This window comes from Notothenia rossii (genome assembly GCF_949606895.1).
Source record: "Notothenia rossii genome assembly, chromosome: 5".
Taxonomy (NCBI): domain Eukaryota; kingdom Metazoa; phylum Chordata; class Actinopteri; order Perciformes; family Nototheniidae; genus Notothenia; species Notothenia rossii.
This window is the reverse complement of record NC_136903.1, coordinates 88,128,336-88,416,693: the sequence shown is the minus strand read 5'-3', so window position 1 is coordinate 88,416,693 and position 288,358 is coordinate 88,128,336. Positions and strand designations below refer to the sequence as shown.

Below are 288,358 nucleotides of genomic sequence, written 5' to 3'. Positions count from 1 at the left end.
ATTCGCTTTGGCTCCTTCGCCTCCAGCTCAAGGCTTGGGTACCCCAAAGCTGAAAGGTTTGGAGACAAGTCATGCTTTGAGATTATCACATGCTTGGGAGCAGACGTCTCTCTGTTCTCTAAGCTGGGGGAGTCGGAGACAGAAGTGCTGATTCCTCCTTATGAGGCCTTTGAAGTCACAACGATTGAGAGGAGATCTGCCCAGAAGACTCTTTCTTGTGAGGTGGTCTACAAACTAAAAAGTACAGAGGTCACTGTTTCCAATCTGAATTGCACTCTTTGTCAAATGTAATTTTTAGGTTTCACATTTTCTTGCATCAAAATATATTTGATCGGGGAATTATTTTATTTATTTTCAAAACATGAGTATTTTGGTAACTGAACAATATTGAATTTCAAATCTGTGGTGTAGCCACTTTCAAATAATGCACCAGCGCTTACAATGGTTTGAGTTGTACAGTAGTGTATATTCTGTACCTGCATGTTCCTCGTTGTTCTGAGGTTATTTCTTTATTGTTTATTACCCTGCAACTCTTACTACTTTTAAATCCAGGCTGAAGACTTTTCTTTTTGCCGCTGCTTTTAATTGAAACTGAGCGGTTGTGTTTCGTTTTTGGTTAATGAACATTTGGGGCTAGTAACTCCAGGGAATCAGAGTCTGGGGACTTTGCCCTGGCTGGTTTTCTCTGTGTATACTGCTCGGGACGTATGTGCCATAAAAGCGTACACAGATCATGTTCGGAGAAACGTTAAAGAAGGGCATCAGTAAAGTGGAACTTCTGTGTGAACTATTCACATCTTAAACTGCACTGTAACTTTTTATTCATGTATTTGTTTTCTTTTAATGTTTATTTTATTATATTTGCTTTTTAATGACTGATTTTAAATGCCTTTATCTGAATGTCTTTCATTTTTGTAAAGCACCTTGAATAAACTTGAATTAAACTTAATTTAAGTCGCTTTACTTTTATTACATTTAATTTTGGAGAAGCCAGCTTGAGTGCGCTAGAATTTGAAAATACACAGCCGGAACAAATCTACCCCTTCCTCACAGAGCCCCTCCTCCAACACACACGAACGCACACATGACCAATGAGGGCCGGCTAAAATGATTGGTCGTGCTTTTTAAAGTACTACGGCTTCTTCCACAGATGACATTTTTGTATGGATTTGTTGTCAAAGCTCTTCAGATATTCATTGATATCGGGATGTTAAGAGCATTCCATGGAATTTAACAACAAGTGTATCTCGAGCCAGTTTCTCAAACGTACCTACCCCACCTTTAAGTGTCATCTCAATGAAATGTAATGTAGAGTTTGTACTGTGCAAACAGTGAAAGATAACAAACATTGTAATTTAATTAAAAATGGTGAATGGCTTTGAAAGGCTTCTCAGAACCCGATGAAGCATCTTTAGCTTTTCCATGTGAAAATGAGTTGTTCATTGTTTAATACGTACACATTTTTTGGAGCCGCATTGCCCATGTTACAGTATGTGCATTTATATTGGATGCACAAGTCTTCCCAGTATGTTATTGTATCGTGTCCATAAAGAAACGATTGAACAGCCTTGTGTTTCACAAATAGCGTGTGTTTCCAGTTTGATATGTTTTCTAAGATACATCAGCGTCCTCTCGCTGTCCAGCAGCCTCAATCGTAAAGCGGAAAACAAGTTTTTAGTTTGAATAGAAAGGTAAGCTGCTTATTTTAGTGACTATCTTCTGCTCCTGGCAACCCGGCTTTAGCAGTAGCTAATATATGTTTTGGGGCCTTTGCTCTCCCTGTGTGGGAAACCATAGATATTCCAGCCTTAAGAAAGTAATTAAAAAAAGGTTTCACTTCCCAGGGCCTTATCCAATTCTAAACATCTAATTTTTGTGGTCATGACTTGAAAGTATAGAGCTTCAAAACTGTGACTGCACAGAAATACAGGATTATGTTACCAGAAATAATCAACATACAAACTATATGTGTGGCCTGCACTGTGTCTGAAAGCAGACTCTTCACTTACATTCTCCTTTTATGATCATGTTAAAACTCATTCCTTGTTGTCTGACACTGCTATGCTGTCTAATCTAAAAGCCCCAGAGTGACTTCCCTTCATATCAACAGCTTCCTGTGTTAGCCTCTCATGCATTTCATTCTAAAAATATCTACCTTTACATAATGATTTCAGAACAAGGCATTTTGCAGGGTTAACCAATACAATACAGATTGTTCAGTTCATTTAGACAATGTTGTGTCCCGTCAAAAGTGTTGAGTCCAGTGTTTCCCCTAGGTTTACTGCCTTGGCAGGGTGCTGCTCGTGTACCCCGAAACATGTTTTCGGGGCACCCAAAAAAATGTTATCCTCTGGAGCAGAGAGAGGAGCTGTGGATTATTGTTATTGATATCGTACAGTAACAAAGTATTTGTACATTAAAAATTAAGTACAGTGTTACACTGTACTTTATTACTTTAATTCAAACTGTATTCCCTTCTTATCATGTAGCCTACACTTCTTCCTTTCATTGATACATTTAAATCACCTGACTACAGCATATAATATACCTGCTGCAACCCTGTGCTGCTGCTGCTCTCTGCCTCATCCTCTATTGCTGGAGGCAGCTCCACCTCATCTGATCTCTGATATGAAAGCAATCGTGTTATGATCATATTGAGCTATTTGTGTGAGTCTAACATTAAACAAGCAGTCTGCTTGTCATACATTGCTGACGATACATTTTAAGTGGCAATTTGTTGAGTCACTGCCGCTAAATGCCGGTAGCATCAAGCTAGCAAATCCTGCATTAGCCTCACATCAACAGGTGTAGACAGAACATCCAATTATCCGGAGCTAATTTACTGAATAAACCAACTCACATCACCTGTCTTTTTCACCCAACTCATTAGACTATTCTTCTGCTGGCGTTTCATTGTTGTTTTCTGTCGAATTCAATACTGTAGTTCAAAACCGCGGTACCTTCTCACCATTTGTGAGCTATTTTTAGAATGCGCACGCTACGTTCGTTGTCGCGTCCGCGCGCGTCCACCTGGGCAGGCTGTTTGTGTCCTTCTCCGGGGAGCGGAGCCCCGCCCTTCAGAAACAGAACGGAGGGAGAATGTGAATACGCACGGCAGTAGACACTGAAACATGCACATTGGATAAATAACATAGGCGTTTAGTTTATTTAATAAAAGAGCACATGTTCAATGTGAAACGTGACCGTAGATAGATTACTTCAGTTACAATTTGGTGCTATATATATATTTAATTATTTTAAATAATAATAAAAAAAATGTAAAAAAACAAAAAAAACACCTTGAATTTCAGGCAGGGCGCGGGGCTCTGTTGGCAGGGCGCAGCGCCCCGCCAAGACAATGGTAGGGGAAACACTGGCAGTCTATAGTTATGTTTCATGTTTCTTGTTTAGTACATTTTTGTATTGTCTCCCACTTCCTGTTTTGTTTTGACACTCACCTGTTAGGTTTCATTCCAGGTCCCTTCACTCCCAACCCTTGTGTGTGTCTCCCGTTACCTCTCGTTTAAATTCCCGTCTCCCCTTGTTTTGTTTTGTGTTGTCAGGCAGTGGCTCAGTCAGTAGGGGCTTGGACTGTGAGCCGTAGGGTCTCCGGTTCAAGTCCCCGACCAGACCTAAATATGGAGTGTGGACTGCTACTTGGAGAGGTCCCAGTTCACCTCCTGCCCTGCCGTGGTGCCCTTGAGCAAGGCACCGGAAACCCCCCTTCCCCCCTCACTCCCATTGCTCCCCGGGCGCTGTACACAAGCTGCCCACTGCTCCCAGTGCTAGACTCCTGGTACTAGGATGGGTTAAAAGCAGAGAACACATGTCACTGTGTGCTCTGCATGTGTGACCATTGAAGAGGGGTTCCATCCCTCCCATTCTATCTATGTGTCAGTTCGTCCTGTCTCCATGTCAGTAGTCTGCGTACCAGCAATTACTTACCTTATCTCAGGCCTGATTCATGCTCCTGATTTACTTTGTACATTTTGTTCCTAACTTAGTGAGTGATTTTCTTTCGAGCCTTTTTTCACCTTGTGTAAGAGCGTCGATCTTGTTTTGTATTCCTATTTTTGAAAATAAAGCATTTGCTCATACTTTACCTCTGTCTCCCGGGTCGTGCATTTGAGTCCTTTACCTTGTGTTTCCAAGTTCGTGACAGACAAAAGGCAAAACATAAAAATGAGTCTTGAGACATTCTGATATTTCCTGTAGTACTTTTGCATTTGCCCAATCCAAAGGCATTACAATCTATAACAGGTATGCATCATCATTATTTAATGTTTATAGTTTATGAAGTACATTTTTTTCCCTCATTTATGTTGATCATTACATTACATTACATTTAGCTGACGTTTTTATCTAAAGCGACTTACCATAAGTGCATTCGACCAGGAAGATACAACCTTGAAGAAAACAGAATCATAGAAGTAGCCTACATCAGGTTTCATAGAGCCAAACATTTCAAGAGCTACTCAACTGGCTTTAGATAAGCCAGTCCTTTATTAGTATATAAGTGCTTTGTGCGTAATTCTATCGCTCGAAGTGGAGTCGAAAGAGATTTTCAGTCTGCGCCGGAAGATGTGTAAGCTTTCTGCTGTCCTGATTTCAATGGGGAGCTCATTCCACCCAACCTGATCTCACCAGAATGCGTACAAATGACACGACTTTGCAAAGGCGTGCATACGCAGAAGTCCGTTTTTGCGTGCATATGATACGCTGATATTGCACCTCAAACATTAAAACAAAGAGCTCTGTGGCTTCAGGCTTGATCGCCGTTCCAATGACAGTTTTAATGTTTGCGGTGCAATAAACGACACAGCAGCTTATTGAGTTATGGTTAGGGTTAGGGTTAAATAAATGGCAATGATATGTAGAAAATAAACGCATTTAAGATACGTTCCCAACAAACGTAACGTCGGAGAAAATGGTAGAAAAAAACGTATTTGACATACGTTCATAACAAACGTAACGTGGGCGTATCATATGCACGCAAAAACGGACTTCTGCGTATCTATTGCACGACTTTGCAAAGTCGTGTCATTTGTACGCATTCTGGTGAGCTCAGGCTGTTCCACCATTTTGGAGCCAGGATAGCAAATCAACGTGTTATCATCATCATGTTTCTGAGAGCTTAAGGATACACACAATGAGATTTGGGGAGTTACATTAAATATAAACATAGCTTTTGTTTGTTCATTAAAAAACAACTTCACATGGCTCTTTTAGTCATACTTGCCAACCTTGAGACCTCAGAAACCGGGAGCATTTCAAAATGCAAAATGGGGGTGGGGGTGCTAGTGGATCGCCGGAGCTGTTAGATTAACATTAACATGCTTATATTGTAGTTGTAAGTGCACTGCCTTGCGGCCTGTAGCACCGTCCTTGATGGAGCATATGTGTGGGCAGGGAAGGAGTGAGCAGAGAGTAGAGTAGTTGTCGTTTTTTTTTCTGTTTTCTGTGACTATCTGCCTCACCCTCTCAGACTTTCAGTTGCGCGCGCTACTAAAGAGACGTGTTACCATGGAAACCAAACAATGGTGTAGCTGTATTAAAGTCCGAGTGGAAACAGTCCTGATTAAATCTGATTTTGTCAGAAATCGGGAGAAATGCGGGAGAAATATGACCCCGGGAGGAAACCGGGAGAAGGCAATGAAATCGGGAGTCTCCCGCGAAAATCGGGAGGGTTGACAAGTATGCTTTTAGTGTTCATTAAAAAACAACTTCACATGGCTCTTTTAGTGTTCATTCTGGCAGTTGTTCACATTTCTGTAGTAGTTTTTCAATGAGTGCCTCCCAACAGCTCTAGATTTGCATACAGGGCCATAACCGTTGGTCTTGTCTGTTACGTGCACGGTGAACATGTAAAGCGGTGTCATTGTGTCTTTGCATAATGTGCCTTCTCTAATCGTCCTTTCATGAGTTGCTTTGAAAGTTACAGATAAGGTAGAGGAAGTTCAAATGTTCATAACAATTCCATGGAAGACAATATTAAAAAAACAACATTTTAAGAACACGAATCAACCAAAAACAAAAAAAATCTTCTCTTTATTGAGGAGATAATTACTTTTTGTATACAAAATGAATAAAGAACCTTTGACTTCACAATGCATGCGCATTAAACCAGGACCTTGGCTTCACTTTACATAAGTGCAGTCAGTGTTGTGTCCTAACTTAAACTCTCCTTTTAGGATCATGTTAAAACTCCTTCCTAGTTGTCTGACACTGCTATGCTGTCTAATCTAACACACGAGTGACTCCCGTTCATCATAACAACTGCCCAGGCTGTAGCTTCTAAGAAAAGAGGAACATCCTAAAGTCATTTTCTGATTCCTGTCCAAATGCACATGTCTTTGCATTAACCTCCCCGGGACGAGTTACATTCAATATACAAATAAATGTTTTTAAAGAGAACTGTACAGGGCGTCTTTACTGGTCATTAAAGCAGATGTCCACATTTCTGTGTAGTTTTTTCCTTGACTGTCTCCCAGCACCTGTAGCTTTGAAATACAGGGCCGTCACCGTTTCTCTGTTACTTTGAAAACATGGAAAGCAGAATGGTAAAACATGTAATCTAAGAGAAGAGAAACCAATCTTTCTTCTATGAGTCACTGTGACAATTCCAGATAAATTCATTAAAAAAAAAATTGCATAACGTGTATGGACCTGTGGAAGAATAGCCAGTGCTCATGTCTGTGCTAATATCTTAATAAAGACAAAGAAAGACAAGTATAACATTTTAAATTGAATCATTTTAACATAAAACACCACAAATAACTTGTGGTGATTTATTTCAGACTTAAAATACAACGTGGGATAGAATCAATAATCTCTTACAAACACAAAAGTTGGATAGAATGTAATTTAAGATAAGTTAATATATAAAATATTATAGGAACTATCATTTTATGTCTGAAAGCCATTTTTACTTTCAATTCTGTGAATTCGTTTAGCACAGACTTTTACCTGACTTATGCAATGTATGTATTTATTTAGTGAAAGAAAACACAAGTCAATACAAAAATAAAACTTTTATTTAAAAAGTTTAGAGTACAAATAAACCAAAAGGTTAATTAAAATACTTTAAAACATCAGAGCAGTCCTTATACATACAAGACGAGTGAATGCCTGACCATACTCTGAGATAGCGGCTGAAGATACAGTAATCCCTGAAGTTCCCTTTTAAGGTCATTCCTATCTTGCAAAACGGTCCCTTCCTTATAACATGACACTTCCTTACTGCCGACTATGAGTGAATTTGCAAATGTGGGACCTGCCCATCACGAAGGCAAGGTATATATGAAGTTGACCGTGAGTCCTGAACACATGCTGAGGACCGGTTGTCTGAAACCTTTGACCTGAGGACTTCACCTAGTGCATCTTCCCATCCTTCCATCACCTTTTTTCTGAAATACTTTTTTGCATTTGCCATGCCACTGTCCTAACGTATCTGTGTTACTGAAATGATGTTGCAGCTCATTGTTTGTGACTTGCTTTGAGTTAGTGATGTGCCGGCTCTTTTAAGTGAACGACGGGACACGGCTCGCGCCCGCCGACGAGCCGATAATACGACAGAATGATGATAATGATGATCTCCGCGCTACAGCTGCTCCGTGCATGCATGCAGTCACATGTAGTATCCAAGGATTAGAGACGGTTGGATGCTGCTGTTTTGAGCATTGCAATACATTTATTTTCACTATGTTATTTATTTATGATTATCCTTAGGCTCAGCAAAGATTTGATGTCAGCTGTTGCTGTCTTTTTTTCTTTAGTTAATAGTGAAATAGAGCCTTGCTGTTTTGTCAGGGCCTTTTCTTTAAATATAATTTTAAAATGTCGATACAGTAGCCCCTTTTTTTAAATGTCTATGCTTACGTTTTTATAGGTTTTGTTGCTATCTGCTTTGTGGTTCTACGAGCAAGTCAGTGCATTCATTGGGTGGTATCAGACAGTTACAAGGGTCTGTAAATGCAATGAAGACATTTGGCCACAGCAAATCATTTATATTAAACGTGTAATTTTTACTTTTGAATACTTCAGTACAAAGGATGTATTGAATAATTTAAATGCGTACACATGTAAATCATTAGTCAAAACAGGGCTACATTTGATTTAATTAAAAGGTATAATATGTGGTAAACTGAAGAGCCATTTGGGAGCCAAATGATCCGGCTCACCAAGAAGAGCCGAAATTCCCATCCCTACTTTGAGTATCTGCTTGGATTCAACAGATGTCCTGACTGCAGCGATGGAGGGCAACATGTGGACCTCTGCTACACTGGGTCTACTCCTTTGCTGGATGATGCCTGTTGACTCCGTGGCGGTGAGTTGAGCATGTGGAAGTGGGTGTTTTAAAGATCAAGTTCATATATGTATAAAAACATCTCACCAGTAAAACTAGAATAGTGTGTTCTTTGGAAGCCTGGGAAAAACATGATTTACACTTTTTCTATCTTTTTGAATAGTCCTTTTTATGCGATCTGGTTGGGACAAATTATCATTATCAGAACCTGCATTTTGCATCAAATAATTTGTTGCATGAGTATAATTGGTCTCCTTTTAAAATAAATGTATTCTTAAGAAACTAGGCTACTATGAGTGTGTGTAAGCGCTATAGTGGCAGTGTTGCTAGGATACCATCATTTACTAAGTGATGCATTTGAGCTTACTCTCAAGCCTCAAGCCTGCTCCCAATCGTAACTCATTTGACAACTTTCACCATCTAAATAAGGTTCTAAAAGAGACAATGTTATACAGTACAGTTTTAACAGTGCTGGTTTAATGATGTTTGTTTTCATCTTTCTTTTTGTTTGTTTTTTTAGGGGGTTGCATGGTTCACAAAGTTAAAAAAGGCCATACTGAGCAAAAAGGCAATAAAATTGACCATGGTTGAAAATTCGGTTGATGACATGTATCTTGGCTGCAATGAACAAATGATGACAGAAGTGAAGGACAAATTCCTTCCAGAAGAAATATCTGAAAACAATTTTGGAAAACACTGGAGAGTGGAAGAATCTCGTGCAGAAGATAAATTTAATCAGAGAGCGGATGAGGCTCTAACCATAGATCACATTAGGGCAATCTGTGTTTACACAAAAGACGGTGTGTACGCGGAATTTAATACTGCAGTCCGGACAAAAGCGAGTTCCTATCTCTCCTCATTCGAATACCACTCTTTCCATTACCTCCTGACATCTGCCATACAGATCTTGAATAACAACAGAACCTGTTACTCTACTTTCAGAAGAACCCATGATTTATTTGATGGCACAGTCGACCAAACAGTTCGGTTTGGCTCCTTTGCCTCAACATCTTTCAGATCAGACTTGAAGCACTTCGGTACTAAGACCTGCTTCATAATTAAGACCTGTTTAGGCGCATCTCTAAAAGAATATCCAGTCTTTGGTGACGAGGAAGAGGTTCTCATCCCTCCCTATGAGACATTCAAGATAACTAAGATAATCAGAGGTCAGAACACATTTCCAGATCTGAAGGATTGTGAAGTTGTCTTTGTGTTGGTGAGTGCAGGGGTCATGAGCTCTGTGAACTGCAATGCTGTGGACAAGCTCGTAACCACAGTCAAAATGAGGGTGGGGGGGGGACCAGCAATTACAACAAGATTTGAATACTAATTTCCTGCCATTCTAAAGGAAAATATATTAAAAAACATGTCCCCCCCCCCCCCAATGTATATGGTAAATTCGGCCTTGGTTTGAAATGAAGCTGTGTTGCTCCAACAAATGGAAAATACCATGTCCATCTTTAAACCTTCTGACTAGCTTGTAATAAATGAATTAGTTACACGGTGTTAAACATGGCTTAATTTTCTCTACGCTGGTTAATTTGAATGCTCAGGCTTTGATCAATCATTGTGGACTTGTTTAATCAAATGCTCCAGCAACGTGGTATATTTTCTTTGTCCAATTACAAAGACGTTTTAGACCTGTGTTCTAATTGTTCAAAAGGAAATAACTGCTTCTGCTTAATACTAGTCATTAAACTGCTAAATGCAATAATGTGGCTTGTCTGTTCTTATTTTTCAGTGTCGTGTTTTATTCAAATGTTTACAAATTCAAATAAATGGTATTGCATTGTACGCATTTCCTGCCTACAACTCCATATTTCCATGGTTTCTTATTCTGTCTTGCTAAATTGTAATCTCAACAACAGCTCATCCACACTTTCCCCTCTTTGGTCAAATCATGTACGCATATGAATTTGTTTTGCATGTCAGCAAAATACTCAGATATTATTTGGTTACTGATCATCAGGTGATACAGGTGTTTGTGAGTGCTGATATTAATGCTGGAGTTCCTGCAGTGTACAGAATCAACTGCAAGAAACTCAGACCTCGAGAAGGTTAGTGCTTTCAAATGTGTGCACTTTACCTTTCAAGTTAATATCTAAAACAATGTATGAATTCGATTAACATTTTAGGTTAGTTGGTTAAAATAGGTTACCTTAGTTGCTGGCTTGTTTTTTTGGATCATTTTGTAACACTTCCTATGTGAGTAAGAACAGGTATCACACTGATATTCAAATTACATTATACATTATAATGTTTTAGTATTTCTAAGGAAATTATCAAACATTACACTCTTAGTGGTCATCAGGTAAAGTGAAGTGATACATATTGTGAATGCATAACTATAATGAGACATCGATATTTTCAGATTCTAATGCATTATAGAAATGAGCGTCATAGAACATTTTACAATTGATTTGAATAATGGCCATTCTTGACAAATGTAGAACTTGAGTGCAGACTTATTTGGTGAGTTGTGTTTCTCAGTCAAAGAGAGGTTACTGGTTTGCGAATGATTGTAAACAACACATTTATGGTATTGCCAATAAATAAAGACAACATCAAGACAACCCTGATAACTATATTTAAAGGACTCTTCTGACATATCCTACTTATTTAAATAGAGTAAATAACATTTAATTTATTGTACATATTTCCACGAAAGATGTCAAATTTCACAGCAAAAGAAAACAACGTCACAGCTTTCTGCGGCCTCTGTGTCAAGTCACCTGTCATTTAGTGGGAATGCTGACACAGCATTCCCACTAAATGTTATGCACAGAATTCTTTATTATTCTGCCGGGTTATTTTGCGTTGCTTCTCCTCCCACATTGAACATCGCAGAAACTCTGTTCGAATATCGAAACGTTCAGCTTGGTCGGGAATCAATGGCTATTACTTTTATCATTCATAACTTTCATAATTCCAGAGATACATCCCATAATTCATCACATTTTTAACATGGAAGTCAATGGAGAACTCTTCAGACTTCAACAATCTTCATGCAACTTCAACTGCTGACTGCTCCTTCTTCAACTGCTAACTGCTCCTTCATACTTTCACTCAGAAGCCTCATTCTAACTTCAAAATGTCACACATCTTTCTGAAATTATGCGTGTAACACAACTTTTAAATCTGATTCTTACTTTTACAGATATTAAACATTGTTCAGACCTTGGTAAAGAGGCCTTCTTCTGATTTTAGAGTGTGTGGTGTCACAGCTAGAGTGAAGGCAGTGGCGGAACCAGAGTATTTGTGTTGGTTAATCTACGGTAGGGCTAACCCATACAGTGGTGGGGCTCAAGTCAGTATTTGCAATGTAATTACATACACGCCTCCCTTGACAGTGAATCACCACGCGTGGGGTTTTGATTATTTCCCTGTCTCAATCCAAATTGAACTGTATGAAATAAAAAGGCAAATTTCTCTTGTAGTAAATAAAAAGGGCAACCTGGAGCCAATCCTGCAATTTCCCCACAGGTGAAAGAGTTGACATGCTGAAACCCCAACCCCTGCAGGGGGGTCTGGGGGGATTCTCCCCCAGGAGATTTTTTGAAATACTAACATAAAATACACATTCTGGTACTCTCTTTAGAAGAGAAATAAATAAATCTATTACTATACGATATATTTAAAAAAATGAATGCCATTTTAGTTTTTTGTTACTTTGTTCTGAAAGCTGAACCTGCTGCTCCTCACAGAGAGGAGAGGGAAGAGGCTGTGTGAATTACTTTACATTGTGGATAAGGGTGGATAGCCCCCATTGTTCTGTGTGTCAAAATGAAAGACAGCCCACACACCTATCAATCATCAAACCGTGGGGTCTTATTTTATATTTATAATGTTGTATCGATGTATAGAGATGTACTACAGCAAAAGTATAGAGTGGCAAAGTCATGCCCATCTACTTCCGGTCCATGGGACATTATTTTGGAAAAATTATGTATTGAAGTCAATTGAGAGAGAAAACGTATCTTTCCATCCCGTTTGAATTGTGCCATGAATTACACATATGATGTTTGTCAATCTTAAAAAATTATTTCCATGTCAAAAAAGTCACAGTTTGTCGTAAAACTGTTGAAATATAAGACTATGAAAAATACGCAATTAAAAAGACTACAAATCCCAGAGTCGCGTAAGTGATGTCATAACTGATGTCTAACTTTATAACTTTATTTATTTTCCTCCACTAAATAAGAGATAGCTAAGATAAGATGACTTTAACAAGATGCCTGTGTGCTTAGTACCAGGTTGTTATCATACAAGCAATGGGTCTTACTTGTTCTTTCGCTACCCGTCTGATGAAAGGACCAGGAGTGGCTGGATCAAGTTAGCTACCTAGCTAGTAGCTAGCACGTTAGTTAGCATTACAGCCTTGTCATTTTTATTAGCCTTAATATGAAGTAACATTAAGTAACCCAACATGTGAAACAGTAAGAGTATTAGTCATATTTCGTGAACTGTCACACCGGTGTGATCATTCTATAATCAACCCGGTATCACGGCAAGACGTGAACATGTGACGATTTACCATGCTGGGAGACGTGAAGATGTCACGATTTCGTCCCTTCAAACGTGACGGTTACACGGTATTGTTAACCCATGTTAACCAGTGGAGAAATAACCGGAAATGCCAAGCAAATGCTACCCCGACGTAATGATTTATTCTTTAATAGTCACACTCGATTACGCCGATTTTCTTGTTTCCCCAGCTGTTCGACACCTCCTTTAGCGGAAACAAAGGCTACATTAATGTATTAAATCGATGTTAATCCATGCGTGTGGATCATAGGTGTGGATGTGGAATTAATGGACGTGTCGATATGCGATTGAGTTGCCAGGCAACAGCTTCGGTTCATGTTAATTTACGAACTCTTCAACTACAACCGTAGTTATATTTAAAAACATGTTAGAAGGCCTCACAAAATACTTTAATGCAAATTAAAATGTAAATGTGAAGGAATGTGTGTATAACAAAATACATCGGTGATAAACGAAACCGGAAACTGATGTAGGCAAGATTTTCAGCTCGATGATTTGGATGGTTTAGATGCACGCTGGGATTTGGTGTTTATGTGATGTGATATAAAAGTCAGCCGAATTAGTATTGATACTGCGAGGAGACGTATTGTGTGAAAAGAAATTGAAGATTTTGTTTGATTGCTTATATATTTATGATCCACGTCACATATTCAGTTTCGGCGGCAGTTGTTCCTGTTTGTCCAGAATTCTTCTCATCAGGGCTCTATAAATAGAGAACTACGGCAGATATGTAATATTTAATGCAGCCGAACCGTGTATTACAATGCCGTTATGTGATGACCTTCAAAGAGAAAAGCAAGCACACTCGGAATAAAGTATTATTTATTATTATTTTTTTTTTCCGGATTTCACATCAACAGGAAGTCCGGTTAACTAAAATGTCCGTGTGGAACAATACCCCAACCCATAGATCCGCGGGTGAATAATGTCAATCACCACATTACACACATCCCTTCACATTTACATTTGAATTCACAATAAAGTATTTTGTGAGGCCTTCTAAAATGTTTTTAAATATAATTAGGGTTGTAGTTGAAGAGTTTGTAAATGATTGCGTTGCCTGGCACAACCACACACATGGATTAGCATTGATTTAATACATTAATGTAGCCTTTGCTTCTGCTAAAAGAGGTTTCGACCAGCTGGGGCAGGGGTCGGCAACCCGCGGCCCAAGGGCCACATGCGGCCCTTTAAGCCCTCTGCTCTGGCTCCCTTGAGCTTAGACAAAAATAAGAAGGAAATAAAATAAAAGTATTTGTAGGACTATTTATATTTTGTTGCACGGTTGAAAATGTTTCGTATCTTGTATTTTGAGGTGATACTGTGACACATAAATAAAAAACAAAACGGTTTTAATTAGGTCAACTAAAATATGCGTCATATCCTGCTATGGTCCCGCGCCAGCGCCTTTTCCTGCGGGTGAATAACCTGACCCCCAGCTCGATGAGCGAACTATGGATAAATCAAAGAAAAGTACCGGAGGAACACAGGAATTAAATTCTGTGTGGACAGAGTTATATGCTTTCACAGCAAACGATGCTGGTTTACCGGTATGTTTGATATGTAGAGAGAAGTTGTCAAAGGTGCTGCAGCCTTTACGTATCAAGGAACAACACGGAGAGGAAGACAGCTGACGATCTTCAGTCATAATTCAATGGGGTATGTAATTTATTTCAAAAAACACTTTTTGTTATATTCAATGGAATGCTCTTAACATCCCGATAGCAGAGTATATTAAATGCTTTGACAATAAATACATACACAAATTAATCTCTGGAAGCCGTAGTACTGTAAAAAGCACGACCAATCATCTGAGCCGGCCCGGCTAAAGTAACTGGATGGCCTACCTGCCTGTCAGCCTTCCATCTGTGCACAAACTTATCTTGTGCCCTCATTGATGATGCACGTTCTCATTCATAACACTCCGTTCGATGTCTCACTATGGGATGCGCCTCAACGCATATGCACCAGAAGCATCAATCTCATTACGCCAATCCTGATTGGCTGGTGATCTTGACGCCAACGTCAGGGAATCCACCAACCCTATAAGTAGCTTGCGCCACGACGCAGGCGTCATTCAAACACCTCTTCTCGCTTCGGAGCACATCTCGAGAAAGATCAGTAGCTAGCTAGCTTAACGGTCCACAGACTGATATACGAAGCTAACCTTCGGTCGACGGGCGCTCGCCAGCTACTTTTGCTTCGCACGGGAATTTACTGTATTAACACTCCAGTTAATATCAGAATCTACCCTGCCGTTTTTTTCCAACGGATAACGGTAAGGTTTTTGGATTTTTTCCCGCAAACGGTAACACGCCTGTTGCTCGTTTGTCCTTTCTACGCCGCACCAAGGCTAGCTAAGATGGACTCTTCCCTCCCTCACACCAGAGGAGACGGAGTGTCGGAGGCTCGGCTCTGCGGCTGCGGGCTAAAGATATCGAGTACTGACTCACACCAGGTCTGCTCGTCTTGCCTCGGGCTGCAACATGCCCAGGAGGCTATCGACACCCCCGGCGCGTGCGGGCATTGTTCCCGTTTTACCGCCAAAAGCCGCCGCCGGCGGCTAGCGCGCCAAGCTAGCATGCCGGTCCGAGACCTCCCCATGCCTGTAGACTCGCCGGCCGGCGAGCAGGGCATGGTGGCGACCGCCACGGGTGCCGGGTCCCGCGCTGTGTCAAGCTGGGACTCGGTGGCGGCGACAGCCGCGGGAAGGGGGCCCCGTGCTGTGTCAAGCTGGGGCTCCCAACTGGACCTCACCATGGCCTCACCCGCGGAGGATGTCCTGGAGCTGGACTATGAGGAGGAGGAAGAAGAATACGCCTCGGAGTTTCTTCTTTCCGACTCAGACGAAGGCGAAGATGACATCTTCGTCTCGTCTGCCCAGGCTGCCAAGCCTGAGGCCATGTCTACCTCCCCGGGCGAGGACGAGCCACCGCTCCCCCGCCTCAGCATGGACCTGCAGGCCGTGTGTCAACGCGCTGCATCTAAGCTGGACATCCCCTGGCCTGAAGCGGCCAGAGAGCCCTCCAGGTCTAGATACGAGGGAAAGAACTTGCCCCAAGCCGCAAGGCTGACCAGGCAACTTCTCCCCGTATTTCCGGAGCTGCTGGATGAGGTGTCGGTCTCCTGGAGAGACCGCCCCTTCAGCAGCAAGGCCCCAATCCAGGGAGCCTCCTCTCTGGACTGTGAGGGCATGGAGAAGCTCGGGTTACTCCGCATGCCTCCTATGGAGCCGCTTGTGGCAGCCCACCTCCAACCGCGGGTGTCGGCGGCCCCGAGCAGGAACCCCACACTGCCGACAAAGGCGGACCGGTTCCAGTCCGCAATGACTGAACGGGCCTACAAAGCGGCTGCTTTGTCCGCCAGGGCGCTAAATGTCTCCTCCATGCTAACCGCGTACCAAGCGGAGCTGTGCGCGGACATGACGGTGAAGCCTGAACCGGCCGTGTGGGAGGAGATCATGGCGATCACGGATATTTGCCTCCGCGTGCAGCGCTGTGCAGTACAGGCCACAGGAAAATCGCTGGGGATGATGGTGGTGCAGGAGAGAGCCAGATGGCTGAACCTGACAAACCTCCCCGACCGGGAAAAGGAGGACGTGTTGGACATGCCAATCGTCCCTGAGGGCATATTCGGCTCAGCTCTTGCCTCCATGCAACAGCGGTGTGAGGCCAAGAAGAAGGAGGATGAAGCTCTCCAGCTTTGCCTCCCTCGGAAAGCCCAGCCGCCGCCCCCAACGGTCCTGCGACGGACCTTCCCCCAGGCTACCCCGCACTCGGCCCTGTTCAAGGTCCCGAGATGGCAGAAGCCACAGCCCGCCCCCGGTCTCCCACCGAGACGCGAGGCGCGGACGAATTGGCCGAGAAAGTCCCCGGTCCCGGCAGCAGCCACACAGGCACCGCCGACCCAGACTTTCAGTCACCAGGCGAGGAAGAAGAAGAGGGCAGCCTGACAGCCTTCCCTCCCCCCCTCGGGGAAAGGGCTGGAGGTTTCCTGTTCTCTTTCAGCCCTGGATCGTGTTCCACACGTATCCAGCACCCATGTGTTTCCGGGGGACAACCACGCTCCCGCCTTCCCGCCGCCTCGGGTGATGACTGCACGTCATCCTCCTGTTCGCGCCATGAGGGAAGCAGACTTCACAGCACTGGCAGCAGTTCCTGCCAGTCGTTCAAGTCACACAAACACACACAAGGGTCTAAAAATAAAATGTTTGCCACTGTTGCTTCCAGGCTTAAAGCCAAGGGCACAGTCGAAAATATTAAAAAGACAAATAATAATGTCAATAAACAGTCAGGCGACTGCTCCGCTTCTGAGAGTGGCTATGAACGCCTCTCTCGGAATGCGGACGGTGGCCGGGCCTGTGAACGCACCATCACCGCGCGCATGCGCAGTGTCAACCGAGGTTGTCACCCTAGAGCGCCACCGTGTTCAGACACTAGAGGGCGCCATAACACAACCAATGCGGTCACAGGGTGCAGACAACAGAGATATGGTGACATCCCCGCTCGCTCTGAGGAGCGAAAGGTGGAAAATGCTCACATGCTCTGCTTGGGTTTTCAAAACGATATCACGGGGCTACAGACTCCAATTCGCTGTCACCCCCCCTCGCTTCTCGGGCATTGTGCAATCACATGCCCGGGGAGCGTCGGCTCACATTCTAGAGCAGGAGATTCTCTCGCTACTAGAAAAGAAAGCCATATCCATCGTACCCTCCAAACGGAGTCAGAGCGGCTTCTATTCCAAATATTTCCTCGTTCCCAAACGGGGAGGGAATGGAATTCGCCCCATCCTAGATTTAAGGGCTCTGAACGGGTATCTCAGAAAATACAAATTCCGGATGCTCACTCACACATCCCTACTGCGTCTCGTGCGTCAGGACGATTGGTTCACATCAATCGACCTGAAAGACGCGTATTTTCACATCCCAGTATATTATCCACACAGGAAATATCTGAGGTTCGCTTTTCAGGGTGTCTGTTACGAGTACAGAGTGCTTCCCTTCGGTCTGTCTCTCAGCCCACGGGTGTTTGTGCGATGTACGGAGGCAGCGATAGCCCCGTTAAGACAACAGGGGATTCGCCTGGCAACCTATTTAGACGACTGGCTCCTTCTGGCACAGTCGGAGCAGGAGGCTATTATGCAGACGAATATCCTCATGAAACACCTGCTCGACCTGGGTTTTGTAATAAACACAGAAAAGAGCATGTTGTCCCCAGCCCAGTCGGTGCTCTTCCTGGGCTTACGCCTGAGCTCGGTGCCCTTCACAGCCCGCCTGTCAGCGGAGAGAGTGAGAGCCTTCAGGGCTTGCCTCGCTCGTTTCCAGCCACGCAAATATGTTCTCTTCAGATCGTGTCTGCGGTTACTGGGGCTCATGGCGTCAGCCATCCTAGTAGTACGTCTGGGCCGCTTACACATGAGGGAATTTCAGCGCTGGGTAGCTGCCCTCAGACTAAACCCCACGCGTCATGGCGCGCGGAGAGTGATGGTCACTGTGCACTGCGTAACGGCGCTACGCCACTGGCTGCACCCGACTTTCCTGGTGCGAGGCGTGCCTATGGGTGCTGTCTTATCGCGGAAGGTGGTCACCACGGACGCATGTCTGACGGGCTGGGGGGGCATATACGAAGGTCGACCTGTGAGGGGTCTCTGGAGCAGAGACCTCCAACGGTCACACATAAATTATCTGGAGCTCTTAGCGGTGTTTCTCACCCTAAGACGCTTTCTGCCTTTTCTCAGGGGACATCATGTCCTCGTGAGGACAGACAACACGACCACGATATCGTATATAAACCGCCAAGGGGGTTTGCGTTCTCTACAGTTACACAGGCTGGCACGCAAACTGATCTTATGGAGCTGCGGACGTCTCCTCTCTCTGAGAGCGACACACGTACCGGGAGTGATGAACCTCGGGGCAGATCTGCTGTCCAGAGGTGCACCACTGTACGCAGACTGGACTCTACATCCAACGATTGTGAGTCAGCTGTGGGTGCGTTACGGCCGGGCCGCGGTAGATCTGTTCGCATCAAAAGAAAATGCTCAATGTCAGCTGTTCTTTTCAATGCGCGATCTAAATGCACCGTTAGGCGTGGACGCGCTCGCGCACGTTTGGCCCCCGGTCCTTCTATACGCGTTCCCACCCCTGGCTCTAATTCCTCCAACTCTGGCCAGAGTGAGAGAACAACGCCACACACTGATCCTGATAGCTCCACACTGGCCTGCAATGTACTGGCTGGCGGAGATATATCAGCTGCTGTGCGGACAGCCATGGCAGCTCCCGCTACACAGGGACATTCTATCTCAGGCGGGGGGAATGATTTTTCACCCTCACCCGGAGCACCTGGCGCTATGGGCCTGGCCCGTGAGTGGTATAACCTGAGTACAGTGGGGCTCCCTCAGAAAGTGATAAACACTATTCAGAGTGCAAGGGCTTCCTCCACCAGGTCTCTCTATGACTGTAAGTGGAGGGTGTTTGAGGAGTGGTGTCTTCAAAAGAAACACATCTCTTTTCAATGCCCTGTCGGTGTGATTCTATCATTTCTACAGGATCTGATTGATAAACACAGAGCTTTCTCCACGATCAAAGTGTACCTGGCTGCTATTGCCGCATGCCATGTGGGCTTTGGGGGAAAGACGGCTAGTCAACATCCCTTGGTCTGCCGTTTTATGAAAGGGGCTCGCCGGCTCCTCCCCGTTTCCAGGTCATTGGTGCCCTTGTGGGACTTGACGGTGGTTTTAGATGGGCTCGCTCGAGCTCCATTTGAACCCCTGGAAGACGCTGACATGAAGCACTTGTCACTGAAGACAGTGTTGTTACTGGCTCTGGCATCTGCCAAACGAGTCAGTGATATTCACGCGCTCTCTGTGCATCCTTCGTGTACTCAGTTTGCCCCGGGGCAAACGAGAGTATTGCTGAAGCCCAACCCGGCCTTTGTGCCTAAGGTGGTTGGCTCATGCACTCCCATTGACCTTGAGGCATTTCCTTCACCGCTAGGTTCCTCTGGGGAACAGCGGCCGAATTTGCTTTGCCCGGTTCGTGCTTTGCGCACTTATATGGACAGGTCGAAAGAGTTTCGGTGCAATGACCAACTCTTTGTATCTTGGGCTAACCCTCATAAGGGCAAGCCCGTTACCAGGCAACGGCTCTCCCACTGGATTGTGGAGACGATTGCTCTGGCTTATACGAGTCAGGGTTTGCAGGCACCAACGGGCCTGCGCGCTCATTCTACTCGTGGATTGGCTACATCCTGGGCTTTGTTCAAGGGTGTTTCCATTCAAGACATTTGTGCAGCAGCGAGCTGGTCCTCGCCGCTCACTTTTGTCCGCTTTTACAGGCTAGATGTTTCTGCTCCAAGTGTGGCCCGCGCAGTGCTGGGCCCCGTATTGGGACAGGGTTCTACCTGTTAAGTTCTGTTTTTGTGTTGGTGATTTTCGAGATAAGCATGTCTGGCAATGCGGGAGTCTCAATATCCCATAGTGAGACATCGAACGGAGTGTTATGAATGAGAACTATAGGTTACTTACGTAACCCCAGTTCTCAGAGTAACATGAAGTGAGATGTCTCACCTGACGGCCCTTCTTGCTGAGGCGAAGCGAGAAGAGGTGCTTATTTTGAATGACGCCTGCGTCGTGGCGCAAGCTACTTATAGGGTTGGTGGATTCCCTGACGTTGGCGTCAAGATCACCAGCCAATCAGGATTGGCGTAATGAGATTGATGCTTCTGGTGCATATGCGTTGAGGCGCATCCCATAGTGAGACATCTCACTTCATGTTACTCTGAGAACTGGGGTTACGTAAGTAACCTATAGTTTGTGTGTGTTGGAGGAGGGGCTCTGTGAGGAAGGCTGAAGGAAGAGGCATATTTTTCCAGCTGTGTATTTTCAAATTCTAGCGCACTCGAGTTGGTTTCTCCATTCTTACCTACCCTACCTTTAACTCTTTTTAGGGTGCAGCTATATGTTTTATTTATTTCAAAGTGGGCCCATTTTAATAATATTTTTTTTACCTTCAAATGTGAAGAGGACTCCCCAAGTGCTGTGTTTAATTTATTTTAAAGTAGGCCTGTGTCTTATTTTTAATTCTCCTTAGGAGTTCTTTGTTTCTTATTAGAGGTTAACAGTTGCATATAAAGTAATAAATAGCCTAATAAATGCAAAAAAAATGTAGTTTTTGTCTGATATAACAATAAATACAACTTTATTAGCTATCAAGCTATGAAATATGTTTTGCGGCTTCAGACAAAAAAATGTTTTGTAAAAAGGAGCAAAATGGCTCTTTTGGTCAAAAAGGTTGCAGACCCCTGAGCTGGGGCAACACGAAAATCGGCGAAATCGAGTGTGACTATTAAAAAATAAATAATTATTATATTAATATTGACAATAACAACCGACCGTCGGAGAGCGTTCTCATGGCGTCTATTATCAACGCTATGGGAGGTCTATGGGACGCCCTGCCCGTTGAAAACGGACTCTCAAGGTGACGGGGAGGGGCCCTGACCGACCGTTAACATGTGACAGGTTGGGAGTGAGAACGTGTTGTTCCTTGCCATAGTCCACTTTGGACTATATGAAATATTTCAGGATTGCACTTTTAACTCACTTGAAATGTTCTCACTTGCTTGGTTTCAAAACATCACAAATGCCACAATCTGTTCATTGGGACCATCAATGCTATTTTTCATTGCTGTTGCCGGCCACTATTGCTCATGTAAACCTACTACTGCTGCGCCCCCTGTAATTTCAGAGGCACCCTGAGTCATTTTGTTTTGGAACCGGGCCTGTACATGGTCATATACTAAACACACTACAGAGCCCATTCCGTGTTCCTGTTAGTGTTCACTTCCTGTCTGCCTTCTTCTGGTGATTTATCTGACGTCCAGCGCTCCGTCTTTTAACCTCTTTTCCTTTCTCTTTCTTGATCCTCCTTAGCAACCTTCATTATAGTCCTTGACAGCGGTCTGTACTGTATTAACAACGTGTCACATGTTAAGAATTTACAATCAGAATCGAGTATTCAACTAAGCCGTGTAATACCAGTTGTTAGTAGCCTTAAGGGCCTACACAGTTGTTATGCTACACCACATTGCCCTTCACTGGATGTATAATGAGCTGCACTAAACTACATTACTATACAAGTAACTCAAAAGTAACTCAAAAGTAACTCAAGTAGTGTAACTCATTACATTTCAGAGACAGTAATATTGTAATGTAACTTATTACTTTAAAAAGACAGTAATAAGTAATATATAATATATTACATTTGGAACTTGCCCAACACTGTCGATAACACACCACTGCCAAGAAAAATAATAAAGTTGCTAAGGAGGGTCGGAGTATTTTTAGCAGAAGCAATAAGATATTTTATTTAGTATGTGGCCGTGTAATAAGCGGAATAATGTGCTACAAGGCGGTCATTAATGAAAAAAATAAAACGTCTGCTCACCTATTTTTATATTTTATATTATCAGTATTTTTTATTCTGATTAAATCCTTGGAGTTCATTTTTGTCAAAAAGTGAACATTTGACAACAATGTGCCGTCCTCTCTGTTTAGGTTTCTCCTGGTCAAACTGTGTTTCACATTTACTCCACGTATTAAATACTTATGTTTATCTCCCTGACAGGAGATCCGTCAGTTGATTCAAACCCAGTTCACCCAGTTTTTAATATGATGAAACATGTTTCAAATGGAGTTGATCAATGACTCACACCTCAAACTTGGATAAATGTATTCTTTATTTTAAATCCCATCATGCAGTAGTACAAAATGAACAGTTTAAATTGACAAACTTGAAACATAAAAAGGTTAAAGTAACTCACCAATCTGAAACTTGTTGAGATCATTTAAAATGTGAAGATATATATAAATATACAACGTCCTCTAAATGTAGCAGTTCAGCACATGTGATGTAAATGAAGGATTATTGCAGTTACATGTTGGTCCCTTGGATAAAGGGGTCAGCTAAATGAACGCATTTAATTAAAGTTGATAATATATTTAAAAAGCAGATTATCATACTCAACAACAACAAGAAAATAAATGGTGGTTCAGAGGTCAGTGAATGATCCCTTTAAGAGATAAACACCATAGATATAATGATCCTGTTCATCTCTACATGCTCTGATCCACTGTCACACACACCTTCAGCGGTAATATCTGCACTTCACCATCAAGAGTGTTAATGTATGGAAACATCTTCTCAGTGAAATTGTGTGTGAAGGTGTGTATGTTTGTGTTAGTGTCAGGATCAGAGAACGACACCTTTCCTCTGTTCCAGTCCAGATTCACTCTGACCCTCTGGAGCTTCTTCTTCAGGCGGAGAGGAGTGCGTGGATCTGATGGTGAACGTGCTGAGTATTTACCTTTATAGAAACCTATTCCCCATAATCCAGACTCTATGATTCCCTTCCTCTGGACAGACTCTGCTAACACACCAAGTGACCAGCCTGTACTGTCTGTAACCTGGACATCCCAGCTGTGAGTCCCAGAGTCAAAGCCCTCAGAGCTCAGGACACGGTAGTATTTATCAATCCTCTCTGGATTATCAGGAAGTTCCTGTCTCTCTCCTCGTCTCACTGAAGTCAGATCTTCAGACAGGATGAGTTGTGGATGGGTCCAGGATGACAGGAGAGTAGGACACCATGTCCTTCATCTTGCTCCAGATGTTGAAGCTGAGGTTGCCCAGGTGTTTGGCCTGGTCTATCAGAGCTCCTGAGGGCAGCTGTGGAGCCTCCAGCAGGGGGCGCTGCAGCCTCTCCACTGCAGCCTTGTAGTTGTGCAGGAAGGAGACGTCTTCAGCTCTCAGCTCCTCCTCTGTGGCTCTGACTGTGTGTGAAAGAGCTGCTATCTCTCTGCTCACAGCCTCCATCTTCTCCTCCATCATCCTCCTCTTCTGCTCCTCTTCCTCCCTCAGTGCAGCCATCCTGGCCTCCTCTTCCTCTTCTAGAAACTGGTGAAGCTTCTTGAACTGCTCCTTAATCTGCGTCTCTGTGTGTTGAGCCTGGACCTTCATGTGTCCTGCTGTTTGATCAAACTTCACTTTAACTTCTTCAAAGAGCTTCAGTTTCTCCTGAAAGGGCTGCAGAGACTTCTGGAGCTCCTCTCTGAGATCCTGAGCAGCTTCATCCATGGGAGTGAATCTGTGGTTGGTGTGTGGCTCTGATTCTTTGCAGATCTGACACACTGGCTGCTGATGGTCCAGACAGAAGAGTTTGAGTTTCTCAGAGTGCAGACTGCAGAGAGCTTTAACCACTAGGCGGTACGGGTTAAAAAACCAGTGGTTTAGTTAATAAAAAATAATAATATCAAACATAATTCTGACTATTAACTTTATTGTGAAATTAAAACAGAACGGCAAAGCAAAATACAGTTTCAGTCTCTTGATTTGAAGCGTATGCATTGTACCATGAACCTGTATAGACCTGTAACAGTCAACTGCATGAGGAGTTGGAAAGGTAGTTCAGAAAATCAGTAATATCTTTAAAAACTACAATAAAATCCCTTTCTATCAGCTGTGCACCGTTATAGAGTAAATATAACCTATCTACCAATTGGATCAAATGTAAAAGTCAGCCGAATTAGTGTTGATACTGCAAGGAGATGTATTGTGTGAAAATAAATGGAAGATGTTGTTTAATTGCTGATATATTTATGATCCACGTCACGTTTTCAGTTTTGGCGGCATTTCTTAGTGTTGGTCAAAAGGTCTTCTCATCAGTGCTCTATAAATAAATATCTACGGCAGATGTGTAATATTTAATGCAGCCGAACCGTGTATTACAATGCCGTTATGTGATGACTTCCAAAGAGAAAAGCAAGAACACTCAGAATAAAGTATTATTTAATTTTTTTAAAATGTTTTTCCGATTCCATATCGGACAAACACCATATCCCAACGTGCATTGCGGCTGAAACAATCAATGTTTTAGCCTATCAAAACCTCTGAAAAAAGAAAGGTCTCTCAGAGTCGAAATAGAAAAACCTATGGGAAAAACACAAAAGCATTGTACACAATTTAAACCAATTAATGTCGTATAATTAACGAGGATAAACTGATGTTTTGTAGTTTACGAGTACTGCAAATATCACTGTTAAATCATTTGATCATTGGTTTTATTATGAAAACGTCGAGACCGGAAATACTGTTTTCAATTCGTAACTTTACATGGAGGCTGCCGCATACCTCAAATCATCTTCGGAATATCTATCAAACTATAGATCCTACATATCGACTGGACGTGGATTCAAAAAGTACAATATACACTTCTCGCTAGAAATCTAATCAAAAAGCGTTTTAATGGCCAAACTATTCTACAATTTAGGATTTGACAGAGAGGGTTATTTGTGAATAAACGACCATCTGTAACATTTGCATTCAACGGGAGCACTAGAGGGCGAAAACTTTAAAACGTAATTATAGGACGTATTAAGCGCTTAAACAAACGACACATTTGGTCGTTTGAGTTGGAGGACTTGTTGTGTTTGGAGTCAGACTCACCTTCAGGGGGTGGAGGGTCCGCAGGTTGAAGCAGCAGTGTTGTAGCTTCCACTTTTCTCTCCTGTAGCTGAACTCAGAGGAAGTTGTTAGTTTGGTCTGAAGGTGAATTTGATCGTCTGTTTTTCAGTCCGTCTGTCTCTCTGCAGTGAGGGAGAACAACAAACTGTTTCCTGGTTTATCTCATATAAGACAGTTGAGGGAGGAGCTCTGTCACACGTCCTCTGCTGAACGCTGTTTCCTCTCATGTAACTCAGGGAGTGTCTCAGTCCAAAGTGCTGATTCATTGATGGAATAAAGGTTATAGTGGGTGAGTTAAAATATGAACCCAGATATTGTTGAAGAGGTGAAGTAGGCTCCCATAGTGTGAAGGTTTCACAAACCAAACTCAAATATCTATCAAGTATGGCATCAGTTTAACAAATGTAACCCATTTATCTCTAAGAACCTGTCAACACTGAAACTTATGTTTTTTTTATAGCTTGACTTTTCACTTACTCCATCAACAAATTATCCTGCGTTGCTCTGTTGGTGGAACCTGTGACCTCAGATTTCCATTGTAATAACTACACCTATGCACACATGACAATAAAAGCCTTGAAACCTTGAGATGTCATAATTATGTTATTCATACTAACACATAATCAGTCACGTAAAGACAACCATTCATGTACAAGATAATTAGCCATCGTTATGCTATAAATGTTATGGCAATTATGGTATTGAAGCTTAAAGGTGGGGTAGGTAGTTTTGGAGAAACTAGCTTGAGTGCGCTAGAATCTGAAAATACACAGCCGGAAAAAATCTGCCCCTTCCTTACAGAGCCCCTCCTCCAACACACACGAACGCGCACATGACCAATGAGGGCACGAGATAAGTTTGTGCACAGATGGAAGGCTGACAGGCAGGTAGGCCATCCAGAACATCCAGCCGGGCCGGCTCAGATGATTGGTCGTGATTTTTACAGTCGGTTTATTCGGCTTCCACAGATGACATTTTTGTATGGATGTTTTGTCAAAGCACTTCAGATATTCATTGCTATCAGGATGTTAAGAGTATTCTCCCACACCACGCCCCTCCTCCGCTCCCTTCACTGGCTTCCGGTAACTGCTAGAATCCACTTCAAGACACTGGTGCTTGCGTACCATGCTGCGAATGGATCTGGCCCTTCCTACATCCAGGACATGGTTAAACCGTACACCCCAGCACGTGCACTCCGCTCTGCATCAGCCGAACAGCTCGCTGCACCCGCACTGCGAGGGGGACCCAAGTTCCCATCAGCAGAAACACGTGGGTTTGCTATCCTGGCTCCAAAATGGTGGAATGAGCTCCCCATTGAAATCAGGACAGCAGAAAGCTTACACATCTTCTTCAGACTGAAAACTCATCTCTTTCGACTCCACTTCGAGCGATAGAATTACTAACAAAGCACTTATATACTAATAAAGGACTGGCTTATCTAAAGCCAGTTGAGTAGCACTTGAAATGTTTTGGCTCTATGAAACCTGATGGACTTATATGATTCTGTTTTCTTCAAGTTTTTATCTTCCTGGTCGAACGCACTTATTGTAAGTCGCTTTGGATAAAAGCGTCAGCTAAATGCAATGTAATGTAATGCATTCCATGGAATACAACAAAAAGTGTATCTCGAGCCGGTTTCTCAAACTTACCTACCCCACCTTTAATACAGTGTAATCCTAATGAAATGTAAAATGAAGCTCAGTGCAAGTTCAGGCAGGAAGACCTATCACTTCGTATTGCGCGTCATGGCAATACTCGCTCCCTTCACTAAAGGATAGGGAGCGCCACTCCTCAGCTAACCTATCACTTCCCTCCATTCACAAGCCTAATCATCGCACCTGTTAATCCCTCTATATATGCTCTCCCCTTTTCCATCAGCTGTCTTCCAGGTGTCAACGCGCAACCCTCCTCCACCCCTTCGCCTCCTGCTTCCAATTCAGGGCCAAGCTCAACCTTCTCCCTTCCAACCGGACCTAACCACTTATCACCACCACCAGTGTCTAGACCCGGGGGGGTTCATCGGAAACGGTTCTTCCCTTCCCGAATGACATCCTACAAAACCTGGGCCTAATCGCCAAACACCATTTCATTCACTTGTCATAAACTGTCATCATTATGTTTCATTTATATAATGTGACCCGATAATAAACATGTATTCCATACATCACGTCTCTCCTGATTGAACTGCTGTATCCTGGAAAATGGCATGTGAATGTATTGTGTGATAAACAGGTGTCTTGTGAGATCGGAGTCACATAAGGGACCAACAGAAATTGATGATCCAATGTTCATACGAGGCATCCCTGATACATCAAAAGGGGCAAGGACAAGCCTCAGAGTTGTGAGAGGTTATGTGATTGGCAGAAACGGAATCCCTGGGAAATTGACTCTGATTCACAAGTACTCCTTCATGACCTACCTTACAGGGCAGACACACCCAGGACATTCATTCATTCTTGCTGTATCATGGTTTGAGTTGTTTTTTATTGTATCCACATCATTAGTGTGTGTCTTTACCAGAAACTTGAGTTGTTGTTCACTATTATATTTTGATTTTAAGAATTTGTTTCGGAATAACATAGATGCCCATCAGAAATGTAGAGCTATTGAAATATGCGATGTAGTTCACCTGAAGATGTTGGAGTTTTATTTCTTGCTTGTAACATTGGCACAGGCCAAGTATTAAGATTTTGAAGCAGCCCTGGACAAATAGGAGGTCTATACTTAATTTAGAAAACAGTAGTATTAGAAATGATAAGCACACCATTCATAATTTAACGTTTTGAAACAACATACAGGTGGTTTAAACAGAAAGTGAAGATGGGTTGAGTTAGTGGAGAAAGTCAAAGTAATGTTGATAATGTATCTATAACTGAATGAGGTATTCCGAATGTTAATTTTATGAAAACTAATTTGGAGAAAAGAAAGTTTCCAGTTAGTTAGTTGGTTGAGAGAATGTGTTATTTCTTCTAAAACAGGAAGTTTAAGGCAAATATGAAAAGAAGGGGAAGAGAATGTGAGATTTAAAGAGAAAAGTATAAATGAAAGAGTATGTGTTTGCTATGTGAAAGTATGAAATTGTATGAGATGATCTAATGAAAATAATTGGGCTATAACTCAATCTAAATCTGACCGGTTAAGCAAGTTCAACACTAATGCCTAAACACTTGGATAAAATGATTAGTATGTTAAACAGCTTTAGAAAGCTTAAAGACATTTTTTGTGATGTTATTCCTTCGATAAATGGTTACATGAAAATTTGACCTAAAGGGGGGTTATACTATTTCAAAATGTTTGATTTTTGATAAGGTAGTATTTTACGTAATTCTTATACTTTTTATTGTATTTTTAATAATGTATGGGAGTTTAACTCTAAGGTGCCAAACTAAGCATGTGTGAGAATGGAGAGTGACAGAGGGAATGTTATGGCAAAAATGATATTAAAGCTTAATACAGTGTAATCCTAATGAAATGTAATTGCTGTATCCTGGACAATGACATGTTAATGGTGTTTGATAAACAGATGTGTTTGGAACGGGGTTTTATGACAGTACAGGAAGAGAGAACGAGTGGCAGGAATTAACGATAGGGGTTATCTGTATATCCCATTGTTCTTCTTAGGGTGTGAGTTTTAGCATACAGTATGGTGCCATGGGGCGATCATCTGGCCTCATGATGTTGATTGAAATTTAAATAAGCTTTTTACTGAAGTAAAAGTAAAGAAGTATGGGTGCTTTGAAATGTACTTCAGTAAAAAGTACCCATAACTAGCAGCTGTTTTAAAGAGTACCTGACCTCCCTTTATATTAATAGAACAATAATGTCATTGTTAGCTAATGAATGTTTCCATGCTGAACAACGGCAACATGACAACGTTTTCATTGGTCCCTCTTCTTTAGAGAAGGGTCCAGCTGCAGCCGCAGCCGGTGGAGGTTGAACCTGTAGGAAGTTGTACTTCCATATATTAGACCCTCCAGAAAAACGTGGGCTAAAATCCTTGATTATGCGATTATGAAAATTATGAAATTGCGGAAAGTTGCGAAAAAGAATAGATTTGTTCTTTTTCTGTCTTATTTATTCTCTCTCACACACAACCTGCCACTAACGTTAAACCACTTTCCTATTCAATTAAACACATTCAATGTGTATTTATTGTAAAAGCAATTGGGTTATTTTAAACACACACACACACACACACACACACACACACACACACACACACACACACACACACACACACACACACACTTCTCCACCTCATTCTAATTATATAAATACTATATTATTTTATTTATATAGTTGTAATATAGTCAAGACAAAACATGCTTATTACATGCTCAAAAACTGATATTTCTTAAATCTGTATTCAAATGTAGTTCCCTCTGTCAGCAATGTATCAACAACTACACACACATTTCTATCAGTATTTCTCTGTGTTGTGGTTGACATGATGATGACTGTTAGGAGTTAAGGGGAGAGGCTGAGCATCACCATGAAATGTGCAAATTGACATACAAATGAATAAAAGGGGAAAAAATGCTCCATGTTTTTTAGGCTGTTAACCTTAAATGTTATGTAAGCCAACTGGACAGACAGTTTATCACTCTTCCTCCTGTACATTAGCAGATAAAAGGCATAAAATACTTGAATGAATGTTAAATAAAGAATGCTGGAAATAACTGCATCTCCATTTGCCTATATGCTATGCAGAGACTGCCTTCTTCACGTCGTGAATTGCAGCTGATGTTTTAATATGGCAATTGGCAATTTGACTTATACAACATTCACAAGTTGTACATTAGACTCATACAATAACCCACCTTCGAGTGATGCTCTAGTTTCTTCATGTTTTTTTTTTTTCCCTCTTTCTTGCGCCGGACTGAAACTGTCTTTTCACCGACATCTCTTCACCTGCACTAGTGGCCGTATCAAAGCCGTGATTGGTCAGATGTCGATTCATTGCAACGGTGTCGGGTTACAGACGTGCTCCCCTTGTCACTCTCACTCTCGCGGGGGGTACGCGGAGAACTGAGCGGAGAACTGCGCACAGCAGCTGAGGCCCTCTGGGCGGGGCCCCCTGCGCAAGGCGGGGACCCATGCAGCCTGCGTGATTGGCCTGTAGGGAGGGGCGGCCCTGCTAATGCTCCAAGACACAGTTGCACGGGGTGCAGAATGGTTTCCCCCCACTTTCGTGAAAGACATCGGGGTACTGCTTTGCCCGGTCTTTAGCAGAAATGTTCGTCGTGTGAGTTCCACACGTTCACTCTACAGTGTTGTTTACCTTCTGTGATGTGCGAGCTGATGACGTCACGTCACCATCATCACTACTTCACGTCAAGACGAGCTAACTTTTTTTCCCCTGAACTTTGTGTGGAAAATTGCGGGGATTATGCGGTCTTTTGATAAATATGCGGCCTTTTAAAAATCTGCGCCATTTTGCTGATTATGCGGTAAATTCTGCGATCGCAGGATCGCGTTTTTCTGGAGGGTCTAAAATATGGTCAGAAGAGGGCGCGCCCAACACGTGAGACGCTGACGCAAGGATATTTAATGAGACATGGAGGTTACAGTAAGTTTTAAATATTAAAGGTGGGGTAGGTAAGTTTCAGAAACCGGCTCGAGATACACTTTTTGTTATATTCCATGGAATGCTCTTAACATCCCGATAGCAATGAATATCTGAAGTGCTTTGACAACAAATCCATAAAAAAATGTCATCTGTGGAACCCGTAATACTGTAAAAACTACAACCAATTGCCGCCCTGTCTGTCAGCCTTCCATCTCGTGCACGCACAAATGTATCTCGTGCCCTCATTGGGCGTGCCGTCATTGGACGTGCATTGCAGCAGTACTTCAATGACTCGCCAGCAACAGGCGGCCACTTTCACCATGGCAGAGTTAGGTTCAACATCGTCTACTGGTCGCAAAAGAAAAAATGTAACGGAGCAAATTAAGAACAAAAAGAAAGTGGAAACTAGGAGAGGTCAAACCAGAGTCAATATCGGAGTTGCTTTGGCTGTGTAGTATTGCTAACCTAGATGTGTTTAGCTTTGCCTGATATGTAACGTTACGTTACTGCAGAGTGAGAGCATGTGAGGCAGGGATGCGAGTACTTACGTGTGTACGATGTCTCAATGACTAACAAAGTCAGGCTTTCAAAAAAGAAAAGAAAGGAGAGAAAGACAAGAGAGAGCGACAGTATGTCACCCACTTTTGCTCTGATTTAGCACCACCATCAGGCCTTTTCATTTCCATTTCCTTTTTGTTGTCCATTTACACTTTAATACCCGCTTATTTTGTAGTTGGTATGTATATTTAATTAGAACATCTGCTGCTTATGTTATTTTTTTTGTGATACAGTAGCATTTTATAAATGATAATATTGGTGTTAATGTTCACTTTATTTTAATTTAAGTGTTCATGTATATTTAAGTTATATTTATTTTGATTTATGAATTTTCCATTCAAAAATGTTATTAAAAAGGCATGTACACCATAAAAGATGACTATTGAGGTCTATTGTCATGAATGTTAGTGTTATATCAAATAGTGAATTCTACTGCAGCAGAATGTTGCAGTAGAATTTGCAGTCTGCACAGTGTTATATGTTCACAGCTCAGTGTCAGTAAATATTGTGCAGTTAGTATTGGACCACAAGATAGATGCAAGCCTGTGCAGGTAGAGTTATTGAAAGCATAAATGAGTCAGTTGGGTTCTGGAGGTGTGGTTACAGCAATTGTGCTTGGTTTGCGTGTCCTGTGCCTGGTGGTGGGATCCAATGTGATATATTTTCATGGGGCCCAAAATCCCTGGTGACGCCCCTGCGTACAGCCAATCACACTGCGTGACGTCATTGGTAAGAGACGGACCCCGAACACATATGGTACCGACACCGGCACTAAGTACTGCAAAGTATGCGGTGTAAGCGCGGCTAAGGAGCGGTTTGACGACTCAGACAAAGGAAAAGGAAAGGTCGGGCACAAGGACTTCCCAGACGAGAGCGGCTATGTGGGGGGCTACAAGGGCAGCGACAGTTATGATGAACAAGCAGGGGCGGACTGGCCATTGGGAATACCGGGAGTTTTCCCGGTACCGAAGTGGGCCGGTCGGACAATTCACTATTCCCAGTCCGCCCCTGTGAACAAGTGAAGGATGCATAATTATGCTGACACATTATGGAAACATTGTTCAATAACTTAAAATCAGGAGATGTTAAAGAAAACATTAATTTATTGAATATTGTGTTTTTTAAGAAGGAACAAATATACTGTAGTTTCTTGGGCCGCAATTATAATACTTATTGGATCCGTAAAAACACCACTATATATAATTTGAGTTTCAAGGTTTTCACAAGTGACAACCAGGATGAATAACTTAGACATGATTTCCTGAAAATTATTTTAAGATATTCAAAATGCTATGCCGTAAGCACAGAAATGTTTAATGAGATGAAGCATGAATACGTAATTGTGTTATGTACATGATGATACTACAGGGATCATTAGATAAAACTGTCCTTCTAATCAAGTATGCTTTATAGAAACTCTGTGCCTTAGTATTGATGTAGCCGCTAGCATGAATGCTTAGCTATAAAGTAATGTGCTGCTATCACTTACCTTGATGTAGTGGATGTAACCTTTGCTGGTTTCCGGGGGAGGTGTGTGGCGCAGTGGTTGGTGTTCAGATCAGGGGAGCACAGGTTCAAACCCCACTGCAGTCAGCATGTCGTTGTGTCCCTGAGACACTTCACCCCAAATTGCTCCTGTGGGGATTGTCCACAGTATTGAGTATGGAAGTCGCTTTGGATAAAAGCGTCTAACAAGTGACATGTAATGTAAAAAAATGTAATGTTTCAAGTAACCATACTTGCTAAGCTTGTCACATAGCTACAGGACCAAACAATCCCAAATATTCATGGGATGTATTCATATATTTAAATGACAAATACATTAACAAGAGAAACATAACAGTTTTATCATACTGTACTGATGAAGCTACGGTACAGGATACATCATGTTTAATCCATTTATGTTTAACTTAGTGACATTAGGCTGTGATTGTTGATGCAATTTTATTTTCCTCCAAGGTCATGTAAGGTTGAAAGATGTGTAATAATAGAAGTGCATGTGAGAATCTTAAGAGTCATATATTGTAGGAGTATACATTTTATGAATCCTCTCAAACCACATTTAGGATCCTGGAGCTTTTATATTGAAAGTGCACAGTGGTTTCTAAGCAAGTGTACAATTTAAACTGTGTGCTATTATACATATTGTCCATACCTCTGCCATACATGACATTCATATAGACGTATACAAGTCTTGTTGTATGTGCAGGAAATGCGTACAATTTATTTGAATTTATTTGTAACGGTTAGAGTAAACATTTGAATAAAACACCACACTGAAAAATAAGAACAGACAAGCCACATTATTCAGTTTAGCAGTTTAATGACTAGTATTAAGAAGAAGTAGTTATTTAATTTTGAACAATTAGAACACAGGTCTAAAACGTCTCTTTGTCATTGGACAAAGAAAATATACCACGTTGCTGGAGCATTTGATTAAACAAGTCCACAATGATTGATCAAAGCCTGAGCATTCAAATTAACCAGCGTAGAGAAAATTAAGCCATTTTAAAAACGTGTAACCAATTCATTTATTACAAGCAAGTTACAAGGTTTAAAGATGGACATGGTTTGTTCCATTTGTTGGAGCAATACAGCTTCATTTCAAACGCACAGCTTTGCAGTTCACAGAGCTCATGACCCCTGCACTCTCCAAGACAAAGACAACTCCACAATCCTCCAGACGTGGAAATGTTTTCTTTCTGTTTATCTTAGTTATCTTGAATGACTCATAGGGAGGGATGAGAACCTCTTCCTCCGTAGGACTGGCTGAATATTCTTTCAGAGATGCGCCTAAACAGGTCTTAATTTGGAAGCAGGTCTCAGTACCGAATTCCTCCAAATCTGATCTGAAAGATGATGAGGAAAAGGAGCCAAAACGAATTATTTGGTTGACTTTGCCAGTAAATAAAACCCTGGTTCTTCTGAAAGTAGAGTGACAGGGGCTGTTGTTATTCAAGATCTGTATGGCAGATGTCAGCAGGTAATGTAAAGAGTGGTATTTGAATGAGAAGGAACCGGAATAGGATCTCCCTTTTGTCCGGACTGCAGTATTAAAGTCCCTGTACACACCGTTATCTGTGTAAACACAGATTGCCCTAATGTGATCTATGGTTAGAGCCTCGTCCTCTCTCTGATTAAATTTATCTTCTGCACGAGATTCTACCGCACTCCAGTGTTTTCCAAATCTGTTCTCAGATATTTCTTCTGGAAGGAATTTGTCCTTCACTTCTGTCATCATTTTGTCATTGCAGCCAAAATACATGTCATCAACCGAATCTTCAACCATGCTCAATGGGATGTTGGCTTCTCGTAGAGTGAAGTTAAAACGTATCTAAAATGGGAAAAGAGAGACAAATGAATAAAAAAATGTCAACATACAATGATAAACGGGTACTTTGGTACAATCTTTAAAACATTTTTCTATCTAAGTGGTGGATGTTATTACGTTGTGATGCCACACCCACCATTACATCTTTTATTGAGTGAACCTAAATCAGTGAATAATGGTAACACTGCCACCTTGTGCAATATCCCTGTTGCTGTAGTTTCTCAAGAATACAATATTAAACAAAATTACGAACTAATAAGTTAATGCAAAATGCACTGATCATTTGTTCCCTAACCTGTTCCGGTGCATATAGATGCGGTGCTTGGTCACAGCAGGGAGAGGACGCTGGCGCTTGTATGTTCGCCACTTCTCCTACGCCTCAGAGTTTTTATCTGCTTTTAAGCTATTTTATCTGCTTTTAAGCTATTTTATCTGTTTTTAAGCTATAGTTACATGGCTAAATTTTTAGTCTGTTTTACAAGTGCTTTTATATCTTAAACCTCGTGATCATTGACGGTTTTGGACCCGACGTCTGTCGGGACGCACCTGTTGTACCGCCCAAACTCACCTGCTGTATCTCCCAAACTCGCTGACTATCTCCGGCTGACTTCTTGCCTCTCTCCCGCTACTACTGTGATAGCAGGCGGACTCCCAAGCCTCTGTTTCTTTCCCGGACATGAGGTATTCCAACGGGATAGCCTTCTAGCTGTCTCGTTGCTGTTAGCCCTCGCTGCTAAACACCGCTACCAAACTTCTTCGGCGCCCGACCTGTTGCTATGTTGAAGTTTTCCATTCCCCAACTCCTGAGTCTCAACCACTCCAACGCTCCAACCTGCACCTCAGTCATTAAACAACTTGGACTTCTTCGTCGGCACCACTATATCCACCGAAGCCAAAGAAGAGGACAAATTGTATATTCCCAGCACGGAGATGCAGAAATTCCATCCATCCACTCTGTCTGCCGTCGTGTCGCACATCTGACGCGTCATCAGAGCCCGGCTACAGCGGGGTCAAATCGCGCCAGAAACATCGCGAGACCGCTGCATGAATACACGGAGAGCATCGCGAGACCACCACACACGAAGGAGTCTGGAAAACGTGGAGTGGATTACAGCCTACTCCGGCCCCTACAGAGATTCACCACATCTTCTAAAGCCAAAATAGAACTTTTGAATACACAATCTCTCAGCAATAAAGCATCCTTCATTCAAGAACACATCACTGATGAGAAATTGGACTTCATGTGCCTCACGGAAACCTGGCATCAGCCAGAGGTTTACTCCACACTCAATGAAGCCTGCCCTCCTGGCTACAGCTACTTGGAGAAAGCCCGCAACACTGGTCGTGGTGGAGGCCTAGCTGTTATCTACCGAAAGGAATTGGAACTGTCACTCCTGCCCCTGCCTGTATTGTCCTCTTTTGAATGCCTTGCATTTAAATGTAAACCCCCCTTCGCTCTGACAATACTTCTGATCTACCGGCCACCCAAACCCAATTCTGCTTTCATTCCAGAGATACAAGACCTTCTCACTACGCTATGCACATCCTCTGCCAATATTATCATACTTGGAGATTTGAATATTCACGTCGACTCCCCCTCCTGCCATTTTGCCACGGAGTTTCTGCTGCTCCTGGACTGTCTCAATCTCACACAGCATGTTGATGTCCCCACACACGCCAAGGGCCATACGCTGGACCTGGTCATCACAAACTCCGCCCCCATCAGCAATCTGCTAGTGTATGACCTGGGGGTGTCTGACCACAAGACCATCTCTTTGGAGCTGTTTTTCCAGTCTCCACTCAGCAAGCCCAAACGCCAAATCCGCTTCAGGAACCTGAGGATCATCAACCCGGACATCATGACCCTGGACCTCCAGCATATTTCCTCCGCCAACTTCTCATCAGTAAATGAGTCAGTGGCATATTACAACCAGTCCCTTAACAGTCTCCTTGATCTACATGCCCCCCTCAAAACCAGGATGGTCACCTTCTCGCGCTCAGCCCCATGGTACACCGGCGAGCTGCGGAGAATGAAGACAGCTGGGCGTGTCCTTGAGCGGCGGCTCAAGGCCTCAGGACTCACTGTTCACCTGTTAGCCTATCGTGAACACCAGAAGGCCTACGCACAGTCCCTCAGAGATGCACGATCCCAGTACTACTCCATCATCATCAACAACAGTACTGGAAACTCCAAGCAACTCTTCTCCACAATAAACCACCTCCTCAAACCCCAAAGTCCTCTACACTCCGACTCCACTGAGAAGCAGTGTAGAAACTTCGCCGCCTTCTTCAAAAATAAAGTTGACACCATCCGCTCCATCCTCTCTAGCCCCTCTGCACCTCCAGTTCCAACTGCTGACCCACAGCCTGGGACAACCCAGCCTCTTCGCTGTTTCACGGTCATCTCTCAGCAAGAGGTTGAGGGCATCGTTAGGAGGATGAAGCCCTCCACCTGTGTCCTGGACCCCCTTCCGTCAGCTCTGGTGAAATCGTACATCTGCACCCTGAGCCCCATGATCACTAAGATCGCAAACCTCTCTCTCCAGTCTGGCCATGTCCCCTCTGCCCTAAAAACCGCTGTCATCAAACCTAGTCTTAAAAAACCCTCCCTTGACCCGGGAGTCCTGGCCAACTATAGACCCATTTCCAACCTTCCATTTCTGTCAAAGGTGCTGGAAAAAATAGTTGCTGCTCAGCTCCAGGACCACCTAAACTCCAACAACCTATTTGAGAAGTTCCAGTCTGGTTTCCGCTCAGGCCACAGCACAGAAACTGCCCTGGTCAGAGTCACCAACGACCTGCTGATGACGGCTGATGCTGGCTCTCCCTCTCTCCTCATCCTCCTTGATCTCACTGCAGCTTTCGACACCGTCGATCACGGCATCCTCCTCCATCGTCTGCACTCCACCATCGGACTCTCTGACTCTCCCCTTGACTGGTTCACATCATACCTCACCGGGAGAACAGAGTACGTCTCCTTGGGTGAGGCAGAGTCGGGTACCCACAACGTCACCTGTGGTGTCCCTCAAGGATCAGTTCTCGGCCCCACCCTTTTCACACTCTATATGCTCCCCCTTGGCTCTATCATCAGCCGACATGGAGTATCATTCCATTGTTACGCTGATGACACCCAATTGTACCTCAGGATCAACCCTACCTCCTCTGCAGCCCTGCCTTCACCCACACTCACTACCTGCCTGGAGAAGATACAGGCGTGGATGAAGCTAAACTTCCTGAAACTCAACAGCTCCAAGACCGAAGCCATTATAGTTGGCACCCCACATCAGGTTCGGTCATCCACCATCACGACCATCACCTTCTCCGGCCAGGACATTACCCTCTCCTCAACAGTCACCAACTTGGGTGTGAAAATGGACGCCCATCTGACCTTTGAGGCCCACATTAAACAGTTGTGCAAAAACTCCTATCACCTCAGGAACATTGCCAAACTCCGCCCCTCACTCACTCGGTTTGACGCGGAAAAGCTAGTCCACGCCTTTGTCTCCTCAAGGCTGGACTACTGCAATGCACTCCTCATCGGGATCCCTAAGAAAAGCATCCAGAGGCTCCAGTACATCCAGAACAGCGCTGCTAGGATCCTGATGATGGTGCGCAAATATGATCATATCACCCCCATCCTGAAATCACTACACTGGCTCCCCGTGGAATTGAGGATCGAATTCAAGGTCTCCGTCCTCACACACCAGTGTATCTATGGAACAGCCCCTCCATACCTCAAGGAACTCCTCACCCCCCTTACCTCCGTGCGGACCACCCGCTCCAGCAACTCAAACCTCCTCAAACCCCCGAGGACTAAGCTCCGTACCATGGGAGACCGGGCCTTCTGCTCGGCTGCCCCCAGTCTGTGGAACGCTCTCCCCGACCACATGAGAGCATCACAGACCGTGGATGTTTTTAAAAAAGGCCTCAAAACCCACCTCTTCAATAGAGCCTTTCCCTAGACCTTTTATTTATTTATTATCACCCTTTTATCTTATTTTATTCTTTTTACTTATTTATTTTTATTTATTGCTTTTTATTCTTTTTACGATGTTAGCACTTCGGGATTTGAATGCAAATATGAAGTGCTTTATAAATTAAAGCCATTATTATTATTATTATTAGAGGATTAATCAAAAACAGATGCTCAGATATTGAAAGCATAAACCACAGATCACTGCTTCCTCAAGTATCTTTTTAAATATAACATTTCACTAAGTCTCTTAATGAATAATACATATTCTAGTCTTTTTGCACACAAAAATCATGGTAAATATCTTTCCCTGCCATTGTTGGGAATGTCCACCCACTTCCACATGCTCAACTCACCGCCATGGAGTCAACAGGCATCATCCAGCAAAGGAGTAGACCCAGTGTAGCAAAGGTCCACATGTTGCCCTCCATCGCTGCAGTCAGGACATCTGTTGAATCCAAGCAGATACTCAAAGCAATTCACAAACAATGAGCTGCTTCATCATCTGTACCAGTAACACTAACGTTAGGACAGTGGCATGGCAAATGCAACAAAACTATTTCAGAAAAAAGTTATGATCAAAATATGATTTAAAAGTTCAACTCACAAGCCTCAAGGATGGGAAGATGCACTAGGTGAAGTCCTCAGGTCAAAGGTTTCAGACAACCGGTCCTCAGCATGTGTTCAGGATTCACGGTCAACTTCATATATACCTTCCCTTCGTGACGGGCAGGTCACACATTTTCACACTTACGCCCACATTCACACGTCTTAAGCATACGGGAAAACGGTGTGGAGGTTTTGAAGAATTGGTGTATGTGCAAATGAGTGTTTGTGTGGTGCACCACAGACCTATTTCACAAGATTGTGCACATTCACCAGAGTAGGGCTTGAGCTAATTAGGCAAGGAACATTTTGGTCAGAACTAAACAAACGGCATGAAACATACGTAACAAAGTAACAGAATCATAAATATACAAGCAACACAAATATAATGAAATGCCACTTATCAATATAGCCACCAGTATTGAATGAGGTATTAATAGTTTTCAACATGTTGCAACAGCATAATGAGAACTGTCATTTTAGTACGTTTTACTAAATGACAATACTCAGAGTAGGAATAAGAGGTGTATGTTTCATTTCATTTTCATTTCCATCTTTATTTCGAACAGATACAAAAAAAAAAATGTGAAAAACAGAACACCCTATTGTTAGAATACAGTATTCATCAATGTTCATATTCATATTTATATATTCAACAAAAATATTCATAATAATAGTCTGCCTGAGTCTGTTTGACACATCTCACCATGGTAACTGTGCAGAGCTCAGTCAAGGTTGTACCCTGCACCCACTGCCCTCCATCCTTTCAGTCCTGTGAAGGTCACAGGTGGGGGAAAGAGGGGGCGGGCAGATATCATGTTAACCCCGTCAGACACACTACAATAGAAAGAAAGACTAAAAGGGACACCACACTACTGGAACCTCTGCCAGTAATGCAATTCATTTCAGACCTCCTAATATGCGATTTCATTGTTTGTGCTTCTGAAAAACATCTTAAACCAGAAGAAACGTGGTGAGAGGATTGTCCATTCAGTATTGGCAATGCTTTTGCTTCAGCAAAATGTTCTGTTAAACTGACCACACCCAGATTGTATTTTCTCTAATCTCAACCCAAACCATTGACAGTCCTTAAACAATCTGATTGAGGAAATTACAATTCTCTGGTCTTGGCCATGCAGTTCATACGAGACCAATTTGCAATCCAATTCCCTTTCAAATATGAGTGTGTGTGCAACTCCATTTCCCTTACCAGGATGAACATAGTGACCAGGGGGGCACGAGGCCGACCAAGGTAGTCAGCTGGAAGATCAAGACTATATTAAAAGCTCTTTTCTTGACTAACTTGGATCCCTGCCTCTCTCCTTCCCCCGGAGACGGCTGTTTCAGAGCCCTGAGAACTGACAAGCAGCAGAAAGAGTTGACCATTAAGGCCGCAAAATAAGAGCTTGCACACATGCCCAGTGATTCGGGACGTTCACTGCAAACGAACATTTGGAAGTGGAACTCAGACACTTCCATCCTGTCTGTCCAGAAGACAGGAGATGATACATCAGCCACAGAACCCGGCCATTAGCAGGCAGAGAGTGTGTCATTATAGTTATGCATCATATTTCACAAATACAGTATGTATCACTTCACTTTACCTGATGACTACTAAGAGTGTAATGTTTGATCATTTCCTTTCCATTCATACATTGTTTTAGATATTAACTTGAAAGGTAAAGTGTTCACATTTGAAAGCACTAACCTTCTCGTGGTCTGAGTTTCTTGCAGTTGATTCTGTACACTGCAGGAACTCCAGCTTTAATATCAGCACTCACAAACACCTGTATCACCTGTTGATCAGTAACCAAATAATGTCTATGAGTATTTTGCTGACATGCAAAACAAATTAATATGCGTACATGATTTGACTAAAGAGGGTCAAGTGTTGAGCTGTTGTTGAGATTACAATTTAGCAAGACAGAATAAGAAACCATGGAAATATGGAGTTGTATTCAGGAAATGCGTACAATGCAATACCATTTATTTGAATTTGTAAACATTTGAATAAAACACGACACTGAAAAATAAGAACAGACAAGCCACATTATTGCATTTAGCAGTTTAATGACTAGTATTAAGCAGAAGCAGTTATTTCCTTTTGAACAATTAGAACACAGGTCTAAAACGTCTCCTTGTAATTGGACAAAGAAAATATACCACGTTGCTGGAGCATTTGATTAAACAAGTCCACAATGATTGATCAAAGCCTGAGCATTCAAATTAACCAGCGTAGAGAAAATTAAGCCATGTTTAACACCGTGTAACTAATTCATTTATGACAAGCTAGTCAGAAGGTTTAAAGATGGACATGGTATTTTCCATTTGTTGGAGCAATACAGCTTCATTTCAAACGCACAGCTTTGCAGTTCACAGAGCTCACGACCCCTGCACTCTCCAAGACAAAGACAACTCCACAATCCTCCAGATCTGGAAATGTTTTCTTTCTGTTTATCTCAGTTATCTTGAATGACTCATAGGGAGGGATGAGAACCTCTTCCTCGTCACCAAAGACTGAATAATTTTTCAGAGATGCGCCTAAACAGGTCTTAATTTTGAAGCAGGTCTTAGTACCGAAGCGCTTCAAGTCTGATCTGATAGATGATGAGGCAAAGGAGCCAAACCGAATTATTTGGTTGACTGTGCCAGTAAATAAAACGTTGGTTCGTCTGAAAGTAGAGTGACAGGGGCTGTTGGAATAGGAACTCCCTTTTGTCCGGACTGCAGTATTAAATTCATTGAACGCATTGGGACCTGTATAAATAGATATTGCCCAAATGTGATTTGTGGTTAGAGCCTCATCGTTTTTACCATTCAATTTCAAATTCAATTCTGTCCCAATAAATTATCTCCCAATCAATTCTGTCCCAATCAATTCTCTCCCAATCAATTTAGATCGGAATCTGTTCTTCTGTATTTTCATCATTTCGTCATTGCAGCCAAGATACATGTCATCAACCGAATCTTCAACCATGCTCAATCGGATCGCCTTGTCCTTTTTGAACCATGAGACCCCCATTGGGACCTAAAAAAAACAAAGAGAAAGATGAAAAGAAACATCATTACAAACAAACATCAACCTTATTTAGATGGTGAAAGTTGTCACATGGGTTACGATTGGGAGCAGGCTTGAGGCTTGAGAGTAAGCTCAAATGCATCACTTAGTAAATGATGGTATCCTAGCAACACTGCCACTATAGCACTTACGCACACTCATAGTAGTTTCTTAAAAATACATGAAAAAAGGAGACCAATTATACTCGTGCAACAAATTCATTAAATTCTGATAATGATCATTTGTCCCAACCAGATCGCATAAAAAGGACTATTCAAAAAGATAGAAAAAGTATAAATCAAGTTTTTCCCAGGCTTCCAAAGAACACACTATTCTAGTTTCACTGGTGAGATGTTTTTATACAGATATGAACTTGATCTTTAAAACATCCACTTCCACATGCTCAACTCACCGCCACGGAGTCAACAGGCATCATCCAGCAAAGGAGTAGACCCAGTGTAGCAAAGGTCCACATGTTGCCCTCCATCGCTCGCTGCAGTCAGGACATCTGTTGAATCCAAGCAGATACTCAAAGCAAGTCACAAACAATGAGCTGCATCATCATCATCTGTACCAGTAACACTAACGTTAGGACAGTGGCATGGCAAATGCAACAAAAGTATTTCAGAAACAAGTTATGATCAAAATATGATTTAAAAGTTCAACTCACCAGCCTCAAGGATGGGAAGATGCACTAGGTGAAGTCCTCAGGTCAAAGGTTTCAGACAACCGGTCCTCAGCATGTGTTCAGGACTCACGGTCAACTTCATACCTTGCCTTCGTGATGGGCAGGTCACACATTTGCAATGCACTCATAAAGTCGGCAGTAAGGAAGTGTCATGTTATAAGGAAGGGACCGTTTTGCAAGATAGGAATGATCTTAAAAGGGAACTTCAGGGCTTACATCTTCAGCCGCTATCTCAGAGTATGGTCAGGCATTCACTCGTCTTGTATGTGGAAGGACTGCTCTGATGTTTTAAAGTATTTTAATTAACCTTTTGGTTTATTTGTACTCTAAACTTTTTAAAGAAAAGTTTTATTTTTGGATTGACTGAATTCACGGAATTGAAATTAAAAATGAATTTCAGACATAAAATGATAGTTCCTCTAATATTTTATATATTAACTTATCTTGTATTAAATTCCAACCCACTTTTTTATTTGTAAGAGATTATTGATTCTGACTACATACTGATATACACCTGGGGCCGTATTCACAAAGGATTTTAGGGCTAAAAGTAGCTCCTAACTGGCGAATTTAGGAGAAACTCCTAAGCATAATTGGCGTGTCAGTCTTAAATTTAGGACTCCTAATTTTATTCACTAAGAGCAATTCACAAAGTATTTTAGGCCTAAAAGTAGCACCTAAGTCTGGGAGAGCTTAAAAGTCCTCGAGAGGACTCCTAACTCAGTAAGACCTATTCACAAAGAATCTGAAAATGGCTGAGAGACGAAATGTTTTGGAGACAATGGAAGACTGTGAATTGATCAAGAGATATAGGCTAAATCGTGAGGGTATCAAACTTGTTGTGGAATTAGTGCGGGATGCAATAACATCCCCGACTAACAGGAATAACCCGATTAGTCCGGAAATAAAATGTTTGGCAACACTACGATATTTAGCAACAGGGAAAATGCAACTTTGCAATGCTGACGATTTAGGAATATCGCAACCATCAGTCAGCTGTGCCATAAACCAAACCATCAACGCGCTCTCTAGACCACATATCATCCAACAGTTTATCCGGTTTCCTTTGGACAATCAACAACTACACAGGATCAAAGCCAACTTCATGGCAATGCAGGTATGCCCGGTGTGGTCGGTGCTATTGACGGGACGCACATAAAAATAATTGCGCCATCAAAAGATGAGGACGTGTTCGTCAATAGAAAGAAAGTACATTCCATCAACACGCAGATTGTTTTCATTCATCATGATAGGGGGACTTGAACGGCGGTATGGGCTGTTATTGAAAGTGTTTAAGTGCTGGAAATATGCTCGTTATATAATAGTTTGCAGGGTGCTTTTAATTGCCTCCTCGATTTAATGCAATTTACGTATTTTTATTGTTTGCTCTCTCTTTAACGTGCATATACAACGTCATTATCGTGGTCTGCACAAACTTGTCATCATGCGTGTATTCTGCTAACTGCACTGTCCATAACTATTTGATAGGAATACATTTCTAGCCTAGGCTATTTCCTTGTTTTTCGGTGTTTTAGTGGGCTCGTTTGTGGGATGTTGCGGATGAGTTTCACCGAGACCGCCTACTCTGAACAACCAATCACCGTACTGACCGCTTCTGAACTCATGTAGGAGAATCGACGTCATCCATAGCAACGGCGCGTCACTCTTAGTTCACTCTTAGTGATTTATCCTTAGTATGAGTAGGTCTCAGCGGCTTTGTGAATAACTTTTAAGAAAAAACTCCTACGTAAAATGTTTTAGCGCGAGTTAGGAGCACTCCTAGCGGTAAGATAAAGTGCTTTGTGAATACGGCCCCTGGCCACCAGCAGGAGAGGACTCTTTAAAGTGGAGACGCTACTGTACATAAGCAGGAGAGGACTCTTTAAAGTAGAGACACAACATACTGATATACACCTGAACATCAGCAGGAGAGGACTCTTTAAATACAGATCTAGTTACAGTATTAACTGCAGGACCCATAGATATTGCATACATGTTTTTTTGACTTGGGGTTGCTTTGTTTAATTTTTTTCTAAATTGATTTTGAATTTGTATACTTGGTTCTTTGTCTTGACGATGTATATGGTATTTTGGTATTTGGTGTAGTTTCAGAGTAGTTTTATATGTATAATTCATGCCTAACTTGAGTATTTATTTTTGTGTGATCTGTGAAATGACTTAAACACAGAAGTGAAACAGCATGCAATTATCAGGCAATCATCTACTGTTAAAATAAATGTTTTGACATCAACACATATCAAAACATGTAATGATACATTATGTAACCAAAAGGTTGCACTTAAATACATGAAAAATTTCCAATTGTCTTTATATTTGGATCTTTGAGTATATTGCTTGATTAACAAGGAGTTAAATGGGGTTAATGATTATACTCATTTAAAAAGGAAGAGACTCTTGACTACATTTTAAAGTTTCTAATCTCACACGCTTCTTCACACCTTAATGGTCTAAGCTCTCTTTCACACTTTAACCACACCAATGTTATACTTCTGCAACCCCTCCACATTCACACGATATAGAATGGAACATGTCACTGTTCTTTTTTGTGTCTCCAACATAAGAACCTTTTCATTTAAAGTCAAATTGTAGATTCATTCAGTTTGAGGCCATTATGAATGATGTTATAATCTGTTTTTACTGTCCTGTATTATCTTTTTTTTTACAATAAAAAAAAGGTATGCCTACTGTTTAAATTGCATCTAAAAGATTTTATTGCAAGTATGTCTTTCATTGCACCAAACTTAGCTTCAGTGAGTACTTTATAAGTGTTTTATGCAGCTTTTCCTGACAGTATATAAGATATTTATAGAATTATATTTATACAAACTTGGCTCCTAAAATATGCTACACTTTAAGCCAAGCAGCAGTATGCTATAATGTTAAAAATGACTAACCACATAATTTGTAAACTTTTAAATACATTAGATATGATCCAATTTGATCTTGTTCCAGCCAAATGGTGTCAATCAGCATTACCTGTAAGCGACAGGTTGTGCAGAAAATAACTAAACAATAAAATAGAAAGAAGTTAATGTAAACATTTCTACTGACAATTAGTCATTTGTGGAGAATCCGTGGTTAGTGAATCACTTATGGGTGGGACTGTGTTACTTCTTGGAAACTGATGCTGATGTGTCAATTATCTGGTAGCCCTTTGAGAAACCACAAGTTAAAACAAATTGTATTGATGTGTGCATGTGAGAAAACATGTACACACCACACCGTCTCTGTTCCTATCGCTTGCACATTCTCAAATGATGTTTCTCTTACAGTATAAATAAGTAAAAATGAATGAATGTCATTCCGATATAAACTGGTATTCTGGCCAGAAGTGGCCCAGTATGTTTTGATTACAGCTCTATCTAGTGTCATCATTCTGGGGACTGACATTTTGTTTTAATTCAGCCAACCAGTTTCTTTTCAGCTTTATATATAAACAGAATTACATTTATCAAAGGTCCCATGTCATGCTTTTCTGGTTATTACCCGTCCCCTTGTGTGTTATGAAGGTTTTTCTGCATGTAAACGGTCTGCAGAGTCACAAACCCTCAAAGTACACCCTGTAGCGAGTAAAACTCTAACACAGAAAAGTGTTTGGGGGGGGGGGGGCTAGTGGAGCCTCACAGATCCAACGTCCATTCGCGGTGTCTCGCTGACCCCACGCAGCAAGCAGGGAATGAACCAGCTCACACTGTCCGCTCGTCACAGCAGTGAGCCGCGCAACATCCCGCCAACACGGCACCCAGACCCCACGCAGCATTCTCATCTGTTTGTCATTACTGGTGTCATTTTCTGGTTGCTAACAAACGCCATGGTAACACATAATCACTGATGTTCCGCTGTAACGGTGGTGGACTCATCAGAACAGAGCGGGCGAGCTGACCAATCAGAGCACAGTGGGCTCCTTTACATTGAACAATGTAAATATATTCTAGTCGACCTCAACAATGGAATTATGATCAGTAGAAATGGCCATGACATGGGACCTTTAAAAACCTTATAAAACACAGGAAGTAAAACCAACTAAAACTATTGACAAGACAATTAAGAAATGAAAGGTCTGATCCCCATGATCTTCAAACTACTTTGACATATATTAAAGAGAACAAAACTCTGAAAAGTTATCCTTATAAAAATGTAATACTTCACTCTCTGTTTTAGAGTCTTGCAATTCAAGATTGTGTGCTGGGATCAAACACATTTTTTAAATTATATATCTGATTAATATTTAACTTGTGACAGATTTAAATAAACTCCTGCTGCCGGTAATCTGACTCACATGCTTTGGTCTGATCTGAATAATCTGCACATTCTGATGATGCTGACAGTCTCTGACCTGCAGAGGGCAGCACCGTCTCACGTGTGTGTGTGTGTGTTTGTGTGTGTGTGTGTGTGTGTGTGTGTGTGTGTGTGTGTGTGTGTGTGTGTGTGTGTGTGTGTGTGTGTGTGTGTGAGCATATAGTGTTTGTTGTAAAGGATCAGATGTTATCTCTTCTCTGTCAGCTGAAATGTTCTGAAGGATAATACTTTAGGTGTGAATCTAATCTTCTACTGCCTGAATCTGCTTTATGGTTTCCACTTTCTTTGCTTCATTTGTTCTGTTTTTAATTCAGCAGGTGAACCTATAAGTTCATAAAATAGTGCGTGTGATCTTAACTGTGTGTGTTAAACTAGAACGGAGCGTTTTCTGTCAGCTCAGATTTTATTTCTGCTTTTTTAAACTAGTATGTGCTCATGAGTTTCACTGTTGGTGTATAGACTACTGCCTGAATATGCTGAATGAAAGGCAGGTTTTCCTATATATATAAATAAAATACAGTTTTTATCCTAAATATCTTGGCTTCTTCTTTTCTAAGGCCACATTGTTCTGTTGTCTTACATAATACAGTCAGATATTTATTTTATCTTGTATTTATTTGCTCAAAAGTTTTAATACATGCGGCGTCTCTTTGGGGTTCATCCTTTTGTCATGGTGTTTTGTCATTGTGTGTCTCATTGTAGTGATTTTGTGTGTCTTGCTAGTCCTTTTGTGTTTTTTGTCTCTGGACGGAGAGTTAGTGAGAGGAAATCACTAATTATCAATTCTCACTTTCCTAATACACCTTTAACCAAGTGTTGATTCTGCTTGACCTCTCTTCTCTGATCGGTCAAAGGCAGAGAGGGCAAAAGTACACACATCCTTTCCTCAAGTAGAAGTTCAGATACTCGTGTTTAAAAATACTCTGGTAAAAGTAGAAGTACTGACTAAACTTCTTTACTCAAGTCAAAGTAAAGAGGCTTTGAAATGTACTTCAGTAAAAAGTACCCATAACTAGCAGCTGTTTTAAAGAGTACCTGACCTCCCTTTATATTAATAGAACAATAATGTCATTGTTAGCTAATGAATGTTTCCATGCTGAACAACGGCAACATGACAACGTTTTCATTGGTCCCTCTTCTTTAGAGAAGACCAGGAAATGATGGATACACGGATCGTGTTCAAATCAATAGGCACGCAATGACTCTAAATAATAATGATCACGCCACCAAACACACATTCAGACTAAAGGAACCAGCCTGTTTGGAAAATGAGAGAAGTAGAAAGTACAGGTATTTGAGTTCAACATGTAAGAAGTAGAAAGTACAGGTATTTGTGTTCAACATGTAAGAAGTAGAAAGTACAGGTATTTGTGTTCAACATGTAAGAAGTAAAAGTAAAAAGTTGTCGGAAAAATAAGTAGTGGAGTAAAGTACTGACCAGAAAAGTTAACTTAATCACAATAACGAAGTATTTGTACTCCACCACTTCCCACTTCTGGTCAAAGGGAGTATCAGCTGACTCCTGAACCCCATCATTCCTCCTCCACAGTAAACACTGATCAGTCTCGTGGATCCTAACCCGTCCTGACTTTCCCCCCGGATCTGATCCATGATGACCGAGAGGACGGACGTGAGGAATGTGAGAAAGGTCAGAGGTCAAAAACCGCTCTGCTTGAGGTCATACCTGCTAATGATGGATGCAGTGGTGCTACAACACATCACAGTCATGTGTTATAGGGTCACCTGCTGAATTAAAAACAGAACAAAGGAAGCAAAGAAAGTGGAAACCATAAAGCAGATTCAGGCAGTAGCAGTATAGATTCACACTTAAAGAACAGAACTGCTTACAGAGAAGAGAGAACATCTGATCCTTTACAACAACCACTATCTGCTCTTAGGTTTTTACTAACACTGTAACCCTGAAAAGTAACGGTAATCTGATCTTTTTTAATATGACTGTAAGGGGTTACAGTCACCGTTTGTTTTACTACCCAAGCCTGTCTTTAAACAATTTTTCCTTTAACTTAGTGATGCTCGATGTAGGAGCCACATTTCCAAAGTGGATCAAATTGGATTAGGGTATTATAAAATGTTTTCCATCAGACTTATCCTCTCAAGTCTCCATTTTAAAACTGGTAAGATTGTTGACTAGAAATTCCTGTATAATCCTTGGCTGACAACCTTATATTCAGCCCAAAACCAGATAAATTAATGCAGATATCTTGGCTAATAAATTGCTACTTGGTTATAAATTGCACCAGAAGTGCGTCACCGTTACGTCTAATTCTATTTATGCTTGTATTTGTTGGAAAAATCATCAAAAATGTGATATAATGCTTGTGTCATGGTGATCAATTATGGGTTTATACTATAGTGATTACTTTTCACAGCTGACTGGAAAAGAATAAGACATAGTAAAAGTTGAATAATGTTCAGAGAGGACAGATCAACACCAGATGACTCTTTGCAGACCGATACATCAGTTTGTCACATTTTGGACCAACACATGTGGCTGTGTGCAACATTGAAACTGTGTCAAAACAACCAGAGACGCAACAGGATGTCGGTGCATTTGGTTTCAAAATAATAAATAATGTCAATAATAAATCACATTGCTTTCAAATGTGTCCTATTATGCTTTTGGGGGTTTTCCTTTCCCTCTGGTTAGGGTTACATCGTTTTTTTGTGTATGACTATGGTCTGCAAAGTCACAAAGGTTTACCTCCATTTGACTCCTTTGTTTACTTCAGGTACATAGTGGCCGTTTCTCAATCGCGAGGAAACTGGCTTCCAAGCCAATATTTCAAGGATACTACGTCATCGAGTGCCGCCGAAGGACTGTTCCAATCTCCAGCATACTTGGAATTCCACCGAGGCCACGTCCTTGGTTTGGGGGTAATTTCGAGGTTGCACATGGGTAGACTTTGCGTCCTTCAAATCCCCACAATGCTTTGCGCACGGAACAATTTCAAAAACCCTTGAGGAGAATGGCTGAACCGACGCAGCACACATTTAAATGGAAGTATGTAGTGGCGTAGAACATGTGTTGGTAAATATGTTACTTTGTTACATTTGTTTGTTATCACCAAAAATGTGTTCCGTGAAAGTAAAGCAAGTTCATAATTAGATAGACATCGTGAGGTATTTATTTTCGGTACAGTTTATGTTGAAACCGTTAGAGAGAGTGGCACACTCGTTAGCCTGTTCCATTCTTCTTTGTTTTCCGAAGCCGTGGCTTGGAAGTATACTTGCTTCGTTTCTGAAGGAAGTGACTTGGAAGTATGCGACTACCAATCCTCGCGATTTGAGAAACGGCCAGATATCACTAACACTTGCGCTTCTATTGGCTAGCGCTCTAAGGTAGGCTAAGGGGGCGGGACCTCTCTAAGCTGTTGACCAATCACAACAGAGCCGGCCAGCTAACCAATCAGAGCAAACTGGGCTCTGGTTTCAGACCGAGGGTGAAAAGAGGTGCTGCAGCACAGGCCGTATGAGAAAAATAAAGAGCTTTTTGAAAATGAAGGCATGGAGGCATGTCACAGGAGAGACACTAAATACTAACATGAACCTGAAAATGAGCAGAATAGGGCCCTTTAATGTACTTGTGTTATGGCTTGAGCATTTTCTTTCTCAACAACTGCTTCTTTATAATTGTTTGGTCGTTTTGTTGCCACATATGATCAAATATATATGTTCCCCTTACTTACTAAGGCTGAGGGGAGCTTTCTGCCACCTGAAAGGAGTTTTATTTTGAAAGGCCAAACCGGAACTTTCTTTCTAAAGGCTAGAACTGCAATGTGTTCAGCAATGTGGAGCTGCTTGTGTTTGGGGAGAAAGGGGTTAATAAATTAATATAGTATATTATACATATATTTGGTGGTCATTATTCTGACTTGCACTATTTTATGTATTGGCTCATTTTAGATCAACTTGCATTACTTCTTAATTTTTTTACTTTTTTAAATTGTTGGAACCCGAAATTTAAGATGTTCAGATTGGGGTCGATAAGGGTTGTTGGAAGTTTTATTTTGAAAGGCCAAACCGGAACTCTCTTTTTATAGGCTCGAGCTGCAATGTGTTGAGTACATAGACTGGTTGAGTAGCTGCTTGTGTTTGGGGAGGAAGGGGTTAACAAATTATATATATATATATATATATATATATATATATATATATATATATATATATATATATATATACATATACATATACAGAATAATATCCATTATTCTGACGTGCACTTTTTTATGTATCAAAATGTTTTTGTTGAAATGACATTGTTGGAACCAGAGATCTATAATGTTCAGATTAAGGTTAGTTAGAGTTGAGTAAAGTTTGAAAATTGGCAGATAACAATAACATACAATATCATTACAAAAAAAAGTTTTATTTTGAAAAGTCAAAACCGGAACGATTTCTTTATAAAAGGTGTCGGCTCCAGCTGGCTGAGGCGCTGCTCATGTTTGGGTAGTAAATGGTTAAAAAAATCCCCCCCCCCTCTTACACAAACAGAGGGCCCTGCACGGACTCCTCTGACAGAAATGCAGCCTGTTCCAGTTCCTCTCCCCGGGCACACAGGGAGCTGAAGTCCCGGTAACCGAGAGACCGAGCACCGGAGGACCGTGTTTCTGCAGCTCTGGACCCCCCAGGATGTACCGGAGGATGAGCAGCTGCAGAGGGCAGAGAGCCGGATCCATGCTCCTATTATCCGTGATAAAGTAGACCCAGGAGAAAAAACATTAAAACCGCTTTTCTTTCGCATGAACCCTGCAGGGACTCAGCATGAGGAAACCCAAAGTCACTCGGATGGGTTTCGCCTTGTGTCTGGGATGTTTCATTATGGTCATCCTCTTCTTTAACAGCAGCCTGAAGCCAGGTGAGCACCATGAACTCCTCTTTAATCTGAGACCAAATACACATGTGGATCTTCATTTTATTCTAAAAACAAAGACAATAATGCCTTAGCAGTAAGTGAGGACAGCATAGCAATTAGTCAGATATTGTAGTGAATGCAGTTTATTACAAACCCCTTAGACAACAAGTTGAGTTTTTCCCCATCTACTCAATAATATATACAGAAAGAAAACAATACATTTAGCAGTTTTTATTTCAGGATGTAAAAACATATCCATATGACAATACTAGACACATTCAAGCAAACTACAATAATGAAAATATTTCAAGAAAATACATGATATCTAAATACTACAATCCCATGGGGTGTTTTAACTTTCTTCAAGAGTAAAATATGTATTTTTCTACATAGATGTCATTCATTAAAAATACATTTTGGACAAAAGAAATGTATGATTTGTGTGGGGTGGATATTGATTTTATTCTCATGTATCTACAGGGAGCACCAACAGCAGTCCAATCAATGTTTAATTGAAATGCTAATACATTATTGAATCTGAATTTTGACACTGTGCAGCAGGCTCAAGACAAGTCATGCCAACGGGTCATAACAATGAAATCCATTCATCTCAGTGCTGTGAGGCAAACCCGATGCAAATGTGTTTGAATGGAGAAAGTATTTTGAGCAAAACACCCCAAAGGTATTTGTGTTGAGTGTGTATTTGTGATTCTTCGTTACAGTTCATGTTCTACACTCTCCCAGCTTGGTCAGTGTTTCCCAGAGAGCCACATATCTTGGTGTGGGAACAATTTGATTAGTGACTGATGAGTGGAGTGTTTCCTCTGCTACGTGGAGGAGAAAGGCTGCAGCTGGTAGCGTAGTTGGCCTTCTCTGAGATCTGTTTCCAGGTCCCTCTCTGCCAATACAATGGCCTCATTCACACATGCCAAGCTATATCATGGGCCAAAAAAGCGTATATAGCCCATACTGTGAGGAGGTTTTTTTTAAGAGAGAGGTCAGTCAGTTCTGGATGTGTGTGATGTGAGACGTGGGGCATGCAGAGTTATTAGGATCCCATGAAAGACCAGCCTCTTTGGAGACAGATTCCATCCGCCCGTAAAGATTTGCCACGAAACACTACTGAAGAAAGTTTTTCGTGGCATTTGAATGCCTTGGATGGTTGTTTACCTGTCTGTTGTTTGCTGTAGTCTTTCTGTGGTGATGTTACATTTTACAGTAGCTGATTTCATGTGCCTCCCACAATTGTCCTCCTCTGTTTTAAATTGTCCTTTCTTTAGTTTGGAATATCACTTTGTCTTAGATCGCAGTTTAACTTTGTTACATTACACTTTATTGAAATCTTTGCCCTTCTGTTGTAAGGATTTTTTATTGTTGCTCAAAAGAAAAGGGCTTGGCCACAGCAGACAGATTTGCATGTAATACCAAAAAGATTAATAAGGCCTGCATTGTATTGAGGTGTGCCAGTTTTCAGGGTGTTTCCTTAACATGACTCAGCTTAGGGCCTTTTCTACCCTTTTAAAAAGGAGGGGTGAGCAGGGAGTCGTTTAGTTGGTTGCAATATGAAAGCTCACCACTAGATGGCACTAAATCCCACACACTGTTTATTTTAACCGGACACTTTATTGTTACCGTAATTAGTGACACATGTGCTTTGTCGTAAAACGTCCATGACACACCAGAACGTTCCTTTGAAGGGTGTTTAAATGCCCAGTGTTATCGTGGCTTATTACACGGTGTAGATGAATACTCGATTCTGATTGGTCAATTTGGACATTTCAGAGGTTGTTAATACTCGATAACACATCACTGCTAGTCAGAAAATGACCGTTGATAAGGATGATCAAGGGAGAGAAGGAAAGGCGTTAAAAAGAGGGAGCGTTGGACGTCAGAGAAATCAAGAGAAGAAGACAGACAGGAAGTAAACACTAAAGGGAACAGTAGCAGCAGCAGAAGACAGACAGGAAGTAAACACTAAAGGGAACACAGTAAAGGATCTGGAAGTGTTTAAGGACTTGTTAGTGGAAAATAAAATAGGAACAGACTTCAACAGTTACAGAAAACCTTGATCAGTGCTGCCGTTCATTTCAAGTTACGTTGTTGTAGACATGCCATTGTTCACCAGTTGAACAGGTGCTCAAAATATATGTCAGTTGTGTAATTATGTTATGTGTCAGTCCTTCAACAACTAAGATGCCTAGAGAATCAGCAAGTGCTAGCTTAAGTCTAGAGTTAATTCAAGGGAACCTGTGATACTGCCAACTGTGCCACTTCTTTTGTGAAGCAGCATATTCCAAGTCTGTGTGTCAATCCTCTTTAGTCTCCTCTTGAGACCTCTTTTCTCTCATCTCTCCTCGAAGTGCATTCGAGGGATTTGTAGGATCCTCCGTGACGGTGGAGGGGAAACCGATTCTTCCGGGTCACTGGAGGAGAGAAGCTGTGAGGAAGCATGTATTAGAGTAATGAACCGCACCCTGGTTTCTCACTTCTCTCAAAGGTCAGCACTGTCAAGACGATTAGCAGTCGGTCGATGGAGCAAATCCTAAAGTTCACTTTAGTTAAATTCAATGTGAACGCTGGGATATCTGGGCCTTACTACAGACATATTTAACCTTTTAACCAAGGAATATAACAAGATAGCTGGCTGTGCCATGAGCATACTTGCCAACCTTAAGACCCCAGAAATCGGGAGCATTGCAAAACCGGAGGGGGGATTTGCTAGTGGATCGCCGGAGCTGTTAGATTAACATTAACATGCTTATTGTAGTTCTAAGTGCACTGCCTTGCTGCCTGTAGCACCGTCCTTGATGGAGCATATTTGTGGGCTGGACCTGTATTTTACAGGAAAGGAGTGAGCAGAGGGTAGAGTTGTCGATTCTTGTTCTGTTTTCTGTGACTATCTTCCTCACCCTCTCAGACTTTCAGTTGCAAGCGCTACCATGGAAACCAAACAATGGTGTAGCTGTATTAAAGTCAGAGTGGAAACAGTCCTGAGTAAATCTGATTTTGTCAGAAATCGGGAGAAATGCGGGAGAAATATGACCCCGGGAGGAAACCGGGAGGGGGCAATGAAATCGGGAGTCTCCCGCGAAAATCGGGAGGGTTGACAAGTATGGTTGTGAGTGGCATCGTTCACAAACTTTAATACGTAATTCATTAGTGATTGGAGGTAATTGGAGGGTTACAAAGTATATCAATACACAAAGTACGTCAGAATGGGAACCTCTGATTTTGCACTAAGCAACCATAACAAAACATTTCAAGAGACGAAATGATCCTTAATACTAACATCAACAAAAGCAGCAGAGGCAACAACTTCTAGTGGTTTCTCTTTAAACCTGAAGCCACTATTTGTTTAGTATTCTGCTTAATTTATTTCCTATCCTGATATACTGGCCGGATTTTGTGTCTAATTGGATTTAGGAGATGTTGGTTAATTCTAGACACGTGTACAGGCACATTCAAACTCCAAAGAGCTACAGGATATGTGGTTGTGGGTTAACTCATGCATGGACAAAAGCCCATGTATCAGTGGCAGCGCTACGGCCTGAACATCTGAAGGTGATTATTTTGCATCTTAGAGGAGGTTGAGTAGCTTGTTAAACGGAATGCATCTCACGTTGCACGCATTAAAAGCTGCCCTGTCTGCTTTAAATCACTTTAAATTGGTTTCAGATATGCAGCCTGTCTGTCCTATTTACATTTAGAACACCTTCACCCCCACTTTTTCGTGCTCCATGTGGGCTAAAGGTCATTTTGTTAGCTCAACCATTATATAAAGCTGCAAGAGAGCAGCCACAACACAAAGGAACGCGCACTGCCAGGTCAGAGAAACACAGTGTCAAAGTGTCCTGATTTAAAGATTGGACTCTTTTTGCATGCAGGGTCCACAGCGCTTATCGAAATGTGTGGGATAATTCAGTGATGCAAATTAGTCGCTTTTCGGCGCCTCCCGCTTTTTTAACGCTGATTTGGGTGACTTGTGTAATTCGTGGAGAACCGAAGAGTTTTCGTTTTTTGGGGGAGGGGGGGGGGGGGGGGGAGAATTGAGAAGTTGTCCGTCCGACTGACGGACGGACAACTTCTCACTTCAAAAAAGAAGAAGAAATCTAGATCGCAAAATAATTAAACAAGTGAGTGCCTGTTTTTCCTGGCCAAGGACAGGTTCATTGAACACAACACGAGCGTAACGTGTCTTCACCATAGGTCTTCACGTGGTTATGTCTCGTCTGAAAGGAGTAATGGAGAGCACCGGAACGCCGCTCCAGCTCTTCAAATATTGCAGTACCCATAAGGAGCCGTACACATGGCGCAGTGTTTGCGAGGCTGTGTCTTTAGTTGTAAGTACAGTGGCGATCTGTTGTTATTAGCATCTGGTTAGCTAGCTATGCTAACGAATTTAAAGAGCTTTTCTACAACCAGGTGGAAGAGAGCTCTCTCCTGAGAGGCTCAAATAACCTCAGCTCAGTGAGGTTAAGGAACACCTTGATATGATCATTATAGTTATTAATGAGACATTAGAGACTCAATTATTAACAGGTATAAAATACTATATGACAGTAACAAAAAAAAGTTGTTAAAAATAACAAGAATAGAGTTTGAAAGGGGAGTGATTTGTAAAATATCCAAAAAGAAAAATCTGTCATTGTCAGACGGTATATTACGCTGTTTTTTTTCTGCTTCGAATAGTTCTCTCTTTTTTCACCATACCTGTGTTTGCATCACTGTATGCAGAGGGTTTGTTATAAATGTCATGCATTGGGCATTTTGATAAACACAATGGATAGAAATAGGGCTTTTACAGATCATGAGATGCCTCCCTTTATGCAATAACTGACCATTTTAACCAGTGGGTTCTAAAGTATGTGCGATAAGCCTTTTGGTGTGACATCATTCCACTTTTTTCCCCAACACTGATCAACGTGTTTCATTCATTATCTTGATTTAACACAACGCATCTTGAGTTTATGGAGTTATTACGAGAAACTTTGGCCGTGTCTGACACATTTTTGTCCTTCTTTGAGAGTTACAAGCATTTTTGACTCTGTTCCAGAAGACACGAGTCATTGAGATGAGTTTTTGTCGGGTTTCTTTACTACAAGGGCTGCTGCGGTCTCTCTGTAAAGTTTAGACAGACACACGGACAGAAGAGGAAAAAGACAGCATGCTCTGGAATGTGTTATTTTTTACTGCGATGACACGATCCCCTCTCTAAGAAAATACAACCCAGGAACACTGATCTTCATGTAGCCAGTAACATGACAGATACAGATGTGATCAGGTTTACACATTCTTGCTAGACAAGCAGAAAATACTTATCTTTTGGTCCTTGGGGCTCCTGCCAATACCCCTGTAGTTGGGATGTACCCTGACTTCATACCTTCCTTGCCTGGGCTTGACTTGATGCCCTAAAAGACTCTTAAAAAGTGCTGTTCAGCATTTCAGATACTTTGGAACACCTGCTATACAAAAATCAAATATGCTCCAGGGCTTTTTTGGACATATTTTGGAAATGGCATCCGTCTCTGTCCCCAATGTCCCATGAAAATGTGTGGATTTCGCAATTGTCTAATGACAAACAGAACACAACATCCACAAAGGAACATTGTGACCCTATTTTCATACCCTTGAGCTGCCAGATGCAATCAGTTCAGTCTCTTCTCTGCTGTCAGACCCTGTACCATCTTGTTTTTATTGCCTGACAGGCCAGGTTGCCCTGCTGTTTCAGACTGTTCGCCTCCAGCCAGCTGCATATTCAAGACACTGAGCTGCAAGAGTGAATGATTCAGCAAATACCCTGGAGTTTTTTTTTTCCTTTCTTGGAGGCCATCTGCTTTTGAAGCCAAAATTGATTTGTAGGTTTGTCTTTTCCATGTTGGTGTTGCTCAACTCTACAGAAGTCAGTTTTACGCACGTCTTTGGGCTGCTGACTGTGTGGTTTGTCACACTAAAAAAGGTGTGTGGCGCAGTGGTCTTTTGCGTTGGTGTTCGGATCAGGGTAGCACAGGTTCAAACCCCAATGCAGTCAGCATGGCATTGTGTCCCTGAGACACTTCACCCCAAATTGCTCCTGTAGGGATTGCCCACAGTTTTGATAATGTAAGTCGCGTTGAATAAAAGCGTCTAACAAGTGACATGTCATGTAATGTAAAAGGAGTCTGTTCGTACATTTCACACAAAGTACTTTGCCGTACTTAGTTCCCAGTACTTAGTCCCGCCAAACTCTTTAGTCCCAGAACTGTCCTAGTAAATCGCGTTCACACCGGAATAAGTCCCTGAAGGAGGATTACGCAAATGAAGCCGCTGACGTCACTTCTTCTTCTTCTGCTTTGGGTTTACTGGCAGGCCGCAAACAACTTCACGGCGTATACTGCCACCCGAAGTCCCGGGTAAATCGCCAGAAGCGCCGACACCTCATCTCCACCGTTCCCACGTTTTATTTTGTGTTGCCATAAGTTAGTCTTTCTCTGTTGGTGCGCTGGGCTAATGCTAATAATGCTAATACGAGCAAATAAAATGGCGGTTTCACAAAACTTTTCTGAGTTTTACGGGGCGTGGTTTGCAATTCGCCCAGCCAATCAGAAATTGGAACCTTTTCCTCACCAGGAAAGTACCACCTCTCTAGCAGGGACTGAAAAGGGAGTGAAAAGGTTTGCATGAACTAGGTTCTAGTTCCAGTTCCAGATCTTTTCGGTGCGAAAGCAAAATCTAGAACTATCGGAACTATTCCTGGGAAAAGTACTCCGGTGTGAAAGCGCCTTATGATCCAGGGTGAAATATATCTGGATACATATAAAATGGTATGTCTAGGATGAATCCTAAAGACTTTGGTGGTTCCTCTGACTCTTCAAAGTATTCAGTTATAAACTGTGGTTTCTAGAGAAGCTACAGTTGCTGTTTGTCGTAAACTGTGAAGAGACAGAGAACATCAGAGGCTGATGGGAATGGCTTTGGTTTGGATTTGGTCTAAAACCAAGGTATTAACAAATTGTGTTCTAATACAAATTGCCCCTTTTTAGTGGTCGAATACCTTGTTTGAAGAGTTTCAAACAACGCCGTCCCATCATCCTGTATTCATTACACAGAGCTGCAAGAGCGTAGGATTCAGGAAATAGCCTGGAGTTTTTTTTCCTTTCTTGGACACCATCTGCTTTCTGAGCCAAAATTCTGACATGATTTGATTTTCAGGCTTATCCTTTCCATGTTGGTGTTGCTCAACTCTGTTTTACCCAAGTCTTTGGGCTGCTGACTGTGTGGTTAGTCACACTAACATCAGTCTGTTGGTTCATCACTTTGATCCAGACTTAAATATGTCTGGATACATATCCCATGGTATGTCTAGGATGAATCCTAAAGACTTGTCCTCTGACTCTTTCTAGCACCACCATTGGGTCAAAGTATTCAGTTATCTCATCCATGAACACACAATTTGCCAATACCTTGGTTTTAGACCAATTCCAAACCAAAGCCATTCCCATCAGCCTCTGATGTTCTCCGTCTCTTCACAGTTTACAACATACAGCAGCTGTGGCTTCTCAAGAAACCACAGTTTATTTCATCCTCTTGTTTTACTTTACAGAGTTGGAGCCTCAATATCTCCCACTTGAAAAAACCCTATAAAACGCTTCCAATTATCAAAGTGTTTTCATGTTGCCTCCAGATGATCATTTAGAGTTGTTGTGCAACCCTGTGTTGTGAAATGCATTGGATACAGTCCAATTATGATCCCTAAGAAAAGTATGACTGAAGTAAATAGTAATAGATTCCCGTAGCTAATTGTTTTGGGAGGAGGAATATAAAGAGCAGCAAAAACAACGATGGGGAAATCTCTCGGAAAATGTATTCCAGTTAATTAATTAATTCCAGTAATTCCAACATAAAACGTTAACATCAACATCAGCTGAGTTTTCGTGATCTTCCCATTCGACAGTTTGAAAGCAGCTTTAACAGCAAGGCCAACATGTTAAACATCAGCATTTTAATGTCTTCATTGAGTAGAGATGTCCCGATCCGATCACGTGATTTTCAAAAGATCGGAATCGGGAGAAAAAAATCGGGGATCAGGAATTTTTATTTTTATTTTTTTTATATAAAATATTTGTATTTTATTGAATGTTACAAAACAAAAATGACCATGTTCAAGTCTTAAAGTCATCCTGAGGCCTTGGTTTTGGTTTCAAATGACACAACATCATGTATGTGTTGCTTCTTTGGGGCTTGTTTTCATAGACCTGGTTTGCTTATTTCTCTCAAATCTGGCAACAGAGCGGGCGCAGTGTCTAATTGTAGCATTAAGCTAACGAGAGGCTACGTTCAGTTGGTGACTCGGGAGTCGAGACAGAGAAAATGTCAGGAGTTTGGAAGTATTATGAAATTGAAAGCGAAGGCAGTGTAACAGCCAGATGCAATGTTTGCAAGGCGGTGGTTCCGCGTGGTGGAAAGAACAGAGCTACGTTCAACACGACCAATCTAATACGCCAGCTGGGAAACAAATACCAACAACAACACGACGGGTACACAGCGGCCACTCAGGTAACGGCACTGAAACAACCAACACTTTCAGAGACTTTTAAAAGGAAAGAGAAACTGCCTCAGAACAGTGAAAAGGCCCAAAAAAATAACAGCCAAGATAGCTGAATTCATCGCGTTGGATGACCAGCCGTTATCTGTTACCTTTTTATCTCTTAATGCATTGCATAAAGATCGGATCGGGAAAAATCAGTATCGGCAGATTGTCAAAATCAAATTATCTGAATCGGATCGGGAGCAAAAAAAGGTGATCGGGACATCCCTAATTGTGAGCATTTTAGCATGTTGACATTAGGATGTAGCCCGTAGCATCACTTTGTCAAAAATACTCTTTAGGATTTTTTTCCAATAACTGGCAGGCATTCATAGCCCATGATAGGCACTTAACAGATTATTGAGCAGAGTGTGGCAGACAGTCAACTCTCCAGTTAATGATTTAAACATTGGAGAGGATCCAGAAAGAACAGACGTTGCAACATCTGCTTATCAAACATGTTATCACTTATGTTGTTGTTTTTTGAACATCAACCTATTAGTTTGCGGGAAGACATTTTGCACAACTTTCAAATTGAGTGCAGGTGTGCATGGATGTGTGACAGGATACCCAGGGGCGCCGCCAGGGATTTTGGGCCCCATGAAAAGATATCACATTGGTTACTTAAACATTTTGTTCTTAACGTTCTAAAATGGTTTGAGCCCCTGTCAGTCACGGGCCCTTAGAATCGTCCTAACTTTTCACCCCCTTACGGCGCACCTGAGGATACCTAAATGATCAAAATAACATTTCCTTTGCCTCTGAATGAGATCAGAAAGACTCATAAATCACATCTGCACACATTCTTTATTCTTCCCATGAGCTGACACTACACCACCCACAGGCCTCTGCACACGAACACCCTCTACACACACATTTGTGGCCTGAAAGGATCAGGCTTTCCCTTGTACAGTGTCTCTCAGTAGAGTTTCTCATTGGCAGCAGAGGCCAAATAGGGGGAGGGGGTCCCTGTTTTCCCAGTGGAACCTAAACACAGAGCCCCGTTTATGGCCCGGACACGAGGAACACATCGGCCTTTCTATATGTTGCATTTCCGAAGCCCTGGTTTCTGTGCGAACCAGGGGGAAAGCTGCCGGGAGATCTGGGTCTAGACAGGGTTAAACCAACAGGACTCCTGATTCCTTTCAATATGCCTTAGGTGAATCTGCTCAGAGGAGGAATTTGAGCTAACAGCTGACACAGTGTTTGGTCAGAATAGCACATGGCTCGAGTCCATAGCTCTTGGAGACATTTCTTCCCTTTTTTATCCAACTTCTTCTATGCACAGTATTTCATTCTCTGCTTCACCTGATATCCAAGGTGTGAAATACTTAAAGGTCAGCTATTATGAGAAATCCACTTCTTCATGTCTCTTCTACATCAACATGTGTCCCCTCTTCTTCATGTCTCTTCTACATCAACATGTGTCCCCTCTACTTCATGTCTCTTCTACATCAACACGTGTCCCCTCTTCTTCATGTCTCTTCTACATCAACATGTGTCCCCTCTTCTTCATGTCTCTTCTACATCAACATGTGTCCCCTCTTCTTCATGTCTCTTCTACATCAACACATGTCCCCTCTTCTTCATGTCTCTTCTACATCAACATGTGTCCCCTCTTCTTCATGTCTCTTCTACATCAACATGTGTCCCCTCTTCTTCATGTCTCTTCTACTTCAACATGTGTCCCCTCTTCTTCAAGTCTCTTCTACATCAACATGTGTCCCCTCTTCTTCATGTCTCTTCTACTTCAACATGTGTCCCCTCTTCTTCATGTCTCTTCTACATCAACATGTGTCCCCTCTTCTCCATGTCTCTTCTACATCAACATGTGTCCCCTCTTCTTCATGTCTCTTCTACATCAACATCTGTCCCCTCTTCTTCATGTCTCTTCTACATCAACATGTGTCCCCTCTTCTCCATGTCTCTTCTACATCAACATCTGTCCCCTCTTCTTCATGTCTCTTCTACATCAACATGTGTCCCCTCTGTGTAAAGAGACTCTGAAAGTTTCAGGAACAAAGATTCTCTCTCTTTTTGATCCATTTCTATAAAAACCTGTCTGAAAATGAGCCGTTCAGATTTTGGCCACTTTATGATGTCATAACGATGTTTTGGCTTGTGTAACCATTAGCCAATCAGCAACCAAGGTAACCCCCCTCCCCCCCGCCCCTTATCACCTGAATCTCCTCCTAGAGCACCATTGTGTTCTTTTTAACCAAATCTCTCTCATACCTCATTCACACCAACGGTGTTTCAGGGCCGGTTCGGAGCTGGAGCTTGAAAAGCACCGGGTTTTCCTGTTCACACCGCAGCGGAGCCGCCTCTTAGCTCCGGAATCCGGTTCGTTTCAAGCACCAAAAAATTGTCCAGCCAGAGCAAAAGCACCGCATACGTCACGCTTACGTCGAGGCGGGGGCAGGGGGGGGGATCAACTCCTGAACAACAACAAAAAGCCGGCGTTTTATCCAGTTTGTACACAACGATGGAGAAACTTAACAAGCAGCAGTGGTCCACTGAAGAGACCAGCTACCTGCTGGGAATCTGGTCTTCCGAAGCGGTACAGAGGAAGCTGGAGCACAATCGGCCATTGTTGTTTTTGTCGGTGTCAGCTGTGAGGGGTTTCCGCGCGGTTTGGCTTTATGAAGCAGGCACGCAAACGGTTACGTCATGACGCAAACGATGACGCAATGACGCAGCACCAGTCAGTCGGACTCTGAGCAGTTTGAAAAGAGCCGGACCTAAACCGAAGAACCGGTTCTGAACCTGAAAAGCTCTAGCACGGAGCTTGCACCGGAGTTGCGTTGGTGTGAATGAGGTAACAGAGGGGCGTGGGGAGGGGCTCCTTATATTCATCTAAAGTAACAGACAGAGAATCAGCACTTTGGAAACAGGGCTGAAACAGAGGGGATTATGGGTAATGCTGCAATGATCTGCTTGGTGTTTCAGCCAATCAGAGACAGGCTCTGTATATATCTGAGACCTGTAATATATTGATGAAAAACAGTGTAACAGGGGACCTTTCATTTAAAATGTGGATTATGATCCTCATCGCTTGCTGAGTAATGCAGGGCAGTGACGACACACAATGCTCTCTTTGAGCTCAGTCACTGTGCCATCTCAACTCCGGGTATTTGTCACATCCAAAATAATTTCAGACTCTGCTGACTGGTCTTTTATTTAATCCAGGTATAAAAGAGGGCTTTGGGAGTGGTCATGTTTTTAAATGTGTTCCTAAATCACCAGTTGTTTCCATAAGGAAGTTGTAATGTGTTTAGAAAACTGGACAATAAATCAGTGTACTGTAGGATGGTCCCATTACTTGAGTAGCTGAAGGACAAAACCTTCCTCTGTCCATTCGTGTAATAAGGCATCATTTGCACTGTGAGTCATTAACAATAAGGCCTGGACACAACAGCATAAATTAAAGGTTGAAAAAGCACTTGCAATGAATTGAATCACAGGGAATAGAAGATTTGCTTGTAGAGGACATACTTAAAGGTGGGGTAGGTCATTTTGGAGAAACCAGCTCGAGTGCGCTAGAATTTGAAAATACACAGCCGGAACAAATCTGCCACTTCCTTACAGAGCCCCTCCTCCAACACACACGAACGCGCACATGACCAATGAGGGCACGAGATAAGTTTGTGCACAGATGGAAGGCTGACAGGCAGGTAGGCCATCCAGTTACTTTAGCCGGGCCGGCTCAGATGATTGGTCGTGCTTTTTACAGCGCCACGGCTTCCACAGATTAATTTTTTATGGATTTTTTGTCAAAGCACTTCAGATATTCATTGCTATCGGGATGTTAAGAGCATTCCATGGAATATAACACAAAGTGTATCTCGAGCCGGTTTCTCAAACTTACCTACCCCACCTTTAATACTTGCATTGAGTTCAACTTTGGTGAAGTCTCAATTATAACTTAGATGAAGTGTCAAGTGTAACTTTGGTGAAGTCTCAAGTGTAACTTTGGTGAAGTCTCAAGTGTAACTTTGGTGAAGTCTCAATTATAACTTAGATGAAGTGTCAAGTGTAACTTTGGTGAAGTCTCAATTATAACTTAGATGAAGTGTCAAGTGTAACTTTGGTGAAGTCTCAAGTATAACTTTGGTGAAGTCTCAAGTGTAACTTTGGTGAAGTCTCAAGTGTAACTTTGGTGAAGTCTCAAGTGTAACTTAGAGGAAGTCTCAAGTATAACTTAGAGGAAGTCTCAAGTATAACTTTGGTGAAGTCTCAAGTGTAACTTAGAGGAAGTCTCAAGTATAACTTAGAGGAAGTCTCAAGTATAACTTTGGTGAAGTCTCAAGTGTAACTTTGGTGAAGTCTCAAGTGTAACTTTGGTGAAGTCTCAAGTATAACTTAGAGGAAGTCTCAAGTATAACTTAGAGGAAGTCTCAAGTATAACTTTGGTGAAGTCTCAAGTGTAACTTAGAGGAAGTCTCAAGTATAACTTAGAGGAAGTCTCAAGTATAACTTAGAGGAAGTCTCAAGTATAACTTTGGTGAAGTCTCAAGTGTAACTTAGATGAAGTCTCAAGTGTAACTTTGGGGAAGTCTCAAGTATAACTTAGAGGAAGTCTCAAGTATAACTTAGAGGAAGTCTCAAGTATAACTTAGAGGAAGTCTCAAGTGTAACTTTGGTGAAGTCTCAAGTGTAACTTTGGTGAAGTCTCAAGTGTAACTTTGGTGAAGTCTCAAGTATAACTTAGAGGAAGTCTCAATTATAACTTAGAGGAAGTCTCAAGTATAACTTAGAGGAAGTCTCAAGTATAACTTTGGTGAAGTCTCAAGTATAACTTAGAGGAAGTCTCAAGTATAACTTAGAGGAAGTCTCAAGTATAACTTTGGTGAAGTCTCAAGTGTAACTTAGAGGAAGTCTCAAGTATAACTTAGAGGAAGTCTCAAGTATAACTTAGAGGAAGTCTCAAGTGTAACTTAGAGGAAGTCTCAAGTATAACTTTGGTGAAGTCTCAAGTATAACTTAGAGGAAGTCTCAAGTGTAACTTAGAGGAAGTCTCAAGTATAACTTTGGTGAAGTCTCAAGTGTAACTTTGGTGAAGTCTCAAGTATAACTTTGTTGAAGTCTCAAGTATAACTTCGGTGAAGTCTCAAGTGTAACTTTGGTGAAGTCTCAAGTATAACTTCGGTGAAGTCTCAAGTGTAACTTTGGTGAAGTCTCAAGTATAACTTCGGTGAAGTCTCAAGTGTAACTTTGGTGAAGTCTCAAGTATAACTTTGGTGAAGTCTCAAGTGTAACTTTGGTGAAGTCTCAAGTACTTTCTACTTTTTTAATGCTATGTTATTTATATTTGAGATGTTTAAATCTGTAATAGTTTTTTTCTAGTCTTTAAATGTCTCTAATGTATAACTCCTTGTTTTGTCATGCTGCTGCGAAGCAAAAATGTCCCAAATTGGGATCAATAAAGTACATCTGATCTTATCTTGAGTTCATGCGCTTGACAAAAAGCAAGCCATCTTGACAGTATTGGTTTAAATTCCGGTCCGTTATTATATTGATTCTTTCAATATCATTCAGTTGAGGTTTGTTTAGCTTCCTGAGCAGTTCATCTTGAGGAGGGATTGTTTCATTGTGTCTTGTCTGTTGACTCATATATTCTTGCAAAACCAAATGATGTCCACCCTGCTGATTGATTTCACGATGTCCTCATTGGGTTTTTTATTGACTTTTTTCCATTATCTTCCTGGCTGATAGCAATGATTAAAAGTTTAAGGAGGATTTGCACTCGGACGAAAACGGTGATACAGAATAGGGATTTCAAAACAAAGGTGCACATTAAAGATGACGATATTCATTTAAGTTTTAGCCTTACATTCATTCTTGTGGATCGTTTATCATTGAATCTATACATCTATCTAGATCAATGGTCCGTTACGCCGTTATTTTACGTTTACTTTGAAGGAGAGCCAGAGAGTTCAAAATACAGAAAGCTATCATAATGTGTAAATTGTGTGTCAGTTATTTAATCTCCTCTGTTAGAGTAAAAACTACTCCTCAACCAATGGTTTGCTGACAGTTGTGAGACAGATGTAAATAGTAGGCCTACCAATAAAAGGTATTTTGAATACAATGTGTAAACTATAGTGTTTTCTGAGTGACCAAGAACTGTTAGCTCGCTGTTAGCTAACTGACTTCTAGCAAGCATGCTAGCTTAGAGAGATTTATTTTCCCTATTGAATAAAATAGTGGTTAAAAAGCAGGAAAGGAAGGAGAATCAGAAGAAGAAGCTTATTTGACTGACTAGTGTTAGCTGGCTGATTAATACAGTATATTAGCAGTTAGCTTGCAGGCTATAGCAGCACCAACTAGCCTTGTTGTTAAAGTTACTATGTCATTCTAACTTTTAGAATCAATGATTTGAAGCTTGTTTTTGCCGTCTCATGATACAGACCAAGTTGTCCACTGTGATGGATAGAAAGCAATTGCCATAACTTTGAAATGGCAAATAACTCAGAGACCTTTTACTTATAAGAACTGCTTTGTATTCTTATGAAATAATTTATTCCTCCATAGTTTGGTCATGACTGAACGGTCAGCACTGCATATGTCTCATAGGCTGTCTGCACCATGAGTGTGTCAGTGAGTTTACAGCTCATAAGCTGCTTGGCACACATGACTGGCCTGCTCACACAACAGTGTGGAAAAGGTAACACACACACACACAGACACACACACAGACACACACACAGACACACACACACACACACACACACACACACACACACACACACACACACACACACACACACACACACACACACACACACACACACACACACACACACACACACACACACACACACACACACACACACACATGGTCCCTCAGCTGAGTCTTTCTATAATGGTCAGTGCTTCGTTCTCTTGGCGTGGTTGGGCTCTTGAATCAATGCCACTAATTAGAATAAAGTCCCATGTTCTTGTCACCTCAGTTGCGTACAGATGACACATTTTATTGCTGTCCAAGCTATTCTGGAGCGTAATGACTGAGAGTGTATGTGGATTATTTAATAAGGCTCGCTGAAAGCAATAAAAACATCTTGAGAGGAATGGGATTTTTTCATCTTTGTTTGAATGATGACAGTGCAGAATAGGATCTGTGAAATGAGAAGTTGAGACATATTTTGTTCTCTCAGCTTATTCCCTACCCTCAGCCTCTGGGTTGTTTGCAGATATTTATTCCGTTGGCAGGGCTTGCTCAGGGACTTCTGTGTTTTTCTCTTTCTATGAATTGTGTCTCTATCACTGGGTTTTATTGCAAAACCAAGTACAAAAGTGGATATCATGACAGCCCTTTTTGCCTGTCTGTATAACAGTCAGAAGTCAATGTGTTTTTTAAACGGGGTTTTAGTAAGATTCCCGAAATAAGGTCTGTGGTTGACACAAGCTGAAGAGATTTATTCTACGAGACAAAATATGTAATCTAATACCCAACTTGTGAGTTTTACGTGTCTTAAAAAATGTCATTTTATCAAACACAATCCCGCCTTCAGCTCAGTTGTAGTCTCATGAAGTCATGTGACCGTAGTATAGTTTAGTTATAGCCTAATCAGTGTTTCCCATACATTGATTTATTTGTGGCGGCCGCCAAAATAAAATATCGTCCGCCACAAATGGATCTCATAAAAAAAAATATATATATTATTATTATTAAAATCTTTTTTTTTTTTTTTTTTTTTTTTTTTTTTTTTTTTTTGGTGGTCTAATGGATAGTGAGGTGGGCTGATGATCGGAAGGTTGCGAGTTCAAATCCTGCCTGGAACACCACTACTAGTGTGCCCTTGAGTAACGCACTTAGCCCTCGGTTACTCCACGGAGAATGTCCCTGTAATTGGTCATTGTAAATCGCTTTGGAATAAGGCGTCTGCTAAATGCCTGAATTGTAAATTATATTTTTGGGAGAATGAACCCCACAGATCCTCAACTCCGGTTTGTGTCACTCATTAACAACGCAACACAGAGCAACAAGAACATTGTCTATAGTAGCCATGAACTCGCATGTATTATCTTATTTGAGGGGGGGTGGATGCATGGACCACCCGAATAGGTTAAGGGGCCTCTGGCTTTTCTTAGCGGGGGGAAACACTGCTAATGTTAGCATTAGCACATTTCATCTATACATTTTAACAATAATTTGATTATGCTTGATAAAACATGGAAGTAACATCAATATCCGTTTGCTTTGTAGCTTATTTTCTGTAGTTATCCAAGATGCAATGGATAAGTCCTATTGCCTCTCTGTCGAAGGAACTAATGTAGTGCGATGCTAATTTCTGCGGTTTGCCCGACGAAAATATGTAATTTTAGCTCTTCTCAGAACACACACTGTGGTTGCCCAAATGAACCTGTGATACTGTGTGAGCCGTGTAATCTGACGCTGAGGTGGAAGATCATCCAGCTCAACACACCCAGATCTAATCTCAGTCTTTTCGTCTCTCTCTGCTCCTCTCCGTCATGCAGAGTCTGGCAGAAGTATTTTGCTGGCCTGCACATTTGAACACTGGCAACAACAAACCAATATGTTTGTCATTATTGTTCCCATGCACATATTTCTATCCTCTGTGGTATAGCCCACAGTTTGTTTTCCGTTTCCTTCTACTGTGTTCTAGTGTTGAAGAGCTACACACTACGTTAGTGATCTTTGCTGGCGAATGACTTGCTCTGAGAGTGATGGGTGTTTTTACTGATTTGTACGTTGGGAAAAAAGTAGTAAAACCAGTCTTAAAATGTGTCCCTTTTTAAGTTGATCATTGATTGGTTCATGCTTTTTACAAACATCTTTCAACCAATAAGAAAGACTTGTAGTAAATTAGTCTTGAATATTTCAGTTTCTTTATCTTTTGTCATCGCCATTGAGTCGTTTCTTGCGTTATGTATATCTTCTTGTCTTCCATCTGCTCTCATTTTATTTTCTACTTCTTTGTGGAGCTTATTGTTAAAATGAATGTCTCACCATGCCATGTTATGATCAATTTCTCTATGTTGCTTTATCTTAAAGGTCACCTATTATGCAAAGTCCACTTCTCCATGTCTCTTCTACATCAACATGTGTCCCCTCTTCTCCATGTCTCTTCTACATCAACATGTGTCCCCTCTTCTTCATGTCTCTTCTACATCAAAATGTGTCCCCTCTTCTTCATGTCTCTTCTACATCAACATGTGTCCCCTCTTCTTCATGTCTCTTCTACATCAACTTGTGTCCCCTCTTCTTCATGTCTCTTCTACATCAACATGTGTCCCCTCTGTGTAAAGAGACTCTGAAAGTTTCAGGAACAAAGATTCTCTCTCTTTTTGATCCATTTCTATAAAAACCTGTCTGAAAATGAGCTGATCAGATTTTGGCCACTTGATGATGTCATAACGATGTTTTGTCTTGTGTAACCATTAGCCAATCAGGCTCCTTATTTTCATCTAAAGTAACAGACAGAGAATCAGCACTTTGGAAACAGGGCTGAAACAGAGGGGATTATGGGTAATGCTGCAATGATCTGTTTGGTGTTTGGAGCCAAACACTTCAGAGACATGTTCTGTATATATCTGAGAGCTATAATATATTGATGAAAAACAGTATAATAGGGGACCTTTAACTCCGTTTGCTATGAAAGATCCTTCAGTCAGGTTTCATGGTGTGTCTTGTTCCTCAGGCTCGGAGCCCCTCAGTGAAAGAAGCAGCGGTCACAAGTCGAGGAGGAGTCCTCTGCAAACGCTTTACGATGGAGACCAGGTGAGTCCTCTCTCCCCACAGTCTGCAGCATCACTTTTATTAAGTCATAAGGCCTTTACACACACACACACACACACACACACACACACACACACACACACACACACACACACACACACACACACACACACACACACACACACACACACACACCCACACACACACACACACACACACACACACACACACACTGTTGCGACACTGAAAGAGGCCCTAGTATGCTTTTAGGGATTTTCCTTATCCTGTAGTTTGTAATGTATGTTTTAGTGCATGTCAATGGTCTGCAAAGGCCAAAATCCCTGTGTGTCCTCCAGAGGGAGTGTCTCTATTGTTGTATGTTCTGTATGGATTGGCAACCAACACAGGTTTCTTCCCATAGATGCATTTCAAAAGTCAGTTCTTTAAGTTTTTTTCCAGATGATTAAAGGGTGAGTAGTTAGACGACACACATTTTTATAGACAAAAGTATATTTTGAGAGAGACAGCTGAAGACTCACACTTCGATTCATTATCAAATAGTTGTGTGTGTGAGAGAAAACCCTTTTAATTATACATAAACCAATAGGCGCGTTCACACCAAGTACTTTTCCCACAAAGGTTCCTGAGAACTCTTTAGTTCTCATGAACTAAGTACAGATCGCGTTCACACCGGAAATTAGTCCCTGGGGGAGGATTAGGCAAATGAAGCCGCTGACGTCACTTCTTCTTCTTCTGCTTTGGGTTTACTGGCAGGCCGCAAACAACTTCACGGCGTATACTGCCGCCCGAAGTCCCCGGGCGGAAGTCCCCTGGGTTGGGGAGTGGCTTCAGTAGAAGCTGCTGGGACTCCCAGCAGCTTCTACTGAAGCCTTCAGAGTAAACGGCCAGAACGCCGACACCTCCTCATCTCCACCGCTCCCATGTTTTATTTTGTGTTGTCATAAGTTAGTCTCTCTGCGTTTCTGCGCTGGGCTAATGCTAATGCTAATAATGCTATGCAAGGATAATAAAATGGCGGCTTCACAAAAGTTTTTGGGAGTTTGACGGGGCGTGGTTTGCATTCCGCCCAGCCAATCAGACACAGGAACCTTTTTCCAAATCTATTCATCATATAATAGCATTTGTGACACATTTGGTTTCTTCTTAGTATTTATAGTAATGTTTTACAACTACTGACACATCTCAACTCATCAGGAAGGTAAACAACAGTTTTTAAGGCATACCTTTTAAATCATTGAGACAACAAAAGGCCCACAATTCAGCTTGTTCAAACAAATAGTCCATGGCTAGGATCCCAATGACCCTCCAACAGAAGCCAGGAGTTGATATGTAAGAAGAATATATGCAAGAATTTCCCCGTTCAGCAATACATCAAATGAAATCCATCTGATACCCACCAGCCCATATAAAGACATACACAGCCCATGGATACAATCTCTGTTAAACCTTGAGCACCATATCTCCTTTCTATGAGCTGATAAGTGGTTCATCTGGACAGTTGTGATATTTAGGATCTCTTTGAAGTTGCTTTATCCCACAAACGGAAAAAAAGGTCAGCCATCTCTTTTGGATTACTGCAGTGACAGTTATTGTGTAGGATTTACTGGTTTGTAAGACTATAAGCTCAGTTATATAAGAGGTGCATTTGATGAGAGCAGGAAAACGATATCATTATAAAAGCATTGTTTCATGTATATATTCCAGACAGTATAGAGGCGATATCACAGCATGTGTGATGAATTAAATTGGCGCCTTTATGGGAAAAGCTGTCTTATTAAAATCTGCTGTTCAAGGCACACACAGCTATGTTGACATAATATTGATTGAATGTGGTAAGGACGTTCTGATTTGATACTGTTCTATAGTATACAATGTTAGGGTGGGGAATAGTGTGTTGTAAGATTGCTGAATAGCAAACTCTTGGTGTGTCTGGGAGAGAGGAAACACATTTAGTTGGAGAGGCAGAGGCATAAAATGTTCAAAGCAGTCTGGTTTTTATTGGTCTAAGTGCTCTTCTTTTACAGCACAAGGAGACCATTAACAGTTAGACAGGAAGGGAAAGTAATGAGAGAAATACGGATTTCAACTACCACTGGGCCTCTGTGTCAGTCTAGACTCAAACAGCTCATTTACGTTACGTCCACACGGCAGCGTCGCGTTGAAGCTTGCCGGTGGGCGTGTCTGGCGTGCGACCAACAACCAGTCACATTCATCTCCCGCCCCGGACACACAAGCACACGGTTTAATTGGCTAGAGCTTGTACTGGCATATGATTTGATTGGCTGGCGCTTCCGTCAACGCTTCAAAGTTGAACCTTTCTCAACTTTCGAAGCGAGCAGTTCAGCAAAGCTTGACGTCACCCCATTAACAGTGAATGGGAAGCGTCTCCGTTGAAGCATGCAACGCTGCCGTGTGGACGTACCCTTAGTGCCTCTATTGTGACATGCAGGACCATTTACATGCATTAAAACCTATAGAACACACTACAGGGGAGGGAAGACTCAAAAGAGAACAATAGAGCCCCTTTAACGACACATCTTGCTATTTAAATATTGCACTTCTGATTACATTTGAATATTAGTGCAGCCCTAATTAGTAGCCCTAAATATCCTCCATGTTATGAGACGTTGATGCCAGTGAATGTCATTTAACAAATTAAATTAAAAATTAGCTGATAGTGTGAGGCTTGTTTGGAGCTCCTAATCAATCATAAAGCCTTAATTTCCTCTGCTGCCACACATTCCTCCACCCTGAATTTAACCTTAAGCTAAGATACTTTCTTAGAGAATTTAAAGAGTCCTCTCTTGCTGATGTTCAGGTGTGTATCAGTATGTAGTGTCTCTACTTTAAAGAGTCCTCTCCTGCTGATGTTCAGGTGTATATCAGTATGTAGTGTCTCTACTTTAAAGAGTCCTCTCCTGCTGATGTTCAGGTGTATATCAGTATGTAGTGTCTCTACTTTAAAGAGTCCTCTCCTGCTGATGTTCAGGTGTATATCAGTATGTAGCGTCTCTACTTTAAAGAGTCCTCTCCTGCTGATATTCAGGTGTATATCAGTATGTAGCGTCTCTACTTTAAAGAGTCCTCTCCTGCTGATGTTCAGGTGTATATCAGTATGTAGCGTCTCTACTTTAAAGAGTCCTCTCCTGCTGATGTTCAGGTGTATATCAGTATGTAGTGTTTCTACTTTAAAGAGTCCTCTCCTGCTGATGTTCAGGTGTATATCAGTATGTAGTGTCTCTACTTTAAAGAGTCCTCTCCTGCTGATGTTCAGGTGTATATCAGTTTGTAGTGTCTCTACTTTAAAGAGTCCTCTCCTGCTGATATTCAGGTGTATATCAGTATGTAGCGTCTCTACTTTAAAGAGTCCTCTCCTGCTGATGTTCAGGTGTATATCAGTATGTAGTGTCTCTACTTTAAAGAGTCCTCTCCTGCTGATGTTCAGGTGTATATCAGTATGTAGTGTCTCTACTTTAAAGAGTCCTCTCCTGCTGATGTTCAGGTGTATATCAGTATGTAGTGTCTCTACTTTAAAGAGTCCTCTCCTGCTGATGTTCAGGTGTATATCAGTATGTAGTGTCTCTACTTTAAAGAGTCCTCTCCTGCTGATGTTCAGGTGTATATCAGTATGTAGTGTCTCTACTTTAAAGAGTCCTCTCCAGCTGATGTTCAGGTGTATATCAGTATGTAGTGTCTCTACTGGGACATGTCTCCATGCTTTAATGTTCAAAAAGCTCTTTATTGTTCTCATACTGCCTGTGCTGCAGCACCTCTTTTCACCCTCTGTCTGAAACCAGAGCCCAATCTCTCTCTGATTGGTTAGCTGGCCGGCTCTGTTGTGATTGGTCAACCGCTTAGAGATGTCCCGCCCCCAAGCCTATCAGGTACAATGTGTTGGAGCGCTAGCCAATAGAAGCGCAATTATTACGTAGTAATGTCACTACGTACCTGAAGTAAACAAAGGAGTCCAATGGAGGCAAACTGTTGTGGCTTTAGGCTTTGCAGACATTACTGTATCCAATAAAGTATTATTTATTTTTTGTTGGTCCAAAACAAACTGACGTATCGGTCTGCAAAGATTCATCTGGTATTGATCTCTACTCCCTAAACATTATTCACCTTTTGCTATGTCTTATTCTTTTCAGTCAGCTGTGAAATCTAATCACTATAAACCCATAATGGATCACCATGACCCAAGCATTATATCACATTTTTGATGATTTTTCCAACAAATACAAGCATACATTTAATTAGACGTAATGGTGACTGACGCACTTCTGGTCACGTACAATGTGTTGGAGCGCTAGCCAAGAGAAACACGATTGTTGCATAGTGGTTTCGTTATGTTACAGAAGTAAACAAAGGCATGTCTCACTGTGATAGTAACAATGGAGCCTCTGCCTCACTGGCTGCTCTGATACTGATCGTAAGACGCTTTGGACAGCTGTTATGTAACAAATAAAACAAATTCAATAGAGATAAATCAACATGACTCTTTTATTAGATCCTTTGCACAGAACAATTGTTGTGGTTGAGTGTAATACAGTTTATCTTTTGTAAATTAAAGGGGATTGTTCTCTATTAAACGCCCCATGGGTTTGGCTCATTATATTCCCTGTTCCTGTGACTCTGTAGAGCTGAAAGACTCTCACAGATGGTTCCAGTTAAATCTCCCTATGAGGAGAAGGAACGTGGAAATGCCAGAAAACAAACCAACTCCAGCTCACATCATTTGTTTTTAATGGCTTGTGATGTTTCTTTGGTTTCTTTCCACAAGCGCTTCCTCAACAGTAGGAAGAGAGTGGACACTAAGCTGTCAGGGTGAGAGGGGAAGCAAAGTCCAGTAATGTGAGAGTGAGATGTGAACATACAGATTCTCTTCTCTCATGCATCAGGCCTTTTTCTATGGAAGAGGATTAGGGTCATGTGTTAACATTTATTTGAGATCTTAGCGGTTTGTATTTCTTTTATCTCTGAGATTAGAGTCAGACTTCTACATTAAAGTTTCAGAATTGAGACATTTTTTTAGATTAAAGTCAGAATAATTTTTTCTCAGATTTATTTCTCGTAATTCTGACACTTATCTCAGAAATAAAATCTCATGTGATCCTAATCCTCTATCGCAGAAAGAAAGGCCACCTGCATGAGAAAGAGACATACTGTACGTACACATTTCAATCTGTTATTCACTTATTTTCAGAACATAAATCAAGTGTCGCCCTAATCCTCTTCCGTATTCTTTGATGTGCAACAGTTAATTAAATGTAATGCTAAGTGATGGAAATGGAGTATAATGGCCTGCAGGCTATAACAGGGGTTCCCAAACTTTGCCATGCCAAGGACCCCCATATAGCATTATCCTCTGGCGGGGACCCACTTGTTGCAAATCTTTTTTTTTTTTTATTATGTGTACAAGTGCCTCCCGATGGAGCATGCATGCGTTGCCACTACATTTGGGACCTTCTGCCTGATCGAAGCTGTCACTCCGCTTTCTTTGCCTGTCATAGCCCCACTGCCCCATCTGAACACACACCCACACAACGAGACCTGTCAAGTCCGTTTGAGATGATGTACTCATCTAAAACTTGGAAAATGTCTCTTCATGTGGTCCTAACTTCCAGTGCTTTGCAAAATAATATTTCCACAACAAAGTTGTCTTCTGAAATAAATCTGATGTATGCAAACAATTCTGCGACATTTGCTACATCCGTGTCTCTCATCCAGCTGCAGAGCGAAACATTCACGAGCTCTCACTTGCTCCAAAAGCTGAGCTGATTTTCACTCTCAGCTCGATTCTGATTGGCTTGAAGGGCGGTCGTGTGATTAAAAAACAAAAATATGAAAAGATTGGCATCAAAGGACACATAGATTGATAGATATGCAGTTATTAATAACATCTAAAAAAAAATTAATTTGAGTGACCCCCCCTGGCGTCCCCCGGGGGGTCGGGGCCCCCACTTTGAAAAACACTGGGCTATAACACCTGCAGCTGACAAAATAAATTCAGTTGGACCATCAAAGATGTTATATTTAACCTTTATACTTATCAATGTTTTTGATTATTGTTTCTTTAAAATCCAAATATAATGGTTCCAAAAAATACCCAACAATTTAGCTTCAGAGCTGAGAGTTATCTTGTTGAGTTTGAAAATCCCTTTTGTCCCTACAAGACCCTCTTTCCCTATAAAAGTAAAACAAAAAATAAGAATAAGTGCAGTTTTAAACAGTCCTGTAACGAGAGATAACCCCCAAAGTACCAAAAAGCAAACAACCCTTGACATTCAAATTAGGCCAGGATTGCATATTGCATCACATGTGGAACTAATGCATTAAAACTTCCACCTTGTGGCCACATGCAAACATAAAACTGTAATTTAAGATATTTTAAAAATAATTAAAGTCATGTATTCAACACTCTACCTGATTTGTTTGCATTGAATATATTTTAAAACATTTGGATTTCGTTGCCTTCTGATTCTCGGCCTAAATATGAGTGCAGCTTTTTGATTATTTGACAGTGTTGGCTCTGCAGTCTTTGGCCGGTCTGGAGTTTCCTTGATGCTCCGAAGTCTGCCAGGAAACACAGAGCCACACATCGCGTCCGGCAGCGAGTCAAACCAGGGCCTCAGTGGTGAGCCGGGCTGAGCAAAGGAGAGAAGTTAATAAGACGTCTGTGCCACGAGGAGGCCAAGCTGAACGAGCTCATGACTTTAATTAAAGCAGTATGATGGGGATGGACCACGATTAAGACCTCCAGAGGAGAGAGATCTGGAAAGATACTTTCTCAGAGATTTTAAAGAGGACATTACGCTCATCTCAGGTTCATATTTGTACTTAGTCTCTCTACTGGGACATCTTGCTGCGCAAACTGAAAACTCATCTCTTTCGACTCCACTTGAGTGATGGAATTACTAACAAAGGACTGGCTTATCTAAAGCCAGTTGAGTAGCACTTGAAATGTTCGGCTCTATGAAACCTGATGAACTTATATGATTCTGTTTTCTTCAAGTTTGTATCTTGTTGGTCGAACGCACTTATTGTAAGTTGCTTTGGATAAAAGCTTCAGCTAAATGCAATGTAATGTCTCCTTGCTTTAATGTTCAAAAAGCTCTTTATTGTTCTCATACTGCCTGTGCTGCAGCACCTCTTTTCACCCTCTGTCTGAAACCAGAGCCCAGCTTAGATGTAGATTAGCAATAGCTTTTTTTCTAATTGCTTTAAAGCCAGCAGACTCCATTGTCAAAACAATATATTTTAATGCTGTCAAAATTATCGCGTTAACCGCGGTAATTCATTTTTTAAATTAATTGCGTTAAAATATTTAACGCATGCGCAGAATGGCCCGCCCCATACATCCCACCAGTGGCAGCGCCAGGGTATGGCTGGGATAGGCTACAGCCATGCCAAGAAATAGCTTAGCCCCACCTTGAAAAATGATGTTAAGTAAGCAAAATAAAGTCCGCAAACTCGCGCGGAGTAAATTGCACAGACAGCAGTTAGTAAGATTGATTTCAGCCACTTGTCTGGAAATACCGATGACTCGAAACGGTTTTGAAAACTTTTGTCACGTAGTGATCGTCTTCCCAATAGAGCATGTTTGATAATGTCTTCTGGCCAATCAGAATCAAGATAACGGCGTGGTGTTGTTGCAGGAAGTCCTGACGGAGAATACTTTTGCGGTACATCTCTATATACATCGATACAATATTACGTGTTGATAGAAAATCAACACGTAATGAAATAAGACCCCACGGTTTGATGATTGATAGGTGTGTGGGCTGTCTTTCATTTTGACACACAGAACAATGTTATAATAAACATACTGTATGTTAAATGGATATATCCGCCTTCTTTCATTTATCTTTCCATTCCAACAATATACATAAAGAAATGGCATATTTTGGACATAGTTCAAATGGTGATTAATCTGATTAATTAATTTTAAAGCTGTGATTAATCTGATTAAAAATGTTAATCGTTTGACAGCCCTAATATTTTTACTTTGTGTGATGGAAACTCCTGAAGCAATGGAGACTCAGAGAGACACGAGGAGAGCTGGAACTTTGATGGCAAACACTGATGGTTTATTTGGAGCTTGTGCTGCAGATCTCTCCCCCAGACCCGTGTGTTCAGCCAGTTCTGAGAGCATAATCAACACATAACAAGATAAAGCACTATAATAACACTTCTATCTATCAGCTGACGCCATGCAGGCAGGAATAGGGAGACAAAACACTGAGAGCAGCCCGAGGTTGCAGGCCTGTGCTCAGTGATGGCAAACTGATAAACTGGGTCAAAGGTATAGGAAGATATTTCCCCAACTTTCTTTTTGCAGAACACGGGGGTTAGTGGTCTAAAGGAAAGCTTGTTTGTGTATCAGCCCTCTAAATCACTGTAGTCACACAATACCCCAAACTAACTAACCTATTGAGGCAGCGGTAGAACAGCACCTTCCATGTTTTGCGAGTTAAAATGGCTGCTGACTTCAAAGATAATTGTTTTTAAATATATCATAGCCTACATTTAAACTGATAGGGATTTTTTAGGGCGGCTAAAAAACATGCTGCCCCTGTCCACAGCAGTACATGCTACTAGTGATAGCTTTAGGGTTTCCTGCAGATCAATAGTTCCTCCTGTTTGATTCTCCTTCTTCTCCTTCTCCCTGCAGATGGAGTCGGGGGTGCAGGCGATCCATCAGGGTCGTCGGGAGGTTCTAGAAGAAGCCTGTCGCTCTTACACTCGTAAACGCAGGGTCCTGATCCCCGAGGACCTGAAGCACGTCATCGTGGACGACCAGCACGGCCTGCTGTACTGCTACGTGCCCAAAGTGGCCTGCACCAATTGGAAGCGTGTCCTCATGGTCCTCACGGGGGTCTCCGGCTCCCTCAGAGACCCCCTGTCAATCCCCGCCAACGAGGCCCACGTCTCCGGAAACCTCCGCACTCTTTCGGAGTATTCCACCTCGCAGATCAACCAACGTCTCCGCTCCTATCTCAAATTCGTGTTCGTACGAGAGCCATTTGAGCGCCTGGTGTCCGCGTACCGGAACAAATTCACGCGGAGCTACAACACCGCTTTTCATAAACGATACGGCACAAAGATAGTGCGTCGGCATCGTCCAGACCCTCAACCGGAAGCCATGGAACGAGGCAACGACGTGTCCTTCGAGGAGTTTGTTTACTACCTCGTGGATCCGGCAACCCAACGAGAAGAGCCCTTCAACGAGCACTGGGAGAGGGTGCACTCGCTGTGTCACCCCTGCCTCATCCACTACGATGTGGTGGGGAAATACGAGACGCTGGAGCAGGACTCCCAATACGTCTTACAGCTGGCGGGTGTAGAGAACCAGGTCAGTTTCCCCTCCTCGTCCAAAAGCACCAGGACCACGGGAGACATGGCGGCTCAGTTCTTCAACAACATCAGCCCGTTCTACCAGAAGAAGCTGTACAACCTGTACCGAATGGACTTCCTGCTCTTCAACTACTCGATACCAGCTTACCTCAAGTTCAGATGAGGTAGAGAATGGACTCCTGTAAAGAGAAGTTGTTTCTGAAGAGGTGTCTCTCTCCGTGAAGGCCTTGCTACGGACATTGCAAACACTGTTGGAGATCCAAAGTAAATTCCTTTTTACAGACTGAAGAACTTCACCAAGGCTTTCGTTCTCTTGTAAAGAAGGCAAATCATATTTTACTGTACACAGTGATCCATCGCTCACTGCCTAAAAGTGTGAAAAACCCATTTAATTTAATCTCAGTTTCGTATCTGCTGTTTTTTCAGAAGTGTAATTTGCACGACACATGTTAATCTGCAGCCTCTTAATAAATACATTTCATTCGGACAGTGAATGTCTCCAAACATGCGTGCCTCTGAGCGCGGGCCTTATTTTAAACCCCAGCAGAAAAAAAGACATTTCTACTCAACTGTGACTTTCTTGTTGTTGTGTGTTGTAGAAAAAACATGTTCTGTAACAATAATTGTTTTTATTTATTGTGTTATTGCTGACTCCACGGGTCGGACAAACCAAAATAGATATCTAGTTTCTCTCACAATTTTCAAATAAATGCATTCCAGCAAAGAAAACGTTTGTTTATTGGTTTGACTTTGAAAAGGCAGCATCCCATATACTCGACACACTACACAGATATCCTTCAGAGTATTCAGTTTTTTATTTCAGCGACACATTATGCCTACATTTCCTTTTCTACAAATGTAAAAGCAAAGTCCACAGTCACGCTTGATGCCACTGTGAAAATAGGACTATTACCATTTTTGGATGCCATTCTCAGGTCAGTAAAGACGAGCATTTCTCTGAAAGTGAATACTAAATCATTTGTTGACAAAAATAGAACAACAGACTATATTCAGTGGAACTGTGCTTCACAACAAATAAAAATACCATTCAATAAAGGCTTATTACGGCTTAAAAGGCACAAACCTAGGCCACAAAAAATAAACATTCATCATGACGGTGCAGCATCTGATCTGTGTTACGATACATTAACACACAGTTACATATAATTATTGCCTTTAAGGGATATTTCGGATATTTTGAGGCTGTATTGGGTGCTTCTCTATAGTCAGTGTTGGCATGCAGCAGTTTGGAGAGGCAGACAGGAGGGTGTGTGTGTGCGTGTGTGTGTGTGTGTGTGTGTGTGTGTGTGTGTGTGTGTGTGTGTGATCCCTCTGTCTCACAAACTCTAGATAATATGCATGGACACACGTTAGCTTAAGCTACTGTGGCACCTTGTCTGGTCGTCTCTGCCATCAGTGGGTGAAAGTGTGTTTTGTAGACGCAGTACATTAAACATTTACAGGAGGACATATGGAGCATAACAAAAACCTAATTCAGCCTAAAATGATCAATATCACTTCCAAAGGGCCCTATTAAGCACATGGTTAGGTTCATATGTGTATGTAGTGTCTCATGTCTCCACGCTTTCATGTTTAAAAAGCTCTTTATTGTTCTCGTACTGCCTTTATACCTCTTTTCACCCTCTGTTTAAGGGTCTTTTTAAGAAAACCAGTTCAGTTCCCTCTCGGTAAAGAGGTGAAGATATTCAAAATAAATCATACATTTAAGATAATAGATTTTTAGGTGGCAATGATTTATGTGCCGTAACTTCTGTCTGCTTTTCCATATTTGACCTTGCTGACCACCTCTACTGTCTGTTAGACACTGACTATGGATTAGTACCTCATACAACCTCACTACAAAACACCTGAACCATAGGGACTGACAATAGGTTTACAGATGTGTCGACAGGTAACAGCTGTTCTACAGTAATCCAACTTTTTGTTTCTACTGAGCAAAGCTGGAGGGTATCGATTGGTTCAGAGTACAACTACTGCACTGTGATTTAGCAAATATAGAAATCAAAAGTCCACACTTTCATCACCATATTCTGTCTTGTTTTCAGCCACTTTTCCACTACACAGTTACACAGTGCCTCAATCCAGAGCACAAAGGCATATTCTGAGCAAAATAATCTCAGTTTGTCCGTGCAAAATGCTATAAATAAATACAATTCTATCCCTTTTCAGGAAAGAAAATCTAATTTGGATGCCCAGTTTTGAGGCACAAATATAACAGCATACTAACTTCCTTTGTTTTTCAATCAGCACCTTCCTTCTCAAACCTAATGACTTTGTTGCAAGTGTGTTTAATCCACTTGCATACAGAGAACAATGCCCTCAGGGAGTCTGTTTCAAACTCAAGACCCAGAAGAATTGAACATCTGGATGAGTCTGAAGCTCAGAGCCAGGAAGCCGGTCCCCAGCAGGTCTCCCAGAGCCGTGAGGTACGGGATGGAGAAGTTATCCGGATCCAGACCTCTTCTCCAGAGCCAGCGCACCATCAGGCCGGCCACGTTCAGCAGAATCACCACCTGGAAGATATGAATGGTTACATTACATGTTACTTGTTTTATACTCAATACTGTGGACAATCCCCACAGGAGCAATTTGGGGTGAAGTGTCTCAGGGACACAACGACATGCTGACTGCAGTGGGGTTTGAACCTGTGACCCCCTGATCCCAACACCAACACACTAGTCTGCTGTGCCACAGCCTCCCTTACCTTTATGAATCCCCAATGGCCTCATCAACAAGGCCCGGGACCAGTGTTGCCAACTCCATGGTAAGGAAGTGGGCTAGCTATTGGCTGTCCCAAAAGTCACTAGAAGTCGCTAAATGACGCAATCGTCTAATTTGCATATTTAGCTATTTGCATGTAGTTGTAATGGACGCCACAAAAAGTGGGGAAAAACACAGTGGGAAATAACTGGAAAATCGCCAGATTTAGCGAGAAATTCGCCAAGTTAGCAACGCTGTCCGGGACCTCCACTGACAGTGACTTTGTATCCATCATGGATCCTGTGGGTATTGTCCACAGCACATGTATGATATTAATGTGTACTTGTAAAGCGCCTCGATGGCTTTGAGGTGTGAAGATGGGCGGTGTGGCGCAGTGGGCTGTGCATTGATCATCACATCAAGGGGGCGAAACCCGCCCCTGCGTCTGTAAAGCCGTTGTGTCCTTGGGCAAGACACTTCACCTGAATTTGCTCCTGTGGGTATTGTCCACAGTACATGACCATTACATGTATGTCTGATATGTATGTGTATCTGTACAGCGCGGTCATGGAAAAAAGCGCTATAATACATATAAGGAATTATCCACCAGCTTTTTGCACATTTTTGCACAGTCCTCCACTTTAAAATATAATACACTGTAGTTTGCCGTATACTCATTATCCTAAGTGTTTTTGTTTATTAGCTTTTAAGGTTATTTGAATAGTTACATTTACATTTGGTGTAAATACTTGTCTTTAGTATCCTTTGTCAATGCTAAACTGTTTCTTAAAAGTATTTATTTTGTATTATAAAACGGACAAGTCAAATCAAGCAATCTGATTGGTTCTTAGCCGTGATATACTGAGCGTATACCACGGGTAGAATTGTAAGTTACTTTTCACAACAAGTCAGTATCCCTCCGCATCTGAGAAAAACAGTATACCGTTGGGCTGAAAAGCAAACTGCCTCCGCTTCGCGTCGGGCCGAACCACGCCCCTTAGCTGTGATATAATGAGCATATACCACGGCCTGTCGTGAGCTATTGCTTGATTATCCTTATTTCAGTCAGATAACTCACGTGTTTCTTAATATGTTTATTATAAGCAGCATATCGTTTGAGTTTGGCGTCTAGGCTCGGGCCTCATCACTCCACAGATTTACAAAGAACATTGAGTGATGATTAGATAACTATCCCTCTAGCCTACAGGTGGAAGCTGGGGTGGAAGCTGGGGTGGTGGGGGGGGGGGGGGGGGAGGGCGAGCAGCAGCAACATGAAACACAGCAGCAGGATCATGAACGTAGCAAGTGAACACAGCAGTGGCAGCAGCAGCATAGCAAGGCAGAGGCAGGAAGACCTGGCAGCTTAAATAGAACGGCATGTTTCGGAGAATGTGTTTGGTTGGTTGTAAGAGGGACGAGGTGCGTCACGTGTTAATGTATCATTGGTGCTCGAGTTGACTGCCTGAACTAGCTCGCAGGCTTCGCCCCATTTATGTTTCTTTTTTTTCTACTTTGTAACTTGTGTTTTTAGATTGTTTATGTTCGGACCACCAGACACCAAAGCAAATTCCTTGTATATATCCTTGTCCTATAAACAGTATATTTGGATAAGACAATGGCTAGATATGTTTCAAATATCAGAGATTGGTGTGAAAGCAGTTAAAGGTCTCCTATCATGCAAAATGCACTTTTTGATGTCTTTTATACATAAAGATGTGTCCCCGGTGTGACGGGAAACTCACGCAGCGTCAGGAAATAAAACCCTCTCTCTTTACCTCCGTACCCAAATCTTTAAAAACGGAGCTACATCAGAAACAATGCCCGACGGTTTTGGACGTAATATGGTCGGTGTTGACATTAGCATCGCTAACACTCAGAGCTAACCTGTACTGGAGAGCATGTGTGTGAAGAAGCAGGAAGTAAAAAGGAACTCACCTTGTGGTATAACCGGCAAGAGAGAAAGCCTTTGAGCTCCATACTGTTTCAGAGAGAATCCTTGATAATCCATGATATGGCGTTTCATCACGGCAGCATTTAGTTTAGACAGTAGCTGCCGGGTCCCGCATGAGCTCCGCCCCCTCTTTTTTTTGTTAAAGCTTTATTCCCCAAATCAGCACTTTTGAAACAGGAAGTGAAATAGAGGGATATGAGGCATGGCTAGAATGGGTGATCTGTTTGGTATTTAGAGCAAAACACTTCATAGACATGTTTTTTATATATTTGTATATATCTGAGACCTATGCTATTGCCTAAAAATAGCATGATAGGTGACCTTTAAGGTACATTTGAATTTGCCATATTTTGTCTATACATGTGCGTTACAAACTACTTTTTTTAACACAGTATAAATACTAAAAAACTAAAAAACATGCCTTTTAAGCGTGTGTCAAATCCAAAAGCAGTTTGTTTTTTAATTATAAGTAAAGGAAAAAACATAAATTGCTGCGGAAAAAAGAGACACACCAAATCAATATTATACTAATACAATAAAAACCAAATTAAAACCCAGATAATTATCAAATAATAATAATTTTAAGAGTAGATAAAGAATCTCTTTATATATCTTAAATACATTCAGATTTAGAGTTAGATTACATCTGATTGTAAAAACGGTAATATATAAAGGAGTATCCTCTCTCTGTTTCTCTCTGACCTGAAGCAGAGCTGCACACAGGTAGCAGATGATGAAGGTGGTCGTCATGGCGATGTGGCCCCCCTGCAGCAGGTGGATGGTGAAGAGGAAGAGCAGGTGACCCGGGACCACGAAGAGAACCAGGACTCTCGCCGATTTGGAGTTAACATCTGGATAAAACATAGAAAGAGAAGAAACAAGATGTGTGAGCTAGTGCGTCCAGTTTCTGTTTCATAAAATATGTTCTTGTGTTTCTTAGAACAGTTTTTGGCTTGTGCTTGTATCTGTTTAAGGAAATGATGGGTAGCTGAATTTTGATGTGTTCATTTTCACAGCTGAATAAACTATGGTCAGGTGATTGCTTCCTATGAAGTCTGTTTCATTCTTCTAAGTTTTTAATACTTTAATAACTTCAAAAACACACTTGTTTCTTTTTACAGATAACTATTTACTTGTTTTGATGGCACCTTAGAAGGAGTAGCTTTAATCTTCTCGTTGTACTTGTATAATGTCAATACATGCTTCTAATCTAATCTAATCTAAAGTCTGTGTGTAACTAGAGCTAACAGCTGGTTAGCTTAGCTTAGCTTAGCAAGACTGGGTAACAGCCAGCCTGCCTCGGGGAAATGAACAAAATCTGCCTTCTGTATTACAGGCTATTTCTTTAGTTCACATGTTAGGGATTGGCATTTGTTCATGTTCATGTGTTTGAAATACTATCTGGCTCTTAAGATGCTAAATGCCCTTGTTATTATGCCCCAGCTAGCATGCTAACGTTATCTGTCTGACATCTTGTGCCGGGCAATTAGCATACAATTGGGTTTTTTGAAGCTAGTTTGCTTAAAAATGCTGGAAATAATTAAATAAAACACACTTAAAATGTCCAGGAGAATCTTGCCCATGGATGTGTTTTAAAACCGCCAACTGCCTAATTGTACGAGTATGTTCTGAATCCGCTGTTTTGTTGTTACTGAAAATGGAAAATATGATTGCTTTGTTATATCAATACGGTTGGTACAATACGATTCTGCAATAAAAATATTCTTAAAAAAAAAAAAATGTCCAGGAGAGCTACAGACAGTCTAAGTCAAGTCAAGTCAACTTTATTGTCAATTGTCTGGGCGTGAGAAACAGACAGGGAGATCGAAATGCTGCTTCTCACAATACCGAGGATTAAAAGTTCAGAAAATACCTACATTATCACAAGTACAATAAAAACGTGTTATAACTTCCTTTTAATGAAAATGAGCTACTGGAAAGGTTCGTGTCTTTTACATGTTGTGATTTGATTGATGTGACTTTAATAAAACTCTTACATGTTTGACTCCCTTATTCCTTTTGTACAGAGGTGGGAAGTAGCAGAGTACAAATACTTTGTTTCTGTACTTAAGTACATTTTTCTGGTATCAGTACTTTACTCCACTACTTTTTTTTCTGAGGACTTTTTACTTTAAATTCTTACATTTTGAACTCAAATACCTGTACTTTCTACTTCTTACATGTTGAACTCAAATACCTGTACTTTCTACTTCTTACATGTTGAACACAAATACCTGTACTTTCTACTTCTTACATGTTGAACTCAAATACCTGTACTTTCTACTTCTCACATGTTGAACACAAATACCTGTACTTTCTACTTCTTACATGTTGAACACAAATACCTGTACTTTCTACTTCTTACATGTTGAACTCAAATACCTGTACTTTCTACTTCTCACATGTTGAACACAAATACCTGTACTTTCTACTTCTTACATGTTGAATACAAATACCTGTACTTTCTACTTCTTACATGTTGAACTCAAATACCTGTACTTTCTACTTCTTACATGTTGAACACAAATACCTGTACTTTCTACTTCTTACATGTTGAACTCAAATACCTGTACTTTCTACTTCTTACATGTTGAACACAAACACCTGTACTTTCTACTTCTTACATGTTGAACACAAATACCTGTACTTTCTACTTCTTACATGTTGAACACAAATACCTGTACTTTCTACTTCTTACATGTTGAACTCAAATACCTGTACTTTCTACTTCTTACATGTTGAACACAAATACCTGTACTTTCTACTTCTTACATGTTGAACACAAATACCTGTACTTTCTACTTCTTACATGTTGAACCCAAATACCTGTACTTTCTACTTCTTACGTGTTGAACCCAAATACCTGTACTTTCTACTTCTTACGTGTTGAACTCAAATACCTGTACTTTCTACTTCTTACATGTTGAACACAAATACCTGTACTTTCTACTTCTTACATGTTGAACACAAATACCTGTACTTTCTACTTCTTACATGTTGAACACAAATACCTGTACTTTCTACTTCTTACATGTTGAACACAAATACCTGTACTTTCTACTTCTCACATGTTGAACACAAATACCTGTACTTTCTACTTCTTACATGTTGAACACAAATACCTGTACTTTCTACTTCTTACATGTTGAACACAAATACCTGTACTTTCTACTTCTTACATGTTGAACACAAATACCTGTACTTTCTACTTCTTACATGTTGAACACAAATACCTGTACTTTCTACTTCTTACATGTTGAACTCAAATACCTGTACTTTCTACTTCTTACATGTTGAACACAAATACCTGTACTTTCTACTTCTTACATGTTGAACACAAATACCTGTACTTTCTACTTCTTACATGTTGAACACAAATACGTGTACTTTCTACTTCTCACATGTTGAACACAAATACCTGTACTTTCTACTTCTTACATGTTGAACTCAAATACCTGTACTTTCTACTTCTTACATGTTGAACTCAAATACCTGTACTTTCTACTTCTCTCATTTTCCAAACAGGCTGGTTCCTTTAGTCTGAATGTGTGTTTGGTGGCGTGATCATTATTATTTAGAGTCATTGCGTGCCTATTGATTTGAACACGATCCGTGTATCCATCATTTCCTGGTCTTCTCTAAAGAAGAGGGACCAATGGAAACGTTGTCATGTTGCCGTTGGTCACCATGGAAACATTCATGAGCTAACAATGACATTATTGTTCTATTAATATAAAGGGAGGTCAGGTACTCTTTAAAACAGCTGCTAGTTATGGGTACTTTTTACTGAAGTACATTTCAAAGCCTCTTTACTTTTACGGCCCCTACGCACGGCGGCGTGCGTTGCCGCTTCTGCCCATTCACTTTGAATGGGGTGACGTCACGATTCGCCGAACTGCATTGTGGGAGCAAAGCGTAGCTTCTCTCGCGGTGCTCGCTGCAAAAGTAGAGCAATGTTCTACTTTTGATGCCTCGACGGAGGCGTCAGCCAATCTAATCATATGCCATTGCAAGCTCTAGCCAATCAAACCGCGTGCTTGTGTGTCTGGGGCGGGAGATTAATGTGATTGGTTGTTGGTCGAGTTTCAGCCCCCCCCGCCGGCAAGCGACAACGCACGCCGCAGTGTGTAGTGGTCGTTACTTGAGTAAAGAAGTTTAGTCAGTACTTCTACTTTTACCAGAGTATTTTTAAACACGAGTATCTGTACTTCTACTTGAGTAAAGGATGTGTGTACTTTTGCCACCTCTGCTTTTGTATTCATAACTCCTGATGAAGGACACCTGTATTCCTTCTGTACATATTGTATACATCTGACCTGAGGAGCAGAGGGTAGCACAGGGTCCGGGACAGTTTCCACTCATCGTAACGGGAACAGATCCAGGAACAGTCCAGCAGTGAAGGTACGTGGACATCCTGCTGGCTTGAATGGCAACAAGATTTCCCCCTACGCCTGTTTTAATGGACAAATTTGGCACTTATCAATAACGAAACACACATTTAAAGGTCTCTGTTGCTCAAAATACCAAACAGATCACCCATTCTAGCCATGCTTCATACCCCTCTATCTCAGCCCTGTTAGAGAAGTGCTGATTCTGGGTCTGTAGCTTTAAAAAAAAAAAACGAGGGCTCATGCAGGACCATCCAAACCACACCAAGGATGATTTCTGAAACAGTCTGGAGCCCAAATGCTTTTTCTCTTGCAGCTTTACCACAAGGTGAGTTCCTTTCTTTATTTCCTGCTTTTTTACACATGCTCTCTCCAGTACAGGTTAGCTCTGAGTGTTAGCGATGCTTGCTAATGTAAACAAAGACGAGATTACGTCCAAAACACGCTGCGCATCGTTTCTGATAGCGACGTCTCTGATAGGGCATCATATCGGACGCAAACCTGGATCAGCTCCGTTGTTCACCCGTTTTTAGAGATGTGGGTAGCAGCAGTATTCGTTTATTTGTCCCCGAGGGGAAAATGGGTTGCAACACAAGGCATTTAAAAAGATAAAAAATACGTCACTGACAACAACATAGACACAGATTAAAAAGAACAGACATAAAAAAAACAGATATCGGCAGACATGACAATTTGAGAGAGGGGGGGGGGGGGGCAGTGCCAGACCAGCTGGGTAAACAGTGCGTCCTAGCCATTATTGATTCAGGAGTTTGTTGGCTGGTGAGACGGATGACAGCCTAGGTCTGTTCTTTTTTAACAGAGGGGCACGATATCGCCGCCCGGATGGCAACAGTTCAAAAGAAGAGGCGAGACGGTGCCTCAGGTCCCTCACAATATCGTGTGCCATTTTTAAAACTCTGTCCTTGTATAACCTTTCTAGACTAGGACATTAGATTCCTGACACTTTACTGGACAATGATACGGCCCTCCTGACTGGCTTTGTCTGCGCCTCAGTGGCGTTGCCGAGCCAGCATATGATGCCGAAGGAGAGCACACTTTCAATAAAAGCAAACATCTTAACCATTCTGTACCAATCATTTACGTAAAAAGAACATTCTTTGTTGAGACTTAGCGTTTACTTTCTCAGACCAAACTCTGAGCTTGTGGTCAAGCACGACACCAAGATACATTGTACGGAGGAAAACAGAGAGGGTTCTGTTTTCTGACACTTTGTGAGTTCCCTGACACACCGGGGCAGAGGCACATATCTATGTATAAAAGACATCAACAAGTGCATGATAGGAGACCTTCAAGTAAACTAAGAATACAACCATAACAACTTCTAGTTCATTTCAAGATTGGATTGGCAGTGTGGACAGAGGAGACGCCTTGGTGTCCAAGATAGAGATATGATACTTTTGATTTAATACAAATAAGTGCTTTCAGAGGAGGGTTTTAATATTTGCCATATGAAAGGCTGAGTAGTCACTGTTGGACATTTGATTTAACACTCTGGCAGAAATTATTCACTTTTTAAATGTTGTTTTTTAAATCTGAATGCTTGGGAAAGGCAGTGTGGATGTTGCGTCATATTCTTTGAGTCACGGCTCTCCCCTCAAGCTGATTTCATTAAAGCAGCAGAACAAAATGTCTTTGTTTGCAGAGCTTCGAAGCATTGGATCATTTTCAGTTAACATCGGGAGTGTTTCTGGCTGAGCAGTTGTTTACTCAAGTATTGTAGGCCTTTTAAAGAAGACATTTGAAGTACTTTTCTTCAGTATTATCTTTAGTTTTAAGTTACCTAGTATTCATATATCAAGACAAAGATTTTACACTTTTACACCACATCATTAAGAGGGAAACATAGTGCTTTGTACTACATTGTGCTGCTTGCTGTAGCCCCTTTGCTCGTGTGATATGATACGCTCACATAATAGGACGCCATACTATAATCTACAAGGTAAAGTATGTAACATTTCCTCAACATTAATGAACTACAACACTTACACATTTTACATTTTACATTTAATGTAATATTCCATTCCCTACATTCTTAATGTAAATAACATCCTGCTTTATATTGAGTCTAAAGCCCTTCAAAAGTATTTTATTGTCAAAGTTTATAGATTTCTTTTTAGCTTCAAGGTCGTCCGCAATGTTCTACTTTGTAATGCTACTTAAAGGGGACCTATCATGCAAAATGCACTTTTTGATGTCTTTTATACATAAACATGTGTCCCCGGTGTGTCAGGGAAATAAAACCCCCTCTCTTTTCCTCCGTACCCAAATCTCTAAAAACGGGGCTACAACGGAGCTGATCCAGATTTGCGTCCAATATGACGTAATATCTGAAATGTGGACCCACGGCCCTATCAGAAACGTTGCTATCAGAAACAATGCCCGACTGTTTTGGACGTAATATGGTCGGTGTTTACATTAGCATGGCTAACACTCAGAGCTAACCTGTACTGGAGAGCATGTGTGTGAAGAAGCAGGAAGTAAAAAGGAACTCACCTTGTGGTATAACCGGCAAGAGAGAAAGCCTTTGAGCTCCATACTGTTTCAGAGATAATCCTTGATAATCCATGATATGGCGTTTCATCACGGCAGTATTTAGTTTAGACAGTAGCTGCCGGGTCCTGCATGAGCTCAGACCCCTCCTCTTTTTTATCCTTTTATGTTCAATCTTTATACCAAAATCAGCACTTTAGAAACAGGAAGTGAAATAGAGGGATATGAGGCATGGCTAGAATGGGTTATCTGTTTGGTGTTTTGAGCAAAACACTTCATAGACATGTTTTTTATATATTTTTATATATCTGAGACCTTTGCTATTGCCTAAAAATAGCATGATAGGTCCACTTTAAATTGTATTTTGAGATGTTTCAATTCTAGTAGTGTTTATTTCTACTCTTTACTTTTTATTTATGTGCAATGCCTTGTTTTGTTTTGTTGTTTTTTATGCTGCTGCAACGCAAACATTTCCCAATTTGGGATCAATAAAGTACCTCTTATCTTATCTTAGATGCAGCAGGTATTCTTTAGTGATGAAAAGGGCAACTAAAACATACTATAATATTAAAACACTACAAAAAAGGCTTTCTACATAATGAGTGTTTAATCTTTTGATGATTTAAGTACAATTTGTTGAAGTAAAATGTTTCGTTCAGGACTTTTATTCGCACTATTACCAATAATTAATTCTAGAACTGCCTCCTGCAAGCTCACTTACTTTTAATGTGCTTGTACTTATTTTGTACAGCGGTTGTTCTCTATTTGATTTAATTACACATGCGTTTGGCTCTCTTGTTATTTCTTAACCCTTTTATCTGCACTATCCCTCTTCCGTTGTAATGTAATTGTAAACGTACCCGATGTGAGACGAATAAAGCATTCATTATTCGGATTTAGATTTGAGTCTTTTGTATTTAAGGAAAGGATTTGAATACCTCTTCCAGCTCTGGGTTCTGGTCCCAAAGGAGAGGAGAGAGCTCTGTATTGTAATGCAAATTCACTTCCTGTACGGGGGGGCGGCGAAAAATGCAAGAGTCTTTGGTAGCACTGAGGTTGGCAGAGATGCTACGCTAACGGGAGCTAACATAGTTGGCATTCTGATCAGGCCTGTGGTTCATGTAAAGCCCTCCATTGTAATTCCTCTCTGCTTAGTATGCTGCTTTGTGGTTCATCTGTTCCTCTACGCCTCTCTGAGGGTCCTTAAATATCTCATGATTTAATAATAGCCCCAAATTTGGAGGCCCTTTTAAATAATTGTAATGGGATTAGCTGCTGGGCGTCCGCATGCTCCAGCGGTTTCCACATAACATCAGTTGGCATTATGGATGATAACGAAGCTAATTATGAATGTCTTCAAAGATAAGTTCTGTTGAAACACCAAAACCCCAAATCCCAGCGCTGTGGGATCGAGCAGGAAAACATGTCACTTTGCTTTAAACGTGTGGAAGAATTAATTAATTAATTAATTACGTAAATTGTTTCCGCTTCAGCTAAGAGGATTATATCTTAAACAAAATGTACTTTACCCTAATTAATCAAAGTTATCGTCCTAATTTCATCACCCCTGAGGTCTCTTAAATTAGGATCCTTCAACTGAACACTTAATGCATTCCTGCTTAAATGCAATGTCGTTTTTAATCAGTGGTGGAAAAAGCATTAATATACTAAGCTGAGTGAAGGCAATGTGAAGTACAAATAAAAGTCCGCCATTTAAAATAGGATCCAAGTAAATGTGTCATTTTAAAGTTTGAAAGGAAAGACTGCCAAGATGGAAAAAAAACATTTAGTTAATCACTAACTTAGCAATATATTTAGCAATAGTGCAGTTTTAAGCAGATACTGGGACATGTGTTAGTGTTTATATATCAGCAACTACTGTCACAATCTTTTGACATACTATACTCAGGGTTCCTGCAGGTTTCAGCAACTCAAATTTAAGACTTTTTAAGACCACTTTGAATAGAATTTAAGAACTATTTCACGGCAAGAAAGTATGAAGGAAAATTGCTATGAAAGAAAAATACGTCCCATAATTACTTTCAAGGTAAATGTGTGTGTGTGTGTGTGTGTGTGTGTGTGTGTGTGTGTGTGTGTGTGTGTGTGTGTGTGTGTGTGTGTGTGTGTGTGTGTGTGTGTGTGTGTGTGTGTGTGTGTGTGTGTGTGTGTGTGTGAATCTTTCATCGTTGCTGTTGTACGATTGGTGTTTAACTACGGTATTTAGCGTCCACATTTTTTATGGAGAAAGGTGCGGCGGGCTTCAAACACGTTCCCCTCCACTGGTTTCAACCAAGCACTAAATTCGATGTTTTCCAACCAAATACGGTTGAACTTACACTTCCCCATATTTATTTGTAAGTAGATTTGAAGATAACAAGGTTTCTGACTGGCGCTAGCTGAAGCTTGGTCGCTAGGTTACTAGCTGGGTGTTCTCCGATAAGGGGCCGGGGGAAACAAAGTTAGTGATTACTGGTTCCATGTTGATTTATTTCAATAGAAATTGTTGGGGGGGAAACTGAAAGGCTCTTACCGTACTGGTTACTTTGCAGCCCGGACATTTCTCCCAAAACACATTTAGACGTGATCGCAAAACAGAAGTACCTTTCAAATCCCATCAATTTTAAGACCTTTTAAATCATATTTAAGACCTTTCTTATTTTTTTGATCATATTTAAGATTTGTTAAGGCCTTCAATTCTGATTATCAAATGTTAGACCTTTAAAGACCCCGCGGGAACCCTGTCTACTATTACCTTAAAAAAATAATCACGTTGTAAACTATACTATGACTTTTTAAGGATATTTTCAACATATTATACTATGAGCTTTCTCATGATATATTTGTCATTATTTTTTATCCTTCATTATATTTTCGACCAACTTTATTCTGACTCTTTGGTCATACTTAACTTTTTTTCATATTTTTGACCATTTATGAAGTATTTGTATTATACTTATTACGCTTATACATAGAGGGGTTAATGTTAAATCTTTAGTGGAGTTCATCCTATACTCACCGTTGATGACGGGAGTGAACACGGCCATCCCTTCAAAGTTTGGATTGCTCACCGTCTTATCCAGAATCAGACCACCAATACTGGAAGAAGACAAGATACTGTACATCTGGATCTAAAACAGCAACATTCCCGTAATTCAACATTTAAAATGAGAGAGGCCACAATAATCATGTGGTATATAAATATAAAGATATTGTGTCAGCTCTAGTTGAGGAAGTTTCAAAGTACACTCATCCTTTACTCAAGTAGAAGTACAGATACTCATGTTTATAAATACTCTGGTAAAAGTAGAAGTACTGACTAAACTTCTTTACTTAAGTGAAAGTAAAGAGGCTTTGAAATGTACTTCAGTAAAAAGTACCCATAACTAGCAGCTGTTTTAAAGAGTACCTGACCTCCCTTTAGATTAATAGAACAATAATGTCATTGTTAGCTAATGAATGTTTCCATGCTGAACAACGGCAACATGACAACGTTTTCATTGGTCCCTCTTCTTTAGAGAAGACCAGGAAATGATGGATACACGGATCGTGTTCAAATCAATAGGCACGCAATGACTCTAAATAATAATGATCACGCCACCAAACACACATTCAGACTAAAGGAACCAGCCTGTTTGGAAAATGAGAGAAGTAGAAAGTACAGGTATTTGTGTTCAACATGTAAGAAGTAGAAAGTACAGGTATTTGTGTTCAACATGTAAGAAGTAGAAAGTACAGGTATTTGTGTTCAACATGTAAGAAGTAGAAAGTACAGGTATTTGAGTTCAACATGTAAGAAGTAGAAAGTACAGGTATTTGTGTTCAACATGTAAGAAGTATAAAGTACAGGTGTTTGTGTTCAAAATGTAAGAAAAGTAAAAAGTAGTCAGAAAAATAAGTAGTTGAGTAAAGTACTGATACCAGAAAATGTACTGAAGTACAGAAACAAAGTATTTGTACTCCACTACTTCCCACCTCTGAGTAGCACGGGTGGGCTCACCTGCTGATGGACATGGCCATGATGACTGGCTGCCAGCCAGACTTCAGGACTTCACTGATTGGTGGAGAGCGACGAGCAATAATGACCCAGAGCGGGATGAGAAGCAGGAAGAAGAGACAAACTGCAGGAGGCAGGAACCACACGTCTGCAGAGAAACACAGCAGAGGACATCTTTAAGTTTCTCTAAATACACTCGATGGAAGAGAAATTTCAGTTTTTTGAGAGTGGAACAATACATGAGAGATTGTGACCATGACAGAAATGATGGAAGCCTTAACTGATGCTGACTGTTGCAGACGTTTGATTGAATCTAAGTTTGAATATGCTGCCCTCCTCTGGCCCAAATACTCTCTAATCACCACTTTACTGTTTCTGAATTCCTTTTTCTTGCTTTTCTCTCTCTGCTTTCTTTTTCTGCTGATGTTCAGGTGTATATCAGTATGTAGTGTCTCTACTTTAAAGAGTCCTCTCCTGCTGATGTTCAGGTGTATATCAGTATGTAGTGTCTCTACTTTAAAGAGTCCTCTCCTGCTGATGTTCAGGTGTATATCAGTATGTAGTGTCTCTACTTTAAAGAGTCCTCTCCTGCTGATGTTCAGGTGTATATCAGTATGTAGTGTCTCTACTTTAAAGAGTCCGCTCCTGCTGATGTTCAGGTGTATATCAGTATGTAGTGTCTCTACTTTAAAGAGTCCTCTCCTGCTGATGTTCAGGTGTATATCAGTATGTAGTGTCTCTACTTTAAAGAGTCCTCTCCTGCTGATGTTTAGGTGTATATCAGTATGTAGTGTCTCCACTTTAAAGAGTCCTCTCCTGCTGATGTTCAGGTGTATATCAGTATGTAGTGTCTCTGCTTTAAAGAGTCCTCTCCTGCTGATGTTCAGGTGTATATCAGTGTGTAGTGTCTCTACTTTAAAGAGTCCTCTCCTGCTGATGTTCAGGTGAATATCAGTATGTAGTGTCTCTACTTTAAAGAGTCCTCTCCAGCTGATGTTCAGGTGTATATCAGTATGTAGTGTCTCTACTTTAAAGAGTCCTCTCCTGCTGATGTTCAGGTGTATATCAGTATGTAGTGTCTCTACTTTAAAGAGTCCTCTCCTGCTGATGTTCAGGTGTATATCAGTATGTAGTGTCTCTACTTTAAAGAGTCCTCTCCTGCTGATGTTCAGGTGTATATCAGTATGTAGTGTCTCTACTTTAAAGAGTCCTCTCCTGCTGATGTTCAGGTGTATATCAGTATGTAGTGTCTCTACTTTAAAGAGTCCTCTCCTGCTGATGTTCAGGTGTATATCAGTGTGTAGTGTCTCTACTGGGACATGTCTCCATGCTTTAATGCCCCTCTTTTCACCCTCTGTCTGAAACCAGAGCCCATCACGTATGTGTATGCAACTGTTAAATAGTGACGTCAATATTTTCTGGAAGTAAAGGAGTCCAATGAAAGTGTTTCAGGGAAGAATAAAGCATGTTGTCTGATGTCAGGTCTTACAAGAGCTTCACGATATTCTCTGTAACGTGTGACCTCTGACCTCTGTAGCAGAAGAACAGCCTGCTGACCCCAGAGAGCAGAGACAGAGTGATCAGGTCTCCCAGCGACGCAGCGATGGGCGTGGCCACATTATCCGGGTTGATGCCTATCTTCCTGGATCCAAGAATCACCGCCACCATCACCAAACCTGACGAAGCACAACGCGGAGACTTTTTAACAAACGGTTATGAATCTCCACCTTTTCTCAAAATTCAAACATTCTTTATTGGCATGAAAGTTATAAGAAACAATGTTGCCAAAGCATCAACAAACAAAATAATTACACAATAATATGATATACAAACAACATACATTTCAAATTGTTACATATTAATGATATGTATACAGTAATATAATTACACTTGTGCGTGTGTGTGTGTGTGTGTGTGTGAGTGTTTGTGTGTCTGTGTGTCTGTGTGTCTATGCGTGATTGTGTGGGTATGTCTGTGTCTGGGTGCGTGATTCTGTGGGTATGTCTGTGTATGTCTGTGTGTGTGTGTGTGTGTGTGTGTGTGTGTGTGTGTGTGTGTGTGTGTGTGTGTATGTCTGTGTATGTCTGTGTATGTCTGTGTATGTCTGTGAGTGTGTGTGTGTGTGTGTGTGTGTGTGTGTATGTCTGTGTGTGTGTGTGTGTGTGTGTGTGTGTGTGTGTGTGTGTGTGTGTGTGTGTGTGTGTGTGTGTGTGTGTGTGTGTGTGTGTGTGTGTGTGAGTGTCTGTGAGTGTCTGTGAGTGTGTGTGTGTGTGTGTGTGTGTGTGTGTGTGTGTGTGTGTCATTCACTGTCCCTCAGGTTGTGGCATGTGTATACATATTGGGCAGCAAGATGTGCCTTGTGTCCTTCTCCCAGGAGTATTTTTAACCTTGAGAGGTCATTAACCTCAGAGTTCAACTTGTTAAAGTAAATGCTCCTGATTTCATTGAAATGTTTCACACTTTAGGAGGAAGTGCATCTCTGTCTCAGTTTCTCTCTGTGTTGTTCATTCCTCTGCAGCAGTGATGCCTTTTCTCTGACCTAGAGTCAGCGCAGCGATGAAAGCCGTGGTGACGCTGCTGGCACAGAGGATGGCAGCCTGAGTCACGTCCACACCCCCCCGGGTCAAAGCCCCCAGACACACGGCAGCAATGGCCGCCAGGAAGCCCACCACTGTGGCCTGGACCTGGGGAAGAAGGACAGACCGTTCGTTGATCCATAGCATAGAGTTTATTTCTTTATATGCAGACGTTTGGAGTAACGGATTAGATGTAACGGGATTACGTAAAAAGTAACTGTATTCCTTTACAGTTACATATCTGTTTGCACCTCGACATATTATCTATTATTACAACAAGGAGTATTTTATTACACTGTACAGCATTCAATTACCTGCATTACCACTCATTGATCCATAGCATATAGTTTATATATTGTTATATGCAGGCTTGGGGAGTAACAGATTACATGTAACGGGATTACGTAATTAGGATACAAAAAAAATTCCCTTACAGTTACATATCTGTTTGCATCTCATATATGTAAGCAATAGCTCACGACAGGCCGTGGTATATGCTCATTATATCACAGCTAAGGGGCGTGGTTCGGCCCGACACGAAGCAGTACAGCATTTCAATTTACATTAAGCTTATCTTATTCTATTTACTTGTGTATACAACTATTTTTATAGTTTTTTATGTCTTATATATTTATGTTTCATAACTACACTGTAGCTCTGCATAGGACAATAAACCCCTTTGAACTTTCATATCTCCATTTGGAAAACAATCTGTTATCCTGAGTGTAATTGTCTGAGAGGCAAAGTGAAGTTCGAGGACGATGTTATCGCACCGGCAAACCTTCCTGAAATAAATTGAATTGTCTAGAAGCCAGCAGAGTGATGTAGTGTGTGATTATGAAGATGGAGTGTGTGCGTGTGTGTGTGTGTGTGTGTGTGTGTGTGTGTGTGTGTGTGTGTGTGTCACCTGAATGAGAGCCAGGTTACAGAGCACCATCCTCCACTGCTGCTGAGCCTCGTCCAGCTGCCCTGTGTTCGCCTGTGGATACAAACAGGTTCCCGTAATCACAAGTTCACCTTGCACATTTATCTCTCACTACTTCAACATCATAGCACAATTACCCTGACAAATGCCCTGATTGGTCGAGAGTGTAAATCGCAATTATCACTGACGATGTGATCAGGGGGGTTTCTCGCTGAGGATGAAATATTACCAAAGATGCGGAAGTTACATCACTAGCTACCTAAAGCATGTTTTTCTAATGTAATCTTTTGGGAAGGTGTTTATTGTAAATAGCACGCCCCTTCTCAAGGACATGTTGCGTGACATGCCAATTTGACAGTGACTTGTTTTCTTTCCATTTTTGTTACATTTCAAAGCCAGCAATATTAGACTCTCACAGCAAATGCTCTGAAAGACAGGTGACATATTATTAAGAGTGAGAAAAGGAGTGTACAAATAAGGAAGGTGAGATGAAATTACATTTAGCTGAGGCTTTTATCCAAAGCAACTTACAATAAGTGCGTTCGACCAAAAAGATACAAACTTGAAGAAAACAGAATCATATAAGTACATCAGGTTTCATAGAGCCAAACATTTCAAGCGCTACTCAACTGGCTTTAGATAAGCCAGCCCTTTATTAGTATATAAGTGCTTTGTTAGTAATTCTATCGCTCGAAGTGGAGTCGAAAGAGATGAGTTTTCAGTCTGAAGAAGATGTGTAAGCTTTCTGCTGTCCTGATTTCAATGGGGAGCTCATTCCACCATTTTGGAGCCAGGATAGCAAACCCACGTGTTTTTGCTGATGGGAACTTGGGTCCCCCTCGCAGTGCGGGTGCAGCGAGCTGTTTGGCTGATGCAGAGCGGAGTGCAAATTCTTGGACCAACGAACTGGAAGCTAAATGAGTAAAGACACTGAAGACTTGTTGGAAGTTACAGACGGAGAAAGGACATTTGCCTTCTTAGACTTAAAGGTGGGGTCAGTACGTTTCAGAAACCGGCTCGAGTGCACTAAAATTTGAAAGTACACAGCCAAAAAGAATCCGCCCCTTCCTTCAGACTTCCTTACAGAGCGCCTCCTCCGCGAGAGCAGGCTGCAGTAACGTTACATATCAGGCAAAGCTAAACACATCTAGGTTAGCAATACTACACAGCCAAAGCAACTCCGATATCGACTCTGGTTTGACCTCTCCTAGTTTCCACTTTCTTTTTGTTCTTAATTTGCTCCGTTACATCTTTTCTTTTACGACCAGTAGACGATGTTGAACCTAACTCTGCCATGGTGAAAGTGGCCGCCTGTTGCTGGCGAGTCATTGAAGTACTGCTGCAATGCACGCCCTATGACGGCACGCCCAATGAGGGCACGAGATACATTTGTGCGTGCACGAGATTGAAGGCTGACAGACAGGGCGGCAATCCAATCCGTTTAGCCGGGCCACCTAAACGGATTGGTTGTAGTTTTTACAGTACTACGGGTTCCACAGATGACATTTTTTTATGGATTTTTTGTCAAAGCACTTCAGATATTCATTGCTATCGGGATGTTAAGAGCATTCCATTGAATATAGCAAAAAGTGTATCTCAAGCCGGTTTCTGAAACTTACCTACCCCACCTTTAATGGAGACATATCCGAAATATGTCTCGTTTAAGGCAACACCTGCTTCTTTCTCTAGCATTGCCATTTAGTGGCACAGCCTCTGCTCAAACGAACTCTGAAGTCTCCAGAACTGCTCTTTTCACCAAGAGAAAGCCGGTAATGCAACGTTCCATCAGCAAAACTTAAGCAGTTATGTTTCTTGCAGAGAAGCAGGCTCCATAAGGCCTCTGACACATGGCCTGTTTAGTCCCATCGTTATCTGAACGTTTACAATCTTTCTTTATGCACATTCAGAAGTAAGACGGGGGTCATCTCTTAACGCAGCCAATGGAGATCCTTAGAAAACAGGCGCCATCTTATCTCTATATATACTATGCTGACCAAACCCTGAGGTCAAATGCCTGCTGTCAGAATGAGAGGTGTAATAGGAAGACGCTCGTTAAATAATTGTCTATTAGAAGGGGTGGGTCAAATGCCACATCTCGAGTGAAACTGAAAGTCAACTGTTGACTTATCTACTGTACATCGACTATTTAACTTACGTACGTAACTTAATTGACGTAACAAACGTAATAATTTCAAACCAATCAAAATGTTTTCCTAAACATAGCCAAGTTGCTTTGTTGCCTCGACATAACCAAGTCGTTTTTTTTTTAATTCACAACGTTATTGAAGTGTTTTGAACAGCGACCAAATACATTTGAAAAGATTGGAATAAAAACCGGCCATTAAATTAAGTAAGAAAACTACATTATCTTACCGGAAGTCAATGTACCGTAATTAAATCAACAAGAACTCAAAAATGCAAAATGACGAAATGTGCATGTATTGAATATGAGAGTTTCGTTTTGCATTTGAAACCGTTGTTATCATCTCCTCCTGCGTGCCGGTGTGTGTGCGTGAGTGTGTTTCCACTCACTGCTGTTGACAGTCTGGATGCCAATGTCATCTCCAGATTCCCCTTCAGCCCGACCAGCGCCGGCACCAAGATAAACACCTCGGAGATCTCCCTGAACACCTCCCAGTGCTGAAAGACACCACCGGGGGCTTTTAGTGCACTTCCTGTTCCATATGAGCTTGTTGAAACACGTCACAGTGAAACTGAACTGAATACAAATGATCTAATATATTCTTTAAACCTGAAACAATGGAGGTCAATGCTTCTAGTACCGTACAGTTTCGCTGGTGACACACACCACAATGAACCTTCTAAGACAACCTATTCTGTCAATCATTTTCAAACCCGTAGCAATGTGATTAAATATGAACACAGAATTTTTCAATCGTTTTTTTACTGGTTTGAAGTATTTGCACTCTTAATTGTTGCCTATTTAGTTTTGAATATTAATGCTATCGAGGGAAAAACAGGGGGTTTGAGAAACATACTTTTTATATTATATTACAAAAGTCCCTATCATGAATGTTCACATGATCCAAAAGGCTTAACACTCTCAAGCAGCAGTTTTAAGCAGTGCTGATTGATTCGATAACTACTTCCTAATATCTCTTATATAACTTGATCTGTCTGAGGTATTTACACGAGGTAAGAGGTGTCTGCACAGATACAGCACAATTACATTAAATGATTAGATAGTAGGTGTTTCAAATCATATCAAACCTCAGCACAACAAAATCCAAAAACGACGCCTTATACCGGTACAATCCGTACAGTTATCTCTCATGCACTTTGCCACACTTTGTTCTCCTTACTTGCACTCCATCCATGACTATCCCGGCGGCCACCATGCCCAGCCCGGACACCAGGTAGGGCAGCAGGATCTGGGCTGCGATGCTCCACGAGCTCTCGGACAGTAAGCCGTGTGCAGAGCGGGTCTGTTTACACCTGAAGCCCCTCAGCTTCTTCCCCTGGAAACGCAGCTCCAGAGAGAGATGGGTCACCACCATGGCTGAACCCCATTACCCCATCACTGCCTATTGTGTAGTCTATAGTAAGGAAGTACAACTTTTCTGTGCCTAGAATTAGGGCTCCTGGAAAGTGGCAACGCTGACAAGAGGAAGATTTTTCTTTCTTTTTTTGAGTCACAGCCGATGGTTCAAGTCTTATATGAAAACGCAACCGGCTTGTTTTGCCCTTCAGATGTCACTCCAGCACTGATTTTCGAAATGGTGGACTAATCAGAGGAAGCTGCTTTCATCCACTTCAAATCAAACACACACACACACACACACACACATTAAGACACTCACACACATGGGTCCACTTGAAAGCAGGTTTGTGAGGCCTCTTCTGACACTCTGCTACTGACACACACACACACACACACACACACTACAGCCACACACACACACACACACACACACACGTATCCCCCTCTTCATGCCTCGCTTTTCAGCAGCCGGGCGGCCGAGGTGGATCTCTGGAAGCCGGCTCTCTCTCGGGGTCTGAGGAGTTTCCAGGTCCTGTGAGATAAGGACATCCAGAAGGCCAGAAGCTTCTTCTCAGCCCTGCTGTACTGCCAATCACTGTCCTCCTTTTCTCTCCACGCCATCTTCTCCTTCTCCTCGCCACTGTGGTAATGCTCTTGGTGTTGAGGGCTCTGAAGCTCGTTCCTCATTTTGATCAGAGGATGTCCTTCCAAGATTGTGTTAAGGGACTCTGTGATGATGGACGGTTCCCTCTGATTTCCAGATGTGTCGTGACGGCGCTCTGTGACGGATGATGCTGGTGATTCAGTTTTTCCCCTTTTCTCCTGGTGAGATCACTTCAGAGCTTACTGCAGTTTCACTCTCCCTCCTCTTCGAAAGCTCCTCCTCTCAATGTCCGCCACTAAATGGGGGTGACGCACTGAGCAGCAGCAGGTGTCGTACCTGTCATTAAAACGTGGCGATGCTGCTGCAAAGGACACAGTGTTTCCTCTGGGATTGGAGGGAGGAAAGACACTTACTTTCTTTCATCCGGGTTCATTACGTCATTTGTCTGTTTTTGTCATTATCCAATATCTGCAAAGAAAATCAATACCCCCGTAACACCTGTACTCTTATTAAGGTGTACAAGGCAGACGCGTACACGTGAAGTACTGACACTTTGTTCTAGTTTTTGATCCCTTTGTTCACATAAACCTGTACAGAATGCATAGTAGGAACATGTCCTTATATACACACACACACACACACACACACACACACACACACACACACACACACACACACACACACACACACACACACACACACACACACACACACACACACACACACACACACACACACACACACACACACACACACACACACACACACACACACACACACACACACATACACACACACACACACACACACACTAGTCACAAGGACAGTGACTCAGCTGAAAAGTGTCCTTGAGACATGACTTGGATGAAGTGCTGCACTCTCTGCAGCTCCCCCTCCTGCCCTCTGGCTGTAATTTAAATTGTGAAGCAACAGCTGCTAAAAGACTGAGGGGCAAATGGGGCTTTATGGTGTTTGAACACATAAATGAGAGGATTCTTTCCTCTTCTTTAAGAGCACCTGCTGTCACCTTTTAAAGAGAACCAGAAAACAGCTAGAGAAACAGATTGGAAGCGATGACAGGCAGGCAGTGCTAATAACTGTTTGTATTAATGGACCTTTCATGTCCTGACTGCATTGGCCTCGGCTCAACTACAGTAGTACTGTAGCTACAGCTTCTGTCAACACACCTGGATATAAGTGATGATTCAATGCAGCAGTGAGAAGTCAATAAGATACAAAAAAAGATTGGATTTAACTTGCTTGCCTTCTGTATAATTGTGAGCCTAGTTTTTCATCAGTGCATAATGCAGTGTGCAATATTAAAGAAGTAAGTAATGATAACATGATCAATTGTGTGTGTATTTACACTATACTTAAGATCACTATGCACTTTACTAATGTTTTGCACTTCTGGTTGAATGTAAACTACATTTCGTTGTCTTAGTACTTATACTAATAAACACAAAGTTAAATCTTAATCTAAATAAAATAATAAATTGTGTAAAATATATGACTTTTTCGGTTGTAGGAATCATTCCTGTAGCAATTTCATCTTATTGTATTAATAGTAAATCAGATCATTTCTAAATGCTTTGCTCTATAATGTCCCTTTTTATTTAGATTTATCCCGACAGCTTCTGTCAAAGTCATTTTGAACCAACTCTTTGGCTGCTGCTGATAATAAACACAGTAGGCTACACAGACATAGTGGTGGTTGCATACTAAGCCTAAACTAACCTGTAGATTCATGTGTATCCAAACCTTATAAATGTGTTTGTTCCCATGGGGCAGGGTCACTTTTAAAAACCTGTTAGATCAAAGTGACCCTTAAACCCAATCCTCCACCAGCCCAATCGTTTCACATCAGAGACAGACGGAGAGAGGAATACATGGATGGACAGATTAGGTTACTTTTCCTGGTATCTGCTGCTAAATGATGAACCATCCAGATCTCTCAGGTCTTCTGGTCAGCTTTCTGTCCCCAGAGTCAGAACTAAACGTGGAGAAGTTCATTATGCTCCAAATACCTGGAACAAACTCCCAGAAACCTGCAGGTCTGCTGCAACTCTGACTACTTTTAAATCCAGGCTGAAGGCTTTTCGTTTTGCCGCTGATTTTAATTGAACTATTCATATTTTACACTGCACTGTAACTTTTATTCATGTATCTGTATTATTCATGTTTTATTATCTTTGCTTTCAAATGAGTTTTTTTTAAAATGCCCTTTTTGTATATGTTTCTTAATGCTCTTAATGTCTTTCATTTTTGTAAAGCACTTTGAATTGCCTTGTGTTTAAAGGTGCTATATAACTAAACGTGCCTTGCCTTGCCTTGCTTATCATTTCGCCAATAAAACAGGATTAACAACGGAATAAAATAATTGAGTCAGTCCTGCAGACTAGATTTGATCTGTATTCAGCGAGTTTTGGTGTCACTGACCTGCACCCTGTCCAGCAGCAGGCCGGCCATCACCATGCCCAGCCCGGCCAGCAGGTAGGCAGGAAACACCTGGAGACATATGAGCCTGGTCGACTCTCTGGAGGAACGGTGCAGCTTCTCCTCCTCCATCCTGTCAGGACAACTAGAGCTGCTTACCTCCATTTCTGCTCTGATGCCAACTTTCTGTCCTCGTTCAAAGCAGACTGCTGCCAACTAGAAGAGCCCATTACTGTTTGTCTTTCTCTCTGTCACACTGCCCTGTCCTCGTCTATCTGTTTCCTGGGTCAAAGACAAATACTATCATCTCTGTTGGTCACTGATATGAATTCAGGACTTATTTCCGACGAGCTACTGTATACAACTTTGTTAATCAGAATTAAGAGTTGAAATGTAATATTCATAACTGGGCTGTGTTTTCATTTGTGTATACCTACCTGTAACTCAGAAATGTTGTTTTGGTTACCTGAGAACAAGACCTTCGGGGAGAGGGTCCTCTTCTAAGGAGCTTTCCATAAGTCTCCTAAATTACGTTCCCATATAACAACAAAAAAATGGTCAATCAGGTTTTCAGGGAAACTTATTTTCTAATTAGATTTGTTTTTGATCTGTTACACAAATAGCTTTCAAATCTTATTCAGAGGAAATTCAAATACAGGTCATTGATGGGTGGGACAAACAAACACAGGAAATCTGGGTACCTGGGCAAAGCAATACTTAGCACCAATTTATTTTATATGTACGTATGTAACCTGCATAACATGACATCTGTATTATTTGAAAGACAAACCATGATCTACATAATCATTTATTTGTTTTGTTTCAATATATAACGCTAACTGCTTGTTTAAAACTGTGACTGTAATCTGGGATAAGATTTGTGTCCCTCGTACCAAAATACAGAATAGAGTTAAATTGTATCATAACATCATTCTTTTTTTAGGACACAGGGTTTACATGTTGCTGTTCCTACAGTAGAAAGCAAAATCTTAAAGATACAGTAGAATAAAGTACGTTTAAATTATGAATAATCCTTGTGAAACGAAATGCACTTTTTAAATCGTTATTAGCAGTTCAAAAAACTATATTTAAAGAAAAAAACACACTGACATAGAAAGCTTAATAAAAGAGGAATTTCCGCAGCCTAAGTTTGAAGTCCTTCACCACTTGTAATACAAATAAACAACCAAACAAGCAATGACAAGTAGTAACTGAACACACGTCCACACTGCACAGTTGTGGGCTGATTAGCTTAGCGCTAACGTTAGCTAACAGGAATGCTTTGGTTTTAGTAAAACATAGCTTTAAAAAACGATTATTTCAGGAGAAGATAGAAGTTGTAGTTGTGAAGTTTTATAATGTCATTCTTATCCACTGTTCTTCATCACCTCTGATTACTAAGACACTCTTAACAAGCAAGACAAGTAGCTAAACACACTTGCTCTGTTGTAACTAGCTTAGTGCTAACGTTAGCTAATAGGTGCTCTTTAGTACTACCAAAACATAGCTTTAAAATTATTATTTCAACAGAAGATAGAGGGCGTAGTTGTGAAGTTGTATAAAGCCATTCTTACTCACCTCTACCACCTCATTAATCCAGTTTATTTTTCGACCTTTAACAATACACCAGGGAAATTCCATGAAATGTTGCAATTGTCCTTTGCCTGTTCATGTAATGTTCATGTTCAATTTTCTTGTCCAATATGTTGTCTTCTGCCTGTTCACCCCCTTTCTGTACTTTTAATTTTTTTTTGTAAGCGACTTTGGGTTATTGAAAAGCGCTATATAAATAAAAGTTATTATTATTATTATTATTACTAACAGATGATCATTTTGTGATTTGATGATGGGCAATACATTTTTTTTTCCTGGAAAAAAATAACTAAAAGTTACTTAAAATATAAAGTACAATTAATTTAAATGATGATATACCATGTCATAATGAGAAGTTATTTTTGAAATAAAAAGTTAGAGGAGTGTTACGAGTTACATTCGTGTGATATTTGGATATAAAAAAATACATTCTTTGATGGCAGATGTTGAGGGCTGTTATTTATTTGTTTATCACTTCATCTGGTTGCCTTCTGTATATTAGTTGAATTGTTCTTTTTGTATGCTTGTGTACAATTTGGTTATTGTTTCTTTCGCCATCTCTATACACTATTTTGAGTGTGCTGAAAAGAGACAAAACACAAAATGATAAAGACATAGTTTGCTAATAACATTGTTTTTTAATTTTCTTCACAATATCCTTGTTTTTTTTGGCCATAGAGTCCACATTTTGGAATAGATAAATTAAAAAGTATTTGTGTCAAATGTGATCCATTATTTTCATCTCAGTAGGCTATCTCACAATAAGTGACCTCTTTCATTTTAGTCCTTAGTCAATATCAACATTTTCAAATACACCATTTAAATCAGGGCTGCCAACATTTGAGTTCAGTTTGGAGTGAGATTTTTTTTTTTGGTGAATCGAAAAAAGAAACGTTCATGTGTACAGTGTTACAAATGTATTGAACATGTACAAACTGAACAGAAGAACAGAGACACAAGCTATAAATATTCACTCTACACCTCCCAGTCCCAGTTAAGGTCTCATGTTATATGTCAAAGGCTGAGTTCAAAGAGGGGCTGCCATAGATCACCGTTTGGTGTTCGGAACAAGTTTAGTCCCTGATGGCTTCGTAGGCAAGGTTCAGTTGTTTATTAAGTCTTCTAACTACATTATCTGCTGTCTGTGGTTTGCAATAGCTTCATTTTTGTTTACTCTAGTGTTTGTGTGTTTGGTTTCCTATGGAGTGTTGCTGGCATTTGCTGGCAGAGGCAAGCTGTCCGTCATCTGCTGGCAGTTGGGTTCTTAACAACTTGGCTTTTGGACTGTGAACAAGGTCAATGCAAGAGGCAGGCTGAACAACACAACACAACACAACACAAGAAGTCTCTGCTGAAAGAGGTAACAGGTTTGGTGCATTTTGACACATTTTGCATGCAGAAATGATTGTATTGTTTTATATTTTAAAACGTTTGACTGTTATTAGTGTCAAATTATTGCAGTTTTGTCTACAAAACTGGCGATTGTAGAATTATCTTTGCATGTTCTGTTTGAAAAGCGTATGATGTGGTTTTACATTGACTTCTTTGTTTGCTCAAGGGATGTTCAATTTGACGAAAATGCCCAGTTCTGGTGATAAGAGTAGGATCCAGTCCCAATTCACCAGTGCCTCCAACGACATATGCGCCAAGAGAAATGTCACGATTCGTCTTCGGGACATTTACGATCCCAAGCCTTCTCCCAAAGCCCCGGTTCGGATTCGCCCTCCAGGTCCAAGACCTCCGTCAGTGAAGGAACTCAATTTAAAGCAAAGCTCGGCAGGTGATCCTCCAACCAAGACCATCATGAGGAGACGAGCTCAGTCTCTTCCTTCCTCTGCAGAAAGGAAAAAGGAACTTCGAAGCCTGCAGGTACGCTTTGTTGACTCTTTGGGCCTTGAGTTAGAGGATGTTAAAGTATTCAAAGTTCAAGAGGAGCCCCTGATACCCCAACATGTCATGTTCAGACTACTGATGAGCTCAGAGCTGGCTTTCGGGAAGTCATTAGAACTTTCTCTGCCTTACTTCAAACCTTGTTTCCCTGAAGATATGAGGACTCAAACTGACTTTTATAATCGTCTTTGCTCTCAGAGTGTGTGTCTGGAGCAGGTTTCATGTTCAGAGCAGGGGATAACAGGCACTATACAAGTAATGAATTTAGCTTATGAGAAGGAAGTCACAGTGCAATACTCTTTCACCAACTGGAGAACACACACAGACACAACTGCATCCTGGGTGTCAAGCGGGAACCATGAGAAACACAAAGCTCCAGAAAACGATATCTTCAGATTTCGTCTGCCTGTCCCACCCTTTATTTTGCAGCCAGGAGCCATGTTAGAATTTGCCATCTGCTACCGTGTTAAAGACCGTAACCATTGGGACAATAACAATGGACATAATTACAAACTGTCCTGCCACAGTTACAAAGTGACTGTGCCGAGGGAGTGTGAAGACAGCATGCTGCATTTCACCTGAACATCCACATGGTGGTGCTGTTACACCTGCACATAAATACTATGGGGGAGAGAACAAGCAAAACAACTTTACAGTAACTACGTTTCTCTTTACTTTTAACAAGCATAGGTGAGATGTCATCTTGAAAATGTAGTACACCTTTTCAGTACTTTTCCACTTCATACTGTATTTTTATTTCACTATATTTCAGAGGCATGTATTGTACTTTCTCTACCTTATCAGTGAACAACTGTGATTACATTTCAGATTAACTTGTATGGTCAGTTTAAACAACAATGTAACTAGATTAAGTGCGTAACAACCTAATGCATAACACAGCTTAAATTATGCTTACATTTTATAGTGGATAATGATATTACACTGACCTGTTGCATAATACTTGTAATAAAGTATTGTGTTTACTTTAGCCAAGGATTTAGTACTAGATGTTCTATCCATGATCAACTTGAATTGACAATAGTAGTTGCAGAGGGTCATTAGGTGACATTTTAATATACTTCAAAAACTAATTACACAACTTTTTTTTAAATGCATCTACAAGAAATTTAACAGTTGTTTTACGATCAAGTAAATGATATTCATAAATTACAAATCTGCATCTTATAGATTATTGAAGTTTGATATAATACATTGGTGTTCATAATGTGAAATATAAAAACTTGTCAGCTTCATTACATGTTTGTACTTTAGCCATAGGGGTGTGCCAACAAGTCATGCATTTAGCACTTCCACTATACAGTAGGCAAAAAATACCACTAAGCTGGGGACTGGGTAATATTTTGAGAAATTAACTCTTTTATAATCATCAAAGATTTAATTATTAAACCATTCATTTAGAGAGAAAAGAAAGAAATTCTAACATCATTATGAAAGGGAACCACAATGTTGCACACGTTCCCAAAATGTAGCTCAAAAGCAACACCCTTTTGGTTTATAACACTGGCTTTTAGATTACATTTGAAAATCTCTAGCCAGAGCCGAGATAACCCCTTTATAAAAATGAAAGTATTTATTTTCTCCTACTGGGCTTTTATTCAGATTAAATCTCTGCCACCTTTGAGAATCTGCTCACTCTGCACTTCTGCTGACCCAATTTCATAATAGACAGTGTTACCATTGTTGTATCTTAATAGCAAGTTTTCTCCAGGTGACCAAACCTATTTTTTCATACATAGAAAAAACATGAACGTTGTGGTCACTGTATTCTCTGCTATGGTGAACATGGCTTGACCCCATTCTTCTGGAGCTGGTTTTGTTTTTGGAGGATTACAGTGTTTGCTCCTCTGTTACACTGCGACCCGCTCCCTCAGATCCCCGACAGCGCTGACCTTTCACCAAAAAAGTTTCCACTGACATGAGAGGCCAGATTCTTTTTGACTTTTTGGCAGGCAGCAGTGTTTGGCTCATGGGAGGACATTCTTCCAGTAGCATGCCGCGGCTGGATGGCATGCTTTAAACATGACCGCAGCCAAAACATTACTGAGCATGACGAGACTCTTAAAAATAATCTGTGAAAAGGCAGGCACAGAAGTTGAACATTGTTGAAATGTAAATAAACACGTCTGTATATAAATATATGCTTATCAGACCAATGAGTTGTGAGATTTAAATTATGCTATTTAATTCTATAGGCTTTTATGTTGCAATATTGACAGAAACTAAAGAAGATAGAGTGATTTTGTGGACCCACATAATGTGGCTTTATTGTAATGGTATAGTGTTCAATTTTGATACACTAGATGGCACTATTACTCAAATATAAGTTCCTACAGTAACTCGATTTGAGTCACAGTGAGTGGAGTCCACATCTTTGCTAACAATGAAAACCATAAAGCTAATTCAGGCGTATAGATTCACACTTAAAGTATTAGCATACAGAACAGTACAGCTCACAGAGAAGAGATACAATCTGCAACAAACACTATATCAGGGGTGTCAAACTCATGGCCCGGGGGCAAAATCTGGTCCTTTACTTCATTTTATGTGGCCCCGCAAGAGCCTGCAAAGAATATAATACGTTTATTATACGGTTACAGAAGCAGGTTGCCCATAAACTACATGTCCCACAATGCATCTCGTTTTGTGACATGCCACTGAAGAGACTTGCAATTATTTGCCCTGGACTTCTGCTTTCAGACGTAATTAATTATTATCCTATCCGATAATAATAAGAGGCAATAATGTAATATAATACATTATTTCACATATATTATACATTATACATTATATAAATATATAATATATATGAAATAATGTATTATATTGGAAATTATATTATATATTTATATAGTTACAACCGGCCCTTTGAGTGCAACCATAATGCTAATGTGGCCCGAGAGGAAATTGAGTTTGACACCCCTGCACTATGCTCCAAATTTCAGAAACATAACAATAGTATGGCAATGTCTTTTGTTTCTGTATCTGTAAGAGAATACAGTTTTTTAAATTACATAATCCCATTACATGTAACTCTCTTCCTGTTCACAGCCACAACAAGAACTGTCGACGTGTCCTTTGTCCATTGTTTGTCCTGAACCTGTGACAGTGGACAAACATCCCTTCTTCGTGCCGGGCTGACAGTGTGTCATCGCTCTGGTACAGATCTCGTTTGTTAGGATGTTCCTCACTAACGGAGATGGCTGTCATGTCAGTGTGTTGTTGGCTCACACACCCATCCTCATGCCTGCAGCGCTCTGCCTGTATTTGGGGCTTTCATCTCCAGCTACTTGCCGGCAGTTACATAACAGGCCTCCATATTAAGAGCCCACATGATGCTGATGCTGCCGTTCGCTAGGGAGACTGGCCTGGATTGAAATATAAAAAATGATGCATCATTATTATGATCACAAGCTACATGTTTAAAGAGGACATATTCTGCTAATTCTCAGGATCATATTTGTATTTCGCTCCTCTACTCTGACATGTCTCCATGCTTTAAAGTTCAAAAAGCTCTTTATTGGTCTCATGCTGCCTGTGCTGCAGCACCTCTTTTCACCCTCTGTCTGAAACCAGAGCCCAGTCTGCTCTGATTGGTTAGCCTATGACGTACAATGGTCCAATAGAAGCGCAAGTTTTACATGGTGATGTCACTATGTTCCTGAAGTAATGCAATCATTTAATTGATAATAGCATCAAAAGTTATTGTAGCACACTAGCATTAGTGCTGTAAAAAAAAGTGATAAAAAGAGAAATATTATAGTCCACTATGGATTTTTTTTCTTCATCATACAAACATAAAAGTTTTTATGTGGCATTTAAAACATCTTAAGATTTATTTGGGGTCGAACCTTGCAGAAACCTTTTCCGTCACAATCAATTAAATATATATAAATATATAAAATGACTTACTACTACTACCGAAATACAAATGTAGTCATTAGAAAAAAAAATTCTACTCTAACTGTATAGGTTAGTTGAGAGCAACCTATTTAAACTTCAGTGCAGGAATATATGGAAAAAAAGCCAATGGAATATGGAGTGTGGACTACTACTTGGAGATGTCCCCGTTCACCTCCTGCCCTGCCGTGGTGCCCTTGAGCAAGGCACCGGACACCCCCCTTCCCCCCTCACTCCCATTGCTCCCTGGGCCCTGTACAATAGCTGCCCACTGCTCCTAGTACTAGACTCCTAGTACTAGACTCCTGGTGGGTTAAAAGCAGAGGCCACATTTCACTGTGTGTGCTGTGTGCTCTGCATGTGTGACCATTGAAGAGGGTTTCATCCCTCCCAATTCTATTCTTCTGGAGCTGGTTCTGTTTTTGGAGGAGGATTTTATAGTATATATTTGTATCACTATGAGGGAATTCAAGTCCATCTTAAAGGACAGAGAACAAGAACCCATTAGTCGATGTGATTGCTCTTATATCCCATCGTTAAGTATAATCCAAAGGCTAAATTTGGCTACGGCTAAATTTGAACCAGAAAACCATCACGCGTACAGTTGGCAACATCTCCTCAACATATGTTAAGTGTGTGTGTGTGTGTGTGTGTGTGTGTGTGTGTGTGTGTGTGTGTGTGTGTGTGTTTACCGTTGGCCCTCACCAGCTAAGGGACACCCGGAAGTCAGGATATCCCAGGAGTCTCCCTGGTTCCTCCCACGCTGCTCCACAGGTTTATTATCTGCCATTTCTCTGGACCAGTAGCTGCTCGTCTTCTTTACTCCGGACAGCGAGCGGTCCTGGACCAAAGCGTCATTTTAACTGGAGCCACCATCTGTTCCTCCATGGAGCCACTGACTCACATGTTGATGTCAGGAAAGAAATCTGCCAAATCTGAACGTGCCTGATGGACATGTCACCATGCCAGGGTTGTAAATCCTTTTTTTCCCATATGTAATATCAGGTAAAAGGTTTCTATCTTTTGAAATAGGCTTTTTAATGATGTGGATGTGACATAACAGTGAGTCAGATCCAACGATTGTTTCTTTCCTTTTTCTTCCTCCACTGCAGCTTTTAAGATCTCATTGCAAATTGGACAAATGCAGTCAGGTTGACTTTCTTTTCATGAGTTGATTTAACCTAACTAACCTGCTTAATGCCCAACAAAGGATGCCTGTCCTCATTTGTCAGAGAGAAATACACAGCAGGTCAATAACCTAATTGCTGCTTAATGTCATGCAACAAAGTAATCACCACAACTGTGTCATCTGCTTGCTTAAGTATGACATATGATAGGATACATCTGAAGGGATTACGACCTTTTTATGATGTGTAGGCGGCAATTATCACCCTAATAATCATTACTTTTTTTAAATATCACATGTTTCTGTTATGCCATGATATTAAAGGTGACATATTATAATGATTTTCTGGTTCATACTTGTATATGAGGTTCCTACTGGAATATTTTCAACAAACAAACTGAAGCATTGACTTTAATGAAATGTATTATGTCAACAGATTTCACATAACTGTATTAGGTTAGTTGAAAGCAACCTATTTAAGCTTCAGTGCAGAGCCAATGATCCAAAGTGTGACGCCATGTATAATCCAAAGGCTACATTTGAACCAGAAAACCATCACGCGTACAGTTGGCAAAACAAAACCTGAACATTATGTTAATCGTGTGTGTGTGTGTCCGAATTTGCTCAAGGTATCAAAACCTTTTTCTCACACATAGAGAAGGCTGAACGACCTGCAGTCAACATGAACTTTGTAGTAACTGTATTCTCTGCTATGATGAACATGGCTTGACCCTATTCTTCTGGAGCTGGTTCTGTTGTTGGAGGAGGATTTTATACTATATATTTGTATCACTATGAGGGAATTCAAGTCCATCTTAAAGGACAGAGAACAAGAACCCATTGGTCGATGATATCGCTCTTATATCCCATAATTGAAGTCGTTGATTGATGATGTGACGCCATGTATAATCCAAATGCTAAATTTGGCTACTGCTAAATTTGAACCAGAAAACCATCACGCGTACAGTTGGCAACATCTCCTCAACATATGTTAAGTGTGTGTGTGTGTGTGTGTGTGTGTGTGTGTGTGTGTGTGTGTGTTTACCGTTGGCCCTCACCAGCTAAGGGACACCCGGAAGTCAGGATATCCCAGGAGTCTCTCTGGTTCCTCCCACGCTGCTCCACAGGTTTATTATCTGCCATTTCTCTGGACCAGTAGCTGCTCGTGTTCTTTACTCCGGACAGCGAGCGGTCCTGGACCAAAGCGTCATTTTAACTGGAGCCACCATCTGTTCCTCCATGGAGCCACTGACTCACATGTTGATGTCAGGAAAGAAATCTGCCAAATCTGAACGTGCCTGATGGACATGTCACCATGCCAGGGTTGTAAGTCCTTTTTTCCCCATATGTAATATCAGGTAAAAGGTTTCTATCTTTTGAAATAGGCTTTTTAATGATGTGGATGTGACATAACAGTGAGTCAGATCCAACGATTGTTTCTTTCCTTTTTCTTCCTCCACTGCAGCTTTTAAGATCTCATTGCAAATTGGACAAATGCAGTCAGGTTGACTTTCTTTTCATGAGTTGATTTAACCTAACTAACCTGCTTAACGCCCAACAAAGGATGCCTGTCCTCATTTGTCAGAGAGAAATACACAGCAGGTCAATAACCTAATTGCTGCTTAATGTCATGCAACAAAGTAATCACCACAACTGTGTCATCTGCTTGCTTAAGTATGACATGTGATAGGATACATCTGAAGGGATTACGACCTTTTTATGATGTGTAGGCGGCAATTATCACCCTAATAATGATTTCTTTTTTTAAATATCACATGTGTCTGTTATGCCATGATATTAAAGGTGACATATTATAATGATTTTCTGGTTCATACTTGTATATGAGGTTCCTACTAGAATATTTTCAACAAAAAAACTGAAGCATTGACTTTAATTAAATGTATGATGTCAACAGATTTCACATAACTGTATTAGGTTAGTTGAAAGCAACCTATTTAAGCTTCAGTGCAGAGCCAATGATCCAAAGTGTGACGCCATGTATAATCCAAAGGCTACATTTGAACCAGAAAACCATCACGCGTACAGTTGGCAAAACAAAACCTGAACATTATGTTAATCGTGTGTGTGTGTCCGAATTTGCTCAACGTATCAAAACCTTTTTCTCACACATAGAGAAGGCTGAACGACCTGCAGTCAACATGAACTTTGTAGTAACTGTATTCTCTGCTATGATGAACATGGCTTGACCCTATTCTTCTGGAGCTGGTTCTGTTGTTGGAGGAGGATTTTATACTATATATTTGTATCACTATGAGGGAATTCAAGTCCATCTTAAAGGACAGAGAACAAGAACCCATTGGTCGATGATATTGCTCTTATATCCTATAATTGAATTCGTTGATTGATGATGTGACGCCATGTATAATCCAAAGGCTAAATTTGGCTACTGCTAAATTTGAACCAGAAAACCATCACGCGTACAGTTGGCAACATCTCCTCAACATATGTTAAGTGTGTCTTTCTGTGTGTGTGTGTGTGTGTGTGTGTGTGTGTGTGTGTGTGTGTGTGTGTGTGTTTACCGTTGGCCCTCACCAGCTAAGGGACACCCGGAAGTCAGGATATCCCTCAGGAGTCTCCCTGGTTCCTCCCACGCTGCTCCACAGGTTTATTATCCGCCATTTCTCTGGACCAGTAGCTGCTCGTCTTCTTTACTCCGGACAGCGAGCGGTCCTGGACCAAAGCGTCATTTTAACTGGAGCCACCATCTGTTCCTCCATGGAGCCACTGACTCACATGTTGATGTCAGGAAAGTCATCTGCCAAATCTGAACGTGCCTGATGGAGATGTCACCATGCCAGGGTTGTAAGTCCTTTTTTCCCCATATGTAATATCAGGTAAAAGGTTTCTATCTTTTGAAATAGGCTTTTTAATGATGTGGATGTGACATAACAGTGAGTCAGATCCAATGATTGTTTCTTTCCTTTTTCTTCCTCCACTGCAGCTTTTAAGATCTCATTGCAAATTGGACAAATGCAGTCAGGTTGACTTTCTTTTCATGAGTTGATTTAACCTAACTAACCTGCTTAACGCTCAACAAAGGATGCCTGTCCTCATTTGTCAGAGAGAAATACACAGCAGGTCAATAACCTAATTGCTGCTTAATGTCATGCAACAAAGTAATCACCACAACTGTGTCATCTGCTTGCTTAAGTATGACATGTGATAGGATACATCTGAAGGGATTACGACCTTTTTATGATGTGTAGGCGGCAATTATCACCCTAATAATGATTTTTTTTTAAAAATATCACATGTTTCTGTTATGCCATGATATTAAAGGTGACATACGATAATGATTTTTTGGTTCATACTTGTGTACGAGGTTCCTACTAGAATATTTGTACATGCGTTAATGTTGAAAAAACACTTTATTCATCTCATAATGTATGTTTGAATATAACTGTATTCACCATCCGTCTGAAATGCTTCGTTTTAATGCAATCTTTTTAAGCCACTCCTTACAAACAAATCCAAGTTTGCTTTGATTGGCTGTCAAGAGAAATAAGACACAAAGTAGTTTTCAATTCGTTTGGGGGAGATACTCCAATAGAGGGCGGTATATTCTAAAAAACCTATGTGACGTAGGAAAGTAATCCAAATCCGAACGGCTTGTTGAATTGCATGTTTTCAGACCTGCAGTCCCAAAAGAAACCAGAGCCGTCATCTTATTTCACAGTTTGTGGGTTTCTAGTTTCTCCAGATTCCCAAATGTATGCTCACAAACACTGTCAAATATTGTGCTTTTGATTAAAGAGTGGAAACCGCTTCACAGATCTTATCCAGCTCAAATTGATCACTATATGCGATGATTATTAAAACAGTTTGTTTAAATCATGGTTTCTCAGGCCGATTATCACCAATTTGTCTTTTGCATATTTAATACGTGCCTTTGGTTTGAGGCTTTGCTGATTTTTGTCCAGCTCTACGATCACATAACATGAACAGCGCCGGGGCTACACACTTATCTGACTAATAGCTGGAGTTATCCTTAAGGGTAAACCCTACTTCAAAAAGTAGCCTACGTAAAACAATAGGCTTTGCTGCTTTCCGATGGGTTGTTTTTTGGTAAATTGCTTTTTCCCACGTCATGATTTTAATGTGAACACAGCACCAGCCTCAGGTAGAGAGCTGTAAAGCAGACGGGTTATTTAAAAGGCAATGTATCAAGCAAGTAAGGTCAAAAGTGTATGGATAATATAAGGACTGTAGTTGTAAAGAAGTTTCCTAAATGTTTTCATATATGAAGAGACCATATAGGCAAATAGTTGAATAGCATTTGAATGGGAAGGATGCTGTCAATACAGGCAGTTTCAACAGTACATCCCTTTTAAAAAGTTTTAAAAAACACCATAATCCCACAAATATTCACCACACAAGACGGAGAGTTTGTTAGAAATTGAAAACCTGTATTGTGCAGACAATAAATAGTGCTTACAAAGGGAATTCTGTCCTTCACCCAGACAAGGTTTCTGTTTACACCGTTGATATGAAACGCATCACCATCTGAATCAGTGGGACTCACACACATCCCTCGGGTGTGACTACTGAAACTGGAGCGGGACTGGGAGTCGACTGTCACATGCACATCCCCCCCCCCCCTTCGTGTGGCATCAAAAAGAACGTCTTTCAAAAGTTTACAAAAAGAAGTCTCTGCTTGTCGAACGCCTCGCTCCTCTGACAACATGGAGGACGGGCTCAGGAGGTTTTGTCTTCTGAGCAGAAATCCCCGTGTACCGGCAGCTCCGTTTCTAGAGACATAGCCTCCAAAGTTGGCTGGAAGCGAATCCCAGGATCGCCCACTAACTGCGGGCCGGGCGCTGGAAGACTGCATCTCCACTGACAGAACCACACATCAGCAACTCTTCACAGAAGAAACCTTGCTATGGCCGGTGAAATCTGCAAAACAAGAGGGTAAAAAGTGTGAGTGCGAGGATGAAATATTCACACAGTAAGGCTTCTTCAATCAAAAGGTCTATTAATAGCGCAGCGGACAGTGCAGCAAATGGCCTTAAGTCCAAAAAAAGGGTCCTGCGTAAGCACAACCGAGGCTAATTCAGGTTTTTTTATTTTTTTTTAGCTGGTGACACTTTTGACGAAAGCAAAACGCAAGCTAAATATATCCGGACATTCATTATAGTTGAGAGGTGGTGCAACTCTCGTCTCAAGGGGCCTGGTGGCAGCTATATTGAAGCCCTACTCTGCACTCATTGATGTGGAACTTGTAAAATGCACCTTTGTGTCATTTCACAAAGTCACAGCGACCCTTTTGGACATCAGCCACTAACATTACAGCCAGAAAAGGGAGGACAGTAATAACCCACCTCGTCAGATGCTTGCTCGAGGTGTGGACTTCCATCTCGGTACTTTTGAACTCGTTCAGCTCCTTTCGTATCGCCGCCTGTAAAAAAAAAAGCAACATGAAGCGTGAACACAGGTGGGAGGAGAACTATGATGCTTTATTAAAGTAAAATAAGAACAGTTTGCTCTTAATGGGGCCCTAAAATGCTAACGTTCAGGTTCATATTAGTGTTTAGTGTCTCTACTGGGACATGTCTCCATGCTTTAATGTTCAAAAAGCTCTTTATTGTTCTCATACTGCCTGTGCTGCAGCACCTCTTTTCACCCTCTGTCTGAAACCAGAGCCTAATCTGCTCTGATTGTGCTTGTGATCCGGCTTGTGATTGGTCAACTGCTTAAAGATGTATCGCCCCTTAGCCTATCACGTACAATGTGTTGGAGCGCTAGCCAATAGAAGCGCATCATGTAATTGTATATGTAAACATGTAACTATGAGTGTTAAATAAATGTAGTGGGGTAGAAGTATAAAGGAGCATTAAATGGAAATACTGAAGTAAAGGACAATTATGTCAAATAATATGTAACAATGGTCTTTGAGTAAATGTACTTTACAACACTGAGCACAGGTGTGATCATTCAAACAGACGTGATGTCACTCAGGTGGTGAAGCTCACACGGGACTGGAGAAGCATCTGTTGTTTAGGTGCAAATGATGTTAGCTTTAATGGGTTTAACGTCAAACAGAAGGTGGTGCTGGAGGTTTTATAGAAAGGGTTTCTGCCGGGTAGTCCAACTTAAATCTAAGAGCTTTTTATAACCATATTGGAAGCAATGTACTGCTTGTTTTATGATCATCTTAACATATATGTGAGATCCTGAGCACATATGATTATAAAACCAACTAGCTTATTTTGGCAGTACCTGTGCCTCACACTAGGTGGCACTGTGAGTCCCACTGTTAACATGTTGTATTATTATATGGTTTTATTGTCAAAGCTACAGTGTAGAATTGGCAATGACAATCTTATGACCTGAGCTCCTTCAACAATGCAACATAATAAAATACAAAAATACAAGGTAGTGCAAAAAGTCTATGTTGATGCATAATAAGACTTTGTATGACCTGCAGAGACGCTGACACAGGTAAACTTCACAAACAAACCAAAAAGTCAGGATATGGACCCCGAATATACATTTTGTACTACTTTTAATATCTAAAAGGCTTTGTTTCTTACCTTGTCAGAGGCGGACAGGCGGGTCCAGGGTTTGTCGGCCCGCCTGTCGTAGTCCTGAGCTTTTGCCACTTCCACATAGTCGCTGAATCGGATCAGGATCTTCCTGTCCCGCAGCTCGTCTACTGTGGGTCTCTGGTTCAGCTGGAAGACAAAGAAAATGTCAGATCTCATTAGCTTATCAAAGCAAACGGGCAGAAACGAGACTGGGCTGGGCAATATCATTGTAATGTAAACTATCTGTAGGTATTTCAACCTTTTGGTCGGCTTTTAAAGACGTTACATTTGGCTCGGTCAAGACCAACCGATAATCAATTACTTTTTTATTATAAATAAGTTGCGATTAGTTTCCTTTTTCCACTTATTATTTGCTTTAGATATTGTAAAGCCCCCTTAGACGATCATTTGTGTGAGTAATTTCTCATATTGGGCTTTATACAGTTAACAAACATGTTTGAATTTGACATTTAAAAAATTCAGATTACTTTGTGAAAGCATCAATTCTACAATATTATCAAAATATCAACAATCGAGATGATTGGTCGATGAGATTGTGAACTAAGATTTCTTTCATAAAGCCCAGCCTTACAGAGAGAGAGGTTGGTGGTAGAAATTACATATTAAAAAACAGCAGAAGCAGGTTGGGTATGAAGCGTCTGTTTTGTTGCCTTAATGTGAGAGCAAATAGAAATGTAATGTCCGCGCCGCTGCTCACCTTTCTGTTGAGCCGCTGTTTGATTTCTCTCCTCTCCTCCTGCTCTGTCTGGTCATTTCTTTCTGTTGACGCAAAAAAAAAAGACAAATATTATAACCAAAAGTCAGAAGAAAACAAGTTAATTAAATCAATACACAATCCCCGATGGTTATTTAAAGAGACTAGACAGTAGATGAAGTCTGCACAGATAATGTGTGTGACTCTTCTCATCAATACTCAGAGTGAAGAAGTGCTGAGGACAGAACTGACCTCAGATCAGTGCTGAATGAGTGTTAGAGAGCGGGTGGATTACAGCTTCTATAGAGTGGTGCAGGAATGAGTCCTTAAACCAGGAAATTAGTAACAACTTCTGGTTCCCTCGTCTCAAAGTCAACATGTTTTTAGATGCCTGAAATGAGGTCTGTGGTTTAAACAAATGTAAGAACGTTTAATGTCTTGTTCTACCCCTGGTATGAACCGGTGAAAGTCCAGAGATTCTCGGTACCATAAAAAAACGGCCGTTGCTAACAAGTGACAAAATAAACTACTTAACGTCATCACGCTGAACATTAGCCACCTTTAGCTTAGCGGTTGTGACGTGAAGTCATGTGACCGTGATGTAGTTAGTTTGTAGCTTTTTAGAGACTGCAAAAAAAGTGGTGTTAATATGTGGAGATTATTCTGCTGAAGTAAACATGTAAACATCACAAACTTTCTTTACCACATAGCTTAATTTGTGCATTTTTCTGAAATCCAATGGACAAAATCTCATTGTTTTTTTTAGAGGGAGCCCTTGCGATGCTAACTCCAGAGTCGGCCTACAAATATGTAATTGCTGCACCACTCTTTAGGATTAATCTTTATTAAATACAGCAGAAAGATCACGAGAGGCCACTTCACTTATTCTTAAATCGCGCTCTTGTTTTCATTCCTGTAAACATGTTGATCTTGTTTGTTAGCTTTAAACGAGTCTGGCACCAAATGATGAGCATATTTGTAATGAAGGTGTTTCTGTTGAGGACACTGAGTGAATGCATGTGTCACTCAGTCAGTTCAGCCTGAACACATGTCGCTGTGCAGAGACGCTGAGACACGGACAGCTGAGATCACACCTGGCTCAGATCCTTCATTCCTCACACGGCTGTTTCATTATGGTATCAGGAACTAGATGCTCCTTAGATCACTTTTTAATTCATCTGTTTTGTTAATTTCTCTTCATAGCATTTTGAAGTACCTTGAGATGACTTGAAGTGTGTTATGAAATGTATTAGGACAGATCGACTGCTTTCGTTAGAAGTGTTACGATCTGACACCTCCTGACACAAGTGGAGCTTTTCCCCTGAATGCAACAGTATGACTAAGAATGATTTAAGAGCTGAAATGATTCTTCGATTATCAGAAAACGCTTTCTCATTTGATAAATATTGTCGTTTTTCAAACAGAAAAAGTGTAAATAGTGAACATGTATTTCATATTCTCTCATTTCAGCTTCAATATGAGAATATTGTGTGCTTTTCTTTGTCAATAAATATTATCAATAAAAAGTTAATTATCTTTGGTATATGGACTTTAGGTCGTCATTTGAAGACGTAGAGGACATTTCTTTGTTTTGATTAAATACAAAATATTAAAAGAACCTACAACTTGGACTACAGTCAACTACCAAGTTTCAATGAAAATAGTAGGGGACAATGATTTGGGGGATTTGTGGTTAAAAATGTATAGTTTTTGAATATATTTCTTGCAAATATATAAGAAAATCATTTGATTGATAATTAATCTGCTGATGTTTCTTAATTGATTCATACATTTAGAAAATACAAATTAAACTCACAATCAAAGCAATGATATGGAGATCTAACTGCTCTTGTGTTGTTGTTGTTGTTGTTGTTGTTGTGGTTTCATTAAAACTTCTTAAACTAAAGCAGTTGACATCCATTCAGCCCCCATCACAATAGTCACTCAAATATATTAAAGTGTAACCATGTTTCCTTAAAATGGAGAAACGTCCACATCAAGTAAAATCATGCTCACGTTTTCTGAATAAAAGCATATATTTTGGACATAAACACACGTATTTTTCAAAAATAAACACACACAAGACGTCCCATTACGAGATGTGTACACAAACAGACAATTGTGCTGTCAGGAGAAAAACGTAATGATAGTAATTGTTGTTTATAATGACATATAAAGCTCCATCTCTTACGTTTTAAGATGTTCCGGCTCTCCAGCTCCTCCACGGCCGGCCTCTGGCTCAGTCTCCTGCGGAAGAACACCAGAATTACGTTCTGGACCATCTCTCCCTCCTGGACCTCCTCTTTCCAACACCCCCTCCTCGGCACAAAGTCCTTTCCCCGACTAATACTAAAAGCACTTCGGGAACTTAACCCGCTGTCCAGAGTACCAAATCCCGCACATCCAAAGCGCAAACACCGCGTCCCACCTGGAGTCCAAACTAGTTCTGCTATAATGACATTTAAAGCTCCACATCGGGAAATAAAAGTCCGGTTGCGCGTTTAATATCGCGCCGCAGACAGAGCCAGTTTGGTGAAGAACAGAGGAAGAGTTTCCCTCGGATGTGGAGTTTAGATGAGAGGAGTGTGTGATGTAGTCCCGATGGAGAGTGCTGCGCTGAGCGAGAGGAGCGGTGAGTGGTGCGGGTAAACCGCCTGCCTGCTTTAAACACCATGAGCAACACACTCATGTGAGGGGGAGGGACTGAGAGGGAGATCCCGGTGCGCTCTCACACACACACACACACACACACACATATTTTTTTTTCTTATTTGTATTTAACATTCTGTTTTATGATCTATTTTTACATTTCATTTGTGTCGATCTGTAACACCCCCTAGGACAAAATGTGTTTAATGAAAATGTTTACCTTGAATGTGTACTTTTTATATGTTTTATTAATGTGTGCTTGCCTCTTTATTTAATAAGTTAAATCTACAATTTGTGCTTTTATCTGACTGTCTTTGCTCTAACAATATTAAAGGGGCCCTATAAAGCTCATTTTCAGGTTCATATTTATATTTTGTTCTGGGACATATCTCCATGCTTTAAAGTGGACCTATTATGTTATATTAAATATATTGTAGGGCCATACCTATAAAACATGTCTGTTAAGTTCTTTTTTCAAAATACCAAACAGATCACCCATTGTAGCCATCCCTCATACTGCTCAAACCTCTATTTTGCAGCCCTGTTAGAGAAACGCTCTGAGTGTTAGCGAGGCTTGCTAATGTAAACAAAGACGAGATTACGTCCAAAACACGTCAGGCATTGTTTCTGATAGCAATTTTCTGTGTGTCCGCCGCCGCTATGACGTCACAGCGAATGGAAATCTGTATCCGCTCGTTGTACACCCGTTTTTAAAAGATTTGAGTACGGAGGAAAAGAGAGGTTTTTATTTTCTGACGCTGCGTGAGTTCCCCAATGCACCGGGGGCACGTATAAAAGACCTCACAAAGCGCATTTTGCATGATAGGTCCCCTTTAATGTTCAAAAAGCTCTTTATTTTTCTCATACTGCCTGTGCTGCAGCACCTCTTTTCACCCTCTGTCTGAAACCAGAGCCCATGTCTGCTCTGATTGGTTAGCTGGCCAGCTCTTTTGTGATTGGTCAACCGCTTAGAGACGTCCCGCCCCTTAGACTATCACGTACAATGCGGAGAAGACCCAAAAAGCAGAATTAGACCTCTTTTATTTGCCCACAATGGGACGAAAAAGGATTTCTCTTTCTGATTAAAGCTTTCTAAACTCCCCTTTCCATATTCTACTATTCTAAGTATTGCACATACAGTGTATTATGTAACGCTGTTGTAAACCGAGGATGGTTTCAGAGAAAAAACAAATATGAAGCAGATACAATATCTCTTATTAGACAACAGATAAAGCGTGATAAGATAAGGAGCAGAGAGTTAGCCTTAATATTGGCGGGTGTGAAGACTGCAATCGATCGTGTGCTGTTATTTAAATCTATACATACCAGGAAAGGATGAAATACGGGGAAAGCATCCTAGAACACACGTTTATGTTTTAAATTCAATTCCTTTACCGGAACAACAGTGCACACACACACACACACACACACACACACACACACACACACACACACACACACACACACACACACACACACACACACACACACACACACACACACACACACACACACACACACACACACACACACACACACACACACACACACACACACACACACACACACACACACACACACACACACACACACACACACACACACACACACACACACACACACACACACACACACACACACACACACACACACACACACACACACACACACACAGTGTTTTTCCTTGATGACCTGAATGATGACTCATTGGGTGTCAGAATGCGTGTGATGTGTTGAAATGAAAACAAACAGGCTGTTGTTATTTGCATTTTCAAGATAACCTGAAGTTGTAGATTCTGCACCCCACCCCCAACCACGCACCCACTGACACTCAATATGCCAGCTGTCAAAACAGCACCGGATTCCAAAGGGAAACAACTCTCAGATTTCCTCACAGGAGAATATGAATTAAGCTTAATTTGTTCACTTTATCCTACGTTTGTTTCACGAAATACTTCTTGAAGAAACGATGAATTTATCCCGTTGTCTTATTCTGTAATAAAAACATTTTCGAGATTTTTTTTTTTTTTTTAAATTTTTTACTTTGATTGAAATCACATGGGTTTTAATCACTTTTGGGATATACATATATACATACATATATATATATACACATACATATATAGTCCTGAACCTGAAGTGGTCAAGATATTTGGGGCTTATCTAATTAGTGTAATGATGCATGTAAATGGTCTGCTAAGGCTAAAATCCCTCTGTTCCCTGCAGAGGGGGTTTCTGTCCGACACACCCACCCCCCCCCCCCCTGCTCCTCTGTTTTCTTCCAGAACATAGTGACATACATTTTTAACACAGGCGCTCATATTGGCTAGCGCTCCAACACATTTTTAAACATGAAGCAAGTTAAAATCTCATGGCACACAAGACAAATACAAACATGACAATGAGCATAATAAAGCTCCTTAAAAGTCCTTCTATTGGCGTCTATTCCTACTTTTTATGAAGTTATCTTAAAGTTTTCCTGCAAAAACCAAAAGTGTCCCATTTCACTGCAGCGCTTTTCTCAGCAGATTTACACTTGAGATTCCAAGTTTGATCTGATCCGGATGGTTACTAATTCCTTTCTTCATGGCGGTCATTTTTGAGCGGGAACACCATGGGTGTTACAAAGTTGACTAAATCATCCAAAATGCAATGAAAGTGGTGATCAGCAATTTGATTTGTTCAAATGTCTACTGTGAAGGATATCATGAAGCTTTAATGCAATCGAATGTAAAACTAAAAAGTTATGAAAGATGAAAGCAGTAAATCGGTCAGATTTGACCCGAAGACAACGGGAGGGTTAATAAAACTAAATAGTTCAAATGGATGAGTAAACCCATATTGTTGATTTACTGCATATTCTCTCATGATGTTTGGGCTAAATTAATCGTTCTACATAAAATGAATGTCCAACTTTATCTCAACAAATACAGTTTTCTAAATGTAACAAAAGAAAAAAGAAGCAGTCTGCAGATGTGACCACGTTTAGATTCACCCACGTCATGTTGAGCTCACGAGTGCAAAGAACAACCACTCCCTGAATAAACAGGTTAAATAAAGATAAGTCACGACTCACTTGAGAAAAAAGGTAGAAGCTCTTAATAAAATCCACTTTTCGAATCAACCAGAGAACGGCCAGACCAAGATGTATTCACACTCGTACTGTTGAGATGAACCTCTGATTCACACCGCAGATATTACCTCAGGTGTTGTTCCGACCAGCGTAGGAGCTTACGCTGCTGACCGGGAAAGAGACATAACACTTATTAGGAACATAGTGTCTCTTTTGGAGCAGGACACCCCCCTAAACCTCCAATTTATTGCGGGTGACGGCACATATCATCTTTAAATTGTCAAAACGATGCCTAAAGTAGGACCTGTCCCCCTGAAATTGCTCTTCCTACGTCTAGTTAGAATAATCGTGACGGGGAATTTACCATCTATGACTTTCAATAGGCTGGATTACTAAACAAAATTATTTATACCGGAACAAGAAATTCAGTTTTCTGACAACTTTTTCTTTTCAGGGCTTCAATTTTCAAAGGCATCAACACTATTGCGGGAAAATAATAGTGATAGATAACATTTGTGGTTCGGGCACCTAGTTAGGATGCCACCTGGGCGCCTCCCTAGCCTCCAGCTGGGAAGAGACCAAGGGGTAGACCTAGAACCAGATGGAGGGATTATATCTCTTCTCTGGCCTGGGAGCGCCTTGGGATCCCCCAGTCAGAGCTGGTTGATGTGGCCAGGGAAAAGAAAGTTTGGGGCTCTTTGCTGGAACTGCTACCTCCGCGACCCGACCACGGATAAGCGGGAGAAGATGGATGGATGGATAACATTTGTTTGATTTCAAAGGCGAATTTAAAGAGTTAAATTAGAGGATCACAACACTTGGTTGAGGATTAGGAAAGATTATGGCTATGGTACACAACACTCAGCTTCTAATCAAATCAGCCGTAAACCAATTAAATACAATGCAGACCAAATGTTCTTTCAATCAAACCAGTAACAAAACAGAGTTTGATGAGTTCTTGAAGTAGCACGACATCATGAGTACCGTAAGGTTTTTACAGCGAGAATAATTATCTGCCTAGTCCTCCTTGTCTCCTGAAGAATTTACCAGAATAAAAGGAGTAAAGAACAATGAATTAAGCTATTTTATGTTAAAATAATCAGTGTTTATCCCCCACTATAGGCTACAGTAACAACAAACACAAGCCGAGTTACGAGTCAGTTTTCTCTGATAACTTAAGATCCATATGTCTGATGACTAAAATCCTTTATCGTGTTAAAATACGATCAAAGTATACAGTAGTTCAAAACGACCAAGAAAGTGTGTTGCAAAACTTGATATCAATTATATTTCTAACAGACAAACAAAAAGACATGTGCTAATGGGATATGAAACGATTACAGGCCACGAAATGAAAAGGACTACCACCTTTATTAAACTTAATGATTTATATTGGTTAACCTAAGAACTCAATAATATACTAAAACATTGGTCGTTTTCCGACTTCTTAACGTGAACATTTCCATTCTGTAGGCCAAGATAAAGCTAGTTTGAGTTTTCAATGGGCATCTGTGTATTCCAGGGAAATATCAATATGAGACCAGACACAACAATATATTTGAAAGAACTCCAATTGGGATCTGACAATGGCAAAGACATAATAATGGAAAACATTTTATAAACCTCGACATATTGCCCTCAGCCCTGAAAATAATGACTGGGCACATGACACCTACAGAGGACCCATCTAAATGATGCCTTCTGTCCTGTGACTGGGACCAGTTATGAAACAGGAGCATAGACACATCAGTGCTGGGCGCTGAGGGGAGTCAATGTGCTTAATGGAGCAGAGCTATAGTAGGATGTGTGGTCTGCAGCGGAAAACATTTCAGGTCAATAGCATTTGCCTCAGTCAAATCCGCTGAAGCCACTCTCTTAAATCCATGAAGGTGCACCAACCCTAACCCTAACCGTCTCTTACATGGTCCGTTTAGGTTCTTTGGATTATATGTAAAAACAAAAACCCAAATGTCTTGAAAGTTAGAGTGAACCAGACTGTTTCTGTTTTGCCAAACAATCCCAACACCCCTTTAGTCACAGCCTACTGCAGCAATTTGCATTTACTGCCCTGACCCTAACCGTCTCCTACTTCGTCAATTTACGTTCGTTGGATTAAAAAAACATAAATATCTTCAAAACTAAAGAAAGTCAACCTGTTTTTATTTAACCCTAACCCTAATTTCCATTTGACAAGAAGTCCCCTAACCCTAACCTCCTCATGGTCAGTATATGTTCTTTGGATTATATGAAAAAACTAGCCCCAAATATCCTCAAAGCTAAAGTGAGTCAGACTGTTTCTGCAGCAATTTGCATTTGACAAGAAGTCCCCTAACCCTAACCTCCTCACGGTCAGTATATGTTCTTTGGATTATAAGTAGAAAAACCCAAATATCTTGAAGACTAGAGTGAGTCAGACTCTATTTAGCTAAACAGTCCTAACGTTCCTTTAGTCACAGCACACTACAGCAATTTCTATTTGACAAGAACTCCCCTCACCTCTGCTACATGGTCAGTATAGTTCTTTGTATTATAAATCAAAACGAAACCCACATATCGGGAACACTACAGTGAGTCAGCCTGTTTCGGTTTTGCCAAACATTCAAGACGGGGTTTAAGGTACTGCAGAAATGTGCGTTACACAATTACTCCCCTAACCTAACTGTCTTCTCCTTGGTCAATTTAGGTTCTTTGGAGAAAAAACCCCAAAATATCTTAAAAACTAAAGAAAGTCAGCCGTTTTTATTTTTGCCATACAATCCTTACGTGCAATAAGTTACAGCAAATTGCGTTTCACACGTTCCCCTCACCTTAACCCTATCCGTCTTTTACACGGTGCTTTGGATTATATGTAAAAACAAAACCCAAATATCAAAGCGAGTCAGACTGTTTCTATTTTGCCAAACAGTCAAAACAAGGTTTAAGGTAATGCCTGCTGCAGCAATTTGCTTTACACAATTACTCCCCTAACCCTCACCTCGTCTACATGGTCAGTATGTTCTTCGGATTATATGTAAAAACAAAACCCAAATATCCTCAAAGCTAGAATGAGTCAGACGCTTCCTGTTTCGCCAAACAGTCCACGGGCCTTTAGTCAGAGCCTCCTGCAACAATTTGCGCTCCGCTTGCACTCCCCCACTCTGCTCGGTCAGAGGAAAAAGTTCCTCGTTGTAGGAGAATCACCAGCGTGTCAAAGCAATGAGCTGCCTCTGAGAGCAGGTACTGATGGGAATGTCAGCCCATGGAAAGAGGAGGAGAATGGGATGAGTGTGGATGCTACTGCCCACCGAAGTGTGCCCTAATCCCTCGTTTCTTCCCTTCACTGGCCGAGATCGAGGATGTGTATCCCGGGACGCCTGGAGGATGGGGGATGCAGTTCGGAAGTAGTTGCCAGGAATAATTAAAGCAGCGGTGTCCAAACTACGGCCCGCGGACCATTTTGAATCAGCCCTCACTCGGCAAATGTAAAAGGTATAATGAGTTAAGTGTAATAAACCTCTGCTTGTCTTATATTGCACTTCTTAAATATATATATTCAAATATATTACACAGTATTCATGTGGTAATAAGCCCAATTTTCAAATAAATTCAGCCAACTAAAGTCATGTGCTAACATATATAAGTTGATGAGAAAAAAGCCCAATAACAAATTCACATAACAACCTTGAAATCTACCCTTCATATTTCCAATCTGATTCGTCTGTTTTAAGGAATGAGCTGCTAACAAAATAAATGAAACCGTCTGGAGAGCTGTGAGTGGTTTTATTCTTACAGCATTTTCAAGTATCAAGAATAACTTACAACTGAATTTATGAGGCAACATACTTCTAGTGAGTGGCCCCGCCTTTCGTATATATTTTTCTGTATGTGGCCCTCGGTGAAAAAGGTTAGGACACCACTGAATTAAAAGGAACTCTCTTTAAACTACCAGAAGCTCCACGTTTATGTAACTTGGTTGAAGTGTTGACCTGGATGTCTACTTTACTATGTCACATGCATATGAAAGGCTTAGGAAAGTACTGCTTAGATATATATTTCCTGCATCATCTCACACTCGACTGCATCTGTCAGTAACATTATAGATATGAAAAATCTCAGCAAATCACTCAAGAGCCTTTCAACTGCCCTTTAACTCTCCCTCTGTTCAAAGGTGCGCTGTGCTATTGATGATAGATGAATGGGACACATTCAAAGACTCAGACATGAAACCAAGAATCAATTCTGTATCTGGACAGTTTTTTTTGTTTCCAAAGCTTTGGCCTGTAGCGCAGGTTCGACAGATCAAGCGGGGGATCGTGTCTGGTTCTTGAACGTCCCGCTGGTGCACAGTGTGGAAGAGGCAGCTTCAAATAGCACGAGAGGATAGGTCAGTATACACCAGACCTAAACTTTAACACTGAGAGAACACTAGGTGACTGCACATAAGCTATAACCTTTTGCAATGAAGAAGCTATAAGCTAAAGCTACATTACGTGACAACGAGAATCGAAGTCTACCAATAATAAGAGTCAGGAGGCAGTGATACCTTGAAGTCAATGTTAATGTCAGCATGCTATAACGCTCGAAATGACAATGCTTTTAGCCATGTTCATCATATTAGTTTAGCATTTTAGCATGCTAACATTTGTCAATAAGCCAAAAAAGGCAACTATTCACTATTTCTGATAATGAGAGAAATTGAAGTATTTTGCATCAGAAGGTCCATTATTACAAGACTTGTCACTCGGAGCAACCACAGATAGGTTTGTCTGACATGCTAATGGTGCAAGAAGACCACAAATAGAAACTCAACATCATCATAGGGTGGACATGGTTTCTGTACCAAATTCCATGGCAATCTATCCAAATATTGAACTTCATGACGGAGCTTAAGAGAAGAAGCTTTTGTACCAAATTTCATGGGTGGTCCAAAGGGTTTCTGTTATCTGGTATTTACTATTTGTTTGTTCTCTTCAGTCAATGTCCTATTTGAATACATTGAAGAAGCTTTTGTTTGGGGATTGTGTTGGATAGTTTGATCAGTTTTTGAACATATCACAGCGAAACATTTAAAACAACAATCTCACCAACATCTTGAGACTACAGGGTATGTAAGGTACAAAGGAACCGCCAGCTGCTAATGGCAAAACAAACTCTAAAAAACAGCTCATTAGGACCTTTTCTGTAAATCGATAGTTTAATTTGATTTCTGTAAAAGAAGAATAGAAGGCATGTTTGTAAAGCGGACCACTTAGGCGCATACGCAAGTTTTCTCTTTCATTGATTATAGTGGAAGCGAAGTCTTACAGCGAAAAACTTTGCAAGTGGAATTTCCTGCAAATCGACATACTATGAAGTTATTCATTATATAGCCTGCCTGTCAATAGTTTTAGTGCTCAGTAAACACTCATAATATTTGACCGGAATTTCCCCTTTAAACTTTCAGGACCAGACCGGCACCAATTTTTTATCGAATGGAAAAACCCTGCACCCCTGTTACCCTAGAGCAATTCAGCTGAGTGTCTTATCTGTTCAAAGTACAATCACTACCCTGAAAGGACCGAACAAACATTGATTTCTTAAACAATCAACATCCATTAGCCAACATGGCAGATGTACCCAGTTTGAAAATCAATTGAGTTTGCATAACGAATACTGTTACAGTCGACTGGTAGCTGGAGTCACTACTGGTAATGGAAACATTCCTGACAGGCAGAATATATGTACACCCTATTGTGATTGTTTATTTATATCCTGGAAAATCTAACAGTGGGAGACGAGAGACGAATCCAACCACATAATGTCGTGGGTCACATCTTCTGATAACCTATGATCTACCCCTAAATTGGCATGGGGGTTAGAAACGAAGAGAAATAACCACCACTGTTCAGTGAGTGGGTGCTGAGGCTTTGAGTCTTCTGACGTTTCAATTAGAGGGTACTCTCTTTTAGATCCCAGGAAAAAAAGACATTGTATAACGTTAATTACGGCGTGCGGGACAGGGAAGGTCTACAGTGGTGACAACGTGTTATTTGAGGATTTCAATGCATGCCATATATGTGCAGAGTGTGTCATCCGGAGCTTACATCTCTCCAAGTGCTTTACAATATCTGCCAACTCCAGTCCTGTAATTGGATTGATGCCCGGCTGTGATGGAATAAAAGGCACCAATAGAAACCACAGAGACAAAAACTACTCGTGATTATTTTAATCCTCAGCTGACGTGTGTGACGTTTCAAGACTCCAACATTCGGCAATACTGAACACGGCTCTTTGTTTTTAAAATAAGAAAAGAGGGACTGTTGTTTTAACAAAAATACTTTTATACTGTAACAGGAAACCAAGGATCTTCGTATGTTATGGAGACAGCACTTTGCTTCAGGGGGGGCACAGGATACTCCATAACTCTCCGCACTCTCCAGTTATGCTCCAGTTAACAAAACCAAAACCTGCTGTGGGTCAGAAACACTAACAGCATTATCTAAAAAGGAAAAAATAACTGGGCTCCAAATGGCAGCTGTTTAAATGTTTCCCAAATAAATTACTTCTGTGCACGTCTCAAATGCTGGTCTGTAAACGCACGACAGGGCTTGCATTACATTTACACTTTAATTAAAGGGGCTATTTAATACTTTTTGGGGTTTTCCCTTTCCTGTAGTGATTTATATAGGTTTTTCTTTGCATGTAAATGGTTTGCAAAGGTCGAAATCCCCCCCCCCCCCCCTGCCTAACATCGCTCCATTGGACTCCTATGTTTACTTCCAGAACATGGACATTTGTGTGAGAAATGGTCATAATTATTAAGTTATTTCAATGAAGACCCTATTAGACCCTCACTCCTGTATTTACTTTGGTAACATACAGTACTTCCTCTGACTCGTTCCAACTCCTGCCTCCAAACTCTGCTCTCTACTCTCTCATCCTCTCTGGACTCTCTCTGTCCTCTCACATCTCGGCCGGCTCGTCAGTCCCCTCCTGCTCCCTGGCTAAATGACGCACTGCGTGCTAATAGAACCGTCCTTCGGGAAGCAGAGCGGAAATGCTGGAAATCCAAACACCATGACGACCTCCTAACCTATCAGGCTCTCCTCTCCTCTTTCTCTGCTTCGATCTCTCAGGCAAAAAGCACTTTCTTTCAAGATAAGATCCAATCTTCCTATTCCAATCCCAAAAAACTATTTTCCATCTTCTCCATCCTCTTGGACCCCCTCAAAGCCCCTTCCCCCTCCACCCTCTCGGACCCCCCCCAAAGCCCCTCCCCCCTCCTCCCTTCTGTCAAGCGACTTTGTTAACCACTTTGAAAAGAAGGTTGATGATATTCGCTCTTCTTTTTCTGACTCACCTTTACTCACCGCTGGGTCACCAGACCCTCCCTTCACCCACACACTGACCTCCTTCTCCCCTCTCTCTCCAAGTGAGGGTCTTACCCTCTTTACCTCTGCCCGTCCTACCACCTGTCCTTTGGACCCTATCCCCTCAAACCTCCTTCAGACTATCGCTCCTGATATTCTACCGTTTCTCACCCATTTCATCAACACTTCTCTAACTTCTGGTCCCTTTCCAAACAGTCTCAAGGAGGCAAGAGTAAATCCTCTCCTAAAGAAACCCACTCTCAACCCATCTGATGTTATAAACTACAGGCCTGTCTCTCTCCTCCCGTTCCTGTCTAAAACACTCGAACGCGCTGTCTTTAAACAACTCTCCTGTTATCTCCATCAGAACAAACTTCTGGATCCGCACCAGTCTGGTTTCAAGGCAGGTCACTCAACAGAAACTGCTCTCCTTGCTGTCTCTGAGGAACTGCACACGGCTAAAGCAGCATCCCTCTCCTCTGTCATCATCCTTCTGGACCTGTCTGCTGCATTCGACACGGTGAACCATCAGATCCTCCTTCGCACTCTCCAAGAACTTGGAGTTTCAGGCACTGCACTTTCCCTCCTCACCTCATACCTCAAAGACCGCACCGACAGGGTAACTTGGAGAGGGTCCGAGTCCGACCCTTGTAAGTTAACTACAGGGGTCCCTCAGGGCTCTGTTCTTGGTCCCCTCCTCTTCTCCTTGTACACAAACTCGCTCGGGTCTGTCATTAGCCCGCATGGTTTTTCATACCACTGCTGACGACACCCAATTAATTCTGTCCTTTCCCCGCTCAGAGACCCAGGTCGTCGCACGCATCTCTGCTTGCCTAGCTGACATCTCTCGGTGGATGTCTGCTCATCACCTCAAGCTCAACCTTGAAAAGACTGAACTGCTTTTCCTTCCTGGAAAAGATTGTCCCACTCTTGACCTAACAATCAACATCGGCACCTCTGTTGTTTCCCCGACTCAGACTGCAAGGAATCTGGGTGTGACCCTAGATAACAAACTGTCCTTCACTGCAAACATCGCTGCTACAACCCGCTGCTGCAGATACACTCTTTACAACATCAGGAGAATACGTCCCCAGCTGACCCAGAAAACAGCGCAAGTTCTGGTCCAGGCTCTCGTCATCTCACGCCTAGACTACTGCAACTCCCTCCTGGCTGGTCTACCTGCATGTGCCATCCGACCTCTGCAGCTCATCCAGAATGCAGCGGCTCGTCTGGTCTTCAACCTTCCTAAATTCTCCCTAACCACGCCGCTCCTCCGCTCCCTTCACTGGCTTCCAGTAACTGCTAGAATCCACTTCAAGACACTGGTACTTGCGTACCATGCTGTGAATGGATCTGGCCCTTCCTACATCCAGGACAGGGTTAAACCGTACACCCCAGCACGTGCACTCCGCTCTGCATCAGCCAAACAGCTCGCTGCACCCGCACTGCGAGGCAGACCCAAGTTCCCATCAGCAAAAACACGTGGGTTTGCTATCCTGGCTCCAAAAAGGTGGAACGAGCTCCCCATTGAAATCAGAACAGCAGATAGCGTGCACATCTTCTGGCGCAGACTGAAAACTCATCTCTTTCGACTCCACTTCGAGCGATAGAATTACTAACAAAGCACTTATATACTAATAAAGGACTGGCTTATCTAAAGCCAGTTGAGTAGCACTTGAAATGTTTAGCTCTATGAAACCTGATGTACTTATATGATTCTGTTTTCTTCAAGTTTGTATCTTCCTGGTCGAATGCACTTATTGTAAGTCACTTTGGATAAAAGCGTCAGCTAAATGCAATGTAATGTAATGTAGTGACATCACTATATAACCCTTGCACTTCTATTGGCTAGTGCTACAACACATTGAATGTGAAAGGCTAAGGGGCAGGACTTATCTATGCAGTCGACCAATCACAACAGAATCGACAATCTAACTAATCAAAACAGACTGGACCTTTTTCAAAATTAAAGCATGGAGACATGTCACATTACGGACACAAAATACAAATATAAACCTGAACTTTTGCAGAATCTTTAATTCAATGTTACACTCCCAGTAGAGTCTTAAGTGTCTGTTGCATCAGACAGGATTCCTCACTGTTGTGAAAGCACTTTGCTGGGTGTTATCAGAGTTCACTGGCCTTGCTGAGTTTTCCCGCCTGCAGTTGGGTGAAGAAAGGGGAAACCCAAGCGGAACACGCATTCATATTTCATTGCTTCTGAAACCTATAACGAAACTGAAAAATATTCTCTGCAGCTCCAGAGGAAGTTGAGGCCAACCGTCTGACAGCCTTGGTTGCGTGTAAACGGCTATTGAATTTCATTGAAATGAAAGAATTTTAAAGGGTTCAAAGATCGTGCCTCAGAGACAAGAGGGCAGACAGCTCTTTGATGCAATTATCAATACAGCCTCGAGCTCCTTTTGCCTTGAAACTTATATATCTTTCTGACCTTGTTGACTGACATCAGTGTATCCAATTATTTTTCGTTTAGTCAAATTGTTCATGGTGATAAAACAACGGCAATGAGCTGCACTTAAAGGTGGGGTAGGTAATTCACTTCAGAAACACTTTGCGTTATATTCCACGGAATGCTCTTAACATCCCGATAGCAATGAATACATTAAATGCTTTGACAATAAATACATTAAACAATTATATCAATTTTTGGCAATCATTTTGGCCGGCCCAGCTAAAATAACTAGATGGCCTACCTCAGGGGTTCCCAAACGTTGCTATGCCAAGGACCCCCATATATTATTATCCTCTGGCGGGGACCCCCCTGTTGCAAATCTTTTTTTATTTTTTATTATGTGTACAAGTGCCTCCCGATGGAGCATGCAGTGCGTTTCCACTACATTTGGGACCTTCTGCCTGATCGAAGCTGTCACTCCGCTTTCTTTGCCTGTCATAGCCGCACTGCCCCATCTGAACACACACCCACACAACGAGACCTGTCAAGTCCGTTTGAGATGATGTACTCATCTAAAACTTGGAAAATGTCTCTTCATGTGGTCCTAACTTCCAGTGCTTTGCAAAATAATATTTCCACAACAAAGTTGTCTTCGGAAATAAATCTGATGTATGCAAGCAATTCTGCAACATTTGCTACATCCGTGCTCTCATCCAGCTGCTGAGCGAAACATTCACTAGCTCTCACTTGCTCCAAAAGCTGAGCAGATTTTCACTCTCAGCTCGATTCTGATTGGCTTGAAAGGCGGTCGTGTGATTCAAAAACAACAAATATGAAAAGATTGGCATCAAAGGACACATAGATTGATAGATATGCAGTTATTAATAACCTCTAAAAAAAGTCGTGGGGGGAACCCCACTTTGAAAAACACTGGCCTACCTGCCTGTCAGCCTTCCATCTCGTGCACAAACTTATCTCGTGCCCTCATTGGTCATGTGCGCGTTTGTGTGTGTTGGAGGAGGGGCTCTGAAAGGAAGTCTGAAGGAAGGGGCAGATTTCTTTCGGCTGCTTACTTTCAAATTCAAGCGCACTCGAGCTGGTTTCTACATTCTTACCTACCCCATTAAAGACAAACGATGGGATTCCTGAATGCTATTCTGCTGTCGTGCACTCAGCTGCTGCATGGAGAGTTATTTATAGCTCCTGGACAGCAGCTGTGTTGAGTCGCTGCGTCTCGATACACACAGTGAATTGTGGTGTCAGCACAAATTGATCGATGTGACACAAATGTGCAATTATTAGTTCCCACAAGGAAAATGTCCAAAACTGAGTGGGCTCCTGAGATCTTCACCATCACTGCTGGTCTCTTCAAATTACCTATCGCTGCTGTCTCTTTCTGCTGACTTTAGGGTTTTAACCATACAGATATTTTGCGGGGGAAGACTCAGGGGGAAGTGATAATCCAGTTGAGTTGGACCTTAATGAGCACATTTGAAATGGGAAGAGCCGAAGCAGAGATTTTAACTGGTTAAAGCCTTGCTGTTGTATGCCTCCACCAACCAGTGAAGAGGCAGTTTACATCCATGTCCGTCCAAAACTTTATAATTCGATCCTATTGGCCATTAGTGTGAAATGGTCATAATTTACATAAGAATTAATTAGGCATTTCAGGCAAAACCCTATTAGATCCTCAGTGCTTTGTTTACTTCGCTACTATTGGCTAGCGCTCCAACACATTGTACATGATAGGCTAAGCAGCGGGACATCTCTACGCGGTTGACCCATCACAACAGAACCGGCCAGCTAACCAATAAGAGCATACACCTGAACATCAGCAGGAGAGGACTCTTTAAAGTAGAGACACTACATACTGATATACACCTGAACATCAGCAGGAGAGTACTCTTTAAAGTAGAGACACTACATACTGATATACACCTGAACATCAGCAGGAGAGGACTCTTTAAAGTAGAGACACTACATACTGATATACAGCTGAACATCAGCAGGAGAGGACTCTTTAAAGTAGAGACACTACATACTGATATACACCTGAACATCAGCAGGAGAGGACTCTTTAAAGTAGAGACACTACATACTTATATACACCTGAACATCAGCAGGAGAGGACTCTTTAAAGTAGATACACTACATACTGATATACACCTGAACATCAGCAGGAGAGGACTCTTTAAAGTAGAGACACTACATACTGATATACACCTGAACATCAGCAGGAGAGGACTCTTTAAAGTAGAGACACTACATACTGATATACACCTGAACATCAGCAGGAGAGGACTCTTTAAAGTAGAGACACTACATACTGATATACACCTGAACATCAGCAGGAGAAGACTCTTTAAAGTAGAGACACTACATACTGATATACACCTGAACATCAGCAGGAGAGGACTCTTTAAAGTAGAGACACTACGTACTGATATACACCTGAACATCAGCAGGAGAGGACTCTTTAAAGTAGAGACACTACAGTACATACTGATATACACCTGAACATCAGCAGGAGAGGACTCTTTAAATTAGATACACTACATACTGATATACACCTGAACATCAGCAGGAGAGGACTCTTTAAAGTAGAGACACTACACACTGATATACACCTGAACATCAGCAGGAGAGGACTCTTTAAAGTAGAGACACTACATACTGATATACACCTGAACATCAGCAGGAGAGGACTCTTTAAAGTAGAGACACTACACACTGATATACACCTGAACATCAGCAGGGGAGGACTCTTTAAAGTAGAGACACTACACACTGATATACACCTGAACATCAGCAGGAGAGGACTCTTTAAAGTAGAGACACTACATACTGATATACACCTGAACATCAGCAGGAGAGGACTCTTTAAAGTAGAGACATTATATACACCTGAACATGAGGAGGAGAGGACTCTTTAAAGTAGAGACACTACACACTGATATACACCTGAACATCAGCAGGAGAGGACTCTTTAAAGTAGAGACACAACATACTGATATACACCTGAACATCAGCAGGAGAGGACTCTTTAAAGTAGAGACACTACATACTGATATACACCTGAACATCAGGAGGAGAGGACTCTTTAAAGTAGAGACACTACATACTGATATACACCTGAACATCAGGAGGAGAGGACTCTTTAAAGTAGAGACACTATACAGTATACACCTGAACATGAGGAGGAGAGGACTCTTTAAAGTAGAGACACTACACACTGATATACACCTGAACATCAGCAGGAGAGGACTCTTTAAAGTAGAGACACTACATACTGATATACACCTGAACATCAGGAGGAGAGGACTCTTTAAAGTAGAGACACTATATACACCTGAACATGAGGAGGAGAGGACTCTTTAAAGTAGAGACACTACATACTGATATGAACCTGAAAGTAAACATACAGTAATACGGACCCTCTTCTTATCCTCCCTTTATATCCCTGCCCATTACATTAGAGGTTTGTCCTCTAAAAACAGACGCAAAACATTTCTCCTGTGAGATTCAGAGCATGATGCCTTAGGGATGTTTAACTAAGTCATCAGAACTTAACAGAGGATCTGCAGCAAAACCTCAGCGGTGTAATAAAGGAAGGTCTTCAGTGTCATCTTTATATAACAATGTCCTCAGCTGAGGGCACAAACTTAGGATGCATAAAACAGGGAACAGAGCACACAGATGGAGATCATTGCAGCAAACAGTAATCTAATTATAATTGTATCTTTAATTTGATTAATCTTTAGTCTAAGATTCTCTCTTTTTGTCCTGGTCCATTTCTATAAAAACCTGTCTGAAAATGAACTGATGGGATTTTGGCCACTTTATGATGTCATAACGATGTTTTGCCCCCCCCCCCCCCCAACCTTATCACCTGAATCTCCTCCTAGAGCACCATTGAGTTATTTGTCACCAAATATATCTCAGAGGGGCTTGGGGAGGGGCTCCTTATTTTCATCTAAAGTAACCGACAGAGAATCAGCACTTTGGAAACAGGGCTGAAACAGAGGGGATTATGGGTAATGCTGCAATGATCTGTTTGGTGTTTCAGCCAATCAGAGACAGGTTCTGTATATATATCTGAGACCTGTAATATATTGATGAAAAACAGTATAATAGGGGACCTTTAAGATGGGACCAGAGGAAAATGTAATCCCTCCACCACAGCGACTGGGAGAGAGGGAAAGCATGCAGTGACGTACGTGGCCCATTGATTATGAATGCTGCTGCAGCATTTGGATGATGGGAGCTATTTTTAGAAACAGAGGGTTCCCTTCTGCTGTCCCGGGCCGGCACACTGCTCTGCTTCTGCTGCAGAGAGGAGAGCGCAGGGACTGTGAATCAATGCCACGTGCCTTTTCAATACATAATCAATGAGAACGTTGTATAACAGCCGCGGTGCAATGATGTTTACATGTTCTGGATGTGTGAAAAAAACACCAAACACTGATTGATTTGTTAGTTTGGTGTCTTTTAAGGCACCTCGGAGACAATTGTGTAGCGTATTCATATCTATTCAGGAACAAAGATTGTTTTTAAGTGGTTTAGTGATTTAGTTGATGTGATGATCTGAAAAATAATAAATGAAAAGGTCGAAGTCATTGTCTCTCCAGTGGATCTGAGGAACACAGTGTTTGCTTTATAATAATCCAAAGACCTTTACTGCAGTGCACTAATACACAAATGTGCTCTTAAGTGAGGCTCTGAAAATGAGCTTCTGCAAATAATGATGTGTGACTTCTTCAAGAACTGTATTTCTAGATTCAAAGAACAATGGGCTTCATGCAGTTACATAAGCCAGCCGCCGTTTCTATCCAAATGTATCTCAAGTTTTAACCATTGAGAAGGTCAGCGAATTAATTATTGTTTCTATCCACTAAAACTGATATGATTTTTGGGTGCTGGTTCATCCAAATGAGTTCTAGAAGTGGTGTCCTTTCTCCGGTCAGAACAATATTAACCACTGCAGAAGACAAGGGCTCAATCGGATCTAAAAGAGTGAAAAGTCATATATCTATGACACTCAGGCTTCACGTATTAATATGAGAAAAGCTAAAATAAAGAACCTGCGTGTGAAACTGTAATGCATGTACACTTCTTGAGTTCTTTCTGCAAGAATTAAAGGTTCAAATCTACAGAACTATTGTAAATGTATAAGCATTTCAGTCCAGTTTTAACAGACAAATACCTTTTTATGTTTTGTGATGAAGCCACAAGGCTGTGCTTCATTAAATCAAGGTGTATAAAGTCTTAAAAACACATCGTTCCTGTCATATTGCCTCTGCTCAGAGTATCTCAGATGAATTCCTCTGCCTCGTGTTGCTTCTGCAGCTCTGCCCCGGAGTCAAGGTGAACGATTGTTGTCTGTCAGTGGTGAAGGCTGTTCTGTTCATGATGTTGAACAAACACGGCCCTTCACATCGCTCAAACACCGCCTCAAGGCCTCAGGCAGGACACGTTGTGCTGATGCTCCACAAACAATGCTCTGTTTCCTCGGCACGTGGAGCCATCTCAGAGAACAACAACAGCTGCAGACGTCTGGCTCCGGACCCTCAGAAACAATCCTTTACTCAAGTAGAAGTATAGAAGTAGGGGGTTCGAAATGTACTTAAAGGGGACCTATCAAATGCACTTTTTGATGTCTTTTATACATAAATATGTGTCCCCCGGTGTGTCGGGGAACTCACGCAGCGTCAGAAAATAAAACCCTCTCTCTTTTCCCCCGTACCCGAATCTTTTAATAACGGGGCTACAACGGAGCTGATCCAGATTTCCAACCGAGTTGACGTCAGCTCGGAATAGTGAGCCGGTGACGCTCCGCCTACAAACGGACCGCAATCGTTACAAAAAAAGTCTTCCATCCACACGCAACAGGCACCAGAAACGTGTCCGTTCACACGAGACTGCTCGAAAACACTGGAGACGCTGTAGTACATATGCCAGGCCTGTAAGTGGCGCTGTAGTCTGCCACAAAAGCAGAGAAGAAGACTTCCCGCGCATGGTTGCCCTTCTGTTTATTCTCCGCTCTGGACGCTCTGGACCTCGCCTCACGTCGCCCCACGTCTCCTGCGTTTAGGCCAAGTGTCGCACTGGAACACACCGCAAAGACTTCAGCCGACGGCCAAGTTGCACGTACGAACTGCGCATGCGTGAGTTGCAATAACTCCCCTTACCAGCAGGCGGCGGTAGGGTGTATTCTTAATTCAAAAGAGGCAACAACCAGAAGACAGACTGCGTGATATAAACAAATAGCGTGTGCGTTCCATTTTCCGTCTACAGCGAGAAGCTCATGGGGCTTTCCCCAACCTGTGTCGAGAGCTGGAGTTAAATGAAGTCTCAGATTTGCCTTCTTAATAGTTTGTTTGGGTCCCTCACTTCCGTTTTGCTTCTCATGCACTGATTCGCTAGCTGAACAGCCAATCAGAGTGATTTCTTTAGCCGACGGCCTTTGGACGACAGCCTCCCGATTCAACATGTGGAATCGGCGGTGGAAGGTGTCGGCATGGCCGAAAAGACACACCAAGACACACCAATCTGAGTAGGGTGACACGACGCTCATTGACGGCCCGACATCTATCGACGCCGAAAATGGGCTCGGTGTGTAAGGACCTTTAGAGATTTAGTAGAGGAATGTCCATTCAATGTCTTAATACTACAAATGCCATATAACAAGCTAAGTCAGCAGGAAAAGATTTGTACGTGATAGGCTAAGGGGCGGGACATCTCTAAACGGTTGACCAATCACAACAGAGCCGGCCAGCTAACCAATCAGAGCAGACTGGGCTCTGGTTTCAGACAGAGGGTGAACAGAGGTGATGCAGCACAGGCAGTATGAGAAACATAAAGAGCTTTTTGAACATTAAAGCATGGAGACATGTCCCAGTAGAGACACTACATACTGATATACACCTGAAATAAGCACAATATGTCCTTTTTAAGATAGATGACGTGTGTGTCTACCTCAGTAATGACTGTCAATACATTTCCAACCAATCTTTCATTGCTAAAGTTCAATTGGGCTCTCCAGTGAGAGGATGAATGGATTCAGTAATGAAACATTGAGTGAACTGTATGAGCAGCAGTGACCTCTGTCCTCGTGTACAAACTGTACCCAGCATCCCACTGATAATCTAACAACACATAATTGATCAGGTCATGTTTTTATTATGCAACAGTAATGAGACGATCACTTTACATAAGCAGTTAGCTCTGTCCCACTATGATGCCCTCTGCACACTACAGGCCCAATTAATTACTTTGTAGTTTATTCATTATGTTCCCGCTGCATAACTACCTGTGCATAACTAGAAGCTCACGTGTAGCACAGCGTGTCTGGAACAGCTTTATGCTAACGACACACATAACGATGCATCCAGATTGACACGCAGCTGTGAAACGCCTCCAGTGACAACATATGTGAACATGCATTTATCACATCTTAATGTAACAGATATTACTAATCGCTCAAAGTTAAGACAGAGCAAAATATTTCTCTGTTAATCAATTCATCACACGTCTTCATCTCTTTAATTATCCGTCTCGACCTGTGATTGCTCCGGCTGTGTGATGTTTCAGAGCCAGCATCTCCATGGAGCTCAATGACTGCTCGGTGACCTTTGTGCTGCACTCATTGTGTAATGATGATTTCCTTTCAATAACTATTTCCACCGGGGTTTTATAACAGAGGTAAATGAAACTGCTACCTGTTTTGCTAGCAAACACATACAAATACTATAGTATTTCAATTGAGCTTAGCTTTTAATTATCATCCTTTAGTGCTGAACAATCTACCCCAAAAACATTTGCAAAATTAAAATCTAAGCAATATTAAAAGAGGTCTTGCAGTTTGGCTCAGCAAGCTTTTTTAAATATTCCTAAAAACTCTCCTTATTCTCCACTTAGTACACAATTATTAAAAGACAAAATTGTGCTAAAAAACCACAACTCCCATGATGCCATGCGACTTCACAACGACACCTAACTCCGACTTTTGTTATTGTTTTGAACGAGAAATATCTAGCCCTAAAACTACACACTGTGCGTTTGATATTCCAATTAACCTGTTAAGCCCTGAGCCTGTTTTTCAGGTTTCAGGCTCGACAATGACATTCCCAGAACAAATGACCATATCCTCATATATGACACATGTTTATCTATAAAAGACATCACAAAGTGCATTTTGCATGATAGGTCTTGTTTAATGTATATTTTCTTGTGTCTGACGCGTTGTGAGAATGAACGTGCATATATATTTACTTGTGTGCGCGAGCGTGACACGCATTGCAGACCGCAAGTTAACCTTGACTTTCTAATGCTGCTAATGCCATCTTTGCCGAGGTTCAAGGCAATGGCTACAGACAAACAGTGCCATTTCTCCCACTAGTTCAAGCCATCATACTGCAGGTGTGTGTGTGTGTGTGTGTGTGTGTGTGTGTGTGTGTGTGTGTGTGTGTGTGTGTGTGTGTGTGTGTGCGCAGGGGAGCCGTTTACCGACAGGCAAGTGCTTGGACCAGAAGGGGGCCCCCAAATAAAGTAGATTAATCCAATCCAACTTTATTTATATAGCACTTTAAAACCTCCAGACCAAAGTGCTGTACAGAGAGATACATACTGTAACATATAAAACCACACAGCTCAGCTCACAAAACATAAAATAACAAAATATAAAATAAAAGATACAAACGCAAAACAAACCAGAATAAACGTAACAATTTGAAAATGTAATTAAAAAACAAAACAAAAAAAGATTAAGAAGGTCCACAGCAACGACAACAAGAAACACCCTTTAATTTACTCCAACGACATATCGGGAAACCCCCTCAAGGGCATTGATCCGGACCAAAATTCACAAGTGGACCTTTAACAAAAACGTTTGAGTACCCCTGATTTACTGTAACAACATGTCGGGGAAACCCCCTCAAGGGGGCCCCATGCATAGCGTGCCGAAACTGCTTCTTAATTTCAGTTTTGTTGGGGGCGGGACTTTACTGGCATTGATCCGGACCATTGACCTTGTATAAAATTCACAAGTGGACCTTTAACAAAAAAGTTTGAGCACCCCTGGGCTAGAGCTTGTACTGGCATTTGATTTGATAGGCTGACGCTTCCACCGAAAGCTTCAGAAGATTCAAAAGTTGAACATTGCTTAACTTTTGAATCCTGAGATGCCTGGAAATCTCCGCTTTGCTTCCCACAATGTAGTTCGGCGAAAAGTGACCCCCCATTCAAAGTGAATGGGCAGAAGCGTTGGAAGATTTTTGTAACGCTGCTGTGTGGACTGTGTAAGGCTAATCTTAAATTTAGTTTGAGAGTAAAATATATATGTGTGAGCTAAGGAAGCTAACCATCTGTGATGTTATGTGACTCTCTGTGTGGTTTCAGTATGACTGTCTGTGTGTGTGTGTGTGTGTGTGTGTGTGTGTGTGTGTGTGTGTGTGTGTGTGTGTGTGTGTGTGTGTGTGTGTGTGTGTGTGTGTGTGTGTGTGTGTGTGTGTGTGTGTGTGTGTGTGTGTGTGTGTGTGTGTGTGTGTGTGTAATAAAAACATGCTGCAGGAAGTAAACACAGTCATGCTGAAACAAAGCATTTTACACCCCCCTCGCCCAGAAGGTAAGAAAACCAAAAGCACATATTTACTGCCTCTTTATCGATGTCTTATCTGAGCATTTCCTGGATTGTTTTGAGCTCAAGGGAAGACAACAGCCTGAAGCAACCATGATTGCACCTGGTGTTTTCAAACAGAGATGAGATCACAAGATAGTCTCCCGACAAATCACTAAATGTACCGTGTTTGCCGAATTACATAATTGCATGATTGCATGAAACACATTGTGATATTGAGCAATATTATTCTGATCAGAAATATGGTTAGCAGTGCAGATGACACAATACCAGATATGTCGTTATTGATAGCAATACTAGTGATATTCCACGATGAGATGGAAGTAATGTTTGTCCGGCAGCAAGTTTACGGGAAACACTACAGGCCAAATTTCATGAAAGTTGTCAAAGGATGTAAAAATGGACCCAAAAAGATGAAATCCAAATCAGCAGGTGATGCAGCACAGGCAGTATGAGAAAAATAAAGAATTGTTTGAACATTAAAGAGGCAGAAAATAGAAATATGCACCTGAAATACACAGGACATATAATATAGCATACATTGGCCCCTTTTAACTTATCTTATTAGTTCATGAATTATACAAATATGTACAAAATAATGTTTTCTGCCAGAATTATGCTGCTGTTTCAGCTAAAAGATGAAAGCAGGTCAAGCAGAGATTAAAGCACTCAGTGAAGTGAGAACATTTCCCCAGTAGGCTACGACCACAGCTGCTGTTCCAACAAAGGTATGAAAAACAATAACAACAACAACGACATGTACGAGTCCCAAAATGCTGTTATTCTGTCCAGCCCTCGCTCTTAACACATTGTTTTAGTATGATGTCACTACATGTCCACAAAACACCAGCCCTCCTCCTCTTCCCACCCACATGAGCCCACCAGTGAACCCTGGTATTATTCACCACCAACTAAACCTGATAATCCTATTAGAGTCCGAACAGCCTCTGGACTTTCTCACAGCAACACGACAAACACGATTACGTTGCATTCCTCCCCAGAATGTCCTGTTCCACAATCCAAAATCAGAAACCTTTACACAGAAAATGACATTTAAAGGGGACCTATCATGCAAAATGCATGTCTTTTATACATAAAGATGTGTCCCCGGTGTGTCAGGGAACTCACGCAGCGTCAGAATACAAAACCACCTCTCTTTTCCTCCGTACCCAAATCTCTAAAAACAGGGCTACAACGGAGCTGATCCAGATGTGCATCCGATATGACGTCATATCGGCAATGCAGACCCACAGCACTATCAGAAACGTTGCTATCAGAAACAATGCCCGACTGTTTTAGACGTAATATGGTGCATGTTTACATTAGCATGGCTAACACTCAGAGCTAACCTGTACTGGAGAGCATGTGTGTGAAGAAGCAGGAAGTAAAAAAGGAACTCACCTTGTGGTATAACCGGCAAGAGAGAAAGCCTTTGGGCTCCATACTGTTTCAGAGAGAATCCTTGATAATCCATGATATGACGTTTCATCACGGCAGTAACTGCCAGTAGAATCTCCCGCATGAGCAGGCATAAGCTCCGCCTCACTTTTTTATCATTTTTTTTTGTTAAAGCTTTATACCCAAAATCAGCACTTTTGAAACAGGAAGTGAAATAGAGGGATATGAGGCATGGCTAGAATGAGTGATCTATTGCCTAAAAATAGCATGATAGGTGCACTTTAAGGAAAAAACTAAACATTTCGTTGCAACTATTTCAACTAATCCATGATAACATTTTCTGCAATTTACCACTAATTACTCCAAGCTGTTAACATGTGGATGCCTTTTAAACAACATGCATCAACATTTTAGGTAAAGCGAAAGAAAGAAACACCAACAGATACTTTGTTCCCTTGTTCTTATCCTTAAATCATTAATTATCGTTGTGACTGTGGTAATAAGCTGTTCTGTACTGCAGGGTTTAGGACCTGTTGTTATTGCGTCACCAATTGGCAGACTGAAATTGGAACAATATGTAGTGTTTCCTGTTGGATTTTGGGGAGACATTGGACCCTCTTAGGCTTCTTGAGTCCTCAAACTGAATATTTCCTGCGAATTTTGCATCAATTATGAGTTTTCCTGTTATTATGTTTCTTTTTTCTATTTTTGTTTTAACTTCAATAAATGCTTAAAACGTTTTTTTTTTTTTTTAAATACGGTGGATTCTTCTGTATGCCTTTAAGTACATTTAATTATGCAAACATTGTTAGACGGTGTGTTTTGACTATGTGTGATACGTTCATAAAGATTGTATGATAGTCAGTTTTAAATATGTAAATGAGGTAGTAACAAGTGAATGGTGATACAAAATAAAGAGACCACTCCACATTTTTCTTAAATCTCAATCTCTACATGTATGGCAGCCATTTCTTTCCAGCGTCGGTTAAACTCCAACACAGAGAAATGTTGTCAGTAGTTTACAGAATAAAAAAAACACATACCTATAAATGGTAAAACCAGAGAAACTGATAATGACAGTTGTCTCTTAATTTCTTAATACCTGCATGTTTGGTGAGCATCATTTGAAAATAAGTCAATAACGATATCACTAAATGGTGGCGGGTAAGAAATGGAGGGATGAGAAAGAAGGTGAATTGTACATTACTTCATGAGGAGGTTGGAAACGTAACATTATTCAGCATATTATATATTTTATATATACTATACATACATATTTACTTCTGCCTGTCTTTGTTCGCTCCGCAGCACGTGTGACCTTGCACACTTTGTATTCCTTTATCTGTGAGGAACAGGATTTCTTTCCTATAAGGGTCGAGCACACACTTTACAACGTGAGATTTGAAGGTCTAAATTGAGTCGTGCCGCTGATATAGAGGTATAGAGGTTTATCAGCTGTACTGTAACAGAGAGGAGGGTTGTTTTGACAACTTAGTATCATCGTAGTAGCCCTACGATGAGACTAAGTTGTCAAAACATCCCTGAATGAGGAAAAAAAACTAATTTCTTGATTGATATAGCAATTGCGATATGATCTTCAAAACCTTGTTCACATTCTTATTAAAAAATAAGTTTGAATGAGAATTTTTTTAGGAGGATCTGTACCAAACAAGGATTGTGTCCCCCTACAATACTAAAGATATTAACCCTTGCCTTTAGCAAACATGCAATTTGGATATTAAACTAGACCAGTATTTCTCAAACTTTTCCATACCAAGGACCACTTAACCAATAAAGAAACACTCGCGGACCACCTAACTCCACAAATATCCCAAAACACATCGTTTTTCTAGAACAGATTATAAATCGCCTGGAAATGATACAAACAAGTGGCAACATGTGTGAGGAAGGTGTTGCCCTGGCCTATATCATGCAATAAAAAAGTGAAACTTAACTCACTCCATTGCGGAGATATTCCCGCGAGAGTGCGTACAACTTAAATGTATTTATTTATTTCAAATGTTACCAATATACTCACGGACCACTAGGGGGCGCTCACGGACCACCAGTCCGTGAGGGGGCGGACCACCAGTGGTCCGTGGACCACACTTTGAGAAGCACTGGACTAGACCACATTGCATTTTCAATAACATTTCATTTCTTTTTAAACTTTCATTGTGCAACGCTTTCCCATTTTGCCTGAACAGGATCCCAAACATGTGCTCTAGAAACACTTCAAACACTGATTCTGAAAAAAGAAATACTAGACGGATAAATGTGTGTCAAGAAATTGTTAAACTTCATGTCCGTGTACATGTGTCTCTACTCATAAACTCTGATTTGAATGGTCAGTGAACTGGAGCTGAATAAACCCTCCCAATTGTAAAGGTCTCCTATCATGCTATATTCAGGCATATATTATAGGTCTCAGATATATACAAATATATAAAAAACATGTCTATAAAGTGTTTTGCTCAAAATACCAAACAGATCATCCATTATAGCCATGCCTCATATCCCTCCGTTTCAGCCCTGTTACTAAAGTGCTGATTCTGGGTATAAAGCACTAAAATAAAAGAGGGGGCGGAGCTTATGCGGGAGAACTCTACCCAGATACAGCTAAATGCTGCCGGGAAACAGTATGGAGCTCAAATGCTTTTTCTCTCTCGGGTTTACAGCAAGGTGAGTTCCTTTTTTTATTTACAGCTTCTTTACACACACTCTCTCCAGTACAGGTTAGCTCTGAGTGTTAGCGATGCTTGCTAATGTAAACAAAGACCATATTACATCCAATACACGTCGTGCATTGTTTCTGATAGCAACGTTTCTGATAAGGCCGTGGGCCGTGGGTGTAAAGCCAGCCTACATTTCAGATATTACGTCAAATCGGACGCAAATCTGGATCAGCTCCATTTTCCCCCCGTTTTTAGAGATTTGGGTACGGAGGAAAAGAGAAAGGGTTTTATTTCCCTGACACGCCGGGGACACATATCTATGTATAAAAGACATCAAAAAGTGAATTTTGCATGACCTTTAAAATATGTTTCAAGTTCAAACTTAGCCTTGTCGTGAGTGGTGTGTTCAAGGACCGAGCATCTGTTAGGTGATGTTGGAACACAGGTGCAGACAGCACTGATCTTGAGTGATGGGACAGACATAGGTGGGGGCGTGTACAAAGTGACTCACTTGGCCAGCTTGGTCTCGATCTGCTGTCGGATCTCCTGCCTCTCCTGGTCGCTGCGCACCGGGAAGATGTTCCTGTCCTCGAGCTCCTGCTGGCTGGGCCGGTTCCTCAGCTTCACGGCCAAAAGCTCCTTCCTCACCCGGCGGGGGAGAGTCCCTGTGGGGGGGGGGGGGGGGAGATAGGATATACTGTTACTGTAATGTATTCATCACAAGTTAAAAACAAACAACGAAAGAAATTCCCCTCAGATTATTTGTTAAGAACTTTAAAAAGGTACACGCAGCTAAAAATGACATTTGATCAGGTTAACAGACACAAGGAGGTGAAAGGTTTCTCTCTGACAGATAAGACACAAGACAACTGAGTCGATCCAACAATATAAAATATGAAACCCCATAAAACAAAGTGAACAAATAGGTTCAACAGAAATACAAATAAAAAGATAATAGTAATAAAAAATGCCATAATTCTAATAAAGGTGAAACGATTAAGAAATAAAAAAGACCAACGGGAAAATAAATATTGCTATTGAAGCATGTTAGTTTAATAAAATAAGATTAAATCCTTTAAGACCTATACAACGAAATAAAATAATATAAAGGTAAGTAAATAATAAAGAATAAAAGAACATATAAAGTGGGGGGTTGCTGATAAAAAGCTACATTTAAATGCAGTCTTCACATCATCATCTCGGACCCAAAGCATGTTCAGAACAGAGAGTATGAACTGCTACCATCTAAGGGGAGATTCAATAAAGTCAGACTGAAGCATCCTTTGTACATATGTAACACATTCACTTCTATTCCTCCAACACATTGTAAGTGATAGGCTAAGGGGCGGGACATGTCTAAGCGGTTGACCAATCACAACAGAGCAGGCCAGCTGACCAATCAGAGCAGACTGGGCTCTGGTTTCAGACAGAGGGTGAACAGGCACAGGCAGTATGAGAGAAATAAAGGGCTTTTTGAACATTAAAGCACAGAGACATGTAACATACTTATATGAACCTGAAAATGAGCAGAACAAGGGGGGTGGGGGGGGCACAATAAGGTCAATACCCACTTCAGCTAAACCCGTGCTTATCAACACACAGAGGGCCTATGTACTTTCCGCTAACACCTTATTAAAGAAACACATGCTTACTACTTATTCCAAGATGTTGAAGTATGAGCTTAGGGTTTTATTTGTAATTCACTTATATAATAGATTTCACCATAGTTTTGCCTTATTTCCACTTAAGTTAAACATGAATTAAAGGTCCCCTATTATACCAAAGAGATCATTGCAGCATTACCCATAATCCCCTCTGCTTTAGCCCTGGTCCCAAAGTGCTGATTCTCTGTCTGTTACTTTAGATGAAAATAAGGAGCCCCTCCCCACGCCCCTCTGAGAGAGATTTGGTTACAAAGAACACAATGGTGCTCTAAGAGGAGATTCAGGTCATAAGGTGTGTGGGGGGGGGGGGGGGGGGGTTACCTTGGTTGCTGATTGGCTAATAGTTACACAAGACAAAACATCGTTATGACATCATAAAGTGGCCAAAATCTGATCAGCTCATTTTCAGACAGGTTTTTATAGAAATGGATCAAAAAGAGAGAGAATCTTTGTTCCTGAAACTTTCAGAATCTCTTTCCACAGAGGGGACACATGTTGATGTAGAAGAGACATGAAGAAGAGGGGACACATGGTGATGTAGAAGAGACATGAAGAAGAGGGGACACATGTTGATGTAGAAGAGATATGAAAAAGAGGGGACACATGTTGATGTAGAAGAGACATGAAGAAGAGGGGACACATGGTGATGTAGAAGAGACATGAAGAAGAGGGGACACATGGTGATGTAGAAGAGACATGAAGAAGAGGGGACACATGGTGATGTAGAAGGGACATGAAGAAGAGGGGACACATGGTGATGTAGAAGAGACATGAAGAAGAGGGGACACATGGTGATGTAGAAGAGACATGAAGAAGTGGATTTTGCATAACAGGTGACCTTTAAAGTCCAGTCTCTATTGTCTCACTGCTCACTACATATTTGTCTTTCTCTGCAGTTAGAGCTGACCTGTCCGTCATTACTGCAGCCTGCTGCTTTTTAGATTCCCCTCCAGGTTCACAGACATGTAAACTGCAGACGCTGTGACCCACATGAGGTCAGAGCGGAGTAGACGAGGCGACTGAAACCCAACACTGGCTGTAAACCTCCCTGACTGTAAACAAACATCCGCAGATTCATCATCCACTGACAGGCCGACCAGAATCTGCACTTTAGCAGCAGTTATTACATGGCTGAGTGGAATATATTTAATTCTGATTGGACAATTTGGACATTCCAGAGGTCTGTAAATGTTTGGATACATTAAGTCTAAACTGTCACAAGCAAAGAAACTAAAAACAGTGCAAGGGAAGGAAAGAAATTTAAAGACAGAGCGCTGGACGAAATCAACAGAAGACAGACAGGAAGTAAACACTAAAGGGAACAGCAAAAGAAGACAGACAGGAAGTAAACACTAAAGGGAAGAGCAGAAGTAGACAGACAGGAAGTAAACACTAAAGGGAAGAGCAGAAGTAGACAAACAGGAAGTAAACACTAAAGGGAACAGCAGAATAAGACAGACAGGAAGTATACACTAAAGGGAACAGCAGAATAAGACAGACAGGAAGTAAACACTGACGGGAACAGCAGAAGAAGAAAGACAGGAAGTAAACACTAAAGGGAACAGCAGAAGAAGTCAGACAGGAAGTAAACACTAAAGGGAACAGCAGAAGAATACAGACAGAAAGTAAACACTAACGGGAACAGCAAAAGAAGACAAACAGGAAGTAAACACTAACAGGAACAGCAGAAGAAGACAGACAGGAAGTAAACACTAAAGGGAACAGCAGAAGAAGTCAGACAGGAAGTAAACACTAAAGGGAACAGCAGAAGTATACAGACAGAAAGTAGACACTAACGGGAACAGCAAAAGAAGACAGACAGAAAGTAAACACTAATGGGAACAGCAAAAGAAGAGAGACAGGAAGTAAACACTAAAGGGAACAGCAGAAGAAGACAGACAGGAAGTAAACACTAAAGGGAACACAGTATGAGCTCTGCAGTGTTTGAAGACTGGTTAATGGTAAAGAAAATGTGAACAGATTTGGACATTAACAGAAAACCTCGATAAATTCTGCCGTCATTTTAAGTTACGTTGCTGTCGTTGCAGTTTAGCCAGTGGAATTTACAACTTCTTCTCAGCAGTAGCAAAGCGATCAGTTTAAATCCAGGATGAAGACTTTTATTTTTTCCGCTGCTTTCAATTTAACTATCCATATCTTACACTGCACTGCAACTATTATTCATGTATTTTTATTTTATTATCTTTGCTCTTTAATTACTTTTTTTAAATGCCATTTTCTTAAAGTCTTTCATTTTTGTAAAGCACTTTGAATTGCCTTGTGTTGAAAGGTGATATATAAATAAACTCGCCTTGCCTAAATCAATAAAATCACATTAAATCCATATTCTACATGGTGTTAGAGCGAGTACAGCAGCCCTACCGGAGATCACGGAATCGTTCCAGCTGTCCTGGTCGTTCAGGTATTCATCGAGATGCCAGTTCTCCTTGTTCTCGTCCGACTCTTTCTTCCCGTCCGTCTCTCGGTTCGATTCCCGCTCCGTGCTGGACGTCCGGGACAGACGTCCGTCCATCCGGCGCTTCAGAGACGAGCGAGAGTCCTTCGTCTGGAAACTGAAGTCAAACATCACAAGGACAAGTCTGTAAGTTATAGCTTTATAACACCATGGCCAGCGGGAAGTCTCTATTCTGATTGGCTGGAAGGTGTGGATTCACTTTAAGAATCTAAAACCTATACCCAGGCACCTGTGGGGTACCGGTGTGTTTGTAGGCTGTCCTCGACTAAATCACAATACTTTATTTATACCAGGTGTTTGGACTGTTGCACCATTTCAGAATAAATAAATACATATGTATATACAGAGATGAGCAAGCGTCCTTCGTCTGGAAACCTGGAGTCACACATTTATTTATTTGTTTGTTTGTTTATTCCACACACATACCTTGGTTGGTGCAGAACAGCCATGAAAAAGTGGATTTTGCATAATAGGTGACCTTTAAAGCATATGTTAAATAAGTCTGTATATCTCCACACTGACCTGTCCTGCCTGTGTTTGGTGGCGAGCGCTCGGTGCAGCTCCTCGATGATGCAGCTGGGGGGCAGCGGGGGGTGCAGCGCCCCCAGGTGGGGGGACCCGGTGGGGGTGGACATCCGGCCTCTCAGCAGGGAGCCGTGGGGGTCTTTGGGGAGCGTGAAGTTCCTGGGTAGGGTGGCCGGGGACTTCTTCACCGGCACTGAAGGGGCACCTGGGGATGAGAGGCAAGAGAGTGAGACACTGAGGGGGATGGGGCGGGGGTTACATTACATTACAGTTAGCTGACTCTAATGGTGCTTTTCCACTACAGGACCTAGCACGGCTTAGTGCACGGTTAGGCCTTGGTAGGCCAGGCTCACTTTATGCTGCGTTTCCATTACAGTTTAGTTACTGTGGTAGTAACTATAATAACGCAGTGTAGGCGGGTCAGTAACCGGTATCAGTATGTTGTTACTTCGGCATCATTTTGAAATGTGTATTACAATTAAATCACGGTAAAATACGTTAATTTCGTTTTAGCTGTAGCCCCCTTGCCAGCGATTCTCTCTGACCAATCAGCAGTCGAGAGTGTTTACGTCACTAGTTTAGCATATTCAGCCCGGTTGTTGGCCCGGTAAGAACCATTTTGTCTTATGTCTTCTTTTATTTTTCGGATAGGGATAATTATTTTACTGCATTTTATTTTGATTATCGTACTTTTTACCTCCTTGTCTCCCCTTATAATGTTAAACTGTCTGAGGTGAATTTCTTGTTCCCTGTTTTAGTTTGTAATGTGTGCCCTTTTGTTAAAGTACTAGTATCTAGTGTATCTAGTATCTATCTATTTGCCCAACCAGATGAAGTGCCATCGTATTAGCTTCACTTAAAGCCAAATCCTTTTTAAGTGCTAGGAACAGAATGATCAATGATACGAAAAAATGTGTGTAAACTCTCTGATATCAATGGGGAACTAATTCCACCATTTTGGGACCAGAATATGAAACCTCAGGGTGCTGCTGGCGGTTCACTCACAGTCCAGGCTTCCCATCCTGGTGAGCATCCTGACGGGGGGTTTGGGAGGAGGAGACGTTCTGGTTCGTACGGGCGGGGGGGCTGCCGTCACCTCAGGTTTCGGTTTGACCTCCACGACCTCCATCTTCCCCGCCGGCAGCTTCTCGTCGCTCGGGTCGCTCAGAGACGTGCTCTCGTCCTCTCCGTCTTCACTCTGGTTGGGGTCTCCGAGGGTCTTGGTGTCCTCAGTCACATCTTGCACTGAAAAGGACAAATCAAGTTTGTTTAGAGAGGTTGTGTCTCCACCTGGTGGACAATCAGAGACATGGTTCAGACTGAAGCTACTCATCATTCAAGAGTGGTTTTCACTATAAATAATGTGTTTTTTTTAGGTGGAGAATCATAGAATTTACATGTTTTTTACTATGTTCAATCTGAATTTACTCTGACATATCAACATCTATATTGACTGACACTTCTACGGCCAACTCTTGGCTCTTTTCTGCTGTAACAATGTAAATGTCCCCTCTGTGGGACGAATAATTCTGATTCGTTCTGATTTGTTTAGCAAGGCTCTGTCTCCACCTAGTGGACAATCAGAGACATGGTTCAGACTGAAGACATCAACACAGCTGCAATGCAAAAGTATTCTTGGGAGGAATACTCAATTACTTTAAGTTAAATAGCTTTATTAACATAACCAAACATCAGAAGTGCAGCGTCTTCCTGAAAGTGTGCTCTCTACCTGTCGAAGCCTCTAAATCGCTGCCCAGGTCTTCACTGGTGCTGGCCAGCGGGGCCACGGCACCCTCGTCTCTGTCCTCAGAGTCAGACTGAGGAGGGGTCTCTGGATCCTCCACGTTACCCCCACAGGCCAGATCTAAGGAGGAGGAGGAGGAGGAGGAAGAGGAAGAGGAAGAGGAGGAGGAATAAGACCGAAGTCAGTCTGCAGTGCGAGGCATCATGTGGCAAAACAAGTCAACTGTGACAAGCCTGGAGTCATTAAAGTGTATATGTGTGTGTGTGTGTGTGTGTGTGTGTGTGTGTGTGTGTGTGTGTGTGTGTGTGTGTGTGTGTGTGTGTGTGTGTGTGTGTGTGTGTGTGTGTGTGTGTGTGTGTGTGTGTGTGTGTGTGTGTGTGTGTGTGTGTGTGTGTTTCACATTGTGGGATGGGCACATGTGAAAAACACATATAGTGATGTGTGTGTGTGTGTGTGTGTGTGTGTGTGTGTACCTGTCTCTGCCTCTCCTGGGTTCCTCCTGACGAGGTCATCTCTCTTCTGCCTCACAGCTGCCTTCTTCTCCACCACTAAACAACAACAAACACATGTTATGACTTTATGATCATTTACAGTCCCCTGATTACATCACAACAAAAACATGTGATTCAACCTGGCAGTATTTGCAAATAAAGCCTCCGTGATCCAACTGCCTGAGCCACTCCACTAACCAAATACTCTGCGTTGCACCACTGATGGAAGTCTCATGCAGTGGTGGATTGCAATGAAGTACATTTACTCAAGTATTGTGGTAAAAAAAAGAAAATATAACCCAATTTTGAGGTACTTTTATACTAATTATCCTTCTTATACACTACATTTGGGAAGAACATCTTTGCTGGCTAAAGGTAAAAGTAAGCAGAATGGACCCTGTGAGTGTTACATATGTTTGGACAAGTGCTATCACTACTGCTATATTATTTTTGCTATAGCAAGTATCATATAGCAAAGCACCATATCTTATCAGTTTGTATGTTTTGTATGGTAATTTTTTTTTTTTAAATCAAAGAAAGCAGTTGTCGGGTAAAAAGAGGGTTACTATATTTCTCTAAACTGTTGCAGAGTAGATGTATAAAGTGTAACAACATTAAAATAATATAAATTGTAAGGTAGACTACAGTAGAGTAACAGTAATTGAACGGATCAAGTTACTTTAGAGATTTCAAAAACATTTCAGAGCTTCCTTAATTGTTCAGTGTTTTATTTTGCTGACCTGTAGTTTCATTTATATTTTGGTACCAACATTAAATTATTCCAGTAATTTGGAAAGTCTATTTTGGGGCGTAAGGTAGGTCAGAAAGCTCTGTCTTTATAGCATTACATTATATTTTATTTAGCCAACACATTTTACGTGATTATCACAACTGCTATATTATTTTTGCTATTCCCAAAACTGTTGCAGAGTAGAAGCATAACGTGTTATAAAATGAAAATGGTATAAATGGTATAGTACACGAGTAACATTAATTGAATGGCTTTAGTTGCTTCACAGATTCCCATTATTAGCTAATTCAAAGACTAACAAAAAGACGTTGTTGTGAACCGTTGTGAGCTGCCACCATCGGGCTTTTGTTTGAATTAAAGCCTGCTTGTTTTTGCACCATAATCTTCTTCTTCCCTCATGTTTAACTTGTCCTAACTTGAGTGAGCCAGAACGCTCTCACAGAGTATTTCAAAAAGGTTGTATTGCTAATTCTCTCTAACAAAACTACGTCTTCTGGTTCTGCGTCACACACTGACCTGCAGGGGGCTTCAGCTTCTCGTTTTTCTTTTTCCTCCACTTCCAGGGTTTGAAGATGCGTCCCAGGCTGGCCAGTTTGCTGTTGCGTCGGACGGGGGGCGTGCGGACCCCCGAGACCAGGCAGCCTGAGTGGAGCGCCCTCTGCTGGTCCATCACATCTACAGCAACACAACACAACACACTTAAAGGTCACCTATTGTGCGAAATCCACTTCTTCATGTGTCTTCTACATCAACATGTGTCCTCTCTTCTTCATGTCTCTTCTACATCAACATGTGTCCCCTCTTCTTCATGTCTCTTCTACATCAACATGTGTCCCCTCTTCTTCATGTCTCTTCTACATCAACATGTGTCCCCTCTTCTTCATGTCTCTTCTACATCTACATGTGTCCCCTCTTCTTCATGTCTCTTCTACATCAACATGTGTCCCCTCTTCTCCATGTCTCTTCTACATCAACATGTTATATTAATAGAACAATAATGTCATTGTTAGCTATTGAATGTTTCCATGCTGAACAACGGCAACATGACAACGTTTTCATTGGTCCCTCTTCTTTAGAGAAGACCAGGAAATGATGGATACACGGATCGTGTTCAAATCAATAGGCACGCAATGACTCTAAATAATAATGATCACGCCACCAAACACAAATTCAAACTAAAGGAACCAGCCTGTTTGGAAAATGAGAGAAGTAGAAAGTACAGGTATTTGTGTTCAACATGTAAGAAGTAGAAAGTACAGGTATTTGAGTTCAACATGTAAGAAGTAGAAAGTACAGGTATTTGTGTTCAACATGTAAGAAGTAGAAAGTACAGGTATTTGTGTTCAAAATGTAAGAAGTAAAAGTAAAAAGTCGTCAGAAAAATAAGTAGTGGAGTAAAGTACTGATACCAGAAGAATGTACTTAAGTACAGTAACAAAGTATTTGTACTCCACTACTTCCCAACTCTGACTGCAGGAAACTAAATACATCCGGTACACAGATGTTAAACAATTTCTTCCTCCAACACAATTGGCTGAGTCCTGCTGACAACATCATGTGAAAGGAATGTGCGTCACCGGCTGTAAATGCCTTATTGGTTCCAGCCTAATTTCTAAGGTGCAGCAAGGGGGGGGGGAGAAGACAGAGAATCATTGTTTGTCACACACACACACACACACACACACACACACACACACACACACACACACACACACACACACACACACACACACACACACACACACACACACACACACACACACACACACACACACACACACACACACACACACACACACACACACACACACACACACACACACACACACACACACACACACACACACAGAGAGAATACAAAAAAAACACCAGCTTCAGCACAACTGCCTCTCCTAAGGTCAGAGCAGAAACTCCCCTCTGACTTTACACACACTGCGTCCCCATCCCACACAGTTTGAGATTACAGAGTGACAGGATTGTACAAATCTTACATGCTGCAGATTTGTTTTCAGAGCTTCCTGTTGCCTTGATTTTTTTCATTCCTGTTTTATTTTGCTGACCTGCATTTTCAGTTATATTTTGGTACCAAGATGAATTTATTCCAGTAATTTGGAAAGCCTATTTAGGTCAGAAAGCTCCGTCTTGCATTACATTATATTTTATTTAGCTGGCGCTTTTATATAAGTGCAATAAACCATGAAGATACAAATTCAGAACAGCAAGAAAAACCTGCAGGTGCCTTAGCTTTAAAAGGGTTACACTCATTTCCAGGTTCATATTAGTGTGTTGTGCCTCTACTGTGACATGTCTCCATGCTTTAACCTGTTAAGCCCTGAGCCTGTTTTCCAGGTCTCAGGCTCGAAAATGACATTCCCAGAACAAATGACTATAACTTCACTTCTAAAAAGGGTACATTAATAATCTTTTTGCTCAAAGTAATGATAAACCTGTGAGTTGGATGTAGAGAAGTCAGAATCAATATAGAATTATTTTTATTTTAAAGTAAATTCAGATTGAACATAGTAAAAAAATGTAAATTATAGTGTCCGTCCACAAATAAACCATTACTTATAGTGAAAACCACCCTTGAATGATGGGTTGCTAGACTAAAAGCTTTAGGAATCCAAACTATAACATATAATAAGTACCCTGAATCAAGATTGATGCAAAACAAGTGAAATTTGACCTTTTTAAAAGGGATTTAGAAAGAAAAACCCACTTCTGGGGTCATTTGGGTGGATTTTCCATATCTCTGGCCCCCCTCGGTCGATGTTGATGATTGACGCTCGAACCGTTAGAGCCAATAGAATCGAGGGGAAGTTCCTAAAATCCATTTAAACATTACCCATTGGTGAATGAGTGATGCGTAGCCAGAATGCCCAAAACCGGAAGCTGTCATAGCAAATATAAAAACTCCGTTATTGACATAAATATGAAGATGGATTATCAGTAATCATTTCAGACACATTGGATTAACCTTCAGCAGCGCTTATCGTTTTAATGCAATGCGGGCGGGGGCCTCCGGGTTGAACAGGTTAAAGGTTCCATGTCATGCTTTTCTGGTTATTACCCGTCCCCTTGTGTGTTATGTAGCTTTTTCTGCATGTAAAAGGTCTGCAGGGTCACAACCCCTCAAAGTACACCCTGTAGCGAGTAGAACTCTAACACAGAGAAGACCTGTCTATGCTGCCCCAGAACGCCTCGTTGGACATTTCTCTCAGCCACGGCTATGAGTATGTGTGTGTGCTCAGGCTGAGTTTCGCCGTGTCTCGCAGACCCCACGCAGCAACCAGGAAACGACACCAGTAATCCAGCTCACACTGTCCGCTCCTCGAGCCTCAAAGCAGCGAGCAGCGAGCCCCGCAACGTCCAGCCAACACGGCACCCAGACCCCACGCAGCATTCTCATCCGTTTGTCATTACTGGTGTCATTTTCTGGTTGCTAACAAACGCCATGGTAACACATAATCACTGATGTTCCGCTGTAACGGTGGTGGACTCATCAGAACAGAGTGGGCGAGCTGACCAATCAGAGCACAGTGGGCTCATAGGGAGTGGGGGGGGGGGCAGGAGCTCCATCAAGCCGTTTAGGACAGAGTGAATACACATACTATACAGAGATGCTGTCTGAGAAACCAATGTGAGTTTGGAACATTGAACAATGTAAATCTATTCTAGTAGACCTCAACGATGGAATATGATCCGTAGAAGTGGCCATGACATACATGGGACCTTTAATGTTCAAAAAGCTCTTTATTTTTCTCATACTGCTGCAGCATTTCTTTTCACCCTCTGTCTGAAACCAGAGCCCAGTCTGCTCCGATTGGTCAACAGCTTAAAGATGTCCCGCCCCTTAGCCTATGACGTACGATGTATTGGAGCGCAAGCCAATAGAAGCCAGAGTGGTGCATAGTGATGTCATTATGTTACGTGAACAGGTTAGTCCGATGGACGCGTAGAGAAACTCCCTCTAGAGGGATTGTAGCCTTTGAAGACCATTTAGATGCACTAAAAACCTATATAACACACTACAGGAGAGGGAGAACCTAAAAAGCATAAGAAGCCCCCTTTAACGCTGATCAACTGATCGATCACATGACTCATCGTGTGGAAATCAATGGCGCTTCCTCTCAGCTGTACTGTGACTTCTCAAAGCTCTGTTAAGTCTGCAGGCTGAGCTGTGGAGGAGGAACACAGTGACAGACAGAGGAAGAGAGAGGAAGAGGACAGAAATAGTCCCTCCTACACAGTCTGGCTCCGAGAACAAGCCGACACCTCGGGGAGCCTCTGTGAACACTCTGAATCCACAACATCTGCTCATTTACATCCCTTAAGAAATGTATTACACTTATTACCAGCTTCCTGTCATAGTCTAATCAGAGGACAAAAAGAAGTGTGTTGGGATTCACACTGACATGTTTTACAGGTTCGGATGGAGTCAGTAGGGATTTGGAAATGTTGAAGGTGGACAAGTGAGAAGCAACCTAAGCAAAAGGGAAGCATATTTACAAAGTGACATCAGAAGCAAGGACTTCATTTAAGATAATAATAATAATTTGAGACAGAATATTCTCCAGTTCTTAATTTCGATGAACAAGGATAAGCTGCAGGGAAAGAAATCCCATTTACACAGCACAGACACAAGCCATTTTAGAGATAATTTAGATGTTTTGAGGTGAGGTTTTATGAGATTGACCAATCACAACAGAGCCGGCGAGCTAACCAATCAGAGCAGACTGGGCTCTGGTTTCAGACAGAGGGTGAAAAGAGGTGCTGCAGCACAGGCAGTATGAGAAAAATAAAGAGCTTTTTGAACATTAAAGCAAGGAGACATGTCCCAGTGGAGACACTTAATACAAATATGAACCTTAAGACGCGCAGAATATGTCCTCTTTAAATATATTACATAAATATAAAGACAGGCAGATGTTACTACCCTGGGGCTGCTGGGTTGTCACTGCTTTAACATGCCTTGAGACAGCCCTATCCTACAGCTGTTATCTATGCTCAAAGTGGCCAGACTGTCTCTACCAAAACAGACATTTTATCTTGCACAAAACTAAATATCCTGTAGTTTGCATTCATTAAAGTCACTCAATAACAGATACTTAGTAACTAATCGAGGCGGCAGCAGAAAAGCAAGCCCTGTTTTCGGTGAGGTAAAAAAAAAAATTCACAATGGAGTCTGGTTGCTTTGTAAGAGCATACGGTTGGAGTTCAAGATGCGGATGGACTGTCTAAAGGCAAGGTAAAGCAGAGAGGATATTCTTGATATAGCGTAAACTAGAGCTAATATTGATTGTTTTAGGAGGCCCTTTGTTTTAGCCCCACAGCAGCACATCGCTTTCTTCCCCTCTTTGACTTTTCTTCTGTCGGTTTCTCTAAACTGGGGGCGTGCCGACCTCCATCTATTATAAGTGATACACTGACTGTGGAGGAGTACCTCAAACAACCTCAGTTAGAAACATCTGAACCATCCTTTTAATGCTCAACATCAAAAAGTCCAACTAAGGATTATATTCAATATCAACTAACCTGCCAATTAGTATCTCAATCAAATCAATACATGGTTCAGTCAGCCTTTAAATCCTTCCCAAAGCTCAACGTAACATCCGCAATGCCTTTTTTTCTCAAAATGTCCATAAAAACACCAAATATATCACATTTTCTAGAACATAAAACAAAGAAAACAGTCATTTCTAAACATCAGAAGCTAAAATAAAAGCTGTTTATTAGGTAAACTTTGCTTTTCATGAAAACTAGGCAGCTAAAACTCCCAGCTGTTTAATCTGCTTATCTTTCACCGAATCATTCTCACTGGGTTCGCTAAACACACAACTGAACAGAGCTGTGACTGCTTCACAAGAGATAACCCCACACACACACACACACACACACACACACACACACACACACACACACACACACACACACACACACACACACACACACACACACACACACACACACACACACACACACACACACACACACACACACACACACACACACACACACACACACACACACACACACACACACACACACACACACACACACACACACACACACACACACACACACACACACACACACACACACACACACACACACACACACACACACACACACACACACACACACCAGTGATCCATGAACGCCTTCGCTGACACTCACAGGCTGCAGCTTGACCGCCGACAAAAGAGGAGCAGAAGCGAGTGTGTGTGTGTGTGTGTGTGTGTGTGTGTGTGTGTGTGTGTGTGTGTGTGTGTGTGTGTGTGTGTGTGTGTGTGTGTGTATGCCTAGGATGACGAATTCAGGTCAAGCTTGTAGTAACTGCAGCAGGGTCAGGCCGCCGTTGCCATCGTTACCACGCTGCATGCTGCAGAAAAAAGCACCCTGAGAGGATGAGGAAGATGAGGAGGAGGAAGAGGAGGAGGAGGAAGAGGAGGAGGATCACTACGGCATGAGGAATAGGGAGTTGCTGGGCGAGGGGAAGGCTGTTGCCACACAGAGAGATGGAGAGCTGCAGCCAATCACGGAGCGGATGCATAATGTAAAGTCAGGGAGCTACTGTATTTTGAATATGCAAGTTATGATGAAATATTTATCCCGGTGCAAGAGTGAGCATTAAAATGTCAGCATTAACATGTCTTTTCTCTGCAGATAATGCATTGTCAAAGTCATCGGTTTTTGATCTGTTTTATTTGAGTATGATTATGAGATGTTTTAACGTGTGTTGATTGTTATGCAGGGATGTGTAAGTAAAAGGAAATGAGCTTTTCAGTTTTTTTTAGGCATCTCCTCTCTGTTTGAGATTTTTGTTGTGCAACCTCCTTGTTCAACAAAGATATATAATAAAACTGTGAGATAGTGTACAGTAGCCTGAAACAAAGTGATGCTAGTGAGATAGAGCACCTGGAAATGTCCCAACATCCCCATCACTCAAATTTAACACCCTGTTGTCACTAGGAAATACTCCTGGAATAAAAAACTACAACTGGGAAATCACAAGAAAGTTATATCACCACCACCACCTAAATAAATAGCCTTCTTTACAACTAACTCGCTGAAAGTGACTGTGGGAATAACATATTGACATCAGAGGAAATACTAGCATGTGGTCTTAAAGCCAAACACTACAAGTCCCGATATGCACATTACATAAAGAGTAATATGTTTAGGGAGCTTGGGATGCACCGTCGTAAATTGACTGTAAATCAGTGTAGTATAGAGTCAAATAACACTTACAAACATATACGATACTCAGCTATCCAGCCCTCCCGCAGCTTGGTGTTCACATCATCTGTTGTTCCCGAAAAAACCGACAAGGTCCGCGGCGGAAACACACAGAAAACACCGATTTAACAGCACCGGGTTGGAAAGAAATGTGAAATATTTAAGTAAAAACCGGACACAGGAGTGTTCCCAGCTGAAACCGAGAGAGAGCTGTCACAACTGCGGCTGTGCTGGTGTTGATGAGCCATGTGGACCCCGCCCCTCCAGCCGGGAGGAGGAGGGGGAGGAATCCGGCACACACTCCAAAACACACTGTAGAAAAAATATCAATAACTATGATGATCGTAAAAACAGGGGTGTCCAAACACTGAGGGCCACATACAGAGAAATATAAAAAGAGCTGGGCTACTTATTAGAGCTGAGGTATATTGCCTCGTAAATGAAGTTATAAATTAGCAAAATTAATCAAATGTATTGGTACATTTTGCTTGGTAATTGTATATGTAAAAGAAAAAACAGCCTACACAGCTCTCCGTTGCATTTATTTTGTTACAAAACGTGTTAGCAGCTAATCCCTTCAATCAGAAGCCTCAGATTGCTTAAGGGGAAATATGAAAGGTATATTTCAAGCTTGTTTTGCAAAATCTTGACTGAATGTATTTGAAAATTGGGCTTAATAACACATGTATACTGATATTTAGGAAGTACAATATAAGACAATCAAACCTATATGTCTGGGCCATTTTCCATATATCTGCTGAGGGCCAATTAGTATTGACAACGGGCCCTGCCATAGGCTGACAGCATAATATACTCAGGGGGTGGAAGAAGTATTCAGATGTTTTACATGAGTAAAAGTAAAAGTACCAATACATTTATGTCAAAAAAACTGCAGTACATGTAAAAGCCTTGCATTCAAAATCTTACTTAAAAGTACAAAAGTATTATAAGTCAAATGTACTTAAAGTTTAAATAAAAGTAGTAATTCTGCAGAAATATGGCCGTGTGTATATCATTTGTGAACATTTTAGATAATATTGTTGCATCAAGAAGCATTTTACTGCTGTAGACAAATACATTTCTGGTGGACCTTTTGTAGATATTTAAATAGTTACTTCAGTATTTGAGTACATTTAGTTTTCCACCTCTGGATATACTTGCATATTGATTATTTAAAAACGGTTGTAAGTACAAGTTATCTTCCCCTCGTGTTTGTCACTTTGATTTAGCCTACACTTAAAAACATAACTAAGTATTTGTGAATGTATTATTTGCACTAGACAGTATACTAGGAAGTAGGTGATACATAAATGATATAAGAAATGTCTTAAACAAAAAAAGTTGAAATACATGAATAGATTAAATGCAGCTTTCATGTCCTCTTTAAGCACTTCTTCACATCCCTAATAAAAAAAGGGGTTTTAAAGTAATAATCACAGACCAATAATTTATTCAGACGAATAAAAGCTTATCGCGAGTATTCAGTTGTCTACCAGCATGCAACTTTATTTGTATTAACTTTAACATTTTCAACTCTGTTACACTTCACCCATAGATGTACTGACCATGGTTCTTAAGGGGCTGGATGGCATCTTTAGATATATAACAAGTTAACTCTCAAATAGCAGTATAAGCATAACACTAATAAAACCACTCTGACTGTGAATCAGCACTGTACAACGGTGAAGTAAAACACCATAATGCTGTTTTCATTTACAGATATCACAAGACAAATTCTTTATGTGAAAGGGACCCTATCGTGCTTTCTGTTTTTCCAGTTCAGTTGTTATACGGGTTTTAGTGCATGTAAAGGGTCCGCAAAGGCACATATTCGGAAGCCAACATGTTCACAATGAGAATGCATTAACGCTGGTGTTGACCAGGTATTATGTTGTCATGTTCATCACCTTAGTTTAGCATATTAGCATGCTAACATTTGCTAATTGGCGCTTTACACAAAGTGCAGCTGAGGCTGATGGGAAATGCATTAGTGTTGCAGTTATCAGGACATAAACAATAGCAGTGGATATGTTTAAAATGTGACTTATGATGGCCCTGGAGATCACCATGCTTATTACAATTCCCCCTGAGTATTAATTATTCAGACAGCATTACACGGTGTGTAAACAAAGCCTTTGTGGTTTCAGATCGATCTTCTCGACGGCCACTCAGCAGGAAGCCTGAGCTACATCAGAGAGGATAAAAGTCAGCGGCTGGATTTCTCCTCAGGGACACGCCAGCGGTAAGCAAAGAATGTAAACAATGGCGCAGGCTACTCACTCAACATGAGTCTCATTCAATATTTACAATACTTCATCCACTGTGGCTGTGAATGAAGTGCATGCCAAAAGGTTGTGCACACATTTGGTTCACTTCATAAAATCTGACATGTGATCTGTAGCTTGCTAACTATAAGGTAAATACATCTAATGCTATCAACATCCTCAGCTCACACCAAGTAAATAAGTATCCACAATGATAGTAAAAACCATCTTGGAATAATATAATATTTAAAGTGGACCTATCATGCTATATTTGAATAATATAGTGTAGGACCATACCTATATAAGGCATATTTATACTTTTTATTTTTCAAAATACCAAACAGATCATGCATTTTAGCCATTCCTCATTTCGCTCAATTTAACACTGTCTTTGCATCATGGGCTGATTCTGTGAGAACAGCACCATCTACAGGCCTGGCATATGTACTACAGCGTCTCCAGCGCTTTCCAACCGCAATGTCCGTGGCTGTCTCCTCCTGATTGGTGGAGTTGGCCCAATAGCCGTAGCGCCACTTCTGTGACGTCATAGAAGTGTTCAAATCTGGATCAGTCTGTATCAGATCCGTTGCAGCCCCTTTTTAAGAGATTTGGGTATGGAGGAAAATAGAGAGGGTTGTGTTTTCTGACACTTGGTGAGTTCCCTGGAACACCGGGGACACATATTCATGTAGAAAAGACGTACAAAAGTGCATTTTGCATGATAGGTCCCCTTTAATAATATTATGAATCCCAAATAAACAACATTGCAGAAATGCATTGTATGGTGCGAATTAAAGCATGTGGCAACATCTGGGTCTTAAAAGTAAAGCTAATGTATATTTTCTACTTTCTTGTTTATTTCTATTCTCTTTTTAATTGTTATTGTACAATGCCATGTCTTTTATGCTGCTGCAACACAAAATATTCCAAAATTGGGATCAATAAAGTACTTTCTTATCTTATCTTATCTTAAGTGTCTTAAAGCTGCTTTATTTCTATTATCCAGCAGGGGGCGACTCCACTGGTTACATATATAGAGGCAAAGTCCCGCCCATCTACTTCCGAACCATGGGACCTTATTTAGGAAAAAGTATGTATTGAAGTCAATGGGGAGAGAAAACTTATCTTTCGATCCCGTTTGAATTGTGCCACGAATTACCTGATGTTTGTCAATCTTAAAAATCATTTCCATGTCAAAAACGTCACAGTTTGTCGTAAAATTGTTGAAATATAAGACTATGAAAAATACGCAACTAGAAAGACTACAAATCCCAGAATCCCGGTCCCGCATGCTGGCTCTTACGAACCGACTAATTCTCCTTGTGTGTGTGTGTACAGCTCTCAACATGCCCAGACTTGGAGTGATTTTCACCTCTTTTAATACTTTTCGCCTCATTCTGAAAGAAAAAAGTGAAATGTGCCAACGTGACGGCCAGCTTGGTGTGTGGTGCGAGACGGGAGATGTAGTTCATTGAGCGTTTCACCAAAAAAAATGTGATACTTCACAGTTTTACGACACATTTTTACTTTTTTGACTTGCAAAATTATCTTTTAAATTGACAAACATGTGTAATTCGTGGCACAATTCAAACGGGATCGAAAGATAATCTTTCTCTCGCCATTGACTTCAATACATACTTTTTACGAAATGAGGTCCCATGGAGCTCCACCGTAAAGGGAGGGACTTCGCCTCTCTATTAAGAAGTTGTATAGAAGTCTATGAAAACATTATCCTGCTTCTCACTTGGTTTATAACTTCAGTAAACATTCAAATGTTTTTGTTGCCTCAATCACTAGCTTCAAGTGTTCTTCAAAACAGAATAATGTTGGTTTTGTACTCTATGGTCCCATTTATAGTAAAATAGACGATTAAGCAGGGTATGCTTTTGGCTGTGCTACCGTGTGGTGGATAGGTCTCTCCCAGACAGTGTGGAATAGTCAGGAGTTTGTCTGTGTTTTCGTCTCACAACTTTTACAGTGTGTTTTCAGTTGGTAAATGTGAATTGTTATACTTTAGTTACAAGTATGTTGTTCATTTGTATGTACTTGACCATCCGCCACTACTTGTGACACTTCTGGTTCCAAAAAAAAAGATTTCGATGGCCATAAACCAAAATGTCAACGAACCGAATGGCAAACTTCAGGCTTCCAAACAGTGGTACAAAAACTGATGTGTAATGTCACGCTGTCCATCTAGGATTTAGATTTTAAATGATTGTACAAACCAACTAATGATATGAGGTTTTTTAGAGCACTGTAGTCCTTCAGTGTACATGCAGCATTTCAAATCAAAGCACTTTTCATACACACAGTGCTTCTCCAACAAAAAATAAAAACAACACTTCCCTAAATGTAATTTAAAAGCCAAAGTCTTCAGTTGAGCCGTAATAATAAAAAGACGCCTCGTTGTGGGTCTTTATTTTCAGTTTAGGTCCATTATAAAGTGTGTGATTATTTGGACAAAGTCTCATCAAGCCTCTATTTGGATAATTGGAAAATAGATAGAAAAATAAAGACAACATTTGCTTCTGAAGAGACACATTTTCCGGAATGATTCATTAACTCTTAGCTTCGGCTCCACTTTCAAATGTATTCTGTACACTTAATAAAAACGATAATGAGTTCATCTCCACTAACATTAGACCTCCATTACCAGATCCGACAGCAACCAATAACACTGTCAATGTACGGACATGTGAGTATAGTGTTACGATAGACTGGGGGCGTGATTAAGTGTAGTGCGGTCACAAGGGAGATGGAAAATGGAAAAACATGCTCCACATCAGCAGTATAACAGCTAAAACCTGCAGTTATGGAGTGTGTCCATTTGTGGAACAATTTGCACCAAAGCACTTTGTACAATTGATTGCAAACCTCAACCGCAAAGTGGTCACACTCTCAGCTGAGAGAGCCTCTTTGTTTCTTAGAATATCCACCAAGTAACTGAATCAGAGGGTGGTTATTGATAGCCTGACATAATGATGAGAGTTGATCAAGAATAATTATTATCTAGAAAGACAGTCAGACAGCCGAGATTTCAGCAAGGGCCTTCCAAAGGGAAAAATTATGCATATGTCCGCCCCGTGATAAGGCAGTGCTTTAAAATGCAATGAGTTATTTTTGGGCCCACGCTTCACCTTTCCACCAAATTTCATGAAAATCGGGCAAATCGACAAACCGAAAGAAAACCTCCTTACCGGTAAAAATCAAACATTAGTTTAGAATTCCTTTGCATGCTTATACAAGAAATATCCCTTTTATTGGTTAGCGCTCCAACACATTGTACGTGATAGGCTAAGGGTCGGGACATCTCTAAGCGCTTGACCAATCACAACAGAGCCGGCCAGCTAACCAATCAGAGCAGACTGGGCTCTGGTTTCAGACAGAGGGTGAAAAGAGGTGCAGCAGCACAGGCAGTATGATAAGACCTTTTTGAACATTAAAGCATGGAGACATGTCCCAGGAGAGACACTACATACTGATATACACCTGAACATCAGCAAGAGAGGACTCTTTAAAGTAGAGACACTACATACTGATATACACCTGAATACAGCAGGAGAGGACTCTTTAAAGTAGAGGCACTACATACTGATATACACCTGAACATCAGCAGGAGAGGACTCTTTAAAGTAGAGACACTACATACTGATATACACCTGAACATCAGCAGGAGAGGACTCTTTAAAGTAGAGACACTACATACTGATATACACCTGAACATCAGCAGGAGAGGACTCTTTAAAGTAGAGACACTACATACTGATATACACCTGAACATCAGCAGGAGAGGACTCTTTAAAGTAGAGACACTACATACTGATATACACCTGAACATCAGCAGGAGAGGACTCTTTAAAGTAGAGACACTACATACTGATATACACCTGAACATCAGCAGGAGAGGACTCTTTAAAGTAGAGACACTACATAATGATATACACCTGAACATCAGCAGGAGAGGACTCTTTAAAGTAGAGACACTACATACTGATATACACCTGCACATCAGCAGGAGAGGACTCTTTAAAGTAGAGACACTACATACTGATATACACCTGAACACCAGCAGGAGAAGACTCTTTAAAGTAGAGACACTACATACTGATATACACCTGAACATCAGCAGGAGAGGACTCTTTAAAGTAGAGACACTACATACTGATATACACCTGAACATCAGCAGGAGAGGACTCTTTAAAGTAGAGACACTACATACTGATATACACCTGCACATCAGCAGGAGAGGACTCTTTAAAGTAGAGACACTACATACTGATATACACCTGAACACCAGCAGGAGAAGACTCTTTAAAGTAGAGACACTACATACTGATATACACCTGAACACCAGCAGGAGAAGACTCTTTAAAGTAGAGACACTACATACTGATATACACCTGAACATCAGCAGGAGAGGACTCTTTAAAGTAGAGACACTACATACTGATATACACCTGAACATCAGCAGGAGAGGACTCTTTAAAGTAGAGACACTACATACTGATATACACCTGAACATCAGCAGGAGAGGACTCTTTAAAGTAGAGACACTACATACTGATATACACCTGAACATCAGCAGGAGAGGACTCTTTAAAGTAGAGACACTACATACTGATATACACCTGAACATCAGCAGGAGAGGACTCTTTAAAGTAGAGACACTACATACTGATATACACCTGAACATCAGCAGGAGAGGACTCTTTAAAGTAGAGACACTACATACTGATATACATCTGAACATCAGCAGGAGAGGACTCTTTAAAGTAGAGACACTACATACTGATATACATCTGAACATCAGCAGGAGAGGACTCTTGAAATAACAGCTGATACACACATTTTTATGTTCACATTTGACATCAAAACATATTTTTCTTTTGGCAATTGGACATATAGAAGATTTGCAATTGCCTATATTGTTTATTTTGGAAATGTGTAGGAGGATTTTTTTATCTTATTTTGCAAATATACTATCATGTAAATACATAAACGCACACACCTTTCACTGTTAATCTTTAAAGTTCTGCTTGTGTACCAGACATTTCTTCTCATATCGTGAGTCATGTTGCTTTACTGTCTGTCACATTAATCCTCCATGTTTTGTTCTTTACAAGTTGTCCTGGCACTGAAGTTGAACCGTAAATAGCTGTGGATATAAAGTTGGAACACAACTCCAGACATCAATAATCCTACACTAAATATACCTTAAGTGTTTATGGAGATGTTGAAGGTCAACCTACTAGAATTATATAATGCTTTATTCACCTCCAGACCCGTAGTTATATAATATGAACGAGACAGGAGTGCACTAAGAATCTGAGAAGTTACCCAGCATGTAGCAAATGTCTTTATCTCATGGTGTAGGACGGTGCAGTGAAGATTTATTTTGTAGGGCGACCCGGAAGTTAGTAACGCAAAGGTTCCCTGGACGAAAATAAATGGGATTATCATATCGGATTTCAGCATTTGCAGAAAACAAGCTCTGTGTCAAACACACATTCATGGTACAACTTTTGTAAAGCTGTATAATCTCCACATAGTATCACCATTTTGCGATTTTTTAAGCCATCATCAGAAGTAAAAAGCTAACGCTAGGCTACAAACAAGATTCTCACAGTCATGGCTGATTATCACCACCGCTAAGCTAAAGGTGGCTAACATGGTGTGACGGCATTTAGTCACTTGTATTTGCTGACGCATATCATGTCGTAGAACAAAACGTTAAAATCTCATCAGCTTGATTTAACCACAGACCAATTTCGGGCTTCTAACTTCACATTGAAAAAAACATTGATTTAACGACGAGGGAACGGGAAGTTGTAAAATGCTAAGTCATTTCTGGGTTTTAAGACTGGTTTCTGCATGACTCTATTGGAGCTTAAATCATTTAAATATGTACCCGATGGCACAACAGCTCAACAGTAATAAGATAAACTAAATGATTATTGAATATTGTCTCCAAGGACAATAGCAGGACATGGTGTTAAGCTTGTAGTCTCTCCAGAGGCAATAAGGTGTTTTCATGACGTGTTCAACATTTAACTCCTAAACAGGCGTTGCATTATGACGGTACCGCCTGTTTAAAGTACAACACATTTTACTATCATAAACCCTCTATTCTATTTTATTTGCTTTATTGTGTTGCACTGTTGGAGGAGGAGCCTGTGACCTCAGATTTCCTTGAATCTTGCTGTGTTCCCCTTTTAATCTGCTGAATCATTCATCAGGTGCAGCAACAGCCTCTGCTTCAGCGAGCCAATGCAGTGTCACAGTGACAGATTATGGGGGAGACACACTCGACTAGTGTGTGTGTGAGCTGCAGACTAAACAGTGTGTGGGATTCCTCAGGAGGAGATGTTGCGAGGTTGGGAGGAGGCCAGGTTTTGATGCTGCCTCGACTTTGCAGGAGTGTACTGATTTATTTGGTTTAAAGGTGGTCAGAAAATCCTGGAAATTGCCCAACACACATTTCCAAAATGATTGACTAATGTATATTTTGTAAATGGTGTAATTTGTGTATCTTTAATATTATTTTATGCATGCTTCTTAGTTAATATTAAGCTGTCTGTGTCCCCTCTGTGGAACGGATAAAGTGATTCTGATTCTGATTACTCAAAGTTTAAAATCATTTCAAAAACAGAAAATGGCAGCTTGTCTTCATATTTGAAATGTGTATCCTGCTTAAGTTTGTTTGCAATCAGTTTCCCTCCAGATGACACACCAACATCTGTTCTTACTTACTGCTTTCTTTTATTATTGTTATTTACACACACACAAAACTGTACAGAATCCAGATAATGATGTATGTGTTTATTACTTCAATGTTTGAATTACTTGAGGGGTGTCAAACTCACGTACACAGTGGGCCAACATTTAAAAATCGGTACTCATCGAGGGCCGGACTGGTTCAATGTTTATTGCAAAACTTATTGAAATGAACTTATTGCACATATTAAACCTGGGACTAACAAAGATTAAATGATTGCCTATAAAAACAACATTAAACATTAAATAATCAGTTGCATTCATTTCTTATGGCTCTATCTGCAGCTTTTCCAGAGTCATTTCTTATGATTACATTTTCCCACAGGCCAACAACAGCTTCAACAAAACTATTTCCCTCAAAGAAAACCAAACATGCCCTGTTGTCGTGAGAGAAAAAGTGCAGAAGGAAACATCCATTAAACTCAGTGTGCTGCTCTGTGATGCTAGCTCAGATACTTGGCATCTCATCTTGGGTGCAAGGTCATCAATGTTTGGGCTCAGGCTCTGAGCTGAGGAGACCCTCAGGATGGAGTGAAGGTGTGCGTGCAATATACCGGCGGGCCAGATCTAATAGTGATTAGAAATTATCCTGCGGGCCAAAATTAAATCCACCACGGGCCTGATTTGGCCCCCGGGCCTTGAGTTTGACACATGTGTACTAGTGGGTAGCTATAATAAAAATGTGAGAATGCATTAGCTGATTTATATTTTGTATACGTAGCCTAAATATGTGTAAAATAAATGTATTGGAGTAAAAAGTATAAAGAACAGTAATGTGAAAATACTCCAGTAAAGTAAAGTACAAGCGTCTCTATGTTTTTACTTGCAGTACTTGAGTATATTCACCACTGTTTATGATACATAACGGCAAATTGCATGTATTTCATGGGGTTAGAAAATCAGTTCGGTGCTAATTACCAGCTTCCATTTTTACTTTTTCAAATCCAGCAACCAGCAGTTTCAGCAGATTTCTGCAGCTGCTGCCCCGCCTCCTCCTCTTCCTCCTCCTCCTCCTCCTCATCCTCATCTTTTTTTTTCCACTGCTGAGAAATTCAAGTCTGTCAGCGATCAGGCTCTCCATTCGTGGGCTTAAGGGTTTGCTTTAATTACATCTGAGAGCAAAGTATCTCTCTCTTTTGTGATGAAACTCTCACGAGGCTGTTTCCATCCCCTCTGGGATCCAGTGCTGATTTAGTGAAAACAAACGACTGGAAAGAAATAAGCTGAGTTGGTCTACAGCTTTTATTCTCAGTTTACCAGGTCATCCAGGAAGTGACCGTATCACAGCTTTGTTTCCATCTGTCTGGCTCTTCCTCACGTCTAAAGGATCAGCTGCTGTGTTTTCGTATGCAGCATATTGCTTTTACTCGGCTCTGAAAGGAATTAGGTCAGCCCATGAAACATTCATAAAAGTACATTATGTGTAAATGGCTGACAGCTTAAGTCAAGTAGCTCTCTCTGACATGCCTAGCTCAGTAATTCGGTAGCTCTGTCTCTGCAGACACATACTGAACAGAATGTATTTCTTTATAAAGTATATTATGGTTTTACATTGATAAAGGTAGTGTTGGTAGTTTAAATCATGGACTTGAAGAGCACGATGAGCATTAAAGGGGAGTTTTTTCGGTGGAGTAATCATTATGTTATCTCTTTGGCCTAGCTTCACCACCACTCCCTTTTTAATTTGTATTTTGGAGCACCTGAACACACCAAAGCAGCATTTTGTAGGTCCGACTGTCTGAGATACCAGATTGTTTGGTAGTTGGGGGATGGGAGGCTGTGTGTGTGTGTGTGTGTGTGTGTGTGTGTGTGTGTGTGTGTGTGTGTGTGTGTGTGTGTGTGTGTGTGTGTGTGTGTGTGTGTGTGTGTGTGTGTGTGTGTGTGTGTGTGTGTGTGTGTGTGTGTGTGTGTGTGTGTGTGTGTGTGAGAGGGGGAGGGGTTGTACAGTAAGCCATCATGTCTGCAAATGGAGACACATTTTTCAATATTAATCTGTTCTCTGAAAGGGCAGACCCGCCTTGAGACAAAATGAGGAAATCAATGCTAATTATTTCAGACAAGTTGTCCTTCATCAATGCAGGACAAATCACACATATCTAATGTAAAATATCTAAGAAAAACTGTATAGTTGATTGAGAAAATAAATGTTAAGGACATTTAAGACCTGAGGTTTAAAACTGAGACACATTTCACCTGTTCATTAAAGCAGTTATACACATCATCATTATATCAACAACAGATCATAGGTGTAATGTGAATTTAATACATAGATAATGAGCATTATTTGATTATTGGAGGGACTCAGAGATCTAATATTTTAATGGCTTCCCTGTAAGTGTTGAGCATATGACCAGAGGAGGGAGAAGTACTCTGATCGTGTACCTGAGTAAAAGTAGAAGTACTCAGGTCTTGTTCTTGAGTAAAGTAGAAGTACTCAGGTCTTCTACTTGAGTAAAGTAGAAGTACTCAGATCTTGTACTTCAGTAAAAGTAGAAGTACTCAGATCTTGTTCTTGAGTAAAAGTAGAAGTACTCAGATCTTGTTCTTGAGTAAAGTAGAAGTACTCAGATCTTGTACTTCAGTAAAAGTAGAAGTACTCAGATCTTGTACTTGAGTAAAAGTAGAAGTACTCAGATCTTGTTCTTGAGTAAAGTAGAAGTACTCAGGTCTTCTACTTGAGTAAAAGTAGAAGTACTCAGATCTTGTACTTCAGTAAAAGTAGAAGTACTCAGATCTTGTTCTTGAGTAAAAGTACTCAGATCTTGTACTTGAGTAAAAGTAGAAGTACTCAGATCTTGTTCTTGAGTAAAAGTACTCAGATCTTGTACTTCAGTAAAAGTAGAAGTACTCAGATCTTGTACTTCAGTAAAAGTAGAAGTACTCAGATCTTGTACTTGAGTAAAAGTAATAGTCCCAGAGTGTAGGAATACTCTGTTACAGTAAAAGTCCTGCATTCAAAATGTTCCTCAAGTAAAAGTAGAAAAGTATTCTCATCAAAATATAGTGAAAGTAGCGACAGTAAAAGTAGTCATTGTGCAGATTGGTCCATTTCAGAATAATAGATATGATATGTTTTATAATGATTGATCATGAAAGTGTTCTCAAAGCTGCTAAAGGTGCAGCTAGTTTGAATGACTTTGTATACTGCAGGGTAGCTGGTGGATTTACTCCAGGTGGAACTAAAGTCTGATTCAACACTTGATTATATTTCACATCATTCATCCACATCTGTAAAGTAACTAAAGGTACACAATTGGAAAAACATTGAAATACTAAAATAAAGTACAAGTACCTCAAAATTGTTCTTACAGTACTTGAGTAAATGTACTTAGTTACTTTACACCAGTGCATATGACAATAACAACTTGAAGACTTTAAAAATAAGACAAAGTTAGAGACAATCTGGTGAACATAATGAAGCATAAATCACATATTTCTCTTTTTACTATTGTAGTATTGAGCCCCAACCAGGGCTGACTCAAGTGACTCAGAAGTCTGACTTTATACAAACATAGTATTTCATGCTAACTTTACTGTTAAAAAAAGAACTGTCTTATAATATATGTAATCAACAAGGGAGGTTTTATGTGCCACCTCAAGGACTAATTGAATCCCCTATAGTGGAGCTATTGTCCTTTCGTTTCATTGGTGGAGGGTGATGTCATGTTTTGCCTCTGCTCTGCTGTAGTCAGTGTGACTCGGGGACGTCTCGGCATCGTGGCATGAGAGATGAGTTGGCAAAAAATAAATAAAAAGAGGTGCTTTAGATTGAGCCACTGTACGAGTGAGTCTTGGCCCGCTGATAAAAACAAATCACCGTTGCAGCAAAGACTCAAGGGTAAAACTCACGGATGTAACAAGCTATTAACGACTCAGCAAAATCACATCATCGTCTGTAGATGAGTCACTTCGACATGAATCATCAGCGTGCTGTTTAGGCTAAATCCTTGTGCTTTTGAAATGGGATGACATGAGATCCGAAACAACCGTTTGGAGTTGAATCAGCTCTAAAAATACCATGAATTAAGCAACGTTTTTTTTTTTACACATTTTAACCTCCTGTAATAGGTGTGTGGCGCAGTGGGTTGTGCATTGGTGTTCGGATCAGGGTTCAAACCCCACTGCAGTCAGCATGTCGTTGTGTCCCTGAGACACTTCAACCCAAATTGCTCCTGTGGGGATTGTCCACAATATTGAGTATGTAAGTGAAATGACATGTAATAAGTTTCAAAATATCACAAAGCTTTCTCTCATAGAGTTTGAGAGTTGATAGACTATTTATTTCCAGTGCATCTCCATCAGGACATTCCAACTCGTGTTAAACCTTGTAGAAAAGTGCTGAGTAATCCTTAGAGGTGGTCCGTTCTCTATACTGCAGCACAACCTTGGACAGAACATTTGTCCCTGTATCCTACAGTATATAAGAGGTGACTGCAGTGCTGGGTACTTTGTGACAGAGGCAGCTTACCTCATTTAAGCTACATCTATTTATCTGCCGAGTAGAGCCCTCTTGTGGCTGTTTCACTTTGAACTGCTCTTGATCCCACTAAGCAGCATTTTTGGACCTGTTCTGGTAACAAAAAAGGACACTTCTTTCCTGTGCTGGATGCAAAGGAAATATATCAAACCTGCCTGATTTTTGCGGTGGATGTTAGCCTGGATGAGAAGCTAACATGTATTCATATAATGCTTTGTTTCTGAGGGAACCCTTGCGATGCTAACTTCTGGGTCGGCTTAGAAACATACCTCATCAGTGCACCACCTTACCTCCCATCTCATATCGTTAAATGACTCATGTGGCTTTGGCAAGCTTTCTGAACATGCATGTAGGAGTGAGAGGCCAGTTTGGCCAGTTATGCAGCTCTCTTTCTTCAATCACAGCTCTGAATATGGAATGAGACAACTAGCTTATGTATAAGCTTCCTGATTAATAAAACATGAGGCCTCATCATTCATGTAAAAGGAACCCTAATCTCCTAATCGGGCCCCCTGAGTCTGAACGAGAGGCCTAAACGGAGGCCTATCAGTAATGAGGGTTGCAGGTGCTTGGGGTGGGGTGGGGGGGGGGGGGGGGGGGGGTTCAGTGGTTGTCTGACAGTTAAGGAGTCCAGGGAGGAAGCCTTTGATGTTAGAGCAGCATGTCAGATTAGTAGCTCAACACCAGAGAGACTCCTGCCGTCACCTCCATCATTTCTCTCACTGTGCTACATAAAAGAGGGGTGGCTGTGGGCATGTACCATCGGAGGGTCAATGGTTGGTTCCTGTTAGAATAATATCACTGGTCCCCGGCTTGAGCTTCAATCTCAGGATCCATGTATCTGTGATCGTCTCCAGAATGGAAGTAGTCATCACATACAGAGCATCAACTAGTTCCTGAACAGTGTCCTTCACATGCTGATATCCAAGAGAGGGAGTTCCACAGTCACAAGATGGAGGAATAGAAAGCAGTATTCAATGTTTACTTCAGATTAGCTCCACGTCAGAAATGATCATGCTTGTCATATGTCTCTCTCCATAGAGGCTGAATCATCATGTTAATCACATAGCTATCATATGCCTCAGACAGTCCTGATGCTCTTCTAGGTAATCACACATGCTGTCATGTTCACAGCTACAGTTGGGATACCTTTGTTATCATGGTACTCTGATACTGGAAGAGTACATTCAGTATTTTCCCAACAGATCCCCAGCCCCTGTAGTCAAAATGTCAAAGTGTCCTTGGGTAAGATACTTTGCTCCTGTAGGCATGACGCGTAATAAAAACACTATATAAGAACTACCTTTATTAAACAGATTAGTAGAGTACTCAATTCTGATTGGTCAATTTGGAGGTGGTTCATTTTTGCCAACTGGTCGTTGCTAAGGAGAACAGACCGTTGCTATGGATGATCAAGGGACGATGTGCAGTCATATCATTGGATGTGGAAAACTAATGATTTTTTGTCAACAGCTGACGATACATTTACAGGACGTTTATGACTGCACAAAGTCCCTTGATCATCCATAGCAACGGTCGGTTCTCCTTAGCAACGGTCGGTTCTCCTTAGCAGCGGTGTGTTAGCAAAAGTCAACAGGCAACTGGAATGTCCAAATTGACCAATCAGAATCAAGTATTCAACTAAGCCGTGTAATAAGTGGATATCTCTTGTTTATTATGGTGTAAAAGTAACACACTAATGTGGCCTTATCACACTTTACTTCTTTATCAGCAGACAGTGGTGTCATTCTACCAAGTAGTATTTGAAGGAAATCTCTCTTTATGAAAGTAATACATTTCGGGATTAGCCTGCCAACATTTGAATGCCGCATGAGTTGCACCTTTGGGCTAAATCATTCTGGCTGCCTTTACAGTTCTGCATCATCTCCAACATCGCAATGATGTAACCTGTGCTGAACAAGGTGGCTGCTTATCACCGGCTCCGAGTGAAACTTCAAAGAGATTTTAATCCACAGCAGCACATTGTTTCCTTCTCGGTCTGCCGTCTCTAGCTGTAACAGCAAAGCATCGTCAACAAGGCGGAAAGTTTGGCGAATCATGTATTCAAGTTAAATCAGTGCTCAGTACTCTGGGTGCTTAAAACTGCATGGAAATAAGCGGAATGGGAATCTGATTTGGATGCATAAAATGAGTCTAAACACAAATATTTAAATGATTTTTCTGCTCTTCTTTTTGTATCTATCTACCACTGCCTACGTTTGTTGCATGCAAATTGAAAGGGGTCAGCGACAACAGGATGTGTTTCCTATCCAGCCGCCTGCACAAAAGCGCAAACTAATAACCAGTGATTTTTCTACTATTCTTTCTGTATCCATATCAAAGCATCAAGATAGACGAAGAAGCCATTTGTGTCTTGAGTTTGGTCTTTAGTACGGCTGATCTACTGTGACATTACCCAGCTGGGTGCCGTGATAATGCACATTCGGGGACCTGTCACTCCCCCCTGTCCTCCCCTTTACTGGAGATGGTTCTGCAAGTGCAGGATCAAAGCTGCAGTAGAGGTGCCTGGGCTATGAAAGGGTTAGAGCTGAGCAGAAATGGAGGGGTGTGGGAGGGGAGGACAGGCGGGTTTTCACTGCTGCATTGAGCCCTTCTTTCCTAAAATATTGCACAGGAAACGTCAGCTTTAGGTGAAATCCTCTATGGCGTCTAACCCGGGGGGAGATCTCTCTAAATGTACGTTTTAAGATGGTATTTTATATATAACGGGACAATCCTGCAAGTGTTGTATCAGGGCTACACGTACACCAACACTGTTACGCAACCATAACAACCACGACAATGTGACAAAGCACTGGATTGGAAAAGTGAGAGCATGAACACAACAATATCCGCCGTTGGCAAGAGAACTTGAAGATCCTTTTTCCTGCAGTCTCTCTGTGGCCCTCGTGTCTAAAGATAGCCGGCCCTGTCAAATGCTCTGATGTTCAAACAGACCGTAGCATTGCACAGTAACACAGGAGCTCAATACGGGTGTTAATGTAATGCTCCAGCATATGAAGCCAGGACTCCTGTCTCGAAGATTTACTGCAAATGCAACTCACGTCAGACTGTGATTCAGGTAAAACATCACTTTTTTCTAACCAGTACAGTATGACGATAACTGCTGGCAAACGTCAAGGGCCTGGCAGTTAAAATGTGTTATTAAAGCCTTCACATCGATCCACACTTCAATACATTTCAAACAGTTCGTCTAAAGTGGTCTAAAGCCTGCTCTTGGACTCCCACTGGAAATGTGCATCCCCCTCTCTCACATATATATAAAACACGATTCACCGCCTTAGTGGCATTTCACTTTCAATAGCTGGCCGCTGTACATCACCGAGTGTATTGAGAGGGATCAGTAAGTGGAGCAGACAAACGGCATGTCAGCTCATGGTGGGAGAGCCAAGTGCTGCCTTTTGCCATTTGGATCACCATGGAAACAACCAAATACACAACCAGCCACTCTCATCAGCTTCACACACTGCAGTCCATGTGTGAGGGCAACTGGTTCATCCCATGCAGAAAATAGATCCTTTAGTTTGGGCGTGCTGATTTGTATTGCACTAAAGGAAGAAATCGCAGGAAAGCAACCATATGAATTTAAGGATGTGAATCCTAGCTTGATGATATGCAGAGGTGACATGATTATATATCATTGCCAGTAAGAAAAGAGGTCTGCAAAAGACCAAAATCAGAAAATCAATGCATGCTAATAGAGATAGAATGGATATGGATGTAACTGGTATGACACCAGTTGGACACCATCTTCTAATCTAGGTTGCATGCACAATATTGACATTTGTATTACAGCCATTTCACATACAAGGCCTTCCACTCAGCACAGCAGTGAGCAGTCTAAGCATAGTAAATGACGCACGTTTACACCACTGCCTACGTTTGATGCATACAAATTGAAAGGGATCACCGACAACAGGATGTGTTTTGTAACCAGCCACCTGCACAAAAGCGCAAACTAATAACCAGCAGATGACAGATCTCAGGCAGCATCCGTTCATCCAACCCCTCCTCCTTTTTTCTCACACCTCTCACCTGCTCTGTGCGCTTCTCCCAGGCGGACCTCGGTGCTCGGGTCACTTTGAGATCTGCCCCGCTGCAGCACGCGCTCCTCATCCAGCCCGTTCGAGGATGCCATGGTTGGAAACATAAAAGAAATATACCGGAGAGGAAGGCAGGATCCCCGTTATCCAAGGTCACCGGCATCAAGTGGTCTAATGATGCCGGACTGCAGCTCCTGCTCCCCGATCAGCAGCAGCAGCAGCATCAGCGCTGGGAAACCCATTACGCGCTCAGCATCATGCCACCTTCAAGTGCAGCTCGGAAATCCCAACTGCTGCATATTTAAACTTCATCTGACGTCTATTTGTATTTATTTACTTGCACTATTTAATTTTGTTGCACTAGGGGCCTGTGACCTACGATTTTCATGTCCTAACTACACTGTAGCTATGCACAAATGACAATAAAAGACTTGAATCCTTGAATGTCGTATTGACACACCTTATAAAAGCAATTGCAATTACAGTGATGCTGCTTTGTTAACAGGCATCGAGTTGTAGGTGTGATAAATTATCCTATAATATGAGTTTCATATAGTTAAAGCATCACCCAACAATGTTTTACAGCCTCATTATAGACATTTTGATTTTTTTTATTTATTAATCTGCTGTTGTGAACTGTTCAGTCCATGCAGGGCCAGCCCTAGACTTTTGGGGACCCTAAGCGAGCTTTGCCTTGGAGGCCCCCCTCACTCTAGCGCGTTCTCACTACACACAACACGGAACCAACTTTTGTCTTATGATGTTAGCATAAGCACACGTATTATATACATAAGCATGTAAACACCTCCTCTAGGGGGTCCTCACCTCCTCTAGGGGGGTCCGGGGGCATGCTCCCCGGGAAGATTTTTAAGTTAAAAGCATCAATCTGCTGCACTTTGAGAGCAAAATGAAGAGATCTATGGATACATCTCTCAACACCCATATGAAACAGAACTGTAAGCAGATTTTTCTTTATGGATATTTTACAAATAACTTAAACTGTATTCTTGTTTTGTCATATATTATTTCATGTTTTTCATGTATTCTCTCTGGCTGTCCATCTCATAATGTTCACATAGAAACTAGCTGTCAATAGGAATATCATTCAGGAGAATTATAATTTCTTGCAAAAATCTGTCACAAAAAGAGGTTGCACATTTAAATTCAGGTGTTGTTATGGCAACGTCAGTGGCCAAACAGCCACATTTACTGCTGCAAATACGTTCAAACATGTTGTCGACACGTAAAGCAGTGGCAACGATACCACCATTTCAGCTGACTTTTTCTCAGAAATACTGTCATCCATATATTTCAGTGCTAGGTTTATGCTTAGCTAAGCTAACTATGAAACACTTTAACTGACAGGACTCAGGATCAACTGTGTACTGTAAGGCAGCTTCTAGCTTCATGTCGAACAGTAAGTCAACATTTCCCAGAGAGATTTCTTTGAAATCACCAGGTAACGCTAAAAAACATTACATTTAGATTGTATGACAAAGTGTTTATTTAATATATCTGGCTAGCTATAGCTACTTGCTAACGGTTTAGCTTACCCCCGCGATTCAAAGTAACATCAACATAGCAGTAATTTATGCTTTGCTTACATGTTCGCATAACTTGAAAGTTTACTGACATTTATATATCTTGTTTACCTGTGGCTCTGGGGTTGTTGTGTGAGCCACCACTTGAGAACTGTCGTCTTTTTTAAGAAAAAATGTTCTTATGTCCATCTTCAAAAACTCAGAGTCCAACTGACAGTTTATTTTAAACGTTGTCACAGCTCACAGGATAGGTACCTGTTAGCCAATAAGATAGATGTTTATTTCCATTCAACTCTCAGGTTAGTCTGGTGTGTTGCCTCTGTTGCATTCACTGAACACGGGAAATTACAATCCTGCCGTTCTCTCGAGTGTCATGATGAGGTTCAGGTAAAGCACGTTTAATGTATTATATTATTGACTCAATAATATACTACATGACTTTGAGAGTAGGCATATTAACTAAATTAATTAAACATACTTATCACGGTGACGGTGTACTGAGATCTTTTTTTTGTTGTTGCTAGGGGGCCCCTTATTGGCTGCGGGGCCCTATGCGGCCGCTTATGTCGCTTAATGGGTCGGGCCGGCGGCTCTGAGTCCATGTCTTTGTGTATAAGCAAAGCACATTTACTCCTTTTTATGGATAATTACTTCACATGTTGATAGCTCCTATGTGTACCCAATTTATAAATCCAATATGTCCTATATTCCTTGAAGGCAGCATTGGATTATGGATCGTTTGTGATTGGCAGAAAATTGGGTCTTAATGACATTTTCCCACTGAACTGAATCTTATATGAATTGAATGAAGCATGAAGGCCTGGAGTAAGAAATTAAAGACATGTGTGAAGAGGATTGTCTTCCACAAAGCCCTGAATATGTATATATAGACATTTTTATTCATTGGGATAAACCCCTTGAGAGGCACCATCTCGTTTTCAAGGGATTCCCGACAATAGAAACAACTTACAGACATACATAAACAAAAAGATAAAATGCAAAACATGACACACAAGACAAACCACATACCATATACCGTAGGGGTTCCCAATTTTTTTCTCCCAAGAGCCCCCCAAATGAATCCTGTTGGAAGTTGCGCCCCCCCCCCCCCCCCCCCCTCCCCCCCTCCCCCCCTCGCAACAACGGTAATTAAAGTTTCAAAGTCTCAAAAATGCTACAACTATTGTCCCAAACTGGATGAATGTGAAGTATTTTGTTAAAGGAGGATGAAAACGTAATTAAGGAGCACTATTGGAGTGACTTTGATTTAAAGGACAGCGCAAGTGGAAATAATTCACAAAGGGATTAAACTGTTTAAAACACATGCTCAAAGTAAACCGGATTTTGCCGATGTGTTTATGTGGATTCAAAAGTCGTAAATAATCTACAAAATGGAGGAGACCGATCTGATCAGAGCAACTGTGACAAATAATCCAACTGAAACCGGCACGGACAATGACTATGTTTTAAAAATGCGCTTATCCAGACAAGCCTGGATTGGACACTTTACGGGCAGAAGAAACATTTCTATTAAAGAAAGAATTATACATTTCTGTCTTGTTATGCCTATATTAGCCACTAACTTGCATTTTTATTCAAATTAATTAATCAATTATTTTGTATATTTTATTGTAATGTAGAGACAAGACTTTTAGTGACAATCATGTATTGCTTTACAATTATATGTAAAAATATATATATATATGAATATGATATTTGGCCTGAAATCATCTGAGGCCTGCCGCCCCCCCAGGTTGGGAACCACTGATATACAGGACTCTGAGACACATGAGTGGATAACAACCAAATACAAATAGGCTACAGAATGAATACAGTCATAAGGTGAATATAATCATATGTTAAAGATAATTGTATCACTATCCTTACGAAAAACACTGCTGTTATCGGCTTCTGTAGTCTATTTTTTCTCCACCAACTCCTGAGGTAAATATTTTTCTCTTTGGCTGCTTAATACTCGACTTTATTCACCTGCTATTCTCTATGTGTGTCTCCTGTTTGGTGCTGAACCTTGTCCTCTTCTTTATTTTCTTTAGCGCCTCGACCTGGCTGTATCTGACCATCACGCCATCCTCTTCACTGTTCCTGTCTCCCTGCCCAGGCAGCATCCTAAACGCATCATTATGTTTAGGAACATTAAGACTGTGAGTGCACCGGCCCTATCCGACCTGATAGCTACCCACATGGCCTCGGGCCCCTCCGACTCCACCGTGGACGGCCTGGTAGCCCACTACAACACTACCCAATCCCTCAGTCTCAACGCTCTCGCCCCCATTAAAACCCGGACTGTTTCCTTCACCCGCCCTGCCCCCTGGTTCACCACCGAACTCCGCCGTTTGAAGGCCTCTGGTCGGCAGCTGGAGAGGCTCTCCAAAAAAACAGGCCTCACAGTCCACCTCCTGGCCTTTCGTGACCATGTCAAAACGTATAAGGAAGTTCTCTCCCATGCTCAGACCTCCTAGGTGTCCTGGTTGACATCCTCCCTCCACAACAGGAAACAGTTTGTCTCCATCAGTGGCTCAAACTCACCCCCGGCCCCAGTCCACCACGGTGTGCCCCAGGGCTCTGTGCTTGGCCCCCTCCTGTTCACCATTTACATGCTCCCCCTCGGCCAGATCATCCGACATCATGGACTCAATTTTCACTGTTACGCTCATGATACCCAACTGTATCTCAGCACCACTCCATCCTCCCAGCTCCCCCCTCAGTCTCTCATCAACTGCCTGCATGACATCAAAACATGGATGTCTTCCAACTACCTTAAGCTGAACAGCAATAAAACAGAGCTCATGGTTGTGGCACCCAAGGCCCTTCTCCAGAAGGTTGGTGACTTCATCCTCGAGGTCGACGGCTGCTCCATCTCCCCATCTCCTGAAGCCCGTAACCTGGGTGTCATCCTCGACTCCACCCTTTCTTTCCATTCCCACGTCAAATCTGGGACCAAATCGGCCTTTTACCACCTAAGAAACATTGCCAGACTCCGACCGTCACTCTCGGAGTCTGTTGCCGAAACCCTAGTGCATGCGTTTGTCACCACCCGCTTGGACTACTGCAAGTTCAGGGTTCCCAACAAAACCCTGGACAGGCTCCAGTATGTCCAAAACTGTGTTGCTAGGGTACTCACACACACAAAGCCGTGGCAGAACATCACTCCCACCCTCATCCACCTACATTGGCCACTGATTTCCTGTTTTCTTAATACAATATATGTTTGGAAATTCATTTAGAATGTATCAGTTCGAAGAATACACACAGTGCTTTCGATGGAAACTTAACTTTGTTCACAAACACCTCCTCAGGTATATATTCTACTAGGGAGCAGTATGGGCATCAAACATCAAACCCAGCAGTGCAGAAATCCTCTCCTCTGAGTGGTCATTTTAAAGAGACGTCCATTACTGATGACAGGAGGCACAGCAGCCCTCTGTCTGATGTACAGATGTGTTATATATTTACTTTTAATTAATTCACAGTGTGGTATAATGAGACAATAACAGGCTACAGATGCGGACATACACACAAACATATTTATATAAATATACAATTTCAGAATCAAACAAGTATGAGAGCACTCTCATAATAATCAGAGACAGGATTAGCTCACACAGAACCATCTTTAATCATAGCCTACATAATGCAGTGACAGGTCATCAGAGGGTGTGTCGTAGATGAGTTACCTTAACACTCAGGTCATTAGAATATATTTATTATATCACATACACACTGGTGATGGAAGTAAAAAGATTATATTGTTGTAAAACTGCAAAAGTCTTAAAATGATTTGGCAGGATACACACTACTAGCAGAAAGACAGACAGCTAGTCATGGTACTAAGATTATCCTCTATGAAAACATGAATACATCAAAATCAGGGGTTACATTTATTGATTATGTAATTAGTAATACCACTTCTACGTTCGATTAATAAGATTTAAATCATACATCAGTGATAAATACATAATCAAATCGTGGCTATCGGCTCACTCAATTAACATTTTACAATTATCCCCTAAGGTCCAAAATGAAAAGGAAAAAGGAAATGTAACTTCAGTTTATATCTTCCATGTTACCAAACTATATTTTACTCAAACGTGATTGGTCCAATGGTGACAGGATGGAGCTGATCTTGGTTTTCAACGGAGCGATATGTCCTTCTTCTACAGTGCTGTGAGGTGAGAGGGATATAATGATTAGACACATACAGTATGTATAAAGGTCCCCTATTATACTGTTTTTCATCAATATATTATAGCTCTCAGATATATACAAAACATGTCTCTGAAGTGTTTGGCTCCAAATACCAAACAGATTATTGCAGCATTACCCATAATACCCTCTGTTTCAGCCCTGTTTCCAAAGTGCTGATTCTCTGTCTGTAACTTTAGATGAAAATAAGGAGCCCCTCCCCCCAGGGATTTGGTTAAAAAGAACACAATGGTGCTCTAGTTGGAGATTCAGGTGATAAGGGGGGGGTGGGGGGGGGGTGTAGCTAATGTTTACAGAAGCCAAAAAATCGTTATGACATCATAAAGTGGCCCAAATCCGATCAGCTCAGTTTCAGACAGGTTCTTATATAAATGGATCAGGACAAGAAGAGAGAGAATCTATTTTACTGAAACTTTCAGAATCTCTTTACACAGAGGGGACACATGTTGATGTAGAAAATACTTGCATGCACAATTACCTTAACAGATGACACCAGCATCTTCGCTGTGAACACAGTTGTGGGATCCAATTCCCAAATGAACACAGTCCTTAAGTGATGGCTCGTTCCCTGAACACTGAAGATCATCTAACAAAATGGGTCCAGTACCCGGTCCAAAATGTCGCCCTTGTTTTGCTTCTACAGCCCGGCCACAACCAAGCTGTCCACAAACCACCTGAGCATCGTTCAGATCCCAATTGTCGTCACACACTGTTCCCCACGTGCCGTTGTGAAAGATCTCCACTCTGCCGGAGCAGGAGTTGGTGGAGCCGACCAGCCTCACTGGAGGATTTGGTGGAGGTGGAGTTGTTATAGGTCCTGGTAAAAATGAAATCAAAATGTCAGTCAACCCATACGGCAACTCAGGTTTCAATTGTTGAATGATTGAAAAAAATCGGACTCCTGATCATTTAATCATTGGGCTCTTTTACTTTGTTAACCAGTTTATTCCTGAGCCTGTTTTTCAGGTCTCAGGCTCGAAAATGACATGATACCCTTGGATGATGGTAAGGTAGACTAAAAGCTTTAGGAATCCAAAGTACAACATATAATAAGTACCCTGTATCAAGATTGATGCAAAACAAGTGACATTTGACCTTTTTAGAGAGGTTTTGCAAAACAAACTCCACCTCTGAGGTGATTTGGGTGGAAACGGGGGTTTTACCGTTTCTCTGGAACGCATTGGTCAATTTTGGTGATTGACATCTCTTTCTGACCGTTAAAGCCAATAGAATCAAAGGGGAAACTCCCCACACACACATGGTCAAACAAAAAGGTGGGGGCTTCGCGCACGCAGTTTTGCTCCAGAGTGAAGCTGTCTCTAGCTCTGACATCTCAAAACCGAAAAGCAGGTTTATTTCTCATGGATCATCAGAAATCATTCAAAGTGACACAGACACATTGGATTAACCTATGGATTAACTTCAGCATCGTTTTTATCGTTTTAATGCCATTGAAGACCACTTTTGACCAGACTACAACAGAGGTGAGCCATGTTAGCGTTTCTAGCGAACTAGCTCCATATGTTTTGATGTGTGTTCTTGTTATTATCTCCGAGAGTTCGTATAATTGAGTGATAATGAAGGGTACCCCTCGATTCTGTGTCCCCTCACGATGTGAAACGATGGGTTGAGATGTGCAGCAAAGATAAATAATAAGGTTTTGTAAGTGAATTTCGGTGCAGTCATCTGTTAGCATTTTTCGCTCGTTGCTAATTCAAAGGCTCAGCGTTAGCATTGTGGGGTTTTTTGAAAAAAATGTTTAAATGATCAGTTAGATGAGTTTCTTCCCGTTACATGGATATAAAACATTTATAGTTTATTAAATGAACATGCCCTCAGACACTGTTTCCTGCAAGATGTTGCAGGAGGCCCCCGGTACCGGGGTCTCTCGGGCTTAACAGGTTAAGAAACAAGTTCATTTTATATTTGCATATTGCATTGGAAGAGGATTCCCATTCTGTGTTGTACAGGTTATTATTAGAAACTTGGGATTTAATTTAAAATGTGGCTTTTTTTACTATAAAAAAATCTCCATTGTGTGTTGGTTGGTGCTAGGGTTCAAAGTGCCTTCTATAGTTGTATATGAACATTACTATCTGTATGTGTTGACTGTATGCATTCACAATTACCTTCACAAATGACACCAGCATCTTCGCTGTGAGCACAGTTGTGGGATCCAATTCCCAAATGAACACAGTCCTTAAGTGATGGCTCGTTTCCTGAACACTGAAGCTCATCTAACAAAATGGGTCCAGTACCCGGTGCTTCTACAGCCTTGGTTGATTATTGTCCAATGGTTAGTCAACCCAAAAAAACGCTATGACATCACAAAGGGGCCAAAATCTGATCGGCTCATTTTCAGAAACGTTTTTATATAAATAGATCAGGACAAAAAGAGAGAGAATCTTTGTTCCTGAAACTTTCAGAGTGTCTTTACACAGAGGGGACACATGTTGACGTAGAAGAGACATGAAGAAGAGGGGACACATGTTGATGTAGAAGAGACATGAAGAAGAGGGGACACATGTTGATGTAGAAGAGACATGGAGAAGAGGGGACACATGTTGATGTAAAAGAGACATGAAGAAGAGGGGACACATGTTGATGTAGAAGAGACATGAAGAAGAGGGGACACATGTTGATGTAGAAGAGACATGGAGAAGAGGGGACACATGTTGATATAGAAGAGACATGAAGAAGAGGGGACGCATGTTGATGTAGAAGAGACATGGAGAAGAGGGGACACATGTTGATGTAGAAGAGACATGAAGAAGAGGGGACACATGTTGATGTAGAAGAGACATGAAGAAGAGGGGACACATGTTGATGTAGAAGAGATATGGAGAAGAGGGGACACATGTTGATGTAGAAGAGAAATGAAGAAGAGGGGACACATGTTGATGTAGAAGAGACATGGAGAAGAGGGGACACATGTTGATGTAAAAGAGACATGAAGAAGAGGGGACACATGTTGATGTAGAAGAGACATGAAGAAGAGGGGACAAATGTTGATGTTGAAGAGACATGGAGAAGAGGGGACACATGTTGATGTAGAAGAGACATGAAGAAGAGGGGACACATGTTGATGTAGAAGAGACATGAAGAATAGGGGACACATATTGATGTAGAAGAGACATGAAGAATAGGGGACACATGTTGATGTAGAAGAGACATGGAGAAGAGGGGACACATGTTGATGTAGAAGAGACATGAGGAAGAGGGGACACATGTTGATGTTGAAGAGACATGGAGAAAAGGGGACACATGTTGATGTAGAAGAGACATGGAGAAGAGGGGACACATGTTGATGTAGAAGAGACATGAAGAATAGGGGACACATATTGATGTAGAAGAGACATGAAGAATAGGGGACACATATTGACGTAGAAGAGACATGGAGAAGAGGGGACACATGTTGATGTAGAAGAGACATAAAGGAGAGGGGACACATGTTGATGTAGAAGAGACATGAAGGAGAGGGGACACATGTTGATGTAGAAGAGACATGAAGAAGAGGGGACACAGGTTGATGTAGAAGAGACATGAAGAAGAGGGGACACAGGTTGATGTAGAAGAGACATGAAGAAGAGGGGACACATGTTGATGTAGAAGAGACATGAAGAAGAGGGGACACAGGTTGATGTAGAAGAGACATGAAGAAGAGGGGACACAGGTTGATGTAGAAGAGACATGAAGAAGAGGGGACACATGTTGATGTAGAAGAGACATGAAGAACAGGGGACACAGGTTTATGTATAAAAGACATGAAGTGGATTTTTCATAATAGCTGACCTTTAAAAACCATAACAAATCTCTTTTGTGTGTCGGTTGGTGCTGGGGTTATGACCTGGCTCAAAAGGCCACAACAAAGAGGAGACACACCATATCCACATTTAACAAAATATGTTTATTTAAGCAAAACATTCAAATCAACCAAATGAATTAAATGAATGAAGTGCAAAGCAAGTAAAGTATGAGGTGTGGATGTCAGTGGTATCAGTAGTGTAAATGCAGGGTGAGGATTGTATGGACATGTATGAGTGTGAGAGTGTTGAAGTGCACAAAGTGAAGCAATTGAAGAAACTCATAGCATGCTCAACAAAACAGGGGTGCCTGCAGGGAGAAGCAGAGCGAAGACAGAGAGGAGCAGAGGCTTTAAATAACTGCAGGGCACCAGACCCAGATGGCCTGAGTTACTGCAATCAAGGCAATCAAGGAGGCTGGATGCAGCACAGTCACACCCTCTCCAGATGAACCCACAAGGCCATTTGGTGTAGTTGGAGGAGGTGTAGTTGGTGGAGGTGTAGTTGGAGGAGGTGTAGTTGGAGGAGGTGTAGTTGGAGGAGGTGTAGTTGGTGGAGGTGTAGTTGGAGGAGGTGTAGTTGGAGGAGGTGTAGTTGGTGGAGGTGTAGTTGGAGGAGGTGTAGTTGGAGGAGGTGTAGTTGGAGGAGGTGTAGTTGGAGGAGGTGTAGTTGGTGGAGGTGTAGTTGGAGGAGGTGTAGTTGGTGGAGGTGTAGTTGGAGGAGGTGTAGTTGGAGGAGGTGTAGTTGGTGGAGGTGTAGTTGGAGGAGGTGTAGTTGGTGGAGGTGTAGTTGGTGGAGGTGTAGTTGGAGGAGGTGTAGTTGGAGCAGGTGTAGTTGGAGGAGGTGTAGTTGGTGGAGGTGTAGTTGGAGGAGGTGTAGTTGGAGGAGGTGTAGTTGGTGGAGGTGTAGTTGGAGCAGGTGTAGTTGGAGGAGGTGTAGTTGTTATTGGTTCTGATGAAGTCAAAGAAAACATTTCTGTCAACACATATGGCAGCTCAGGTTGCAATTGTGCAATCCAAATCTCTTCGCTAGAACTTTACTTGATCATTAAATGATTTGGCTCTTTTACTTTGTTAAGAAAAAACAGGTTTAAACATCAAAGTAATACCTTCATTTTGTATTTGCATATTGCGATGGATGAGAATTCCCAGTTTGTATTGTACAAGTTAGGATCATAAACCTGTGTTTTTAATTTAAATTAGATTTTAAAGGTCCCCTATTTTACTGTTTTTCATCAATATATTATAGGTCTCAGTTATATACAGCACCTGTCTCTGATTGGCTGAAACACCAAACAGATCATTGCAGCATTACCCATAATCCCCTCTGTTTCAGCCGTGTTTCAAAGTGCTGATTCTCTGTCTGTTACCTTAGATGAAAATAACGAGCCACTCCCCACGCCCCTCTGAGAGAGATTTGGTTAAAAAGAACTAGGGATGCACCGAATATTCGGCCACCGAAAATTATCGGCCGAAAATTGTTAAAAAGTATCACCGAATGTCAGAGAACAGGGTTACGTTGATCATACTCCGCATATTTGTCCGGGTGTTTTGATTTCAAGTGGTGGAGTAATCCCGAAGTGGTGAAAGTCTTTGCAGTTACACCCCCTCGAGAAATGTCAGCTGAACACGTTTTACAAATCGCAATCCGCGCCTCTTTCTCTGATATTTTTAAATATCTCCAAGCGGCAGACATGTTGGCTGTGAGCCAGCCGCGAGCATGGTCGCGCGCTGTGCTTGTCGCCGCGTTTTGATTACGTCATCACAACAACATGTTAGGTTACCAAACTTATAGGTGCATTTGTTGTTGTGGAAGGCCTGGCTGTTACAGTCTTTATTTACACTATTTTGTTGTGGGCCTACTGGCCTAGATGTTTATGCAGTTTTGAAGCACCTTGGTTTTGTTCTGAATGCACTTTGGTGTAGTTATCCTACAGAGAAAAGAAAATGCACTTGACTTGGAATGAATGTACTGTATGCATTCAAAAGTGCTGAATAAATGTTTTATGGACCCATACTAGTGATTATTATTTAAGTTAAGTTTTGCCATAATCATGTCTTTTTCCATAATCAGGTAGCTGAACAACATTGGTAAAAAAATGTATACATTATATATATATATATATATATATATATATATATATATATTTCTGTTAATCATTTTCGGCCTTTCAGCATTCGGTTTTCGGCCAACTGTTTCCTATTTTCGGTATCGGTTTCGGCCAAGAATTACCCATTCGGTGCATCCCTAAAAAGAACTCAATGGTGCTCTAGCAGGAGTCTCTTTACACAGAGGGGACACATGTTTATGTATGAAAGACATGAACATGTGGATGTTGCTAAATAGGTGACCTTTAAAAACCATATAAAATCTCCATAGTGTGTCGGTTGGTGCTGGGGTTCAAAGTGCCTTCTATAGTTGCATATGAACATTACTATCTGTATGTGTTGACTGTGTGCATGCACATTTACCTTCACAAATTACACCAATATCTTCGTCGTGATCACAGTTGTGGTTTCCTATTCCACGATGAATACAGGCCTCAAGTGATGTCTCGTTCCCTAAACACTGAAGATCATCTAACAAAATGGGTCCAGTACCCGGTCCAAAGTCATCATCCGCTTCTAAAGCCAGGCCACAACCCAGCTGTCGACAAACCACCTGAGTATCGTTCAGATCCCAAAGGTCGTCACACACTGTTCCCCACGCGCCGTTGAGAAAGATCTCCACTCTGCCGGAGCAGGACTTGGTGGAGCCGACCAGCCTCAGTGGAGCACTTGGTGGAGAAGGTGTAGTTGCTGCGGCAGTTCCTGGATAAAGTGGAAGAACAATATCCGTTAACCCACATTGCTACATGTGGTGGAAATTCCACACTTAATCACCTTCTGGTAAGAAAAGAACAAATATACAAGCTTAGACCAAAGTCGTGTTATTTAATTTAGAGTTATAGCAGGGGTGTCCAAACTTTTTTCACTGCGGGCCAAAATATTCGAAGGGCTTGGCCACTCACTAGAGGTCAGGTTTATAGCCTCATAAGTGAAGTTAGAAGTTAGAAAAATCCATCAAATGTATATAAATGATGCTTGATGATACACCAGCCTACATGACAGCTTTCCATAGGGTTTCATTTATTCTGTTAGCAGCTCATTCTTTAAAACAGAGGCCTTAGATTGCTTATCATAGGAGGAAATCGGAAGGGTATATTTCAAGGTTGTTATATAAATAAGTTATAACTTTTTTTTCTTATCAACTTAGATTTGTTAGAACATATTTTCAACTTGAATTGACTGAAATTAGGCTTTTAAGAAGTACAATACAAGGCCAGCTCAAGTTTAATTTGTGGGCCGCTTTCCATTATACTTTTTAAATTAGCTGAGGGCCGATTCAAAATGGCCCACGGGCCGTAGTTTGGACTCCCCTGAGTTATAGCATTTAACAGAATCAATCTTTTTCCAGCTGGAAGGACAGATAACCTGAACCACTGATGTGATAAGATCTGACCAAGTTACACAGGAAAGCAATGACTGTATACAGGGAAGAGACACAGGAAGAGGATTCATTCAGCATTACAGTCTTAAGAAAGCTGGGGTGGATCAAAGTCAAAAGTCAAAGTCCGCTTTATTGTCAAAATTACTACTTGTGTTATACATCCAGAAATCTCGAGATACCGTTTCCCACAGTCCAACAGTGTGACATATATACATAAAACCAAACAAAAAGGGCCAAGAGAAACGGGGTATTCAATTAAAAATGTTAATAGTATATTTAAAATATAGTATAGTATTTAAAGTATAGTATATTAATTACAACCCTACCCTCCAAATGCCTGACAAAGGTCAAGGCGACACCCTTCGGTCTGAGAACATGTTGTAGTTAGGAAACCTATTGAATTATTATAAATTCCCATCTTACTACTGAGGTTGGAAATACTTAGCAAAAGCCCAATTATTCAATGTCATCTATTAGGTTGCACTGTGGGGCCTTGAAGGAAATCCAGCCCGGAATTGGTCAGCTGCCTCGTTGACTAGAGAATACAGCGATAACTTCTTATTATTCTCAAATAAATGAATATTTAGTCAGGAAGTCCTAAGTTGCAAACAGAATGGGCATTTTTTTAATCTGTTGTTCATTCACTCTGATGAGATTTAGAAAGCACAGACATCATTGTGTTTTTGAGTATGAGTATAAAGCAATATTGGCAAGAAGAAACCAATCACCATTATTTACAAGTTCGTTCTTAGTTACTAGCTGGAAAAACAAAAAAGCTATCAGAGATTTATTTACTACAGCTAAAAGGATAATAAACATTTGACAAAAATAAGACAAAAGAGAAGAAACTCAACTTATTGATTGTTGATATTCATTTGTCATCCTCTGCTGAGCCAAGGAGTTTTGTTTTTTGGTTTATTACCTTAGTTTTTACATAAAAAATGCATGGTTATTCTGAATAAAGACCAAAAGCTTGAAGCAAAAAGGCTTTGGTTTTTAGCTTTAATAAATGAACCTATAACTAAATTGTTTTGCCACTTGGAATTTCTTGTAATGCCAAAACAAGGAGCTAAAAGACTCTAGAAATGTTCCATGAACCTTGAGAGAAAGGAGAGGACTGGGTAATTCTCAGATGATCCTTTTGACTGTAAAGCAATTGATCCGTAAAGGAAAGATATTAAAAATACTTTACCTGTCCATCCTAAAAATGTCTGCATTAGCAGGACTAGCATCAAACCGGACCTCATCCTCATCATGGACCACAACCTGAAGATAAGACCAACACTTTCTGAAAAGGACAAAAGAGATATTTGAACAAAGTGCATCAAACCTACTGGCTTCCTCAATCGTGGACTTTTATGCAAATTAAAATTCATTCAGTAACCCAATCTTTCTATCACTCATAAATATTCAGGTCAGAAATCAGATGAGTTTAAAAAACGGTTGATTTTCAGAATCCTTACTTTCCTTCTTTGCGGTGGCTGTGATTATGATTTAAAAAGTCACTTTTAACCCTCAAAGTTTAGTTTAGATTAGTTTATTTGTTTATAGTGTCATGGACATTACCCATTGATCAACTGTCACAAAAAACAGCAGCTTTAACCAACATTGCTAATTTCCAGCTGTTGTCCCCGGCCAGTTGATAATGGACGCCTTTTTAAAATCACAACACATCAACAGCATTAGTTATAAAGAAAGGATGAAAGACAAGTAGATAGAGGAGAAAGGATAACATTTGCCATTTGGGTTGTACAATGAAACATCCAAGGTAATCACTTTATACAAATAAGTACTGTTCTGCTATTAATCTCCACTGCCTCTATCGTGCTAGTCATCATCATTGTCTTACCTTTTCCAGTTGAGACAGGCTTTTGTCCTCGGAGGATGACTGGTAGTGTCAGGTAAGAGAGCAGCTGTGAACTCTTTGCTGCGTCACTCGATTCCTTTAATAGTAGCCAGAAGCAAATCAGGTATGTAAAAAAATGATGATGAAATCATGATCATTCTCTTAGAACACTAATTCGTCATGCAACCCTTACAAATTGGGCAGGGACAGGTTTGGGTGTGAATGGCAATGATAATTAGATTGTGATTCATGGCTCTGGTTTTAATGTGCATCTTTTGTGATCCAATGTGGCCACATTCTGGACCTTGTTTGCTCGACTGGACTAAACCTTCACCCTCTGTCTTGCTCAGACCTCTTCCTCTCCGACCACTTAGCCATCACCATGACCATCAACATTCCCACCCCACCACCAAAGCAAAAACGCAAAATCAACTTCCGTAAATTAAGCTGTGTTTCAGCTACCTCGCTCTCATCCTCCCTCTCTGAAAAAATATCAACCACTCCCTTTGTGGACCTCCATAGCCCCTCTGATCTCACTGACTACTACAAAAACATTCTGTCCTCCTGCCTTGACCAACTTGCACCCATAAAAACCAAAACAGTTTCCTTCACCCACTCTGCTCCCTGGTTCACCCCTGAACTCCGTCTGATGAAAACCCGTACCCGGCAACTTGAAAGACTCCGCAATAACACAGGTCTCACAATTCATTCTCAAACCTACAAAGACCACCTACTGCAATATAAAGATGCCCTCTCCCATGCCCACACCACCTACTACTCTCAGTTAATCCACTCTGGCTCCGGAAACCCAAAAACACTCTTCTCGACTGTGGCTGCGAGGGAGTGCGGTCGTCTTTCAACCAGAAGGTTGGGGGTTCGATCCCAACCCATGCAGTCAACATGTCGACGTATCCTTGGGCAAGATACTTAACCCTGAGTTGCTCCCGATGGCATGGCCAACAGTGTGTGAATGTGTGTGAATGTTAGGTCCTAGAGTAAGGTACACTGCTCTGTATGAATGGGTGAATGACATGTAGTATGTAAAGTGCTTTGAGGGGTCTTAAAGACTGGATAAAGCGCTATATAAGTACAGTCCATTTACCATTCTCCACAATAAACAAACTCCTCAGCCCCCTGGACCACCACTCAGTCATTCACAGCAGACAAATGCAGCTCTTTTCTCACATTTTTTCAAAGCAAAATAGACAACATTTACAGCAGCTTAACCACTACCACACCAGCTCTCCCTCAAGACACCCGCCCCCCCTTATCCTGCCAACCCCTGTCCCAGTTCTCCCCTGTCTCCCCTACTGACCTCTCTGATCTCCTCACAGGAATGAAAACTGCCACCTGCACCCTGGACCCCATCCCCTCCAGCTTTGTTAAGGCCTGCCTTCCTACTCTACCTCCACTCATCACTGCAGCAATCAACTCCTCCCTGTCTTCTGGCGCCATCCCACCGTCCCTCAAAATAGCTGCTATCACCCCTATTCTGAAAAAACCCGGACTAAACCCTGACAACCCTAATAACTTCAGACCAATCTCGAACCTACCCTTTCTGTCAAAAGTTCTGGAACGCGCTATAGCGTCACAACTTAAGCATCAACTCTCTGCTAATAACCTCTATGAAACTTTTCAATCCGGATTCCGCTCAAACCACAGTCCCGTAACCGCACTCCTCAAAATTGCAAATGACCTTTTCCTCTCCTCCGATGCTGGTAACCTCCTCCTTGACCTCAGCGCTGCCTTCGACACCATCAATCACTCCATCCTCCTCACCCGTCTTGAAACCACCTTCAACATCACCGGCACTGCCCTCTCTTGGTTCATTTCATACCTCTCTGACAGAAACCAGTTCATTCTACATCCATAACTGCAAATCCCCCACCGCTCCTCTCCCCCAAGGTGTCCCTCAAGGTTCAGTTCTCGGCCCCCTCCTCTTCATCCTCTACCTGCTTCCCCTTGGTCACATTATCCGCCGTCATGGACTTCAATTCCACTGCTTTGCCGATGACATCCAGCTTCTCATCTCCACCAAGTCCATCTCCACTGCTACCCACTCCATCCTGACAAACTGCATCACTGAAATAAAATCCTGGCTCCAACTTAACTTCCTGAAACTCAACTGCGATAAATCTGAAATAATAATCATTGGACAAAAAAAGCTCACCACACCTATCCATAACTTCACCCTCAACATAGACGGCTTCCCAGTTCAAACCTCCCCTCACATCCGGAACCTAGGCATCATATTTGACCAAACCCTCTCCTACAACAGATACATCAAACAGATCACAGAGACAGCTTTCTTCCACCTCAAAAACATCGCCCGTCTACGTCCATCCCTCTCTCCCACTGCTGCCGAAACCCTCATCCACGCCTTCATCACCTCCCGTCTGGACTATTGCAATAGCCTCCTCTATGGTTCACCTGCAAAAACCCTCAACAAACTTCAATATATCCAGAACTCCGACCGCCAGTCTACTCACCCACACCCGAATCCGTGAACACATTACACCCGTCCTCATCAAGCTCCACTGGTTCCCCATCCCCCAGAGAATTCAGTACAAGATCCTCCTGATGACGTACAAAGCCCTCCATAACCTGGCCCCATCCTACCTGACTGACCTCCTCCACAGACACACTCCCACTCGCTCCCTCCGCTCTGCCGCTGCCAACCTCCCCCCCCCCCACCCGGACCAACCTCAAGTCTTGGGGCGACAGAGCCTTCTCCGTTGCTGCACCCACCCTCTGGAACTCACTACCCCAATCCATCAGAGATTCTTCCTCCCTCACAGCATTCAAAACATCACTCAAAACCCACCTGTTCAACATTGCATTCAACCACTGACCCCCCCCTCCCCCCATTTTCTGTTTATCTCTTTTTGTATTTCTTTGTTTTTTTTTGTTGCCTTTTCTTAATTCTCTGTCAAAGCGTCTTTGAGTTTCATGTAAAGCGCTATAAAAGTCCCATGTATTATTATTATTATTATTAATTACCAGCTGACGTATCCAAGTACGTGTTTGTATTGGAGAGATCCGATCGCTTGATCACATTCATTCAAAAATATGTTTAACATGTTCATTCAAATGCTCAACGTTTCAATGTGATATCTTGCTACACAGTTACTTTATCACTTTAAACACTTTTTTTGTAATATTATGTTATCTTCTTATCCTATTTGGTATACCCTAACCCTATGGCTGGCGTCTCCCTTAGGGATAAGGTGAGAAGTTCAGTCATCCGGGAGGGATTCGGAGTTGAACCGCTCCTCCTTCGCGTTGAAAGGAGCCAGTTGAGGTGGTTCGGGCACCTAGTTAGGATGCCACCTGGGCGCCTCCCTAGGGAGGTGTTCCAGGCACGTCCAGCTGGAAGAGACCGAGGGGTAGACCTAGGACCAGGTGGAGGGATTATATCTCTTCGCTGGCCTGGGAGCGCCTCGGGATCCCCCAGTCAGAGCTGGTTGATTGTTGCGTGAATCCTGTTTTTAACTCTGACCTGTTGCTGCTATAAAAACCTGAATTTCCCCAAGGGGATAAATAGAGTTTCATCTTATCTTATTTTCACACGTACAGAATCATTTTGAGTGTATGTTGCTATCTTTAAACAATGAAGGTACAGAATCAGAATAGAAAAAAGTACATTTGCAAGCCAAGGGCGGGGGATTTATTGGACAAGGACAAGTCAGCTGGTTTTACAGTATGCTATGGAAGAAGTGTGGAATTCAGCCATTTTGAAGCAATAACAGCAAACAGGCTTGTTTTAATTGAGAGGTAAGGCCCAACTCGCAGTGATCTGATTGGCCGAGGCAGAGTGAAGTGCACCTGCTGGAGTTTGTTGTTCAACCAAAGCGTTGATGTAAGAAGGGCCGGATCCCTTTACAGGACTTTAAGCCAATACCAGTGTCTTGAAGCTAATTTGGGAAGATCAGATAAGATAGGAAGTACTCTATCAATCCCAATTTGGGCATTGTACATAAGAGAAATTAAAAGACTAGAAATAAACAATCCAAAATGTAAGCATCTCAAATAGAAATAAAATATACATGTGGAAATACAAATTTACAGTAACAAAATACAAAGCAGGATATTATATATACATTAAGTGTGTAAGGAATGGAATTGTAATATTAAATTGAATATAAATGTGAATTGTACAGTGTCTAAGTTTAAGTCCAGTTATCAAGAGAAGCCATTGGTAACTTGCCATGAGGGAGTTGCAGTAGTCAAAGCATGAGATGATGAATGGTAATGGTGAATTAACTGTATTTATATAGCGCTTTATGCAGTCTTCATGATCCCTCAAAGAGCTTTACATTTACAAGTCACCATTCACACCCCAATCAAACAGAGTGATGTATGAACAAAGCAAACATTCACGCAGATTTAAACACAACTGGCCCAACCTTTGGGTTAAACTTGGAGTTAAGTATATCATCAACATATTGATTTCAGGAGCTCGAATCGAAACTCAAGACCCTTCGATTGAAACAGAGCCACACTACCTTACAGCCACATTTTGCGAACCTGAACGAGAACCTGTGTTATTTTCTGGGTCAGTCGAGGAACCGTCCTCCTGATGACGTAACGAGTGTATCTTGCACACCCAGATTCCTTGGAGTTTGAGTGTAGGAAACAACAGATGTTGATAGAAAGGTCCTGGATGGGAGAGTCCTTCATTGGAAGAAATAGCAGTTTGGTCTTGTTGAGGTTGAGTTTCGGACGTAGCGATAAAAATCTGTTGATATGTTGACTGTAGACTGCTTTATGTGCTCTTTTCTTGTACTGCTGATGTTTTACATGTAACAGACTTTGTTTTAGATCATTCAATATTAAATTTGACGCTTACTGAAAAAAAGTCAATATTGAAATCAACCAGAAACATTTCCTTTGATCTGGCAGACTAAAAAGATTAAATACGTGTTTTGCCAACTTTTGACACGGCAAAGTTTCCATTTGAATCTTATGAAATAGTTCAACGTTTTGACTTGGGACAGCATAATCCAAGCGTGTTAAAGTAGGCAACATTTATCAGATGAGTTTAAACTTGTTACATTGTGTTTACCATCCAACCCAGAGTGAATATGGAAATATGGAAAGCACTTGATTTTACGTCGCTATCTGTCAGAGGGCCATTGTGATAACATTAAGATTTAAAATATTGTAATCAATCTTCAGGAGAGACTTGCTGTTCTCTGCATATGATGGAAAGAAATAGTGCGTATATTGTCATCGGCATTCAGCTATAATTAGTTAAGAACATTTTCGGCTTTCGTTCAAAACTTAAATGGTGCCTTCTTTAAATGTATTGTCTTCTAAAAGCTCTTGTTAAAGTCATTAATGTATTCATCAACAGTGCCAATTAAGCGTACCTGCCCAGACATCAGACTAATTACATGGATGTGCTTTATGGAGGAGTATTGTTTGATCAGCAGATGCTTGGTGTACCATCCAATTTGTGAACAATAGATACTGACTGCACCTTAGTACGCCTGAATGACATTTTCAACAATTAGCCGAACAACACTATTTGCATACTAATAAGTGGACCCACTCCCTACTCTACATACGTAGGAGGTGGAGAGGCACATTTTTACAGGGAAGACGGCTCTCGTGATTCATATGTTGGTACATTTAAGAAATAATGAACTGCTTTTAGAAGGATGATCACAAGCTAACAAAGTCAAGCTACTTGAATTTTTGCGCCATGAGTCGTTTAAAGTTATCCAACAGCAACATGACTCACTGACAGAGTGGTTGATATTGATTTTTAAACTATTGAATACAATGGTATAACCGTTATAAATTAAACTAAAACTCTCAATCCTTTCTGATCTTTTGACCAGTTGTCATTTTATGCATACAAATAATCCCAAATTTGGGAGTTATTTGAAAATAACAAATAAATACATATAAATTGTAAAATCACAGAAACTCCACATGTTGCAGTGGTCTCTAATGTTTACCAGTCATGGATTAACTCATTTCAATGGGGGGGAAAAGCCGGGGTTCCATCTGAAAAAAATTAAAATGAAATAAAAATAAAATGCTTTGCGTGGCTGTGTCTTTAGTTGTAAGCCCAGTGGCGATCTGTTCATCTGTCATAGTGATCATACAATAATGCCATCGAAAATAATATGCTACATTACAGTACAACTACTTCTGGGTATTCTGTGTGTCATTCAAGCTCGGCTCTGTAAAGGCTTCTCAATTCTCTAATTTCCCCTCCTCGACTCCTATCCTCGACTCCTATCCTCGAGACTTAGTCCCGCCCACAGGAGATGCGAGCGGAGGACTGAGGAGGGGAACCTATAGGAGAGAGGAGGGGAAGCAGCAGGCGGTTAGAGAAATGAGAAATCCTCTCCTCTGAGTGGTCATTTTAAAGAGACGTCCATTACTGATGACAGGAGGCACAGCAGCCCTCTGTCTGATGGAGAGATGTGTTATATATTTACTTTTAATTAATTCACAGTGTGGTATAATGAGACAATAACAGGCTACAGATGCGGACATACACACAAACATATTTATATAAATATACAATTTCAGAATCAAACAAGTATGAGAGCACTCTCATAATAACTTAACACAATCAGAGACAGGATATACCCCCCCCCCCCCCCCCTCTCTGGTTGCTGAAATGGGGAATTGAAATTACGGGCCAAAAGTTGTATTTACAAGTATTAAAAGTATGCATATAGGACACCAAACCAACTGAGACCCGTCTGTCCGCCGCATCTATGCACTGCTCTCGATGGAAACTGTAATTTGTTCACAAAAACCTCCTCAGGTATATATTCTACTAGGGAGCAGTATGGGCATCAAACATCAAACCCAGCAGTGTCATATCAAAGCATGAAATACACCTTTCAGTCCACAAGGGGGCAGGCCTTCTCAGTTCCTTCCTTTTAGATAAGATAAGATGTACGTTATTGATCCCAAATTGGAAAAAATGTTATGCTATAGTATAAGTAATGTACGGTATATCCATGATGAGTTTATAGATGAATAGTTTTAATATTTATTAAAATACAAAAGTGATTACAGCTCAGGGAAGGCTTCTCTCTGCATAATAAAGGGTGAATAAGTGTTTTCCAACAGCGGTGTGCAGGATTTTATTTTGTGTCAACTAAATGTATTCACTCTTACGTTCTTAATTTAATGAGGACAAACTCAGAGATAATTAAAAACATTTCTTTCACACAGGAGTAAATGAAATATGTTTTTGCCTGCAGTGTTTTTACAAGACTTTAAGCCTGCACTCACATCTGAACACTTATATAAATATATTTTACAATACAAATATGTACTGTATGTGTCCATTTAAATCAACAGTTACTATATCACTTTATTTTTTTATATTTTTTTTTATTATTTGCATTTGTATTCCATTTTATCTTTATGTTTTACCTTGTGAGAATCCTTTTTTTTTCACTCTGACCCTGTTTCTGCTAAAACCCCTGCATTTCCCCACAGGGATGAATACATTTCAATCTTAACTTATCTTATATATTATGTGGACTACTTATTGACTGAACAACCAGATTTCCAGTTTTCGTGAAATGAAATGACCGACATCGGGATAAAATATGTTGAGAAATTTTATAACAGAAAGAAACCAATACAGGTAAGACATGACAATCTTGTTTTTGATTAGCTCACACAGAACCATCTTTAATCATAGCCTACATAATGCAGTGACAGGTCATCAGAGGGTGTGTCGTAGATGAGTTACCTTAACACTCAGGTCATTAGAATATATTTATTATATCACATACACACTGGTGATGGAAGTAAAAAGATTATATTGTTGTAAAACTGCAAAAGTCTTAAAATGATTTGGCAGGATACACACTACTAGCAGAAAGACAGACAGCTAGTCATGGTACTAAGATTATCCTCTATGAAAACATGAATACATCAAAATCAGGGGTTACATTTAAAAAAAATATCAACCACTCCCGTTGTGGACCTCCATAGCCGCTCTGATCTCACTGACTACTACAACAACATTCTGTCCTCCTGCCTTGACCAACTTGCACCCATAAAAACCAAAACAGTTTCCTTCACCCACTCTGCTCCCTGGTTCACCCCTGAACTCCGTCCGATGAAAACCCGTACCCGGCAACTTGAAAGACTCCGCAATAAAACAGGTCTCACAATTCATTCTCAAACCTACAAAGACCACCTACTGCAATATAAAGATGCCCTCTCCCATGCCCACACCACCTACTACTCTCAGTTAATCCACTCTGGCTCCGGAAACCCAAAAACACTCTTCTCGACTGTGGCTGCGAGGGAGTGCGGTCGTCTTTCAACCAGAAGGTTGGGGGTTCGATCCCAGCCCATGCAGTCAACATGTCGACGTATCCTTGGGCAAGATACTTAACCCTGAGTTGCTCCCGATGGCATGGCCAACAGTGTGTGAATGTGTGTGAATGTTAGGTCCTAGAGTAAGGTACACTGCTCTGTATGAATGGGTGAATGACATGTAGTATGTAAAGTGCTTTGAGGGGTCTTAAAGACTGGATAAAGCGCTATATAAGTACAGTCCATTTACCATTCTCCACAATAAACAAACTCCTCAGCCCCCTGGACCACCACTCAGTCATTCACAGCAGACAAATGCAGCTCTTTTCTCACATTTTTTCAAAGCAAAATAGACAACATTTACAGCAGCTTAACCACTACCACACCAGCTCTCCCTCAAGACACCCGCCCCCCCTTATCCTGCCAACCCCTGTCCCAGTTCTCCCCTGTCTCCCCTACTGACCTCTCTGATCTCCTCACAGGAATGAAAACTGCCACCTGCACCCTGGACCCCATCCCCTCCAGCTTTGTTAAGGCCTGCCTTCCTACTCTCTCTCCACTCATCACTGCAGCAATCAACTCCTCCCTGTCTTCTGGCACCATCCCACCGTCCCTCAAAATAGCTGCTATCACCCCTATTCTGAAAAAACCCGGACTAAACCCTGACAACCCTAATAACTTCAGACCAATCTCGAACCTACCCTTTCTGTCAAAAGTTCTGGAACGCGCTATAGCGTCACAACTTAAGCATCAACTCTCTGCTAATAACCTCTATGAAACTTTTCAATCCGGATTCCGCTCAAACCACAGTCCCGTAACCGCACTCCTCAAAATTGCAAATGACCTTTTCCTCTCCTCCGATGCTGGTAACCTCCTCCTTGACCTCAGCGCTGCCTTCGACACCATCAATCACTCCATCCTCCTCACCCGTCTTGAAACCACCTTCAACATCACCGGCACTGCCCTCTCTTGGTTCATTTCATACCTCTCTGACAGAAACCAGTTCATTCTACATCCATAACTGCAAATCCCCCAACCGCTCCTCTCCCCCAAGGTGTCCCTCAAGGTTCAGTTCTCGGCCCCCTCCTCTTCATCCTCTACCTGCTTCCCCTTGGTCACATTATCCGCCGTCATGGACTTCAATTCCACTGCTTTGCCGATGACATCCAGCTTCTCATCTCCACCAAGTCCATCTCCACTGCTACCCACTCCATCCTGACAAACTGCATCACTGAAATAAAATCCTGGCTCCAACTTAACTTCCTGAAACTCAACTGCGATAAATCTGAAATAATAATCATTGGACAAAAAAAGCTCACCACACCTATCCATAACTTCACCCTCAACATAGACGGCTTCCCAGTTCAAACCTCCCCTCACATCCGGAACCTAGGCATCATATTTGACCAAACCCTCTCCTACAACAGATACATCAAACAGATCACAGAGACAGCTTTCTTCCACCTCAAAAACATCGCCCGTCTACGTCCATCCCTCTCTCCCACTGCTGCCGAAACCCTCATCCACGCCTTCATCACCTCCCGTCTGGACTATTGCAATAGCCTCCTCTATGGTTCACCTGCAAAAACCCTCAACAAACTTCAATATATCCAGAACTCCGACCGCCAGTCTACTCACCCACACCCGAATCCGTGAACACATTACACCCGTCCTCATCAAGCTCCACTGGTTCCCCATCCCCCAGAGAATTCAGTACAAGATCCTCCTGATGTCATACAAAGCCCTCCATAACCTGGCCCCATCCTACCTGACTGACCTCCTCCACAGACACACTCCCACTCGCTCCCTCCGCTCTGCCGCTGCCAACCTCCCCCCCCCCCCACCCGGACCAACCTCAAGTCTTGGGGCGACAGAGCCTTCTCCGTTGCTGCACCCACCCTCTGGAACTCACTACCCCAATCCATCAGAGATTCTTCCTCCCTCACAGCATTCAAAACATCACTCAAAACCCACCTGTTCAACACTGCATTCAACCACTGACCCCCCCCTCCCCCCATTTTCTGTTTATCTCTTTTTGTATTTCTTTGTTTTTTTTTGTTGCCTTTTCTTAATTCTCTGTCAAAGCGTCTTTGAGTTTCATGTAAAGCGCTATAAAAGTCCCATGTATTATTATTATTATTATTAATTACCAGCTGACGTATCCAAGTACGTGTTTGTATTGGAGAGATCCGATCGCTTGATCACATTCATTCAAAAATATGTTTAACATGTTCATTCAAATGCTCAACGTTTCAATGTGATATCTTGCTACACAGTTACTTTATCACTTTAAACACTTTTTTTGTAATATTATGTTATCTTCTTATCCTATTTGGTATACCCTAACCCTATGGCTGGCGTCTCCCTTAGGGATAAGGTGAGAAGTTCAGTCATCCGGGAGGGATTCGGAGTTGAACCGCTCCTCCTTCGCGTTGAAAGGAGCCAGTTGAGGTGGTTCGGGTACCTAGTTAGGATGCCACCTGGGCGCCTCCCTAGGGAGGTGTTCCAGGCACGTCCAGCTGGAAGAGACCGAGGGGTAGACCTAGGACCAGGTGGAGGGATTATATCTCTTCGCTGGCCTGGGAGCGCCTCGGGATCCCCCAGTCAGAGCTGGTTGATTGTTGCGTGAATCCTGTTTTTAACTCTGACCTGTTGCTGCTATAAAAACCTGAATTTCCCCAAGGGGATAAATAGAGTTTCATCTTATCTTATTTTCACACGTACAGAATCATTTTGAGTGTATGTTGCTATCTTTAAACAATAAAGGTACAGAATCAGAATAGAAAAAAGTACATTTGCAAGCCAAGGGCGGGGGATTTATTGGACAAGGACAAGTCAGCTGGTTTTACAGTATGCTATGGAAGAAGTGTGGAATTCAGCCATTTTGAAGCAATAACAGCAAACAGGCTTGTTTTAATTGAGAGGTAAGGCCCAACTCGCAGTGATCTGATTGGCCGAGGCAGAGTGAAGTGCACCTGCTGGAGTTTGTTGTTCAACCAAAGCGTTGATGTAAGAAGGGCCGGATCCCTTTACAGGACTTTAAGCCAATACCAGTGTCTTGAAGCTAATTTGGGAAGATCAGATAAGATAGGAAGTACTCTATCAATCCCAATTTGGGCATTGTACATAAGAGAAATTAAAAGACTAGAAATAAACAATCCAAAATGTAAGCATCTCAAATAGAAATAAAATATACATGTGGAAATACAAATTTACAGTAACAAAATACAAAGCAGGATATTATATATACATTAAGTGTGTAAGGAATGGAATTGTAATATTAAATTGAATATAAATGTGAATTGTACAGAGTCTAAGTTTAAGTCCAGTTATCAAGAGAAGCCATTGGTAACTTGCCATGAGGGAGTTGCAGTAGTCAAAGCATGAGATGATGAATGGTAATGGTGAATTAACTGTATTTATATAGCGCTTTATGCAGTCTTCATGATCCCTCAAAGAGCTTTACATTTACAAGTCACCATTCACACCCCAATCAAACAGAGCGATGAACAAAGCAAACATTCACGCAGATTTAAACACAACTGGCCCAACCTTTGGGTTAAACTTGGAGTTAAGTATATCATCAACATATTGATTTCAGGAGCTCGAATCGAAACTCAAGACCCTTCGATTGAAACAGAGCCACACTACCTTACAGCCACATTTTGCGAACCTGAACGACAACCTGTGTTATTTTCTGGGTCAGTCGAGGAACCGTCCTCCTGATGACGTAACGAGTGTATCTTGCACACCCAGATTCCTTGGAGTTTGAGGGTAGGAAACAACAGATGTTGATAGAAAGGTCCTGGATGGGAGAGTCCTTCATTGGAAGAAATAGCAGTTTGGTCTTGTTGAGGTTGAGTTTCGGACGTAGCGATAAAAAGCTGTTGATATGTTGACTGTAGACTGCTTTATGTGCTCTTTTCTTGTACTGCTGATGTTTTACATGTAACAGACTTTGTTTTAGATCATTCAATTTTAAATTTGACGCTTACTGAAAAAAAGTCAATATTGAAATCAACCAGAAACATTTCCTTTGATCTGGCAGACTAAAAAGATTAAATACGTGTTTTGCCAACTTTTGACACAGCAAAGTTTCCATTTGAATCTTATGAAATAGTTCAACATTTTGACTTGGGACAGCATAATCCAATCGTGTTAAAGTAGGCAACATTTATCAGATGAGTTTAAACTTGTTACATTGTGTTTACCATCCAACCCAGAGTGAATATGTAAATATGGAAAGCACTTGATTTTACGTCGCTATCTGTCAGAGGGCCATTGTGATAACATTAAGATTTAAAATGTTGTCATCAAACTTCAGGAGAGACTTGCTGTTCTCTGCATATGATGGAACAAAATAGTGCGTATATTGTCATCGGCATTAAGCTATAATTAGTTTAAAACATTTTGTTGAAAATCTTGAATGGTCCCGTCCTTAAATGTATTGTCTTCTAAAAAGCTCTTGTTAAAGTAATTAGTGTATTCATCAACAGTGCCAATTAAGTGTACCTGCCCTGACATCAGACTTATTACATGGGTGTGCTTTATGGAGGAGTATTGTTTGATCAGCCAGTAATCAAGATGCTTTGTGGACCATACAATTTGTGAACAAGAGATACTGACTGCACCTTAGTACGTCTGAATGACATTGTCAACAAGTAGCATAACAACATTATCTGCATAATAATAATTGGACCCACTCCCTACTCTACAAAGTCAAGCTACTTTCATTTTTTGCGCCATGAATGGTTTAAAGTTATCCAACAGCAACATGACTGACTGACAGAGTGGTTGATATTGATTTTTAAACTATTGAATACAATGGTATTGTGCCGTTATAAATTAAATTAAACTAAAACTCTCAATCCTTTCTGATCTTTTGACCAGTTGTCATTTTATGCATACAAATAATCCCAAATTTGGGAGTTATTTGAAAATAACAAATAAATACATATAAATTGTAAAATCACAGAAACTCCACATGTTGCAGTAGTCTCTAATGTTTACCAGTCATGGATTAACTCATTTCAATGGGGGGGAAAAGCCGGGGTTCCATCTGAAAAAAATTAAAATGAAATAAAAATAAAATGCTTTGCGTGGCTGTGTCTTTAGTTGTAAGCCCAGTGGCGATCTGTTCATCTGTCATAGTGATCATACAATAATGCCATCGAAAATAATATGCTACATTACAGTACAACTACTTCTGGGTATTCTGTGTGTCATTCAAGCTCGGCTCTGTAAAGGCTTCTCAATTCTCTAATTTCCCCTCCTCGACTCCTATCCTCGACTCCTATCCTCGAGACTTAGTCCCGCCCACAGGAGATGCGAGCGGAGGACTGAGGAGGGGAACCTATAGGAGAGAGGAGGGGAAGCAGCAGGCGGTTAGAGAAATGAGAAATCCTCTCCTCTGAGTGGTCATTTTAAAGAGACGTCCATTACTGATGACAGGAGGCACAGCAGCCCTCTGTCTGATGGAGAGATGTGTTATATACAGTGTTGTGCTAGTTACTGAAAATCAGTAACTAGTTACAATACTAGTTACTTCATTTTAAAAGTAACTCAGTCACTTTACTGATTACTTACACCCAAAAGTAATGCGTTACTGTGAGAAGTAACGTTTTAGTTACTTAAAAAAAAGGGCTCCCAAAAAAAAATAACTCCCATTAATGCCCTTATAGCCTTCATTTAAGTACTGCTCCTGCATTGGAGAATAATACAATCTGTTGATCAACTTGACATGCATTCGCATCACTGAACTCTGCTAAGCAATGTGGTCTATACAAACACAAAGATATGTTTCAAAGTGCCAATTTATCGTCGTCAGAGAGCGATTCCGGTTGATACATGGCAAAGGCTTTCACAAAGTTAGAGCCGTTATCAGTAACCGTGGAGGTAACTTTTGTTGACACTCCATACAAAGAGTGAATGTGGTCAATCTCACTAGCAATAAGATCGTACGTGTGCCTACCCTTTATCCTTTTACAGGCCAACGCAGCTTTCTGGCGTTGTAAAGTGGTGGGGTTTATCCAGTGAGATGTTATCCCGACGAAGCTTCTGTTGTGGACAGACCAAATGTCTGCGGTGGTCGAGATGTATTCCAGCCCCTCAAATGTTTTCTTTAGCTCGCTATCCATTTTGGTATATTCTTTCTCCAGGTAGTTGGAAAACGTTTTGCGTCCCATATGCCGTGTGCCGCCCGGACATGGTATCATGCTTACTAGCTCCCTGAAAGCGGGTGACTCCACTGTAGAAATAGCCTGCACGTGTTCAACAACATACCGTGCAATGGCTTTATCCACTTTCACCTGACTAGCAGTCCCTCGGTTGAAATCCAGCCGCTGTTGCTTGGGTGGAGGTGGGGTGGCGTCGGATAGCTCTGGGTCTGTGGTCTTAACTAATAGCTTCGTCCCAGCATGTTGTTTTTGCAGATGTTTTAACAGATTGGAATTGCTGTTTTGAGCAGTAGATAGGATCTTTGACCCGCCAAGACACAACTTACACTTAACTAACACATTCTTTTCTTTATGCTCGAGAAAAGTAAAATAGTGAGCATATCTTCATGCGGAGAAACTCGACTTGTGCTCCGCCGTCGCCATGATAGTATTGTTAGTAGGCTAACTAAACACAAACACGCCCACAAAGCGTCTCCGCATGTGACACAGGAAGTATCTAAGTACATTTACTCAAGTACTGTACTTAAGTACAGTTCTCATCTCTGTTCGCCTCGCTGTTGGCGCCGCTCACCAACGTCTGGGATCCGAGACTATATAAAAAAAATAACGGAGTAACGCACCATGTAGTAACGGTAACTGAGTTACTGAATTTAAAAAATAACGCGTTAGAGTACTAGTTACTGTCAGAAATAACGGCGTTACAGTAACGCGTTAGTCCCAGCACTGGTTATGTATTTACTTTTAATTAATTCACAGTGTGGTATAATGAGACAATAACAGGCTACAGATGCGGACATACACACAAACATATTTATATAAATATACAATTTCAGAATCAAACAAGTATGAGAGCACTCTCATAATAACTTAACACAATCAGAGACAGGATATACCACCCCCCCCCCCCCCCCCCCCCCTTTCTGGTTGCTGAAATGGGGAATTGAAATTACGGGCCAAAAGTTGTATTTACAAGTATTAAAAGTATGCATATAGGACACCAAACCAACTGAGACCCGTCTGTCCGCCGCATCTATGCACTGCTCTCGATGGAAACTGTAATTTGTTCACAAAAACCTCCTCAGGTATATATTCTACTAGGGAGCAGTATGGGCATCAAACATCAAACCCAGCAGTGTCATATCAAAGCATGAAATACACCTTTCAGTCCACAAGGGGGCAGGCCTTCTCAGTTCCTTCCTTTTAGATAAGATAAGATGTACGTTATTGATCCCAAATTGGAAAAAATGTTATGCTATAGTATAAGTAATGTACGGTATATCCATGATGAGTTTATAGATGAATAGTTTTAATATTTATTAAAATACAAAAGTGATTACAGCTCAGGGAAGGCTTCTCTCTGCATAATAAAGGGTGAAGAAGTGTTTTCCAACAGCGGTGTGTAGGATTTTATTTTGTGTCAACTAAATGTATTCACTCTTACGTTCTTAATTTAATGAGGACAAACTCAGAGATAATTAAAAACATTTCTTTCACACAGGAGTATATGAAATATGTTTTTGCCTGCAGTGTTTTTACTAGACTTTAAGCCTGCACTCACATCTGAACACTTATATAAATATATTTTACAATACAAATATGTACTGTATGTGTCCATTTAAATCAACAGTTACTATATCACTTTATTTTTTTATATTTTTTTTTATTATTTGCATTTGTATTCCATTTTATCTTTATGTTTTACCTTGTGAGAATCCTTTTTTTTTCACTCTGACCCTGTTTCTGCTAAAACCCCTGCATTTCCCCACAGGGATGAATACATTTCAATCTTAACTTATCTTATATATTATGTGGACTACTTATTGACTGAACAACCAGATTTCCAGTTTTCGTGAAATGAAATGACCGACATCGGGATAAAATATGTTGAGAAATTTTATAACAGAAAGAAACCAATACAGGTAAGACATGACAATCTTGTTTTTGATTAGCTCACACAGAACTATCTTTAATCATAGCCTACATAATGCAGTGACAGGTCATCAGAGGGTGTGTCGTAGATGAGTTACCTTAACACTCAGGTCATTAGAATATATTTATTATATCACATACACACTGGTGATGGAAGTAAAAAGATTATATTGTTGTAAAACTGCAAAAGTCTTAAAATGATTTGGCAGGATACACACTACTAGCAGAAAGACAGACAGCTAGTCATGGTACTAAGATTATCCTCTATGAAAACATGAATACATCAAAATCAGGGGTTACATTTATTGATTATGTAATTAGTAATACCACTTCTACGTTCGATTAATAAGATTTAAATCATACATCATTGATAAATACATAATCAAATCGTGGCTATCGGCTCACTCAATTAACATTTTACAATTATCCCCTAAGGTCCAAAATGAAAAGGAAAAAGGAAATGTAACTTCAGTTTATATCTTCCATGTTACCAAACTATATTTTACTCAAACGTGATTGGTCCAATGGTGACAGGATGGAGCTGATCTTGGTTTTCAACGGAGCGATATGTCCTTCTTCTACAGTGCTGTGAGGTGAGAGGGATATAATGATTAGACACATACAGTATGTATAAAGGTCCCCTATTATACTGTTTTTCATCAATATATTATAGCTCTCAGATATATACAAAACATGTCTCTGAAGTGTTTGGCTCCAAATACCAAACAGATTATTGCAGCATTACCCATAATACCCTCTGTTTCAGCCCTGTTTCCAAAGTGCTGATTCTCTGTCTGTAACTTTAGATGAAAATAAGGAGCCCCTGGTTAAAAAGAACACAATGGTGCTCTAGTTGGAGATTCAGGTGATAAGGGGGGGGGGGGGGGGGGTATGCATTCACAATTACCTTCACAAATGACACCAGCATCTTCGCTGTGAACACAGTTGTGGGATCCAATTCCCAAATGAACACAGTCCTTAAGTGATGGCTCGTTCCCTACACACTGAAGATCATCTAACAAAATGGGTCCAGTACCCGGTCCAAAATGTCGCCCTTGTTTTGCTTCTACAGCCCGGCCACAACCAAGCTGTCCACAAACCACCTGAGCATCGTTCAGATCCCAATTGTCGTCACACACTGTTCCCCACGTGCCGTTGTGAAAGATCTCCACTCTGCCGGAGCAGGAGTTGGTGGAGCCGACCAGCCTCACTGGAGGATTTGGTGGAGGTGGAGTTGTTATAGGTCCTGGTAAAAATGAAATCAAAATGTCAGTCAACCCATCCGGCAACTCAGGTTTCAATTGTTGAATGATTGAAAAAAATCGGACTCCTGATCATTTAATCATTGGGCTCTTTTACTTTGTTAACCAGTTTAGTCCTGAGCCTGTTTTTCAGGTCTCAGGCTCGAAAATGACATGATACCCTTGGATGATGGTAAGGTAGACTAAAAGCTTTAGGAATCCAAAGTACAACATATAATAAGTACCCTGTATCAAGATTGATGCAAAACAAGTGACATTTGATCTTTTTAGAGAGGTTTTGCAAAACAAACTCCACCTCTGAGGTGATTTGGGTGGAAACGGGGGTTTTACCGTTTCTCTGGAACGCATTGGTCAATTTTGCTGATTGACATCTCTTTCTGACCGTTAAAGCCAATAGAATCAAAGGGGAAACTCCCCACACACACATGGTCAAACAAAAAGGTGGGGGCTTCGCGCACGCAGTTTTGCTCCAGAGTGAAGCTGTCTCTAGCTCTGACATCTCAAAACCGAAAAGCAGGTTTATTTCTCATGGATCATCAGAAATCATTCAAAGTGACACAGACACATTGGATTAACCTATGGATTAACTTCAGCATCGTTTTTATCGTTTTAATGCCATTGAAGACCACTTTTGACCAGACTACAACAGAGGTGAGCCATGTTAGCGTTTCTAGCGAACTAGCTCCATATGTTTTGATGTGTGTTCTTGTTATTATCTCCGAGAGTTCGTATAATTGAGTGATAATGAAGGGTACCCCTCGATTCTGTGTCCCCTCACGATGTGAAACGATGGGTTGAGATGTGCAGCAAAGATAAATAATAAGGTTTTGTAAGTGAATTTCGGTGCAGTCATCTGTTAGCATTTTTCGCTCGTTGCTAATTCAAAGGCTCAGCGTTAGCATTGTGGGGTTTTTTGAAAAAAATGTTTAAATGATCAGTTAGATGAGTTTCTTCCCGTTACATGGATATAAAACATTCATAGTTTATTAAATGAACATGCCCTCAGCCACTGTTTCCTGCAAGATGTTGCAGGAGGCCCCCGGTACCGGGGTCTCTCGGGCTTAACAGGTTAAGAAAAACTGGTTTAAACATAAAGTAACACGTTCATTTTATATTTGCATATTGCATTGGAAGAGGATTCCCATTCTGTGTTGTACAGGTTATTATTATAAACTTGGGATTTAATTTAAAATGTGGCTTTTTTTACTATAAAAAAATCTCCATTGTGTGTTGGTTGGTGCTAGGGTTCAAAGTGCCTTCTATAGTTGTATATGAACATTACTATCTGTATGTGTTGACTGTATGCATTCACAATTACCTTCACAAATGACACCAGCATCTTCGCTGTGAGCACAGTTGTGGGATCCAATTCCCAAATGAACACAGTCCTTAAGTGATGGCTCGTTTCCTGAACACTGAAGCTCATCTAACAAAATGGGTCCAGTACCCGGTGCTTCTACAGCCTTGGTTGATTATTGTCCAATGGTTAGTCAACCCAAAAAAACGCTATGACATCACAAAGGGGCCAAAATCTGATCGGCTCATTTTCAGAAACGTTTTTATATAAATAGATCAGGACAAAAAGAGAGAGAATCTTTGTTCCTGAAACTTTCAGAGTGTCTTTACACAGAGGGGACACATGTTGATGTAGAAGAGACATGAAGAAGAGGGAACACATGTTGATGTAGAAGAGACATGAAGAAGAGGGGACACATGTTGATGTAGAAGAGACATGAAGAAGAGGGGACACATGTTGATGTAAAAGAGACATGAAGAAGAGGGGACACTTGTTGATGTAGAAGAGACATGAAGAAGAGGGGACACATGTTGATGTAGAAGAGACATGGAGAAGAGGGGACACATGTTGATGTAGAAGAGACATGAAGAAGAGGGGACACATGTTGATGTAGAAGAGACATGAAGAAGAGGGGACACATGTTGATGTAGAAGAGATATGGAGAAGAGGGGACACATGTTGATGTAGAAGAGACATGAAGAAGAGGGGACACATGTTGATGTAGAAGATACATGAAGAAGAGGGGACACATGTTGATGTAGAAGAGACATGGAGAAGAGGGGACACATGTTGATGTAGAAGATACATGAAGAAGAGGGGACACATGTTGATGTAAAAGAGACATGAAGAAGAGGGGACACATGTTGATGTAGAAGAGACATGAAGAAGAGGGGACACATGTTGATGTAGAAGAGACATGAAGAAGAGGGGACACATGTTGATGTAGAAGAGATATGGAGAAGAGGGGACACATGTTGATGTAGAAGAGACATGAAGAAGAGGGGACACATGTTGATGTAGAAGATACATGAAGAAGAGGGGACACATGTTGATGTAGAAGAGACATGGAGAAGAGGGGACACATGTTGATGTAGAAGATACATGAAGAAGAGGGGACACATGTTGATGTAAAAGAGACATGAAGAAGAGGGGACACATGTTGATGTAGAAGAGACATGAAGAAGAGGGGACACATGTTGATGTAGAAGAGACAAGGAGAAGAGGGGACACATGTTGATGTTGAAGAGACATGGAGAAGAGGGGACACATGTTGATGTTGAAGAGACATGAAGAAGATGGGATACATGTTGATGTAGAAGAGACATGAAGAAGAGGGGACACATGTTGATGTAGAAGAGACATGAAGAAGAGGGGACACATGTTGATGTTGAAGAGACATGGAGAAGAGGGGACACATGTTGATGTAGAAGAGACATGAAGAAGAGGGGACACCTGTTGATGTAGAAGAGACATGGAGAAGAGGGGACACATGTTGATGTAGAAGAGACATGAGGAAGAGGGGACACATGTTGATGTTGAAGAGACATGGAGAAGAGGGGACACATGTTGATGTAGAAGAGACATGAAGAATAGGGGACACATATTGATGTAGAAGAGACATGAAGAATAGGGGACACATATTGACGTAGAAGAGACATGGAGAAGAGGGGACACATGTTGATGTAGAAGAGACATGAAGAATAGGGGACACATGTTGATGTAGAAGAGACATGAAGAAGAGGGGACACAGGTTGATGTAGAAGAGACATGAAGAAGAAGAGGGGACACAGGTTGATGTAGAAGAGACATGAAGAAGAGGGGACACATGTTGATGTAGAAGAGACATGAAGAAGAGGGGACACAGGTTGATGTAGAAGAGACATGAAGAAGAGGGGACACAGGTTGATGTAGAAGAGACATGAAGAAGAGGGGACACATGTTGATGTAGAAGAGACATGAAGAAGAGGGGACACAGGTTGATGTAGAAGAGACATGAAGAAGAGGGGACACAGGTTGATGTAGAAGAGACATGAAGAAGAGGGGACACATGTTGATGTAGAAGAGACATGAAGAACAGGGGACACAGGTTTATGTATAAAAGACATGAAAAAGTGGATTTTTCATAATAGCTGACCTTTAAAAACCATTACAAATCTCTTTTGTGTGTCGGTTGGTGCTGGGGTTATGACCTGGCTCAAAAGGCCACAACAAAGAGGAGACACACCATATCCACATTTAACAAAAGATGTTTATTTAAGCAAAACATTCAAATCAACCAAATGAATTAAATGAATGAAGTGCAAAGCAAGTAAAGTATGAGGTGTGGATGTCAGTGGTATCAGTAGTGTAAATGCAGGGTGAGGATTGTATGGACATGTATGAGTGTGAGAGTGTTGAAGTGCACAAAGTGAAGCAATTGAAGAAACTCATAGCATGCTCAACAAAACCGGGGTGCCTGCAGGGAGAAGCAGAGCGAAGACAGAGAGGAGCAGAGGCTTTAAATAACTGCAGGGCACCAGACCCAGATGGCCTGAGTTACTGCAATCAAGGCAATCAAGGAGGCTGGATGCAGCACAGTCACACCCTCTCCAGATGAACCCACAAGGCAATTTGGTGGAGGTCGAGCAGCAGCTGGAGGTGGAGGAGGTGTAGTTGGTGGAGGTGGAGAAGGTGTAGTTGGTGGAGGTGTAGTTGGTGGAGGTGTAGTTGGAGGAGGTGTAGTTGGAGGAGGTGTAGTTGGTGGAGGTGTAGTTGGAGCAGGTGTAGTTGGAGGAGGTGTAGTTGTTATTGGTTCTGATGAAGTCAAAGAAAACATTTCTGTCAACACATATGGCAGCTCAGGTTGCAATTGTGCAATCCAAATCTCTTCGCTAGAACTTTACTTGATCATTAAATGATTTGGCTCTTTTACTTTGTTAAGAAAAAACAGGTTTAAACATCAAAGTAATACCTTCATTTTGTATTTGCATATTGCGATGGATGAGAATTCCCAGTTTGTATTGTACAAGTTAGGATCATAAACCTGTGTTTTTAATTTAAATTAGATTTTAAAGGTCCCCTATTTTACTGTTTTTCATCAATATATTATAGGTCTCAGTTATATACAGCACCTGTCTCTGATTGGCTGAAACACCAAACAGATCATTGCAGCATCCCATAATCCCCTCTGTTTCAGCCGTGTTTCAAAGTGCTGATTCTCTGTCTGTTACTTTAGATGAAAATAACGAGCCACTCCCCCCGCCCCTCTGAGAGAGATTTGGTTAAAAAGAACTAGGGATGCACCGAATATTCGGCCACCGAAAATTATCGGCCGAAAATTGTTAAAAAATATCACCAAATGTCAGAGAACAGGGTTACGTTGATCATACTCCGCATATTTGTCCGGGTGTTTCGATTTCAAGTGGTGGAGTAATCCCGAAGTGGTGAAAGTCTTTGCAATTACACCCCCTCGAGAAATGTCAGCTGAACAAGTTTTACAAATCGCAATCCGCGCCTCTTTCTCTGATATTTTTAAATATCTCCAAGCGGCAGACATGTTGGCTGTGAGCCAGCCGCGAGCATGGTGGCGCGCTGTGCTTGTCGCCGCGTTTTGATTACGTCATCACAACAACACGTTAGGTTACCAAACTTATAGGTGCATTTGTTGTTGTTGAAGGCCTGGCTGTTACAGTCTTTATTTACACTATTTTGTTGTAGGCCTACTGGCCTAGATGTTTATGCAGTTTGAAAGCACCTTGGCTTTGTTCTGAATGCACTTTGTTGTAGTTATCCTAGAGAAAAGAAAATGCTGAATAAATGTTTTATGGACCCATAATAGTGATTATTATTTAAGTTAAGTTTTGCCATAATCATGTCTTTTTCCATAATCAGGTAGCTCAACAACATTGGTAAAACATGTATACATATATATATATATATATATATATATATATATATATATATATATATATATATATATATATATATATATATATATATATATATATATATTTCTATTAATAATTTTCGGCCTTTCAGCATTCGGTTTTCGGCCAACTGTTTCCTATTTTCGGTATCGGTTTCGGCCAAGAATTACCCATTCGGTGCATCCCTAAAAAGAACTCAATGGTGCTCTAGCAGGAGTCTCTTTACACAGAGGGGACACATGTTTATGTATGAAAGACATGAACATGTGGATGTTGCTAAATAGGTGACCTTTAAAAACCATATAAAATCTCCATAGTGTGTCGGTTGGTGCTGGGGTTCAAAGTGCCTTCTATAGTTGCATATGAACATTACTATCTGTATGTGTTGACTGTGTGCATGCACATTTACCTTCACAAATTACACCAGCATCTTTGCTGTGATCACAGTTGTGGATTCCTATTCCACGATTAATACAGGCCTCAAGTGATGGCTCGTTCCCTGAGCACAGAAGATCATCTAACAAAATGGGTCCAGTACCCGGTCCAAAAATGCTTCCATTCTCCGCTTTTAAAGCCAGGCCACAACCCAGCTGTCGACAAACCACCTGAGTATCGTTCAGATCCCAAAGGTCGTCACACACTGTTCCCCACATGCTGTTGAGAAAGATCTCCACTCTGCCGGAGCAGGACTTGGTGGAGCCGACCAGCCTCACTGGAGGATTTGGTGGAGAAGGTGTAGTTGCTGCGGCAGTTCCTGGATAAAGTGGAAGAACAATATCCGTTAACCCACATTGCTACATGTGGTGGAAATTCCACACTTAATCACCTTCTGGTAAGAAAAGAACAAATATACAAGCTTAGACCAAAGTCGTGTTATTTAATTTAGAGTTATAGCAGGGGTGTCCAAACTCTTTTCACTGCGGGCCAAAATATTCGAAGGGCTTGGCCACTCACTAGAGGTCAGGTTTATAGCCTCATAAGTGAAGTTATAAGTTAGAAAAATCCATCAAATGTGTATAAATGATGCTTGATGATACACCAGCCTACATGACAGCTTTCCATAGGGTTTCATTTATTCTGTTAGCAGCTCATTCTTTAAAACAGAGGCCTTAGATTGCTTATCATAGGAGGAAATCGGAAGGGTATATTTCAAGGTTGTTATATAAATAAGTTATAACTTTTTTTTCTTATCAACTTAGATTCGTTAGAACATATTTTCAACTTGAATTGACTGAAATTAGGCTTTTAAGAAGTACAATACAAGGCCAGCTCAAGTTTAATTTGTGGGCCGCTTTCCATTATACTTTTTAAATTAGCTGAGGGCCGATTCAAAATGGCCCACGGGCCGTAGTTTGGACTCCCCTGAGTTATAGCATTTAACAGAATCAATCTTTTTCCAGCTGGAAGGACAGATAACCTGAACCACTGATGTGATAAGATCTGACCACGTTACACAGGAAAGCAATGACTGTATACAGGGAACAGACACAGGAAGAGGATTCATTCAGCATTACAGTCTTAAGAAAGCTGGGGTGGATCAAAGTCAAAAGTCAAAGTCCGCTTTATTGTCAAAATTACTACTTGTGTTATACATCCAGAAATCTCGAGATACCGTTTCCCACAGTCCCACAGTGTGACATATATACATAAAACCAAACAAAAAGGGCCAAGATAAACGGGGTATTCAATTAAAAATGTTAATAGTATATTTAAAATATAGTATAGTATTTAAAGTATAGTATATTAATTACAACCCTACCCTCCAAATGCCTGACAAAGATCAAGGCGACACCCTTCGGTCTGAGAACATGTTGTAGTTAGGAAACCTATTGAATTATTATAAATTCCCATCTTACTACTGAGGTTGGAATTACTTAGCAAAAGCCCAATTGTTCAATGTCATCTATTAGGTTGCACTGTGGGGCCTTGAAGGAAATCCAGCCCGGAATTAGTCAGCTGCCTCGTTGACTAGAGAATACAGCGATAACTTCTTATTATTCTCAAATAAATGAATATTTAGTCAGGAAGTCCTAAGTTGCAAACAGAATGGGCATTTTTTTAATCTGTTGTTCATTCACTCTGATGAGATTTAGAAAGCACAGACATCATTGTGTTTTTGAGTATGAGTATAAAGCAATATTGGCAAGAAGAAACCAATCACCATTATTTACAGGTTCGTTCTTAGTTACTAGCTGGAAAAACAAAAAAGCTATCAGAGATTTATTTACTACAGCTAAAAGGATAATAAACATTTGACAAAAATAAGACAAAAGAGAAGAAACTCAACTTATTGATTGTTGATATTCATTTGTCATCCTCTGCTGAGCCAAGGAGTTTTGTTTTTTGGTTTATTACCTTAGTTTTTACATAAAAAATGCATGGTTATTCTGAATAAAGACCAAAAGCTTGAAGAAAAAAGGCTTTGGTTTTTAGCTTTAATAAATGAACCTATAACTCAATTGTTTTGCCACTTGGAATTTGTTGTAATGCCAAAACAAGGAGCTAAAAGACTCTAGAAATGTTCCATGAACCTTGAGAGAAAGGAGAGGACTGGGTAATTCTCAGATGATCCTTTTGACTGTAAAGCAATTGATCCGTAAAGGAAAGATATTAAAAATACTTTACCTGTCCATCCTAAAAATGTCTGCATTAGCAGGACTAGCATCAAACCGGTCCTCATCCTCATCATGGACCACAACCTGAAGATAAGACCAACACTTTCTGAAAAGGACAAAAGAGATATTTGAACAAAGTGCATCAAACCTACTGGCTTCCTCAATCGTTGACTTTTATGCAAATTAATTCAGTAACCCAATCTTTCTATCACTCATAAATATTCAGGTCAGAAATCAGATGAGTTTAAAAAACGGTTGATTTTCAGAATCCTTACTTTCCTTCTTTGCGGTGGCTGTGATTATGATTTAAAAAGTCACTTTTAACCCTCAAAGTTTAGTTTAGATTAGTTTATTTGTTTATAGTGTCATGGACATTCCCCATTGATCAACTGTCACAAAAAACAGCAGCTTTAACCAACATTGCTAATTTCCAGCTGTTGTCCCCGGCCAGTTGATAATGGACGCCTTTTTAAAATCACAACACATCAACAGCATTAGTTATAAAGAAAGGATGAAAGACAAGTAGATAGAGGAGAAAGGATAACATTTGCCATTTGGGTTGTACAATGAAACATCCAAGGTAAACACTTTATACAAATAAGTACTGTTCTGCTATTAATCTCCACTGCCTCTATCATGCTAGTCATCATCATAGTCTTACCTTTTCCAGTTGAGACAGGCTTTCGTCCTCGGAGGATGACTGGTAGTGTCAGGTAAGAGAGCAGCTGTGAGCTCTTTGCTGCGTCCCTCGATTCCTTTAATAGTAGCCAGAAGCAAATCAGTTATGTAAAACAATGATGATGAAATCATGATCATTCTCTTAGAACACTAATTCGTCATGCAACCCTTACAAATTGGGCAGGGACAGGTTTGGGTGTGAATGGCAATGAGAATTAGATTGTGATTCATGGCTCTGGTTTTAATGTGCGTCTTTTGTGATCCAATGTGGCCACATTCTGGACCTTGTTTGCTCGACTGGACTAAACCTTCACCCTCTGTCTGGCTCAGACCTCTTCCTTTCCGACCACTTAGCCATCACCATGACCATCAACATTCCCACCCCACCACCAAAGCAAAAACGCAAAATCAACTTCCGTAAATTAAGCTGTGTTTCAGCTACCTCGCTCTCATCCTCCCTCTCTGAAAAAATATCAACCACTCCCTTTGTGGACCTCCATAGCCCCTCTGATCTCACTGACTACTACAAAAACATTCTGTCCTCCTGCCTTGACCAACTTGCACCCATAAAAACCAAAACAGTTTCCTTCACCCACTCTGCTCCCTGGTTCACCCCTGAACTCCGTCCGATGAAAACCCGTACCCGGCAACTTGAAAGACTCCGCAATAAAACAGGTCTCACAATTCATTCTCAAACCTACAAAGACCACCTACTGCAATATAAAGATGCCCTCTCCCATGCCCGCACCACCTACTACTCTCAGTTAATCCACTCTGGCTCCGGAAACCCAAAAACACTCTTCTCGACTGTGGCTGCGAGGGAGTGCGGTCGTCTTTCAACCAGAAGGTTGTGGGTTCGATCCCAGCCCATGCAGTCAACATGTCGACGTATCCTTGGGCAAGATACTTAACCCTGAGTTGCTCCCGATGGCATGGCCAACAGTTGAACAGCTGGATAAAGCGCTATATAAGTACAGTCCATTTACCATTCTCCACAATAAACAAACTCCTCAGCCCCCTGGACCACCACTCAGTCATTCACAGCTGACAAATGCAGCTCTTTTCTCACATTTTTTCAAAGCAAAATAGACAACATTTACAGCAGCTTAACCACTACCACACCAGCTCTCCCTCAAGACACCCGCCCCCCCTTATCCTGCCAACCCCTGTCCCAGTTCTCCCCTGTCTCCCCTACTGACCTCTCTGATCTCCTCACAGGAATGAAAACTGCCACCTGCACCCTGGACCCCATCCCCTCCAGCTTTGTTAAGGCCTGCCTTCCTACTCTACCTCCACTCATCACTGCAGCAATCAACTCCTCCCTGTCTTCTGGCGCCATCCCACCGTCCCTCAAAATAGCTGCTATCACCCCTATTCTGAAAAAACCCGGACTAAACCCTGACAACCCTAATAACTTCAGACCAATCTCGAACCTACCCTTTCTGTCAAAAGTTCTGGAACGCGCTATAGCGTCACAACTTAAGCATCAACTCTCTGCTAATAACCTCTATGAAACTTTTCAATCCGGATTCCGCTCAAACCACAGTCCCGTAACCGCACTCCTCAAAATTGCAAATGACCTTTTCCTCTCCTCCGATGCTGGTAACCTCCTCCTTGACCTCAGCGCTGCCTTCGACACCATCAATCACTCCATCCTCCTCACCCGTCTTGAAACCACCTCCAACATCACCGGCACTGCCCTCTCTTGGTTCATTTCATACCTCTCTGACAGAAACCAGTTCATTCTACATCCATAACTGCAAATCCCCCACCGCTCCTCTCCCCCAAGGTGTCCCTCAAGGTTCAGTTCTCGGCCCCCTCCTCTTCATCCTCTACCTGCTTCCCCTTGGTCACATTATCCGCCGTCATGGACTTCAATTCCACTGCTTTGCCGATGACATCCAGCTTCTCATCTCCACCAAGTCCATCTCCACTGCTACCCACTCCATCCTGACAAACTGCATCACTGAAATAAAATCCTGGCTCCAACTTAACTTCCTGAAACTCAACTGCGATAAATCTGAAATAATAATCATTGGACAAAAAAAGCTCACCACACCTATCCATAACTTCACCCTCAACATAGACGGCTTCCCAGTTCAAACCTCCCCTCACATCCGGAACCTAGGCATCATATTTGACCAAACCCTCTCCTACAACAGATACATCAAACAGATCACAGAGACAGCTTTCTTCCACCTCAAAAACATCGCCCGTCTACGTCCATCCCTCTCTCCCACTGCTGCCGAAACCCTCATCCACGCCTTCATCACCTCCCGTCTGGACTATTGCAATAGCCTCCTCTATGGTTCACCTGCAAAAACCCTCAACAAACTTCAATATATCCAGAACTCCGACCGCCAGTCTACTCACCCACACCCGAATCCGTGAACACATTACACCCGTCCTCATCAAGCTCCACTGGCTCCCCATCCCCCAGAGAATTCAGTACAAGATCCTCCTGATGTCATACAAAGCCCTCCATAACCTGGCCCCATCCTACCTGACTGACCTCCTCCACAGACACACTCCCACTCGCTCCCTCCGCTCTGCCGCTGCCAACCTCCCCCCTCCCCCCCACCCGGACCAACCTCAAGTCTTGGGGCGACAGAGCCTTCTCCGTTGCTGCACCCACCCTCTGGAACTCACTACCCCAATCCATCAGAGATTCTTCCTCCCTCACAGCATTCAAAACATCACTCAAAACCCACCTGTTCAACACTGCATTCAACCACTGACCCCCCCCTCCCCCATTTTCTGTTTATCTCTTTTTGTATTTCTTTGTTTTTTTTGTTGCCTTTTCTTAATTCTCTGTCAAAGCGTCTTTGAGTTTCATGTAAAGCGCTATAAAAGTCCCATGTATTATTATTATTATTAATACCAGCTGACGTATCCAAGTACGTGTTTGTATGGAGATATCCGATCGCTTGATCACATTCATTCAAAAATATGTTTAACATGTTCATTCAAATGCTCAACGTTTCAATGTGATATCTTGCCACACAGTTACTTTATCACTTTAAACACTTTTTTTGTAATATTATGTTATCTTCTTATCCTATTTGGTATACCCTAACCCTATGGCTGGCGTCTCCCTTAGGGATAAGGTGAGAAGTTCAGTCATCCGGGAGGGATTCGGAGTTGAACCGCTCCTCCTTCGCGTTGAAAGGAGCCAGTTGAGGTGGTTCGGGCACCTAGTTAGGATGCCACCTGGGCGCCTACCTAGGGAGGTGTTCCAGGCACGTCCAGCTGAAGAGACCGAGGGGTAGACCTAGGACCAGGTGGAGGGATTATATCTCTTCGCTGGCCTGGGAGCGCCTCGGGATCCCCCAGTCAGAGCTGGTTGATTGTTGCGTGAATCCTGTTTTTAACTCTGACCTGTTGCTGCTATAAAAACCTGAATTTCCCCAAGGGGATAATAGAGTTTCATCTTATCTTATTTTCACACGTACAGAATCATTTTGAGTGTATGTTGCTATCTTTAAACAATAAAGGTACAGAATCAGAATAGAAAAAAGTACATTTGCAAGCCAAGGGCGGGGGATTTATTGGACAAGGACAAGTCAGCTGGTTACCTTGTGAGAATCCTTTTTTTTTCACTCTGACCCTGTTTCTGCTAAAACCCCTGCATTTCCCCACAGGGATGAATACATTTCAATCTTAACTTATCTTATATATTATGTGGACTACTTATTGACTGAACAACCAGATTTCCAGTTTTCGTGAAATGAAATGACCGACATCGGGATAAAATATGTTGAGAAATTTTATAACAGAAAGAAACCAATACAGGTAAGACATGACAATCTTGTTTTTGATTAGCTCACACAGAACCATCTTTAATCATAGCCTACATAATGCAGTGACAGGTCATCAGAGGGTGTGTCGTAGATGAGTTACCTTAACACTCAGGTCATTAGAATATATTTATTATATCACATACACACTGGTGATGGAAGTAAAAAGATTATATTGTTGTAAAACTGCAAAGTCTTAAAATGATTTGGCAGGATACACACTACTAGCAGAAAGACAGACAGCTAGTCATGGTACTAAGATTATCCTCTATGAAAACATGAATACATCAAAATCAGGGGTTACATTTATTGATTATGTAATTAGTAATACCACTTCTACGTTCGATTAATAAGATTTAAATCATACATCAGTGATAAATACATAATCAAATCGTGGCTATCGGCTCACTCAATTAACATTTTACAATTATCCCCTAAGGTCCAAAATGAAAAGGAAAAAGGAAATGTAACTTCAGTTTATATCTTCCATGTTACCAAACTATATTTTACTCAAACGTGATGTCCAATGGTGACAGGATGGAGCTGATCTTGGTTTTCAACGGAGCGATATGTCCTTCTTCTACAGTGCTGTGAGGTGAGAGGGATATAATGATTAGACACATACAGTATGTATAAAGGTCCCCTATTATACTGTTTTTCATCAATATATTATAGCTCTCAGATATATACAAAACATGTCTCTGAAGTGTTTGGCTCCAAATACCAAACAGATCATTGCAGCATTACCCATAATCACCTCTGTTTCAGCCGTGTTTCAAAGTGCTGATTCTCTGTCTGTAACTTTAGATGAAAATAAGGAGCCCCTCCCCCCAGGGATTTGGTTAAAAAGAACACAATGGTGCTCTAGTTGGAGATTCAGGTGATAAGGGGGGTGGGGGGGGGGGGGGGGGGGTGTAGCTAATGTTTACAGAAGCCAAAAATCGTTATGACATCATAAAGTGGCCCAAATCCGATCAGCTCATTTTCAGACAGGTTCTTATATAAATGGATCAGGACAAGAAGAGAGAGAATCTATTTTACTGAAACTTTCAGAATCTCTTTACACAGAGGGGACACATGTTGATGTAGAAAATACTTGCATGCACAATTACCTTCACAAATGACACAGCATCTTCGCTGTGAACACAGTTGTGGGATCCAATTCCAAATGAACACAGTCCTTAAGTGATGGCTCATTCCCTGAACACTGAAGATCATCTAACAAAATGGGTCCAGTACCCGGTCCAAAATGTCGCCCTTGTTTTGCTTCTACAGCCCGGCCACAACCAAGCTGTCCACAAACCACCTGAGCATCGTTCAGATCCCAATTGTCGTCACACACTGGTCCCCACGTGCCAGTTGTGAAAGATCTCCACTCTGCGGAGCAGGAGTTGGTGGAGCCGACCAGCCTCACTGGAGGTATTTGGTGGAGGTGGTGAGTTGTTATAGGTCCTGGTAAAAATGAAATCAAAATGTCAGTCAACCCATACGGCAACTCAGGTTTCAATTGTTGAATGATTGAAAAAAATCGGGACTCCTGATCATTTAATCATTGGGCTCTTTTACTTTGTTAACCAGTTTAGTCCTGAGCCTGTTTTTCAGGTCTCAGGCTCGAAAATGACATGATACCCTTGGATGATGGTAAGGTAGACTAAAAGCTTTAGGAATCCAAAGTACAACATATAATAAGTACCCTGTATCAAGATTGATGCAAAACAAGTGACATTTGACCTTTTTAGAGAGGTTTTGCAAAACAAACTCCACCTCTGAGGTGATTTGGGTGGAAACGGGGGTTTTACCGTTTCTCTGGAACGCATTGGTCAATTTTGGTGATTGACATCTCTTTCTGACCGTTAAAGCCAATAGAATCAAAGGGGAAACTCCCCACACACACATGGTCAAACAAAAAGGTGGGGGCTTCGCGCACGCAGTTTTGCTCCAGAGTGAAGCTGTCTCTAGCTCTGACATCTCAAAACCGAAAAGCAGGTTTATTTCTCATGGATCATCAGAAATCATTCAAAGTGACACAGACACATTGGATTAACCTATGGATTAACTTCAGCATCGTTTTTATCGTTTTAATGCCATTGAAGACCACTTTTGACCAGACTACAACAGAGGTGAGCCATGTTAGCGTTTCTAGCGAACTAGCTCCATATGTTTTGATGTGTGTTCTTGTTATTATCTCCGAGAGTTCGTATAATTGAGTGATAATGAAGGGTACCCCTCGATTCTGTGTCCCCTCACGATGTGAAACGATGGGTTGAGATGTGCAGCAAAGATAAATAATAAGGTTTTGTAAGTGAATTTCGGTGCAGTCATCTGTTAGCATTTTTCGCTCGTTGCTAATTCAAAGGCTCAGCGTTAGCATTGTGGGGTTTTTTGAAAAAAATGTTTAAATGATCAGTTAGATGAGTTTCTTCCCGTTACATGGATATAAAACATTCATAGTTTATTAAATGAACATGCCCTCAGACACTGTTTCCTGCAAGATGTTGCAGGAGGCCCCCGGTACCGGGGTCTCTCGGGCTTAACAGGTTAAGAAAAACTGGTTTAAACATAAAGTAACACGTTCATTTTATATTTGCATATTGCATTGGAAGAGGATTCCCATTCTGTGTTGTACAGGTTATTATTAGAAACTTGGGATTTAATTTAAAATGTGGCTTTTTTTACTATAAAAAATCTCCATTGTGTGTTGGTTGGTGCTAGGGTTTAAAGTGCCTTCTATAGTTGTATATGAACATTACTATCTGTATGTGTTGACTGTATGCATTCACAATTACCTTCACAAATGACACCAGCATCTTCGCTGTGAGCACAGTTGTGGGATCCAATTCCCAAATGAACACAGTCCTTAAGTGATGGCTCGTTTCCTGAACACTGAAGCTCATCTAACAAAATGGGTCCAGTACCCGGTGCTTCTACAGCCTTGGTTGATTATTGTCCAATGGTTAGTCAACCCAAAAAAACGCTATGACATCACAAAGGGGCCAAAATCTGATCGGCTCATTTTCAGAAACGTTTTTATATAAATAGATCAGGACAAAAAGAGAGAGAATCTTTGTTCCTGAAACTTTCAGAGTGTCTTTACACAGAGGGGACACATGTTGATGTAGAAGAGACATGAAGAAGAGGGGACACATGTTGATGTAGAAGAGACATGAAGAAGAGGGGACACATGTTGATGTAAAAGAGACATGAAGAAGAGGGGACACATGTTGATGTAGAAGAGACATGAAGAAGAGGGGACACATGTTGATGTAGAAGAGACATGGAGAAGAGGGGACACATGTTGATATAGAAGAGACATGAAGAAGAGGGGACGCATGTTGATGTAGAAGAGACATGGAGAAGAGGGGACACATGTTGATGTAGAAGAGACACGAAGAAGAGGGGACACATGTTGATGTAGAAGAGACATGAAGAAGAGGGGACACATGTTGATGTAGAAGAGATATGGAGAAGAGGGGACACATGTTGATGTAGAAGAGAAATGAAGAAGAGGGGACACATGTTGATGTAGAAGATACATGAAGAAGACGGGACACATGTTGATGTAGAAGAGACATGAAGAAGAGGGGACACATGTTGATGTAGAAGAGACATGAAGAAGAGGGGACACATGTTGATGTAGAAGAGACATGAAGAAGAGGGGACACATGTTGATGTAGAAGAGACATGGAGAAGAGGGGACACATGTTGATGTAGAAGAGACATGAAGAAGAGGGGACACATGTTGATGTAGAAGAGACATGGAGAAGAGGGGACACATGTTGATATAGAAGAGACATGAAGAAGAGGGGACGCATGTTGATGTAGAAGAGACATGGAGAAGAGGGGACACATGTTGATGTAGAAGAGACACGAAGAAGAGGGGACACATGTTGATGTAGAAGAGACATGAAGAAGAGGGGACACATGTTGATGTAGAAGAGATATGGAGAAGAGGGGACACATGTTGATGTAGAAGAGAAATGAAGAAGAGGGGACACATGTTGATGTAGAAGATACATGAAGAAGAGGGGACACATGTTCATGTAGAAGAGACATGAAGAAGAGGGGACACATGTTGATGTAGAAGAGACATGAAGAAGAGGGGACACATGTTGATGTAGAAGAGACATGGAGAAGAGGGGACACATGTTGATATAGAAGAGACATGAAGAAGAGGGGACGCATGTTGATGTAGAAGAGACATGGAGAAGAGGGGACACAGGTTGATGTAGAAGAGACATGAAGAAGAGGGGACACATGTTGATGTAGAAGAGACATGAAGAAGAGGGGACACATGTTGATGTAGAAGAGACATGGAGAAGAGGGGACACATGTTGATATAGAAGAGACATGAAGAAGAGGGGACGCATGTTGATGTAGAAGAGACATGGAGAAGAGGGGACACATGTTGATGTAGAAGAGACATGAAGAAGAGGGGACACATGTTGATGTAGAAGAGACATGAAGAAGAGGGGACACATGTTGATGTAGAAGAGACATGAAGAAGAGGGGACACATGTTGATGTAGAAGAGACATGGAGAAGAGGGGACACATGTTGATGTAAAAGAGACATGAAGAAGAGGGGACACATGTTGATGTAGAAGAGACATGAAGAAGAGGGGACACATGTTGATGTAGAAGAGACATGGAGAAGAGGGGACACATGTTGATGTTGAAGAGACATGGAGAAGAGGGGACACATGTTGATGTTGAAGAGACATGGAGAAGAGGGGATACATGTTGATGTAGAAGAGACATGAAGAAGAGGGGACACATGTTGATGTAGAAGAGACATGAAGAAGAGGGGACACATGTTGATGTTGAAGAGACATGGAGAAGAGGGGACACATGTTGATGTAGAAGAGACATGAAGAAGAGGGGACACATGTTGATGTAGAAGAGACATGGAGAAGAGGGGACACATGTTGATGTAGAAGAGACATGAGGAAGAGGGGACACATGTTGATGTTGAAGAGACATGGAGAAAAGGGGACACATGTTGATGTAGAAGAGACATGGAGAAGAGGGGACACATGTTGATGTAGAAGAGACATGAAGAATAGGGGACACATATTGATGTAGAAGAGACATGAAGAATAGGGGACACATATTGACGTAGAAGAGACATGGAGAAGAGGGGACACATGTTGATGTAGAAGAGACATAAAGGAGAGGGGACACATGTTGATGTAGAAGAGACATGAAGAATAGGGGACACATGTTGATGTAGAGGAGACATGAAGAAGAGGGGACACAGGTTGATGTAGAAGAGACATGAAGAATAGGGGACACATGTTGATGTAGAAGAGACATGAAGAAGAGGGGACACATGTTGATGTAGAAGAGACATGAAGAACAGGGGACACATGTTGATGTAGAAGAGACATGAAGAACAGGGGACACATGTTGATGTAGAAGAGACATGAAGAACAGGGGACACATGTTGATGTAGAAGAGACATGAAGAAGAGGGGACACATGTTGATGTAGAAGAGACATGAAGAACAGGGGACACATGTTGATGTAGAAGAGACATGAAGAAGAGGGGACACATGTTGATGTAAAAGAGACATGAAGAAGAGGGGACACATGTTGATGTAGAAGAGACATGAAGAAGAGGGGACACATGTTGATGTAGAAGAGACATGGAGAAGAGGGGACACATGTTGATATAGAAGAGACATGAAGAAGAGGGGACGCATGTTGATGTAGAAGAGACATGGAGAAGAGGGGACACATGTTGATGTAGAAGAGACACGAAGAAGAGGGGACACATGTTGATGTAGAAGAGACATGAAGAAGAGGGGACACATGTTGATGTAGAAGAGATATGGAGAAGAGGGGACACATGTTGATGTAGAAGAGAAATGAAGAAGAGGGGACACATGTTGATGTAGAAGAGACATGAAGAAGAGGGGACACATGTTGATGTAGAAGAGACATGAAGAAGAGGGGACACATGTTGATGTAGAAGAGACATGAAGAAGAGGGGACACATGTTGATGTAGAAGAGACATGAAGAACAGGGGACACATGTTGATGTAGAAGAGACATGAAGAACAGGGGACACATGTTGATGTAGAAGAGACATGAAGAACAGGGGACACATGTTGATGTAGAAGAGACATGAAGAAGAGGGGACACATGTTGATGTAGAAGAGACATGAAGAACAGGGGACACATGTTGATGTAGAAGAGACATGAAGAAGAGGGGACACAGGTTGATGTAGAAGAGACATGAAGAAGAGGGGACACAGGTTGATGTAGAAGAGACATGAAGAAGAGGGGACACATGTTGATGTAGAAGAGACATGAAGAACAGGGGACACAGGTTGATGTAGAAGAGACATGAAGAACAGGGGACACATGTTGATGTAGAAGAGACATGAAGAAGAGGGGACACAGGTTGATGTAGAAGAGACATGAAGAAGAGGGGACACAGGTTGATGTAGAAGAGACATGAAGAAGAGGGGACACATGTTGATGTAGAAGAGACATGAAGAACAGGGGACACAGGTTTATGTATAAAAGACATGAAAAAGTGGATTTTTCATAATAGCTGACCTTTAAAAACCATAACAAATCTCTTTTGTGTGTCGGTTGGTGCTGGGGTTATGACCTGGCTCAAAAGGCCACAACAAAGAGGAGACACACCATATCCACATTGAACAAAATATGTTTATTTAAGCAAAACATTCAAATCAACCAAATGAATTAAATGAATGAAGTGCAAAGCAAGTAAAGTATGAGGTGTGGATGTCAGTGGTATCAGTAGTGTAAATGCAGGGTGAGGATTGTATGGACATGTATGAGTGTGAGAGTGTTGAAGTGCACAAAGTGAAGCAATTGAAGAAACTCATAGCATGCTCAACAAAACAGGGGTGCCTGCAGGGAGAAGCAGAGCGAAGACAGAGAGGAGCAGAGGCTTTAAATAACTGCAGGGCACCAGACCCAGATGGCCTGAGTTACTGCAATCAAGGCAATCAAGGAGGCTGGATGCAGCACAGTAACACCCTCTCCAGATGAACCCACAAGGCCATTTGGTGTAGTTGGAGGAGGTGTAGTTGGTGGAGGTGTAGTTGGAGGAGGTGTAGTTGGAGGAGGTGTAGTTGGAGGAGGTGTAGTTGGTGGAGGTGTAGTTGGAGGAGGTGTAGTTGGAGGAGGTGTAGTTGGTGGAGGTGTAGTTGGAGGAGGTGTAGTTGGAGGAGGTGTAGTTGGTGGAGGTGTAGTTGGTGGAGGTGTAGTTGGAGGAGGAGTAGTTGGAGGAGGTGTAGTTGGAGGAGGTGTAGTTGGTGGAGGTGTAGTTGGAGGAGGTGTAGTTGGTGGAGGTGTAGTTGGAGGAGGTGTAGTTGGAGGAGGTGTAGTTGGTGGAGGTGTAGTTGGAGGAGGTGTAGTTGGAGGAGGTGTAGTTGGAGGAGGTGTAGTTGGAGGAGGTGTAGTTGGTGGAGGTGTAGTTGGAGCAGGTGTAGTTGGTGGAGGTTTAGTTGTTATTGGTTCTGATGAAGTCAAAGAAAACATTTCTGTCAACACATATGGCAGCTCAGGTTGCAATTGTGCAATCCAAATCTCTTCGCTAGAACTTTACTTGATCATTAAATGATTTGGCTCTTTTACTTTGTTAAGAAAAAACAGGTTTAAACATCAAAGTAATACCTTCATTTTGTATTTGCATATTGCGATGGATGAGAATTCCCAGTTTGTATTGTACAAGTTAGGATCATAAACCTGTGTTTTTAATTTAAATTAGATTTTAAAGGTCCCCTATTTTACTGTTTTTCATAAAAATATTCCCCTATTTTACTGTTTTTCATCAATATATTATAGGTCTCAGTTATATACAGCACCTGTCTCTGATTGGCTGAAACACCAAACAGATCATTGCAGCATCCCATAATCCCCTCTGTTTCAGCCCTGTTTCAAAGTGCTGATTCTCTGTCTGTTACTTTAGATGAAAATAACGAGCCACTCCCCCCGCCCCGCTGAGAGACATTTGGTTAAAAAGAACTAGGGATGCACCGAATATTCGGCCACCGAAAATTATCGGCCGAAAATTGTTAAAAAGTATCACCGAATGTCAGAGAACAGGGTTACGTTGATCATACTCCGCATATTTGTCCGGGTGTTTTGATTTCAAGTGGTGGAGTAATCCCGAAGTGGTGAAAGTCTTTGCAGTTACACCCCCTCGAGAAATGTCAGCTGAACACGTTTTACAAATCGCAATCCGCGCCTCTCTCTCTGATATTTTTAAATATCTCCAAGCGGCAGACATGTTGGCTGTGAGCCAGCCGCGAGCATGGTGGCGCGCTGTGCTTGTCGCCGCGTTTTGATTACGTCATCACAACAACACGTTAGCTTACCAAACTTAAAGGTGCATTTGTTGTTGTTGAAGGCCTGGCTGCTACAGTCTTTATTTACACTACTTTGTTGTAGGCCTAGTGGCCTAGATGTTTATGTAGTTTTAAAGCACCTTGGCTTTGTTCTGAATGCATTTTGTTGTAGTTATCCTACAGAGAAAAGAAAATGCTGAATAAATGTTTTATGGACCCATAATAGTGATTATTATTTAAGTTAAGTTTTGCCATAATCATGTCTTTTTCCATAATCAGGTAGCTCAACAACATTGGTAAAACATGTATACATATATATATATATATATATATATATATATATATATATATATATATTTCTATTAATAATTTTCGGCCTTTCAGCATTCGGTTTTCGGCCAACTGTTTCCTATTTTCGGTATCGGTTTCGGCCAAGAATTACCCATTCGGTGCATCCCTAAAAAGAACTCAATGGTGCTCTAGCAGGAGTCTCTTTACACAGAGGGGACACATGTTTATGTATGAAAGACATGAACATGTGGATGTTGCTAAATAGGTGACCTTTAAAAACCATATAAAATCTCCATAGTGTGTCGGTTGGTGCTGGGGTTCAAAGTGCCTTCTATAGTTGTATATGAACATTACTATCTGTATGTGTTGACTGTGTGCATGCACATTTACCTTCACAAATTACACCAGCATCTTTGCTGTGAACACAGTTGTGGATTCCTATTCCACGATTAATACAGGCCTCAAGTGATGGCTCGTTCCCTGAGCACAGAAGATCATCTAACAAAATGGGTCCAGTACCCGGTCCAAAAATGCTTCCATTCTCCGCTTTTAAAGCCAGGCCACAACCCAGCTGTCGACAAACCACCTGAGTATCGTTCAGATCCCAAAGGTCGTCACACACTGTTCCCCACATGCTGTTGAGAAAGATCTCCACTCTGCCGGAGCAGGACTTGGTGGAGCCGACCAGCCTCACTGGAGGATTTGGTGGAGAAGGTGTAGTTGCTGCGGCAGTTCCTGGATAAAGTGGAAGAACAATATCCGTTAACCCACATTGCTACATGTGGTGGAAATTCCACACTTAATCACCTTCTGGTAAGAAAAGAACAAATATACAAGCTTAGACCAAAGTCGTGTTATTTAATTTAGAGTTATAGCAGGGGTGTCCAAACTTTTTTCACTGCGGGCCAAAATATTCGAAGGGCTTGGCCACTCACTAGAGGTCAGGTTTATAGCCTCATAAGTGAAGTTATAAGTTAGAAAAATGCATCAAATGTATATAAATGATGCTTGATGATACACCAGCCTACATGACAGCTTTCCATAGGGTTTCATTTATTCTGTTAGCAGCTCATTCTTTAAAACAGAGGCCTTAGATTGCTTATCATAGGAGGAAATCGGAAGGGTATATTTCAAGGTTGTTATATAAATAAGTTATAACTTTTTTTTCTTATCAACTTAGATTCGTTAGAACATATTTTCAACTTGAATTGACTGAAATTAGGCTTTTAAGAAGTACAATACAAGGCCAGCTCAAGTTTAATTTGTGGGCCGCTTTCCATTATACTTTTTAAATTAGCTGAGGGCCGATTCAAAATGGCCCACGGGCCGTAGTTTGGACTCCCCTGAGTTATAGCATTTAACAGAATCAATCTTTTTCCAGCTGGAAGGACAGATAACCTGAACCACTGATGTGATAAGATCTGACCACGTTACACAGGAAAGCAATGACTGTATACAGGGAAGAGACACAGGAAGAGGATTCATTCAGCATTACAGTCTTAAGAAAGCTGGGGTGGATCAAAGTCAAAAGTCAAAGTCCGCTTTATTGTCAAAATTACTACTTGTGTTATACATCCAGAAATCTCGAGATACCGTTTCCCACAGTCCCACAGTGTGACATATATACATAAAACCAAACAAAAAGGGCCAAGAGAAACGGGGTATTCAATTTAAAATGTTAATAGTATATTTAAAATATAGTATAGTATTTAAAGTATAGTATATTAATTACAACCCTACCCTCCAAATGCCTGACAAAGGTCAAGGCGACACCCTTCGGTCTGAGAACATGTTGTAGTTAGGAAACCTATTGAATTATTATAAATTCCCATCTTGCTACTGAGGTTGGAATTACTTAGCAAAAGCCCAATTGTTCAATGTCATCTATTAGGTTGCACTGTGGGGCCTTGAAGGAAATCCAGCCCGGAATTGGTCAGCTGCCTCGTTGACTAGAGAATACAGCGATAACTTCTTATTATTCTCAAATAAATGAATATTTAGTCGGGAAGTCCTAAGTTGCAAACAGAATGGGCATTTTTTTAATCTGTTGTTCATTCACTCTGATGAGATTTAGAAAGCACAGACATCATTGTGTTTTTGAGTATGAGTATAAAGCAATATTGGCAAGAAGAAACCAATCACCATTATTTACAGGTTCGTTCTTAGTTACTAGCTGGAAAAACAAAAAAGCTATCAGAGATTTATTTACTACAGCTAAAAGGATAATACACATTTGACAAAAATAAGACAAAAGAGAAGAAACTCAACTTATTGATTGTTGATATTCATTTGTCATCCTCTGCTGAGCCAAGGAGTTTTGTTTTTTGGTTTATTACCTTAGTTTTGTGTAGTTTTTACATAAAAAATGCATGGTTATTCTGAATAAAGACCAAAAGCTTGAAGCAAAAAGGCTTTGGTTTTTAGCTTTAATAAATGAACCTATAACTCAATTGTTTTGCCACTTGGAATTTGTTGTAATGCCAAAACAAGGAGCTAAAAGACTCTAGAAATGTTCCATGAACCTTGAGAGAAAGGAGAGGACTGGGTAATTCTCAGATGATCCTTTTGACTGTAAAGCAATTGATCCGTAAAGGAAAGATATTAAAAATACTTTACCTGTCCATCCTAAAAATGTCTGCATTAGCAGGACTAGCATCAAACCGGACCTCATCCTCATCATGGACCACAACCTGAAGATAAGACCAACACTTTCTGAAAAGGACAAAAGAGATATTTGAACAAAGTGCATCAAACCTACTGGCTTCCTCAATCGTTGACTTTTATGCAAATTAATTCAGTAACCCAATCTTTCTATCACTCATAAATATTCAGGTCAGAAATCAGATGAGTTTAAAAAACGGTTGATTTTCAGAATCCTTACTTTCCTTCTTTGCGGTGGCTGTGATTATGATTTAAAAAGTCACTTTTAACCCTCAAAGTTTAGTTTAGATTAGTTTATTTGTTTATAGTGTCATGGACATTCCCCATTGATCAACTGTCACAAAAAACAGCAGCTTTAACCAACATTGCTAATTTCCAGCTGTTGTCCCCGGCCAGTTGATAATGGACGCCTTTTTAAAATCACAACACATCAACAGCATTAGTTATAAAGAAAGGATGAAAGACAAGTAGATAGAGGAGAAAGGATAACATTTGCCATTTGGGTTGTACAATGAAACATCCAAGGTAAACACTTTATACAAATAAGTACTGTTCTGCTATTAATCTCCACTGCCTCTATCATGCTAGTCATCATCATAGTCTTACCTTTTCCAGTTGAGACAGGCTTTCGTCCTCGGAGGATGACTGGTAGTGTCAGGTAAGAGAGCAGCTGTGAGCTCTTTGCTGCGTCCCTCGATTCCTTTAATAGTAGCCAGAAGCAAATCAGTTATGTAAAACAATGATGATGAAATCATGATCATTCTCTTAGAACACTAATTCGTCATGCAACCCTTACAAATTGGGCAGGGACAGGTTTGGGTGTGAATGGCAATGAGAATTAGATTGTGATTCATGGCTCTGGTTTTAATGTGCGTCTTTTGTGATCCAATGTGGCCACATTCTGGACCTTGTTTGCTCGACTGGACTAAACCTTCACCCTCTGTCTGGCTCAGACCTCTTCCTCTCCGACCACTTAGCCATCACCATGACCATCAACATTCCCACCCCACCACCAAAGCAAAAACGCAAAATCAACTTCCGTAAATTAAGCTGTGTTTCAGCTACCTCGCTCTCATCCTCCCTCTCTGAAAAAATATCAACCACTCCCTTTGTGGACCTCCATAGTCCCTCTGATCTCACTGACTACTACAAAAACATTCTGTCCTCCTGCCTTGACCAACTTGCACCCATAAAAACCAAAACAGTTTCCTTCACCCACTCTGCTCCCTGGTTCACCCCTGAACTCCGTCTGATGAAAACCCGTACCCGGCAACTTGAAAGACTCCGCAATAAAACAGGTCTCACAATTCATTCTCAAACCTACAAAGACCACCTACTGCAATATAAAGATGCCCTCTCCCATGCCCGCACCACCTACTACTCTCAGTTAATCCACTCTGGCTCCGGAAACCCAAAAACACTCTTCTCGACTGTGGCTGCGAGGGAGTGCGGTCGTCTTTCAACCAGAAGGTTGTGGGTTCGATCCCAGCCCATGCAGTCAACATGTCGACGTATCCTTGTGCAAGATACTTAACCCTGAGTTGCTCCCGATGGCATGGCCAACAGTGTGTGAATGTGTGTGAATGTTAGGTCCTAGAGTAAGGTACACTGCTCTGTATGAATGGGTGAATGACATGTAGTATGTAAAGTGCTTTGAGGGGTCTTAAAGACTGGATAAAGCGCTATATAAGTACAGTCCATTTACCATTTACCATTCTCCACAATAAACAAACTCCTCAGCCCCCTGGACCACCACTCAGTCATTCACAGCAGACAAATGCAGCTCTTTTCTCACATTTTTTCAAAGCAAAATAGACAACATTTACAGCAGCTTAACCACTACCACACCAGCTCTCCCTCAAGACACCCGCCCCCCCTTATCCTGCCAACCCCTGTCCCAGTTCTCCCCTGTCTCCCCTACTGACCTCTCTGATCTCCTCACAGGAATGAAAACTGCCACCTGCACCCTGGACCCCATCCCCTCCAGCTTTGTTAAGGCCTGCCTTCCTACTCTCTCTCCACTCATCACTGCAGCAATCAACTCCTCCCTGTCTTCTGGCGCCATCCCACCGTCCCTCAAAATAGCTGCTATCACCCCTATTCTGAAAAAACCCGGACTAAACCCTGACAACCCTAATAACTTCAGACCAATCTCGAACCTACCCTTTCTGTCAAAAGTTCTGGAACGCGCTATAGCGTCACAACTTAAGCATCAACTCTCTGCTAATAACCTCTATGAAACTTTTCAATCCGGATTCCGCTCAAACCACAGTCCCGTAACCGCACTCCTCAAAATTGCAAATGACCTTTTCCTCTCCTCCGATGCTGGTAACCTCCTCCTTGACCTCAGCGCTGCCTTCGACACCATCAATCACTCCATCCTCCTCACCCGTCTTGAAACCACCTTCAACATCACCGGCACTGCCCTCTCTTGGTTCATTTCATACCTCTCTGACAGAAACCAGTTCATTCTACATCCATAACTGCAAATCCCCCACCGCTCCTCTCCCCCAAGGTGTCCCTCAAGGTTCAGTTCTCGGCCCCCTCCTCTTCATCCTCTACCTGCTTCCCCTTGGTCACATTATCCGCCGTCATGGACTTCAATTCCACTGCTTTGCCGATGACATCCAGCTTCTCATCTCCACCAAGTCCATCTCCACTGCTACCCACTCCATCCTGACAAACTGCATCACTGAAATAAAATCCTGGCTCCAACTTAACTTCCTGAAACTCAACTGCGATAAATCTGAAATAATAATCATTGGACAAAAAAAGCTCACCACACCTATCCATAACTTCACCCTCAACATAGACGGCTTCCCAGTTCAAACCTCCCCTCACATCCGGAACCTAGGCATCATATTTGACCAAACCCTCTCCTACAACAGATACATCAAACAGATCACAGAGACAGCTTTCTTCCACCTCAAAAACATCGCCCGTCTACGTCCATCCCTCTCTCCCACTGCTGCCGAAACCCTCATCCACGCCTTCATCACCTCCCGTCTGGACTATTGCAATAGCCTCCTCTATGGTTCACCTGCAAAAACCCTCAACAAACTTCAATATATCCAGAACTCCGACCGCCAGTCTACTCACCCACACCCGAATCCGTGAACACATTACACCCGTCCTCATCAAGCTCCACTGGTTCCCCATCCCCCAGAGAATTCAGTACAAGATCCTCCTGATGTCATACAAAGCCCTCCATAACCTGGCCCCATCCTACCTGACTGACCTCCTCCACAGACACACTCCCACTCGCTCCCTCCGCTCTGCCGCTGCCAACCTCCCCCCCCCCCCCCACCCGGACCAACCTCAAGTCTTGGGGCGACAGAGCCTTCTCCGTTGCTGCACCCACCCTCTGGAACTCACTACCCCAATCCATCAGAGATTCTTCCTCCCTCACAGCATTCAAAACATCACTCAAAACCCACCTGTTCAACACTGCATTCAACCACTGACCCCCCCCTCCCCCCATTTTCTGCGTCTTTGAGTTTCATGTAAAGCGCTATAAAAGTCCCATGTATTATTATTATTATTAATTACCAGCTGACGTATCCAAGTACGTGTTTGTATTGGAGAGATCCGATCGCTTGATCACATTCATTCAAAAATATGTTTAACATGTTCATTCAAATGCTCAACGTTTCAATGTGATATCTTGCTACACAGTTACTTTATCACTTTAAACACTTTTTTTGTAATATTATGTTATCTTCTTATCCTATTTGGTATACCCTAACCCTATGGCTGGCGTCTCCCTTAGGGATAAGGTGAGAAGTTCAGTCATCCGGGAGGGATTCGGAGTTGAACCGCTCCTCCTTCGCGTTGAAAGGAGCCAGTTGAGGTGGTTCGGGCACCTAGTTAGGATGCCACCTGGGCGCCTCCCTAGGGAGGTGTTCCAGGCACGTCCAGCTGGAAGAGACCGAGGGGTAGACCTAGGACCAGGTGGAGGGATTATATCTCTTCGCTGGCCTGGGAGCGCCTCGGGATCCCCCAGTCAGAGCTGGTTGATTGTTGCGTGAATCCTGTTTTTAACTCTGACCTGTTGCTGCTATAAAAACCTGAATTTCCCCAAGGGGATAAATAGAGTTTCATCTTATCTTATTTTCACACTTACAGAATCATTTTGAGTGTATGTTGCTATCTTTAAACAATGAAGGTACAGAATCAGAATAGAAAAAAGTACATTTGCAAGCCAAGGGCGGGGGATTTATTGGACAAGGACAAGTCAGCTGGTTTTACAGTATGCTATGGAAGAAGTGTGGAATTCAGCCATTTTGAAGCAATAACAGCAAACAGGCTTGTTTTAATTGAGAGGTAAGGCCCAACTCGCAGTGATCTGATTGGCCGAGGCAGAGTGAAGTGCACCTGCTGGAGTTTGTTGTTCAACCAAAGCGTTGATGTAAGAAGGGCCGGATCCCTTTACAGGACTTTAAGCCAATACCAGTGTCTTGAAGCTAATTTGGGAAGATCAGATAAGATAGGAAGTACTCTATCAATCCCAATTTGGGCATTGTACATAAGAGAAATTAAAAGACTAGAAATAAACAATCCAAAATGTAAGCATCTCAAATAGAAATAAAATATACATGTGGAAATACAAATTTACAGTAACAAAATACAAAGCAGGATATTATATATACATTAAGTGTGTAAGGAATGGAATTGTAATATTAAATTGAATATAAATGTGAATTGTACAGTGTCTAAGTTTAAGTCCAGTTATCAAGAGAAGCCATTGGTAACTTGCCATGAGGGAGTTGCAGTAGTCAAAGCATGAGATGATGAATGGTAATGGTGAATTAACTGTATTTATATAGCGCTTTATGCAGTCTTCATGATCCCTCAAAGAGCTTTACATTTACAAGTCACCATTCACACCCCAATCAAACAGAGTGATGTATGAACAAAGCAAACATTCACGCAGATTTAAACACCACTGGCCCAACCTTTGGGTTAAACTTGGAGTTAAGTATATCATCAACATATTGATTTCAGGAGCTCGAATCGAAACTCAAGACCCTTCGATTGAAACAGAGCCACACTACCTTACAGCCACATTTTGCGAACCTGAACGAGAACCTGTGTTATTTTCTGGGTCAGTCGAGGAACCGTCCTCCTGATGACGTAACGAGTGTATCTAGCACACCCAGATTCCTTGGAGTTTGAGTGTAGGAAACAACAGATGTTGATAGAAAGGTCCTGGATGGGAGAGTCCTGGATGGGAGAGTCCTTCATTGGAAGAAATAGCAGTTTGGTCTTGTTGAGGTTGAGTTTCGGACGTAGCGATAAAAAGCTGTTGATATGTTGACTGTAGACTGCTTTATGTGCTCTTTTCTTGTACTGCTGATGTTTTACATGTAACAGACTTTGTTTTAGATCATTCAATTTTAAATTTGACGCTTACTGAAAAAAAGTCAATCTTGAAATCAACCAGAAACATTTCCTTTGATCTGGCAGACTAAAAAGATTAAATACGTGTTTTGCCAACTTTTGACACGGCAAAGTTTCCATTTGAATCTTATGAAATAGTTCAACTTTTTGACTTGGGACAGCATAATCCAAGCGTGTTAAAGTAGGCAACATTTATCAGATGAGTTTAAACTTGTTACATTGTGTTTACCATCCAACCCAGAGTGAATATGTAAATATGGAAAGCACTTGATTTTACGTCGCTATCTGTCAGAGGGCCATTGTGATAACAGTAAGATTTAAAATATTGTAATCAAACTTCAGGAGAGACTTGCTGTTCTCTGCATATGATGGAACAAAATAGTGCGTATATTGTCATCGGCATTCAGCTATAATTAGTTAACAACATTTTGTTGAAAATTTTGAATGGTCGCGTCCTTAAATGTATTGTCTTCCAAAAAGCTCTTGTTAAAGTAATTAATGTATTCATCAACAGTGCCAATTAAGTGTACCTGCCCAGACATCAGACTAATTACATGGGTGTGCTTTATGGAGGAGTATTATTTGGTCAGCCAGTAATCAAGATGCTTTGTGGACCATGCAATTTGTGAACAAGAGATACTGACTGCACCTTAGTACGTCTGAATGACATTGTCAACAAGTAGCATAACAACATTATCTGCATAATAATAAGTGGACCCACTCCCTACTCTACAAAGTCAAGCTACTTTCATTTTTTGCGCCATGAATGGTTTAAAGTTATCCAACAGCAACATGACTGACTGACAGAGTGGTTGATATTGATTTTTAAACTATTGAATACAATGGTATTGTGCCGTTATAAATTAAACTAAAACTCTCAATCCTTTCTGATCTTTTGACCAGTTGTCATTTTATGCATACAAATAATCCCAAATTTGGGAGTTATTTGAAAATAACAAATAAATACATATAAATTGTAAAATCACAGAAACTCCACATGTTGCAGTAGTCTCTAATGTTTACCAGTCATGGATTAACTCATTTCAATGGGGGGGAAAAGCCGGGGTTCCATCTGAAAAAAATTAAAATGAAATAAAAATAAAATGCTTTGCGTGGCTGTGTCTTTAGTTGTAAGCCCAGTGGCGATCTGTTCATCTGTCATAGTGATCATACAATAATGCCATCGAAAATAATATGCTACATTACAGTACAACTACTTCTGGGTATTCTGTGTGTCATTCAAGCTCGGCTCTGTAAAGGCTTCTCAATTCTCTAATTTCCCCTCCTCGACTCCTATCCTCGACTCCTATCCTCGAGACTTAGTCCCGCCCACAGGAGATGCGAGCGGAGGACTGAGGAGGGGAACCTATAGGAGAGAGGAGGGGAAGCAGCAGGCGGTTAGAGAAATGAGAAATCCTCTCCTCTGAGTGGTCATTTTAAAGAGACGTCCATTACTGATGACAGGAGGCACAGCAGCCCTCTGTCTGATGTACAGATGTGTTATATATTTACTTTTAATTAATTCACAGTGTGGTATAATGAGACAATAACAGGCTACAGATGCGGACATACACACAAACATATTTATATAAATATACAATTTCAGAATCAAACAAGTATGAGAGCACTCTCATAATAACTTAACACAATCAGAGACAGGATATACCCCCCCCCCCCCCTCTCTGGTTGCTGAAATGGGGAATTGAAATTACGGGCCAAAAGTTGTATTTACAAGTATTAAAAGTATGCATATAGGACACCAAACCAACTGAGACCCGTCTGTCCGCCGCATCTATGCACTGCTCTCGATGGAAACTGTAATTTGTTCACAAAAACCTCCTCAGGTATATATTCTACTAGGGAGCAGTATGGGCATCAAACATCAAACCCAGCAGTGTCATATCAAAGCATGAAATACACCTTTCAGTCCACAAGGGGGCAGGCCTTCTCAGTTCCTTCCTTTTAGATAAGATAAGATGTACGTTATTGATCCCAAATTGGAAAAAATGTTATGCTATAGTATAAGTAATGTACGGTATATCCATGATGAGTTTATAGATGAATAGTTTTAATATTTATTAAAATACAAAAGTGATTACAGCTCAGGGAAGGCTTCTCTCTGCATAATAAAGGGTGAAGAAGTGTTTTCCAACAGCGGTGTGCAGGATTTTATTTTGTGTCAACTAAATGTATTCACTCTTACGTTCTTAATTTAATGAGGACAAACTCAGAGATAATTAAAAACATTTCTTTCACACAGGAGTATATGAAATATGTTTTTGCCTGCAGTGTTTTTACAAGACTTTAAGCCTGCACTCACATCTGAACACTTATATAAATATATTTTACAATACAAATATGTACTGTATGTGTCCATTTAAATCAACAGTTACTATATCACTTTATTTTTTTATATTTTTTTTTATTATTTGCATTTGTATTCCATTTTATCTTTATGTTTTACCTTGTGAGAATCCTTTTTTTTTCACTCTGACCCTGTTTCTGCTAAAACCCCTGCATTTCCCCACAGGGATGAATACATTTCAATCTTAACTTATCTTATATATTATGTGGACTACTTATTGACTGAACAACCAGATTTCCAGTTTTCGTGAAATGAAATGACCGACATCGGGATAAAATATGTTGAGAAATTTTATAACAGAAAGAAACCAATACAGGTAAGACATGACAATCTTGTTTTTGATTAGCTCACACAGAACCATCTTTAATCATAGCCTACATAATGCAGTGACAGGTCATCAGAGGGTGTGTCGTAGATGAGTTACCTTAACACTCAGGTCATTAGAATATATTTATTATATCACATACACACTGGTGATGGAAGTAAAAAGATTATATTGTTGTAAAACTGCAAAAGTCTTAAAATGATTTGGCAGGATACACACTACTAGCAGAAAGACAGACAGCTAGTCATGGTACTAAGATTATCCTCTATGAAAACATGAATACATCAAAATCAGGGGTTACATTTATTGATTATGTAATTAGTAATACCACTTCTACGTTCGATTAATAAGATTTAAATCATACATCAGTGATAAATACATAATCAAATCGTGGCTATCGGCTCACTCAATTAACATTTTACAATTATCCCCTAAGGTCCAAAATGAAAAGGAAAAAGGAAATGTAACTTCAGTTTATATCTTCCATGTTACCAAACTATATTTTACTCAAACGTGATTGGTCCAATGGTGACAGGATGGAGCTGATCTTGGTTTTCAACGGAGCGATATGTCCTTCTTCTACAGTGCTGTGAGGTGAGAGGGATATAATGATTAGACACATACAGTATGTATAAAGGTCCCCTATTATACTGTTTTTCATCAATATATTATAGCTCTCAGATATATACAAAACATGTCTCTGAAGTGTTTGGCTCCAAATACCAAACAGATTATTGCAGCATTACCCATAATACCCTCTGTTTCAGCCCTGTTTCCAAAGTGCTGATTCTCTGTCTGTAACTTTAGATGAAAATAAGGAGCCCCTCCCCCCAGGGATTTGGTTAAAAAGAACACAATGGTGCTCTAGTTGGAGATTCAGGTGATAAGGGGGGGGGGGGGGTGTAGCTAATGTTTACAGAAGCCAAAAATCGTTATGACATCATAAAGTGGCCCAAATCCGATCAGCTCATTTTCATTTTCAGACAGGTTCTTATATAAATGGATCAGGACAAGAAGAGAGAGAATCTATTTTACTGAAACTTTCAGAATCTCTTTACACAGAGGGGACACATGTTGATGTAGAAAATACTTGCATGCACAATTACCTTCACAAATGACACCAGCATCTTCGCTGTGAGCACAGTTGTGGGATCCAATTCCCAAATGAACACAGTCCTTAAGTGATGGCTCGTTCCCTGAACACTGAAGATCATCTAACAAAATGGGTCCAGTACCCGGTCCAAAATGTCGCCCTTGTTTTGCTTCTACAGCCCGGCCACAACCAAGCTGTCCACAAACCACCTGAGCATCGTTCAGATCCCAATTGTCGTCACACACTGTTCCCCACGTGCCGTTGTGAAAGATCTCCACTCTGCCGGAGCAGGAGTTGGTGGAGCCGACCAGCCTCACTGGAGGATTTGGTGGAGGTGGAGTTGTTATAGGTCCTGGTAAAAATGAAATCAAAATGTCAGTCAACCCATACGGCAACTCAGGTTTCAATTGTTGAATGATTGAAAAAAATCGGACTACTGATCATTTAATCATTGTGCTCTTTTACTTTGTTAACCAGTTTAGTCCTGAGCCTGTTTTTCAGGTCTCAGGCTCGAAAATGACATTCCCAGAACAAATGACCATATCTTCCCTTCTAAAGGGATTAAATTAATAATCTTTTTTCTCAAAGTAATGATAAACCTGTGAGTTGGATTTAGAAAAGTCAGAATCAATATAGATGTTTTTTTATTTTAAAGAAAATTCAGATTGAACATAGTAAAAAACTGTAAATTATAGTGTCCGTCCAGATATTATTTTGTACTTACAGTGAAAACTACCCTTGGATGATGGTAAGGTAGACTAAAAGCTTTAGGAATCCAAAGTACAACATATAATAAGTACCCTGTATCAAGATTGATGCAAAACAAGTGACATTTGACCTTTTTAGAGAGGTTTTGCAAAACAAACTCCACCTCTGAGGTGATTTGGGTGGAAACGGGGGTTTTACCGTTTCTCTGGAACGCATTGGTCAATTTTGGTGAGCTGTCTCTAGCTCTGACATCTCAAAACCGAAAAGCAGGTTTATTTCTCATGGATCATCAGAAATCATTCAAAGTGACACAGACACATTGGATTAACCTATGGATTAACTTCAGCATCGTTTTTATCGTTTTAATGCCATTGAAGACCACTTTTGACCAGACTACAACAGAGGTGAGCCATGTTAGCGTTTCTAGCGAACTAGCTCCATATGTTTTGATGTGTGTTCTTGTTATTATCTCCGAGAGTTCGTATAATTGAGTGATAATGAAGGGTACCCCTCGATTCTGTGTCCCCTCACGATGTGAAACGATGGGTTGAGATGTGCAGCAAAGATAAATAATAAGGTTTTGTAAGTGAATTTCGGTGCAGTCATCTGTTAGCATTTTTCGCTCGTTGCTAATTCAAAGGCTCAGCGTTAGCATTGTGGGGTTTTTTGAAAAAAATGTTTAAATGATCAGTTAGATGAGTTTCTTCCCGTTACATGGATATAAAACATTCATAGTTTATTAAATGAACATGCCCTCAGACACTGTTTCCTGCAAGATGTTGCAGGAGGCCCCCGGTACCGGGGTCTCTCGGGCTTAACAGGTTAAGAAAAACTGGTTTAAACATAAAGTAACACGTTCATTTTATATTTGCATATTGCATTGGAAGAGGATTCCCATTCTGTGTTGTACAGGTTATTATTAGAAACTTGGGATTTAATTTAAAATGTGGCTTTTTTTACTATAAAAAATCTCCATTGTGTGTTGGTTGGTGCTAGGGTTCAAAGTGCCTTCTATAGTTGTATATGAACATTACTATCTGTATGTGTTGACTGTATGCATTCACAATTACCTTCACAAATGACACCAGCATCTTCGCTGTGAGCACAGTTGTGGGATCCAATTCCCAAATGAACACAGTCCTTAAGTGATGGCTCGTTTCCTGAACACTGAAGCTCATCTAACAAAATGGGTCCAGTACCCGGTGCTTCTACAGCCTTGGTTGATTATTGTCCAATGGTTAGTCAACCCAAAAAAACGCTATGACATCACAAAGGGGCCAAAATCTGATCGGCTCATTTTCAGAAACGTTTTTATATAAATAGATCAGGACAAAAAGAGAGAGAATCTTTGTTCCTGAAACTTTCAGAGTGTCTTTACACAGAGGGGACACATGTTGATGTAGAAGAGACATGAAGAAGAGGGAACACATGTTGATGTAGAAGAGACATGAAGAATAGGGGACACATATTGATGTAGAAGAGACATGAAGAATAGGGGACACATATTGACGTAGAAGAGACATGGAGAAGAGGGGACACATGTTGATGTAGAAGAGACATAAAGGAGAGGGGACACATGTTGATGTAGAAGAGACATGAAGGAGAGGGGACACATGTTGATGTAGAAGAGACATGAAGAATAGGGGACACATGTTGATGTAGAAGAGACATGAAGAAGAGGGGACACAGGTTGATGTAGAAGAGACATGAAGAAGAAGAGGGGACACAGGTTGATGTAGAAGAGACATGAAGAAGAGGGGACACATGTTGATGTAGAAGAGACATGAAGAAGAGGGGACACAGGTTGATGTAGAAGAGACATGAAGAAGAGGGGACACAGGTTGATGTAGAAGAGACATGAAGAAGAGGGGACACATGTTGATGTAGAAGAGACATGAAGAAGAGGGGACACAGGTTGATGTAGAAGAGACATGAAGAAGAGGGGACACATGTTGATGTAGAAGAGACATGAAGAATAGGGGACACATGTTGATGTAGAAGAGACATGAAGAAGAGGGGACACAGGTTGATGTAGAAGAGACATGAAGAAGAGGGGACACATGTTGATGTAGAAGAGACATGAAGAAGAGGGGACACAGGTTGATGTAGAAGAGACATGAAGAAGAGGGGACACAGGTTGATGTAGAAGAGACATGAAGAAGAGGGGACACATGTTGATGTAGAAGAGACATGAAGAACAGGGGACACAGGTTTATGTATAAAAGACATGAAGAAGTGGATTTTTCATAATAGCTGACCTTTAAAAACCATAACAAATCTCTTTTGTATGTCGGTTGGTGCTGGGGTTATGACCTGGCTCAAAAGGCCACAACAAAGAGGAGACACACCATATCCACATTTAACAAAAGATGTTTATTTAAGCAAAACATTCAAATCAACCAAATGAATTAAATGAATGAAGTGCAAAGCAAGTAAAGTATGAGGTGTGGATGTCAGTGGTATCAGTAGTGTAAATGCAGGGTGAGGATTGTATGGACATGTATGAGTGTGAGAGTGTTGAAGTGCACAAAGTGAAGCAATTGAAGAAACTCATAGCATGCTCAACAAAACCGGGGTGCCTGCAGGGAGAAGCAGAGCGAAGACAGAGAGGAGCAGAGGCTTTAAATAACTGCAGGGCACCAGACCCAGATGGCCTGAGTTACTGCAATCAAGGCAATCAAGGAGGCTGGATGCAGCACAGTCACACCCTCTCCAGATGAACCCACAAGGCAATTTGGTGTAGTTGGAGGAGGTGTAGTTGGTGGAGGTGTAGTTGGAGCAGGTGTAGTTGGAGGAGGTGTAGTTGTTATTGGTTCTGATGAAGTCAAAGAAAACATTTCTGTCAACACATATGGCAGCTCAGGTTGCAATTGTGCAATCCAAATCTCTTCGCTAGAACTTTACTTGATCATTAAATGATTTGGCTCTTTTACTTTGTTAAGAAAAAACAGGTTTAAACATCAAAGTAATACCTTCATTTTGTATTTGCATATTGCGATGGATGAGAATTCCCAGTTTGTATTGTACAAGTTAGGATCATAAACCTGTGTTTTTAATTTAAATTAGATTTTAAAGGTCCCCTATTTTACTGTTTTTCATCAATATATTATAGGTCTCAGTTATATACAGCACCTTTCTCTGATTGGCTGAAACACCAAACAGATCATTGCAGCATCCCATAATCCCCTCTGTTTCAGCCCTGTTTCAAAGTGCTGATTCTCTGTCTGTTACTTTAGATGAAAATAACGAGCCACTCCCCCCGCCCCTCTGAGAGACATTTGGTTAAAAAGAACTAGGGATGCACCGAATATTCGGCCACCGAAAATTATCGGCCGAAAATTGTTAAAAAGTATCACCGAATGTCAGAGAACAGGGTTACGTTGATCATACTCCGCATATTTGTCCGGGTGTTTTGATTTCAAGTGGTGGAGTAATCCCGAAGTGGTGAAAGTCTTTGCAGTTACACCCCCTCGAGAAATGTCAGCTGAACACGTTTTACAAATCGCAATCCGCGCCTCTCTCTCTGATATTTTTAAATATCTCCAAGCGGCAGACATGTTGGCTGTGAGCCAGCCGCGAGCATGGTGGCGCGCTGTGCTTGTCGCCGCGTTTTGATTACGTCATCACAACAACACGTTAGCTTACCAAACTTAAAGGTGCATTTGTTGTTGTTGAAGGCCTGGCTGTTACAGTCTTTATTTACACTACTTTGTTGTAGGCCTACTGGCCTAGATGTTTATGCAGTTTGAAAGCACCTTGGCTTTGTTCTGAATGCATTTTGTTGTAGTTATCCTACAGAGAAAAGAAAATGCTGAATAAATGTTTTATGGACCCATAATAGTGATTATTATTTAAGTTAAGTTTTGCCATAGTCATGTCTTTTTCCATAATCAGGTAGCTCAACAACATTGGTAAAACATGTATACATATATATATATATATATATATATATATATATATATATATATATATATATATTTCTATTAATAATTTTCGGCCTTTCAGCATTCGGTTTTCGGCCAACTGTTTCCTATTTTCGGTATCGGTTTCGGCCAAGAATTACCCATTCGGTGCATCCCTAAAAAGAACTCAATGGTGCTCTAGCAGGAGTCTCTTTACACAGAGGGGACACATGTTTATGTATGAAAGACATGAACATGTGGATGTTGCTAAATAGGTGACCTTTAAAAACCATATAAAATCTCCATAGTGTGTCGGTTGGTGCTGGGGTTCAAAGTGCCTTCTATAGTTGTATATGAACATTACTATCTGTATGTGTTGACTGTGTGCATGCACATTTACCTTCACAAATTACACCAGCATCTTTGCTGTGATCACAGTTGTGGATTCCTATTCCACGATTAATACAGGCCTCAAGTGATGGCTCGTTCCCTGAGCACAGAAGATCATCTAACAAAATGGTTCCAGTACCCGGTCCAAAAATGCTTCCATTCTCCGCTTTTAAAGCCAGGCCACAACCCAGCTGTCGACAAACCACCTGAGCACCGTTCAGATCCCAAAGGTCGTCACACACTGTTCCCCACATGCTGTTGAGAAAGATCTCCACTCTGCCGGAGCAGGACTTGGTGGAGCCGACCAGCCTCACTGGAGGATTTGGTGGAGAAGGTGTAGTTGCTGCGGCAGTTCCTGGATAAAGTGGAAGAACAATATCCGTTAACCCACATTGCTACATGTGGTGGAAATTCCACACTTAATCACCTTCTGGTAAGAAAAGAACAAATATACAAGCTTAGACCAAAGTCGTGTTATTTAATTTAGAGTTATAGCAGGGGTGTCCAAACTTTTTTCACTGCGGGCCAAAATATTCGAAGGGCTTGGCCACTCACTAGAGGTCAGGTTTATAGCCTCATAAGTGAAGTTATAAGTTAGAAAAATCCATCAAATGTGTATAAATGATGCTTGATGATACACCAGCCTACATGACAGCTTTCCATAGGGTTTCATTTATTCTGTTAGCAGCTCATTCTTTAAAACAGAGGCCTTAGATTGCTTATCATAGGAGGAAATCGGAAGGGTATATTTCAAGGTTGTTATATAAATAAGTTATAACTTTTTTTTCTTATCAACTTAGATTCGTTAGAACATATTTTCAACTTGAATTGACTGAAATTAGGCTTTTAAGAAGTACAATACAAGGCCAGCTCAAGTTTAATTTGTGGGCCGCTTTCCATTATACTTTTTAAATTAGCTGAGGGCCGATTCAAAATGGCCCACGGGCCGTAGTTTGGACTCCCCTGAGTTATAGCATTTAACAGAATCAATCTTTTTCCAGCTGGAACGACAGATAACCTGAACCACTGATGTGATAAGATCTGACCACGTTACACAGGAAAGCAATGACTGTATACAGGGAAGAGACACAGGAAGAGGATTCATTCAGCATTACAGTCTTAAGAAAGCTGGGGTGGATCAAAGTCAAAAGTCAAAGTCCGCTTTATTGTCAAAATTACTACTTGTGTTATACATCCAGAAATCTCGAGATACCGTTTCCCACAGTCCCACAGTGTGACATATATACATAAAACCAAACAAAAAGGGCCAAGATAAACGGGGTATTCAATTAAAAATGTTAATAGTATATTTAAAATATAGTATAGTATTTAAAGTATAGTATATTAATTACAACCCTACCCTCCAAATGCCTGACAAAGATCAAGGCGACACCCTTCGGTCTGAGAACATGTTGTAGTTAGGAAACCTATTGAATTATTATAAATTCCCATCTTGCTACTGAGGTTGGAATTACTTAGCAAAAGCCCAATTGTTCAATGTCATCTATTAGGTTGCACTGTGGGGCCTTGAAGGAAATCCAGCCCGGAATTAGTCAGCTGCCTCGTTGACTAGAGAATACAGCGATAACTTCTTATTATTCTCAAATAAATGAATATTTAGTCAGGAAGTCCTAAGTTGCAAACAGAATGGGCATTTTTTTAATCTGTTGTTCATTCACTCTGATGAGATTTAGAAAGCACAGACATCATTGTGTTTTTGAGTATGAGTATAAAGCAATATTGGCAAGAAGAAACCAATCACCATTATTTACAGGTTCGTTCTTAGTTACTAGCTGGAAAAACAAAAAAGCTATCAGAGATTTATTTACTACAGCTAAAAGGATAATAAACATTTGACAAAAATAAGACAAAAGAGAAGAAACTCAACTTATTGATTGTTGATATTCATTTGTCATCCTCTGCTGAGCCAAGGAGTTTTGTTTTTTGGTTTATTACCTTAGTTTTTACATAAAAAATGCATGGTTATTCTGAATAAAGACCAAAAGCTTGAAGCAAAAAGGCTTTGGTTTTTAGCTTTAATAAATGAACCTATAACTCAATTGTTTTGCCACTTGGAATTTGTTGTAATGCCAAAACAAGGAGCTAAAAGACTCTAGAAATGTTCCATGAACCTTGAGAGAAAGGAGAGGACTGGGTAATTCTCAGATGATCCTTTTGACTGTAAAGCAATTGATCCGTAAAGGAAAGATATTAAAAATACTTTACCTGTCCATCCTAAAAATGTCTGCATTAGCAGGACTAGCATCAAACCGGACCTCATCCTCATCATGGACCACAACCTGAAGATAAGACCAACACTTTCTGAAAAGGACAAAAGAGATATTTGAACAAAGTGCATCAAACCTACTGGCTTCCTCAATCGTGGACTTTTATGCAAATTAAAATTCATTCAGTAACCCAATCTTTCTATCACTCATAAATATTCAGGTCAGAAATCAGATGAGTTTAAAAAACGGTTGATTTTCAGAATCCTTACTTTCCTTCTTTGCGGTGGCTGTGACTATGATTTAAAAAGTCACTTTTAACCCTCAAAGTTTAGTTTAGATTAGTTTATTTGTTTATAGTGTCATGGACATTCCCCATTGATCAACTGTCACAAAAAACGGCAGCTTTAACCAACATTGCTAATTTCCAGCTGTTGTCCCCGGCCAGTTGATAATGGACGCCTTTTTAAAATCACAACACATCAACAGCATTAGTTATAAAGAAAGGATGAAAGACAAGTAGATAGAGGAGAAAGGATAACATTTGCCATTTGGGTTGTACAATGAAACATCCAAGGTAAACACTTTATACAAATAAGTACTGTTCTGCTATTAATCTCCACTGCCTCTATCGTGCTAGTCATCATCATTGTCTTACCTTTTCCAGTTGAGACAGGCTTTCGTCCTCGGAGGATGACTGGTAGTGTCAGGTAAGAGAGCAGCTGTGAACTCTTTGCTGCGTCCCTCGATTCCTTTAATAGTAGCCAGAAGCAAATCAGTTATGTAAAACAATGATGATGAAATCATGATCATTCTCTTATAACACTAATTCGTCATGCAACCCTTACAAATTGGGCAGGGACAGGTTTGGGTGTGAATGGCAATGATAATTAGATTGTGATTCATGGCTCTGGTTTTAACGTACATCTTTTGTGATCCAATGTGGCCACATTCTGGACCTTGTTTGCTCGACTGGACTAAACCTTCACCCTCTGTCTGGCTCAGACCTCTTCCTCTCCGACCACTTAGCCATCACCATGACCATCAACATTCCCACCCCACCACCAAAGCAAAAACGCAAAATCAACTTCCGTAAATTAAGCTGTGTTTCAGCTACCTCGCTCTCATCCTCCCTCTCTGAAAAAATATCAACCACTCCCTTTGTGGACCTCCATAGTCCCTCTGATCTCACTGACTACTACAAAAACATTCTGTCCCCCTGCCTTGACCAACTTGCACCCATAAAAACCAAAACAGTTTCCTTCACCCACTCTGCTCCCTGGTTCACCCCTGAACTCCGTCCGATGAAAACCCGTACCCGGCAACTTGAAAGACTCCGCAATAAAACAGGTCTCACAATTCATTCTCAAACCTACAAAGACCACCTACTGCAATATAAAGATGCCCTCTCCCATGCCCATACCACCTACTACTCTCAGTTAATCCACTCTGGCTCCGGAAACCCAAAAACACTCTTCTCGACTGTGGCTGCGAGGGAGTGCGGTCGTCTTTCAACCAGAAGGTTGTGGGTTCGATCCCAGCCCATGCAGTCAACATGTCGACGTATCCTTGGGCAAGATACTTAACCCTGAGTTGCTCCCGATGGCATGGCCAACAGTGTGTGAATGTGTGTGAATGTTAGGTCCTAGAGTAAGGTACACTGCTCTGTATGAATGGGTGAATGACATGTAGTATGTAAAGTGCTTTGAGGGGTCTTAAAGACTGGATAAAGCGCTATATAAGTACAGTCCATTTACCATTTACCATTCTCCACAATAAACAAACTCCTCAGCCCCCTGGACCACCACTCAGTCATTCACAGCAGACAAATGCAGCTCTTTTCTCACATTTCTTCAAAGCAAAATAGACAACATTTACAGCAGCTTAACCACTACCACACCAGCTCTCCCTCAAGACACCCGCCCCCCCTTATCCTGCCAACCCCTGTCCCAGTTCTCCCCTGTCTCCCCTACTGACCTCTCTGATCTCCTCACAGGAATGAAAACTGCCACCTGCACCCTGGACCCCATCCCCTCCAGCTTTGTTAAGGCCTGCCTTCCTACTCTCTCTCCACTCATCACTGCAGCAATCAACTCCTCCCTGTCTTCTGGCGCCATCCCACCGTCCCTCAAAATAGCTGCTATCACCCCTATTCTGAAAAAACCCGGACTAAACCCTGACAACCCTAATAACTTCAGACCAATCTCGAACCTACCCTTTCTGTCAAAAGTTCTGGAACGCGCTATAGCGTCACAACTTAAGCATCAACTCTCTGCTAATAACCTCTATGAAACTTTTCAATCCGGATTCCGCTCAAACCACAGTCCCGTAACCGCACTCCTCAAAATTGCAAATGACCTTTTCCTCTCCTCCGATGCTGGTAACCTCCTCCTTGACCTCAGCGCTGCCTTCGACACCATCAATCACTCCATCCTCCTCACCCGTCTTGAAACCACCTTCAACATCACCGGCACTGCCCTCTCTTGGTTCATTTCATACCTCTCTGACAGAAACCAGTTCATTCTACATCCATAACTGCAAATCCCCCACCGCTCCTCTCCCCCAAGGTGTCCCTCAAGGTTCAGTTCTCGGCCCCCTCCTCTTCATCCTCTACCTGCTTCCCCTTGGTCACATAATCCGCCGTCATGGACTTCAATTCCACTGCTTTGCCGATGACATCCAGCTTCTCATCTCCACCAAGTCCATCTCCACTGCTACCCACTCCATCCTGACAAACTGCATCACTGAAATAAAATCCTGGCTCCAACTTAACTTCCTGAAACTCAACTGCGATAAATCTGAAATAATAATCATTGGACAAAAAAAGCTCACCACACCTATCCATAACTTCACCCTCAACATAGACGGCTTCCCAGTTCAAACCTCCCCTCACATCCGGAACCTAGGCATCATATTTGACCAAACCCTCTCCTACAACAGATACATCAAACAGATCACAGAGACAGCTTTCTTCCACCTCAAAAACATCGCCCGTCTACGTCCATCCCTCTCTCCCACTGCTGCCGAAACCCTCATCCACGCCTTCATCACCTCCCGTCTGGACTATTGCAATAGCCTCCTCTATGGTTCACCTGCAAAAACCCTCAACAAACTTCAATATATCCAGAACTCCGACCGCCAGTCTACTCACCCACACCCGAATCCGTGAACACATTACACCCGTCCTCATCAAGCTCCACTGGTTCCCCATCCCCCAGAGAATTCAGTACAAGATCCTCCTGATGTCATACAAAGCCCTCCATAACCTGGCCCCATCCTACCTGACTGACCTCCTCCACAGACACACTCCCACTCGCTCCCTCCGCTCTGCCGCTGCCAACCTCCCCCCCCCCCCACCCGGACCAACCTCAAGTCTTGGGGCGACAGAGCCTTCTCCGTTGCTGCACCCACCCTCTGGAACTCACTACCCCAATCCATCAGAGATTCTTCCTCCCTCACAGCATTCAAAACATCACTCAAAACCCACCTGTTCAACACTGCATTCAACTTCTGACCCCCCCCTCCCCCCATTTTCTGTTTATCTCTTTTTGTATTTCTTTGTTTTTTTTTGTTGCCTTTTCTTAATTCTCTGTCAAAGCGTCTTTGAGTTTCATGTAAAGCGCTATAAAAGTCCCATGTATTATTATTATTATTATTAATTACCAGCTGACGTATCCAAGTACGTGTTTGTATTGGAGAGATCCGATCGCTTGATCACATTCATTCAAAAATATGTTTAACATGTTCATTCAAATGCTCAACGTTTCAATGTGATATCTTGCTACACAGTTACTTTATCACTTTAAACACTTTTTTTGTAATATTATGTTATCTTCTTATCCTATTTGGTATACCCTAACCCTATGGCTGGCGTCTCCCTTAGGGATAAGGTGAGAAGTTCAGTCATCCGGGAGGGATTCGGAGTTGAACCGCTCCTCCTTCGCGTTGAAAGGAGCCAGTTGAGGTGGTTCGGGCACCTAGTTAGGATGCCACCTGGGCGCCTCCCTAGGGAGGTGTTCCAGGCACGTCCAGCTGGAAGAGACCGAGGGGTAGACCTAGGACCAGGTGGAGGGATTATATCTCTTCGCTGGCCTGGGAGCGCCTCGGGATCCCCCAGTCAGAGCTGGTTGATTGTTGCGTGAATCCTGTTTTTAACTCTGACCTGTTGCTGCTATAAAAACCTGAATTTCCCCAAGGGGATAAATAGAGTTTCATCTTATCTTATTTTCACACGTACAGAATCATTTTGAGTGTATGTTGCTATCTTTAAACAATAAAGGTACAGAATCAGAATAGAAAAAAGTACATTTGCAAGCCAAGGGCGGGGGATTTATTGGACAAGGACAAGTCAGCTGGTTTTACAGTATGCTATGGAAGAAGTGTGGAATTCAGCCATTTTGAAGCAATAACAGCAAACAGGCTTGTTTTAATTGAGAGGTAAGGCCCAACTCGCAGTGATCTGATTGGCCGAGGCAGAGTGAAGTGCACCTGCTGGAGTTTGTTGTTCAACCAAAGCGTTGATGTAAGAAGGGCCGGATCCCTTTACAGGACTTTAAGCCAATACCAGTGTCTTGAAGCTAATTTGGGAAGATCAGATAAGATAGGAAGTACTCTATCAATCCCAATTTGGGCATTGTACATAAGAGAAATTAAAAGACGAGAAATAAACAATCCAAAATGTAAACATCTCAAATAGAAATAAAATATACATGTGGAAATACACATTTACAGTAACAAAATACAAAGCAGGATATATATATATATATCCTGATATATATAGATATATATATTTAATGTATATATATACATTAAGTGTGTAAGGAATGGAATTGTAATATTAAATTGAATATAAATGTGAATTGTACAGTGTCTAAGTTTAAGTCCAGTTATCAAGAGAAGCCATTGGTAACTTGCCATGAGGGAGTTGCAGTAGTCAAAGCATGAGATGATGAATGGTAATGGTGAATTAACTGTATTTATATAGCGCTTTATGCAGTCTTCATGATCCCTCAAAGAGCTTCACATTTACAAGTCACCATTCACACCCCAATCAAACAGAGCGATGTATGAACAAAGCAAACATTCACGCAGATTTAAACACAACTGGCCCAACCATTGGGTTAAACTTGGAGTTAAGTATATCATCAACATATTGATTTCAGGAGCTCGAATCGAAACTCAAGACCCTTCGATTGAAACAGAGCCACACTACCTTACAGCCACATTTTGCGAACCTGAACGACAACCTGTGTTATTTTCTGGGTCAGTCGAGGAACCGTCCTCCTGATGAAGTAACGAGTGTATCTTGCACACCCAGATTCCTTGGAGTTTGAGGGTAGGAAACAACAGATGTTGATAGAAAGGTCCTGGATGGCAGAGTCCTTCATTGGAAGAAATAGCAGTTTGGTCTTGTTGAGGTTGAGTTTCGGACGTAGCGATAAAAAGCTGTTGATATGTTGACTGTAGACTGCTTTATGTGCTCTTTTCTTGTACTGCTGATGTTTTACATGTAACAGACTTTGTTTTAGATCATTCAATATTAAATTTGACGCTTACTGAAAAAAAGTCAATATTGAAATCAACCAGAAACATTTCCTTTGATCTGGCAGACTAAAAAGATTAAATACGTGTTTTGCCAACTTTTGACACAGCAAAGTTTCCATTTGAATCTTATGAAATAGTTCAACATTTTGACTTGGGACAGCATAATCCAAGCGTGTTAAAGTAGGCAACATTTATCAGATGAGTTTAAACGTGTTACATTGTGTTTACCATCCAACCCAGAGTGAATATGTAAATATGGAAAGCACTTGATTTTACGTCGCTATCTGTCAGAGGGCCATTGTGATAACAGTAAGATTTAAAATATTGTAATCAAACTTCAGGAGAGACTTGCTGTTCTCTGCATATGATGGAACAAAATAGTGCGTATATTGTCATCGGCATTCAGCTATAATTAGTTTAAAACATTTTGTTGAAAATCTTGAATGGTCGCGTCCTTAAATGTATTGTCTTCTAAAAAGCTCTTGTTAAAGTAATTAATGTATTCATCAACAGTGCCAATTAAGTGTAGGCTACCTGCCCAGACATCAGACTAATTACATGGGTGTGCTTTATGGAGGAATATTATTTGGTCAGCCAGTAATCAAGATGCTTTGTGGACCATACAATTTGTGAACAAGAGATACTGACTGCACCTTAGTACGTCTGAATGACATTGTCAACAAGTAGCATAACAACATTATCTGCATAATAATAATTGGACCCACTCCCTACTCTACAAAGTCAAGCTACTTTCATTTTTTGCGCCATGAATGGTTTAAAGTTATCCAACAGCAACATGACTGACTGACAGAGTGGTTGATATTGATTTTTAAACTATTGAATACAATGGTATTGTGCCGTTATAAATTAAATTAAACTAAAACTCTCAATCCTTTCTGATCTTTTGACCAGTTGTCATTTTATGCATACAAATAATCCCAAATTTGGGAGTTATTTGAAAATAACAAATAAATACATATAAATTGTAAAATCACAGAAACTCCACATGTTGCAGTAGTCTCTAATGTTTACCAGTCATGGATTAACTCATTTCAATGGGGGGGAAAAGCCGGGGTTCCATCTGAAAAAAATTAAAATGAAATAAAAATAAAATGCTTTGCGTGGCTGTGTCTTTAGTTGTAAGCCCAGTGGCGATCTGTTCATCTGTCATCGTGATCATACAATAATGCCATCGAAAATAATATGCTACATTACAGTACAACTACTTCTGGGTATTCTGTGTGTCATTCAAGCTCGGCTCTGTAAAGGCTTCTCAATTCTCTAATTTCCCCTCCTCGAGTCCTATCCTCGACTCCTATCCTCGAGACTTAGTCCCGCCCACAGGAGATGCGAGCGGAGGACTTAGGAGGGGAACCTATAACAGAGAGGAGGGGAAGCAGCAGGCGGTTAGAGAAATGAGAAATCCTCTCCTCTGAGCGGTCATTTTAAAGAGACGTCCATTACTGATGACAGGAGGCACAGCAGCCCTCTGTCTGATGTACAGATGTGTTATATATTTACTTTTAATTAATTCACAGTGTGGTATAATGAGACAATAACAGGCTACAGATGCGGACATACACACAAACATATTTATATAAATATACAATTTCAGAATCAAACAAGTATGAGAGCACTCTCATAATAACTTAACACAATCAGAGACAGGATATATTTGTATTTGTATTCTATTTTATCTTTATGTTTTACCTTGTGTGAATCCGGTTTTTTCACTCTGACCCTGTTTCTGCTAAAACACCTGCATTTCCCCACAGGGATGAATAAAGTTCAATCTTATATTATCTTATCTTAAATGTTATGTGGGCTAGTTATTGACTGAACAACCAGATTTCAAGTTTTCAAGAAGTTAAATGACATACATCGGGATAAAATAAGTTTAGAAATTCTATAACAGAAAATACAATTACAGGTAAGACAGGACAATCTTGTTGTTGTTTAGCTCACACAGAACCATCTTTAATCATAGCCTACACAATGCAGTGACAGGTAGGACATCAGAGGGTGTGTCGTAGATGAGTTACCTTAAAGTGGACCTATCATGCTATATTTTAATAATATATAGTAGGGCCATACCTATATAAGGTATATTTATACGTTTTATTTTTTCAAAATACCTAACACATCATGCATTTTATCCATTCCTCATTTCGCTCAATTTAACACTGCCTTTCATGCTCGGATTCAGTAAGAACAGCACCATCTGGTGACATGAAATATGTACTACAGCGTCTGTAGCGCTTTCGAACGGCAATGTCCGTGGCTGTCTCCTCCTGATTGGTGGAGTTGGCCCAATAGCCGTAGCGCCACTTCTGTGACGTCACAGAAGTGTTCAAATCTGGATCAGTCTGTATCAGATCCGTTGCAGCCCCTTTTTAAGAGATTTGGGTATGGAGGAAAATAGAGAGGGTTGTGTTTTCTGACACTTGGTGAGTTCCCTGGAACACCGGGGACACATATTCATGTATAAAAGACATACAAAAGTGCATTTTGCATGATAGGTCCCCTTTAACACTCAGGTCATTAGAATACAAATATTATATCATATACACCAACTGAAGTTGGATTGGATTGGTATTCGAAGTAAAAAGATTATATTGTTGTAAAACTGCAAACGGCTTAAAATTGCTCCGCAGGAAACACACTACGAGCAGAAAGACAGACGGCTAGTCATGGTACTAATATTATCCTCTATGAACAAATGAATATATCAAAATCAGGGCTTACAACTATTGATAATAAAATCAAGGAGACTAATTCTACATGAGATTAAAAATGATTGGAATCATACATCGGAATAAATACATCATCATCGGCTCACTCAATTAACATTTTACAATTATCCCCTAAGGTCCAAAATGAAAAGGAAAAAGGAAATGTAACTTTAGTTTATATCTTCCATGCAGTGGCAGCCGGCCCATAGGGGCGCTAGGGGCGCCGCCCCACCTCTTCCCAGATTACAAATTAAAATTAAAAAATATATATATAAAATTTAATTTTTTTTAAATATATATTTTTAATTTTAATTTTTAATGAACAAGGTAAATATTATATAGTTGGTATCAGTAAAATGTATAATCTACAATAAAATCTCGTTTAAAATGGTGTTACGATGTCTAAAGTTACTGATAAATCACATGTTTCCTGCCTGGCCTTGCCCGTGTATCATTACCCTCTCTCATCTGGGCGCTAAGAGAGGAGCCCTCAACCAGTGCAGCAGCAGCCACTAGCTGACTGTTGCTATCTGTAAGCTATGGCTCCGAAACATAATTTCAGCCAATCAGCGTCGTCAAATCTGATGATCACCGGGCACCGATGTCAGCGCCCGGTGCAGGGTTATGGCTAGAAAGGATCCGTCTTGTGTAAAACTCTCGCGAGAGTTTGCGAGTCACGTGGCTGCATGTTTACGTTTGACAGGCAGCCTTTCAGTTACGATCGTTAACATCAGTGGGCCACAGCAAATGATGGTGAGAAGCTAAACTATCTATTAATTATGTCAATGACAGGGAGTGTGATTGTAACTGTGTGTGTGACTAGCTGGATGCAAAGAGGTAAACACTGTCTTTTGTTTCCCATGCTTGCTCTTCAAACAGCCGGGGACAGATACCATGTGCCCGTGCTAAATAATCACACACACACACACACACACACACACACACACACACACACACACACACACACACACACACACACACACACACACACACACACACACACACACACACACACACACACACACACACACACACACACACACACACACACACACACACCCCCACCCACCCCCCCACACACACATACACACACACACATTATTGTAGTTGTGTTTTGACAGCATCCATCAAACTAGATGTTTTGCCTTAATGGTCTGTCTTCTAATATTTCTGTGTTTCTGAACCAAGTCTGTGTCTTCATATAATGTTCGTATAACTTTGTTTCCCATGGCCCCTTATTGGAGAACACCCAGCTAATAACCTAGCAACCAAGCTTCAGCTTGCGGCAGTCAGAAACTCATGTATCTTCGAATCTACTTACAAATTACTATGGGGAAGTGTCAGTTCAACCGTATTTGGTTGGAAAACATCTAATTTAGTGCTTGGTTGAAACCAGTGGAGGGGAACGTGTTTGAAGCCCGCCGCACCATTTGCAAAAGAAATATGCATTTGTTTTGCTCGTGCAGCATTAGCTAGTGGAGCGTTAGCTAGTGCAGCAGTAAGAACCCTGTTTTGTGTAGTGCAGGGACAGGTTTGGGTGTGAATGGCAATGATAATTGGATTGTGATTCATGGCTCTGGTTTTAACGTACATCTTTTGTGATCCAATTACCAGCTGACGTATCCAGGTACGTGTTTGTATTGGAGATATCCGATCGCTTGATCACATTCATTCAAAAATATATTTAACATGTTCATTCAAATGCTCAACGTTTCAATGTGATATCTTGCTACACAGTTACTTTATCACTTTAAACACTTTTTTTGTAATATTATGTTATCTTCTTATCCTATTTGGTATACCCTAACCCTATGGCTGGCGTCTCCTTTAGGCAGCGACGTGCAGTCAGGGGAGGCAGGGGAGGCAGAGCCTCACCTGTCATACTCCAATGTAACGGAAAAACAACTAAAGAAAAACTAAATAGTAATAATAATAAAATGTTTCCACTGATCTGTGATGTAAGTGTGATTTATGTATGATTCCAATCGCTTTTTAAAGTCAAAATCAGCAAATTTGCAGAGCTCCGCTACAACTACGGGTAGCGATGAGAAGTGAGGCAGGGACGAGTTCTGTCTCTCGTAAGCCCACAGTAACTTGCTGGAGCACGGGCACTAATTTAGCGCGGGCACTTATTTTGTGAGCGCGCTCAAGCCAGTTACTGTGGGCTGAGGTGAGGCACAGATGAACTCTGCCTCACCTCAGAATGTGTCACCCCACAGAAACTGGCTGGAAAGCGGGCCCTAAGCTCATGCCTGTTACCATCTCACTGTATGTCACCAATGTAATGTTTGTAGATCCCATTATTAAATGTATCCTCGCCGTCCATAGTCTCTAAATAACTTATTTAACGTATATATGATATTTAGGCTCGCTGGTCTCATCATATAACGGCAATGAAAAAAGCAGCAGGCGAGGCAGCCATAACCTCTGCCGCACTGAAGGGGGCGCACGTGAACCCACAGGTTCTTGTTGCTACTGTTATTCTACGCAGAGACGAGACGCAAACAACAAACTAGACTTTGGAAATTACAGGAAGATAAGCAGGACTTTTACAACAAACTAATAGAGATTGTTGTCCAGAAGGAGAGCACGGACTTAATCTTCAAGTCAAGGTAAGACCACAATTGTAATGAAAATGGGATCTTACTAAGAAAGAACAATCCAATATTTAGATGTTGGGTATCCTTTTGTTGAACGGTCTGTTTAAAATGAATCGAAGCATCAGACTAAAAAAGCTTTTGAAAATAACAGAATATTTTGATTAAGGTCAAAATATAATATTTGTAAATCTGACTCAGTGCCTCACCAACCATGAACCTCACTGCACGTCACCGCACGTCACTGCCCTTAGGGATAAGGTGAGAAGTTCATTCATCCGGGAGGGACTCGGAGTTGAACCGCTCCTCCTTCATGTTGAAAGGAGCCGGTTGAGGTGGTTCGGGCACCTAGTAAGGATGCCACCTTGGCGCCTCCCTAGGGAGCTGTTCCAGGCACGTCCAGCTGGGAAGAGACCAGACTACACTGACAGTCAGCAGCCGTGCTAACCTGCTAACATGCTAATATAGAGTAAACTTTGTAGGCCTATATATTATAGGTGTGTGTGTTAGTATTGACCGTAAATCTCTCTCACACACACACACACACACACACACACACACACACTATTGTAGTTGTGTTTTGACAGCATCCATCAAACTAGATGTTTTGCCTTAATGGTCTGTTTTCTAATATTTATGTGTTTCTGAACCAAGTCTGTGTCTTCATATAATGTTCGTATAACTTTGTTTCCCCCGGCCCCTTATTGGAGAACACCCAGCTAATAACCTAGCCGCCAAGCTTCAGCTTGCGACAGTCAGAAACTCATGTATCTTCGAATCTACTTACAAATTACTATGGGGAAGTGTCAGTTCAACCGTATTTGGTTGGAAAACATCTAATTTAGTGCTTGGTTGAAACCAGTGGAGGGGAACGTGTTTGAAGCCCGCCGCACCATTTGCAAAAGAAATAAGCATTTGTTTTGCTCGTGCAGCATTAGCTAGTGGAGCGTTAGCTAGTGGAGCGTTAGCTAGTGCAGCAGCTCCTGCAACAACACCGGGGGACCTCCGGGCGACGTTTGGGTCTACGTCAACCCTAAAAGCGGAGGTGCTGTAGACGCTAAATACCGTAGCTAAACACCAATCATACAACAGCAACAATGAAATAGTGTAGCCAATTTAATTTAAGGGGTAATTTCTCAAAATGTTCCCTGTGTGGTTTATTCACCATTACAATACAGATACTATGTATAGCCCCACCTAAAATAATTTCCACCAGCCGCCACTGCTTCCACGTTACCAAGTTTAATTTATTACTCGAACGTGATTGGTCCAATGGTGACGGGATGGAGCTGATCTTGGCTGTCAACAGAGCGATATGTCCTTCTTCTGCAGTGCTGTGATGTGAGAGGGGATATAATGATTAGACACATTTAGGCAGTGTTAAGATATTCACTTTATGCTTCGTCTGCTCTCGAGAGACTCCACATGGCCCAACCCAGTCTCACGGCATTTCGTGTTATAGTCACAAAATTAATCTATTGATTCATGTTGACCAACACGATTGTCCCCTTTTTTTTTTGTGTCACATAGAACGATTTTCAAAGCAATGTATTTATATTGGTAGTATGTTTCGTGCCTGCACCAAATAATAACAAATTAGAAGGAACATTTTTTTTTAAAAATACAAATTTCAGTATTCTGAGACTCTGAGCCCCATTCTTTTCCTCAGGACGGCAAGAAAAGTCAGACATTATACAATTTAAATAAAAACCATAATCGTGGCTTAATATTGAGTAAGACATTTTTTTTATGAACCACACAGCTTCCGGTCTTCCAAGACCCGACCGAACAAAAAGACGTGGTGCAGGCACTACCAATCGCAATACATTGCTTTTAAAATCGTTCTGTGTGATACGAAAAAAAAGGGGGAAATCGTGTTGGTGATCGCGAATCAATAGATTACATTTATTTCGTGACTATAACACGAAATGCAGTGAGACTGGGTTGCATGGCCGTACTTTGTGTTGGTACTTCTGGTTAGCGTGAGTGCTATTACTTTGCATAGTGTTCCCAGCATTATCAACCTTTACTTGCCAAAGAAACCGTTTTTAAGCTTTTGTGAACTGTTATTAAGTTCTAACACTTTTTCAGGTGAAGAGATAACCATTTAGATTACCACTATAGAGATTAGTTTATCCGAATTATCCATATTTGGGAATTTAAGGTAATCTTTGGAGCTGTGTGAAGCTGCTGCCGGTCAGCTTGCATTATTTTAGCTAACTAGTTAGATAACGAATGCTAGCTCACTTGTAAAGTACATACACTGAACAAAAATATAAATGCAACACTTTTGTTTTTGCTCCCATTTTTCATGAGATGAACTCAAAGATCTAAAACATTTTCTACATACACAAAATAACCAGTTCTCTCAAATATTGTTCACAAATCTGAAAAGATCTGTGATGGTGAGCACTTCTCCTTTGCCGAGATAATCCATCCCACCTCACAGGTGTGGCATATCAAGATGCTGAATAGACAGCATGATTATTGCACAAGTGTGCCTTAGGCTGGCCGCAATAAAAGGCCACTCTGAAACGTGCAGTTTTGCTTTATTGGGGGGGTCTGGGGGGGGTCCGAAAACCAGTCAGTATCTGGTGTAAGGGTTAGGGTTAGGGTCTGGGGGGGTCCGAAAACCAGTCAGTATCTGGTGTGAGGGTTAGGATTAGGGTTAGGGTTGGGGTTAGGGTAATGTTGTGAATCGAGTGGCCCATGGTGGTGGTGGGGTTATGGTATGGGCAGGCGTATGTTATGGACGATGAACACAGGCCACTCGTTATCTGAATGCAATTTCTGAGTTTGATTCCTATCCAGTTCCTCGCACTGATGAACTCATTGATCGGTTGGGCAAATCAAAGTTTCTAACCACGATTGATCTATGCAAAGGCTACTGGCAGGTGCCGCTGACTCCACAGTCCCGTGAGTTAACAGCCTTCCGTACACCATGGGGTCTGTACTAGTTCTCCGTAATGCCGTTTGGACTCCACGGCGCTACGTTCCAAAGATTAATGGATCAGGTATTGTTGGGATTGTCAGATTTTGCTGCAGCATATTTTGATGATATTGTCATTCACAGTGCTACATGGGAGGATCATTTGGACTGTCTGAAAGCAGTCATTGGACGTCTAAAGGAGGCTGGATTGACTGTCAAACACTCAAAGTGCCAGTTTTGCAGGACTGAGACAGAATATCTTGGTTATTTGGCAACGGAGTCATCAAACACCAGACCCACAAACTACAAGCCATCCAGTTCTGTCAGCTTCCACAGACAAAGACCCAGCTAAAGTCATTCCTGGGAATGTCAGGTCGGTACCGTCGATTTGTGCCTAACTATTCCTCTCGTGCTGCTGTTGTTCTAACAGATATGACTAAGCGGATGGGCTCAACTTTGCTGCAGTGGAGTGAGGAGGCTGCTTTTAACGACCTCAAGGATGCACTGAGTAAGAACCCTGTTTTGTGTAGTCCTGATTTTGCTAAAGACTTCATATTGCAAACGGATGCTTCAGACAGAGGTTTTGGAGCGGTGCTTTTGCAGGGAGAGCCCAATGACCTTCACCCCGTGGCCTATATCAGCAGGAAACTGTTCCCAAGGGAGACTCGCTACTCAACCGTTGAGAAAGAATGCCTGGCAGTGGGCCCTGGACTCTCTCAAGTACTACCTCCTAGGAAGAGAGTTCATCCTACAAACTGATCATAAGGCCCTGAAGTGGATGGCAGGGATGAAGGAGGCCAACAGCCGCATCACCAGATGGTACCTGGCAATGCAGCCATATAACTTCACCATCCAGCACATTCCTGGCCGGGACAACACTCCTGCGGACTTCCTATCACGCTCTCATGGCGTGATTCCAGAAGGAGGGGAATGTGTGAGGGCTACAAGCCTCACAAACGAACACACATCCTAAAGGTTATGCTTTTGTTTACATCAGACATACACATTGATTTGAAACAGCTTTATTTCTGCTAGATTGAGTGCACGCAATCTTGCTTAGAATATATATTGTTAATTGTGTTGTGTGTAAACCTATTGTCAGTGTTTTACAGCTCACCTTGCTCCCGGCAAAAGGCTGAGCTGATGGAAAACACCTGCCTTTATAAATGTGTAAGCTAATTGGACTACGCCATTCCTCTCAAACCCTGAGGGTGTTTAAAGAGGCCACTCCCTTTTTAGAGCTTCTTCCCCCTGCATGCGACAATGGACTGGCCAGTAGGGCTATAAGTTCCTGCAGTGTGGAGATGACGGGGGTATGTGAGTTGCTCTTGGACAGAAGAGCACACAGGATGCCACCCATTTTTGTGATGTTTTGTTTATCCCTTAAATGCTAGATTGTGTCTGTTTTCATCTACACCTTTTTGTTTAAACCTAATTGATTTTATTACCCATCCTAAAATTGTACATAAACTGGATAAATAAAATCCTTATTTTTGCACCTCAACCTGCATTCCTGATTTTTGCGTACCCTGGTCCTTCACAATCATAAATACACAAACAACAATGAATACAGGTTGTTTACCCAAATCTCCCGCTGGTCCAAACAAAGTAGGAACAGCATCGTTCTTCAGTGCCCTACGCTGTACATATCCGGCATGAATCGCTGAAAGGTTCGGGAAGCTTTGTTTCGTGAAAAGCTGGCAGAGGGTGCAGCCATAGCTCTGGGCGTCAGTGTAGTCTGGTCTCCTTCCAGTTGGACGTGCCTGGAACAGCTCCCTAGGGAGGCGCCCAGGTGGCATCCTTACTAGGTGCCCGAACCACCTCAACCGGCTCCTTTCAACACGAAGGAGGAGCGGTTCAACTCCGAGTCCCTCCCGGATGAATGAACTTCTCACGTTATCCCTAAGGGCAGTGACGTGCGGTGACGTGCAGTGAGGTTCATGGTTGGTGAGGCACTGAGTCAGATTTACAAATATTATATTTTGACCTTAATCAAAATATTCTGTTATTTTCAAAAGCTTTTTTAGTCTGATGCTTCGATTCATTTTAAACAGACCGTTCAACAAAAGGATACCCAACATCTAAATATTGGATTGTTCTTTCTTAGTAAGATCCCATTTTCATTACAATTGTGGTCTTACCTTGACTTGAAGATTAAGTCCGTGCTCTCCTTCTGGACAACAATCTCTATTAGTTTGTTGTAAAAGTCCTGCTTATCTTCCTGTAATTTCCAAAGTCTAGTTTGTTGTTTGCGTCTCGTCTCTGCGTAGAATAACAGTAGCAACAAGAACCTGTGGGTTCACGTGCGCCCCCTTCAGTGCGGCAGAGGTTATGGCTGCCTCGCCTGCTGCTTTTTTCATTGCCGTTATATGATGAGACCAGCGAGCCTAAATATCATATATACGTTAAATAAGTTATTTAGAGACTATGGATGGCGAGGATACATTTAATAATGGGATCTACAAACATTACATTGGTGACATACAGTGAGATGGTAACAGGCATGAGCTTAGGGCCCGCTTTCCAGCCAGTTTCTGTGGGGTGACACATTCTGAGGTGAGGCAGAGCTCATCTGTGCCTCACCTCAGCCCACAGTAACTGGCTTGAGCGCGCTCACAAAATAAGTGCCCGCGCTAAATTAGTGCCCGTGCTCCAGCAAGTTACTGTGGGCTTACGAGAGACAGAACTCGTCCCTGCCTCACTTCTCATCGCTACCCGTAGTTGTATAGGAGCTCTGCAAATTTGCTGATTTTGACTTTAAAAAGCGATTGGAATCATACATAAATCACACTTACATCACAGATCAGTGGAAACATTTTATTATTATTACTATTTAGTTTTTCTTTAGTTGTTTTTCCGTTACATTGGAGTATGACAGGAGAGGCTCTGCCTCCCCTGCCTCCCCTGACTGCACGTCGCTGCCGAAAGGAGACGCCAGCCATAGGGTTAGGGTATACCAAATAGGATAAGAAGATAACATAATATTACAAAAAAAGTGTTTAAAGTGATAAAGTAACTGTGTAGCAAGATATCACATTGAAACGTTGAGCATTTGAATGAACATGTTAAATATATTTTTGAATGAATGTGATCAAGCGATCGGATATCTCCAATACAAACACGTACCTGGATACGTCAGCTGGTAATTGGATCACAAAAGATGTACGTTAAAACCAGAGCCATGAATGAAAATCCAATTCTCATTGCCATTCACACCCAAACCTGTCCCTGCCCAATTTGTAAGGGTTGCCTGACGAATTATTGTTCGAAGAGAATGATCATGATTTCATCATCATTTTTTTACATAACTGATTTGCTTCTGGCTACTATTAAAGGAATCGAGGGACGCAGCAAAGAGTTCACAGCTGCTCTCTTACCTGACACTACCAGGCATCCTCCGAGGACGAAAGCCTGTCTCAACTGGAAAAGGTAAGACAATGATGATGACTAGCACGATAGAGGCAGTGGAGATTAATAGCAGAACAGTACTTATTTGTATAAAGTGTTTACCTTGGATGTTTCATTTTACAACACAATGCTATCCTTTCGCCCGTATCTACTTGTCTTTCATCCTTTTTTTATAACTAATGCTGTTGATGTGTTGTGATTTTAAAAAGGTGTCTATTATTATCTGTCCGGGGACAACAGCTGGAAATGAGCAATGTTGGCTTAAGCCACATGTGTCAAACTCAAGGCCCGGGGGCCAAATCAGGCCCGTGGTGGATTTAATTTCGGCCCTCAGGATAATTTCTAATCACTATTAGATCTGGCCCGCCGGTATATTGCACGCACACCTTCACTCCATCCTGAGGGTCTCCTCAGCTCAGAGCCTGAGCCCAAACATTGATGACCTTGCACCCAAGATGAGATGCCAAGTATCTGAACTAGCATCACAGAGCAGCACACTGAGTTTAATGGATGTTTCCTTCTGCACTTTCTCTCTCACGACAACAGGGCATGTTTGGTTTTCTTTGAGGGGAATAGTTTTGTTGAAGCTGTTGTTGGCCTGTGGGAAAATGTAATCAGAAATGACTCTGGAAAAGCTGCAGATAGAGCCATAAGAAATGAATGAACTGATTATTTAATGTTTAATGTTGTTTTTATAGGCAATCATTTAAGCTTTGTTAGTTCCAGGTTTAATATGTGCAATAAGTTCATTTCAATAAGTTCTGCAATAAACATTGACCCAGTCCGGCCCTCCACTAGTACCCATTTTTTTTATTTTGGCCCACTGTGTATTTGAGTTTGACACCCCTGGCTTAAGCTAATGCCCCATTTACTGTTTTTTGTGACAGTTGATCAATGGGGAATGTCCATGACACTATAAACTAATAAACTAATCTAAACTAAACTTTGAGGGTTAAAAGTGACTTTTTAAATCATAATCACAGCCACCGCAAAGAAGGAAAGTAAGGATTCTGAAAATCAACCGTTTTTTTAAACTCATCTGATTTCTGACCTGAATATTTATGAGTGATAGAAAGATTGGGTTACTGAATTAATTTGCATAAAAGTCAACGATTGAGGAAGCCAGTAGGTTTGATGCACTTTGTTCAAATATCTCTTTTGTCCTTTTCAGAAAGTGTTGGTCTTATCTTCAGGTTGTGGTCCATGATGAGGATGAGGTCCGGTTTGATGCTAGTCCTGCTAATGCAGACATTTTTAGGATGGACAGGTAAAGTATTTTTAATATCTTTCCTTTACGGATCAATTGCTTTACAGTCAAAAGGATCATCTGAGAATTACCCAGTCCTCTCCTTTCTCTCAAGGTTCATGGAACATTTCTAGAGTCTTTTAGCTCCTTGTTTTGGCATTACAACAAATTCCAAGTGGCAAAACAAATGAGTTATAGGTTCATTTATTAAAGCTAAAAACCAAAGCCTTTTTGCTTCAAGCTTTTGGTCTTTATTCAGAATAACCATGCATTTTTTATGTAAAAACTAAGGTAATAAACCAAAAAACAAAACTCCTTGGCTCAGCAGAGGATGACAAATGAATATCAACAATCAATAAGTTGAGTTTCTTCTCTTTTGTCTTATTTTTGTCAAATGTTTATTATCCTTTTAGCTGTAGTAAATAAATCTCTGATAGCTTTTTTGTTTTTCCAGCTAGTAACTAAGAACGAACCTGTAAATAATGGTGATTGGTTTCTTCTTGCCAATATTGCTTTATACTCATACTCAAAAACACAATGATGTCTGTGCTTTCTAAATCTCATCAGAGTGAATGAACAACAGATTAAAAAAATGCCCATTCTGTTTGCAACTTAGGACTTCCTGACTAAATATTCATTTATTTGAGAATAATAAGAAGTTATCGCTGTATTCTCTAGTCAACGAGGCAGCTGACCAATTCCGGGCTGGATTTCCTTCAAGGCCCCACAGTGCAACCTAATAGATGACATTGAACAATTGGGCTTTTGCTAAGTAATTCCAACCTCAGTAGTAAGATGGGAATTTATAATAATTCAATAGGTTTCCTAACTACAACATGTTCTCAGACCGAAGGGTGTCGCCTTGACCTTTGTCAGGCATTTGGAGGGTAGGGTTGTAATTAATATACTATACTTTAAATACTATACTATATTTTAAATATACTATTAACATTTTTAATTGAATACCCCGTTTATCTTGGCCCTTTTTGTTTGGTTTTATGTATATATGTCACACTGTGGGACTGTGGGAAACGGTATCTCGAGATTTCTGGATGTATGCAAGTAGTAATTTTGACAATAAAGCGGACTTTGACTTTTGACTTTGATCCACCCCAGCTTTCTTAAGACTGTAATGCTGAATGAATCCTCTTCCTGTGTCTCTTCCCTGTATACAGTCATTGCTTTCCTGTGTAACTTGGTCAGATCTTATCACATCAGTGGTTCAGGTTATCTGTCCTTCCAGCTGGAAAAAGATTGATTCTGTTAAATGCTATAACTCAGGGGAGTCCAAACTACGGCCCGTGGGCCATTTTGAATCGGCCCTCAGCTAATTTAAAAAGTATAATGGAAAGCGGCCCACAAATTAAACTTGAGCTGGCCTTGTATTGTACTTCTTAAAAGCCTAATTTCAGTCAATTCAAGTTGAAAATATGTTCTAACGAATCTAAGTTGATAAGAAAAAAAAGTTATAACTTATTTATATAACAACCTTGAAATATACCCTTCCGATTTCCTCCTATGATAAGCAATCTAAGGCCTCTGTTTTAAAGAATGAGCTGCTAACAGAATAAATGAAACCCTATGGAAAGCTGTCATGTAGGCTGGTGTATCATCAAGCATCATTTATACACATTTGATGGATTTTTCTAACTTATAACTTCACTTATGAGGCTATAAACCTGACCTCTAGTGAGTGGCCAAGCCCTTCGAATATTTTGGCCCGCAGTGAAAAAAGTTTGGACACCCCTGCTATAACTCTAAATTAAATAACACGACTTTGGTCTAAGCTTGTATATTTGTTCTTTTCTTACCAGAAGGTGATTAAGTGTGGAATTTCCACCACATGTAGCAATGTGGGTTAACGGATATTGTTCTTCCACTTTATCCAGGAACTGCCGCAGCAACTACACCTTCTCCACCAAATCCTCCAGTGAGGCTGGTCGGCTCCACCAAGTCCTGCTCCGGCAGAGTGGAGATCTTTCTCAACAGCATGTGGGGAACAGTGTGTGACGACCTTTGGGATCTGAACGGTGCTCAGGTGGTTTGTCGACAGCTGGGTTGTGGCCTGGCTTTAGAAGCGGAGAATGGATTACTTTTTGGACCGGGTACTGGACCCATTTTGTTAGATGATCTTCTGTGCTCAGGGAACGAGGCATCACTTGAGGACTGTGTTCATCGTGGAATAGGATCCCACAACTGTGAACATTACGAAGATGCTGGTGTAACTTGTGAAGGTAAATGTGCATGCACACAGTCAACACATACAGATAGTAATGTTCATATGCAACTATAGAAGGCACTTTGAACCCCAGCACCAACCGACACACTATGGAGATTTTATATGGTTTTTAAAGGTCACCTATTTAGCAACATCCACATGTTCATGTCTTTCATACATAAACATGTGTCCCCTCTGTGTAAAGAGACTCCTGCTAGAGCACCATTGAGTTCTTTTTAGGGATGCACCGAATGGGTAATTCTTGGCCGAAACCGATACCGAAAGGCCGAAAATGATTAATAGAAATATATATATATATATAATGTATACATTTTTTACCAATGTTGTTCAGCTTCCTGATTATGGAAAAAGACATGATTATGGCAAAACTTAACTTAAATAATAATCACTATTATGGGTCCATAAAACATTTATTCAGCACTTTTGAATGCATACAGTACATTCATTCCAAGTCAAGTGCATTTTCTTTTCTCTGTAGGATAACTACATCAAAGTGCATTCAGAACAAAGCCAAGGTGCTTTCAAACTGCATAAACATCTAGGCCAGTAGGCCTACAACAAAACAGTGTAAATAAAGACTGTAACAGCCAGGCCTTCAACAACAACAAATGCACCTATAAGTTTGGTAAGCTAACGTGTTGTTGTGATGACGTAATCAAAACGCGGCGACAAGCACGGCGCGCGACCATGCTCGCGGCTGGCTCACAGCCAACATGTCTGCCGCTTGGAGATATTTAAAAATATCAGAGAAAGAGGCAAGGATTGCGATTTGTAAAACGTGTTCAGCTGACATTTCTCGAGGGGGTGTAACTGCAAAGACTTTCACCACTTCGGGATTACTCCACCACTTGAAATCGAAACACCCGGACAAATATGCGGAGTATGATCAACGTAACCCTGTTCTCTGACATTCGGTGATATTTTTTAACAATTTTCGGCCGATAATTTTCGGTGGCCGAATATTCGGTGCATCCCTAGTTCTTTTTAACCAAATGTCTCTCAGAGGGGCGGGGAGAGTGGCTCGTTATTTTCATCTAAAGTAACAGACAGAGAATCAGCACTTTGAAACAGGGCTGAAACAGAGGGGATTATGGGTAATGCTGCAATGATCTGTTTGGTGTTTCAGCCAATCAGAGACAGGTGCTGTATATAACTGAGACCTATAATATATTGATGAAAAACAGTAAAATAGGGGACCTTTAAAATCTAATTTAAATTAAAAACACAGGTTTATGATCCTAACTTGTACAATACAAACTGGGAATTCTCATCCATCGCAATATGGAAATACAAAATGAAGGTATTACTTTATGTTTAAACCTGTTTTTTCTTAACAAAGTAAAAGCGCCAAATAATTTAATGATCAAGTAAAGTTCTAGCGAAGAGATTTGGATTGCACAATTGCAACCTGAGCTGCCATATGTGTTGACAGAAATGTTTTCTTTGACTTCATCAGAACCAATAACAACTACACCTCCTCCAACTACACCTGCTCCAACTACACCTCCACCAACTACACCTCCACCAACTACACCTCCTCCAACTACACCTGCTCCAACTACACCTCCACCAACTACACCTCCTCCAACTACACCTCCTCCAACTACACCTCCACCAACTACACCTCCACCAACTACACCTCCTCCACCTCCAGCTGCTGCTCGACCTCCACCAAATTGCCTTGTGGGTTCATCTGGAGAGGGTGTGACTGTGCTGCATCCAGCCTCCTTGATTGCCTTGATTGCAGTAACTCAGGCCATCTGGGTCTGGTGCCCTGCAGTTATTTAAAGCCTCTGCTCCTCTCTGTCTTCGCTCTGCTTCTCCCTGCAGGCACCCCTGTTTTGTTGAGCATGCTATGAGTTTCTTCAATTGCTTCACTTTGTGCACTTCAACACTCTCACACTCATACATGTCCATACAATCCTCACCCTGCATTTACACTACTGATACCACTGACATTCAAACCTCATACTTTACTTGCTTTGCACTTCATTAATTTAATTCATTTGGTTGATTTGAATGTTTTGCTTAAATAAACATATTTTGTTAAATGTGGATATGGTGTGTCTCCTCTTTGTTGTGGCCTTTTGAGCCAGGTCATAACCCCAGCACCAACCGACACACAAAAGAGATTTGTTATGGTTTTTAAAGGTCAGCTATTATGAAAAATCCACTTCTTCATGTCTTTTATACATAAACCTGTGTCCCCTGTTCTCCATGTCTCTTCTACATCAACATGTGTCCCCTCTTTTTCATGTCTCTTCTACATCAACATGTGTCCCCCCTTCTTCATGTCTTTTCTACATCAACATGTGTCCCCTCTTCTTCATGTCTCTTCTACATCAACATGTGTCCCCTCTTCTTCATGTCTCTTCTACATCAACATGTGTCCCCTCTTTTTCATGTCTCTTCTACATCAACATGTGTCCCCTCTTCTTCATGTCTCTTCTACATCAACATGTGTCCTCTCTTCTTCATGTCTCTTCTACATCAGCATGTGTCCCCTCTTCTTCATGTCTCTTCTACATCAACATGTGTCCCCTCTTCTTCATGTCTCTTCTACATCAACATGTGTCCCCTCTTCTTCATGTCTCTTCTACATCAACATGTGTCCCCTCTTCTTCATGTCTCTTCTACATCAACATGTGTCCCCTCTTCTTCATGTCTCTTCTACATCAACATGTGTCCCCTCTTCTTCATGTCTCTTCTACATCAGCATGTGTCCCCTCTTCTTCATGTCTTTTCTACATCAACATGTGTCCCCTCTTCTTCATGTCTCTTCTACATCAACATGTGTCCCCTCTTCTCCATGTCTTTTCTACATCAACATGTGTCCCCTCTTCTTCATGTCTCTTCTACATCAACATGTGTCCCCTCTTCTTCATGTCTCTTCTACATCAACATGTGTCCCCTCTTCTTCATGTCTCTTCTACATCAACATGTGTCCCCTCTTCTTCATGTCTCTTCTACATCAGCATGTGTCCCCTCTTCTTCATGTCTCTTCTACATCAACATGTGTCCCCTCTTCTTCATGTCTCTTCTACATCAACATGTGTCCCCTCTTCTTCATGTCTCTTCTACATCAACATGTGTCCCCTCTTCTTCATGTCTCTTCTACATCAACATGTGTCCCCTCTTCTTCATGTCTCTTCTACATCAACATGTGTCCCCTCTTCTTCATGTCTCTTCTACATCAACATGTGTCCCCTCTTCTTCATGTCTCTTCTACATTAACATGTGTCCCCACTGTGTAAAGACACTCTGAAAGTTTCAGGAACAAAGATTCTCTCTCTTTTTGTCCTGAGCTATTTCTATAAAAACCTGTCTGAAAATGAGCCTATCAGATTTTGGCCCCTTTGTGATGTCATAGCGTTTTTTTGGGTTGACTAACCATTGGACAATAATCAACCAAGGTACCCCCCCCCCCCCCCCTTATCACCTGAATCTCCTCCTAGAGCACCATTGAGTTCTTTGTAACTAAATCTCTCTCAGAGGGGCGTGGGGAGGGGCTCCTTATTTTCATCTGAAGTAACAGACAGAGAATCAGCACTTTGGAAACAGGGCTGTAACAGAGGGGATTATGGGTAATGCTGTAATAATCTGTTTGGTGTTTGGAGCCAAACACTTCAGAGACATGTTTTCTATATAACTTATGACTATAATATTTTGATGAAAAACAGTAAAATAGGGGACCTTTAAATCCACATTTAAATTGAAAACACAGGTTTATGAATCCAACTTGTACAATAAAAAATGGGAATTCTCATCCATCGCAATATGCAAATACAAAATTAAGGTATTACTTAATGTTTAAACCTGTTTTTTAAACCTGTTTTTTAAACCTGTTTTTTTTTTGACTGCTCAATTGCAACCTGAGCTGCCATATGGGTTGAGAGACATTTGTTCTTTGACTTCAGCAGGATCTGCAATAACAATTAAACCTACTCCACAGACTGTACAACACAGACTGGGAATCCTCTTCCAATGCAATATGCAAATATAAAATGCACGTGTTACTTTATGTTTAAACCATTTTTTCTTAACAAAGTAAAAGAGCCCAATGATTAAATGATCAGTATTCCGATTTTTTTCAATAATTCAACAATTGAAACCTGAGTTGCCGTATGGGTTGACTGACATTTTGACTTCATTTTTACCAGGACCTATAACAACTCCACCTCCACCAAGTCCTCCAGTGAGGCTGGTCGGCTCCACCAAATCCTGTTCCGGCAGAGTGGAGATCTTTCACAACGGCGCGTGGGCAAGCCCGCCTTAACCTGCCATCAGGCCCTGGGGCTGATAGTTTTTGTAGGCCCCCTATTTAAACAACAAATCAAAGTAATTTATAGCCTCGGCAGGCTCTGTGATCGCACTTCTCCACTCTGCTCTACACGCGCCTGGTCCTCTCCTCCATATGAGTGACGTATCGGGCCTCCCTCATGTATTTGTCCGGTTGCCGTTGGCTCCCCTCCACGTAGCAAGTCCTCGTCGTCCTCTCCATCTCCTCCAACAGATAATGTCCCTCCTGTCTGTTTTTCCTCTCCCGCTACTCCATCGCTATCAGAACCAGACGGCCTACTTGTCTCCGAGGCCCCGCGGCCGGCACCGCTACCGCTCGGTACAGAACTAATCTGTCCTTCCTCCTCATCCTGGCCTACAGGTTTAAAATAACCTGTAAGCTTCGGCATTTTTTGTAAGAGCTGCTTGTCTCGAAACTCCTTTTCCCTCAACAATTTCCTTTTCCGAGCGCCACTCAAACTTTTTCTTCACTCAATCACTCGCAATTTGAATAAGTCACATGTGAAACATATTCTCATTCTGACGTGTGGGTGTTTGTGTATATTTGCGTTTGTGTGTATTGTGTTTGTTTCCCGGGGAAAACACTCACGAGAAACACCGGCTGTTGTTATGCCTGCTGTGACGTCAAGTTACTCCGTTCTCCGCTTGTAATTATGCCGTTACAAACTTCAAAGTTGTATTTATCATCTGAATTTACCGAAACAAGTTTAATATTCTGAAAGCCAAGACTTTGTTTTTTAAAAATCAGATGAAGACAAACTGTAACGGACCTTGCCGTGTTATCTATGATTACTATACGTCTTACATTAATAATTTCAGTGGAGGGAGGGGGGCGGCGCTGTGGAACAGCAGAGTGGCGAGGGAGAGCTGTTGTCTTCCCTTAACAAGCTTCAAAAATATATTTATCGTGTGATTTTGGAAATGAAAGTTTCATATTCTGAAAGCCAAGACTTTGTTTACTTAATATTTCTTTTAAAAACACCCGAAATAAAAAAATAAAAAAATAGATTTTTTTTTTTTTTTTTTTTAATTGGCACATGATAGGCCCCCGATCTCCGTAGGCCCCTGGGCTTCAGCCCAGGTCAGCCCGTGCATTAAGGCGGCCCTGCGCGTGGGGAACAGTGTGTGACGACAGATGGGATCTGAGCGAATCTCAGGTGGTTTGTGGACAGCTGGATTGTGGCCGGGCTGTAGAAGCAAAACAAGGGCCACATTCTGGACCGGGTACTGGACCCATTTTGTTAGATGAGCTTCAGTGTTCAGGGAACGAGCCATCACTTATAGTCCAGCAGCAAGTCCTCAAAAAAGGCTTTAGTTTTCGAGATACACCTACCCGAGGTAGAACAAATGACAACAATGATTTTTCTTATCTTTAGGGTCTCCCATTAATGAAATTGATTGTTGTCAAATTTTATTTTGGGGGAAAAAATGTGTTTCTGGTTGTTCTTTAGAACTACCCCAATCCCTGAAAAAGAGCCAAATTAGACCAGGCCGAATGTGGGAATGGTGACTAAAAAGCCCATAACTTGAGAATGACCACCATTTTCCTCTTCAGATTTGCTGAGGTATGAACCAGGTGGCTGTCCTACATCACCAAATAGTCAGACAATGATGTAACTAAAAAAATACTGAATTATAGTCCTGTAAACTTAGCTTTAGTTTAGACGGAAATTGTACTTTTTGGTGATAGGAACATAGGACTCAATCACTTTTCTCTCATTTATCAGAAAAACAGAAATCCCTAAAAAATATAACATTACTGAATTGTCTAGGGTGCTATTGAACACTAACCAGTGGTTGTATGGAAATATCTGGTACAGTTCTATTGCAAATGAGATTTATTTAGACATAGGCCTACCTCTTCTCTGAGACAGTCACATTCCGAATGGGGGATAAGTGGCACAATAGCCTATAAATTAAGAATGCTCAATCTGATGGTCCTTATATTTGGAGAGGGAAATACCAGGTGGCTGAACGACATCACCAAATAGTCAGAATAAGATTCACCCAATGCAATAAGTGTATCAGTTCTAAATTGCAAGCCTCTAAGTCTAAAACATAGGTGTAAATAGTACAGGTTTTATTGAAACTGGAACCTTAATTCAAAGTACAGTATACAATTCATCAAATAATTCGGTGAGAGGTCAAGTATATAGATACTAGAATATAATGTTAAATGTCAGGTTCCTCAGAAACGTTAGGGGACACATTTTGACATTCTGCACAGCAGGTGCAGAACTCCGTACAGGGAAGGCCAACAGAGAGGCACTGGCACTTTCCACTCTCTCCACACTTTGCATCTTTGCAATACAAGTGAGTAATGTCTCTCACTTCTGTAGGTGCTGGGGTTTTGTAAATAGCAGTGGTTTAATGACCCCATCTCTGACAATCCACTCCCTTGCCAATAGGACTCCATAACAAGGGTTTGGGTTCGGCTGTGACACCATCGCTGTCTGAAACATTGCTCTTTACATGTTGTTGAAATGCATCCTCTGTTGGCGGCAGATTTTCCGAGGCTGCATCTGTTGTTGATGCAATTATGAACCTCAGTTCATCCAAGTGACTGGCTCTTGCGACTGGGACTGGCAAAGACTCTTCCAAGCTGGCAGAGAGTCCAAAATGGGCCAGATCTTTGAGCTGGCTGAGATGAGTCTTGAGTTTGGTGAATGCTGTTGTCTTTCCTATTCTGTACAAACTACTTGTTGTGCCACAGCCAGTGAGTGCACGACATGCTGGTAGACAGTTAGACATGTGGTTTCCGCCCAGCTTCAGGACCATCTCCAACTAAACGGCCTCTTTGAGAAGTTCCAGTCTGGTTTCCGTTCCGCCCACAGCATTTGCAGCTATTGCCCTCCTAAGAGTGGGATGAGTGTTTTTAGGGCAGTCTCAGGTTTTAAGAAGACCAGCCCGGGGATCCAGGATGGTAAGAGTTTATTTTTTGTTACTTTTTTAGCTTTTGTCTGTTTTATGGTACTTTTGAGTTTTTCTATTGTTTCATGCCTTAACCCAAGATTGCACATATGTGTTCAGATTTTGCCAACTTTCAAGTCCAGACCATGTATCCAGTGGCAGATTTATGGCTCCTGATGCTGTAGATAAACAACCAGGTGCATTCTCTGTCATCAGCTGGAATGTCAAAGGCCTAAATAATATGGTGAAACAGAGTAAAATATTTGCCCATTTAAAATCATTGAAGCCTGATGTGATGTTTCTGCAGGAAACACATCTGAATATTAACTCCCAAAAGAGACTAAGATGCAGTTGGATTGGGCGAGTGTATCATTCAGGTTTCTAATCCAGGGGCACAGCAATTTGAATTAGAAAGGGGATACCTTTTGAACTCACTGAAATAATATCTGATCCCAACGGTAGATATATTGTTGCAGTTGGCAGGTTGTTTAATACTCCTTTAATATTGGCTAACATCTATGGACTGAATTGGGATGACTCACAGTTTTTCATAAACTTCTTCTCAGCCCTCCCTGACCTCAATACCTATACATTGGTATTGGGTGGTGATTTTAACTGCGTTCTCCATGCCCACCTTGACAGATCCAACCCTAGACCCAATAGTACCCTGTCAACATCTGCGATAGCTATAAACTCCTTCCTGCGTTCCAGTGGCCTATCTGACCCGTGGCGGGCAAAACATCCTAATACTAAACCATTTTCGTTTTTCTCCCCTGTCCACCATAGCTATTCCAGGATTGATTATTTCCTTGTAGATGACCAATTACTTCCCTTAATCCCCAGGAACCAGTACCACAGCATTGTGTTATCAGACCATGGTCCAGTACAAATGGATATGATGTTTCCTGGTAATATAGCACCCCAACGCACCTGGCGTCTAGACCCCCATCGGCTTTCATATGAACACTTTAAAACTTACCTCAGTGGCCAGATTGACTTTTTTCTAGAAATGAATGACGCCAAGGATGTTTCGAGGAGTGTTCTATGGGACTCCCTAAAAGCTCACATCAGGGGACAGGCTATTTCATACACTGCACATAAAAACAAAGAGCGATCTAAGAAACTTAAAGAACTGACACACAGCATTGCAGATGTTTATAGCTCTCTTGCCCATGGCAGAAATTTTTAAAGAAAAAGTACTGCTTCAATCTGAATTTAACACACTTTCGACGTCGAGAGCTGAAATAAAAAAAAAAAAAACTAAACAGGTTTACTATGAACATGGGGACAGAGCAGGGATACTCCTCGCACTTCAGCTCAAGCAGCAGGCGGCTGGAAAGACGATCCCAAGGATCACCACAGGTGCCGATTCGACTTCGCATAATCCCCAAATAATTAATGACCAGTTTAAGCAATACTATTCTACTTTATATCAATCAGAGGTAGATGTTAACTCGTCTGGAATTCAGTCGTTTCTGGATTCCTTACATATCCCAAAACTCTCACCAGACTCCCAGTGCTCCTAAGAACAGCCATTAACGGTTGGAGAAATAGAAGGCGCAATCAGGCTGTCTAGTTCAGGGAAGGCACCAGGTCCGGATGGGTTTCCCATCGAGTTTTATAAGGAATACTCCTCAAAACTTGTGCCGGTTTTTAAATATGAAGAATCACTGGTTAATGGTAAATTGCCACCTACACTCTCTCAAGCGACAATTTCAGTGATATTGAAAAAAGACAAGGATCCCTCACAGTGTAGTTCCTATGGACCAATCAGCCTTCTTTGTTGTGATTATAAAATATGAACTAAAGTCCTTGCGCAGCAATTAGAAGCCTTTATTCCTACCATTATTGATAAAGACCAAACAGGTTTAATCTCTGGGCGACATTCATTTTTTAATGTACGGCGGTTATTTCATTTATTATTGTCCCCTAAATCCACAGTACGGTCTGAAATTATCCTGAGCCTTGATGCTGAAAAGGCGTTTGATAGGATTGAGTGGAACTATCTTTTTGCTGCCTTGGAAACATTTGGACTAGGACCTGTTTTTTGTAAATGGATTAAGACAATATACTCAGCTCCTACAGCCGCTGTTAAAACAAACAGTCTTATTTCTGAATGTTTTATGCTCTACAGAGGAACAAGGCAGGGATGCTGCCTGTCACCCTATTTATTCAACATTGCAATTGAACACTTAGCAATTGCTATCAGAACGGACAATAGGATTAAGGGCGTTTCCAGGGGCAACACAGTGCATAAAACATCTCTATATGCGGATGATCTGCTTTTGCAAATATCAGACCCAATAGAAAGCATGCCATATATTCTCTCCTTGCTGAAGACATTTGGGAGCATTTCAGGTTACAAAATTAATTTGTCAAAATCTTTCCTGTTTCCTCTCAATGACTTGGCAAGGCTGGAGGGTTATGGTCATCTGCCCTTTAGGACAGGCCCTTACTTGGGTATTGAGATTGCAGGCTCGGTTAAGGCTATTTTTAAGTACAATTACAAATCTATCTTGGAACGCACAAAGAATGATCTAGATAGGTGGTCGAAGCTGCCTGTCACACTAGCAGGGCGGATAAATGCTGTGAAAATGACAATATTGCCCAGATATTTGTACATGTTTCAGATGATTCCGATTTTCATCCCAAAATCCTTTTTTGCCCAACTAGACAGCCTTATCTCTGCGTTTATATGGAATAAGAAGCCTGCACGCACAAAGGAGGCAAATCTGGAAAGGGTCAAATCTGAAGGTGGTTTTGGTCTACCTAATTTCCTATTTTATTACTGGGCAGCTAACATTGCTAAACTCACATACTGGATTACCACATTTGCAGACAAGGAGGGCCCAATATGGGCTACAATAGGCGCGTTCACACCGCAGTACTTTTCCCACTTTAGTTCTGATATAGTTCCGAAATGTCGCGTTCACACCAAAAAGAGCCGGAACTAAAATGAGTTCTAGAGAACCTTTTTTACCCCCTTTTCCGTCCCTGCTAGAGAGCAGGGACTTTCGTGGGAGAAAAAGGTTCCTATGTCTGATTGGCTGGGCGGATTGCAAACCACACCCCGTAAAACTCCCAAAAGGTTTTGTGAAGCCACCATTTTATTATCCCCGCATTGCATTATTAGCATTAGCATTAGCCCAGCGCAGAAACGCAGAGAGACTAACTTATGGCAACACAAAATAAAACATGGGAGCGGTGGAGATGAGGAGGTGTCTGCGTTCTGGCGATTTACTCTGAAGGCTTCAGTAGAAGCTGCTGGGAGTCCCAGCAGCTTCTACTGAAGCCTGTCCCCAACTCCGGGGACTTCCGGCCGGGGACTTCGGGTGGCAGTATACGCTGTGAAGTTGTTTGCGGCCTGCCAGTAAACCCAAAGCAGAAGAAGAAGAAGTGACGTCAGCGGCTTCATTTGCCTAATCCTTCCCCCAGGAACTGTTCCGGTGTGAACGCGATCTGTACTTAGTTCATCAGAACTAAAGAGTTCTCATGAACTAAGTTCTCATGAATCTTTGTGGGAAAAGTACTGCGGTGTGAAAGCGCCTAATGGAGTTGGAGTCCGCACTCCCAGTTTCCCCAATCTAATTTTTAAACGCCCCCCTTCCATTGAATGTTAAAGTAAGTGAGTTTAACTCAAACTTAGTGGTCCAAAACTCAATTAAGATCTGGAGTCAATTTAGGAAACATATGAATCTGAAAAGCATATGCAGTTTCTCGCCAATAATGTCTAATCACCTTTTTACACCATCCCGTCTGGACATGGCATTTGCTGTTTGGCATAGAAGTGGCTTGGTCTATTTTCAAGACGGTTTTGATTCCTTTACACACTTGTGTAGGGATCACAACATACCAAAATCTCACTTTTTTAGATACCTCCAGACTCGGTCTTTTGCGTCTGAACATTTCCCAGGATATCCATGTCCACCCTCTAAAGATCTAGCTCACTCGGTTCTTAATGTGAATCCATTTAATAAAGGGGCTGTGTCCAAAATATATACATTGATTCTGAATAACTGCCCTCCCACATGGGACAAATCTAAAAAAGCATGGGAAGGAGATATTGGTGATTCTATTTCAGAGGAAGCCTGGGAAAGCATTGTTTCACGTATACACACCTCTTCTTTCTGTATTAGACATGGATTAATCCAATTTAAGGTAGCACACGGGCTACATTACTCCAACGACAGACTAGCTAAGATCTTTCCCAGCGTCGCTCCAACCTGTCCCAGGTGTCATTATTCCCCTGTTTCCCTGGGCCATATGTTCTGGTCATGTCCGTCATTAAGCAGTTTCTGGGCTTCTGCGTTTCGGTCACTCTCTGCAGGACGCTATCTCCTAATCCTCTAACAGCTATTTTTGGAACTGTTGACACTGGACTAGGGTTCTCCTCCCTCCACAGAAATGCGGTTGCCTATGCGTCGTTGCATGCCCGCCGTCTAATACTACTAAATTGGAAAGGCAAAAATCCCCCTTCCTATATTCACTGGATCAGGGAAGTGATGCTTGGGCTAGAGTTGGAAAAATTGAGATATGCAGTGCGCGGTTTAGTCAACAAATACGAAAAAACTTGGTCGCTATTTATTACCCACGTTAGAGGCCTATCCCTCACCTGATTCACTATTGACTTAACTGTGGGCTTGAAGTCGTTACGTACCTTGTCACACTAAGGGTTTAGAAGGCTGGCAATAAGAATAGCATAAACCAAAATGCTTATTTGGGTTATGTGTGTGATGTTTTATTATATCTGATTATTTACTCGTATACCGTCTATTATCGTCTTTATTTCTGTTCTATGTGCCTATTTTGGTTAACTTGTATATATATTTTTTTCATATTTTATTTCTATGACCATTCGTTTATTTTTATCGTTTGTCTATTCACTG

At 41.3% G+C, this 288,358-nt stretch overlaps 10 protein-coding genes, 1 long non-coding RNA gene and 1 pseudogene across 25 annotated transcripts in view; 5 read left to right on the top strand and 7 right to left on the bottom strand.

Annotated features, from left to right (window-relative positions):
* LOC307041649 (ecto-ADP-ribosyltransferase 5-like) overlaps positions 1–1,585 on the top strand; it is a 2,332-nt gene extending 747 nt beyond the window's left edge. Inside the window, exon 2 of the mRNA XM_079685100.1 lies at positions 1–1,585. This exon is cut by the window's left edge and continues 471 nt beyond it. Coding sequence (XP_079541226.1) covers positions 1–291 — 291 coding nt within the window. The 3' untranslated portion in view covers positions 292–1,585.
* A 5,649-nt stretch (positions 1,586–7,234) lies between these two features.
* LOC307041113 (erythroblast NAD(P)(+)--arginine ADP-ribosyltransferase-like) lies at positions 7,235–10,103 on the top strand. Its single transcript, XM_079684445.1, has 2 exons — positions 7,235–8,326; positions 8,826–10,103. Exons 1-2 carry the CDS (start codon positions 8,252–8,254, stop codon positions 9,633–9,635), a joined length of 885 nt encoding a protein of 294 aa, XP_079540571.1. The 5' UTR covers positions 7,235–8,251; the 3' UTR covers positions 9,636–10,103.
* Positions 10,104–22,563: 12,460 nt separating this feature from the next.
* On the bottom strand, positions 22,564–25,513 carry LOC307042025 (E3 ubiquitin-protein ligase TRIM39-like; annotated as a pseudogene). Its single transcript, XR_013810664.1, has 2 exons — positions 25,344–25,513; positions 22,564–24,097 (listed from the first exon to the last, which is right to left on the bottom strand). The product of XR_013810664.1 is annotated as an E3 ubiquitin-protein ligase TRIM39-like (transcript).
* A 16,601-nt stretch (positions 25,514–42,114) lies between these two features.
* Positions 42,115–43,255, bottom strand: LOC307041112. The gene is made up of 3 exons (XR_013808692.1): positions 43,127–43,255; positions 42,869–42,964; positions 42,115–42,426 (listed from the first exon to the last, which is right to left on the bottom strand). It is a non-coding gene; the product is annotated as an uncharacterized lncRNA (long non-coding RNA).
* Positions 43,256–51,960: 8,705 nt separating this feature from the next.
* On the top strand, positions 51,961–80,708 carry LOC307040358 (carbohydrate sulfotransferase 11-like). Of its 2 annotated transcripts, none has more exons than XM_079683111.1 (3): positions 51,961–52,340; positions 70,566–70,645; positions 79,293–80,708. In XM_079683111.1, exons 1-3 carry the CDS (start codon positions 52,247–52,249, stop codon positions 80,136–80,138), a joined length of 1,020 nt encoding a protein of 339 aa, XP_079539237.1. In that variant the 5' UTR covers positions 51,961–52,246; the 3' UTR covers positions 80,139–80,708. The 2 variants fall into 2 exon arrangements, with proteins under 2 accessions (XP_079539237.1, XP_079539238.1); XM_079683112.1 differs by lacking the exon at positions 51,961–52,340 and adding an exon at positions 56,397–56,677.
* A 68-nt stretch (positions 80,709–80,776) lies between these two features.
* LOC307040352 (solute carrier family 41 member 1-like) lies at positions 80,777–107,235 on the bottom strand. Of its 6 annotated transcripts, XM_079683099.1 has the most exons (13): positions 107,162–107,235; positions 106,050–106,106; positions 105,587–105,716; positions 102,365–102,520; positions 101,574–101,681; positions 99,024–99,095; positions 98,080–98,224; positions 97,070–97,216; positions 95,544–95,688; positions 94,563–94,642; positions 88,964–89,098; positions 85,350–85,498; positions 80,777–82,509 (listed from the first exon to the last, which is right to left on the bottom strand). In XM_079683099.1, the coding sequence occupies exons 2-13, from the start codon at positions 106,097–106,099 to the stop codon at positions 82,336–82,338; spliced, it is 1,491 nt and encodes a 496-aa protein (XP_079539225.1). In that variant the 5' UTR covers positions 106,100–106,106; positions 107,162–107,235; the 3' UTR covers positions 80,777–82,335. The 6 variants fall into 6 exon arrangements, with proteins under 6 accessions (XP_079539225.1, XP_079539226.1, XP_079539227.1 ...); XM_079683100.1 differs by lacking the exon at positions 88,964–89,098; XM_079683101.1 differs by lacking the exon at positions 102,365–102,520.
* A 997-nt stretch (positions 107,236–108,232) lies between these two features.
* Positions 108,233–111,474, top strand: ppp1r3db (protein phosphatase 1, regulatory subunit 3Db). Its single transcript, XM_079683121.1, has 2 exons — positions 108,233–108,536; positions 108,735–111,474. The coding sequence occupies exon 2, from the start codon at positions 108,737–108,739 to the stop codon at positions 109,646–109,648; it is 912 nt and encodes a 303-aa protein (XP_079539247.1). The 5' UTR covers positions 108,233–108,536; positions 108,735–108,736; the 3' UTR covers positions 109,649–111,474.
* A 7,042-nt stretch (positions 111,475–118,516) lies between these two features.
* On the bottom strand, positions 118,517–183,216 carry phactr3b (phosphatase and actin regulator 3b). 2 transcript variants are annotated; one of them, XM_079683097.1, is made up of 13 exons: positions 183,005–183,216; positions 158,711–158,869; positions 157,426–157,500; positions 156,938–157,072; positions 156,214–156,453; positions 155,206–155,413; positions 154,590–154,780; positions 151,055–151,208; positions 123,565–123,620; positions 121,377–121,438; positions 120,665–120,805; positions 119,453–119,529; positions 118,517–119,027 (listed from the first exon to the last, which is right to left on the bottom strand). In XM_079683097.1, the coding sequence occupies exons 1-13, from the start codon at positions 183,117–183,119 to the stop codon at positions 119,012–119,014; spliced, it is 1,629 nt and encodes a 542-aa protein (XP_079539223.1). In that variant the 5' UTR covers positions 183,120–183,216; the 3' UTR covers positions 118,517–119,011. The 2 variants fall into 2 exon arrangements, with proteins under 2 accessions (XP_079539223.1, XP_079539224.1); XM_079683098.1 differs by lacking the exon at positions 183,005–183,216 and adding an exon at positions 165,446–165,669.
* A 6,040-nt stretch (positions 183,217–189,256) lies between these two features.
* LOC307038921 (scavenger receptor cysteine-rich domain-containing group B protein-like) lies at positions 189,257–212,978 on the bottom strand (the record flags this gene model as incomplete). Its single annotated transcript, XM_079680594.1, has 5 exons — positions 212,508–212,978; positions 197,919–198,012; positions 197,262–197,357; positions 195,187–195,390; positions 189,257–189,594 (listed from the first exon to the last, which is right to left on the bottom strand). Exons 3-5 carry the CDS (start codon positions 197,323–197,325, stop codon positions 189,257–189,259), a joined length of 606 nt encoding a protein of 201 aa, XP_079536720.1. The 5' UTR covers positions 197,326–197,357; positions 197,919–198,012; positions 212,508–212,978.
* Positions 207,294–248,787, bottom strand: LOC307038920 (scavenger receptor cysteine-rich domain-containing protein DMBT1-like; the record flags this gene model as incomplete). Its single annotated transcript, XM_079680593.1, has 18 exons — positions 207,294–207,510; positions 207,606–207,643; positions 215,238–215,263; positions 215,367–215,576; positions 216,911–217,055; positions 219,396–219,682; positions 221,204–221,548; positions 223,420–223,515; positions 224,071–224,164; positions 225,924–226,107; positions 229,108–229,336; positions 234,895–235,377; positions 236,890–237,234; positions 239,116–239,211; positions 239,767–239,860; positions 241,723–241,906; positions 248,470–248,695; positions 248,781–248,787. 18 exons carry the CDS (start codon positions 248,785–248,787, stop codon positions 207,294–207,296), a joined length of 3,306 nt encoding a protein of 1,101 aa, XP_079536719.1.
* Positions 248,788–251,405: 2,618 nt separating this feature from the next.
* Positions 251,406–271,527, bottom strand: LOC307040362 (scavenger receptor cysteine-rich domain-containing group B protein-like). Its single transcript, XM_079683122.1, has 5 exons — positions 271,512–271,527; positions 256,227–256,320; positions 255,570–255,665; positions 253,354–253,698; positions 251,406–251,866 (listed from the first exon to the last, which is right to left on the bottom strand). Exons 3-5 carry the CDS (start codon positions 255,631–255,633, stop codon positions 251,673–251,675), a joined length of 603 nt encoding a protein of 200 aa, XP_079539248.1. The 5' UTR covers positions 255,634–255,665; positions 256,227–256,320; positions 271,512–271,527; the 3' UTR covers positions 251,406–251,672.
* Positions 264,365–278,225, top strand: LOC307040359 (uncharacterized protein). 7 transcript variants are annotated; one of them, XM_079683115.1, is made up of 6 exons: positions 264,365–264,597; positions 269,515–269,743; positions 272,706–272,799; positions 273,972–274,045; positions 275,914–276,258; positions 277,720–278,225. In XM_079683115.1, exons 2-6 carry the CDS (start codon positions 269,737–269,739, stop codon positions 278,049–278,051), a joined length of 852 nt encoding a protein of 283 aa, XP_079539241.1. In that variant the 5' UTR covers positions 264,365–264,597; positions 269,515–269,736; the 3' UTR covers positions 278,052–278,225. The 7 variants fall into 7 exon arrangements, with proteins under 7 accessions (XP_079539241.1, XP_079539244.1, XP_079539239.1 ...); XM_079683114.1 differs by lacking the exon at positions 264,365–264,597 and adding an exon at positions 266,076–266,456; XM_079683116.1 differs by lacking the exon at positions 264,365–264,597 and adding an exon at positions 266,084–266,456 and having other exon boundaries at positions 273,950–274,045.
* The last annotated feature ends 10,133 nt before the right edge of the window (positions 278,226–288,358 follow it).

What these genes read in the sequence shown, in the direction of transcription:
- LOC307040358 (XM_079683111.1), top strand. Translation starts at nt 52,247, where the DNA reads ATGAGGAAACCCAAAGTCACTCGGATGGGTTTCGCCTTGTGTCTGGGA. An exon ending in TAACAGCAGCCTGAAGCCAG is followed by an intron (nt 52,341 to 70,565) that starts GTGAGCACCATG and finishes CTTGTTCCTCAG; the next exon opens with GCTCGGAGCCCCTCAGTGAA. An exon ending in CGCTTTACGATGGAGACCAG is followed by an intron (nt 70,646 to 79,292) that starts GTGAGTCCTCTC and finishes TTCTCCCTGCAG; the next exon opens with ATGGAGTCGGGGGTGCAGGC.
- LOC307040352 (XM_079683099.1), bottom strand. Translation starts at nt 106,099, where the DNA reads ATGGAAAGCTCCTTAGAAGAGGACCCTCTCCCCGAAGGTCTTGTTCTC. An exon ending in GTAACCTGGCTCTCATTCAG is followed by an intron (nt 98,225 to 99,023) that starts GTGACACACACA and finishes CTTCTTCCCCAG; the next exon opens with GTCCAGGCCACAGTGGTGGG. An exon ending in TGCTACCCTCTGCTCCTCAG is followed by an intron (nt 85,499 to 88,963) that starts GTCAGATGTATA and finishes TGTTTTATCCAG; the next exon opens with ATGTTAACTCCAAATCGGCG.
- LOC307040362 (XM_079683122.1), bottom strand. Translation starts at nt 255,633, where the DNA reads ATGATGAGGATGAGGTCCGGTTTGATGCTAGTCCTGCTAATGCAGACA. An exon ending in GACATTTTTAGGATGGACAG is followed by an intron (nt 253,699 to 255,569) that starts GTAAAGTATTTT and finishes CACTTTATCCAG; the next exon opens with GAACTGCCGCAGCAACTACA. An exon ending in TGCTGGTGTAATTTGTGAAG is followed by an intron (nt 251,867 to 253,353) that starts GTAAATGTGCAT and finishes TGACTTCATCAG; the next exon opens with AACCAATAACAACTACACCT.
- ppp1r3db (XM_079683121.1), top strand. Translation starts at nt 108,737, where the DNA reads ATGTTCAATTTGACGAAAATGCCCAGTTCTGGTGATAAGAGTAGGATC.
- LOC307041113 (XM_079684445.1), top strand. Translation starts at nt 8,252, where the DNA reads ATGGAGGGCAACATGTGGACCTCTGCTACACTGGGTCTACTCCTTTGC. An exon ending in TGCCTGTTGACTCCGTGGCG is followed by an intron (nt 8,327 to 8,825) that starts GTGAGTTGAGCA and finishes TTGTTTTTTTAG; the next exon opens with GGGGTTGCATGGTTCACAAA.
- phactr3b (XM_079683097.1), bottom strand. Translation starts at nt 183,119, where the DNA reads ATGTTTCCAACCATGGCATCCTCGAACGGGCTGGATGAGGAGCGCGTG. An exon ending in GAAGCTGAAGCCCCCTGCAG is followed by an intron (nt 157,501 to 158,710) that starts GTCAGTGTGTGA and finishes GTTGTTGTTTAG; the next exon opens with TGGTGGAGAAGAAGGCAGCT. An exon ending in GAACGATTCCGTGATCTCCG is followed by an intron (nt 151,209 to 154,589) that starts GTAGGGCTGCTG and finishes CCCCCCCCACAG; the next exon opens with GGACTCTCCCCCGCCGGGTG.
- LOC307040359 (XM_079683113.1), top strand. Translation starts at nt 264,469, where the DNA reads ATGGCTAGAAAGGATCCGTCTTGTGTAAAACTCTCGCGAGAGTTTGCG. An exon ending in GCCTGTCTCAACTGGAAAAG is followed by an intron (nt 272,800 to 273,949) that starts GTAAGACAATGA and finishes TGTCCTTTTCAG; the next exon opens with AAAGTGTTGGTCTTATCTTC. An exon ending in GACATTTTTAGGATGGACAG is followed by an intron (nt 274,046 to 275,913) that starts GTAAAGTATTTT and finishes CACTTTATCCAG; the next exon opens with GAACTGCCGCAGCAACTACA.